The 232,249-nt window shown below is 41.3% G+C and overlaps 13 protein-coding genes, 1 long non-coding RNA gene, 2 other non-coding genes and 1 pseudogene across 43 annotated transcripts; 9 read left to right on the top strand and 8 right to left on the bottom strand.

The window, feature by feature from the left end:
* Positions 1-11,065: 11,065 nt before the first annotated feature.
* On the bottom strand, positions 11,066-24,696 carry pyr (pyramus). Its single transcript, XM_043210524.2, has 6 exons — positions 23,823-24,696; positions 16,164-16,212; positions 14,574-14,709; positions 13,249-13,379; positions 11,207-13,131; positions 11,066-11,096 (listed from the first exon to the last, which is right to left on the bottom strand). Coding segments are annotated over exons 1-6 (2,274 nt in total). The 5' UTR covers positions 23,825-24,696.
* A 9,419-nt stretch (positions 24,697-34,115) lies between these two features.
* On the top strand, positions 34,116-35,939 carry LOC108132841 (Ionotropic receptor 48b). The gene has a single exon (XM_017252403.2). It carries the CDS (start codon positions 34,116-34,118, stop codon positions 35,937-35,939), a length of 1,824 nt encoding a protein of 607 aa, XP_017107892.2.
* Positions 35,940-36,421: 482 nt separating this feature from the next.
* On the top strand, positions 36,422-37,852 carry LOC108132840 (uncharacterized). The gene has a single exon (XM_017252402.2). The coding sequence runs from the start codon at positions 36,422-36,424 to the stop codon at positions 37,850-37,852; it is 1,431 nt and encodes a 476-aa protein (XP_017107891.2).
* Positions 37,853-40,837: 2,985 nt separating this feature from the next.
* On the bottom strand, positions 40,838-45,620 carry LOC108133194 (RNA/RNP complex-1-interacting phosphatase). Of its 3 annotated transcripts, XM_017253018.3 has the most exons (8): positions 45,554-45,620; positions 45,420-45,490; positions 45,285-45,360; positions 44,697-44,899; positions 44,416-44,462; positions 42,215-42,322; positions 41,869-42,138; positions 41,232-41,746 (listed from the first exon to the last, which is right to left on the bottom strand). In XM_017253018.3, the coding sequence occupies exons 2-8, from the start codon at positions 45,437-45,439 to the stop codon at positions 41,328-41,330; spliced, it is 1,143 nt and encodes a 380-aa protein (XP_017108507.2). In that variant the 5' UTR covers positions 45,440-45,490; positions 45,554-45,620; the 3' UTR covers positions 41,232-41,327. The 3 variants fall into 3 exon arrangements, with proteins under 3 accessions (XP_070135237.1, XP_017108507.2, XP_043066604.1); XM_070279136.1 differs by lacking the exon at positions 41,232-41,746 and adding an exon at positions 40,838-41,202 and having other exon boundaries at positions 45,420-45,560; XM_043210669.2 differs by having other exon boundaries at positions 45,420-45,560.
* On the top strand, positions 45,620-47,299 carry wal (electron transfer flavoprotein subunit alpha wal). 2 transcript variants are annotated; one of them, XM_070279137.1, is made up of 4 exons: positions 45,620-45,708; positions 45,771-45,837; positions 45,924-46,064; positions 46,347-47,299. In XM_070279137.1, exons 2-4 carry the CDS (start codon positions 45,796-45,798, stop codon positions 47,154-47,156), a joined length of 993 nt encoding a protein of 330 aa, XP_070135238.1. In that variant the 5' UTR covers positions 45,620-45,708; positions 45,771-45,795; the 3' UTR covers positions 47,157-47,299. The 2 variants fall into 2 exon arrangements, with proteins under 2 accessions (XP_070135238.1, XP_017108510.3); XM_017253021.3 differs by having other exon boundaries at positions 45,634-45,708; positions 45,768-45,837.
* Positions 47,300-47,564: 265 nt separating this feature from the next.
* Buffy (BCL2 family apoptosis regulator buffy) lies at positions 47,565-56,225 on the bottom strand. 5 transcript variants are annotated; one of them, XM_017253051.2, is made up of 5 exons: positions 56,147-56,225; positions 49,592-49,826; positions 49,384-49,530; positions 47,789-48,097; positions 47,565-47,730 (listed from the first exon to the last, which is right to left on the bottom strand). In XM_017253051.2, the coding sequence occupies exons 2-5, from the start codon at positions 49,811-49,813 to the stop codon at positions 47,566-47,568; spliced, it is 843 nt and encodes a 280-aa protein (XP_017108540.2). In that variant the 5' UTR covers positions 49,814-49,826; positions 56,147-56,225; the 3' UTR covers position 47,565. The 5 variants fall into 5 exon arrangements, with proteins under 5 accessions (XP_017108540.2, XP_017108535.2, XP_070135239.1 ...); XM_017253046.2 differs by having other exon boundaries at positions 49,592-49,894; positions 56,147-56,222; XM_070279138.1 differs by having other exon boundaries at positions 49,592-49,990; positions 56,147-56,209.
* Positions 50,343-52,676, top strand: LOC108133211 (uncharacterized). Its single transcript, XM_017253045.3, has 3 exons — positions 50,343-51,242; positions 51,306-51,911; positions 51,977-52,676. The coding sequence occupies exons 1-3, from the start codon at positions 50,779-50,781 to the stop codon at positions 52,674-52,676; spliced, it is 1,770 nt and encodes a 589-aa protein (XP_017108534.2). The 5' UTR covers positions 50,343-50,778.
* A 286-nt stretch (positions 56,226-56,511) lies between the features above and the next one.
* Positions 56,512-58,394, top strand: Camp (Cathelicidin-like antimicrobial protein). Of its 2 annotated transcripts, none has more exons than XM_017252987.3 (4): positions 56,512-56,696; positions 56,801-56,939; positions 57,007-57,759; positions 57,815-58,394. In XM_017252987.3, exons 1-4 carry the CDS (start codon positions 56,589-56,591, stop codon positions 58,309-58,311), a joined length of 1,497 nt encoding a protein of 498 aa, XP_017108476.1. In that variant the 5' UTR covers positions 56,512-56,588; the 3' UTR covers positions 58,312-58,394. The 2 variants fall into 2 exon arrangements, with proteins under 2 accessions (XP_017108476.1, XP_017108474.1); XM_017252985.3 differs by having other exon boundaries at positions 56,801-56,951.
* Positions 58,395-58,673: 279 nt separating this feature from the next.
* On the bottom strand, positions 58,674-68,642 carry LOC108133177 (Na(+)/H(+) exchange regulatory cofactor NHE-RF1). Its single transcript, XM_017252988.3, has 2 exons — positions 68,212-68,642; positions 58,674-59,939 (listed from the first exon to the last, which is right to left on the bottom strand). The coding sequence occupies exon 2, from the start codon at positions 59,929-59,931 to the stop codon at positions 59,041-59,043; it is 891 nt and encodes a 296-aa protein (XP_017108477.2). The 5' UTR covers positions 59,932-59,939; positions 68,212-68,642; the 3' UTR covers positions 58,674-59,040.
* A 2,766-nt stretch (positions 68,643-71,408) lies between these two features.
* Positions 71,409-71,480, bottom strand: TRNAA-UGC (transfer RNA alanine (anticodon UGC)). Its single transcript has one exon. It is a non-coding gene; the product is annotated as a tRNA-Ala (tRNA).
* A 374-nt stretch (positions 71,481-71,854) lies between these two features.
* Positions 71,855-71,926, top strand: TRNAA-UGC (transfer RNA alanine (anticodon UGC)). The gene has a single exon. It is a non-coding gene; the product is annotated as a tRNA-Ala (tRNA).
* Positions 71,927-101,637: 29,711 nt separating this feature from the next.
* On the bottom strand, positions 101,638-104,702 carry LOC108132839 (uncharacterized; annotated as a pseudogene).
* A 325-nt stretch (positions 104,703-105,027) lies between these two features.
* Positions 105,028-218,335, bottom strand: mbl (muscleblind). 18 transcript variants are annotated; one of them, XR_011442440.1, is made up of 10 exons: positions 207,181-208,098; positions 198,457-199,096; positions 129,159-129,329; positions 128,224-128,406; positions 125,905-126,138; positions 120,740-121,000; positions 119,187-119,228; positions 118,303-118,420; positions 107,118-107,202; positions 106,339-106,478 (listed from the first exon to the last, which is right to left on the bottom strand). XR_011442440.1 is itself a non-coding variant. In XM_070278771.1 (9 exons), the coding sequence occupies exons 2-9, from the start codon at positions 198,643-198,645 to the stop codon at positions 105,574-105,576; spliced, it is 2,103 nt and encodes a 700-aa protein (XP_070134872.1). In that variant the 5' UTR covers positions 198,646-199,096; positions 207,181-208,098; the 3' UTR covers positions 105,028-105,573. The 18 variants fall into 18 exon arrangements, 15 of the variants coding, with proteins under 15 accessions (XP_070134872.1, XP_017107970.2, XP_017107971.2 ...); XM_070278771.1 differs by lacking the exon at positions 107,118-107,202 and having other exon boundaries at positions 105,028-106,478; XR_011442441.1 differs by lacking the exon at positions 119,187-119,228.
* On the top strand, positions 215,826-216,678 carry LOC108132914 (uncharacterized). Its single transcript, XM_043210969.2, has 2 exons — positions 215,826-215,985; positions 216,044-216,678. The coding sequence occupies exons 1-2, from the start codon at positions 215,959-215,961 to the stop codon at positions 216,458-216,460; spliced, it is 444 nt and encodes a 147-aa protein (XP_043066904.2). The 5' UTR covers positions 215,826-215,958; the 3' UTR covers positions 216,461-216,678.
* Positions 218,336-218,713: 378 nt separating the features above from the next.
* LOC108132838 (uncharacterized) lies at positions 218,714-219,258 on the bottom strand. Its single transcript, XM_017252401.3, has one exon. It carries the CDS (start codon positions 219,235-219,237, stop codon positions 218,854-218,856), a length of 384 nt encoding a protein of 127 aa, XP_017107890.2. The 5' UTR covers positions 219,238-219,258; the 3' UTR covers positions 218,714-218,853.
* A 1,062-nt stretch (positions 219,259-220,320) lies between these two features.
* On the top strand, positions 220,321-222,394 carry LOC138926093 (uncharacterized). Of its 3 annotated transcripts, none has more exons than XR_011442444.1 (3): positions 220,411-220,625; positions 221,588-221,628; positions 221,692-222,394. It is a non-coding gene; the product is annotated as an uncharacterized lncRNA (long non-coding RNA). The 3 variants fall into 3 exon arrangements; XR_011442443.1 differs by having other exon boundaries at positions 221,519-221,628; XR_011442445.1 differs by lacking the exons at positions 221,588-221,628; positions 221,692-222,394 and adding an exon at positions 220,686-221,456 and having other exon boundaries at positions 220,321-220,625.
* Positions 222,395-227,626: 5,232 nt separating this feature from the next.
* Positions 227,627-228,802, top strand: LOC108132906 (uncharacterized). Its single transcript, XM_017252490.3, has 2 exons — positions 227,627-227,781; positions 227,889-228,802. Exon 2 carries the CDS (start codon positions 227,893-227,895, stop codon positions 228,301-228,303), a length of 411 nt encoding a protein of 136 aa, XP_017107979.2. The 5' UTR covers positions 227,627-227,781; positions 227,889-227,892; the 3' UTR covers positions 228,304-228,802.
* Positions 228,803-232,249: the final 3,447 nt, after the last annotated feature.

Below are 232,249 nucleotides of genomic sequence, written 5' to 3'. Positions count from 1 at the left end.
AAGTTGCATCGTTTGGTTTGTTTGTTATGGCCATTAGCGTCACTTGATAGGGGCTATATAAGGCCACCCCTTCCCCTTCATCGCAAACCGGACTTAATTTATTTCAAATTGTTGCGGCGCGTCATCAACTGCAAAATTATTTACCCAACTAATTTATGCAGATTTTTCAAAACGTTTCAAATTGGTTAAAGAGTGGGGGGGGCTCTAGGATAGTTAGGTGGGGGTTAAGGTCAGAAGAAAGAAAAGATGCTACTGATCATGGAAGTGGAATGATAATTGTCGTAAATTTATATTAAACCACATTGCAACATGGATTTAATTTTAAGGATAAATGCGACCAAGGCTCGCATTTAATGACTTTATACGATATATATATCATTGACACACATCTGACGATGTGTCGGACACTTATTTGCTTTTGGGGCCTTTTGTTTTTTATTTATGGACACGCGATGCAGGTGCGGCAATTAAGTCCACCTCACCGCCAGATCCATGTGCCATGTGGGAGCCCTTGACAGAACCGACTTGTAGCCAAACCCCCGGGTCGCTCTCCGACACAGACCCAGACCCAGGCCCAGGCCCAGAAGAGCTAATGAAACGAATCAACTATTTGAGCTGTCAATTAGCACACAGATGTTAATTTAGGACAGTCCAAACTTTGGCCCCTCTTGGGTGTGCGCTGGAATGCGAACGTCGATCGTCATAAATACAGGGGAAACTCCTTAAAAGAAGCCAAGACATGACCAAGATAAAATATTACAAATAGCAACAATTACTAGTAATAAAACTAATAAATTTTTGTAAGTGTTGTTCTGTGGGAGTTGCCTTTAAAATTCACTTTTGTTGGCCAAGAAGTTCAACTGTATTAAACTCAGTTAGCTGCTTGTCGTTGACTTCTTCTGCATATTGGTGTCACTCGGGTGGACAGGAAGGCCACGAGACTTCCTCCCAGCCATATTGACAAACATACAGATATATTATTGCTTTTAGCCGCATTCTGGGGATTGCAACTGACCGGGGCTGGCCCCGGGGCAACTCCCCCGTTTGCTGGTTTGCTTTTCTTTCGGGGCCGTGTATTCAATTCCAAGCATGCTGCGGTCAGGGTTGTCCTGTCCTGAACCGTCCCGTCCGCTGTGTCCTGCCCCGAACAGGATTTCAATTGAAAACCGCAACTGCTGCAGGCTGATCCTTTGTTACCGTTAACCGGAAGCCAAGTCCATGTCCAATGTCCTGTTTTCGTTTCGTTTCGTTTCTTCGGCACCGTCGGCGGGCTTTTATTTAACATGACGCAACAGAATAGACGAGAGAAAGGCCACTAATGTCCTGCCACCAAATCACCCCTCCATCACCTTTCACCTTTCCTCTGGCCGCCGCCGGCAAATTTGTGGGACAGGACTCGAGGATTTCTACCATGACTCGGCGTTTTGCACTCTGTGTCCTTTGTGTCGGCTTGTATGGAGATTTCTGCTTCATTAAGGACTTAAAGGCGGGAGAAATTAAGCGGAAGGAAATGTTGCCATAAAACTGCAATATTTCAGAAATGTGTCAGGCGGAAGGAAATCGCCACTCCTCTTTTGATTAAACTTGAATCACAACTTCAAACAACGGAAATTGGATTGTAAAGTTCAACAGATCTTTTTAAAATTACCGGAAGTATTGATTGACTGATTTAGACCTCAAATGAACACAGGAAGCGATACAATATTTCTGATATTATATTGGTCATGATATGATAATAAAATACCCAAAAATTCTCTAGTGAATCACGTATCTTTTTTAAGCCAAAACTTTAAGTTAAGAACAGAAACCCCCACTTAACACTTCGATCAATGTCAAGTCATAAACTTTCTTATACCTCCGGAATTCTGCGAATAAATTGGGTTTATTCAATCGGAAATTCCTCAATAGACTCCAACCGATATGGACATTCTTGGAAAGGCAAAGGAATGTTAAATGAAATCATATGTACAAGCTAATCGGTCAAATATGCTGTAGTCTTTTGTAATTTCTGGCCAATTCTTATCAAAAGAGCTCTGGAGTTGTAGCACATTTTATATTTTTGGAGGAAATCGCCACTAAATTCATATCATAGATCATCTGGGATCGGTGATCACGCGGTGCGGGCGGATGTTTACACTTTGTTTTTGCGGTTATCACTGCGAGAAGAACTAACGCCCCCGGAGGCACCAATATATTTCGCACTTGGCATAACCAATTATCGGCGGCAGCGATGGCCAGATAGCCAGAAAGTTGGAAGCCTGTAGGGAACCGTGACCTACTACAAAGCCCCCGGCAATCAGTATGGTGCAATTGGTAAAAGCGGCCCGTTTGAACAATCAAAAGCATTAAAACCAACAATCGTCCGAGGTCCGATTTAAGCCCCTTCCTCGGAGCGTAAACAACAAAATGTAAGCTTCTGGCCAGGTTTACATATTGAAGTGCAGAGCTCAGATACAGAAGTATATAATATATATATCGAAATAGGGGCAAAGCTGGCACGATCTTGGGGCATGCCCGTGGTCTCCAAGTTGTCAACAAGGAATTACAGCCCGGGTCTTAGAGGTTCTCGGGAACAATTTAAACCCCAAATAAGATAAAAAGTTTCGTTGCTTGTGGCCTCCTGGATATTAAAAAATATTTCTTAGCGCCTCATCGAAATGGAAACTTCTGGGTATCAAAATTCGCTTTTGTTGGCATTTTTAGCCTACCATTTTATGGATTTCCAGCCGCAATAATATTACAGTCCTTACGTTCTTTATACCCCTAATAGGTGGTTTATCTTTGAATTGTTTTGTCACGTTTCGATCGGGCGACTGTCAAAGAAACCATGCGATATTCTTAAAGTACTCTAGAAGGCTTAACCGAAATGGAAAAGTCCAAAATTTAAGGGTGTTGTGAATATCTCCAGACTAATCACGAGATGGCGTCATGTACTTTCTAATGTACTCAAGTGGCTTTTGAAAATTTATTACCATCTCGTCACCCTGGAGAATTTAGTCTTTGGTTTTGGCTTGGGACAATCATAATTCAATTGTAGATTCCAGAACTAATTTTTTCCATTAAGAGGGCGCTAACCCATTGGTAACCAAAATTAGAGCGGCATATTAAGTTTATCAGCGGATACGGTGACATCACTTTCTACAACCTCGTCGCTGGTCATTAAGTCGCAATTTGGCCAAAATAAATACCATTGACTGACTATCACTTATCGATGGAAAATGTGAAATACGTTTTATTTCTTTTCTTTTTTTTTGTTTTGCCTTTTCAGGGGGGCCCGTTACGCAAACGGGCCGAATAGCTTGGCCAATTTATTGGCCCATACAGACCTCCTCTTGCCAGGCTTTTATCGTTGGCGAATCATAAATGCCATTGAGGTTAGCTGTTATATGTTTTCAGTGAAGAGCAATCGGAAGGTTCTTCTGTTGCCGTGGTCATTCCCTCCACCTCTAGATTGGATTTTGTGGTGCTAGGTCAAGGTCAAGTTATCGCATATCCAGCCGAAAGTCTGGCCAAAAGCGTCTGTCAACATTAGTAGACAGTTTTCCATAAGCCTTAACTTTATGATGAGAATCATAAGTGTTTCTGAAGAAATACTTTCAATAAGATACACAAATTAGTTAAAAATGTCATGTAGATTATACCAATTTGGGTAAACTACGAAGTAACCATGAAATTCGTACTCAAAAAGGGTTTCCTTTTTGAGTACTCAAAGTTTCCCTTTTTGATATGCCGCCTCCACTTGAAGTATTCCAAGTTCCAATTCTTATATAAACCAACTTAAAACTTCCGCAATTGCGTATTCCTCTAATCGTACATTCCTTTTAGCCCTGACCATGGCTATTTTATAAATTCCCGGAATATGCACCTTAAAAATAATCACTAATCAATTCATGTGACTCAGAAAGCACTCCATACACAAAAAATATATATTTATAGATCAAATCATGGGCCGTGTAAGTTCTTTGTATTAACAATGCAGTAATATGGCAAGAGCCCTTCCGAGAATTTTACATTTCTGATAAAGACTAGAAACCCGTTCGAACCGGTTTCATGGCTAATTTTGTGTCTTATCGACGTACTAAGAACTTAACAATAAGGAATTGGCCACCTACATAGTTGGTTTAGTGCCCGGATCAATAACACTCGAATCGGGTTCACGTGGAGAGGTCTGTTCCGTTTGCCATGGAATTATGTCTTTATGGCCGACACATCCATCTCCAATCAATTCTCCTACGACCTTGGCGCTAGCCACAATTATCCACAATAAGAGCCATAGATCAAGCCCGTCATCGATCTGGTAATTGCCGAATAGTATAGAACGGAAGTCCGGGCAGCTGTTAATTGACTCAAGTCTATAAAAATGTGATTTTCTTGTCTATCAATGGGGGTATAAATCACTCGAAGCGCTGAATTGCAACGATCCTTTGATATTCGACCGACTACTGGCCAAGGCACACGACGATCCTTGGGCAAGGACATCAATGAAATTAAGTATTACCAGGAAAAATTACATACCTATTACCCGGAGGTTCTTTTTGTCGGTTTACCTGGCAGTTGCAAAATCGTCCTCAATTATGCACGGTACGTCACATAAATTGTCAATTCGTTGGACATTTGGGCCAAGTTGGAATCCGGCTTCTACCTGGTGTGTTAGTGTTATCATTTTAACCCAAATCATCCCAGGTCGCAGCCTTTGTTCAGCTCTTTTTTCTTGACTTTTTTCGCAACAATTTTCGGGACTAACTACTGGGCGATATCTGGGGAAAAAGTGTTTTATCTGGCACTTTACTTTTTTACTTGTAATTGGCCACGCTGATAAGGGATTAGGGTTTTGGGATGGGTAAGGCCAAGTCCTGGGTGGTATTTTGGCAACGGGTGACCTCCTAACCCAGTTAAAAAAACTGTATATGAGTAGGAATTTTTACTAAAATAAAATCAGCTATTAAGCCTCATTAGATCACCGATCTCCGAACAGCTCTTGACAAATCATTAAAATCATGTCCAACATGCACAGCTCAGTGACAACAACAGAAATGCATTTAGGAAATTTACATTTTCAAAACGGCAGTATATGGCCACTAGGAAAAATGAAGAAAATAACCAGAAAGCTTCTAACTAACGAACTTTTACTACTTTCTAACTGGATCGCGGGGAAGACAAAGCGGTAAGAAGCCCAGTCGTCGGCCCAGCAGTTGGTCGTGGGTGAGTCCAGGTTTATGCTAATTTCGTACATTTCCCAAGCATAATTTACGGCAGCATATTTCAGGCAGTTTATTTGGGGAAGACATTCGGCGAATTCCGACAGCCTGACAGAAGGCGACAAAACATTTTGACATTTTCCCAGACCGACCATCCGGACACCTACCTCCTTAATGTACCCATCCCGTGGGGCAAAGGCGTCAAATGTTTGATTTTTATTGGAAAAGACATAAAAATGTGAAAAATTATTTAAGAAAATTATTTAAAAATATTCTTTGCATATTCAAATGTGCCGGTCCCCTGATTGACTGCCATGAAGTCATCAGCATCAACATCAGCATCGGCATCGGCATCATGATCACGATCATCAAACTGATCGACCCAATAAAGTTCTCAGGCGTGGCGGCAAACAACAAAACCCGGATCGATTGGATCGAATTTGTGACACACAATCGAGTGCCGGGGCATTGTTCGAGGGCGTCAATAGAACGGAATATTGACACCTCACATTATATTAGGTATATTGTCGCGATGGAAGGGGTTAAGAATCTGGACTTGGGGTTAAGTTCATCGCTGGATCTGGGAAACGCCAGAGTTTATTTAACCAAAGTTGCGGCGCTTTAAACGCCTTTTAACTGAAATACCATATTATTTTATAACTAATTGGCAGGGCTTTCATATTTAAATCAACTACAATCATAAAACCTAAAGAAAAAATTTCATTAACTTTGATCATATCTTAGTCCGTTTGTATCCGATCCTTGAGAGGAATACCTTAAACGAATACTGGAACGAATCTCCACATCAAAACCTGGCAACAAAATTTTTCAACGATATTTTTCAAATTTTTCTGATGGAACCCCTTGGAAAATCCAGGACCTCCATATACGGCCCCTAGCCATGTCCATATCTTGGTCAACTTTTATCCGATCCTTGAGAGGAATACCTTAAACGATTTCTGGAATGATTCTCTACAATTCTGCATCAAAACCTGACAACAAAATTTTTCAACGATATTTTTTAAATTTTTCTGATGGAACTCCTTGGAAAATCGAGGACCCCCATATAAGGCCCCTAGCCATGTCCATATCTTGGCCAATTTTTATCCGATTCTTGAGAGGAATACCTTAAACGATTTCTGGAACGATTCTCCGGAATTCTGCATCAAAACCTGGCAACAAAATTTTTCAACGATATTTTTCAAATTTTTCTGATGGAACCCCTTGGAAATTCCAGGATTCTTATATAGGGCCCCAAACCATGTCCATATCTTAGTCAATTTTTTTACCGATCCTAGAGCGGAACCAAATTTTTTTTTTGGTTTGTATTGACCTTATATTCCTAATATTAATCATCCATAGCTACTTTCGTTTTAACCCAGTCCAATTCAAAATAATCCTACTGGCCTAAGCCCCCAGCCCACTACCTCCTACCAAGTAAATTGTTTCTTTAAGCCTCCCCATAACAAGCACAATGAGATTAAACTGGATTTCTGTTTTGGCAAATCAAAATATCAGACCATATTATTCGTGGGTCTCTGGAAAACCACTCTAACGGTTGAGCATGAAGCATATATAACTCAAACTGAAAGCTTTTTACTTTATCTGATTAGGAGGCAAATAAATGAAAATGCCTCACACCTCCGGAGAGGTTCCGAGCTGAAACCTTTAAGCCGGCTCGACCCAATCAAAAACGCATTAAAGCCCAAAGGGCCGACAAATAAACAACGACAATTTGTCAAAGTGGCAACAACAATCAACGCCATTTAATTAGATGCCATTGATTAGTGGCGAGGGAAATGCGCATCTTCGAATGCATTTTTGTAATTTTTCTACGGCCTTTTTCTCCGGTCGTCGGTCTTTGGTCGCTGGAGGTTTCCTTCCACTTGAAAACTCGTCGAGCTTGACAAATTTGACAGGCCTGATTGAAAATGAAAAGTTGAACACAACACAAAAAAAAAGGTGTTCGACAAAAGAAAGAGGCCCAGCAAAGAATCTCCGTCGCCCGCTCATTAAAAGCCAAGCTTTTCGGCCAACAAAAGGTGGTCGGAATGCCAAAGGGAGAGACTCATCCGGCCCTGGTGTCTTGGACATTTGAAAGTCTGGGAGTTTTTTGGGAGTTTGGGAAGCTGGGAAGCTTGGTAGTTGGAAAGCAAATGTCAAGTAGTTGCCACTTTCAAAATATAAAAATAAAATCAAAAATAAATATCTGTGCTCATCGCCGCTTTTCCCATTGCCTTCGATTGGTTTGCCAGCAATAGGTGAGAATTTATGTATATTTTTTTCGCTGCCACTGTTGCTGCTACGGTGCCCAGCAGCTGCCTTGGCCGGGCTATTTGTCAAATTGTTAAGTCTTTAGTCCATGAGGGATTGACAGCCGGGCTAACTAGCTGGCCAGCTAGCCGGCTAGCTGGCTGGTTGCCGTTTTAATTTGGCTTCCACCTTGCCTTGGTTGGCTGCAAAACTCAGCCCAGCCAGCCTCTGCGATATTGTATGAATATTTTATGCCTGTGACGGGCTGCCACGTAAACAACCCGCTTAGTTGCAACTTGCAACCAACTTTTTTCCAGGTGTTGGCAAATATTTGAAATATTTTCGACTAAGTACAGACAAATTACGAATTGGTCAACCCATGAATTATGATTAAATGTTTGCCTTTAGAATTTAGAATCCATAATTTAAGCTTTATGCCCTACACTTGCATTTTATATAACTCCCAATTAACCCGATCTATTCATGTAGAACGCTATTTAAATTTAAGAAAAGAAAATCTGGGTAATTACTATTTTTAAAGACTTTAACCCACTTTTAAAGGGCTGTTAAAAGCCTGAACGAAAAAGAACAAAAATAAATGCAATGAAATAAACCGAATACTTATCTAAGAGCTACTGACGAGCACTTGCTAACTGGGCTAGAAGCTGTTGCCAAAAACCAATCCCCTGGTTAGGAGGGAAGTCAGTGGATGGTTAATTGCCCATCAAAGCCAAAACAGCCCTCAACTGTCATCAATATGATCAAGGAAAAAAGTTAATATCTTTAAAATGATAATTAATTACCAAAAATTTATTTTTGGCAATAAAGCCAAGTCATGATCAGCTTAAAGACTATTAATATATTTTAATTATATTTTATTTGTCCCATTTTCTTTCTGTGCATCCACAAAATTCAAGGTGTAGTCAATGTTTAAGGTAAAGGTAGAGTCCAGGTGGGAGAGCTACAGTTAGCATTCCATCAGTGCAAGTGGCACAACAACCAGTTGGTCTAACTGTTGTTGGAGAATTCGAGAATTCGAGGGGGCGAGACAGTGAGGCAGTGAGACTGTGAGGCAGTGAGAATGTGAGGGCGTGGCCAAACATTGACAAATCATCTTGACACCTTCAGACTGTCATAAAAATGGGTTACGGACATGATTTGCAATGCAATAAACTTAATTGAGTGCGCGTCAGATTTTAATTTTAACCCGAACCCCCAATCCTGAACTTAAACCGGTTGGCACTTGCCTATCGGAATTCCCACCCATCCAACCGTATCCGATTTATATAGAATGCACGAAAAAAAAAAAAAATACAAACAATATAAGAAATTTGTACAACGGAGAATATATCGGGGTATAAGCCAAAAGAACGAGCTGGTTCTAAGGCGCGAAGTCGTAAAACGTTTTTTGATGCCGTCATGGTTCCCTTTCGATATATTCGTTTTAACGATGCCATTAAAATCTCGGACATTGTTGTTGCCTTAATCGTGATATAGAAGACAGATTCGGTTTAGGATTTAGTTATAGCATTATAAAAATTCGACGTCGTTTAAATGGCGCCAAATTGTTAATAATCTCGCATATTTCTTTTTGGTCATCATTAAAAAGGTATTTGTGATTTTACTGAATCGCTATAAACCTCATTATAATGATTATAAATCGGATATTATTTTATGATCAAAGTGATTAAGTTTTTTTTTTTTGGCAAATATGGAGGTGTGTTTTTGGAGATCTGACCCGTTTGGTAGAAACTTTTTCCTTTATGGTAATTCATTTAGTATGCAACAATTAAATTAAGATGCAAAACTAATCTCTCGTAATTGCTGCCTGTCATCAAAGTTGACTAAATCCCAGTGTAAGCTGCACTTGAAAAATGGTTAAAAAATCAACATGAATACCTGAGATGGGTAGCTGGCTGGCCAGTGGAGGCATTTCCGTCACTTAAGCCATGGCTTAAAATGTTTCTTCATTAGAATAAGTGTCATAAAAATAAACGCATAAAAACATCTCTAGGCCATAAGCGGATCTAATCATTTTCCCATAAACAGCCGGCGATGCTCAACGAAAATCTGCTTAAATTTCACCTCACACGCTAATTTGGCTAATAAACATTCGAACAACAAAAAATGCTGGAATTGGTATGAGAAAAAAAAAGTGTAACCACAAAATTCGAATGAAATCTTCGAAGGCGCCAAGCCACTTGACCAATTTGGCTCACGGGTGTACGAACCCAAAGTCAATAAAAGAGGGTATTTTTTATTCACAAAAATCAACAAATCAAATGGATATTTATTTGTTTGATTTTTAATCAAAAAAAAAATGTTATAAAATTATATACAATGTAGAGAAGATACACCAGCATTCCTAACCGACATTGTTCAGGTTGTTCTTGTACTCCCGGCTTAGGTGATAAATTCGACTCAAAACCAGTGAGCTATTCGCCGTTGAGTTATTTTGACGCCAAACCGAGACGTATTCTAATGCAAATTTCGAATTTTATTTGTTTTGGTTTTTGATATTTCCACTTCCTTCCCCTCCGACCATCCAAAAACCGGCTGATCCACCCCGGTCACCGGGAAGAGGTGTAACATTTAAGTGCCGGACAAAACGCTGAGCTTATTCGCTGGGTGGGACAAGTCAATCCTCAGCAATTTTTTGTTAAAAAGGGAAATTAATACTTGTTACATGAATAATAACCCTTGGGAGTAATTCATGATCTGAGTAAGTAAAGCTTGGAATTACAAATTTCTTGGGAATATTTTCTGAGTGCTAGCCGAGCATCTCCGAAGCCTGGCCGACAGATCACACTCTGCCTTACTAAAATGGCAAGTGCTTTGCTTATTTTAATTTATTGCCTAACAAATTTATTTTTTGTTAAACAAATTTATAAATTATTGCTCCGAGCATATAATAAAATTTCATTAGCAACTCGGTTTAGGCGTTGGTGTGGTTTGAGGCGATTTGCGATCGGTGGAGACACACAGCAAGTTGGCGCCAAGAGAGCTGGCTGGTGGCTTTGTTTTGGCCAAGAGCTGTCGGTGAGAATACGGCTGGACTGGACCTGGACACTTGGAGCTTTTTAGTTTGGAGCTGGGGGCACAGGTTGATAAATCCGAATCCGATGGCTAGCCGAATTTGCATGTGTCGCTGCGACACAGAAAACGCTGGTTAATTAATTTCAGACACGCCATACATCTCGGGTACTTTGCATAAATTAATATGAAATCTTTATTTATGATTTATGCGGTGTCAACATGGTCCGAACATCTATCAAACATTTTCCAACAACAAAGCTCCAAAAGATGATGAAGACAACGGGCTAGAGATTTTTGTGATGGAAAAATATTCGAATATCGCCCACGCGTTTTGCACGCGACTTTGTGGCGTCTGCGCGGCGGCGACTTTTGCCGCCCGATAATTTATTGTTATCCGAACAGATTGAGGTCAGGCAGTCAAGGGAGATTTACACATTGTCACATTGTTGTAGATTCTTATCAATTGTTACACGATTTTCGAATTATGTTTTCGATATATTTCAGTTTTTTTTTTTTGTAATATTTCGGAATGCGCATTTTGAATTGGAATTTTAATTCCCCAAAAATGTATAAAATATTCACATTGATGTTTCCGGATGGCCAGATGATCTTGAAAGATATTGGGACACAGCCATTTCTAATGTTTGCAGAACTTATTGGCCTTGATTGGCAAATCCCAATTGAATAATTTTTAAAACTGAAAGAAAAAGAAACCCCACCCAATCCATCTTATCTGAATAAATACCGCATGTTTGTATTGTACTATATGTGTTTCATATTTATTATTTTGAATTCGTATCGTTTCATCGTCATTCGCAAATTGCTCATTGTAATTACTATTATGGTTATTATTGGTCAGCAGCCCATTATCATTATGATTCTGATTATCGTTAACAACATTAATATTTTCATTTAAATTATTAATATTAGGTTGTTGCTGTTGCTGCTGCGGTTGCTGTTGCTGCTGCTGCTGCTGTTGCAGTGGCAGCTTCTCTAGGCCACGAAAAAGTTTCTTTAGAATCTGCTCTTCGTGCTCCTCGTCGCTCGTCGGATAGATATCGTCGATTATATTATTAGCATCAATATGATTGCGATTCTCCTCCACAACAGTCTCGTCTACTGTTTCTGTCACTCCATCAGTGGGCTCTGTCGCAACAGAACCTGCACTTTCACTTCCGGCCGTTGCTGTTGCTGTTGCAACAAAAGGGTCAATTCGATCGTTTAATTGCTTAAGATTATTGTCAATATTCTGATTGAACGCGCTGTGGCTATGGCTAGGGCTATGGCTATGGCTATTTGGACTATCGAACTTAGTGCTAGTGTCTAAACTACTAGAATCAGTCGTGCTACTTTTAGTATTCAAATTATAATGCTCGTTACTGTACAAGTAGTTGTAGTTTTTTGGCAAGGCAGGTATTGCATGATTAACATTAATGCTATTACTATTTTTTAGTAAGTTTAAGTTACTATTAACATAGGGTTTTGAGTATTCGTTCGGGTTGGGGATAGTGGGGATCTGCTGCTGCTGTTGCTGCTGACGCTGCGAGGGTAGCTCCATCAGTTGCATGTCAGCATCACGGGCATGGGGATGGGCACTTGCCACCCTGGTGGCTGCGGCGGCGGGGGCAGCGGCTGTGGCGCGTTTTCGCCTGTCCCGCTTCCGGCGACTGGCGGCCATGATGGCCACCAAGTTGAAAGCACTGGGCGCCAGTGAGGCGGCGGTGGCGGTCAGGGCCGTTTGCGTGGCTGTCGACGATGAGGAGGAACTGGACGAGGCCGAGGACGTGGCCTTGGGCAGGTGCTCCTCTCGTTCCCGCTCCCTCTCGCGCTCACCCTCTGCTCGCTGCTGCTGCTCCCACAGCTGGCGCTGCTGCTTGTGCCTCAGCCGCTCCTGGCGACGGCGCTCGCGGCGCTCCATCAGCGTGGCATTGTTGTGGTGGTGGCGCACCACCAGGTTCTTCGGCTGCGGCTGCGCCATCACACCCATGGCACCTCCCTGCGGCCGCTGGCGCCGGCGTTGCAGGCGCATTCGGCGCTGATGGTTCTTCTGGTTCCGCTGGATGATCATCTGCTGCTCCTGCAGATCCTCCACGTGGTTGTTGTGTTTGTTTTTACTGTTGTTGTTGCTATTGGCTTTGTTGTAGGACTTAGGTCTATTGCTGGGGCTGATGGGGGTCTGGGGGTTTGTAGAACTATCGCTATTAATACTTGATGGGCGACGCGGTTTCTGTCGCGCGCGTTTTGTGCCCGCCACTGGTGGTTGTTGTGTTGTGGTTGTGGTGGCTCTTGCCTCAGTGGTTTTTGAGCTACTTCCGCTAGTACTGGGTGGTGGTGGTGTCGTTGTTGTTGTTGTTGATGTGGTTGATGTAGTTGTGGTAGTAGTAGTAGTGGTGGTGCTGGTGCTGGTGCTGGCATGCTTTTTGCGACCCAACAAACCCAGAGCATTTCGGAAATGCTCAGCCTCCGTGGGGTAGAAGGACCAGTAGGCCTTCTCCATCACTCTCGGCTTCTTCAAGTCCTTGGGGCCAATTGGCTTAAAGTTGCGCTTAAAGCCAACATGGAGCACTGAGTTGTAGGCATGGGTGTACTGGTGATACCCATTAACCATTGACTCTCTAAAGTGGCAGTCCTTTGTGGCGTTTCTCTAAAGAATACAAAAGATACCAAAAAGAGGGAAGAAACTCAAGTTAGTTTTGGGTCTAAAATAATAGAAACCCCCTTATTCCCCCGTTCTATGTGGATAGATTGGTGAGTTTCTTACCTTTCCAACAAGTTTGTTTTGATGGAAGCACAGATACAAGTCGACGTCCGGCGCATAGATGGTGATTTTGAAATCCACATCTCCAAACACATCGCCAAACACATCGCTCACACTGTTCATCACGAAAGACTCTAAAAGAAAAAGAAAACCAAAAAAAATATTAATTAATTATTAGCAAACAAACTATGGGTATTGTGTAAATATTTAATAGAACTGGAACTGGGACCACTCGAGGCGCATACAGATAACCCAATTAATTGAAAGGTTTTCGATAAAGTTATGAAGGGGCTTTTGATTAGAATTGAACTATGTATTTACGTATGGTATACCGGTGCGGCAATGGAGCATTTAATGAAATCAATAAATCAACCAAGTCAATTACTGGCGCTGAGTCGTTGAACTCGCAATTAGCCAAAAGGAAAAGGGTTTAACCCTGAAAATTACCACTAAGCCCGATAACTCCCCTCGATTTCGTTTCGGATTGGGTTTGGTTTTGGTTTTTGGGGGAAGACCTTCAGTAGCCCGTGGTAAATCGATCAAATTTCCTAAAACCTCTCTAGCACCTAGCACTGACGATAAGATAAAATACCAAAGTGACAATATTGTTTCCGTTATTTTAAGTTTTTCTTTAACTGGACGGATAAAGGTTCTGGACTCGATCCGATCGGACTCAGTGACGCAATGTGGCGCCGATCTTGTCACTTTCACTCAGACATCAACCCACATTGGCTTGGCATAGGAAGAGGGTGGTGGTGGTGGTGCTCTGCTCCTGAACTTCAGATATTTGTGAAGAGGCTTGGAAAACCGCAGCAAATGAATTCCGAATAAATTAAGAGCGGGCCGGGCCAAACAAACAAAACAAAACGAAACCGCAATGGGCGCCGCTGAGCGGTTCATAACATCAATCAAATATTAAATTACCAATAATTTAATTAAGCCCACAATATGCACAGCCAGAGACAAAGACCCAGACCCAGACAGAGTTCAAGCTATACTACAGTCCAGCTTCTTAAAAACGAAATAATGAGACACTTTTGGGGGGATTTCAAAGATGATTTGAAGTCTTCTAATAAATCTTTTTAATAATAAAATAATAGTTTACAAGCTTTGTATATTATTTACTGGAAATCCCTATTTCATTTTAGCCAAGCTCCACTGTATACTTGTATATAGTAAAAATGTCAATTTAATTTAAATGCCAATCGTAATTGATGAATGCGAGTTCTCATGACTAAGAGCCATCCCAGTTCAGTTCAAGATCAGTTTCCCTTTTCATATTTTTGAAATATTTTTATATAAGTGTAAAATATCTTTAAGATACTTACGTGCCAGGGACATATCCTCGGCGCTCACTTTGCCGTGCGCATTGATGTGCAGCGCCCGGTCGCTGGGACATTGTAATTTTAAAACATAGCCATTTTTCGCGGCGCATGTTGGCATCGCAATAGCAACCACAAATATCTGCAAGATACAAAAAATAAAAAGAACAGTGAGAAGGAGCTCCGATTAATGGACGATTCATCTGTATTAAAGTCGCATCATCTGGCGACTAATCCCGACCAGCGGAACCCTTTTTTGCCCCATAAATTTCCATTAATACGATGAGCTTTTTATGACACCGCCCCGCACATGCGACACCAAGATTTTATGGTCAAAGTTGAGCCCACTGGACATTAGGGTCTGGTCTGGACGTTATGGTAGTCCAGGTAATTGCTTTCTCAATGGGATGTTGGAGCACCAGCGTTCCCATGCATGTAAATTGGACATGGTCCAAATGAAAATGACTCTAGAATGGTCTACAATTAGGGCCTAAAAATTCCTATATTTGTCTTTAGAATTTGATTTCACCACCAGACACGTGTCTCTGTCATGTCTTCTAGGGTCGGCACGTTTTCGACCTTTGAGCAGCACCACTTGAGTGATATGACCATTACGTTTTTCGGCCAAGAGATAATGAAAATATGCAAATCAGCAAAACATTCAAATTGGCCAAACAAACGGAAAATATATGGAGGCTCCAATCGAAGCGTGGCGAGTGCAAATCGAGTATTTATCTGGGCTTAGGGCTCATACATCATGTCCTGCTCAGCGCACGGCACCAAAACCTATTTATGGTGAAATGGCTAAAAATACTGCCGGACTTCGCTTTGAGGATTTTAGGGGCTTTCTGGGGTGGTAACCGATGGGTTTCGGACAAACGAATGGCCAAAGGCCCATAGATCGACGCGTGCCGATCGATTTATCGGAGCTTAACCAATCGATTCGAGTTCCCACAAATCGCTGGCATTCCTCATCATTTCCGCTTGAAGTCTGTCAACGTTCCATTCGTCTCGAATTGATATTATGTCAGTTTTTTTTCAGATGGGGAGAAGTGTGGTGGGGCCTTCTGTTTGCACTTCTCGAAAAGTAAAGAGTCTCGGTCTGGAATGCCGTGCGACCTTTTCCATAGTTCAATGACGTTTCAGTGCGTGTATGTGTAACAACCATAATCATAATAATAATTATAATTTCGTTTTTTTTATTATGGGCCGACTCAAGTGGAGAGACCGCACAAAAAACCGAGAGCCACTCCAATGTACACACGTTTCCCCCATATCACAACTCCAATACAATCCAATCCACTCCGAAAACCGAATCGGAATCCCCCAACTACAATTTCGATTACACACACTCAATCTAGCGGACGTATGAAAATATTTTGACATTTCTCAAGATAATTATTCAGAGTGTTGAAAACAAAGCCGCTTTCGATCGAGATTGAAGATCTCCAGATGGTTTTTGCCAGCCAAAAACTGGAAATTGGAACAAGGCCGGAAATTATTCTGACATTTAATTGGGTGTATGCCGTCCGTGGCATAAAAATAATAAAATATCTACAAATTATACGATTATAGTTCTATTATTAAGAAACCTACCATCAGTATAGAAAAAGTCCTGACATTGGGCAGCGTGAACTGTTGTAACCTGCAAGTAGATGGAAAATAAACAAAATGAGTATATTCAGTTGTATTCAATAGTATTCGAAAATTACGCTAGGCACTAAAAATAAAGAGACGAGCTGAGAGTGATTCAAAGGAGAAAAATTTGCATAAATCTTACAGATTATTATTAATGATTATTTTTATTGATTTTATTGATTTGTTTTCTACTTTATTCGTTTTTGTTTTGTTGGGTTTTGTTTTGTTTCCCGAGACGTACTTCCGTCTGAGTCTGAGTCGGAGTCTGAGTCGTATCTTCACCTTAAACAACAATTAAGTCATTTTACAGCCGTGATCTGATCGTGAGCTCTCGGAATAAAATATTATACGAGTATATACAAAAGCAGACATCTACCCATCGGATTTCCATGGAGAGCCCTTCCAGTGGCTTTGGCTCAATGTCACCCCACAAGTGACCACAAGTGGCCACTCGGAAAAAGCTGGAGAAAAAATGTGTTTTTTTTATGTTTTTCCTTTTTATTTTTATCGATTCAACTGAACAAGTCTTGCCATATTTTTGTTGGCACTTTCTGCACTGAATATTCTGTTTCACGACCAACTAATCCTCAGGCCCAAAAGGTCATTGATTTCAGCTTAGCACTGAACTGAACTGAACTACAAAAAAGCAAAAAATAAATTGCGAACAAAAACAGAAAAGAACTCAAGACCCAGAAGGGTAGTTTCTTGAGACGAAGGTCTTTTGCTCAGTTTTGTTTGGAAAGTGAAAACGCAAAGAATCAAGCTCGAGAAATCAATACAGCGAACCGACCGAGAGTCAAAAGTTAAAACAGCCCCAGGAGGAGGCTTCCTTCCTCCAGATTCCTCCAGTCCTGCCAATTCCGAATCCCGAATCCCTCTCAGTGGGCAGTCTACAAAAAAAAAATACACGAGAAAAGGAAAAAATCCAAATCAAATGCCTGGTGGCGTGCGATTTTTATCATTTTTCAATTTCACAGGCAGACAATAAAGTTCATTTGAAATGTGCAGACACACACATGAATAACAAAATGAATACGAAGGCACAGCATTTATCCAAACGTTTATTTTTTTCTTCTTGCTTGGTAAAGCAATTAAAGCGGCTTCCAGCAATTTATGTTAAATTGCCAAAAAAAAAATTGTTGCCGACTTTTCCAGCGAAAAGGGAAGCTACTTTCGGGGGAGCTTACTAACTAGCCAGACATCCCATTCTGCTGACTGATCAATACACGATATTTTTGTTCGGTCTTAGGTACTTGAAGTCTTATTTTGTGGGTTGGCAACCGCAACAAAAAATAAAGAAGAAAGGGCCCCGAAATTGAAAACGAAACTTCAGCTGTTCGCTCCAGTCTAAGACCAGACAGTCTAAGGCCAGAATGGCATGACCCGCGGTTCTACAGAGAGAGAAATATTTCGAATGGAGGCTTTCAAGTCAAAGGAACTCCAAACAATGAATTCTTTCGGTGCAGAGCGGTTCCCATGTATGTAACTCGATATAGCTTCTATGTTCTGTGCTTTACTTTTGTTCCCTTCTGCGACTCATAATTACCTTATTTGGTATGCAGACAGGAGCTCCTCGAAATGGAGCCACAAAGGTCTCCCTAGCTCCCTAGCTGCCTGGCTCCCAGTCTCCACGAACTCCTCTCGTTTCCCAAGTACGCCTTACGCAATGTGGTAGGGCCCCGGACCCATGTGTGCCCTGAATAATGAATAGTTCTGAGTCCCGTCCACTGACTGGATTGTGAAGTTTTCCTCCGCCCCACGCCAAATGGTGGAAAGCTTTTCAATTTCATTCACAAAACACAAAACAGTGGAGCCTCCTTTCAAAAGCTTCGAAAATCTGGCTTCTACGTCACAGCGACCACTTTTGAAAATAAAAATGCAATCTAATCGCTGGCGACATTTTCAGGCCTTTAATTAGTTTGTCCACTTGATTGTGCTGGCACCGGCTATGGATTTGGTAATACATATAAATCTGGTGCCTGATTGGAAATAAATATTAAAGTTAAACTCCAAGTGTTTTTCCCCGATCGCATCGATCGATAATATGCTAAGCACCGGGGTCTTTTAGATTCGATTCGATGTGATTTGGCTTTGATTCGAATGCAAACTAGTTTGCCACTCGACTCTTGACTCGAGACTCCAGACTCGACTCGACTCGACTCTCGAGAACGGGGCACGTGTCGGCATCTGGACTTTAACACTTGTTGCTTCCACACACATCACCATTACGGAGTCGCATAATTGTACTACTAGCTTATATACTTGTGGAAAATAAATACGGCATCTGTGGAATGCGCTGGCCGATTAGATTAGCCCAAAAGCATTTGGACAGAATAATGAATTGGCAAAAAGATGCGGGAGATAAACGCTATGGGAAAGTGATAGCATTGAACTTTGATTGCGGGCACGTGTTACCGGACATCAATCCTGTAATTAAAGTCCTGTAACTGCCCTGGTTATCGCAGGACCCTGCCGCCACGTGTTCGGGGGGAAATAAGTGTGAAATTTCTGCTCGTCAATTGTGCGTGTGATTGCAATTGTGATTTTGTTTGACGATGTGGTGACGGTGATGAGCCACCCTATACCTTACTTTTCTTTACTTTATTTTCCCTATTTTTTTTTTGGCCTGAAATGCTGCACTTAATGCAATTTTTCCATTGTTTTAAGGGGTGGCTTGCCGAGAACTGGCTGTTACTTAATACTCTTGCATCATCCACCTTGCGCTTTTCGCCGAGCCGAACCAGCAACCCTAAACCCGTCTCATACCCCCTGGGTGTACCCCTATTCCAAGTCCAAGTCCGAGTCCGATTCCGATTCCGATTCCTACTCCGGCTGCAACTGCAACTTTTTTACGTGTTTGCTCAGTCGCGACTTAATGAAGTTGCGAGCGAAGGGCGGGCGGCGTATCCGCTGGATACACATGAGAGTGTATACAAAGTACTCAACTGACTTTGGCAGTTGCCAGTTAGCAGTTGGCCATTGTTTTTGCAGCAGGGCGCCGAGCTGGTGGGCATATTATATGAAAATATTTATATAATGGCACAGTGGCGACTGCAACTGCAAGAAGCCAGTGGGTGTCATAGGCTTCACATTCAGAAACTAAATCGGTTTCGGTTTTGGGTTTGGAATTTTAAGTTGATTTATATGCAAATTAGAATCAGAATAGCTTAGAGCTGGGGGTTGTTAATGGTATTGTAATCCATTAAGATTTGTCTTTGTAAAGCAAACAGTCCTAGGCCCTTCTTGGCCCTCATTAAAAGAAAGCCTCCAGACTTTGAACCTAAAACTTTGCATACTTTTGGCGTGTACTCCATCTCGGTGGTTGTCTCTTTCCCTGTGGGCCCCCTAACCACTTGAACTTGCACTTGTACCCACCGAAGCAACGCCCCAAATATAAACAGAATAGGGAGCACCACCACAACAATGCTAGGAATGGGGAGTCCGTGAGAGTTCAGTGTACCCCAGCGATAAGCTAATGCTGTTTTCAGTCACTTTTCTGTAGATATATAGCAGAACGAATCATTTGATGATGTTGTATGCCAGCAGCCCACAGACAGCCCAGTGTCAAGGCTGTGAGTTTTCCAAAAGTGACGTGCCGCCACACAAATCTCAACTCATTAGCACTCCGCCCTTCTGCACGTGGAAAAATGAAATCAAAGTGTTCTAATCACCAAGCGGAGGGGAAACGAGTTTTCTCTCAGTGTGATACCTCCTTTTTCCCATTCCGATTACTGGGCCAAGGGTGGGTTGTATCTAATGCGATTTTCGCCACCGGGACAGCTGCACCACCGGAGGTGATAAGCGGCTTTCGGCGGTGCCATCCGCCGGCTCAGTGAGCCCTTTTGATAAGTCCGGCTACTTAAGTGGCAGCGAATACTACTTTGTTGAGCATTCAGCGCAACTTTCCCAAAGTGTCAACACCGCCCAGACGACAGCCCGATAGAGACGGAGGATGAGCCGGCGAGAGAGACGGGCGTAGTATGCAGTGGCGACGAAATCGATGAGGCTATGCCGAGTTTAAGGCAAACACGGCAAGTGCATCGATTGGATTTGTCTAGGGACTGTGCCGGCTACTCAAATATGACACCTTTTTTCTGGAAGTAAATAATAATTGCCTTGCACCTGAGACGCAACTGGTAATACTGGATGGGGGTTAAGGGGTGAGAGATGGCGGGCCAACACGCGTGTTTCGGTTTCCATTCCGAGGAAATTGCCGGCTTAAATTGCTAGGCAAATACATTTGATATGGTCTCGTCTCAAAAGGAATCGAATCGTGGAACATATACATATGTACATATATCGGAGCTCCATCGGGGGACTCTTATCAGACGTTATGGTTCAATAAAAGCCAGTTTTACATTACTGTAAATATTTGATTACCCGCGATAGTTGTTGCCAATAAATCACCCAAACAACAAAAAACAAAAGCATAAAGCCAAAAGATAAATCAATCGCTAAGCTGATTAGTAGTGTGTTGGATTCAAAGAAAACTCCTCTTCTCTCTTGGATTTAAAACTTTCTAATTCATCATTGGATCTCGATGCCGATTTCGTGGCATCTCCCCAAGGTGGGTGTGTTTGTATGTCTTTTTACACAATATTCCCAAGTAGTGTGTCCAAAACCAACAATGACAACACCAATAAAACAACCAATGCCCAGCATTGTGGGTCAGGTGCAACGCCAATCATACACCTTTCGTTGACCCACTGCAGCCGTAATGTCCAATGCAAATATTTGCCATTAATTGAACAATCGCACTCTCAATTGCCATAGAAAGCGAACTTATCAAGGTGGAAAACTTTACCACTTACCATTTAATAGTAAAATCGTCCAACAAAGCGTAGTAAATTTTCGTGGGGCCCTTCGTGGGGCTTTTCGTGGGGAAGGGGCTTTTCTGATAGAGGTTTTTTAGCAAAACGAAGGGGGGAAAAAAGCAAAACAAACCGTAAACACTTGACGGCCGCATGGCTCTTTTTGGCGCATTGTTATTATTATTATTTTTGTTGTATTTCCAAATACAGAGGCACCCAAGAAAGAAATACATACACAGTGTTATAGGTAGATATAGTACGCGTAGTACGCAGTGGCGTATATTTTGAACGTGTTCTTCGGTGATAAGATAGTGGGGAACGAACTCGTTTTATTCCCAGCCGATCGCCATCCGAGACAGGGCGTACTCCGGCGGCTCTCCCGGCTCAGATCAGGGGTTTATGATGTTGGGACCTACTTGGCCACACTTAGTCACTGGCATTGGGTCGGCTATAAAGGCATAAACTCATAAAGCCAAAAATCGATCGCAAATCGCCGAAAGCTAATCGACTCTGGATTCCACTACTTATCGCCTGGAGAACCTCTTTAGGTCTCTCCACTCCTCACCACTACCAGTCCCTTCCCTTCGAAGTCCAGACAGATTTAATTTGACAAGGTGGGAGGAGTCTTGGCAAGAATTTCGAGAATGCAGATACCATAGGCCTCGTACGGAGCGTTTTTTGAAGCGATTTAAAACGCTATAGCGTCTTGACTTTCCGTCGGCTTTCCATTATATTTATTGCACTCTCGCCTATATTTGTTTATTAAGCTGGCAATGTGACTAATCGTTTTTTATACTCTATGGATCATCATCATCATCATCGGTGCAGCCTATCTGGGATGACTGAACGTGCCTTCTGAGGTCGTTTCCTATGACTGATTTTTGATAGATTTCAAAACGAGAGCGAGCTTCTGTCCGGCCGTGGCCGTGGCGTCATATGTTTGGGGACCCAATTATACCCGCCCCTCGATCGACGAGTGGGATGCAGATTCTGCCACCCGCGCGTAAACTAATTATAAAACTAGAAGTGATATTTTTTCTAGCATTTAGCAGTTAGCAGTTAGCTGGAAAAGTTTTTAAGCGTACTTTGAACTATTTTCGAAACAAGTCTGGGAACGCGTCACGTTGGTCACGGAACTGGGTGATAATATAATATTTTCGCTACTAATTAACATAATCATCATGAGGGAATTACTAAATACGCTGTGTGTGCACTGAATGAACTTTAATAGTATTACCCATTATTACTTTCGCTGGGATAGCTGTCGCCTGGTGCCAGATTTTTAAATTTTCTCACAAGTCATGGCTGAACATTTGGCCAGAAACCGAAATAAAAAACACAAAAGTGCAGCTTACTTGGCCAAGGTTGTCTGGGCTCCGTTAACGGTGGCAAGTGAGGCGAGAATTCAATTTCTGCTTCTGTTTCTGAGCCAAATAGAGGCCCGATGTCAAGTGATTGCATTAATCAAAGCTGCACAAATATGTGCCAAGTCATAAATGTATTTATGGTGTTTTGGCATGGAGCTTGTGCCTCTGGCCAAATCATAAATTTTAATAAAACTCTCGATGGCTTAGATTATTGCTAGTATTGTATATGGGTTCCCCCACAACAACTAGAGATCTCTGAGTGGATCTTCTTCGATTTCCACCACCTTTTCATAACTCTTCTATTCGGGCTTATCACTGTGGGGGCAGTGGGGCTTTGGGTGGTGTTATCTGACAGTATTTCCGTTTAATTAATAAAAGAAATCAAATATTGTCTATTTTTACAGAAAAACCCGCTCCCCGCTTATCGTCAATCCGAAGAAATCTTTTGGGGCGTGGCAGCCGTATTTGCCTTTTCGAAATGTTGAACTTGTTTATGGCTCAAAATTGGGTTGGGGTGTGAGATTAGTGACAATTAATCTGAATTAATGGTATAGCTTGGATCAGTTGCCTATGGTGGGTCCTGGGCGATTATTGGAGCGACTACTGTGCGCGATTCTCGTGCGACTTGAGCCGCGGAGGGTTGGCAGCGTTTTGCTTGCGATTGATTTATAACTCAGGTAAATGTCCTGTGAGATCAGGACACGCCACAAACCCTCCAAAAGTTTCGAAAAAGGGGTTGTACACACACACACACACACACACTATCCGTACACTGCACACACATACAATCGTCGGGAGTGTGATTTATCCTGACAGGATGCATGTGTTGGTGCCATAACAAGTTATAAACGGCAATTATGGACCTGAACCTGAAACAGAAACACAACTCGCACTCAAACTCAAACTCAAACCGAAGCTGAAACTGAAACCGAGTCCTGGACTTCATATTTCTTGTTTCAAACATATAATTGTGCTTTTGATGTGTGTTTGGAAATTGTTTTTTAAGTGAAATTGCGCTGCCCCTGATAAAAGAACGGGCTGCACGCACACTCGCATAATAATTTATATGCTGTATTTGTGTGGGAACTGTGCAAAAAAAAAAAAAGGAGCTCAACACAGGTCATGGTGTTTAGGGATTACTCCTTGGATTGCGTACAACTCATATTTTTCGAAAGTGGCGTGTTCTGGTGCACGTGGTTCAAGTCATTTTTAAAGTCGTGCGATTTCAGTGACTAATTAATTTTCTGCATTAAACCATTAGTTTGTTTTCCATGAATTATGGTTGCCTGGCATGGTTTATTAATTTATAATTCCTAAAAATATGTTTCACCAACCACCTTTGTGGTTCTTTTTAATCCATAAACTTTTATTTCGAAAATTTTACGACTATTGATGATCAGCAATGGTGTGATTAAATGGCTTATAGTTTCAAAACTTACATCGTATACTTCTGGCCGCATTGTAGCCCCCAATTTAAGGGTGTAAATTATAATCCAACATGGGTTTGTGCGTAGTATCGTCGGAAGTCTAGCATTGGACTGACGAAAGAGTTTCAAGTTTTCTGCTGTGGTCGACGAACACGAGTCGGAGCGGAAATTCAGAAATCAAAATTCATATATCGCATATGTATGAATCTGAATCTGAAGTTAATGGCGAGAATGCAGCGTCAACAAAATTACAAGTACACCGCAAAAAAATTGCAATTGAATCCGAAGCGGCTCTTTATCTTTTATTTTGTAATTCTTGCAATTTCTTTCTATACCGCACTATATAATATTTGTATTTTGCGTTGATATGTATATATTTTTACTTTTGATTAACAATATGTAATTGGTTGTAATAAATATAATGGTTATATATATATATATATACTTGTATTGCACTTTTGTCAGCAGTAACACGACAATATTTTATTCGAAATTATTTGTGTATTTTTAACGTTGCACAAAATTTTTTGATTTATTTTGCGGGAATTTACTTTTTTTTACTTTTGCACTGGCACTGGGTAGGGGGACACTCGAAAATATTTTGCCTGTTTTCAACTGGTTTGGGTTTCGATTTTTAAAACAAAATCAGTTAGTCATTTACCGCCGAAGTGCACTTTTTAATTTGAAATTTTTAACATTAATCAGGCTCATCTGAACTTGATATTTTGTATTGCTCTTGTTTCTGACGTTTCAGTTTTGGTCTTGCTCGGAATTTTTCAAAAATATCTTTCCAAAGCATTTGTTGCTTTCAGTTACGGAGCTCTGGGGTTGGTTTGGTGTATATTCTTATATCCGTTGGTTTCGCAGGCAACGATCTTTAACCGACGAAAGGTGAACAGAAACTGAATTTGTATCTGTATCTGAGGCCGGCGCATGCGATAGCTGTCGAGCCGCTGCTTGGCTGTCGCTGTTGTACGTCGCACGAAACGAACCGAGCCGAACCCGAGTGTGCTGATAGATTTTTTGGTAGAGGGTGGAGGCAGGCTGGCACGGAATTCCTAGCCTAACTTGGCCAATTCCTTCAAGATCGTAGGCTACTCTAATGTTGCTTGAGATACTTTTATAGAAATTTTTAGAAATATTTAAAAGATACTTGCGAGCTAGTTCTTATATATTATTTATAATATTATTAATAAAATATAATATTTGAATAAATCTTAATTTCTAGAGCTAGAGTAATTAAATTCTGTTTTAAATAAATACCTCGACTTACCTCAGAACCGTGATCATAAATTGCATTTGTCATTCCTTGAAATGTTTTGCTCCATTTAGGCAAACTAGGTCTCCCAGTCTGATAATGATCTATGTGGCGTCCACCTGCTCCACTTTCCGATTGCACAAAAAAATAAAAAGAAAGAAGAAAAAAACTAGACACCCACCCAGTTGCACACCCCCATTTCGGAACTGAGACTTTCAAGCCAGAAATTCCGAATGCGCCTGGAAATGCCAGACGATATTGGGCAAGGTCCAGTTGGCGAGCCATTAGCAAAGTTGCCCCTGCATTTTTTTTTTTTTTTTTTTGATATTTTTGATATTGATCGATTAGCCAGGCAGTTGTATCAGGCAGGCAGTTTTATTGATCATGCTGTAAATCAAATGGCGGTGGCCAAAGCGACCCAAAAACAAAGCACAAATCGTACAGAGATTACATTAAGCAACAATTTATTTTTTGGCTCTGCGATAAGAAGATGACTTGGATTAAAAATTAGAATCAGGTGAATTAGTGAGATCATTTTGGGAATTAATCGGCATCGCTGTGATCTTGGAGGGGAAAAAAAGAGAATACATCTTATCGCGAGGGAAGTTCCCCGAAACGAGAAACGAGAACAAACATCAATTGTGGACTTTGCTCGTGTCTCAGTTTCCAATTAACTCGATACCTAGATAAGTTCAAAAGTTTTGTGATAGGTTCAATTAGAGCAACTAGAGACTCTGCCATTCCTCCGAGAAGAAATCTGGCCATGAATGAACTGGAATGAGAATACTCCGAAAAAAATCCAGTAGCATTGCTCTTTGGTTATCAGAAATACCAAAGTGATCACGAATATTCTAGTTTGTTTACGCAAAAACAGACACCTCTCCCATGACGCATAATTATTGGGGACGAAATTTGAATGCCGAAGAATTCATTTGATATCTGAGAGCTACAATATGATGAAATGGCAAAAAAAATCGAAACAAATCGCAGTTGTTTATCACTCAATTTTCTCATTCTTTTGTTTTATTCCCACCATAAAGCTGATGAAATTGATAATGGGAATTACCTACCACCAGATAAAGTCCTTAAAAAAATCTATTAAACTTGGTTTCTCATGATGAGGTTTTGAATTTCCCCACCTCAAATTTGGATATTAAATTGGCGTCGGTGAAATTAAATTTTTCGTTTTGGTGAACGACCGAGAAGTTTAAAATCAAATGGATGGCGATAAATTTGTTGAAATTGGGTAAATATGTTTTTTAAAAATTAATTAATTTAATTTAATTGTTCTAAAAGTGTATAAAAAAAATTGTTGAAAACACCGGAATGAAATGAAAATGAAACCCATTGAAAAGGTGGCATCCCCGGTTTATTTTTAAAAAATAAAACGAAAATCTCGTTGTTGTGTTTCGCAGTGTTTTGGACTATTTGACGAGTTTTTGATTTTATTGTATTTATTTTTATTAATTATTATTATTTATTAGGTATTCATTATTTTTGTAAAATGTGATATTGAGATTGGACAAAAATTTCGAAAGATTTGCTTTTTATTTGCGTTTTTCTGGGCATTTTTGTTCAAAATTTTTGGCTGTTCATAAAAAAAAATCTTTTTCTTCTTTTGAAATAATCGTGGTGAAAAAATGTTTTTAATAAAAAAAAATTTAATTTAAAAGTCCAATTTTTTTGTTGTCCGGGAAAAAAAAGCTTTTTTTTTCGAACTTTAAAATTTAACAGAACATTTTTTCAATTTTACAACACTTTTTCAATTTTTAAAATTTTCCAACTTTTTATTGGAAAAATAACAGTCAGAAAAAAAATGTTACTGATTGAGCCTTTTAACAGAGCTTTATTAACATATTTTGTTAACAGTTCGAACCGCTGTTAGTTAACATATGTTTGATTGCAACATGTTGGAGAAAGCAGTGCAAGTTTGAACAGTAGCAAGCAGTGCGTAGCTAAGCCGGCTGTTACTTTCGTTTTTTACATTCTTTGATTATTTTAAGTTAAGTTTTAAAAAAAATCGTTTTTGACGTTTTGGGCCAATTTTAATGAAGATTTATGAGACAGCTTGGCCCCAAAGAAAATTCGCAACTGATAATGACAATGATAAATTAATTAAATCGATTCGTTTGATGCGAAATTCCAGCCTTCAGTCTCAAGTGGCTAAAAAAATGCAACAAACCTGATAATTTTAATTGAATTGAACTTTGGAGTAAGAATGAAAATACAATTTTTATAATATTTAAAATTTTTCGTGTTTTTTCAGGTCATTTCGACACCCAACCGAGGTAAGTCATCCCACCCACATAGTGTTGAGAGTAAACATCCATGAAAACATCCAACCGCACTTAGTTTTTGGCCCAGACGGTGAATTCCAAGTAGCAATAACTGCATAGTCGCAATTCTTATTCTTATTGTGCAACTGCAGTTCGGGGTTTTTCTTCCTTTATATTTTTTTGCCAACGCAGCAGGACATGAATGGCTGTGGAAATGTCCTGGCGCCACGTCGTGTCGCTGTGAGAATAACTGCCAACGAGAGAAAAAATGTGTGAAATCTTCACGACTCCAAAAACAAAGGAGCAGACAGCAAGAAAACAAATTCAAATATATTTATGAGGATGTCAGGTGTCCTGACAAGTCAATTTTTTGGATTTTTTCTTCTGTTTATTTTACCCAGAGTCTGATTTATGAGTCTGTGGGTGTCCTTCCGAGACGAGCTTGTCGTATCTGATGCAAATGTGTCACACTCACAACCGAGAAGCGTCACTTGCCCCTTGTAGATAAAAACCCCAGAGTAACCCCCGTTGCAGCCCAGCTCGGAGAAAATAAAAACCCTGAGAAGTATTTTAATTAAAATTCACTGCCCCAAAAAAAAAAAAGGAGAGACTAAAACGAAAAGAAACTACCAAAACCGCAGGCAGACAGGATAAACTTAAACTTGAGCCCGAAACCATTGCCGCCGCCTGATCTTAACTGATAAACGCGAAAACCAACAACAAAAGCCGTCTAAAGGTAAAGCAAGGTGGGCGTTGGTTAAAAAAAAGAAAAACGATCTGCAAAAAATAAGTAAAGCACAAAAAAAGCAGGCAAATGCGAATCATATATGCAGTTAGTTTCAAATAGCATTAAGGATACTCTATGTAACTTTTTAAGTTTCATTTATTTATTTCACGAGGTTATCCTAACAAAACATCATAACAATTTTTTATAAAATATAATAAATAAAAATATAAGCCTTATAAAATAACCAGAATACCCTTTGATTAGAGTATACCTTTTGCTTTCCACAGAATTGAATGCGATTGTCCCTGCGGATGGGCCAGTGGAGTGAACTTGTGCAGAGTTAACCTTTCAACGCCGATGGTGTGGCTGATGGGCTAAATTTCTGGGGTACCACTCCACACTCCACAGGATCACACGTGATCAGTTTTGTATATTTTTTGGGGCCCTCGAGGGTCCTCCAATTTACCAATTTACCGCTCGGCACGCACCGTGTGCAGTAAATTCAATTAAGCCAACAATGAGCAATGAATTTGTTTTCGGTTTTTGGCTGGGAACCCTTTTTTTTTTGGAAGAGGCCTTTAATTACCGAAAAAAAGGCACCCGTATTTTGTCGCCATGGCTGGCCAACTGTCGCTGGTCAGTACTAACAAGAGTTTGTGTTAATGAAAATGTAGACAACCCTCGACTATCCACTTACCCCTCGGGGAAGTTCCTTTTCTAGTAATTTATGCGACGGGCTTCATTGAGTTTCCATAAAGTGAAAGTGATCGGAACTTCTGTTCACATTAACGCGTGGCTGACTTCTGTTCCGGAAGATCTAGACAGGAGGGATGAATTGAGAAATGCCATGGCATCCCAGATCCTTAATGCCGATTGATCGGATCAGACTGCTTTGCATGATCGCAAATGTTGGACAAATGAAGTGTGCACACATCGAAGACCTCAGACAATTGTTGATCCTTTGTGATAACAAAACGAGTTACCCCTAGAAAGTTTAACCCAAGGGGATGATGATCATTTCACTTTCCCAAACGAAAAAAAACAAGATACCAATCAAGCAAGCTGACAAATTTAAATTCGACATTGTCAGAGTCTGATGATCCCGCGTGGAACACGTGTAACAATAGCTTAAATTATTTGGCCAAGAAATTAACGAGCCGGCAGCATCGGCGAAGTGAGAAGTCCCACTGCGAAAACAATAAGCATTTGAGACTGGCAAAGATTTACATAAATATACATATGAGTACCAACAAATTTATGCGTGTCAATAACGGAAATGTGCGTAAACACTCGACAACTTGAGGCGAAAATAGCAATCAATGTCCAAATCAAAATACGAAAATAATCACAAAATATATAAGCCAACCACTGCCAAAAATATGGCTAAGAAAATGCCGGGAATGCCCCCCCAAAAAAAAAAAGAAGTTATTTCCCCTGTGGCGCGTGTGGCCCAAAATTGGTAAGATCACGATCTCTCCAGATTGGATTTCGATTTCGATTTAATTTGGAGCTGGCGCCAGTCTATAAACGCTTGTATTTATGACAGTTTATGACTTCTGTGAATCAGTGCCATCAAATCGAGATTTGCGTTTTTAATATTTTCGCTGCGAATTAACGCCGTTTTAGCGAAAGGTTAAGGCCAAGGCGAAAAGGTTAATGTGTTTCTAAATGCCTTGCTAATTAGCGTGCGGTTTTCGCACTAACAAAGGGCCACCTCCATCCTACTGACCGACCAACCGACCGACCGGCCGGGCCGACAATATTTGACCACGTTCTTATACAACCCAATTCAAACGTGGGAGATGAGATGAGGCGCACTTCCGAGCAAACCAAGTAGGTCAGTTTTATATGTTGATCTTGGACGTTGGATAACTCGGATCTGTATGAACAAAAGGGAGTGCTAACAATCATTTGAATCCGCGTATTTGCTCAAATAATATTTACAAGCCAGTGAATCTGAATTCCAGTCTAGAATTAAAGGCTGGCGTTCATGTAAACACCGCCAACTTAGTTGCTAATAAAGTACCATTCTCCCAGCTGATACCAAAAGACATAGACTCTCTAAAAATATATCTGGCTGACCAAAAATAACTTTTACTAGTTAACATCTAAATTGGTGGTAAGATACACCTTCAATCCGAGTCATTAGCTTAGTAGTCGCTTCATTACAAGGCCATTAAGACCAAAAATGCCACCAGACCGTGGTGATGGCATGTCGAAGACAAATATTTTGATCAGCTCTTGTAATTTGATGCGCAATAAATCTGCGTTTCCCACCTACAACACCGAGAAACAGAGGCGGGTGAAAATACAACCACAACCGAGTAGGCCAGAGGCCAGATTAGAGCCAAACATTTTCATTAAGCCACAACGCATGACACCCACAATTTTGGATGCTGTTTGCACGCTCATAAGAAGCGGGCTCATAATTCATTGAGCCAATAGCCTCCAGCTGCTCTGGCCCAGAGAAAAATGTGCCTTAACCACTGAATGAAATATTCGGGGCTTTGCCTTACCAATTTTCGCATTAGTGTGAATTTTATAAAATCTCTTCTCGCTTATAAATATGAATAAAAATACTCGTAATACTGGCCGAGTGTCGAAAACCAAAACGATCTTCGGAGCTGACGAATTTCGCGCTGTTTTTATCTTTTGGATTTCAAAGACAAATTTGCATTTATTATCCCGACAAAAATAAAAATATTTTTCATCAATTGGCATTCTTCGTTTAATTAGTAGAGTCTAATGACTGCCATGGGAATTGCACTCCAAAACCTATCGCCCACTCTGGTAATTAGCACTGAACATAAAGATAGAACAGGTGTGCAGGTTGGAGGTTGGATTGGAACCGAATCTAACAAGATTTTGCGCAGTTTCCAGAACAGGATGTAAATAAAAGAGATAATTAGATATAAATTGTATCCAAATATAATTCAGAAAAGTAGTTAACACAAAAATACACTTCCACTTAAAAAAGGCTTCAGAAAACTTGTAAATTTTATTTTTATTTTTATTTTAACATTTACCGATTATCCGAAAGACCCTTTAGAACCCCTTCTTTATAATTATAACGATGATTTTTTGTGGAACTGATACCGCCCCCACCTGGCAAACTAATCAACTCAGTTGAAAATGCAACTGCATGTGGCAGCCGGCAATCCAGTTAACCAAGTTGGCCAAGTTCAGGAGCCAATGGCCATATGAATGGCAATTCGCTGCCAGACTTTGCGGGGCAATCAAGTGAGAAAATTAAAATTACATGACCGTGGTTTCGACTCGGCATCCGAAGGGGCTCATCGCATTTAAAGGTTCATAACTTCCAAGTCAATTACGCGATGCGCCTGCTGCGAGACTCCACTCCCGACTGGATCTGGGGATCTGGAATTCTGCGATTTCTGGGATGTGAATTAGAAAAATTGCACGCTCAAGTGGAAGAGAGGACCTCTGGTCTGTTGTGGCCCGGTCAGGACTGGTCTGCTCTGGTCTGGCGTGGTCTGGTCTTTCTGACTGACTGACATAACTCACGAGTGGCAGACGCAGAAGCAGACGTCGCATCCACAGATACAGATACATGGATGCTGCCTCCGCATTTAACCGCTGCTCAGTTGCAGGTGAACTAGACAAGCAGGAGCAGATCCTCAAGAGCACTCCACAAAACTGAAAAAAACAAAAATAAAACTTGGGGGACTACTGTGGGAATCATGCCGATCTAGCCAGAACTGAGCTATACTGAACAGAAAAAAGAACATAAAAACCCAACTGGCTCGCCATCAGCGAATTAATTTGTGACGCGCGCTCTCCACGGATCTCCTCCGGATCTGCGCCCTCCCACCAGTTACCATTCCCCACCCAAAAACCATACCCATGCCCATCTTCAGTCCCATGTTCCAGGTTCCCAGTTGAGTCCGAGGAGCCATGGCCCGGAGGCAATTTACTTTCCGTACTCCGTGGTAGCCTCAGACTCGTGACTTTAAAAATGTACAGTGTCCCATAATGAAGTTACAATTTAAATAGATTATAAGAGGATAAGATACTAACTTTTTAGACATTCTAGAATCTAGATAGACATTTATTCTGAGCTATGTTGCAACCATTTATTTTTAATAATAACTTTTGTTTTTTGAATAATATTAAACCACTATGCAGCAGCGTGATACTCTTCGTCATCGTCGTGTGGCAAGTGGCTGCTGCTTCACTGCCTTTGCAGTTGCAGTTGCAGCATCGGCCTCAGATCTGGCCTCATCTTCTGCTTTGGATACAGATGGAACTCCTTCTTACCCTCCATCTCCAGAGCCCATGGCTTCTTAGGCCCGGCTTTGTTTTTGTTTTTTGGGGCATCATCTTGTGGCGGCTTTGGCGCTGGTGTCAAACGTTTTGTAATCTGTCACGTCGCATCGTTTTAATATTTGTGCGCTCATGGCCCAAGTACGAGGAAATGCACTCGGCTGCGTGTAAAAATAGGCGTAACCCTTCGGTATTTATGGTCTGGCTGCATGTAGCGATCTCAGTGGACTCCGTCTCTACTGTCTGCTCTGGAGCAGAGCGAAGAGTCCGCGACGGCGCTCCCTGGCCGTTTTGTTTGGTTTTCAGCAGAAGCCTTGGGGCTCTTTTGGTAGCAACAGGTTCAAGTGCTTCGCATTGCAGCTTAACTCTTGCCGTCATCTTCGGGCCAGGCTCGGCCGGGATTGTGGCTCCTGCTTAGCCACTCTTTGATTATCTAAATCATTATTAGTTTGACCTTCAGCCCCGGGCTGGATTTTGAGCTCGTGCAAGTGGATATCCTTATCTTATTAATTATTTACTCTTTATTGCAAGTGGAATGGTGGTTGGTGGACTACTGTGCGTATGAGTCATCTGAGGAATGCCGGCAGAGTTGGTAATGGAATTTAGTTAGGGGGTTAGTACAGGTAAGAGATTAAGAAGAATAAAATTACTATAGAAATATAAGAAACAAACTTGATATACTTCAGAATCAATTAAGCTTCTTAAACAAATAATAAAATGACACCTTAATAACACATTTTAAAACCTTCTCAAAAAGTACCCTCCTCAGAATATAAAGCAAATAATACTCGAAAGAAAGATTACCTCTCGGGTCCTTAACCTTGTACCGTTATCCGTTATTATCCAACGCTAATTACCACTTTGGCCAAGACCACCCGTACATTGACCCACTGAACGAGCTGAAGAAGCAAAAGCTCAGACAGTTCCAAATTGATTCCCACCAGCTGTCCGTTCTGCATTTTGTGGGGCATTCAGCACGCATCTCAGCGCTTAATTTGCAAACCCAACTCAAAAGATACACGCGTATCCCAAAGATACAGTAGTTAGCCAGTACAATGACTGACAGCCGTTAATCAGGCAAAAGCAAAAAGGGCACAGTTTAAGAGGGACTTCCCCTTTTGAAAATATCCATCGTTCTGATTGGATAATCTCTCGATTGGATCCTCTATATTTAGTTAAAGAGAAAATGGCGCTTTAGACTGGCGGGGTATTTTCCATTCACTCGCCGACTTCGTGATGGCAGCCGCTTCCCATGACTGCTCCTTTGTCTCTGCGCGAAAATATTGACACGATCAGCCCCGATTTTGCACGCGCATGAGAATGGATAAGCTAAATATATATGTAATCAGTATAAAGTGCCCCAATTGCCGCCGCCGCTGGAGGATGCGTGGGTGGGATCGTGTTGGAGTGTTAATTGCCCCGGAATCAATCAGGTGGAATGGAATATTTATGAGTTGATCAATCGATTAGACAAATTCCCATTCCCATTCGCATTCCCATCTATGTATATTCATATCTATTGTCGGTGCTAATTGAGCTCGAGACTGCGAAAAGAATTGGACAAAGGCGGAAGTGGTCGTGACCATACATAAATTATCTCGGATCAGATGTAAGATTTTGGGTGTGACTGTAATTCGGTTTTGGAAAACAACAATTACCAAAGAAAACAACTTCCAATTTTCACCTAGCATCCATCTCTTCATTCATCTTCTAGCTCTAACTCTTACTTTCAGAATCTTTATAATCCATCTATCTTTCAGATGCTTCTCTTCAAACCTAACAAACTCTTACTGCATCTTCTATTTGTTACTATTTACTTTATGAAAGCTCATAGTCTAACCAATGTCCTTCAAGAACTCAACAAAATCCTGCTTATTACCACGAATATTTTATTCTGCAATCAATCTGACAGACTTGTATCTTTCGAATCAAAATATCTTCATCAAATGCAATCTATTTCACTACTGATCTATACTAAAATCTTTAATGCCACAGAGTTGCAATATAATTTGGGAGCTGAAAATAAACTATTTATTGTTTTAAGTAACGATAGACCGCCCTACGAGTTCTTTCGGGAACTGGATCTGCAATTCCAACTGGCGGAATTCGTAATAGTTCTTGAGAATCCCGGGGATCTGGAGATGGAATACCAGTGGTTGGACTTTGTAATGCACCTCTTTCATGAGGGCTATGTCCACATACTATTCTATAATCTACACAACGATAAACTTTATCACAAAATATTATTTCCTAATGTTCTTATAGAAGAAACTACCATAGTACACTATCTCTCCGTGCGAGGATCATTCCACAACCTTCACGGATATCCTGTGCGAGTGGCTGTCTACAATAACACACCTCGAGCTTTGATCTACAATGACAAGTGGGGAAAGAGGGTATACGCCGGATTTTATCTGCGGTTTGTCCGAGCCTTTCTGGACAGGAAAAATGGTACTTTCCTGCCAGTTCACACCCCCAACGACTCACCTCGAAACTGTACGTTGTTTTTGCTAAACGAAACAGTAGATCTGTGTACCGATGCCCTGGCCGCCAATCCTGCGGCCTTTACTTTGACTCACGGATTCAGGATCGCCTCAGCCAACGTCCTGGTAACCCATGCCAAGCCCCTGCACTCGTATCGATATCTAACGGCCCCCTTCCAGTGGAGTGTGTGGCTTTGTTTGGGCTCGTATGTGATTCTGGTGGTGAGCTTTCTCAGTTTCATCCACTGGATGCGAAGACGGAAGTGGGACTTTAGCAAGCACCTACTCGAGGTCTTCAGTTCACTCTTGTTCAGTGGCTTCCAACTGAAGGAAATCCATGGCCGGGAGCGATATATACTCTTTGGTGTACTCTTCATAGCTGGATTCGTATACTCCACGGAATACTTGGGATTGCTCAAAAGTATGCTGATCTCTGAGGTTTTCGAGAAGCAGATCGACAGCTTTGAGTCCTTGGCCGCCAGCAACATAACCCTCTTGGTGGATACATACGACAGGACACTGTTTGCCAGGTACAACATGCCGGAAATCCTGTGGTCCGTAATGGAAACAGTCCCCTCTGAAAACCTTCTAAAGCATCGGAACTCCTTCGATCAGGACTATGCCTATGTACTCTTCTCGGATCGGATGGCGCTGTACGATTATGCTCAGCAGTTTCTGCGCCATCCAAAGCTTCTTCGGATTCCCATCGATTTTGCCTTTCTCTACACTGGGATTCCCATGCGGAAGCGCTGGTTCCTTAAATATCACTTAAGTCGCGCCTGGTACTGGTCCTTCGAGAGCGGACTTACCCGGAAGCTGGCCCTGGACGCCGACTTCGAGGCCGTTCGCGTGGGCTACGTGGACTTTCTTGTCACTGAGCACATGGAGGCGATGCCGCTGGGACTCGATTATTTCGTCATGCCGGCAATTGCTCTGGCCCTGGGTTACTTCATGGCCCTCCTCAGTTTTGTCATCGAGTTGACGGCCAGGCGCATGAGCGGATTCCTGGCATTCAGGCGAAGGATTCAGCAGCTCCGATGGAGGAGGAAGACAAGTGCCGGGTGTCTGGGAGGCGGTGATGTTGATGTTGAAGTTGATTGAGTGACGGATTGATGTTGTGATGTATGCTTTGCCTTACAGTGTCCAGAGCTTTGCTTTGCTTTTTTTATAAACTTCTTGATGTCGTAGTTGTTGAAAAAATAAAGATTACTTAACAGATCAGGGAGCTTTAGAGAACGATGGGAAAATGTAGATATAACTTTATAGGATTGGGTTATCCTCTTTTTGTTTAATTTTTGTTTTGAATAATTGAATTCTTTTATATATTTCAGATGAACTGCTACATAATGTTTCTATCATTATTATTTCTCCTAAACGCTGATGCCAGTTTAATCGAAATTATAAATGAACTAAACGAAAAGCTACTCATTACCACAAACATATATATCTGTAACCAAAGGGATAAATTAAATAATAACTCACTTGCGCAATCAATTAGCCATCTTATTTATACTTCGAGTGAATTCCTAAATCCCAAATCCTTAAAAAATCACTTGGGAGATGACAACAAACTATTCGTTATAATGGAAAACAGACCACCCTACGAACTCTTCCGAAAACTTGATCTACAATTTCAATTGTCGGACTTTCTTCTGGTTATCGACAACGAAATGGAGGAAACTAAATGGAAGCACTTTATAGACTTTGCCTTTAAACTGGGCTACATTAAGATCCTGATTCATTCTACTTTGAGTGGCCGTTCGTACGACAAACTACTGTTTCCCAACCTGAGGCTGAGATCCACCACTGCAAAGGACTATGCAGGCTTTCGCGATTCCTTTGGGAATCTGAATCGCTATCCTGTACGAGTGGCGGCCTACAACAATGTTCCTCGCAGCTTTATTTACACGAACTTGGAGGGTAAAATAATACACACTGGCTATTATATGAAGTTTGCCCTGGCATTCCTCAGATACAGGAATGCCACATTTGTGCCAGTGTACACAGGAAGTGATTCGCCACAGAACTGCACCCTGGCCATTAAAACTAATAAAGTTGACATGTGTGCAGATGCTCTGTCCAAAAATCCAATTTATTTCACGGTCACCAATGAGCTTAGAATTGCAGCAGCGAATGTGATTGTGCCCCACGCCAAGCCCCTTCTACTTTATCGATATTTGACGGCTCCTTTCAAGACCAGTGTTTGGCTTTGTTTGGCGATTTATGTCATCCTGATTGCAGGATTCATGAGCCTGATTCACAGGGCGAGAATCGGAAGATGGGACTTTAGCAGACAACTTCTGGAAGTATTCAACTCCTTGTTGTTTGGGGCCTTCAAGCTGGCGACTATTTTCGGAGGTGAGAGATACATCCTCTTTGGAATTCTGTTCATTGCTGGTTTTGTGTACTCCACTGAGTACTCGGGACTGCTTAAAAGTATGATGATCTCTGAGGTGTTTGAAAGTGAGATAACAACGTTCGAAGAACTGGCGGAAAGACGTATTCCCGTCCTCATTGATCCCTACGATCGGGCCCTGTTCGAAAGGCACTATATGCCGGATATCCTTCGGTCTGTAGTTAAGACTGTTCCATCGGAAACTTTAGTCAAACATCGCAATAATCTGGATCAAAACTACGCCTATGTTCTGTTTCCCGATCGCTGGGGAATGTTTGAATATGCTCAACACTATCTGAGACATCCAAAATTCCGACGGATTCAAATCGATTTCTGCTTTTTGTTTGCCGGGTTTCCCATGAGGAATACTTGGTTCTTGAAACATCATCTAAGCAGATCTCTGTATAATGGTTTCGAGTCAGGACTGTTGGATAAAATGCAATTCGATTCGTACCGGGAGGCTGTGAGTCAAGGATACTTGAACTACACAGTGACGGAGCACCTGGAGGCAAAGCCCTTGGGCTTGAACCACTTTCTAACGACAGCGATTGCCTTGGCTTTGGGCTACAGTCTGGCTTCGATAAGTTTTTTAATTGAGCTTCTGGCTTGGAAATTTTGAACCTCAAAATAAATAATCATAAAAATAACCAATAAATGTGTTGTCAAGATTTTGGGTTATAGGGGAGTAATACCCACAGGTAATGCTAGTGTTTAGAATTTTATTGCAGAGCTTATCTTGAAAAATTTCCTTGCAGCTCGAGGCGTTAGACATAAAACCCATCTACCCAGCGACACCCCCCAGCTAAGCCCAAGATGTAAACCAACCACCCTGTGGTTTTGGACCCCTTCAAAATAAATAGCACTTGAGATATTTCCAAAACATTTGCCAGCCAAGTCTCTAAGCAATTTGCCCAGCCCATTGTATGCAGTCCGAATGATAACGAAAAAATAAGGACAAGTCCTAGAAAAGTATAGGGGTGAATTGTCCCAAAATGGAGCTGAGCTGCTGCTGACTTGCACAAATATTTGCCGAAAATGGAATTTCCATTGGGGGCGGTGGGTGAGAAGTACTGTCCTTCGTGTGGGTGGGTTGGTGGTTTGGTGAGTTTCCCATCATTCGAGCTCGTTTTAAAGTTCGTTGACACTCGAGCCTGGCACATTTTTGGTGTATTTTGTCGCTGTGGCGCCATTAAGTATGCAACAGCAATGTGGCGACAATAAAGTTTATGCTTCGGCGCCAAAAGTCGAACAACAAAAAAATGGAAAGGATAATGCGATAGCCAAGGATAAGAAGATGGCCAAGAATGCACTCAGTGGGAGGTCCAGATCTGGGTTTTCTTGGTATCTCAAAGTGATGGCCTTTATAGCTGCACGGAAAAAGATTTTATACAGTTTTATTTTTTTATTTTCTTAACTTAAATTATATTAATCTTAAAATTTAAAATTGTGCCATTAACTTTACCAAAAAACCCATGTTTTCTCGCCTTATTTTTACCCTCCCTGTGTCATACATTTCAGACACTGTAGTTTCAACCAGTTTGTATCCCAGTTTTGAGTCCTTTTAATGATTGGGAGGGTCATGTGCGTGCCTTGCATCCATATCGCATACAGAGAATCGGCGATAAACTCTCGCCCTTCGGTGGAAGCAGCGGCGGCTTTAATTGCCCAGATTCGTGAGTTTTCAACGCGAACACGAATCGAATCGAACTGAATCAATTTTGCGGGACCGCAATGGCTGATTGTTCGATCCGATCCCTATCGGCTTTAAAGTAAACATTTGTTTTTATCTGGGGGCGGCTTTTAATTAAGATTGCGTACGGCGATAAATGGTAAGTGTTGCAGGAATCCCCTGAATTGCGTTTCAATTGCAAGTGGGCTGGACTTCACCGAACTGCATATCAACGTATCGATTTTATTGATGGTCCAAGAGGCTCAAGGGTGTGATGAATATCCTTAGGAGATGGACCATGTTTATGGATGGACAATATTCTCAATTTAAAGAAAGGCTTTGTAAAGGTTAAAAAACTTACAAGACTTTTGAATTATTATAACTTAACTTTTCATTTCCTCAAGTATTTATCTTGAAGCCTTGTTTAGAAAGTTTATTTTTAGTAAATTCTTAAAAGTTCCTTTTTCTTAATAAAAACAAAGAGTACACTGGATCACCTCATCTTACCCATTGATGCACTTTTCCCAATCCATCAGACCTCTTTATCAGCCAGACAGGACGACACCGTAAATCACATGAGCCAGACAAAAGCTGGCCCATAACAATTGGTCCGGATTGGTCTGGCATTGCATTGATACCAGTACCATGATTGACTCTCTCCAGGAGAGGCTCACCTTTTGTTTGGCTCCGGCTAATTGAAATGGCCAGGTAATTGTCGCCTCGGCCACGGATTTGCAGGCGGCAGGGCTGAGCTGGATGGATGGAGTGGCAAAGTTAAACACTATTATTTAAATCAATGCCTCGCTTCCTTTTTCGCCGCGCACATATGAGATGGGAATTTATGGGCCATGGCTAATTGTTCGCAACGAACTTCAAAGTGGCCTCGGAATCGGAATCGGTCGCGCTCCTCGATCTTGGCCAATGCAACTTGGCCGATTCCAATGCCGCATGGAATGCAATTATCGCGCTCCAAGTTATGCTAAGATAAATGGGCCCCCAGACCGGCACAGTCGCTGGAAATTGGCCACACTTTCCAGTCGTCGTCGTCGTCGTTTGCGGTCATAAACTAAACAAAAAATATGAGTCGAAAAAATGTGTGTCTGTTGCTGAAAAAAATAAGATACTTTAACCGCACGCAACTGACAATTGGCCGTTTTTTGGCTGATTCAGGGATTTATGGAATTGTCGGCATAACCTTTGAAATAGGGGGGAATCCTTAAATAATAATACTTATTCATTTCATCCAATACTTATCCATATAGGTTATAAAATGAACTCAAACTTTGTAGTCCCAAATATCCTTCACTCAAACGAGCATCTCCTGAAGCTATGGCTGGCACTTTCCCTGGATGCCAGTTGGACTTGTCTTTGGGTCAATCAGATGCTAAAAATAAGTAGCGAATAAAGGAAGCAAACAGGTAGAAGCAAAAAAAAAAACCGCGAAATGAAACGCTGTCCAATTAAGCGCAACAAACAACTTTACGCCACATGCCACACACAACAGGCGTTTATCGGGCAGTCAGATCAGATCGGATCGGATCCCAGTCGATCGATTCGATCCCTTGCTCCCTCTTGCAGGTCCTGCTCCTGGCCAGCCAACCATTGTAATGGCCAACGATTTGTCGCTGTCGGAGCCTCGGACTCAGAGCCGGAGCCGGACCCGGACCCCGGTCCATAATGACAATCGTTGATCGTGCGGCCCAGATAAGATTTCGCAAAGATAAAGCGCCGATCGGAACCCGAGGGGGTATACAACATACAAAAATATATATAAAATTCGATGGGCGGAGGCGACAGCAGCAGCATTTATGCTAATAAGTTGACATTTGACCACCATGACGAAATAATGAAACGATCAGGAGCCGTCAATCTGACAGGTTTTGGCCAGAATGCATGTACCTTGGTTAGTCTTAACTAAAAATTAAAAAAAAAAAATAATAAGTAACTAAAATTTTAATAAAATCGAAAGAAAAAAAATAATCAAACTATAATTGTACTTAAATTTGAACTTTAGCTGCCATTTTGATTGAGGTAGATCCTTAAACCACTGTAGATGCCAGCCCATCCTGGCATTTGTTTTGACACAGGAGCTGAGCCGCTGGCACCGCCTCGGCCTGGCCATCATGATCACTAATTTCCAGGAATTTCACGCGCTCTCCTCGCTTATCGAGATGCAAATTTTTCGCGGCTTTTATTGTATCTTCACACGATCTGTGCCGACTGCTTGTTAACTACCATTACCCGGCGGCCTTAACTCGATCGTGTCGTAAATGAATTTTAATTGTCGCTCCAGCCGTTGCCTGTAATTAACAATAATTTACAAATTGGCCAAACTGTCATTGGAAATTTATTAAAACATTGTTCGGGGATTTTACATTGTAAAAAGATTATATTGAAGACATATATTGTAGAATATTATTATAATCTAGTCACTATCTTCCTTGTAGTAGCTCTTCTCTCGGTAGCTTCTTTTGGAATCATCCCGATCATAGTGATCGCGATCCCGTTTGGAATAATCGCGACTATAGTCCCTCCAGGAGCGTTGGTTGGAGCTATTGCTGGATCGATGATATTGCTGGCGATCGTCGCGATCCTGTCGCCAGTTCTTCTGCTGAGACCAGCCATTGTTTTGGTAATAAGGTTTGTGATACGGAGTCCTCCTAGAGTTTCGCCAATCCCCCCCACTGTTGTAATCCCTGTTGTTACCCACGTAGCGATTATTATAATTATTATTATAATAGTGGTTGTCTCTTGGATAATAGCGATTTTGGTTGTCCCCATTAGAAGGATATCCTCTTCTGCCCCGCCAGTTATTCTGGTAAGAACCATTGTAGTAGTTACCTCCTAAAATTCAATCACATTATATTTTTATAACAAAGTTATATATCTAGCGAATCCTAATCTAAGGGTTATGGTGTATTTTCTCTTTCCCCTCCCTGGATCACATTAATGGCTTAAGTACTTACTTGAATTATATCGTTGGTTGTAGACTCGGCCCCTTTGGTAATTTTGGTAGTTTTGGTAGTTCCTATTCTGATAGTGACTCCTGTCGTTGGACTCATAGCGCGAATGATGACTTTTATGGCCGTTATCGTAATGATCGTCGATGTAGTCGCTCTCCACACTGGTCTCCTTGGAGGTGGAGCGATCCTTTTTGGGCTCCTTGCCCGATAGCTTTCTCAGCGAGCTCATGTAGTTCTGGCGTTCAATCTCGTGGCCGCGGGCCGCAGCGAAAGCTGCAGATGAATATATAGGGTAGGGAATTGATTACACTTTATGTTTGGGAAGGATCAAATCCAGGGTCCTACGCACTCTCAATTGACTCCGACGGCGATTTGTTCATTTTGGTGATCATAAAGTAGCAAATAAGATATCCAGTTCGATTAACGCCGTGGGTGCAGTGAACTCCGATCAGTTTATCTGAAAATGGTAATAGGTTTTCTTGAGCTTTACCTTAAAATCGGGCAAACGGTTGGAGGATGAGGATGATTTCGGTGCCATTTTGGGGAGCAATGCTCACCAGACTTCGGCCAGTGCCACATGTTGCGGCAAATTGCTACAAATTTCATTGCAAACACGGCCACAGGAATGTCCTCCGCGACCCAAACCCCGCGGCTAAGGCTCCCCCTTTGCCGCTCCACGCCCCATTGGCAACACCCACGCAGCGAGACCGCAACAGCAAAAACCGGCCTGGCAATTTGGCATAAAAGCAGAAGCGACCTGAGCTAAATCTAGAAAACAGCGCGCTCTGCCAATAATAACATTGGCTATAAATTTCACAAAAACATGTCAGCGGGAGGGATCTTTGGGGGGGAGGGTGCCCGGCACTCAGACATTCAGACAACCCACCAGGTCGCTGTGGCCCAGGCTCTGGCTTTGTGCACTATGGGGGTGCTGGCTTAGCTCTTGGCCCGCTTGTTTTGGTCATATTGGCAGCCGGTGAAGCTGCCAGTCAGCCAGTACGTCATGTTTGGGGGCTTTTAAGCCAACTTACAGGCAAAACGAGAAACGAAATTAAATTACGAGACCGCGCTGCGCATCCTCTTTGATATGATACAGTGGTTTCAAATGTGTTTATCCTTAGTAGACTTAAAGTGATTGGTATTATTAAACTAAACTTAAACTGTTTACATTTATTATTAAACTAAAAATAAATATAAAATTAAACACTGATGATTCTAAGATGTTTTTCCATAATCAAAATATCACTCTTTTTAAATAGGTTTTAGTTTTTGTAGTTAGGTTTTAGTCAAATAGTTTAAATTCTGGCCATTTCCACTGTATTACAATTACTTTTAGTCTCTCAATTTTAAATAATTCCAGATGTTTTCAAGATACTCCTCAGTTATCCTTTCCTTTCAACTCTTCTTTTAAAATAGACTTTAGTTTTTGAAGATCCCACTGTGCCAAAACAACGACTCCACCTGGATTGTTTTTACCTCGTCTGCCTCATTGGCCGTTGACAAGTTGGGACCACCTCGGACTTGACTTATTTTCGTGATTCGTTTCCTTGTAAATATGTTGGCAGGCTTTGCGTATTTATTTATTGTTGTGCTTGACGCGAGTTTTCTTGGCGCCAGATCGTGTTTTAATTAATCCCTAAAACGGATTCGTATCGGACAAGATATTCTAGTTGGCAATTTTGCATATTGTGAGGCAAATCGGTTCGCACATACATTATCGCAGAAGGAAGGTGCCTTCGAACAGAGCTTACTCACGCCCACGGTCACAAAAATTATGAACTCAACCAGTTGGGGTTTGGATACCCTAAAGAGATACTTAGTGTTCATTAGCATACTTTCAATAATATTTAGATATTCACATTAAAATCTGTACAGCAAATAAAGAAAAGATATAAAATATTAATAAATAATAAGCTGATAGAGTTTAAAACAAATTAAACCAGATATACCCCTTTTTAAGGGGACTTTACGATTTTCTCTGTGTAGAAAAGCATCTGGAAATTCTCTCAATTATGAAAACATAAATGAAAAGCGGCTTGGAGCTGGCTGCGCATGCCTTGGCGCATAATTGGAAATGCCTTTTCCCCACTCTCGACATGACTAAGCCTCGTAAGTGATTTGTTTGCCCGGCTCCTGACTGGCAGACAGACAGACTCAAAGGCCGCCCAACTGACTGACTTGGCTGATTGAGTGTGTGTGTGCGCCCACATCGGTGCGCCAGTCGGCTGCTAAAGGGTTAAATAGAGTATTTCTCTTTTCAGGCACTTGGATGGCTGCCAGCAGCACCGCAGCCAGCACATTTCACCGCTCTGGCCATGTTTGCTGTGCGCTTGCCGACTGATAGGAATCTTGGAGGCAGTGCAGCCTGGGATTAGGATACGTGGTAATTGCGGGTGCCCGTTTGATATGATTTGTTTGCATATTTTGTGGCTCTAATTGTGTTGACAGATATGCATCTGCATCTGCATATTTGACGGGAAAGCCATGGAACGTTTCCCACGGCTCCATGGCTCAAAGGCCAATATGTGTGGGATGTTTTAAAGCACTTACCATTATCCGCATTGTCTTCGAGAAAATTGGCCACAAGACGACAAAATCTGTAATGGAACAAGCAGAAAATAAATAAATTTCAGTATTTAAACCAAATAGTTTTCACGGTTTCTTAAAACTGTAGAATATTTTGTTATATGGAACATTTTAAATCATAAACTATTTGTAAATAGGAGTAGATGTTTCAAAACTATATAGAAATATGTTTTACCTTTTAAAAAATGTTTAGAATTAATAATAATTAAAATTGATGATTTAGATTTTAGTAGTATTCTAATTACTTTTCTGCCAAGTCCTTGGATGGAGTTTCCTTGCCAGGAATCATCAGCTTTTTATGCTCCACATCGTTGGAGGTGAACGATTCCGGGTTATAGTAACGACTCGTGTTGGTCAGATCGATGATGAGTCCCAGGTCGGGAACAGCCTCCATAAGCGACTCGGGCGCCAGGCGCAGCTTCTCCTGGCTGACTTTGGCGCTGACATGCTGCAGATGGAAGATATGGAAGGCAAATACAGGCCGGCATTACATTACATGCTAAAAATTGCTCAATTTATGCGAACTGCCCGGCGGCGAGGCAATTAATAAAGGTAGGGTCTCCCTGCCAGCTCCATGGCGTTATTTAATTAAGCAAAAACAATTTAATTTAATATTCATGTGGGGTCCTTTGCCGCATGTTGTTCCAGTTGCCACTTTTATGCATAATTACAATATACAAATTTCGCCCGTCCGTTGTTATTTATTTTTAGAGGCCTCGCCAGGTTGGTGGTCCTTCCAAAGGGACGCATCCATCAATTGGAGGTCTCCTGGCAACCGGTTTTTGTCCATTTGGCCATTTAGGAGTGCAGTGGAGGGCTTTCGGTCAACTTACCTCACGTAGCGGCACCTTGAAGGCTATGAATCGAGTCCCCGGAACACGTTCTCCGATCGGACTATATTCCAGCCATCTGAAATTACCCAAAGAGGTCAGTAAGTTCAATGCGGAGGCTCGGCAGCCAAAACTCACCGGTCGGGTATCGTCTTCATTATTGCTTGAAATTTGTAATTTGTTTTTCGGCCAATCTAATTTGTATATATCTGTTTATAAAATTGTGTTTATATTTTGGAGAAATGTATTGTATGAAAAAAAGAAACGCTTACTTTGGATATTTTTCAACACTCATTTTTATCTGTTTTCCAACACCACAGACAACGTGTTTCCAGCCCTGAAATAGTGTGGTAAAGTGTTAACGTAAAACAGCTGTTCCCGCCGTTGAGTCCAACCTTTGGACTTTCTGTGATTTTTTTTTGCCGAGGTAAGAGCTTCTATTAATTGACAATAATAAAATAATAATAAACTTTTACGTCCCTTTAGCAGCTCCTTTATTCTCTAATTGTACAATATGTTCGCCAGCAACACCCGTAACCTAATGCGCAGCAGCTTTGTAAGTATAATAAAAATAATGGCTTAAAGCGCACGCGCTGGCGAATTAAAATTGGCCAACTAAATCTAATAATTCTACCATTTCAGCTGCAACGATGCAAGAGCACTCTGGTGGTAGCTGAGCACAACAACGAGGCCCTTAACCCAATCACCCTGAACACCATCTCTGCGGCCAAGAAGATCGGTGGTGACGTCACAGTTCTGGTGGCAGGCACCAAGTGCGGACCCGTAAGTCTCTCCATACCCTAGTAGAGGACAAGGGTGGTCCTATATATGTTTTAAACAGCCAAAAAAAATTTATTTTAAAAACAAAAAGTTTGTTTTTTAATTCTTGATAGAAATGCTTAAAAATTCGTATAAAAACTTTAACAATTAGCCGGTTAATTGTTATGTAAACACTTAATTGGGTTACTTTGAGATTTCACAATTAACCACCCTAATCCCTAGCCAATTATTATTCTCTCTTTATCAAAAGGTTTGCATAACACTATATTTTTCATTTCATTGCAGGCCTCGGAAGCTGTGGCCAAGGTTGAGGGAGTGACCAAGGTTCTGGTGGCTGAAAATGCCGCCTTCAAGGGACTGACCGCCGAATCTGTGACCCCTCTGGTCCTGGCAGCCCAATCTCAGTTCAAATTCACCCACATCCTTGCCGGAGCGTCTGCTTTTGGAAAGAATGTGCTGCCCCGTGTTGCTGCTAAACTGGATGTGTCTCCCATTTCCGAGATCATTGATGTCAAGTCGGAGGACACCTTCGTGCGCACTATCTACGCCGGCAATGCCATCCTCACACTGAAGTCCAAAGATGCCGTGAAGGTTATTACAGTGCGAGGCACCAACTTTCCTCCTGCAGCTGCTACAGGCGGAAGTGGAGCTGTGGAGCAGGCTCCCGCTGGAGATTACGCCAGCAGTCTGTCTGAGTTCGTTTCCCAGGAGCTGACCAAGTCCGACCGCCCAGAGCTGACTGGCGCCAAGGTTATCATCTCCGGAGGCAGGGGTCTGAAGTCTGGCGACAACTTCAAGCTGTTGTACGATCTGGCCGATAAGTTTGGAGCTGCTGTGGGAGCCTCCCGCGCTGCCGTCGATGCTGGCTTCGTTCCCAACGACCTGCAGATCGGTCAGACTGGTAAAATTGTTGCCCCTGAACTCTACATCGCTGTTGGTATCTCTGGTGCCATCCAGCATCTGGCAGGCATGAAGGATTCGAAGACCATTGTGGCCATCAACAAGGATCCCGAGGCTCCCATCTTCCAAGTGGCCGACATTGGCATCGTGGCCGATCTTTTCAAGGCTGTGCCCGAGCTTACTGGAAAGTTGTAAGACGAGATTGTGACGTGTGTTTTAGTATAAAGATCCCCGATTCTGTACCGAAGAAAAGATAATTGTTGCATTTATTTGGATTCTAACCAAGTCCGTAGAAGATTTCCCTCTCAAAGTTTAAAATAAAACGATTTTAAGACATATTCAATTGGTGAGTCCAAGGGATTGTGCTACTAATTTGATTGCTAAAGGAATCAAAATTACTTGGAGATAAAGATTATGTGAAGAAGAGACTGATTCGCCTATAAAATGTAATCTAGTCACTATCAGACAACTGAAGATCACTTTGCTTGTTTTTTTTTCTACAAACTTTTATTCAAAGCCTAAATTAATTATTCGAAAGCTTTGATAAAAGCTTCCTATAATCGTAGCCAGTTTTTTGGCGATTAATTAAATTAAACTCTTGAATTCAGTTGGTAAATCGTTGGTATATTTTCGGTACTATCGTGCTTATTATAAAACGCAAGATCATAAAAAATAGGATCAAGCCAAATACAACACCAATTACTAGAGTTGTCCATTCCAAGGGATTCAGGCTATTGGAGGTGGGGAGAACATGGGTATTTATGCCACTCTGCAAAGGTTAAGTATTATTGGATGTATCATTAAGTAGATTTGCTAAATCCACTTACCCATCCACCGTTTTCATTGATCCAAGGCACCAGCTCATCTTCGATCACCTCGGAAACACTCTCCATTAGCTTTGGCAGGTACTCCGGATGCCCCTGGCGCACACAATCGACGGATAGGCCACCGGCTATGGCAAACAGCGATATAACCTTGCTCCAGGTTATCTCCATCCGGAAGAGCTCTCGACCGACGGCACCCAGCAAAAGACTCACGGCATCCGGGGTATTGAACTCTCCGCCAGGATTGCGGCAGATCTGACGAGCAACTCCATTGTAGACCCGCGGATGCATACGTTCCAGTTCATCGCCTAGCTACAAAATAAAGTTCAGGTTACGCCTAAGGATTAAGTTATAAGGAAGCCTTCTTTCAGATAAAGTCGATTTTTCTGATGGATCCCCTTGGAAAATTCAGGACTCTCATAAAAGGTCCCTAAACATGTCCATATCTTAGCCAATTTTCATACGATCCTTGAGAGATATACCTTAATCGATTTCCGGAACGATTCTCCTCAATTCTGCAATTCTTCTCTCCTCCTCAATTCTCCTCAATCAAAACCTGGGAACAAAATTGTTCAACCATATTTTTCAAATTTTTCTGATGGATCCCCTTGGAAAATCCAGAATTCTCATATAGAGCCCCTAACCATGTCCATATCTTAGTCAATTTTTATCCGATCCTCAAAAGGAATACCTTAAACGATTTCTGGAACGATTCTCCACAATTCTGCATCAAACCTGGCAACAAAATTTTTCAACCATATTTTTCAAATTTTTCTGATGGATCCCCTTGGAAAACCCAGGATTCTCCTATAAGGCCCCTAACCATGTCCATTTCTTAGCCAATTTTCATCCGATCCTTGAGAGCAATACCTTAATCCATTTCTGGAACGATTCTCCACATTTCTGCATCAAAACCTGGCAACAAAATTTTTCAACCATATTTTTCAAATTTTTCTGATGGATCCCCTTGGAAAACCCAGGATTCTCCTATAAGGCCCCTAACCATGTCCATTTCTTAGCCGATTTTCATCCGATCCTTGAGAGGAATGCCTTAAACGGTTTTTGGAAGGATTCTCCACAATTCTGCATCAAAAGCTGGCAACAAAAATTTGCAACCATATTTTTCAAATTTTTTTGATGGATCCCCTTGGAAAATCCAGGATTCTCCTATAAGGCCCCTAACCATGTCCATAACTTGGCCGATTTTCATCCGATCCTTGAGAGGAATGCCTTAAACGATTTCTGGAAGGATTCTCCACAATTCTGCATCCATATTTTTCAAATTTTTCTGATGGATCCTCTTGGAAAATCCAAGATTCTCCTATAGGCCCCTAACCATGTCCATATCTTGGCCGATTTTCATTCGATCCTTGAGAGGAATGCCTTAAACGATTTCTGGAAGGATTCTCCACAATTCTGCATCAAAACCTGGCAACAAAAATTTTCAACCATATTTTTCAAATTTTTCTAATGGATCCCCTTGGAAATGCAGGATTCTCCTATAAGGGCCCTATAAGTTTTGATGCATCCATTTTCATTTCTTTTTTGTGAACCATTTTTTTAATAGTTAATACATTATTCTTTAAAAGAAAACTTACCACTTGAACGGCTGGAAAGACATCTCTTACAATGCCCATGGAAGTTGATCCAAGAATGCTTCGAATCCGCTGGAGACCCAGTTTTTTATTAAACAGCCCCGATCTTCTCAAGCGTCGCTTTATGTAGTGACCGCAGAGACAACGACCCTTGATTCAAAATAAATATGTTAAAACCCCATGAAAAGTTATCAGGATATTATCACTATACCTGTGTAATGATGTCTTGTGCTGGAATCTGCGCCGCCTTCCAGCCAATCGTGTAGGACAACTTCCGGGTGACCACATCGCTGACATTGCTTAGCCTCCGCCTTGTCGTCTCCCGCTGGCCTCCGCCCACTTCCAACAAGGAGGCTGAATGGAGGGTGGCGGGAAAACTGAACTTCCTTCGATTCTGGGCCTGAAGCAGTCGTTCACTTTGTGTGGTGGCCATCGGGAATCCGTTGCTGAAATTATCATTATTCGTGGGATACGAGGTGCCGGGCATGTTTGGGAGGCGAGATCGTTCGAGATCCTGGGGGAAATGGCTTATAAGTATGGCAAGAGGTGGCTAGACTTAAGTAATAGTTTCCAGTTATACTTTTTTGTCGGATCCCCCGCGATGTGTAACCTAGAGTGTCTTGTTAAATCAATTAATGACACATAGTTTGGGAAATCTAAGAGCTACAGGAAAAACCTGTCGGACAATTACATTTTAAAATAATTGGCTCGATATATAAATGTCATGTTTAGCTTATAGGCGACCATAATTGGATCTCATATAGCTAGTGAATGAACTCTGAAATCAGATTGAAAGAACTCTTCCCACGTTTCATAATTTATACACAACAAAAAATAGATTAAATATTTAAAAAAAAAAATATATTCTAAGGATTAAGGATAGCCTCCAATCACTAAAGTATATGAACCATATAGTTATGAAAAACTCATATTTTTAGACAATTTTCATTAAATATTTTCCTTTGTTTACTTTTTCATTATAACGCTCATCAATGACTGCTAGCCTGTGGTGCCCAAAATGGAAACATTAACGGACAGATTGTCGGCTCGTTAGGTTTGATTGGCTTCTGGCTAACAGCGATCAGAAATCAGAAATCCGCAATATGGCCAAAATGTTGCTCTGTCGCAGCTGTTGTCATTAGTTGTCCACAAGCGAGATGTCAAATGGCCAAATGATTTGTGGTACGGCCGGTGGTGGATCGGCCAGTGAATCGAAGATGGAACCGACTTTGGTGGCTAATTCCCCGGAGATCACTAACAATTAGTTTTACATAACCTGACCCACTCAACGCATTCGTGACCAAGGAAAGTCCCCTGCTTGGACATCAAAATCGTGTGTGGTGTCCCCCAAAATATTTCGACCATTAAAAGTGATAGCTGGGAAAGTACTCCAAGAATATGAAAACAATCCAGGTCACCCCCGTCACGCCTCCTGAAGCTTATAAAAGTATCGATCACTTAGGGCCGCATCAGTTTTACTCCAAAATGTCAACCAAGTGGACGTCTCTAGGGCTTTACATCTGCCTTGTGGAATTACTTATAGTCCAAGGATCTTGGGCGGATGTGGCACACTTTTTTGCTGCGCCAGTGGAAAAATTGGGAAACTATCTTCATGGACAGGTTCCATTTCAACTGGGTCTCTCTCCACCGGGCCTTTATGGACCTCCGCCTGTACCCCCGAATCCTGTGACTCCTTCACCAGTGGCCCCCGTATCCACCACAGAATTCAGTTTGCCGGAGATCATCGAAAATCGCAGTGTAAAGTTTCAAGGAAGTGGTCATGGTAATTTCATACCTCTAAGCCAGAACTATCTGCCACCGGCTTTGGAAGAGCGTCCAAACTATGAGAGTCCCAAGCCCAGGTTAGTAATAAAGATGTAGGCAACCTTGTTAGAAAAATGTTAAGTCCTTTCTTGTCTGTGCAGTGAAGAGACCTACCCCGCCTACTATTATCCGCAACCTCCTGCCGGAGGTATCCTTGCCACCTCTATTCCCACCACAACTACTACACCAAGACCGATTATCGTTGAAGACCCTGGAGAAGCGTTTGAACCTATACAATCTCCAGGATACGATTACCATGCCCCAGTGGCTGTTCCAGTGATTACCCAAAGACCCTCGACACCAGCTCCTGTCTATTTGCCACCCAGTGAGGTTAGCCAGGACCAAAACCAGCTCAGACTCCGTTTAAAGGACATGCGTTGCTTGAACTCGGGATACTTTCGTGCCGTTTTGAAGTTGGATAGTTTCTTGGGAGCTGCTCCATCTGTGGATCAGGATAACGACGATATCCAGGACAAGCGCTGTGAGCTGAAACTGTCACGGAGTTTCCTTTTCTTGGATATTTCTGGCGAGAACTTCGAACGATGTGGGGTCCGTTCCTGTGGACAGGATCTTTGCCTGCGACTGCGTTTTCCCGCCATTAGGGGCTTGAGGACCAGTGGGGACTCTATTTTGACTCTACATTGCAAATCCCAAGAGCGTGTAGCCGTCAAAACCCATGCCTTGAAAATGGGTGTGGCCAATGATGTGTAAGAAGACTTTATTCATTAATTTTTAGTTAAATTAACTTCAACTTTATTTCTTTATTTTTTAGGCAATCCCGCAGTGTGGGCAGCTATGCCCATGGAGGCAATCAAAATCCCTTTCGAACCCATGTGGAGCTGCTTAGAAAAGGCAGTACTGGTTATACCCGGCATCTGGAATCGAATGGAGCAGTTCAGCTGGGCGAGGATCTCCTACTTAGAGCTCATGTCCTGGCAGGAGATGGCTGGAACTACACCAAACTAAGTGACGTCCAGCTGCAGAGGATTAATTCTGGCGGGGAAGTGATCAACAATGTCCAACTGGTCAGTTCGAGGGGCTGCCTGAATCCCGCAATGCAGGCCATTTGTGCCCATGCCCCCATATTGGAACCGCCCCTCGGGCAGAGACTTCACTTCAAGGCGGTCATGTTTCCGGGAATGCGAAGTGGAGAGGTCCTGGTAATATCAATGAGAATAACCGGCTGCTTGGAGCATGAAGACTGCCAGGTCACTGCCCAGGACTGCCAACCATCGGCGGGATTGCGGAGACGTCGGAACGTCTCACATCGAAATGGCTCTGAGATCTCGGAGTTGTCTCAGTTGACTTTCAGGGTAATAATGCCAGGAATGGAGGAGGAATCCCCCAACCAGAATTTGGAAACCTCGAAGGCTAGAGAAATCTCCAAGTCCTTGGCTCTCTTTGGCAGCCTGGGCTTTGTTGTGTTACTTCTGGCAGTGGCCATTGTGGCTTTGTACAAGTTTGGAAAATAGTAAATAAATGTTTCTTAGTTTGCTTTTGTTTCTATAATAAATGTAATACTTTATTGCCAAGCCTATAGGCTGAACTCCATCAGTGTTATCCAAGGCGCCAATCTGCAGCAAATGTCAGTTATTCCGTCAGAGTGTCTACCTGCCTGCCGGCTAATTGACTTATCGCCCCTGTGGAATCGATGTTTGCCCATTTCGAGATTCAAACAGAAATTAGCACTTAATAAAATTTTATTTATGTTCATGTCGCTTGTAATTGGCTTACCCAAAAACCAAAAAAATGGCTAAAAGATCTGTAAATGAAACTACCGACTGACTGGCTGCAATTCGCAAATTGCGATCCGTGATTTAGTTATGGCCAGTGGACTAAAACCGAAATTTTATCACGTTTTCACGCTTCGAGCGCGGCTAATGAAACCCCACTCACAGTTGACTGTTTTGGGATCGAAATTGTTGGGGTTTTGGCTTTGTTATTTGGTGCAATTTGTAGTCGTTTTCGTATGATAATCCGTCGCTTCGGTGGCTGACAGTTTACGCTTAATGGGCATGAAAACTCAGCCGCCAATTAGTGGAGGATTGTCGGTCTTGGAGCTCCATGGGTGGCCAAAATGTTTCGTGTTACTATTTAATTATGCTTTGGGGATTTGGCAAATATACTTGTAGCTGATAGAATTTTGAGAGATCTTAAAAATGCAAACTCTTTTTGACACAGAAAGCTGACCTAACCCAACACGAAAATTCCCACAGCTGAGATCATCAAGTGCCCTCGATTGCGTTCTCATCTCCTCGTGGGGAATGCGGCCCGATGTTGTGCACCATGGCTGGCTAATTAATAATCCCGACACGTTCCGGCTCGAACACAATCGGTGGTAGTGCAGAGCCGGCAGGCGAGGCTACTTTGTCTTTGTCGCTTAAATGGCAGGCAAAATGTTTGCTGAACATAAATTAATGTCGTCCCCAACTGGCGCTTAAGTTCGGCTCAACTCCAATCCGTGTACTCCACTTGGTGGAGGAGCCGTATGTACTTCCCTCGCTCCCTGCCACCGACAGTGGCTTCAGCGACAATTTACACTTTTCATTCAGCAGCCAAATCGGCCAAATGGCTAGTGGACATGGCCTAAACAATTTTCATGTCTCCGACGCTGGTCCGCTTAAATTATCGACTACTTAGTGCCTAGTTTAGCAATGGCTAATAAATATTTATGAGCGCACTTCATTTTAGCCAATATTCAATGGAGCAGCAAGATGTGGCTATATCTTTTTGTCATTTTTGGTTCTATGAATGGTTGGATCGTGAGTGTCAATAGTCGGTATAGTCTTACTTAACGAGCTTTCACTCTAGAAGGAGTTGGGCTTAAAAATAAAGCCTTATTACCTATTAATTGATTTATTCACAATTAGTGTAACTGCTCCACCTCTCACCCCACTCCAAAAATGTCCATAATGCTCTCCTATTGGCTGGCTTGAACAAGAAAACAAATAAAAACTAAATCAACATCTCGGAATCGGCGAGTTGCTCGCACTCATTAGCAACTTTTATTAACCAAAAGTGTCAAATGCTTTATCTCTCGCAGCGATTGGCCCAAGCCGAGCTGGCCTAAACCGTTGTTAGGCATTTCATTTTTTTGTTTAGCCAACTTTATTGGCTGCTAAACTTGTTTCTACTGTTTTTTTGACTTGTGTATACTTTTTTGTTGTACTTGTGCCAGGCTCTCAGACTGCGTTTTTAGCATTGTGAGCATGTTAACATTTGTGTTATTGATTTTTTACAACATTTGACAGTTACGCAGGCTCAGCTTGGAATTTCTTGGCTATATTTATTTTTTTTGTATTTTAGCCAGCAATTCGAAGCGCATGACAAACGATTTGGAGCAATTTGACTTTCGTCCGGTGATTGGTTAATCAAATGCGAGTTTATTAAAATGCCAGTTTGCATTTAATTGCATTTTGGACAGGCGTGTCAGCAAAAGGTAATTTAATATCATAAACGACACATAAAATGCTCAAAAATACTGTCATTTATTTCAGCCGCAAACTTGCGGTTTAATAGTTTTTTGTCTTCTTTCGGTTTTGTTGCCACCAGTCACTAGCCGCCACCTGCCACCTCGGCTCGAAACGAGAGGTGAAAATGGGAAATTAGTAGCTTACACCACTTCTGTTTGCCGGCGCTGGCAATTTGAAATTTACACCACCTCCAGACGCTACAGGTGGTAAACATTGTTCAGATCATTAACTGTTGATTTTGCACTTTTTGCAGTGCGCCAATGTGCGTCATTCAAATCGAACGTGAACGGGGTGTGTGCTGGGGTTAATGGAGGGGCTTGTGGGTTAAGGGAAGACTGGCCTACAGGTACTTATAGCCCGTTAATAGGCCATATTTCTACCTGCACTCTAGTCAGGCTTAGTGGCGTCTAAAACAAATGAGTGATGTTTGTAAGATAATTACACCTAAAGTTGCAAAAGATCTTAAATTGTAGCTAGCAGCCTTCCATTTTCCTGGTAGAACTTTTTTTGAAATACAGCACCCTTATATCACCAGGCTAGGTGATATAAATGGCATTAAATTTCACTTTAAGCCGTAAACAATTTCCATCGAATGAGCCAACAAAATCAGAGTGTCCAACTACCCACGTATACCGACGATCGGAAAACAAACATACTTATAATCGAAATAAAACCGAAAAAAAAAACAGAAATCATTTATGACAAAGTCAATTGCGGTGTCGCTATCTCTTTCTGAATTGTGGGTGGAAGCTTTACGTCGATTATCCGATCCAGTATGCCAGTAGCAGGCACATTAACCGAGAACGCTTATTCACACACACATACGCACACACCCTCATAGCAAAACAACGAAATTTAATTAAATTAAAATTGCTGTTGGCCTGTTTCTCCTTCAGCTGTTGCTTCTTTTTTTTGTATTTTTGCCAGCTTACAGAAGTACGTTCAACCCTAGGTTTCATTTTTTGAAACCCCAAATTTTTAAGGTCATAACCGCGTTCCACTGTTTATATTTATCTAAAGTATTATTTTCTGTTGATAATTCCATTAATCGTGTTGTAATATTTTGCAATTAAGTTCACTTGTTCAGCAAACTCCACCCTTTCGTTGGCTTATCACCTTTCGAAATGGATCGTATTGATACGGATGTTTATCTTTGATTGTCGGATGCGCAATTTTTGCTGATAATGATAATGACTTTTTGTTGGGTACTATCTTTTTTTCAGTTTCATTTTACGGTGAGCCACTAATAAAGGGGAACTGTTAAATTCCGGCTGAGGCTGAGCGGCATGAAAATTACTCAATTATTTATGCGAGGCGCGTTGTCTTTTGAATTGGATACGGAATCAGGTTGCTGGGATATTCACGGTCACAGTTTTTCTGTTTGAAGGTTTCTGCATGTGCCATTTAATTATCACCGGAAACCACAAGCAATTGCTAGGAAATTATTGTTGTTTTCATACACCACTGACCGATTTTGTTATAGGAGAAAATAAGAAGCGTGGCTAAAACGCTGCCGTAGCGCTAGCGTTCCGAACTCGGCGAGAGCTAAACTTGAATTGAAGTATCAAACCAAATTGCCCGCCATTGAGATGTTATCGATGACAGCTTTAGTGTTGAAAAATACCTAAGTTGGGCTAGAGATAACAAAACTATTATATCAATATTGAGCTAAATATCGATATGAGTACTGGCTATAAAAGTTGTTTATTCTCCTTGAAATATAAGTTTTGCTTAATCGCGTAGGGCTAATGAATTGTTTTCTAAGTGCTCCTTATTTATTTATCCTCCAGTGTGACCCCCCCTAAAAGTGAATAATTCGATTACAAATGAGCTATCGAGCTATCGGCCTCAAAGGAATTTTTTTGCATTTAAATCCGTTTCTTAAGGAAAGTAACTATTTTAAGCAATTTAATGTCGCTAACAATAACAAACTACAAAAAACCGCCTGGTGGAGTAGTACCCAGGCAGACGGTCGTACCATTTCGGCCAAAGACAGAGGATTTCCAGCGAATACCAAAGGTAGGCAAACAGCTGATGAATGGCATTTACGAAGAGACGAGCACAACAGAGAACTACAAATTGCCATTAACTAACAAAATCCATCACATTTTGATAACAACAAGTTGGAGCCGGGTATAACACCTGTAAGAGGGACATCAGAAGGCGTATTTCTAAACCAGATTCCAGTTGTCTTGCGGCCAACCATGAAAAGAGCATCCACGACAGTGTCAGCGTCCACGACACCAATTACATCTTCGCCAGGTACTGTAGGACGTAAGTGAAACAATTTCCTTAAACACTTGACTAATTTAGATACTTGAATTTACAGAAATCCTGCCTAAGACGCCAAAATATACACTAAATTTTAGTTCCAGTAGCTCTCCTGCGTCATCCAGCAGCTCGGTGCAATGGAAAGTTCGGAGGGAGTCCCAGAGCTTGGGCGTAGCTATAAACTCACTGCCGCCAAACACAATCATCAAGGCGACCACGAGACCAGCAGGATTGGTGCCGGCCACATCACCTATGGTGACTTCGCCACCAAGTACTCCCGCGAGCAGTAGGAGCTCCCTGCAGAGCACACCAACAGTGTCCGCCGTCAGACAAGCTGTGTTTATCAAGAGGGAGCTTCCCCAGCCTCAGAGAACGATGCGAAGCTTAACGCTTAGTCTCGTGGAACACGCTCCAATGCTTCACCTCGGAGTGGCAGCGGAGCACCTGCCCCTGCTGAAGCGACACATCTGCAGAACCGCCAACATCACCCACCTGGATTGTTATATCACGCTGCGGAAACTTCGTCAAAATGAACCTTTTGCCCTGCTTGCCGAACACTTCGAAGTAAGCGAAGCGGATGCAAAGGACACGTTTAAGCGAACTTTAATCAAGCTGGCGCGCTGCATGCGGACGCTAATCCGGTGGCCGGACGCCCAGCACTACCAAGAACGGCTGAAGCACACGCCTATAGACTACAGAGCCACTCTTCTGCACGTTCGATCGCTGATCGAGTGCGTGGAAACGGACGTGGACGAAGAGTTTCGATTGGGTAGCTCCACCTACAAATTTATACTCTGCATTAACACAAACAGTGAGTTTCAACAAAACGTATTGGAGTCCTAACCGTAACATCCTTAACCTTGCAGGCATTATTAGCTATGTGTCCAGCGTATACCCTGGCAATTGCGACGATCTCCAGTTGTTTGAGGCCAGCAATTTTCGGGACGTAGTTCCCAAGTACCTGACCCTCTGTGCGGAACCTGGCAAGGCAGTGAAACGCACGAGGCGAATCGGAACAGATGACGACTCGGGGGATGAGGAAGAGTTCCAGGATGGGCCAGCTCCATCGCTAAGCAAATACCATGCCCAGCGGTTGACTGGCCGGCTAGCCAGCCAGCAGTCTCTGAGTGTTGTGGACGGAGCTCTCGTTTCGAAAAGAGCCGCGTCGATTCAGCTGCCGACCTTAAAAGTTCAAGAACCCGCATGTAGAGCTCAAATGAGGAATTTGGTCGATGGCCTCAGGGAGTTCCGAATGCTTGGCCATTCCGCGATAGATCAGAAATCCCTCCTGGGGTACCTCGATGAAATGTTAATTGTGGCATGTGCCCTGTGCAATCTAAAGCGGCAGGAGCTGCACTGCTAACACACAATGTGTCAGTCCAAGGCCTGTTTTAGGGCCAAATAGGGAGTAAGCTTAAAGAATAAATGTCGAATTTTAATTGTGAACCTGTAACACTGTTTTTAAAAATCAAGTAATTTGAAGTTTTAAAGATTTTATTTTAAAGAACACTAAAGTTAGGATATAAATATTTTGTTTATTTATAATCGTGACTGCTTGACTTTATTTTGAATTCATTAATGAGTATTTGTTCTGTTTTTTTCGCAAAATGTCAGAAATAAAATTTTAAAGGTCTTACCACGAAACTAGTTTCACCCCTTTCGAAAACCGAAAACCGACTTGTTTGATCAGCTGCCTGCCCCAATGAATAACACTTGCTAGCATACTTCTTTTATAATTTTGCTTTATTTACTTTACAAAAATACAAGCAAAACTTAGTAGACATTCAACGAAAGTTGTTCAATGAACCGATCGGAGTTTGCAATATTTGAATTTAAAGAATACATTCATGTCGTATGTATATTTTCGTATGGGTATTCCAAGAGGAGGTGCTCGCTCAATCACTTCCCCTATTGTTTTTCGATTCTTAGTGGGTAATAATTAAAAACTTGCTTAGTTAATAAGTGACTCTGCGTACTACTAGCTAAACATATTGTATATTGTGTGTATGTGGTGTATGCCTGACAGACGTCCAGACCTCCCCATCATCTCAGCTCATCTCATCCTGACAGTGTAACAAGTGCTATCTTCCTCTCAGAGCTTCTGGATGATGTCAAACTTCTTCTTGAGGTCCACGGTCTCGTTCTTGGGATCGTACTTCTTCTTGGAGGCCAACTTGGCGCGCATTTCGGCGGCCGTCAGTGGCAAGTTCAGGCTGCCCGCCCTATTTCCGCCCGTCGCCGAGGGAGGCGTGGTGGGTGTGGTCATGCCATTTGTGCCATTGCCGTTGGTGTTGTAGACGCTTCCGTTGTTGTTCAATCCGGCCACAGTGGCAGATGGCGGTGGCGGTGTGCTCATCAGGGTGTTGTTGTTGATGGGCGACGAGGGTTTGCTGCCATTCTGAGCCACGGGCAGGGGCGCCACCACTGGGGGAGTGGCTGGGAGGCCCCTGTCCACCACATCCAAGTCGGAGGCATTCACGGTGCTGCCACTCTGGATGCTGCTGGCGTTTGAAGATCGCTTGGTGCTAACCATGCTGATGCTACTGATGTTGGCACTTGCTCCGGGAATCTCCTGCTTGGTGCCCTCGTATCCGTTCTGATTCGCGTTTCCGTTTCCGTTGCAGGATGCTGCTGCTGCTGGCGGGGGTGATGGCCTCTCCAGAGCCTTGCCATCCACGTCGATCAGGAGGAGGCGCACCTCGTCGGCGATCGCCTTGATTCTGGCCACCACCTGCTTGTGGGTCTCGCTGCCAATGGACACCCCATTGACCTCCAGGATTCGGTCGCCCTCCTTCAAGCCCGCTGCCTCAGCCGGTGAATCTGCATCCACCTTGCCTATGAACTGTCCCGGCTTGACCTTTTCCGAGTGCAAATTGAATCCGTAGCCATCGAAGTCGGGCCTCTTCACAATGTGACAGGTTTTGGTCACTCCCGGAGGCAGAGTGGGCGGTGTGGGTGTCTTGGGGGAAGTCGGCGTGGACATCTTGAGGGCTGTGGAAGAAAGAAACGACTGTATTAGGTATTTTGTAAGGCCTTTTAAAGAACCGAGCGAGCGGCAACCGACTTGGAAGCCGATAGCGAAATGAGTTTTTCAGAAATTCCAAGATATCCCCTAAAAGGGCATAGGTTTGTGGGGTATTTCAACTTTTGTGTACATCCGGGATCAAATAACTTGAATAAAATATGAATGAAATACTTAAAATAGCTCGGATAATGTGAATTAATAGTTTCCTGTTGGAGTACTCTTATTAAAACCCTCTAATAGGGTAAATACCAATCGTATAAGCTCGACCCCAATTTGTATGAAACAAGTCTCATTTGGCGGAGAAACATTTGCTGATAAAACTCAAGGTTTAATGATGTTCTGTGGAGAGTGAATGAGAACCGAGAAAAATTCCACAAAACAACACCAAGTTCGTCATTAGTTGGGGGACACCAAGGAATGTGGGAGCTGCAATCGGCAAAAGTCCACTGGACTTGTATAGTATATAGTTTTATGGCCAACCACGCGGCGACTTCTGAATGATAACGAAAGTGCTCTCGGTTCATTCAGCTTTCTGGCCACCTTATCGCTCGGCCTCCCTTTATGACCGACATTGACAATATGTTGACCCACTTCCCGGCCCGGCACCTGACCCCACGGCACGACCCTGGCCAAAGAGTAAGCTCCGGTCGGGATCCGGATACTTGGTACGTGTTTGTTCGCTGGCTAATTTTAAATTGTCCGAGCGATAGTTTGTATTTGGGCATATCTCGCTTTTGGCCAAGTACTCGGCCATAAGTGTAATTGCTCGCCAAATAGCGTTTATGGCCGTGCTTAAGTTTGGGTTTTTGTTTTCGTCGCTGTTCCACTTTGGCTTTGGCAATCCCGACAAACCGTCAACCCGTCAGCACGCCTGGCCAACCTGGTAACCAGAAATTCCAATTGCATGTGTTCATGGGTCAAAATTGATTTAGTACGCCCGCTTATCGCTCTACTCCGCGCTATTTCGGTCTAAGGAACGTGATTTTCCTGTAAACTTGGCAACAGGGCATTAGAACAGATGGCCAGCAAAAGTTTCGTAATATGTTACCAATAAACGTGAGTATATTTCACTTAGCAGGGGTCCCAAGCCGAAAGATAACTCCCTAAATACCTGGATTCGTTTAATATGCAAATTAGGCAGCGTCATCGCGACTCTCACAATTGAAAGCTCCCCAGATATTAATTGCCCGTAATTTCCAGCCCACTTGAAAACCCTGAACTTTTGTTTTATTTCAAAAATAACAACAAACACAACTCCAGTCTCAGGCATTTTTTGGGTTCCGCCTTAGTACGAAATTTGTTTGCTTTTTATTTTATAATTATTTATGTTTTTGTTTTCGTTTTTTTTCAGACACGTTTCTTGGTTGAAAGTTGAATCATCGGTCGAGAGGAAAGGCTGTAAGATTTATGAGTGTTGGCATTAGCTGTTGATGAGCACCCCCCACTCTCAGTTTTTTGCGGTTTTTGGGACTAATTTATTGGAACAAGATGAGCTCGTAAAATGACCTTGACAGTCGCTGTTCCAGCTTCCATTGTAAGCGATTTTTAATTCAATACAAAGGTAAACAATGAGGCGCAAAAAAAAATTCAATTCAGAACCAACAATCAGACAATTTGTGGGTGGGGAACAGAGCAGGGCTCCCTCCATGGGATGGGATTGAAATAATAATAAAAATAATAATAATTGTTCATATTCGCAGTCGCATGTACGTAAGTAGGTTTATGGCACTCAGTCATTCGATTCAAACATATTTCGATTAGGAAGCGGAACTGACATTTGAAAAAAAAAAACGTCACAAAACAAAGGAATCGTTAAATAGATGGACGGAAATTAAATGTATTAATAGTTAATAAGGTATGCAATTAAAAGACAAAGAACCAATTAAATGTAATTCAAGATGGTGCTACAATATAGCACTAATATATGTTTGTAAAAGTATGCTATTTTTTTGGAAACATGAATCTAGATATATTTTAACATTTCACAAATCCATAAATCGGTTCTATTGTTTCGTCAATCTATTTCCCGATGTCCGTACTTCCCCCCTAGAAACCTGACTTCTGTTTCCAGTTTCTCCATAGCTTCTCTCTAGCTCGGAGAACTGCGCAAACTTTAATTGAATTTGCAATCAAGCATGAAGTACACACACACACACACACAGGTACACTTATTCGTAGGTTTTATGGCCAAAACCCCCGTCCACCCACTCCTCCCCTTTCAGAGCCCCCGCTTGGGGACAACAGACAGCCTCCATTGTTGTTGCCTGTTTGTTTACTTAAGCGGTTTCCCATCATTAAAGCAAATTAGCCGTTAGGCACTTACAGGTAGTTGATTTCGATTCGGTTAGGGATTCTCCCGCCCATTTCCCACTGCCCACTGCCCCTCGAATCCGCTATATATATCCGTTATAATAGAAATCCAAAAAAAAAAAACCCTATAGTACGTTTTCAGAATTTTCTCGATGGAAACTTTTCGCGGCAGACTTCCAAGGGGAATCTAATTAAATTCTGTTTATTGTTAAATTTTCGCACATTCGAAAGGAATTTAATTATAGGCCATGCAAATATGCAAGCTCAGGATCAGATAAGCTGGAAACTAGAAAGGGAAACTGCGAAATAATGGAGATAAGATACATTTTCGTATTCCGGGGATTATGGCGGGTTTATCACAATAAAGGCATATAATAATAAAAAGCGTCTTTGGTGAGGAATTCACCAGGCAAGTGCTAAACATGTGAGTCATTATGGAACTGGGGGGTTGGGGAGACCTAAGATATCAGTTCATGGGAACTGATTTGTAATCAGATATTACCAAGTAGGCCCAGTCACTCCCTAGCAATTTCCCGATGATTTAAAAATAACTAAAAACTTTAAATACGAACCTTAAACCGGCAAAAGTAATATATACTTAACGTACCACCCTTTTGCCTAATATGCTATAATTAAGTATTTCAACAAATTCCCCCAAAATCTCAATTATCTCGGCCATAAATAGTCGAGAGTTGGTCTTACTTTATTACTATTATATAAACTATTACTAGCCAGTTTAAGACACAACTTACGTCTATAATATTTCACAGTCCTATGGCAAAAACAACCAATGACAGAATGATGATAATAAAGCTAACTAAATGTTGTAAGCCAGGTAATAAATTAAACAAAGTCTGACGACATTCGCAAAATCACTTGCAGTGCTTCGCAGAGATTTTTATGAAAGTAATAAAATATATAAAGAAATCTGAAACCTAAAACTGAAGTCTGAAAACTGAAAACCAAGAGCAGGAAGAACTTTCACTATCTGCGATTCATGATCGGCGATATTTCATCGATTTCAATGTTGAGCCATTCAGACTTCAAGGCGGGACACATTTAATTGATTTTCATTTGTGTTATTTTTTACTGCACCTCTCGGGCCCATTATCTTAACGACTTAAGACACATTTTAATTTTTCTGTTTGACTTTATCAAATATTGTTATTGTTTAATAGATTCGGAGCGTTATCTTATCCCCGCCTGATTTTAATTAAACAAATACTTTCCCATTGCCCTTGTCCGCCTTTACTGATATGCATGGCTAATTATGTGAGGCTTATTTCGGGAGAGATGACGCCAAACCGCCAAGGTGATTAGACCCAAGAAGTTTTAGGGTTCGTTTAGCACCTTGTCTCCCAATAGATCGTGGTGACAGTTTCACAACCGCCCATGAATCACTTGCTCAGACCTCCATAAAAATTCATTAGCAGCCTCCAGTCCTCCTCGATGCGAGGCCCCACCTCGACAAAAAATTGTTTGAGATTTGAGATGTGAGATCCCAGATGCGAGAAGACGCATCTTCTGAGTGGCTGTCGGTTGTTGTCGCCGCGGGCGTTTGAGAATGGTTAGCAAATGCCTTGAGTACAGCTGGGAAACTCTGCGAAACTGGTTATGATTATTTATTTTACCCATTGCCCCTGCCTCAAGTACAGAGGGGATATTAGGCGTGGCCCAGGTCAAAAGACAAGAAAAACTGGTTGGCCAAAGGTAGGTTAATCCTGCTCATTTCAGTTCAAAGGATTTGGGTCCTAAGTTCATAATGGTCATGTGATGGCCACCATTTTTGCTAAAGGTATTCAAAATTCGAATCTAGCCACTGCATTCTTTGCGTTTTTTCCATTATTCAATGACAATGGCAAATGCTGTAATGTGAATGTAAATCTGGCTTCGGGGCTGGTTCAGAGCCTGAGTGTGACCTGGCTGGCCCCTCTGACTTGGAAACTAAAACTCCAACAGAGTCGGGCAGAGATTGAGACACCTGCAGTCAGGTACAGGCACTTGGCATGCTAATCAAATCGCGCCAATAGCAAACAAGCCAACAAATTTTTTATACAATTAAAAGTTTAAAAATAGTCGTTAGTTAGTGGCATTTATGGGATTTGAAGAGTCGCTGGTCACATGCAAGTAGGGTCAAGCTAACAAAAGTATATTTACTCTTGGCTTACGGCAGCAGTTAGTATTCCTATCACAGCCTCTTAATTTATCTTCAATAAAACATACACAAGATCTCGTGTTAAAGTAATAATTATGCCATAAAAACTGAACTTGGAGTTGTGATAAATTAAAACTATTCCTTGGAAAAAAGTGAATCTGGTAATTATGCTTTGCGAGAAAAACAAGAGAGTTGGCCAAAGAGAAACCCCAAGATATGTAAGTCCAGCCCAGTCGTATATTATGTCTCGGTGCTTCAGGTTTCCGGACAACGGATCTGTCTGGGCGTACTTGGCAATCAATCAAAACTTTAATAAGCAATTTGCAGAGTCGCCAAAAACACGAAATAATAAAAAGCCAGCTGGGGAAATTACGTGTAAAATTATAGAACTCGCAACTCCAAGAGGAAATGTCAATAAAAATAAAAAAAGACACAAGAAAGAGTTAAAACGCTGGCCAAGCAATCTTTCAGATGCAACAGCAGCGAATACACAAATTGTTTTTGGATGTAAGCCATGTAGCCGACTTGTTTCTGTTGCCGGCCTGACAAAAAAAAAAGCTCATAAAACTTGGCTGAAAAATTCTAGGCGCAATGTATCTGACAGAACGTGTGCATGTGGCATCGCACACATGCGCCTGGTCGCAAAGATACCCGCACACGGATACATGGATACACGGATACAGATACAAGCACTGACGACACTGCGGGCCGAGTACAAAAACTTTTTAGCAAGCAGCAAAATAATAAAAATAAAAGGTATAAAGATCGCCCTAAGTGGAGGGTCTCAACGGGCAGCTGGGGGAGAGCCACTTAGAAGCAGTATCTGTATCTGTGTATCTGTAGAAACCTGGTCCTAACCAAATTCATTTTGATGCTGCGGCTGCCTCAAATATTTTTCGTGCGTTGAGCCGTCGAATATTTTTGAGATACTCTTAGGTACTCTTGGGCTTTAAGAATTAATAATGCCTATGGTTCTAGGGATCATTTTTGGAATACTAAAAGTAACAGTAGAAGTTTTTTGTAAAGATCTCATGCTTTGAATATTATGAGAATCTTATCTATGGGATTAGGGTTTCTTGGTTCCATATTATCCCACTCCTTTGAGGGCATTTTAAGTTCGGTTCTTTTGACAGCCAAAACTTCCCTTTTTTTTGTTGCGTCTTGAATTTCGTTTTATTCTGTTTCTGTAGTTATTTTTTTGGTTGAGCTTGAGAAAATAAAAATTGATTCTAGAACCTGTTTTTTGGCTTTGCCCGGCCTGGTCTTCGCTCTGTGGCTGCTTTGTGCTGGCCTTTTGAAATATCTTTGGCTTTGTACTTGTTTCGTTGCTGCTGCTGTTTTTAGGCGTTTCTTCGGCTGTTGAATCTTGTTTGGGCCTTTTGTCCGAGCGGCCAAACACGAAAAAAAGGGAGTTCGAGTAGGAAAAGCAAAACATTTTTGTGTGAGAGATCCCAGACTCCGACTGGGAGTGGGGCTTTCGTTTTCGTTAGTTTGCCCCATCCATTAATAAAGCATATATTTTGTATAATTTATACATTTTTTTACGCTTTTTTTTCGAAAGTTTATAAAAAGCGAAAAGAAATATTTCTACGTCTTGATTGGAGATATTCGGGAGAGTTTTTATATAATAATCTTATGGATTGACTGCGTCGTCAATGTTTTCTCATCGAGACGAAGACCTTGAGAATATTATAAGTTAACGATTAGAAAAAACGATGATCACCAGCTTAAGTAGAAATAATACAATAATAATGCATTAACAATACGCGTACCAAGTGTGCAAATTGTTGGCAACAAACACAGACACATCCAACAGATATAACCACTTTTGAAAAACTTGAAAAAATTTATATTTTTAGAGGTATTCATTCAGGTATCATCCATTGTGTATAGAGGCTGCAATTGTAAATGTTTTCGCATGCCAGTCAAATGCAAATGAATGGATGTGGGAACCTTATGAGTCACGACTTGCTTTTCACCCAAATATGATAAGTAGCTATAAGGTTTGCCAATTCTATAGAAGCTATCATTGTTTTTTTTTGCTCAAAATTTCGAACCAGACTTCAAGGCTGCGACTTCAAAATGCGATCAAAACAGCCACGATCACTTTTAACCTTCGGAATCCGCTGTTGTCTGGGAAGCAGATAGAGAATCTTTTGGATCTATTAATCACTTGATTACCTAATTCATAAAAATATCTATATATCCACTCATACCTTTTTCAACAAAGTAAATTCCAGTTAAAAATGAATGATTTTGTCTATCTTGATGGGAGGATTTTTAGCAAATGAATAGATTCCTAGAAAATCTTAAAGTTTAGAAGCTAAAGAACCTGAGCCAATCCCCTCTTTTCAAAGAACTGGTTCGGATGCGATGATCTTTTCAAGATCTCTTCATGGGTGAAATGTGTCAAAAAGCGTCGGCCTGTAACTGTGTTAATGCGAAAAATCAGATCGCTAAATGCCGAAGCCGCAGAATTAATCAAATTAATCGAATTAGCATAGCCAGTGACAAGCGCAGATCGGTAAAGATTGGATATGAATCTGAAGCGCGGCGGCGGCGGCAAGTGCCACAGAAAAACCCACAAAAACACCGTAAAAACGCCAAGATGGTTGAAAAAACCAGAAATACACGCGACAAAAATGCACAACCAGCAAATCAGGTGAAGTAAACCGGTGAATTAATACACGTAGCAGCCACAACGCTCGCTTCGGGTCTAAAATAAAAGCAAAGTCTAAACAAAAACAGAAAAATCAACCAAAAAACCATCAAAGAAACCTGCTTTGGGACTCTACATAGCTGGAATACCGGAGTCGAGTTGACGTTGTCACTTGACCAAAATCGAGGAGATGGGGGCTGGCTGGCTGGCTGGGGCTATTGGGTGGTATTGGGGAGTGCCTTCTCGAAGAAGAAAAACCCGCCGAAAGCGAATTATGAATAAAAGCGTTAAAGAGAGGCCAGCGATAAGCAAAAGAAAGACTGAGAAAAAATCGCATGCATGTCGCATTTGAAAAAGGCCTTATGCAATGCCATCGACCAGAGGGGGAGGGAGGGTGCTGCGAGCGAGCGGGGGAAATAAATCAAAACAATTATTATGTAAGGCGGTGTTGCTGTTAGTGCAGCCAAAAACAGTTAGCAGGGCAACACGTTTAGCGGGACGCAATAAAAACGTATTTTAATTTGGATTGAGTTTGTTGATTCAGCTTGGTTGCACAGCAAAAAATAAAAGAGGATTTTACTCTCAAAAATTTATTAAAATTAGCATTTTAATATCTCAAATTATGATATCATTATTGATCATTTTTGTTAACTTGCCCCAGTATAACTGGTCTATAGTATCTTGTTTTTATTCCAAATAATTCTCCAAATTAATTTGTAAAAAATATTATCTTTCTGTGCATGAGTTAAGGTTGATTGCATCCTCCAACCCCCCTAAAAGCCCCCTTTTTCCAAAGCACCTTCATAACTCTTTCCAACACGCTTTGCGTGTATAAATTGTTTATTTAATTTCAGTTATTGAAAATGCAATTTTGATGGCTTTCAATTTGGCTGGCTTCCAAATGAAATAGATTTTTATTAACTTGGTTAAATCATTACAAATGATTCAATGATATGCCTGTTGAATTATTTTTTGTGCATTTATTTATGTTCCACACGTTTTTGTTGATTTTCTAAGTAACCATTCTAATTGAAATTCGAAGCGCATTTTGGTCAAGTTCAGTGGCTCTGAAACTGTCTCAAGGCTGTAAATAAAATTTGTTTTCTCAACTTACCGCTTCAAAAAATATATATGTACGATCAGAAAAAATTCCCTTTCAAATGTGTTGAATTTTTGCGCTTCTTCGCAACGATGTTAGTTGTGTGTGTGTTTTTTTGGTGCACTTTTGCTTTTTCGTATGCAAACGTTGTCACTGGCACTCGCGAAATGTTGCTGTTGCTGCTGCTACCTCTGTTGCCGTGTTGTTGTTATTTAAGCCGCACTTATCTTTTAATGAAAACGAAGGAGCTACGAAAATAACGAAAACGAACACTCCAAAAAGTCACACAGAAATCTCTCGGCTCTATATAGTAAAAATAACTGTTGAGGGGGCGCCGAGAACGAGAGGTAGAGAGCGATACACGCTGCTGTTGTTGTGCTCCTGCGTAATTATAATACTTTATCGCGCTGCGGAGATCCGGTGGTACGGTGTTACCGCTTTAGTTACCAAATAGTAACTGATTTCAGTGGCAGGTGAGAGACTCCACTCACCGCTCACCAGGTAAAACCCAAAAAAAAATCTAAATATGTTGCATACTTTTAGGTTTGAGGAAAATAAATAGCAACATGTATTGTATAGCAACATTGTCAACGTAGGCAACTTATTTTTCTTATTGGGAGGTACTTATTTCTTGTTAAAATTTATTCTACTATCCTTTTATCCGGTTCCATATCATCCTATATGAACATGCGTAACCGGTTCGTTTCATACGGTTCTCTCACTTCCTGAGAGAGAGCACCGGAAGATGCTTAATATTTGTTGCATACTTTTAGTGAAATCACAAAATGGCCGAGTGGTGTGCGATCAGTATGGCGGGTTTCTTTGGCGGGAAAAAGTTTGATCGATCCTATATTAACATCATTTGAATATAAAACTAAGAAATATGCGTAATTTGTAATTTAACCAATATATTATAATAACAAATAAATAAATAAACATAAATAAATATATTTCCCACCATCCCCCGAATAATAATACCATATGCACATTATTTTATCTGGTTTTTTTCAACATTGCAAAAAGAATTAGACTCAGCTTATTTCAGCCTATCAAAGATAATAATTTCGCTTTTAAGCACATTATTCCGAGTGAGCCCTCCACTCCATTGTCTTCACTCTCGAGCCGCTTTAATGCCCATTGTCATTCTGGGCTCTTATCGGGCCTGGCCAACGTTATTTCCAAGCGAGTGCCTTACCTGTATGGAAATCAATCAGGAGGATGAGCATATGAATCCTTTTTTTGCATCGAGTGCATGACGAATCCGTTGGGCAATGGTAGCTCCTGCTTGATTCGACACATATGCCACAGACCATGAAAAAGTAATCAAATTGTTGCTAAATACTCATAACAAAAGAAGAAGGAACCATCCAGTGGTGGCTCCCAAAACCCGAAAAATGAATGGGTGTGGGGTGGGGAAAATCCAACCGCTCCATCAAACAGATACATTTGTGGTCAACTGTACCTTTGACGTGACAGCTGACAACTGTCATTTTCGGCCTGGCTCACCTGACGTGTGCTCATGGAATTTATTTAATTTCCGCCCGGCCATTGAAGTAAATTGACTTTTGCCGCCCACTCGCCTCCTCCATAACGTGTGGTAGACAAACAAAAGCCGTGTACTAATGCAAATTTGGCCCGATCTTCAGATAAATATCGTAGTCAAATAGAAAAAGTGGTACACACTGAAAAGTTTTGATAGGATATGGATTTAAAAAAAGGAAGATATTCCAATTCATTTTTTAAATAGATTTGGGATTTAACCTTGTTCTTTATTTAATTTTTTTAGTGACTTTAAAATATAGTTTTTTCCTTCAGTGTTGGGTTTTTGAAAACTCCGCGAGACATTTCGCTGCTTGGGTTGCCCTTATCGTTTTAATTAGTTTTTGAAAAAGTTCGGGCCATCAGACCCTTGGAAGTCTAGAAGCTTGGTCGCTTCGAGGAGGGTCTGGGCAGACAGTCATACTGGCAGATAGACAAAACTAGTGCTGGCTGGGCAATTATGAAATTGCTAATAAGTTCCCCACTTACCACGGGGCGATTGCATTTTAAAGCGCAACTCAACTCCTTTACATTTAATTAAGGCCAAGTGAAGGGCGCCACCTGGTCTGTTTTTTTCGCTCTCCTGTGTTTATCTTTCGAAGGTGCTGGCGCCTTCTTTAGCCCTCTGCCAATTTGCATGAATATTTATAGGAAATGGGGGAGGCGGCATTAAATGCAACTCCCTGAGAAAACGTCGCCGGATTAGGCACAAAATTTATATGCAGGAAAAACGAAAATCAACAAAAACAAAAATAGCTGAGGAAAAGAAAAGGTGCAAATGCAACTGTCGTGAGATTTGGCCAAAAGTTTTCGGCACCGGCAATAAAAAAGTTTCCCGTAATCCCCAGGGGGCTTTCGTAATAAATGATTTAAATTGCATTTCCGATGGAGGAGAAAACTTAATGAAAGAGACCTGAACCGATATCCAAGAAAGTACACAGTAGCACTTTAGGATTATTAACAAAATCTCTGAAAAACCCATGGCAATTTCAACCGCAACGTTCGGTTGAACTGGCAGCATGAGGTTCCCCCAACCAGTGGTTTTTTTTTCAACCTGACGGAACGATCAACAGGGCCGGGTACTCAAATGAACTTTTTCGAGACCGAAACCGTGCAAAAATCGTTCAATCTTCTTAACCAATTGGCCAGGGGCCCAGAAATATTCAGAGAGGCAACGGAACCGATTCAATCCGACTCTCGAACACAATACGCGTTCACAGTAGGGGAAAAAATAAAGAAATACAAATTCACACGCTGCGAGTCGTAATTAGCCGGCACGTACGTATATACACAGTATATATATCTATATATACCCACATGTTTGCGTTGTCACGGTTCTCTGCCCTCAGCCATCTCGCTTTTACCTTCTTGCCGGCAGTCGGCTATCTCCCTCTCCCCAGAGCATTTTATATTTTTGAAACGATCATGCGGGCGGTTGGAAAAAGCAAGAGAGAGTGTACGGGTTCGTATAGCCTGCTGGTGGTTTCTGGTCGCCTGGTATACACATGGATCACTTTATCGATTTTACGAAGAAGCGAAAAATACGATCGATTGTGATCTCAGAATCGGAATCATTTTCGACCGCGGTACTTTTTCGGTGACAAAGTATTCAAAAGAGCATCACCACCGATCTCTAGGGAAAAAAATAAATAAAATAAAGCAAAAAATGTACTTGGAGATGCCGGGGATTGAACCCGGGGCCTCTCACATGCAAAGCGAGCGCTCTACCACTGAGCTACATCCCCCATGTGTCATGCGCCGTCTAAACGCCTTTACAAGGCACAGCGAGAGGCAAAGCATAGAAACTGCTAGTAAAAGGAGAGACAACAGCTAGTTAGTAGCTTTGTTTATAAGTTTACAACTGTATTTGTGTTAATTTATACAATTATTAATAAAGTTTAATGTGTTTCTATTCATAAGTAACTTCTGGTGTTTGCCTACAGTTAAACCGAAACAATTAAATCTATTTTATTCCGATATCTCGTATAAAATATTTCATGTGGGAACGAAATACTCACCACCTTTGTTACCTGCTCTCTCTCACCTAGAATTTCAACCACCTTTATCATTCAGCAAACTCCTGTGTCCGAAATGGGATTTTGGCGGCGTTTTTCGCAACGGGGATGTAGCTCAGTGGTAGAGCGCTCGCTTTGCATGTGAGAGGCCCCGGGTTCAATCCCCGGCATCTCCAAGTACATTTTTGCCATTTTTTAAATGTTTATTATTTCTCTAAAATGTTTTCTTATTTTTTTGGCTTTTTGCAGACGTTTAGAGCGAAGAATAAACTTGTGTGCGGACTTGATTTATGCCCAACGAGGCGGCAATAATGAATTATTTATGCCGATTTACGTCTGCCAGGCAGGTCTGCATGTCAATTGCCAGAAACACACTACAGGGCGGATGAGAATGGCGGGAGCCCAGTGGGTGGCAACCGAAACTTGAACGATTCTCTTAGCCGGTGTTTGACTTCTGGCAGCATTTAAGCCAAAGCCATAGCCACAAAGCAGTCAAGTGGTTAAAATGTGTACACCCGAGAAAGAGTCGGAAAGGAAATTGGCTCGTTCTCACTTTTGTAACATTTGCTCACTGGAAATTAAAATTAAATTTTGCATGAGCAGCCCCACCAAGACCGTCCACCCCACCGCCCACTTCCATTCTGAATGCAGAAACACAAATATTGGCCAGGCTTGTGGACAGGCAATTGATTTTGTTGCGGTCATAGGAATGGGGAAATATACTTCGAAATAAGAAGATTTTGACATGGACTCAAGACGCTTTTTCTTGACAAGCATCTGAACTCGTTTTATTCCGCATATGGGCCATCAATTAGCAGGAAAATGAAAAATTTTAAATCAGAAATGCCAAATCCCACAGCCCAGACACAAGTTGCATAAATAAGATTATGCCAGGTCTCGTGTTGGATTGAAATTAATTACCATAACGATGTCTGCCAGTGTCAGAGTGTGTGTGCTTGTGTGTGTGGGATTTATTTGCTGGCAATAAATATTTTATAGCCGAGCTCAAGTGTGTTGGGCCCTGATGGACTTGAAGGTATAATTTGAATAAAAGAAAATCCAAATCGAAATTGTCACACAGAATTTATGTAATTGCATAAACACCGCAAGGACATTCACTTCCAAAGACACACACATTCTAAAACTCGGGCACATGAGTGTCCTGTCTCGAAAGGCCTCGATTGGTTTTTGGCCAGTCTGCCTCGGCCTGACTGCTAAATAATTGAGGCAACAAACTAAACAAATGACATAACCTCAATTTCGTGACGGGTTTGCTGTTGGGTGGAGAAAAGTGTGTGCCACATACCAGGATATTTCTCCGGAAAACAGTCCTTATATGTGTGCAGAGAATTTAAGTTATCGATTTCATGGTTTCAGTATGTCCAAAGTTTGCATTCATTCTGTGAATTTTAGGACATTCAGTAGACCAGAGAAATAGCTCATAGTAGGTTCTTAAAGCAATTTTTTATTTCCTGAAACTATTTAAATAGTTGCAACACTATCAAAGCCTCTCACACACCTTGGAATTTAATATTAATGCCCTCAATTCCATTATGGTTTACTCCTGAGTTGCTCTGCGGCCAAGATAATCGCCTGGCCCCAACCCTTGGCCCGAACCCCGGGCCACTGAAATCGTCTCTCTAATTAGGAAACCACAAATGGAAGTTGCGATAAGAAATTGGAAGCGTATTGGTCCCGAAATGTCCAGGCAGGCCTTAATGCCGCCCTAAGACCCCGGCTTAATCACATTAAATGGACATTTAAAATTCTCTTTCCAGCACATATCCCGACTTCATCATCGTCATATGGCATAGTATCGATGTCGGGGGTTTTTGCGAAAGTGAAAAACCAATACATACTTCCGTTTTCAGACAACGTGTCTCGGTATTGAAGGGAGTGGAGGCAGTGGAGGAGGTTGGCCAAGGATGAAGCAAAAGGACATCTGGCAGTGCGTGTGTGTGCGTAGATGGTAAATTAATAATGCATTCGATATCGAAGCCACTTTGCATTCAAATTCAATTGGGCATGCGTGCAAATTCAATTCCCCAAAGCCCAAAAGCATAAACTAAATTATATTGCTGCAAAATTTAAATGTGAAACTATTTTCATAGGCCTATGGACTGGGATGGGCCAGAAAGCCGACTGGCAATTGCAATTGCAAGTGTCAAAAAAGGAAGCGCCACCGCCAGCCAAAGCCTAAGCTCTCCTCTCCTCATAAATGCAATGTCCCCCACCCCGACCTGGGACACAATCACGTTTCAATTAACAGCCATGGCCCGCACTGTACCAGCCCTGTACCGTGCTGGCCATATTCGTATGTAAAACACGCACGCAACGGCTGCTCATCGGGCAGGGCTTAATGGCCAGAGTCCAGGACATCATAATTCCGGCCGCAATTCCCAAACACCGCAAACACATGGGGGTTGAAGGGCGGTCGAAGGGATGAGGCAGGGCAGGCCAGGCAGGGTCAGCAATTGCAGCCAACCGGGCCAAAGTTCTATGGGGCGCATGAACTAATTACGTTAATATGCGACAACGTTTTCATAGGCGAAAAATGTTTGTTGCACTGCAGGCATCCTACACTCGAACAATTCAAATTAAATAGTAATTGGTGAAGTAAAGGGGATTTGAATTTTCGTACATTTGCTTGGGGATATACCTTTCCAAGAGGATTAGTTTAGCTCTAAACTCTCCTAACTAGCCATATCTAAGCCCTCTTTTTGGTCAAGTGTAAGGTCCAGAGGCATGGGCCGTGTGCAATTGGATAACCAGCGTTGGTGCAAATTTGTGGGGCATGATGCACGGAGTTACGCTCGATTGGTTTTCGGAGGCTGCATTGCCAGATCTTGGCATCCAGGTAACCAAGGCGTATGTCTAGGATTGGTATTTCCCGAAAACAAGCCCGTTTTTGGAGGAAACAAGTGACTGTTGTGCATCAAACGTCGGTGGGGTATGGATGTCCCTCTGGCCAACTACATACCCACCATGGAGGCTGCTACTGTTTGGATGCCTGACTATTAAGAATGCCAACACAACGGACCCGGATGAGCGGACGTGGACCAGTTGCGTACGTGTTGAACGTCGGTTATCATACCTGCCTGTAGAACACGCTAAGCCCAGCAGCATTACCGGGTCGGATTCCCCGTCCTCATCCTCGTTCCCGTCTCCATGTACTCATCCCACAATCCCCAGCTCCGCGTGTGTGCATTCATAAATAAGACATCCAACGAGGCAGCCTCAGCAGGGAGCACGAGTCCAGCCTGACCTGTCCATCCAGGTTAACAGAGGCCAAAGTAGCCACCCCCACCATAATCACTAAAAGAAATTATTTTTAAATTGAAACATTTTAATATTCTATCTCAATGCTAATGAGGCTCTCTTTAGAGATAAGTGGATTAATTCTTTTCTTTTGCAATTAAGTTTTAACAAACCGGGTCTCTTATTTTCTCAGTGAAGTAGCTTCCCAATACACACTCGCACATTCAATCATTCACTCACGTGCGCCCTCAAAGTCCTGCTTGGTACTGCTTGCGGCAAATGGGGGGCGTGGCCGGGTGGAAAGTGAACAGATGGATGTTGCTTCCAGTGCTGCTGTTGACAGTGCCTGCTGTCATTCATTCATTAATGCATTTTCCTGATTTTCACTCATTTAACTCTATAGATTTTTCATTTTGCCTATTACGAGGCAGGACGAGCCAGGACGGGCCAGGACGGGCCAGGACTCGAAATAGAAAAGGGATCAGGTGGAGGCGGATAGAAAAATGGGAACAGGACTATAGATGGAGAAGCAGCAGGAGCAGGGACATGGCCGCTGGCTCTCGCATGTCCTGGCCTCTTTGGCTTGGCCTGTTGGTTTTGTCCTGGCCCCGGGAGCCATGCTTCATTTACTTTGTTGTCGGTGGCCATTAGTTTTGACGCACTTTGGGCCAGGACCAAAGGACCCGTCTCCACCTGATGCGATAGATGCCACTGGGTGGCAGTGGCGGTGGCGATGGCGGAATGTTTCATCGCCCAAGGCCAGAATCCCGTCCGGCATTGTGGGGTTAAGTGGGCTGTGTTGAATGTCTGCCTCGGGCTGAGGGTGAGCATAATGGATTGACAGGCAGCTGAGGTCAATCAAATGGCAGGCAAACTTTCAAATATATCAATGTAAATCAGCAAACGATTCCGGAAGCAAATCGTCATCCGTAGAAAGTAAACACATTACCCGGATGGACTTTGAAAAAAGTTGTTCATTACGGAAATTGGGTTTCAAAGCGTATAATTTCGTTAATCGAAGTGGGTTTTGCAAATTGTAGGTTTAAAAGGAGTTCATAGAAGTGTGTTATAGTTCGTGGAAATAGGTATTAAACTACTACGTTTATTATGTAAACCACTCTGCAGATCTATATCTTTATAATCTGTAAACTACTTCTTTGTCAACTTAACCGAATCAATCGTTTGGCAAGTCCTGTCTGATGTCTTAGCACCTTTTTCTATTTTGTATCCTTTGCAACTCTTATTTTTCCACCACTTGATACCTTTTCCGATTTCCTCTGGCTATCTCACCTGGCTGAAGTGTCTGCTTTTTTGCAGTAGTCGTACTTGGACAAACACAGACGACACTTCTTCAGCTACATTTTATCTTCCAGCCGATTTTCCGAGCGTTTAAGCAACAATAACACCAACAGCTCCCAAGAGAGGGGAAGTAAACAAAGGTGGGACTTGAAATTTAAAAGTTGCCTCCAAAAGTGCTGCCATTTTTTGATCATTTAATTACATTATGAAAGGCTATCCAAGACTTGTGCTTTTTACAAAAAGTATTTAAAAATGCTATGATTTAAAAATATAAAAAAATGTTACAAAATAGTACAACCCTTCGGTTGACTATATCTGGCTAGAAAATATCCAAGTTGCCAACCATTCTCACCACTCGCTGGATCCTTACCTTATCCCTGTGCCCTCTCCTGTTCACACTAAATGACGCTCGAGGGCAACGACAAGGACTCGACGCCAACGCCAATGCCAACGACGCTGCCAGCGTTGAGAAGTCAAAAGGCCACGACTTGGTCTAAAGTGACTTTGGCTTTTCAGGTATAATTAATCTTGTTTAGCTCTTGTTGTTGCCCAACTGCTCGACGAACGGTCTGGTCTGTCTGTCTGTCACCCAGGGCTCCTGTTTGTTTGTCTTTTCAGGAGGCCAGCTCCTTGAACAGGACATCGCCGACCGTCCCCCCCTACGGTCGGCATCCTCCCGTAATGTGTTTAGAACGAGTTTAATTTGCTCGCCAGCACATTTTTCTGCTTCGGAGTGAAAGGAGAAGAGAGTGTCCTGGGCCAGGTTAACTATTAATTTTCGGCCCCTGAGCAAGATTAACGAGTGCATGATTGCCTCAAATTGTCTGCGAAAGGGGTGGCCCGGGGTGGTTGAGGGTGGCTCAAGTGGGTGGTGGCTTAATGTCCAAATTCATGGCATACTTCAAGGAGCTGGCGACGACCCTAGACCGAAATTTATTTTCGCCCATTGCAATTTTGTCGCCATTTTGGAGTTGATTTTTTTTTCTCTTTTTTTTTTTTGCTTAGCTTGAATGAAAGTAGAATTAGGGGATAGGGGAAGGATTTTCTCTTCTTATTTTCCAGTGCAACAGCTTCTTCTTACTCCACCCACTAGGCGAAGGTAATTAATTTTGTTGCATGTCACAGCTGGTCGGGGAATTTATTTTGTTTACAGTTTATCCAGATAATTGCAATTCAGTTGCAAATCATTATTGTTTGTTGAATTAAATACATCTTCTTTTTAGTTTCGGCTTAAACCGAAACAGGATCTCGTTCTTAAGCCATGTGAAAATGTGAAATTAAGGAAACAATGCGCATTGATTTCGAAAATCTGGAACCAGACACGTAGGACCCATCCGACCTCTCGAAACGAAAGCCCAGACAAAAATTGCTTTCCACTCTTTGCCTTTGTTTTGTGTCCAAAAATGTTGCTAGTTTTCGTATTTCTTGTTGGCTGCTGTTAAGTAAAATGTTTTCATTGTATTTGAAATGCTGGCTGCACCGAGCAGGACGAAAAGGACGAAAATGGGGCAAGGATTGGCTATACCATGTTGTTTGTTATTGCAACAAAGCTGGATGTGTTTTTGCAGTTGACACCTGAAATGCAAACACATTTGCCACAGCCGCTGAACAGGATCAGCATTGGAATCAGGATGCCAGGACGGTTTGAGGACTCTGCTGCAAGGACGAAGGGATGCAGATTACAGAAATGCAAATGCACCAGCTGCTGCTTATGCCTGCCACTCATGACGCCCGTGTGTGTGTTTGCGAGAGTATCTATGTGCAGCTGACAAGGTGCAGTTGTTGCACATGAAAGAGTTGGAAAGGCAAAAGTCTTGTTTTCATTTTCCAGAAACACGAGAAAGTCAAGCCACTCTTTGACTCTCGAACTTCGCGTCGGAGGTCGCCGCAGGTTGACCCACTCTGATGTCCAATATTTTTAGCCAAGCAGCTGGTTTACCTTTTCGTTGTCAATATTCAAATGCAAATATATCCGTACAATATGTAAGTTATACAGAGTTTAATTACATTTATATTTTATTGGAAGATACAGGCATAAGCCCATCCTTACACCCCTGATTCAGTGTTGGCATTTTTGACCGGCTCGCCCGCTGACAAGCTTCGGCCGCATTTGCATTAAGTGCCGCTTAACACGGAATCTCAATATTTTATGCAAAGTACTGCCCTCTGACGTCGTCGACATCTTCATGTCCTGCTGCAGCTCCGAAATGTCCTGCGGCGTCTGCTCGTCCTCAATAACGACGTCTGCGAAAAGCCCATGAATCAGTTTGAGTCCTCCTGTGGCTCCGGCTGAATGTCAACGGGATTTGGTTGCATTCCATCTTCTCCGTTGAGGCTTATGCAACCTGCTACCCCACTATCCAGTTTTGTATACCCTTGGCAGAGGGAGTTACCCTTTTATTCAAAAGTAAGCCACGATATTTCAGCGATATACAAATGAGATAAGGTGTTCTCGTCAGGGATTGTAAAGAAAGTGGCAACGATATTACCATTATACTTCTTAAAAGTATATAAAGGTTTCCTGTCTTCCTTACTTGTCCTTGGCTACACATCATCCGGTTAAGACGATAGATTGGAATAAAATTATTAAGTAAGGTAGTAAATGTTACTTTCATCCACATCCTCTAGGAACTACTTATATTTTTAGAATCCTTTGTTGCTGGAAAAAAGGAATTTGTGCATTTCGGCGATTGCCTAATGCAGCGTTGCATAATTTTAGCAAAAATCAAATATTTGAGCGCGAATCCTTTGTGCGCCAACTAACCTTTGCCTTCCCATCCTTGCCGTTCCTGTTACTCTTGAGGTCCTTTTCAGCTCCAGCTCCCCCTCCAGAAAACCAGAAAAGCACTGAAGCAAACGTCTGAAGGGCAAACAAACTTTTTGCCCTCGCCAGTTAATTTAGTCAATTCAGCTCCGGTTTCCCCTGTAGAAAAAAAAAGATGAAGAACTTGCATTCCGGGTGCATTACGTTTCATTTGATTCAGCTGTTGAAATTTTTATGCGATGGCAGTGCGAAAATTTCACAAAATCAACAGAAAATTTAGCCAACCTGCCAGGGGTGTGCGCTGATTAAAATTTAAGTTAGTGAAGGTTGCAAAATGTTCCATTTCCTCCAACACCCCCCTGCCAACCTAATTGGGGTTGAGTTGCATTTTCACAAAAACAAAAAAAAAAAAAACTAATGGAAATTATATGAATTTAATACTATTTTTTCTCCCTCGGCATCATATTGAGTTGGATGGGAGAGAGTCCTTCGGCTTAAGTTGTAGCAATTAGGCGAGTATCCTGATGGCTGGCAGCCCGGCAGAATGGTATCTTTAAGTCCGCTGGGACAGTTGGGGAAAATAAATGACCCGGTACATTTCGGCCACTAAATCAGTGCAATTTTCATATCACAGGACATTACTCACAGGTTCTGCCGCTTGTTTATTCGCAATGCATTTTTGTTATATACATACTTTGTGTAGATGTAGCATTTATGTAGGTTCGGCCTCTGCAATTTTACTAAGCAAACTTTATGTCCACCTTGGCTGTAACCCGACCCTGCCCTCTCCCCCAGCTCTGGGCACCATGCGGCCATATTTCTAGTTTCCCTGGCAAAAAAGGTAAGAAGCGAGAAACAGGAACCAAGGAGCAGGAATGCAAATTTATGGTCAGACAAAGTTGTGTAGACGTTGCAAGCGGTGGCAGCAATTATATATTGCAAAGGGGGGCTCTCACTGACAAGGGAGGAGGTGAAAGGTTAGAGGGCGTGGCAGGGGTAAAAGTAAAAGTGCCCCAGGGTGCAACATAAAAATGATTAAACTTCGCTGCCCTCACTCCACCATATTGTCGTCTTAAATATCTCATAGAAATTTGTAAATTCTATTATTTAAATTAATTGAGGGCCTTCCCGAGAAAACCCATAAACCCATGACCCAAACCAAGCTATTTACTTATTTATGTTTATAACTCAAGTCCAAGTTATTAGGCAAAGTGGTTTTGCCCAATCCCAAACTATAAGCTCTATCAAAAAGTTGTAAAAGCCGCTCTAATACAAAGCACCTTGTGGGACTTTCATGGGAGGAGCCGCAGCAGAACAGGAGTCAAGATTTACTTTGGAAACATTTCAATTAGGAGCACATTTTTGTGCTGATCAATAGGGAAAAAGTTTTACGGCCGCAAAACAATAGAAGCGCAAAGCCACAAAAACTGCCCGCGTTGGCTAAAAAACCAAAATGGAATTTATGCCAGGCCATCTCAGAAGGTGGCTTTAGCCACAGGATCGTGGCCCACCACTCCCTTCAATTTGTCGTTGTTATGCAAGAGCCATTCACTTTGGCTCCCATCTGAAGGCTTCTCCCACCTTGGGCATAAATTACGCACGCACATTTGTCGCTTACCGTCTGGCTCAGACGATGGAAATCCCGCTTACTCCGCCACTCCATCTTGCCATCTCTTAGCCGCTCAGCCACCCTGCTACCCTCTTCCGTTTCCGGTTCCAGTTCCAGTTCCTTTGCCTTCGCCCTGGCATAAGTTAATGCGTCTTTATAGGCAATAAAATTTAAGTTTTCCGACTCTCTTGGCCGGCTGGTTAAATTTTTCATGAGAGATACCTTAACCCGAACCAGCGCCATCCCCCTCTCAGTTAGCCAAGTTTGTGCTATACTACCAAAAAAGTTTCACAAAACTTAACAAAATTTAGTGGTGCATGGGAGTTGAATGTATGTAGGTTTGTGTGCACTATGTTATGGGGTAGTATAGAGGTGGAAGTCGTGGTCGTCGTCGTGGTCTTGGCCATTGCCCCAAAAACTTGTTGTTCTTGTTAATTGAAGCGTTTGGTTAGTGCAGAAATTAAGTTTGCGGTGCTCCCGACCACTTTGCTTGGGTGTTGCGCCAGTTGAAACATAATTACCAGTTAATTTTTATTGGCCAGCGATGAAAAGTGGCTGAACTGGTGGCTAGGAGAGGGTTCTCTAAGTTAGAGTAAGAGTTGCTTATCAACTGGAATAAAAATTTATATTCGAAAGGACCCTAATAGATACCAGGAAAATCAATTATATTTTTATACCTGGTACTCCACTGGGGTAACCCTACAAAATTGTAGGTTTTCGGACTTTCCCCACTTTTGCCCCTTCGGATGACCATAGCTCTGCCAATTTGTATCCGATCAGCAAATAAAGTACCATTTAGTAATCAGCGAACTCTAAGGCGACTTTCCCCATTCAAAACCTTGCTGAAATATCGTTTTTCAAATTTTCGAAATTTTTCCTAGGGGTACCCCTACGAAATTGTGGGTTTTCGCAGAATCCCCACTTTTGCCCCTTCGGATGACCATAGCTCTGCCAATTTGTATCCGATCAGCAAATAAAGTACCATTAAGTAATCAGCGAACTTTAAGGCGACTTTCCTCATTCAAAACCTTGCTGAAATATCGTTTTTCAAATTTTCGAAATTTTTCCTAGGGGTACCCCTACGAAATTGTGGCTTTTCGCAGAATCCCCACTTTTGCCCCTTCGGATGACCATAGCTCTGCCAATTTGTATCCGATCAGCAAATAAAGTACCATTTAGTAATCAGCGAACTCTAAGGCAACTTTCCTCATTCAAAACCTTGCTAAAATATCGTTTTTCAAATTTTCGAAATTTTTCCTAGGGGTACCCCTACGAAATTGTGGGTTTTCGCAAGTTCCCCACTTTTGCCCCTTCGGATGACCATAGCTCTGCCAATTTGTATCCGATCAGCAAATAAAGTACCATTTAGTAATCAGTCAACTCTAAGGCGACTTTCCCCATTCAAAACCTTGCTGAAATATCGTTTTTTCAAATTTTCGAAATGTTTCCTAGGGGTACCCCTACGAAATTGTGGCTTTTCGCAGAATCCCCACTTTTGCCCCTTCGGATGACCATAGCTCTGCCAATTTGTATCCGATCAGCAAATAAAGTACCATTTAGTAATCAGCGAACTCTAAGGCGACTTTCCTCATTCAAAACCTTGCTGAAATATCGTTTTTCAAATTTTCGAAATTTTTCCTAGGGGTACCCCTACAAAATTGTGGGTTTTCGCAGAATCCCCACTTTTGCCCCTTCGGATGACCATAGCTCTGCCAATTTGTATCCGATCAGCAAATAAAGTACCATTTAGTAATCAGCGAACTCTAAGGCGACTTTCCCCATTCAAAACCTTGCTGAAATATCGTTTTTCAAATTTTCGAAATTTTTCCTAGGGGTACCCCTACGAAATTGTGGGTTTTCGCAGAATCCCCACTTTTGCCCCTTCGGATGACCATAGCTCTGCCAATTTGTATCCGATCAGCAAATAAAGTACCATTAAGTAATCAGCGAACTCTAAGGCGACTTTCCTCATTCAAAACCTTGCTGAAATATCGTTTTTCAAATTTTCGAAATTTTTCCTAGGGGTACCCCTACAAAATTGTGGGTTTTCGCAGAATCCCCACTTTTGCCCCTTCGGATGACCATAGCTCTGCCAATTTGTATCCGATCAGCAAATAAAGTACCATTTAGTAATCAGTCAACTCTAAGGCGACTTTCCCCATTCAAAACCTTGCTGAAATATCGTTTTTCAAATTTTCGAAATGTTTCCTAGGGGTACCCCTACGAAATTGTGGCTTTTCGCAGAATCCCCACTTTGGCTCCTTCGGATGACCATAGCTCTGCCAATTTGTATCCGATCAGCAAATAAGGTACCATTTAGTAATCAGCGAACTCTAAGGCGACTTTCCTCATTCAAAACCTTGCTGAAATATCGTTTTTCAAATTTTCGAAATGTTTCCTAGGGGTACCCCTACGAAATTGTGGGTTTTCGCAGAATCCCCACTTTTGCCCCTTCGGATGAACATAGCTCTGCCAATTTGTATCCGATCAGCAAATAAGGTACCATTTAGTAATCATCGAACTCTAAGGCGACTTTCCTCATTCAAAACCTTGCTGTAATATCGTTTTTCAAATTTTCGAAATTTTTCCTAGGGGTACCCCTACGAAATTGTGGGTTTTCGCAGAATCCCCACTTTTGCCCCTTCGGATGACCATAGCTCTGCCAATTTGTATCCGATCAGCAAATAAAGTACCATTAAGTAATCAGCGAACTTTAAGGCGACTTTCCTCATTCAAAACCTTGCTGAAATATCGTTTTTCAAATTTTCGAAATTTTTCCTAGGGGTACCCCTACGAAATTGTGGCTTTTCGCAGAATCCCCACTTTTGCCCCTTCGGATGACCATAGCTCTGCCAATTTGTATCCGATCAGCAAATAAAGTACCATTTAGTAATCAGCGAACTCTAAGGCGACTTTCCTCATTCAAAACCTTGCTGAAATATCGTTTTTCAAATTTTCGAAATTTTTCCTAGGGGTACCCCTACGAAATTGTGGGTTTTCGCAAGTTCCCCACTTTTGCCCCTTCGGATGACCATAGCTCTGCCAATTTGTATCCGATCAGCAAATAAAGTACCATTTAGTAATCAGCGAACTCTAAGGCGACTTTCCTCATTCAAAACCTTGCTGAAATATCGTTTTTCAAATTTTCGAAATTTTTCCTAGGGGTACCCCTACGAAATTGTGGGTTTTCGCAGAATCCCCACTTTTGCCCCTTCGGATGACCATAGCTCTGCCAATTTGTATCCGATCAGCAAATAAAGTACCATTTAGTAATCAGCGAACTCTAAGGCGACTTTCCTCATTCAAAACCTTGCTGAAATATCGTTTTTCAAATTTTCGAAATTTTTCCTATGGGTAACGAAATTGTGGCTTTTCGCAGAATCCCCACTTTGGCTCCTTCGGATGACCATAGCTCTGCCAATTTGTATCCGATCAGCAAATAAGGTACCATTTAGTAATCAGCGAACTCTAAGGCGACTTTCCTCATTCAAAACCTTTCTGTAATATCGTTTTTCAAATTTTCGAAATGTTTCCTAGGGGTACCCCTACGAAATTGTGGCTTTTCGCAAGTTCCCCACTTTTGCCCTTCGGATGACCATAGCTCTGCCAATTTGTATCCGATCAGCAAATAAAGTACCATTTAGTAATCAGCGAACTCTAAGGCGACTTTCCCCATTCAAAACCTTGCTGAAATATCGTTTTTCAAATTTTCGAAATGTTTCCTAGGGGTACCCCTACGAAATTGTGGGTTTTCGCAGAATCCCCACTTTTGCCCCTTCGGATGAACATAGCTCTGCCAATTTGTATCCGATCAGCAAATAAAGTACCATTTAGTAATCATCGAACTCTAAGGCGACTTTCCTCATTCAAAACCTTGCTGTAATATCGTTTTTCAAATTTTCGAAATTTTTCCTAGGGGTACCCCTACGAAATTGTGGCTTTTCGCAAGTTCCCCACTTTTGCCCTTCGGATGACCATAGCTCTGCCAATTTGTATCCGATCAGCAAATAAAGTACCATTTAGTAATCAGCGAACTCTAAGGCGACTTTCCCCATTCAAAACCTTGCTGAAATATCGTTTTTCAAATTTTCGAAATGTTTCCTAGGGGTACCCCTACGAAATTGTGGGTTTTCGCAGAATCCCCACTTTTGCCCCTTCGGATGACCATAGCTCTGCCAATTTGTATCCGATCAGCAAATAAAGTACCATTAAGTAATCAGCGAACTTTAAGGCGACTTTCCTCATTCAAAACCTTGCTGAAATATCGTTTTTCAAATTTTCGAAATTTTTCCTAGGGGTACCCCTACGAAATTGTGGCTTTTCGCAGAATCCCCACTTTTGCCCCTTCGGATGACCATAGCTCTGCCAATTTGTATCCGATCAGCAAATAAAGTACCATTTAGTAATCAGCGAACTCTAAGGCAACTTTCCTCATTCAAAACCTTGCTGAAATATCGTTTTTCAAATTTTCGAAATTTTTCCTAGGGGTACCCCTACGAAATTGTGGGTTTTCGCAAGTTCCCCACTTTTGCCCCTTCGGATGACCATAGCTCTGCCAATTTGTATCCGATCAGCAAATAAAGTACCATTTAGTAATCAGTCAACTCTAAGGCGACTTTCCCCATTCAAAACCTTGCTGAAATATCGTTTTTCAAATTTTCGAAATGTTTCCTAGGGGTACCCCTACGAAATTGTGGCTTTTCGCAGAATCCCCACTTTTGCCCCTTCGGATGACCATAGCTCTGCCAATTTGTATCCGATCAGCAAATAAAGTACCATTTAGTAATCAGCGAACTCTAAGGCGACTTTCCTCATTCAAAACCTTGCTGAAATATCGTTTTTCAAATTTTCGAAATTTTTCCTAGGGGTACCCCTACAAAATTGTGGGTTTTCGCAGAATCCCCACTTTTGCCCCTTCGGATGACCATAGCTCTGCCAATTTGTATCCGATCAGCAAATAATGTACCAATTAGTAATCAGCGAACTTTCAGGCAACTTTCCTCATTCAAAACCTTGCTGAAATATCGTTTTTAAAATTTTCGAAATTTTTCCTAGGGGTACCCCTACAAAATTGTGGGTTTTCGCAGAATCCCCACTTTTGCCCCTTCGGATGACCATAGCTCTGCCAATTTGTATCCGATCAGCAAATTAAGTACCATTTAGTAATCAGCGAACTCTAAGGCGATTTTCCTCATTCAAAACCTTGCTGAAATATCGTTTTTCAAATTTTCGAAATTTTTCCTAGGGGTACCCCTACGAAATTGTGGGTTTTCGCAGAATCCCCACTTTTGCCCCTTCGGATGACCATAGCTCTGCCAATTTGTATCCGATCAGCAAATAAAGTACCATTTAGTAATCAGCGAACTATAAGGCGACTTTCCTCATTCAAAACCTTGCTGAAATATCGTTTTTCAAATTTTCGAAATTTTTCCTAGGGGTACCCCTACTAAATTGTGGGTTTTCGCAAGTTCCCCACTTTTGCCCCTTCGGATGACCATAGCTCTGCCAATTTGTATCCGATCAGCAAATAAAGTACCATTTAGTAATCAGCGAACTCTAAGGCGACTTTCCTCATTCAAAACCTTGCTGAAATATCGTTTTTCAAATTTTCGAAATTTTTTCTAGGGGTACCCCTACGAAATTGTGGGTTTTCGCAGAATCCCCACTTTTGCCCCTTCGGATGACCATAGCTCTGCCAATTTGTATCCGATCAGCAAATAAAGTACCATTTAGTAATCAGCGAACTCTAAGGCGACTTTCCTCATTCAAAACCTTGCTGAAATATCGTTTTTCAAATTTTCGAAATTTTTCCTATGGGTAACGAAATTGTGGCTTTTCGCAGAATCCCCACTTTGGCTCCTTCGGATGACCATAGCTCTGCCAATTTGTATCCGATCAGCAAATAAGGTACCATTTAGTAATCAGCGAACTCTAAGGCGACTTTCCTCATTCAAAACCTTGCTGAAATATCGTTTTTCAAATTTTCGAAATGTTTCCTAGGGGTACCCCTACGAAATTGTGGGTTTTCGCAGAATCCCCACTTTTGCCCCTTCGGATGAACATAGCTCTGCCAATTTGTATCCGATCAGCAAATAAGGTACCATTTAGTAATCATCGAACTCTAAGGCGACTTTCCTCATTCAAAACCTTGCTGTAATATCGTTTTTCAAATTTTCGAAATTTTTCCTAGGGGTACCCCTACGAAATTGTGGCTTTTCGCAAGTTCCCCACTTTTGCCCTTCGGATGACCATAGCTCTGCCAATTTGTATCCGATCAGCAAATAATGTACCAATTAGTAATCAGCGAACTATAAGGCGACTTTCCTCATTCAAAACCTTGCTGAAATATCGTTTTTCAAATTTTCGAAATTTTTCCTAGGGGTACCCCTACTAAATTGTGGGTTTTCGCAAGTTCCCCACTTTTGCCCCTTCGGATGACCATAGCTCTGCCAATTTGTATCCGATCAGCAAATAAAGTACCATTTAGTAATCAGCGAACTCTAAGGCGACTTTCCTCATTCAAAACCTTGCTGAAATATCGTTTTTCAAATTTTCGAAATTTTTTCTAGGGGTACCCCTACGAAATTGTGGGTTTTCGCAGAATCCCCACTTTTGCCCCTTCGGATGACCATAGCTCTGCCAATTTGTATCCGATCAGCAAATAAAGTACCATTTAGTAATCAGCGAACTCTAAGGCGACTTTCCTCATTCAAAACCTTGCTGAAATATCGTTTTTCAAATTTTCGAAATTTTTCCTATGGGTAACGAAATTGTGGCTTTTCGCAGAATCCCCACTTTGGCTCCTTCGGATGACCATAGCTCTGCCAATTTGTATCCGATCAGCAAATAAGGTACCATTTAGTAATCAGCGAACTCTAAGGCGACTTTCCTCATTCAAAACCTTGCTGAAATATCGTTTTTCAAATTTTCGAAATGTTTCCTAGGGGTACCCCTACGAAATTGTGGGTTTTCGCAGAATCCCCACTTTTGCCCCTTCGGATGAACATAGCTCTGCCAATTTGTATCCGATCAGCAAATAAGGTACCATTTAGTAATCATCGAACTCTAAGGCGACTTTCCTCATTCAAAACCTTGCTGTAATATCGTTTTTCAAATTTTCGAAATTTTTCCTAGGGGTACCCCTACGAAATTGTGGCTTTTCGCAAGTTCCCCACTTTTGCCCTTCGGATGACCATAGCTCTGCCAATTTGTATCCGATCAGCAAATAAAGTACCATTTAGTAATCAGCGAACTCTAAGGCGACTTTCCCCATTCAAAACCTTGCTGAAATATCGTTTTTCAAATTTTCGAAATTTTTCCTAGGGGTACCCCTACGAAATTGTGGGTTTTCGCAGAATCCCCACTTTTGCCCCTTCGGATGACCATAGCTCTGCCAATTTGTATCCGATCAGCAAATAAAGTACCATTAAGTAATCAGCGAACTTTAAGGCGACTTTCCTCATTCAAAACCTTGCTGAAATATCGTTTTTCAAATTTTCGAAATTTTTCCTAGGGGTACCCCTACGAAATTGTGGCTTTTCGCAGAATCCCCACTTTTGCCCCTTCGGATGACCATAGCTCTGCCAATTTGTATCCGATCAGCAAATAAAGTACCATTTAGTAATCAGCGAACTCTAAGGCGACTTTCCTCATTCAAAACCTTGCTGAAATATCGTTTTTCAAATTTTCGAAATTTTTCCTAGGGGTACCCCTACGAAATTGTGGGTTTTCGCAAGTTCCCCACTTTTGCCCCTTCGGATGACCATAGCTCTGCCAATTTGTATCCGATCAGCAAATAAAGTACCATTTAGTAATCAGCGAACTCTAAGGCGACTTTCCTCATTCAAAACCTTGCTGAAATATCGTTTTTCAAATTTTCGAAATTTTTCCTAGGGGTACCCCTACGAAATTGTGGGTTTTCGCAGAATCCCCACTTTTGCCCCTTCGGATGACCATAGCTCTGCCAATTTGTATCCGATCAGCAAATAAAGTACCATTTAGTAATCAGCGAACTCTAAGGCGACTTTCCTCATTCAAAACCTTGCTGAAATATCGTTTTTAAAATTGTCGAAATTTTTCCTAGGGGTACCCCTACAAAATTGTGGGTTTTCGCAGAATCCCCACTTTTGCCCCTTCGGATGACCATAGCTCTGCCAATTTGTATCCGATCAGCAAATAAAGTACCATTTAGTAATCAGCGAACTCTAAGGCGACTTTCCTCATTCAAAACCTTGCTGAAATATCGTTTTTCAAATTTTCGAAATTTTTCCTATGGGTAACGAAATTGTGGCTTTTCGCAGAATCCCCACTTTGGCTCCTTCGGATGACCATAGCTCTGCCAATTTGTATCCGATCAGCAAATAAGGTACCATTTAGTAATCAGCGAACTCTAAGGCGACTTTCCTCATTCAAAACCTTGCTGTAATATCGTTTTTCAAATTTTCGAAATTTTTCCTAGGGGTACCCCTACGAAATTGTGGCTTTTCGCAAGTTCCCCACTTTTGCCCTTCGGATGACCATAGCTCTGCCAATTTGTATCCGATCAGCAAATAAAGTACCATTTAGTAATCAGCGAACTCTAAGGCGACTTTCCCCATTCAAAACCTTGCTGAAATATCGTTTTTCAAATTTTCGAAATGTTTCCTAGGGGTACCCCTACGAAATTGTGGGTTTTCGCAGAATCCCCACTTTTGCCCCTTCGGATGAACATAGCTCTGCCAATTTGTATCCGATCAGCAAATAAAGTACCATTTAGTAATCATCGAACTCTAAGGCGACTTTCCTCATTCAAAACCTTGCTGTAATATCGTTTTTCAAATTTTCGAAATTTTTCCTAGGGGTACCCCTACGAAATTGTGGCTTTTCGCAAGTTCCCCACTTTTGCCCTTCGGATGACCATAGCTCTGCCAATTTGTATCCGATCAGCAAATAAAGTACCATTTAGTAATCAGCGAACTCTAAGGCGACTTTCCCCATTCAAAACCTTGCTGAAATATCGTTTTTCAAATTTTCGAAATTTTTCCTAGGGGTACCCCTACGAAATTGTGGGTTTTCGCAGAATCCCCACTTTTGCCCCTTCGGATGACCATAGCTCTGCCAATTTGTATCCGATCAGCAAATAAAGTACCATTAAGTAATCAGCGAACTTTAAGGCGACTTTCCTCATTCAAAACCTTGCTGAAATATCGTTTTTCAAATTTTCGAAATTTTTCCTAGGGGTACCCCTACGAAATTGTGGCTTTTCGCAGAATCCCCACTTTTGCCCCTTCGGATGACCATAGCTCTGCCAATTTGTATCCGATCAGCAAATAAAGTACCATTTAGTAATCAGCGAACTCTAAGGCGACTTTCCTCATTCAAAACCTTGCTGAAATATCGTTTTTCAAATTTTCGAAATTTTTCCTAGGGGTACCCCTACGAAATTGTGGGTTTTCGCAAGTTCCCCACTTTTGCCCCTTCGGATGACCATAGCTCTGCCAATTTGTATCCGATCAGCAAATAAAGTACCATTTAGTAATCAGCGAACTCTAAGGCGACTTTCCTCATTCAAAACCTTGCTGAAATATCGTTTTTCAAATTTTCGAAATTTTTCCTAGGGGTACCCCTACGAAATTGTGGGTTTTCGCAGAATCCCCACTTTTGCCCCTTCGGATGACCATAGCTCTGCCAATTTGTATCCGATCAGCAAATAAAGTACCATTTAGTAATCAGCGAACTCTAAGGCGACTTTCCTCATTCAAAACCTTGCTGAAATATCGTTTTTAAAATTGTCGAAATTTTTCCTAGGGGTACCCCTACAAAATTGTGGGTTTTCGCAGAATCCCCACTTTTGCCCCTTCGGATGACCATAGCTCTGCCAATTTGTATCCGATCAGCAAATAAAGTACCATTTAGTAATCAGCGAACTCTAAGGCGACTTTCCTCATTCAAAACCTTGCTGAAATATCGTTTTTCAAATTTTCGAAATTTTTCCTATGGGTAACGAAATTGTGGCTTTTCGCAGAATCCCCACTTTGGCTCCTTCGGATGACCATAGCTCTGCCAATTTGTATCCGATCAGCAAATAAGGTACCATTTAGTAATCAGCGAACTCTAAGGCGACTTTCCTCATTCAAAACCTTGCTGAAATATCGTTTTTCAAATTTTCGAAATGTTTCCTAGGGGTACCCCTACGAAATTGTGGGTTTTCGCAGAATCCCCACTTTTGCCCCTTCGGATGAACATAGCTCTGCCAATTTGTATCCGATCAGCAAATAAAGTACCATTTAGTAATCATCGAACTCTAAGGCGACTTTCCTCATTCAAAACCTTGCTGTAATATCGTTTTTCAAATTTTCGAAATTTTTCCTAGGGGTACCCCTACGAAATTGTGGCTTTTCGCAAGTTCCCCACTTTTGCCCTTCGGATGACCATAGCTCTGCCAATTTGTATCCGATCAGCAAATAAAGTACCATTTAGTAATCAGCGAACTCTAAGGCGACTTTCCCCATTCAAAACCTTGCTGAAATATCGTTTTTCAAATTTTCGAAATTTTTCCTAGGGGTACCCCTACGAAATTGTGGGTTTTCGCAGAATCCCCACTTTTGCCCCTTCGGATGACCATAGCTCTGCCAATTTGTATCCGATCAGCAAATAAAGTACCATTTAGTAATCATCGAACTCTAAGGCGACTTTCCTCATTCAAAACCTTGCTGTAATATCGTTTTTCAAATTTTCGAAATTTTTCCTAGGGGTACCCCTACGAAATTGTGGCTTTTCGCAAGTTCCCCACTTTTGCCCTTCGGATGACCATAGCTCTGCCAATTTGTATCCGATCAGCAAATAAAGTACCATTTAGTAATCAGCGAACTCTAAGGCGACTTTCCCCATTCAAAACCTTGCTGAAATATCGTTTTTCAAATTTTCGAAATTTTTCCTAGGGGTACCCCTACGAAATTGTGGGTTTTCGCAGAATCCCCACTTTTGCCCCTTCGGATGACCATAGCTCTGCCAATTTGTATCCGATCAGCAAATAAAGTACCATTAAGTAATCAGCGAACTTTAAGGCGACTTTCCTCATTCAAAACCTTGCTGAAATATCGTTTTTCAAATTTTCGAAATTTTTCCTAGGGGTACCCCTACGAAATTGTGGCTTTTCGCAGAATCCCCACTTTTGCCCCTTCGGATGACCATAGCTCTGCCAATTTGTATCCGATCAGCAAATAAAGTACCATTTAGTAATCAGCGAACTCTAAGGCGACTTTCCTCATTCAAAACCTTGCTGAAATATCGTTTTTCAAATTTTCGAAATTTTTCCTAGGGGTACCCCTACGAAATTGTGGGTTTTCGCAAGTTCCCCACTTTTGCCCCTTCGGATGACCATAGCTCTGCCAATTTGTATCCGATCAGCAAATAAAGTACCATTTAGTAATCAGTCAACTCTAAGGCGACTTTCCCCATTCAAAACCTTGCTGAAATATCGTTTTTCAAATTTTTGAAATTTTTTCTAGGGGTACCCCTACGAAATTGTGGCTTTTCGCAGAATCCCCACTTTTGCCCCTTCGGATGACCATAGCTCTGCCAATTTGTATCCGATCAGCAAATAATGTACCAATTAGTAATCAGCGAACTTTCAGGCAACTTTCCTCATTCAAAACCTTGCTGAAATATCGTTTTTAAAATTGTCGAAATTTTTCCTAGGGGTACCCCTACAAAATTGTGGGTTTTCGCAGAATCCCCACTTTTGCCCCTTCGGATGACCATAGCTCTGCCAATTTGTATCCGATCAGCAAATAAAGTACCATTTAGTAATCAGCGAACTCTAAGGCGACTTTCCTCATTCAAAACCTTGCTGAAATATCGTTTTTCAAATTTTCGAAATTTTTCCTAGGGGTACCCCTACGAAATTGTGGGTTTTCGCAGAATCCCCACTTTTGCCCCTTCGGATGACCATAGCTCTGCCAATTTGTATCCGATCAGCAAATAAAGTACCATTTAGTAATCAGCGAACTATAAGGCGACTTTCCTCATTCAAAACCTTGCTGAAATATCGTTTTTCAAATTTTCGAAATTTTTCCTAAGGGTAACGAAATTGTGGCTTTTCGCAGAATCCCCACTTTGGCTCCTTCGGATGACCATAGCTCTGCCAATTTGTATCCGATCAGCAAATAAGGTACCATTTAGTAATCAGCGAACTCTAAGGCGACTTTCCTCATTCAAAACCTTGCTGAAATATCGTTTTTCAAATTTTCGAAATGTTTCCTAGGGGTACCCCTAAGAAATTGTGGGTTTTCGCAGAATCCCCACTTTTGCCCCTTCGGATGAACATAGCTCTGCCAATTTGTATCCGATCAGCAAATAAAGTACCATTTAGTAATCATCGAACTCTAAGGCGACTTTCCTCATTCAAAACCTTGCTGTAATATCGTTTTTCAAATTTTCGAAATTTTTCCTAGGGGTACCCCTACGAAATTGTGGCTTTTCGCAAGTTCCCCACTTTTGCCCTTCGGATGACCATAGCTCTGCCAATTTGTATCCGATCAGCAAATAAAGTACCATTTAGTAATCAGCGAACTCTAAGGCGACTTTCCCCATTCAAAACCTTGCTGAAATATCGTTTTTCAAATTTTCGAAATTTTTCCTAGGGGTACCCCTACGAAATTGTGGGTTTTCGCAGAATCCCCACTTTTGCCCCTTCGGTGACCATAGCTCTGCCAATTTGTATCCGATCAGCAAATAAAGTACCATTTAGTAATCAGCGAACTCTAAGGCGACTTTCCTCATTCAAAACCTTGCTGAAATATCGTTTTTCAAATTTTCGAAATTTTTTCTAGGGGTACCCCTACGAAATTGTGGGTTTTCGCAGAATCCCCACTTTTGCCCCTTCGGATGACCATAGCTCTGCCAATTTGTATCCGATCAGCAAATAAAGTACCATTTAGTAATCAGTGAACTCTAAGGCGACTTTCCCCATTCAAAACCTTGCTGAAATATCGTTTTTCAAATTTTTGAAATTTTTTCTAGGGGTACCCCTACGAAATTGTGGCTTTTCGCAGAATCCCCACTTTTGCCCCTTCGGATGACCATAGCTCTGCCAATTTGTATCCGATCAGCAAATAAAGTACCATTTAGTAATCAGCGAACTCTAAGGCGACTTTCCTCATTCAAAACCTTGCTGAAATATCGTTTTTCAAATTTTCGAAATTTTTCCTATGGGTAACGAAATTGTGGCTTTTCGCAGAATCCCCACTTTGGCTCCTTCGGATGACCATAGCTCTGCCAATTTGTATCCGATCAGCAAATAAGGTACCATTTAGTAATCAGCGAACTCTAAGGCGACTTTCCTCATTCAAAACCTTGCTGAAATATCGTTTTTCAAATTTTCGAAATGTTTCCTAGGGGTACCCCTACGAAATTGTGGGTTTTCGCAGAATCCCCACTTTTGCCCCTTCGGATGAACATAGCTCTGCCAATTTGTATCCGATCAGCAAATAAAGTACCATTTAGTAATCATCGAACTCTAAGGCGACTTTCCTCATTCAAAACCTTGCTGTAATATCGTTTTTCAAATTTTCGAAATTTTTCCTAGGGGTACCCCTACGAAATTGTGGCTTTTCGCAAGTTCCCCACTTTTGCCCTTCGGATGACCATAGCTCTGCCAATTTGTATCCGATCAGCAAATAAAGTACCATTTAGTAATCAGCGAACTCTAAGGCGACTTTCCCCATTCAAAACCTTGCTGAAATATCGTTTTTCAAATTTTCGAAATTTTTCCTAGGGGTACCCCTACGAAATTGTGGGTTTTCGCAGAATCCCCACTTTTGCCCCTTCGGTGACCATAGCTCTGCCAATTTGTATCCGATCAGCAAATAAAGTACCATTTAGTAATCAGCGAACTCTAAGGCGACTTTCCTCATTCAAAACCTTGCTGAAATATCGTTTTTCAAATTTTCGAAATTTTTTCTAGGGGTACCCCTACGAAATTGTGGGTTTTCGCAGAATCCCCACTTTTGCCCCTTCGGATGACCATAGCTCTGCCAATTTGTATCCGATCAGCAAATAAAGTACCATTTAGTAATCAGTGAACTCTAAGGCGACTTTCCCCATTCAAAACCTTGCTGAAATATCGTTTTTCAAATTTTTGAAATTTTTTCTAGGGGTACCCCTACGAAATTGTGGCTTTTCGCAGAATCCCCACTTTTGCCCCTTCGGATGACCATAGCTCTGCCAATTTGTATCCGATCAGCAAATAAAGTACCATTTAGTAATCAGCGAACTCTAAGGCGACTTTCCTCATTCAAAACCTTGCTGAAATATCGTTTTTCAAATTTTCGAAATTTTTTCTAGGGGTACCCCTACGAAATTGTGGGTTTTCGCAGAATCCCCACTTTTGCCCCTTCGGATGACCATAGCTCTGCCAATTTGTATCCGATCAGCAAATAAAGTACCATTTAGTAATCAGTGAACTCTAAGGCGACTTTCCCCATTCAAAACCTTGCTGAAATATCGTTTTTCAAATTTTTGAAATTTTTTCTAGGGGTACCCCTACGAAATTGTGGCTTTTCGCAGAATCCCCACTTTTGCCCCTTCGGATGACCATAGCTCTGCCAATTTGTATCCGATCAGCAAATAAAGTACCATTTAGTAATCAGCGAACTCTAAGGCGATTTCCTCATTCAAAACCTTGCTGAAATATCGTTTTTCAAATTTTCGAAATTTTTCCTAGGGGTACCCCTACGAAATTGTGGGTTTTCGCAGAATCCCCACTTTTGCCCCTTCGGATGACCATAGCTCTGCCAATTTGTATCCGATCAGCAAATAAAGTACCATTTAGTAATCAGCGAACTATAAGGCGACTTTCCTCATTCAAAACCTTGCTGAAATATCGTTTTTCAAATTTTCGAAATTTTTCCTATGGGTAACGAAATTGTGGCTTTTCGCAGAATCCCCACTTTGGCTCCTTCGGATGACCATAGCTCTGCCAATTTGTATCCGATCAGCAAATAAGGTACCATTTAGTAATCAGCGAACTCTAAGGCGACTTTCCTCATTCAAAACCTTGCTGAAATATCGTTTTTCAAATTTTCGAAATGTTTCCTAGGGGTACCCCTACGAAATTGTGGGTTTTCGCAGAATCCCCACTTTTGCCCCTTCGGATGAACATAGCTCTGCCAATTTGTATCCGATCAGCAAATAAAGTACCATTTAGTAATCATCGAACTCTAAGGCGACTTTCCTCATTCAAAACCTTGCTGTAATATCGTTTTTCAAATTTTCGAAATTTTTCCTAGGGGTACCCCTACGAAATTGTGGCTTTTCGCAAGTTCCCCACTTTTGCCCTTCGGATGACCATAGCTCTGCCAATTTGTATCCGATCAGCAAATAAAGTACCATTTAGTAATCAGCGAACTCTAAGGCGACTTTCCCCATTCAAAACCTTGCTGAAATATCGTTTTTCAAATTTTCGAAATTTTTCCTAGGGGTACCCCTACGAAATTGTGGGTTTTCGCAGAATCCCCACTTTTGCCCCTTCGGTGACCATAGCTCTGCCAATTTGTATCCGATCAGCAAATAAAGTACCATTTAGTAATCAGCGAACTCTAAGGCGACTTTCCTCATTCAAAACCTTGCTGAAATATCGTTTTTCAAATTTTCGAAATTTTTTCTAGGGGTACCCCTACGAAATTGTGGGTTTTCGCAGAATCCCCACTTTTGCCCCTTCGGATGACCATAGCTCTGCCAATTTGTATCCGATCAGCAAATAAAGTACCATTTAGTAATCAGTGAACTCTAAGGCGACTTTCCCCATTCAAAACCTTGCTGAAATATCGTTTTTCAAATTTTTGAAATTTTTTCTAGGGGTACCCCTACGAAATTGTGGCTTTTCGCAGAATCCCCACTTTTGCCCCTTCGGATGACCATAGCTCTGCCAATTTGTATCCGATCAGCAAATAAAGTACCATTTAGTAATCAGCGAACTCTAAGGCGACTTTCCTCATTCAAAACCTTGCTGAAATATCGTTTTTCAAATTTTCGAAATTTTTCCTAGGGGTACCCCTACGAAATTGTGGGTTTTTGCAGAATCCCCACTTTTGCCCCTTCGGATGACCATAGCTCTGCCAATTTGTATCCGATCAGCAAATAAAGTACCATTTAGTAATCAGCGAACTCTAAGGCGACTTTCCTCATTCAAAACCTTGCTGAAATATCGTTTTTCAAATTTTCGAAATTTTTCCTAGGGGTACCCCTACGAAATTGTGGGTTTTCGCAAGTTCCCCACTTTTGCCCCTTCGGATGACCATAGCTCTGCCAATTTGTATCCGATCAGCAAATAAAGTACCATTTAGTAATCAGCGAACTCTAAGGCGACTTTCCTCATTCAAAACCTTGCTGAAATATCGTTTTTCAAATTTTCGAAATTTTTCCTAGGGGTACCCCTACGAAATTGTGGGTTTTCGCAAGTTCCCCACTTTTGCCCCTTCGGATGACCATAGCTCTGCCAATTTGTATCCGATCAGCAAATAAAGTACCATTTAGTAATCAGTGAACTCTAAGGCGACTTTCCCCATTCAAAACCTTGCTGAAATATCGTTTTTCAAGTTTTCGAAATTTTTCCTAGGGGTACCCCTACGAAATTGTGGGTTTTCGCAGAATCCCCACTTTTGCCCCTTCGGATGACCATAGCTCTGCCAATTTGTATCCGATCAGCAAATAAAGTACCATTTAGTAATCAGCGAACTCTAAGGCGACTTTTCTTATTCAAAACCTTGCTGAAATATCGTTTTTCAAATTTTCGAAATTTTTCCTAGGGGTACCCCTACGAAATTGTGGGTTTTCGCAAGTTCCCCACTTTTGCCCCTTCGGTGACCATAGCTCTGCCAATTTGTATCCGATCAGCAAATAAAGTACCATTTAGTAATCAGCGAACTCTAAGGCGACTTTCCCCATTCAAAACCTTGCTGAAAAATCGTTTTTCAAATTTTCGAAATTTTTTCTAGGGGTACCCCTACGAAATTGTGGGTTTTCGCAGAATCCCCACTTTTGCCCCTTCGGATGACCATAGCTCTGCCAATTTGTATCCGATCAGCAAATAAAGTACCATTTAGTAATCAGTGAACTCTAAGGCGACTTTCCCCATTCAAAACCTTGCTGAAAAATCGTTTTTCAAATTTTCGAAATTTTTTCTAGGGGTACCCCTACGAAATTGTGGGTTTTCGCAGAATCCCCACTTTTGCCCCTTCGGATGACCATAGCTCTGCCAATTTGTATCCGATCAGCAAATAAAGTACCATTTAGTAATCAGTGAACTCTAAGGCGACTTTCCCCATTCAAAACCTTGCTGAAATATCGTTTTTCAAATTTTCGAAATTTTTCCTAGGGGTACCCCTACGAAATTGTGGGTTTTCGCAGAATCCCCACTTTTGCCCCTTCGGATGACCATAGCTCTGCCAATTTGTATCCGATCAGCAAATAAAGTACCATTTAGTAATCAGCGAACTCTAAGGCGACTTTCCCCATTCAAAACCTTGCTGAAATATCGTTTTTCAAATTTTCGAAATTTTTCCTAGGGGTACCCCTACGAAATTGTGGGTTTTCGCAGAATCCCCACTTTTGCCCCTTCGGATGACCATAGCTCTGCCAATTTGTATCCGATCAGCAAATAAAGTACCATTTAGTAATCAGCGAACTTTAAGGCGACTTTCCTCATTCAAAACCTTGCTGAAATATCGTTTTTCAAATTTTCGAAATTTTTCCTAGGGGTACCCCTACGAAATTGTGGCTTTTCGCAGAATCCCCACTTTTGCCCCTTCGGATGACCATAGCTCTGCCAATTTGTATCCGATCAGCAAATAAAGTACCATTTAGTAATCAGCGAACTCTAAGGCGACTTTTCCCATTCAAAACCTTGCTGAAATATCGTTTTTCAAATTTTCGAAATTTTTCCTAGGGGTACCCCTACGAAATTGTGGGTTTTCGCAGAATCCCCACTTTTGCCCCTTCGGATGACCATAGCTCTGCCAATTTGTATCCGATCAGCAAATAAAGTACCATTTAGTAATCAGCGAACTCTAAGGCGACTTTCCCCATTCAAAACCTTGCTGAAATATCGTTTTTCAAATTTTCGAAATTTTTCCTAGGGGTACCCCTACGAAATTGTGGGTTTTCGCAGAATCCCCACTTTTGCCCCTTCGGATGACCATAGCTCTGCCAATTTGTATCCGATCAGCAAATAAAGTACCATTTAGTAATCAGCGAACTCTAAGGCGACTTTTCTTATTCAAAACCTTGCTGAAATATCGTTTTTCAAATTTTCGAAATTTTTCCTAGGGGTACCCCTACGAAATTGTGGGTTTTCGCAGAATCCCCACTTTTGCCCCTTCGGATGACCATAGCTCTGCCAATTTGTATCCGATTAGCAAATAAAGTACCATTTAGTAATCAGCGAACTCTAAGGCGACTTTCCCCATTCAAAACCTTGCTGAAAAATCGTTTTTCAAATTTTCGAAATTTTTCCTAGGGAATTTTTCGTTTAGACCCGCAGACCATGCTTTAATTTCCATTGCTGTGGGTAAGTGAACCCTTTAAATTATTACTAATCCCCGAAGGACATTTATTGACACGTAAATTGCTCAGCATCAACAACAAGAGAGTGATTCCAGGCATTTCCCGGGGGAGGGTGGAATGTTCCTGTGCTCCTTGTGGAGTCCTGTTACATTGTTGTGCCCCGCAGGTGTGTGTAAGGTGTACGTGATGTGTAAATATTTTGCTTGACACTATTAAATTTTAGTAAAAACAAACCGATCCGGCGAGCCCTTTACCTCTCTCTGAGTCAGTTTTTAATTAACGTGATTAAATTAATTTAATGAGCTTTCGCCCGCTCCCCTTTTAAACTCACTTTAAGCGACAATTAAATTTTCATGTCCTGTCTTGTTGCTGTGTAAGGGTACGCGAGTGTGTGTGCAAGGACCACGAGACATAAACATAAACGCCACGTTACGTGTTATGTACGACGGGAAATGATTTTTACGATGCCCAACAGCAGCACCAACAGCAACATCAGTCGAGGCAGCAACGGCAACAACCACACCACATGTCTCATCAACGTCAGTTAGCCAACATTCAACGGAGGAGGGCCAAGGAATGGGAAAAAGCGATGGTGTTGCAAGGCAAGGGGTCCTCAATGACGGAGCTATGGGTTATGGGGAAAACTCACCGACAGAGAGGACACTTTGAAGCGGCATTATCATTAACAACATCATGCGAAAGTGGCTTGGACCCATATATATGTACCCATTGTCAATTGCCGGCTGATAAGGACCATAAGGGGGCGTGGCAGTTGGCAGAGTGCCCGATAATAAAGCGATTTCTGTGTTAATTTGTATGCCATGACCGTGTCGCCCCCACTTGCCCTAATGGATGTTCTACGCGCTGATAGAGCGGCCACGAGAGATATGAAGGATTATGTCCAGAGGTTGAGAAAGATTAAAATAAACAAAAGGTCAGAGGTTGGGCCTTGGAAATTAGAGGCATTTCTAAAAGTAAACTTTAACACTTTTTCACCCAGTCAGGCCACAAGGAATTTCCATTCTACCGGTCCACTTTGTCGTTGAGTAATAATCTCGACCCATTTTTCAACGTGTTGGCACTATCAACCCGACCATTTTCACCTTTTTCGATATCAATAATCGTAGCACATTAATTACACTTTGGCGTTGCTGAAAAATATAAGGAAGCTGGTATCGGGGGGGCAATATTTTGTGTGCGCTGCCAACTAATTGCAACAGTTACGACGCCATATGGCCACCAAGTCATCCCTAAGTGGGAGGGATGAGTGGGACACCCAAAGGACCTGATACTCCTTTTTCTTTTCCAGCAAGCAAGGCAGCAGCGGCGGGCGTTGGTGTGTGAAATAGACAACTTACGTGCCATTCTAAACGCATGTGTGTTTGTGGAAGGATGCGGCCGCCAGCAGCCTTGCAACTTCCAAGGAAAAATGCAGAGGAAAATTGCAGGCAGTGTGGCAAAGTTTCCTAGCCCTCCCCCACCACGCCCTCCTTTTCACTTTTTTGCACATTTTTCACTGCCATGTGCCAGGTTCGTGTCGCTTTTGCCGTTTCCTCCATTTGTATATTTTGCTCCATTTTAATTCCTTTTTTTTAGTTTTTTGCAGCTCTGGAACTTGGGGAATTTACGTGTGCTTGCATACGCTTAGTTTTCCATTCCAAAACTCCGCTAGCTCGAGGGAAAGAGAAAGGACATTTAAGCCAGGTTTCTTTTCGTTGACTTGGCCTTCTGCGGCTAAGCAGAAATAAAACATACATGTGAGTACACCTAGGCGGAATAAATGCATTCTTTTGAACGATTACCTATGTACTAGAAGAACATCGTATCCCCCACCAAAATATTAAAAAACCATTTGATTTTTAAATTTATTTCTTGTGTTTTATTGTATTCATTGTTTTGTTGTTGTTCATTGATGTTTGTTGTTTTCATGTTTTGTTTTTAATTCTTTTTTTCCCATTTACTGCTAAATAACTTTAAATGTTGTATTCTCATTATCAATATAATTCATTCTTCATCGATATTTCATCGATCGCTTGCCAGCTTCTTATTCATTTTCATCATCGGCTTTTCATCATCAACATCATCTCGTTGTTGTTGTTGCATTATGCAAGATTTGTTTTCGCTTTGCTTTGCCTTCCTTGTTCGTTCTTTACATGAGTAATAACTAAATTTGTTTCATTATAATAATAAATATAATAATAATAATAATAATAGGTAATAATGATTTGTTTATTAAATATTTTTAAAAAATTTTCATTTTTTTGTTTTTTTGTGTTTAATTTTGTTGTTTAGGAGTACATTTATCATCGTTATCGTTTATCGATCGTCAGAGTCGTTGCCCAAACTTGTTCTCATCGGTTTTCTGATTTACTTTTGAGGATCGCCTCCTGCCAAAAACTCCATTCCTTAATATCTATTATTCCAATTCATCTTTATTTGTATATGTGTATAGTTAGGTTGTATATACTAGTTCATTAATGTATATTTAATATATGTTTAATACAATGTATATTTATAAAAAATAAGACAAACTAAAAAATATACATATGTGAACACAAAAAAAATAAACAACGAACAACAATTACGCGTAATTCTTTCTTCGATCCTTCGATCGCGACTATCACAAAACAAAAACGACAAAAGTTGAAGAAATAATATATAGAAACTTAACTGAATTACAAACAAAACATTGGGGTATAAAAGGCTATAGGGGTTACAGCAGAGTTCTGCCTGAAGAACATATTAAAAAATTCGTTGATATCACCTGACAAAAATGAATAACTACTTACAGTACGTACAAACATATGCCGTGTATTATAGTGTAATTTCACACATTTCGATAATTTTACCATCGGAGTAAAATTGATTTTCTCACACATTTTCCAATAAGGTTCTCATGTAATTTTTTCCCTTTACTCTGTTCTCAGTAGTACAATAAATTTAGGTTTCTTTTTCTTTACGTTGCAACATTCAGTAATTGTATTTTTGTTTTTTGTTTTAGTTTCGTTTTTGTTTTTTACTTTCAATAAACACATCACATCATATTCACAATTAATAATCATAATGATCTAATATATATGTGTAAATATAAATTAAAATTAACAATAATAACTATGACTTACAATGAAGGAGATTCTACACATAACTACATTAATTCATTTTCCTTCTCATTTTTTCATTTTTTAGAAATATTTTCTTCTTCTATTATTTAGTTTCCGGTTTCCTATACCATTCCATTTCGTTTTTTAGAGCGCCATTTACATGCGTCAAGTGAGTTGGGCTTTCGAACCAAACCATTCGAAACTATTAAAAATGAAATCAATGTATATTGGTGTATATATTGGTTAGATGTTAAGGCAAATAAAAGTTTCGTTTCTAGTTTACAAACTCGTGCTATTCTACACATACTAGAGAGATGTCAATTCGAACAAAATTCAGTTGAAATCTCCTATGGTACAATGATTCTATAGTGTCCTATATGTATGCAGTTAGTTTGCTTAGTAACTAGGATTTCTCATTTCCATTTACTTGTTTTTCTTATTCTCTTCCCATTTTTTTTTGTGTTTTTATTTTAAGAACATATATATTTTTTACACAAAACATCATTATTTGTTGTTTGCCATTTTGCAGCTTATTGTGTTACTCATTTGTTCTTTATTATATTAACGGTTAGTAACTTTTAAAATGTCGACGAGTGTTTAGTTTGAGAATCTACGAGTATGTGTGTTTATAATTTATTTATTAAGTTTTATCATTATTCGTTAGTCGTTATTCATTATTCGATTTTCGTTTACAACTGTTCCACTTTCTGTTGCATACTGTCGGCTGTTTGTTGCACATAGATTTAAGGTCTGCTTATAATGGACGGAAACTTATTAGGCATTCTTACTATATTCGGGAGCTCGGGAAAGATGCGACTTCCGTGTGTGATCGAGTAAGTTTGTGGAGGCTTCGAAGTTAGCGAGCTGAAGAAGTTGATACTACAAGTGGTTAGGTTTAGGTATGGTTTTTGGATAGTAGGCATAGTGAGAGATAGTGAAACGTGAAAGTGAAAGTGATAGCGACGAGAAAACAAATTTCCGTATATTATAGCCAGTCCTTAAATGTATATGGAGATAATTCTGTCATTGCTGAACAATAATTTCTTTAGCTAGATGTCGAGTATTATTGGTGTTATCCTTATATAATGGAGATATTTTTACGATTGCCTCGAGATGGAACCAATTTAAAAATACATTTAACTATCCTGCTTGCAACGGCATTTTAGTAATCGATTGCTAATCGATATCTTTTACCTTCATCCAATTCTGCCTGCCCTCTCTTTAAATTATTATTTTTCCTTCATATTTTTTTTTTGTTTCTTTAAAAGATCACATTTCATGTTTAGTTGCCATTAGTAAATATATATATGTATATATATAATCAATATATTTGTGTTAATGTATATTTATACGTGTTCAGACATAAATATATGTAGTATATATACATATAGGGTGTATATACGTATGCATGTTTGTATATAAGTAGTTTCCATTCTGAAATTTATTGTAATTCTTATTCTGTGTGTTTTCAAAATTGAATTTATTCCCATATATAAAAAAAAACCAAGTCACAAATCTTACTTACAACAGCTGGAAACTGTAAACGATCAGTTAGCTAATCGAAAATAAGTTTGGATTCGCAAAGGTCGCATATAGTGGGTATATCTCTATATACAATTATAGTGCTTACAAATCGTTTGCATAGGAAGATACAGTACGGTACAATTTAGATTTCTTTGTGAGCTGGGTTGCGTATTTATTCGGAATTTCGGTTTTTTGGTTTTTGGGTTTTGTATTTTGTTCATTTCCTATAGAATTCAGCTAAACGAATAGTTAATTATACACTTTAAAAAAGTCTCCGTTTTCTTGTGGTTGCAAAAATGCTTATCCTTTTAGATTTGATTAATTTCTTGTTTACCTTTCTTGTTCTTTACTTAATTTTGTTTATTTTCAACAGTGATGTTTTTGATGCTTCCGTTTTGTATATAAAAAATATGATTCCTCTTGCTGTAGTTTTCTGATTTATCCTGTTCATTATTATAAAATGTAAAAAAGGAGTATGGTTTCTGTACTCTGTTCTCTGTTTCTATATCTTTTATCGGCATCTTGCTTAATAAAACTTCCCCTTCCGTATGCACATCTGGATCGTTTGCCGCTCGCTTGTAGTAAATCGTTGTTGCAAAAATAGGACGTGACTGTACTTTTATTTCATCTTCATCCTCATCGTTATCGGTATCGATATTATTATTGTTATTGTTGTGTATTTATTATTAGTTGTTATTGCCGCTTATCTATGGCCTATTTAGATTCTGTTTTTGATTAATTTTGACTATTTGCCATGGAGAACTGTTTGTCAGGCTTAAACTTATTTAATATTAACACTCCTTGACTCCTCCACCAAGTGTTGTATCCACTTTTATTTGTATTTTTACTTGCATTGAAATATGGAACACTAGAGTTTAAAATAGTTTGTAACTAATTTTAATGCAACTGCGCTCTCCACCAATTTCCTTCACTTGTAATATTAATTTCAATTTATAATTGCTAATTTTTTCTTTTGTTTCTTTTTGCATTTAACAACACTCTTTTTTTTTATTATTTTATTTCTTTTTTTATATTTTTATTTTTATTTTATTTGTTTTGGTTTTTGAAATATTGTAGAGTTGTCACTCATTATTTTCCCTCTAATGCATCTCACCTGGATGTGTAAATCGAAGGCTTACACGTTAAAGTCTTGCTATACGTACGAAAAAGTTCTTTAGATTTTACTTGTCATTTCCCCCCAAATAGTACTTTTTGTAAATAGTTCGTATCAACCTTTAATTTTCATCAAAAACTTCAATTACTGTCTGTCTATGTGAGTGTTTGCTTGTGTTCTGTGTTTCTGAATGTGATTGTTTGAAGTTTTATCTTTCTTGTTCACTAAATTAGAGCCCATCGAGGTTCTGATTTTGCTTTTTGATTTTTTTCAATTCAGCTTTGAGAGCATCGCATGGGGAATATTCAATGATTGGTATACGTATTGTGTTGCTTAGGTTGTGAGGAATATGCAATATAAGTATCTAAGTGATGTGGAGTTGACAAAAACGAGTATTTCAATTAGGTAGGTGAAGAACTGGTAATTCAAAAATTCTATATGGTGTGGCCTTAAAATGTCAGAGGTTTTGGGAAATCCGACGAAAGTGTCTTCTCTTAGAGACTTCAATTGGAGCTTCCAAAACCCTAGCAATTTTGAAAGCAACACACCTTTCTGACTTAATATACGATTATGTGAAAATGAGTAGAGTCGCCTTCCTTTCTCCCTGAATCCTAGATGCAGGTCGATGGAGCTGCCACCGTGGCCGGTGCCATGCTAATCGTAGTGGCCGGAATGGCTGCCACCGTGGTGGCCACCACCGGGCCCATCTGGGACTGGTAGTGGTGCCCCACGAACGCGTGCTGCTGCTGCTGCGACTGTGGTGGCTGGGTGGTGTACTTGAGGAGATGCTGCTGCGGTGCCGCCTGCAGCGAGATGAATGGCGCCGCCTGGATGGGGATACAGTTGGAGTTGTAGTCACTGCTCAGCACCAGAGTGGGCGTAGCATCTGTGGCATAGTAACCGGCAGGCGCTTTCAAGAAGGTGGCTGTGGCGGCCGGACCCGCGTACTGCTGTTGGGGTGTGGGCATGGTGGCCGTCGATGTGGTGGAGAGGGTGGTGGCCGAGGAGAGGGTGGGCGAGGTGGCTATCGAGCAGGAGGATGACGAGGAGGCCGACGAGGGGGAGTAGGGCGAGCTGCAGTGGTAGGTTATGTGTTGGGGCAGCTGCTGCTGGGCATGTTGCTGCTGCTGTTGCTGTGAGTGATGATGTTGCTGCTGCTGTTGGTAGATGTTGCTGGTCTGCTTGCTGGCATAGTAGTTGTTGTTGCTGCTGTAACTGAATTGTTGTTGCTGCTGCTGCGGCGGAGGCTGCTGCGGTTGTTGCTGCTGCTGCGGCTCGATGATGATCAAGTTGCTTGCCTGGTTGTAGCCAGCTGCTGCCGCTGCAGGATTGGCGGTTGTGGTGGCCACCGCCGACTGCTGGGCGTCACTGGGACTGGTGATCATGGCCGCCATGATGTTGGCTGGCGGCAGGACAATCGGTATATGGTAGTATTTACACTGCTTGCGACGGCACTGGCTGTTGGCGTGATCGCGGCACACAGCAACACGTTGATCAATCACCTCGACCTTGTCATCTAGAGAGGTGTCAAGAAGGGGGGAAAGAAAACAAGAGATAACCATTAGAAAGTTGGTAATAAGGTGGGCTAACTGCGGGCTAGTAAGTTGGTTGGCAGTAGAAAACAGTGAAAGCTTTTCCAAAAACAATTTCTCAAGTATCTGTTACGTAATAATAAGGAGATTTCATTACAGCAGCTGACAGCAGCAACTTTAATTCACACAATTACAATGAGATCTTATGAAAGTGACGCGAAGTCTTTGTTTTAGCTGCCTGGATCGGAATTTATTCGTTTATTTCACAATATATTTCATACTTTTGTGTATTTTTGTGTGTGTAAATATCTTGACGGAAAGCCAAACGGAAAACTTAACAAAAATAATGTAAACAAATTTAAGAACTTTCGAAGATTTTTCTGAAATCAAGTCGGCGGCCAATCGAGCACAACTAAGTATAACAATTTGTTGTGTTATCTTAACTACAACTGAGACAAAAACCGAAAATAATCTCAACATTTTCTAATCGTAGGATAGAAAGCACTAAAAGCATTTAGATATAGAACTAACCCAAGAGTGGGAAATGAATAGAAAGGAAAGGAAGGGAAAGTATAGCGAAAGTGAACTAAGGAAAAGGAAGGAACTTAGGCACATGCACTTACCTTCAGTTAAATGAACGAATCTACAATTTAACCGACTGCACATAGATCTATTAAAATCTTGGCACACCGGGAGGGTGTCCAGTAACTATATAGATTGATAGGGCATGAGAGTTTTTTGTATTGTTGGTTTGTGTTTCAGACATATTTTTGGTTGTTTGTTTTTGGGATATGGCGGGATGCAAACGGAAACCAATTCAGGAAATCATAAAGAGTATGTAGGTTTGTGGTGTGATTCAGGATACGTTTTTGAAGGATTTATTTGTATTTTTTTTTGGTCATACATATTTCATCGGTTTTCAGTTTCGAAAAAAAGAGAAGAGCAGAAAAAAGAAAAGAAAAAGAGCACAAATTAGTTATATCTTATAATATTGAAATGGTTCACTATAATGGTTAATGGTTGGTTAGAATAAATACGGTTTCGGTTTCGGTTTCGGTTTTACAATTGCTTGATGTTGGTGGAGTTCCAGATGTTAGTCGTTGTTAATAGATCTAACTATATATATGAAGGTAGTAGGTATGGTATAGGTATGTCTCGACCGTTCTTATCGGTGGTCAGATGGTACATTTAATATAGATATTCGTATGTTAAGCTAGTTTTCACTTCGACTTAAATAATCTATAAATGCGAAAGTGTCAAATTATAATTTATGGCATCGCAAAAAAAAAATAGAAAATAAAATTCGTGTTCCTCTTATTTGAGTTACATTCTTTTTTTTGCTGTGGGATTGTTTTCATCTCTTCGGGGATTCGGAACAGGCTGGGGGACTTGGGAGTACATCATTAGGAGTGTGTGGGTGAAACTTAAACGCATAGCTTATAAATTAAGTTGGCCACGAAATAAAACACTCTGTGAAAGCAGCAAGTATTCGATCAACTAAAATTTTGCCAAGTAAGCTATAAAGAAGCTTCGAAAGCGAAGCACCTAGGAGAGCTAACTATACTTTTGGTGACAAACTCACTCGTTGAGGAACTCAAAAATGATCTCTGATCTGATCTGATCTGACCAATCTGATTGCTTTTGCTTAGGTTCTTAGGTTCTTATGGTCTATTGGGGCTGTACTAGGCGGTAACAATTACATATCCTAATAGGCGGCACTAGAAGTATAAGAAAAGAGAGAAAGAGAAAAGAGAGATCGTAATTGTTGGGGTTAATTTCTTTACCATCATGTTGAAGCCTCTGTTGGAGGCGACACAGAAACAATAATTTCGGGGGAAAACAAAAGAGCTGCCAAGCCGAACTCAAAGTTAAAGCCTCAAGCTTTGATCCTCGCCAAAAAATCGCACACGAAAAGCTGAAGCTAAAGCTAAAGCCGAGGCTAAGCACACAGAAATCGGCCAAGAAATTAACCAAGTGTAAATGGGGTATCGTTATCGTATCGACCTCTGCATACCTAATAATGTAAAACGTGCCGTTCACTAGCATTGGACACTGAGTGTACATGAGGCCCCTCTCCGGTTGGGCTATGTTTTCGAAATATATATATAGAGAGAATACACAGTTTATATATATTTATATATATTGTAAGGACTCTGTTTGTGCGTGTGTGTGGGTGTATGAAGTGGGAGGAGTGTGTATGTGTGTGGGTTTTGGGGGTGTGAGTGTGGTGTGGTAAACAAACAACTGCTAACAGCTATGACACCCAAGGTGTGTCCAGTTCAGGGCTCATATTATGGCATCTCCTGACATCACCATCAACGTCATCGTCCTTTGGGCCACGCCTCATTGTTTGCTCTGGTTGTTCTTGTTGTTCATGTCTGAGGAGCGGCATTTAATTTGATTAACTCAACACAGCCCCCGTCCGCCTCTCTTTAATTCTATGGTTAGGTATACAATTTATCAAAGAAAACTTGACTCGACTGATACTTGCTGCTCTATTTGTGTTTTATTTCTTTTCTATGGAGTATCGATAAAGGGGGGTATAAAATAAGACTTCTTAAATGTATATCGTTGGGGGATAAGCGGGCGCATTCATGCAGGAAGCCAACGAACAGCACCGATAGTCAGGGCAGACAGTACCTGGCCACTGGCATCCGTGTAGATGACACAGGAAGCGTTTAGGGGTATTTTTTGATTCGCTTTTGGTCATAAAGCCGATAAAAACATGCCTCGAATCAAATATGCAAAGATAGAGGCAAATATTTTTATATTGAAATGTGTGTGTGTGTTTGTGTGTGGGCGGTGTGATAATCAAAAGTGTGTGTTTCGGTTTCGGTGAGTGGAAAAAATATGCATATGAGAAGAATATGTGGACACAAAAATATACAAAATAGTTTTCAAATTGGTTTTTTTTCGGTTTTTGTTCCATGCAGCGTTTGTGTTTGTATTTCGATCCAAATCCGTGCGTGATTGTTGTTATTCATAAATTAAACATAAACAAATAGTTGGTTCATTTGGTTTGAGTTGCATGCAAAATGGTGAGAACATTGTTTTTATGTTTTTAACATTATTGTTGATTGTTTTCGATTAATTTTTGTTTGCGCGTGTGTGTTAGCATGTAAAAAAGGTAGAAAAATTAGAGGAAATAATTATATTGATTAAATTAAAAGGAAATAGTTGGCATTAAAGACTTAAAATTATGCCATAAGCCGCATATGCGAAAAACAAGAGATTACAGCAGCCCCAAAGCTCTATTATTTTCCTATTTTCACCTGTTTACTTTCAACTTTTTGACTCCGAATGGGTACCTTGATTTCGAATTATGCAAATAAAGGTAAAGCCTCAAAAAATAACCACCGCACGGGAGCAGGCAAGTGGGTGTGGATGGAAAATAAAGTTTTCGGAGGCCACACGGGACACGAGTTAATAAATGTAAATGTGTGACACCAAGCCCACCGTCGCCATTGCCATTGCCATCGCCATCGCCATCGCCGTCGCCATTGCCCCCCATTAAAATAACAATGTTTTCGTGTTGTAATTACGGCTTTGGCCCCTTTTCACCGCAGCCACCCCATCGCGTAATTAACTTGTTGCTGGCGGAAAAGTTTTTTCGGATTTCCGGCTCTGTTTTTCGCATATGCAAAAAGGCAAAACGCACTTAAAACTATAATAGATTAGTCCGGGTCTCGTTCCGTTCGGTTCGGTATGGTTTTCAACTTGGGCGGCAGCAGGCAAATTAGCAAATTATAAAACATAGCATACTTTTTTGGGGCGGGGTGATTTCGTAGCTTTAACTGGTTAGTTGACGCTGCGGAAAAAATATGGTAGATCTAAAAACTAAAACTGTATTCAAGCGCAGTCAAAAGCCGATTTAAGCGGTAAACTGAAAATAGCAGAATAAAACATAACGGGTAATACAAAATGACAAAAAATAGTAAATAAATTAAACTTTTTGGCAGCATCAGCTATTCACAATATTTGCATTTGAAGCGCATTTCAAACTTGTTACTGCGGCAGCCGTAAATGCTGTAAATGAGAAAAAAAAAAACAAAAGGATAAGCTCGGTTCGGTTAACAAGCAGGGGACAAATGCTCCTCACAGGACATCACACAGAAACAAAGGCAAATACTTACTACATACATACAAACAAGCCTGGAAAATTCAATCAAATATCGTAGATAGATACATGTACATTTTTAGAGGATATCAAATTTTCAAAGGGGAACGCAAGTAAACTTTCACTAAATTCCTTTGGTTTACCAGTGTGTGTTTGTTGTAAGTGTGTGTGGTGGGTGTGTATGTGACTGGGCTATAGAGTCTGTTTCTTCCAGCGCGCAGAAAAAGTTGAAGCAGTATTCTAAATTCTTTTTAGATGTTCTCGTTCTTAAGCGTTTCGCAGTTACTTCAAAAGCAACTTCACCTAGAAAGCTTCTCGCACTACAAACTTGCCAACTATATCAAAAAAAATGTGTATAGATGTATCTTTAGGTATTAATGTGTGTGTGATTTGGTATTAAATGTGTGTGCGTGTCGGTTAAATATCTGGCGGAGAATAGTCTCCTCTATGTTCAGCAAACAGTCAAACATATTACATTGCGGATCATATTTCCTGCTGTTATAAAAAAGAAAGAAAAAATTGTTTGAAAAGAAACAAAAAAGAATTCCGGTTAATAACATTATCTAGCCAAAAGTTTATGCGTGTGTTTGGATCCACGGACTAAGCAGATCGGATGCCCAATCGATAGTTATCGATATTTCCGATCTCGCTTAATCTCGTCGATCGAAGCGATTATAAAAGGACAAAAAAATCTAAACAATCAAATAAAAAAAAAAAAATGGTGGATATTAGACACACTTAGCATCTATATAGCAGATATCGTAGTTTTCGTAACTTTACCGCTAGAAATGTAATAAACAAAAGCTAGGAATTTTTTCTTTTTTATTTTTTGGGAGGGGTGGTGCACCAGCTTACCTTAGAAGTGCTTTCACATAGCTTTACCATCATACCACATGCCTCAGAAGCCATACTCGAGAGTTATATATGAATGTGAACAAACGCAATGTACGAGTAGTAGTTATATCGGTCTCGATAGCGAGCGAGATAGATATATACATTTATTATATATATCATAGAGGGTAGAAAGAGACAGCCACTTGCAACGTCACTGCTTGATAATCATACTCATAGTCATATCGGAATACTTGCTACAAAAAAGTTCGGTTTCATTGAGCACATGCTGAAAAATTACAAATTACGCTCCAATCGAAAAGATAGTACAACGATAGGAAATCAAATGAAACACAAGTAGAAATTCCAACTAAATTAATATAAATCATAAATAAATATATGATCTGATCGAAGAACAGCAGTTTTGTAGATGTCAGTTAAGTTCCCCGATAACTTCTCCAAAAAAAAAAAATCTGATGAGGTCCCTAGAATAGAATATAGTCAAAGGCAATGTCTGTTTTTTGTTTGGTTAGGGACAGAAAAACCTTAGCTGTTCTTTATCAGCACTCTTGAATTTTGTAATATACTCAAAGAAAAGCTTCAACTTGAGTTTCGGTAGGACCATGCTAAGAGGAAGAAATATTAAAGACTGAAAGTATTTATCTGGTGGCATCTATAGAATATAGTTACTAAGTGGCTTGCTTGAATAAGATAATCTTAGATTAAAGTAGAGCAAAATGTTGGCAAAAACTAAAAAGAACTTGAAGCATTTTCTTTGAAAACATTACAATAAGCGCTTAACTCTAGTAAGTATATTGAGTATATTGGATATATTGACAATATATATATATAGATCAATCCATAGACAAGAACAGCTTTAGTCAAAAACATTACAGATATATAATCTCTGGTTCATCCAGCAAGCCATGTGTATTTTTGAGTTCTACCAAAGGAAATTGGGTGTGTGTGTTTGGGTGTTTTGTGGGTGTGTGAGACATAGTTAAGAAAATATATATAGTTTTAGCGTAGAGCAGAGAGCACATTGAGTTTACAAATGCCTAGACAATTATCAAGGAGGATCGTTAATCAAAGAAGCGCTTGAGGAAAAGATATCGAGGAAGCTTGTCCTAACTAAAGTCATAAGCAAAATGAATACAATCCAACTGAGGTGTAAAATCATATATATACCAAATAAAAATTAAAAAATTTGGAAAATATTTAATTGAGAAACAGCCAACAAAGAGAGAGATAGAGAGAGAGAGAAAGAGACAACGCACAGCAAACTGTTGTATGGATTAGTAGTGGGTGAGAAAGATAGAATGTTAGTTTTGGGTTGATCACTTTCCAAGTTCGAGTAAAAGAAGCCAACAACTTGTTTTACGGTTTTTACAATAAAACGTATATAATATAATTTCAATATAATTTTTTGTCTTTATAATAATACGACTAATGTTAGCACAGATATAACATATTCATTAGTGTTTTGCTTGTGTTTAGATGTGTGTATAGATATATATTGATATATATTTCGTAATATATATTTTTTGTGAATGTCATGAATACTTTTTAGCTTCGATATTCTTGCTCTCTTATTCGACATGCAATTTGTCATACTTTTCGATCACTTTTTGTATATGGGATTGAATGCAATATGAGAGCCTGGCTTTAAACTTTAAACCCTACAACTCATTCGGTTTCTCTCAGTGTATGATGTGAGTGTGTAATGGTCGGTTTTTGACTACAAATCAAAAGGAGGCAACTAGGTGGATACGACTAAACTAGAATTTCTATTGGACGGTACTGTACTTCTGTCTGTTATCGATTTGTTGAGGGGGCTCGAACACCCATTCGACTATATCTGAATGGCACACAAGGCTCTCTAAATGGTTCCATTTAATATTCATATAATTGTTTGTTGTATATTCAAAATCAGCCTAACTCATTGTTATCCTAATGTCAACTGACAATTCATTGCTATATTATTGCATTTATTGTTAACATACTGGTTTTCTGGTGTCTGTTTGTTTGCTGTGTTTTTTTTTTCATTGGTTTTTTGTGCAATGCAAAGTTGAAAAGAAGCGGAATAAATATGAGCTCTTAGATTTGAAATGTAATTTAGTTATTTCTTGGCGCCATGCAGTGGTGAGTGTGTTGGGCTTTCTTTCGGTTCTACTCCCATTAGTTCATAGTTCGAGAGCGTTTTCTCTTTCTAAATTTAAGTTTTCGTTGCTGAAATTATGGGCCAAAGGCAACAGTTCTACATTTGTAACGAAAAAAGTAACCATACGACACACATAGATAATGTTATACTTTTGGGCAAGACATTGAGATAAATGATGGATATAGTATACTTTTATTTAGTTTAGCTTGCTATACGTATTTATATGTTGATCAATAATATTGTATTCGGTTGCCACAGTCGGGTCGCTGCATGTTTTGTAAGCATCTTTCTTATCGAGTAAATATAGTAAGCCAAGCATTAGCTGGCCATAGGCATAATAGTATGTATGTTAAGATATTTGGTATATTTAGATTTTACAACTAATTCTCTACCGTTAGCGTACTCATTTTGCTTGCCATTATTCTAAGAGCTAGAACATATAAGATGGGTATGAGAAAAATCGGATGTCCCGTCGGGACTAAAAGCACGAGTGAGGAAAGCGGGTTAGAGGAGAGAGTCAGGCAGTCCTAGAAGATAATGTGAGTGTTTCGGTGTGGAATCGAAAGGAATAGCGAAAATAAATATTAATAAAGTTGGGAATTCAAAGCTCTGGCAGTGGGAAATAGGAAAAAGTGCTGCTCTGCCCAAAAGCAATGCTTGTGCTTTCGTTTTTTTTGATCAGGATCGGATATATCTAGATATGGAAGTAAATTAAGTCAGAAGTGAAATGTAAAAGCGGCACAACAGAAAACGAATATCAATTGAATACCATAATAAGTAAATCAAATAAAGTAAAATACCAACACACAATATATAATATATTTTTTTTGTTTTTTCGTAAACTATATATTTAGATAAACACACTGTATTTCAAATAAAACATTAATAAAACTATCAAAACTAGACTAAAATTAGGATTAGAATTAGGATAAGAATTAGTGGCAAACATCAAATCGTTGTAAAACATTAAAAGTCCTTTAATTAAAAACAATTTTACAGAGATTATCATATATATCGAATAGTGAAGTGTACAGGATGTTCTCGGATGTGAAGGATATATCTGTAGCGGGGTGCAGGGTGTAGGCAGGGGATCTAGGGCTTGAGGTGCGCAAGTCAGTGGCAATTTTATTCTTGTATCGCATTGTTTCTGGCAATCATATCTCGTTGGGGAACACACGTTAAAAAATTATATAATAGCTACACTAAAAACGTTTTTTTAAATACATAAAATATATATAAATATCAACGTAAGAATTACATAGAAAAGAACGTAATGAAAAACTGATAATCACACGAGATCTAATATTAAAACTTATTTATGTTTGTCAATGATTTTATTTCTTGCTTAACAATTCGATTACAGAAAGGAAAACATTTATAATACATCGAAATCGAAAGAGTGTATGAGGGGGGGGCATGATGGTTGGATTTTGATAGGATTTTGATAAAGAGATAGAGAGAGATAGTCGTTGAAAATCAAGAGGTTTTACATAGTTCTGGTCAACGGATCAAAGTTAAATCTCGATAACAAAATATTAACATAAATCAATTTTGCTGGCTTAACAGTCAGAAGTAGTGTGTCAGTGTGTGGGTGTGTGTCTAGTGTGTGTTAGAGTGAAACGGATAGAGAGACGTGATCGTGATTTTGAATGGTGACTGTACTGTGATCTCAGATTAGTAAGCTAGTCATACGATTTACAGATCGATCCTGGTCATGTTTATGCTTTTTTTTTCTATTTTTCTATAATTGTTTTTTTGTTGGTATGTGGTAGGGAAGGATGATAATAGTGTGCTAGAGTACATAGTGTGAGTGTATATATCGTATTGTATATGGGTAGCAGCATACAGCACGTACAGCTAGGTGTAAATATGTATATCATATAGGTAATCTATATAAACTAGACAATATTCGTTATGCATTTCTCGTTGCTCAACAATTTTAAACAATTACAACAGCATTCACGCTAGCTAGCTAGCTCGTTTAGTATTATTAAGAGACAGCGATATGGGGAAAGAGAGAGTCAGTGCATGATGATGGGCGGGAGCCTTAGAGAAAGTCAGCTATACTAGCTACCGCCATGATTAAAGCATCCAGCAACAAGCACACACAACTGTACCCAGCATCGGCAGCACCACCAGAAATCTGTTCTCATATTCGTTCATCATTATCATTGCAATGGCAACATCCTTTTTGACCCAGGAAAGCTTTTCGCTATCACAGTTCTTCGTTGTGGTTTCATCTCTCTCGATTTCTGTCCTTTCGGTAATCGTTAATCGGTAATCGGTAATCGTTTCTCTTTGTGACCTCTATCTAAAAACTAGAGTTGACTAATTGCTATCCGAGAAAGGAACTTAGGTAGTACTATCAACTAACTTCTGCTTCGATTCTGTTCGAGTGTGATGCTTTGAAAGCATCTGTTTTTCGTTTCTTGTGCGAAAATGGCAACACTTTTTAGTCACAGTGAGGTTATGTAGTTCGTTTGTTTTGTTGTTGTCCAGTAACTTAATGGCAAATTATCAATTAACGTTTATTTTTTGTTGCAAGATTTGGGCATTCGTTTAAGGTTAGTAGTATCGATCTACGATCTGATCTTGCTATCGTGTCATGGGTCGTTCTCTAACGCTATGAGGCCTATGGTAAAGTTTAAACTAAAGTCTAAGAAACGCTTCTCTCCACTTCTCGTTCTTCAAGAAAACTGAGGCACATGATTTTACGTCTTCGATGTGTCTAAATCTAATTAAGTTTGACATATAGTCTTAAGTACAATTGTAAGGTTTTCGGTTTTAGTAAGTCTCCGGTTAGCTCCTTATGAGGTCTTCATTTTCTTGTAGGGATTCAGAACCATGGCGCTGCCCTGCGAGCCCCCTTGTGCGGCTGCAGCAGCAGTGGCCGCTGCGTATTGCTGGGCCGCTGCAGCCTGGTTTGGTGGCATGGCATAGGCGGCAGTCGGGATCATGCCGGGATAGAAGTAGTTGGGAGCCGCAGCGTACTGCATGGGTGAGGGGGCGCGCAGCAGGGCAGCAGATGGATATTGACTGGCTGGAGCTCCGGCTCCGACAGCTGCGGTGCGTACCGGAGTTCCCGGCACTGGAGTGGACAGGCCGGAGCTGGGTAGCGAACCGAACTGCCGCAACTGGGCCTGGGCCTGAGCTTGGGCTTGGGCATTTATGGCTTGGGCCTGAGCCTGCATTTGAATCAGTGCAGCCATGGACACCTGCTGGGGCTGGGGTGCCTGAACGGGCTGTGGGGCAGCTGCACCTGTTGCAGCAGCGATATAGCTTTTGTTAAGGGTCATGCCGGTGTAGGCAGCAGCCGCCGAGGCAGCTGAAGATGCCACAGGCTTGGCAGCGGCACTGGCCACTTTGAGGGCGTAGTTCTTGTGGGCCACCTCCTTGGCCAGAGCGGCAGGATCGGGGTAGTAGCCGGCGGCAGTGGCAGCTTGTGGTGCCAGACCAGCAGCTGCGGCATAGGCGGCGTAGGCCTGCTGAGCGTAGACCGCTTGGGCCTGAGCTTGCGCCTGAGCGTGGGCCTGAGCTTGGGCCTGAACCTGGGCCTGGGCCTGGGCCTGAACCTGAGCCTGAGCCTGCTGTTGCTGCTGCTGTTGTTGGTGCTGCATCTGGGCCTGGGCATAAGAGGGCGTGGAGCTGGACAAGCTGACCATGGAGGAGGTTACCCCTCCATAGGGATACATATTTCCATAGCTATAGGCTGGCACGGCGTAGTTGATGCGCTGCAGGTTGGTCTGAGCCTGGACCTGGGTCTGGTAGGAAACCGGGGCAGCCGAGCTGGTCGGCGTGGGCAGGATGCCAGTGCTGTGGCCATTGGCCGAATAGTAGCCATTTTGCTTGGCATAACTGCGGGGGGTGGTGGGTGCTGCCGCGGGGGCGCCACTGTTGCTAGTGCTGTTCTCGGACTCGCCATTTGCCTCGTCCGGATGGATGGGTTTCAAGCCATTGGTAAGATTATTATTGATGTAGGACAGATAGTTGTTGTTATCGCCGAGGCCGTTCGGCAGGGGCAGAAGGCTTTCAGCCACCGAAGTGGTTGCACTCGGCGGTGTCAGCGAGGGAGGCGTTTGAGTGCCATTAGGGGGCGAGGCAGGTGCCGCTGCTGGGGCAGTGTCTGATGTTTCTGTATCGTCTGTTGTGGGTTTCGTTGTTTGTGTTGTATTACAATCGTTAGGAGAAGTTGAATTTTGATTGGGGTTAGGATTCTGAAGCGTTTGGTCACTGTCTTGATTGTTAGCTTGATCCGCTGTATTATTGTCACTGCCATCACCACCGCCAGCAGCAGAGGTGGCATTCTCGCGATCACTGTGATCGCGATCGGTATCGGTATCGGTTTCTTTATCGGGATCACGATCACTGTCGCTTGGGTTAGTGGGGGCTGTGGCATTGCTTGCTGTTGCGGTTTCTAATGATGCTGATGAGGATGATGCTGTTGTCGTTGTTGTTGTTGTTGATGATGTTATTATATTATTGGTAGTAGCAGTTACAGCATTTATGGTATTATTATTATTAATATTATTAATCATATTATTACTGGCTGTTGCTGTTGTAGTTGTTGTTGTTATGGCGCTACTTAATTGTAGTTGTTGTTGTAGTAATACATTTTGTTGTTGTTGTTGTTGATGTAGTTGTTGTTGTTGTTGTTGTGGTTGTACTGGTAGTTGTTGTTGTTGTTGTTGGGGATACTCACATGAGACTGGCACATATGGCTGCATTAACTGCTGATAGGCGGTCGCACCGGGCTGATAAACTGGAATGCCAGACTTTTCGGCAGCTGGACGTTTGAACGGCACCATGCCAGAGAATTGCTATAATATAGATTCACAAGAAATAGATTGGAAGAAAAGAAATTGAAAAAATATTATTAGAAGAATTCAAATTTCATTATCCTACCACTTAATCTACTCATAACCATTTACATAATAACAATTGCTTACAAACGAGCTTGCTTTTAATTAATTTTGATTTTCATATTCGCTTTGCTTGCTTTTTTTCGCCAATTTCTTTTCGTTTTGGGTGATAAGTTTAAAACAAAAGAATATAACAAAATCATACATATCTTTAAAATTAATAAACTTAAAAAATTTGACAAGATCTGCAACTAAATGAGTTGAATGTTGCGTGCAGCTTAGTGAAAAGTTCGAAAAAGACATGGATGGGACATAGTACATCTATAAGCCTAAAAGGTTTCAAAATATTTTCTTCGCATAATTTATAAAATTTTTTTTTGTTCACCGATCATCATGTGTGTTCAAAGTAGCTTTTAATAGGCATTTTTTTTATAGGCAACTCAAAGTTTATATGGTTTATATTATTTTATAGTATGCGTAAATTATAAGTTATTCATAAAAAGCAATCCAATTGACACGATTTTTGTAATTTATCGATCGAATTCGGTTGATTTTGATTGCATGCGGCGATCATCGAAAGTTTGGCTGGTTAGTAACATATCTCGATATATAGTTTTTATCGCTTTTCTTATGGATTGTCGGGCAGAAATCTTTATAATAGTATGTGTGTAGACTGCCTACTATACTGTAAGTGTCGGTTTTTCATTCAGTTTGGAGTACTTACGAAGTTTTCATAGTAAATGGAACCAACCGTTTTAACATCCATCTTTTTTTTGCATTTTTCGATTATTGTTGATTATGCAGTTAGTGTATGATTTGTTGTCGATTGTTGATTGGTGTTTCATGGGTTATCGTTATTTGATATAGTTTTGATTGTTTGATTGATTGATTGGTGATCAGATCGGGGTTAGCACACACATATCGCAGTTATTATTTAACGAGTTGTTGTTTGATTGATTTCGAGAGTTGTCAGTGATAATTGAGGTGGAGTTTTGAAACGAACGCAAAATATTTTATGGAATCGAAGAGAGCAAATGAAGAGGAGAGAAGAACACAAATGAAATTAGTGGATATATTCTGGGCACGGTACAGTGGAATTATCCAGATACATTGTATATACATAAATGGGTACACAGATACAAATACTTAGTCCTAAATAGGTGGATAATGGTGTGATGTCTTTGATAGTATTTGTGGGTGTAAGAGAGAGGCCGTGACGGGCGTGATGTAAACGGAAAACGGAAAATGGTAAACGGCAAACGGAGCAGGGATAAACAAAGTCAGCTGCAGGTGGTGCATGTTCAGCTAATTAACCAGGAAAAGCACTTAAACAATTAAGCTCGCGAATGCAATCAGCAGCGGAGGCGAAAGCGAAAGAAAGAAACTTACAGTTACCGTACCGCTAGTAGGTACAACTACAGATACAGATACAGTTACAGTTACAGATACAGTTATAGCTACAGCCTTGGCAATTATCGGTTAAATCATTTTAATTAACACTTGGCAAGGTAAAATGTGCTCGTGTTGTGATTGTGATTTATCATATGCCACGTGTAATTGGTTAAACTGGCGCTCTTGCCAAAGCGAAAGGTGTGCACTGTACAGGTATCTCAGTGCTGGTGTGGGTGTAAGGGTGAGTGCGAGGTTGTGTATGTGGGTGTTTGTCTGTGTATTGATTAGTGTGCGTCGGTGAGTGTTTGCGCTTTTGATATATCGGATAATGACTTCATTTTGTAAATTAAATGCCGGGGGGTTTCCTCCCCAGCCGAGCTGGCAGTGCTGATAATAAACGTTAATTGATGGCACTTTGATGTGCATGTGACTGACTAACTGAGTGAGTGAGTGGGTGGTCTACTGGGTGGGCTGGTGGGTGATGAATGGTAAGTGAGTGATTGAATGAATGAGCGACTGATGGTCTGTGGTTAGGTGAAAGTTGAAAGCATTTCACGTCAAGGAGTACAGGGATTGAATACGGAGGGTTCATAATTCAAATGGTTTTTCTTCGTGATCAGCAACATCACTCTTACTTTCTAATCAAAAATATATCAGGGATATCCTTTATGGCGATTTTCTACCCGCCCAAATGCATGCAACAAAAAAAAAATGTTAACTGTTTTCAACAACCAACAATGTCTTAAAACCAAGTTAGCCAAAATCAATTAAAACTAATTGAAACGAGTTAGGAAAACCAGGAAATAAAACGAAACGAAACAAAAACAAAATGGGGAATAAACTAAACCGGAAACCAAAACACAAATCGAAGGAAAAGAAAAATACCAGTGGAAACATATCAGTTGTGTCCGCCGCCCGCTTCTTGCCCACTTCCAGTGTGTGAGTGTGATGGTGGCCCATGACGGCGGCGGCAGCGGCGGCGGCGGCAGCAGCGGCGGCAGCGGCAGCGGCGTTGTTTGTGGTTGTTGTTGTTGTCGATGTGATTGCTGCACCTGCTGCGGCGTTACTGTTGTTGATGTTGTTGTTCAGCTGTTGTTGCAATTGTTGTTGTTGTTGCTGGTGATGGTGCGCCGTAACGGGTGAGGTCTGTGTATTTGTGTGTGTGTAAGAGTGTGTGGGTGTTTGTTCGGTCGTATTGGTGTGCGTATTTGGCATTTTTGTGGAAAATTAAAAGAAAAAATTTTCATCGAAAATGGAAATCAAAAAAAATTTTGAGAGGCAGAGAGAGAGGGACAAGTAGAAACGCATAAATATGCAAAATTATTAAAATATACAAGCATTTAAATGATGTGTCCATTAAATATTTGAGAGATTTCCATTTGAATTATTCAAGCGGCAATGGTGTTGGCATTTTTGTTTTTCCATCAAATTAATTTTATTTTTTTCAATTTTGCCATGAATAATTAATTAGTGTGTCCAATTTTGTAGTTTTTTTTCCCACATTTTTTTTTAAGGAATATTTTCCGAGGAAAATATTTTCATTTTAAGTGTTTTGTTTTGTGCGGTTTGTTTGTGTTCGTGTTTTTTTTTTTTTTTGCATTTGAAGTGTGCGTGTTTGTGTGGGGCGGGGTGGGTGTTTGAAGTGTTTGTTGATACCATCCATCGTAGAAGCGGTTACAGTGTGTGTGTGTGTTTGGGTGTATTGGCACAGGCGAACAGATGAAAAATACATAACAGTAGAAGAGTACGGAAGTGTTTTGATATCGATAAGTAAATAAATAGAAAAAACCAAATTTTACGTATATAGATTATATTTGTATATAGAGTAAATATGAATAAATCAAGTAGAAATCAATGGTAATTCAAATAAATACGATTTCCATTTGATATTTCAAGAGTCTTAAAACAGAATGTCGCAAATACCAACTAAATATGTTAAAAAATTCGTTTTAGTTTTTCATAAAAAAGCAAAAATCGAGTTAGTCTTGTGTGAGTGAAAGCCTATGGTGAGAGTATCTTCTCAGAAAAATAAGCTTGCGAAAGCCAGCAAAGTAAAGGTCTTCTTGTTTTCTTACATTCTAAATAAAACTTATCCACTCTCAGCTTACAATCTAACTTAGACATCGCAAATTCATTGGCTTGCCAACAAAATCAATTGCTTCACCAATTCCACGCTCAATTGATTCGCAAACTTTGACTTGACACATTCGCATTTTCTTTTTCGGGGGGAGCCAGTGGGAAAATAGAGATATGTGTGTCCTTATACCTACCGATGCATTGTTGCTGCTACACATTTATATAAAACATACATAACTTAATCAACAGTGACCTAAAATCATATACCCCAATGTATAGTTTTGAATCCACAGAGTTGCGCCCCAAATTCCCTTTCCAGGCTCAATGCTTATCACAATTGGGTTTCACTTTTCCCCGCATTTCCAGCCAAACTGGAAACACATGTGTGCCTTACAACCAAGAACCACAACATAACGCAAAAAAACCAAAACAAAGGACACTGGCAAAAAACTTAGCAAACATTTGAGCGCAGGTCATATGAGAGAGTGCACAAATTTGCATTTAAATGGAGCCGGCGAGGAAGAGTGGCAGCGGGTCAGAAGGTGCCAAAGAGGCAACCCAACTCTCTTGATCCTCTTTTTTTGTTGTTGTTGTTGACCTGCCCCGGGCTAGTGTCACTGGCAATGAATGCTACAAATGGATTAATTCGCTTGGGCGCGACAACTTCGTGGGGTGTACCCTGTACACTATATCTGTTCATGTAAGAGTGTGTGTGTGGGTATGTGCTTGTATTGGGGTCGAGTCCATAAAAAACCAGCAGGCAGGAAGGCTGGCAGGCACTGCAGACTCCGCCGGACAATTCATTGGCATGGAAATCTCTGCTTTTAGTTAATTTTCCGGTTCAAACGTTATCCGGCCCGACTAATCCATGTCGTTCGTGTCCGAGAGTCCATGTCCGTATTCGTATCCGTGTCCTGTACAGGTTGACATTTACATTTTTGGTCAGTTCGGTTCGAAAAAAGTGGACTCCTGCCGTGTGTGTTCCTTGTCCCATCGCCCACCATCCCTTCACAGCGTCCCCACAATTTTCACAGTTTCACTTTTCCTCCGGGCTTTGGTTTTCCTTTTTTTTTCTTGCGGGGAAACGCTCTTGTCACGCTTACATGCCGGGATTATAGTTTGTGGCAGGTGGCATATTTGGCAGGCGGTATTACACATCGAAGTTTGGGGCCAGATCCCCTTCGATACGGAGCTTTTTTTCTGACATATGGGGGCCGTTGCTCTGACCCAGAATGCCAAACGGCAATCATAATAAACACAACTTAAACGCTTATCAACGGCAACCAAAATAACACAGGGAAATCATATGAGGGTAAAATCATCGTGTATTCAAAGGCAAAGTTTTGTGTTTTGTCTGTTTTTGTATGTCGACTTTACATGAATATATATAGGAGGTTAAGTACATATATATTTAATGGACAAAAGGGAACTTGAGCTAATCGTTATAAAGAGTATGTATAAGGGTAAGGGGTTTTTTGGAACTCTGGGTTCTAAATCCAAAGTAATTGCCTGGAAAATATTTTTCCTCAGCATGCAGGACTTGGATTATGTACAAAGATTATCAGAAGGGTGAAGAACATATAACTTGGAACCAGTCTACAAAGGTATAATATATAATGAGAAATGTGAAATAAAGCAGCAACGCTGCATCGGCCTTAAACAACTTTAATTTTTATTCACTTCTGGCTCTTTAAATTTAAATTACATGATAGCTATTGTGAAATATCAATGGCATTAACATTTTGAAGGATATACAAATAATGCATGAATTTAAAAAAAAAAACCGAAATTGTTGTCAGGTGCAATAAGGTAAGCGTTTAATTCCCATTTTTACCAGGGCCATAATCACATTAAACGAGCACCCATAAATACAATTATCAGCTGCTGTGGTGCGACAGGGAGGGCCAGGACAGCAGTAACACACAGCAGTGTGTGTGTGTTTGTGGATGTTTGTTGTGCTTTCGAGAACATCGCGATGTTCGTATCAAAGAACATTTTCATACAATAATCACGTTTGTCGGGCCCTTCCGCTCCGCGAGTGGAGCCTCGATTGAATTACGCCTAAAATGCTGCAACAATTTTTCACTTTATGCGATATTATGCTGCAATTATGTGTGTCATCCTTCGAGCCCGTCCCTCTCCGGCACCGCCGCACCTCCCTGGGCCTAGGTTTTTCGGCCAGGCAACGAGGACATCGTTGTTGTTTGTTGCGTCAAATAAATTTCCAGCAGAAAGCAATTAAGTCGCGAATTAAGTACGGCGCATAGGACACGCAGGATACAGCAGAGGCACAAACACACATGCCTTGCCAGGACATGAGGCAATCACGTACGTCGGCATATGTGTGTGTGTGAGTCTGCCATGTCTGCCCGGCTGCCTCGTTTTTCCGCTTTTCCTGCTTTTCCTGCCCACTTTCCCCCCAAACCTGCTCTGGCTGCGTGCTCAAAGTTTTAACGCGTTGTAATAAATGTTAATTTTGGCCCGACGAAAATCAACATTTATGGCGTGTTTTATGTGAGCTTCAACATATTTTCCGTGTTGCTGGTTATTTTTGCCCTGGCCGGGATTACGCTCTGCCACCTAACCGCCCTGACCCGCCCGCAAGGTTTGTTTGCTCTCGTCCGGGCTTTATACTTAAAAAATATAATTATTTATTGATCTACAAACAAAATTAACATCTAAATGATACGGTGGTGCACCGTGGCACCCTGGAATGCAGCCAGCGATTGTGCGACATTTCATTTGCCGTGAACAAACATAATTAAGTTCAGTCAAATGAATTTTCAATTAACCGTAAAATTTTATTTGATACTTCAACTGACTTAATTTCAATTGAATTTGCAGTAAAATAATTTCGGGTTTCAACTAAAGTCACGATTGGGCTATACCCTGTTTTCGATAGGTATGCTATGCGGGAGATGGTACTACACAACTATATGGTTTACTCTATGATGGGTTTCTGATAATATTTTTTCAATAATTGAACTTTAAAAACAATTGTGTGTCTTGGCTCTTTTTAAACACCAAGTCGAGCTCTTTTGTGGAAAACTGATGAGTTCATAATCCAAATGTGTCACGTTGAATCAGGCAGAATTATTCGGTTCATTGGTTTGTATTTTTCTATGTTTTGGGGGGGCGAGCGGAGATCGCCTAAGTGTTTATTGCATAGCCACTGGCAATCCCATTGAGTATGCAGCATAAATAAATAGCATAATTTGTGTTTTACAAATTTGTGCGATTACACACATCCAGTTTTTTTTTTACCAGCTTTAGGGGGAATAACAATTATTTGTAAAGAGATTTTGAGTCTGTGAGGGCGTGAGTGTGTTTGCATAAAGTTAATTAAATTGTTTGCATGCGGCATTAACTTCTAATTAAATTTGCTTTAAATCAATACAAAGGGAGAGATTTCCAATGGCATTTTTGAATAATTTTGATCCTGTCTTTAAAGCAAATTTAATCAACTATTTGGAACTAAGCAAGACGGCCTAAGGCCACCTCCGGCTAGCTATATACAGATATACGGGTATATATATATATATATATTTATATATTTGTGTGGCGTGTTAGTGCAAGAGTAAAATTCTGTGTTGTATTTCTTTGTTGAGGTTATTTGGAAAACACAAACGATAAACGCTATATGAGCATCATTTTCACAAGCTATTTCTTTGTCATTCATAGTATACTTTGAAGATATTTTTGAGACCCCTAATTAATTAATTCAAATTATGATTGACACAGACACATTGTGGATGTGTCCCCAAAGAAATCAGTTCGTGAAAATGGGGCATTAGGCAAACGTATTCGCAGAAATATCAAAATAATATCAACCAAAAATAATTAGGCAGCTCATAAAACAAAACAAAAAAAAATCAGAAAAAAAAGAAAACATAAAAGGGCAAAAATGTATCGAACGCAAACAGAAAAAGAGAAGGTTCGAAAAGTATAGAAAAATATATAGTATATAGCCATACCGCAGCTGCAGCAGCGACAGCGGTGGCGCGTGTTTGGGCCGCTTTTAATTGTGCCTGTAGGTGCAGGGGGGGATGGAAGTAGCGGCAGGGGTCGCGTGCGCACCTGCCCTTCACGGCGTCCATGCAAACCGTTATCGAGCCGTCGTCGTGCCTGGCGACGCTATCCTGCGGATGCGCGAACCGGCATTCAGATTCCGCCCGTTTGCAGGCGCCGCGCAGGAATTCGCGGCACACCTGGATCATTAGGCCACCATCATCATCATCATTGCCATCATCATCATCATCATCATCATTATCATCATCATCGTCATATTTAGGGCCAACACACACACACACACACACATAAGCGCAAGAAGTTGAGGTTCATCGGCGGTGGGCGGTGAGCGGTACGGTTCGGTTTTGGTATTTTTGGTTCATCAGCGAGCGGTTCGGTTTTGGTTTCAAGTTTAAGTTTGGTTTTTTTTTTTAAATACATTGTTTTTGGATTGCAAATGTGTGTTTCGTACACAGGTGTATTTTGCATATAGTCGGTTCGGTTTTCATTTTTGGAGTTGCAGCATTGTTGATATCGTTATCGGTTGATTGGTAGATTTGGTTGATTGGTAGATTGGCGTTGGGCGTTGGCAGCGGATAGCAAAAGTGGCAGCAGTTGTGGTTCAGAGTGGATCAGTGGTGGTTTTTTATTTTCGGTTTGGTGTGTGTGTGTGGTTTTCAAGGCGGAGAAGGTGTGTATAGGTGTGTGTGTGTGTAGATTGGGTGTGTGTATGTGTGTTTTGTTTGGAAATAATGGAAGGATATTCAGTAAGAAGTTCATTTCTTTTGTTTTGTTTATACTTTTTATATTTTTGTTGTTTACGTTTTAGTTTTCATCAAAAGAAAAGTTAAGTATTTGCGCAAAAATATACGAGTATATATATTTTATCGATTCGTTCCAAGTCAAAATTGAAGGCAAGTTGTTTGGGTTTTAGTGGTTAGAGCCGATACGGATGCATTTCAAATTGGGTATTATTCATGTTAGTTTTTCGGTTTTTTTTGTTTCGATTGACTATTTTGTTGTTTTATCGTACTTTTGGTACTTGCCTCTTGGAATTTCTTCTCAGTTTTTATTTTATATATTTTTTTTTGGTTGTTGATTCGATTTTATTCTACATGCCGATTAGTTTTCAAATGGTTTCTGTTTATTTCTTTTTTTGGGTTGGTGCACTTTAGAGTACGATAAAAACACAAGAAAAACACGTAGCACAAACATAACAAAAGAGAACAACGGGAATGCACGGATTATTCAAAATCAAGAATAAACTAAAACACAAAGACGTTACGGGGAGCTCGGGTTGGACTGTCTGTAGATAGTATTTCGGTGTCTGCTGATTCAAAGTAAATAATGGCTCGGATCTCCAAGGAGTAACTCAAAATCAAAGTCTAGAAACGACTACCAACTCTATGGCACTAAAGAATCTCGAGGGTAGACCTTTAAAACATTGTCTACAGGACAACAGAGCTACGGAAAAAAGTCTAGGATTCTAGGGGGTCTGGAGATGGAATGAAAAGAGAGCTTCCCCTACTCATAAACTAAAAATATTGGCTTGGTTGAGAGATCTAGGCGAAAACTAAAATATTAAATGAAATCTGCAGATATCTGTGCAAAGAATCTTTTTTAATAAATTTTAAGATACATTTCCTTTCGGGCTATTTACACAGGATTGGAAAGCTTCCTAATAAGCTCCTGAGAAGCAGCTGCTAGGCAAAGCTGCTATAAAAGTGTGATCGATAGATATTATTATCGATCTTTTTGAATTTGAATACTTAGGTACTTTTGTTTTTTGATTATATAAAAAAGAGTTTAACAAATAAAAGTAATAGAACCGTTAGACAATAATATCAAGTTTTGTGATTTATTTGGTTTTTAATTTGGCGGTGTTAGACAAATACGAATGTGTGTCAAAAAACGTTTTCGAATCAATTCTGGTTATTGGCGAATTTGGTATTTGATCGCAATTAAGCTTGATCCTTGGCAAACTTAAGAAAACTCAAAACTTTTGTACAATGTTTTCGGTTTTAGTTCGCAATATTTGTATACGTAGATTAATTCTAATTAGAATTGTAAATACATGCCACGAAAATAAATAATAACAATCATAAGTATAACATCTTGTTTCGTTGCGTGTAAGTCTCGCCGGCGAACAAACATAATAAATTAACAAAATTTATTAAAAACGTAAGCGTAAATTAAATCGCAGTAAATCGACTTCCATGGATACATAAGCGTATTTATAAAAATATTCAAGTAATTGTAAAGACGGGGAATCGCCCGGAACTCACCTCTAATCTGTCGGAACGTGGTATTTTCTGTTGGGCCACCTGCACTGTTTGGGGGACGACGGGTCCCAGCTGCGAGGCCACGGCCGTATGATCCGGAGTCAGCAAGGTGGGCACCAGGTGTCCCGTTGCGTAGTAGGGACTGTACGAGTTGGCCGGAATGCCAGTCAGATAGGGATTTGTGGCCTGCAAGAGTTCGGTTGAGTTGGTCATTAGGTCATTTATCAAAATAATTCATCATCCTTCAGGGCGTAATTACATTAGCTGTCATCCGCATGGATTTGGAGGAAATGTTTTCCTCGTAATGGATATATTATCTACCTATGAATAATGCCCCAAATGTGTATTAAAGCACTTCTGTTTTCATCTCAAACATCGAATCAGCCCCTTTTGAAGCCTAATGACTCAACACCCCATTGTAAGCCCTCCACTGACCATAAACTGACCCTTTCGTTTTGGCACAAATTATGCTTGGCACGCACTGGCTTACCCTTTTCTCTTTTTTTGGGCCTGTTCGGCTAAAGGCCATAATGAAAATTCATGCATTTTTCAACAATCAACATGCCCCCTAATGATGGCTGTCGTTTAGCTGCAAATCCACAGAAAGCATGTCGCAAATTATTTGAGAATTAATTTTCGATTTGTTATAAAAACGGAAGGCGACCAATCTCTCTCCCTGTCAGGACCTGCATGAATAAAACATTCCTCGTCCTCATACCCTTTGGCACCCAATTTCGCGCACTTTCAATTCCCATTTTCCATTTTTCATTTTATTTTTCTTGGCTGGTATTTCGGATATTCATGGTCATGGTTGCAAGGAGAACTTCGCTTATAAATATTCATATTTCCCCCCGGTGGTAAACGCGTAATGGTAGGAGGAGGTCAGCAAAAGGTCCGTAGGGTGGAAAATTCAATTAAAGTATTAGACCGGCACTTACCACGGTTGGCACTTGGCTCGATATAACCGGCTGGCCGGGCGCGATGCCCATCTGTTGCATCAGTGCATTCTTGAGGGCCAAGTGATTGCGTCCATTTATCAATAATTGATCCTTCAGATGCTGTGGTGGATGAAAATATTTGCACGGCGGTTTATCACGATTACAGCGGCCCTGTGAACGAAAAAATTTGAAAGGAAATATCTTAGTATGTTTAGCAGATTGTTAATAAATTGCCCGAACTGACAGCCGGACAGGTTTATGAGGGGCGAAGGCCAACAAAAAGGAAAGTCCTTTTGTCATTTCAAATAAATTACTGGAAACAAATTTATGTTAATGTTCTCGATGGTGTGGGCTGTGTCTTGTTTAAAAATTAAAGTTAGTTCTTGGATCGTAATCTTATTTTAGGGTTAGACCTTGTAACCATCAAGGCCTTCTTGTTTTTTCTTGTACCAGGAGTCTCTTGTAGTTTCCACTATAAATTATTAGGAATTTTCAGTCCCTTTGATATTCCCAAAATTGAAAGCTATTAAAAAGTTTCTTTGCCTGCAATAAGTGCTTTCCCCTGTAATTTCTGTTATCCTTGGCATGACCCGGAGCTCTGAATAACTTCGTGTTCGTGCTGTCAACACATTGCTGGCCCAAACCCGGCCCAATTAACTGCATGCAAATGCGAATGCAATTTTCTTTCGAAAAATTGGAGGGAAATCAAGATGGCCGAATGCCGCAGGAACATGAAACAAGGCTCCGGCTAGCATACTTTTGGGCAATATGGTGGCTCGCAACTCGATTTTAATTGCGCAAAAGTAAAATTTCACTTCATTAGCAGGTGTAATTACGGCCACGGATTAACGCGGCTCACACTCTCGTTTTTAAGCCGAAATGTCAACAATAATTATAATGGCCGAATGAAAAGAATGCGGGGGCAGGAGTTGGCTAATGCGCCCTGATGCATGCAACATGGCATGTGGAAAAGGGATTTGCAGGAAAAAAACGAGGGCAGCCAGAAGGCAGGCGGCAGGCAGGCAGTCGGGCCAGCAGGCAGGCAAACAAATATGCATGTAAATTATATTTAATTCAGAGCAAATGAAGTTAACAAATATTTGCATACAGCGAGCGACTCAACAACGACTCCCGGCCAAAGTTGCACAAAAATGAGAGAAGTGCAAAGAAAAAAGTACAAATTTATATGTAAAATGGAAAATTGTGTGTGCATAAATTGATTGTTTGCTCTGGTCAGTGGAGGACAGCCAGCCACCAGCCAGCAGTAACAGTAGCAGTGTTGCGAGGACATGCCAACTCGATTTGGGTTTCCTTTTCTTCTTTTATGCTTTTCTGATTTTCAGCTTTTACTCGTTTTTTTGTATGTTTTTTTTTTGCCCTGCTGGTGATGGCATTTAAAATTTATGATGCTATGAAAGCTGTACAAGATTTATGGCGCCAAACAACTGGCGCTAACTCAAAAATAATTGTTGCCGAACAACATTTCTGTTTACTTTTATTTGTGCTGCTGCGATTCTGCAAATATTTGCTAGCTATTGACAAATGTGGGACAAACAACTAGCAGGAGTAACTTTTTAATAAACTCAAAACTATCAGAAGAGACAAAGCCATAAATTTGACTAATTAATTGTCAAATGGCATCTCACTGGTGGGCTTCTTGTCTAAGCGCTGGATAAATATTTGGAAGGACAACAGAATACTTTGAATTGTTGATTCGCAATTTCGATCAATGCACACACAGCACACAAAATATTTATTGACAAGCAGCAAATATTTTTCGCCTTCCTTCTGCGCCAAAAAACTTTCAATCAGCAACTGTCGGTGGAAAATGGCAACTTTCAGGACATTCGCTCTGACACTCAGAGACTCACACAGACACCCAGACACTCCGACAAATGCAAACGCACATGAATGGCAGCCACTTTGGGATATTTGTTTGTGCTTATTGGCGCCATTGGCTGTAATTTAATGCCTCGCTTGAGTTTATTCAACAACAGCAACCGATTGCAGCATTTGTATCTCCATTTGTATCTGGTTCGGTCCTGTATCTGCCATCCACTTGCTGTTGATTGCACTAATTTGCTTTAATGAAATACTAATGCAATTTTTTAGAGCGCTCTCACTTGTTGCCTTTTCGATTTACAGGACTGCTAACTGGTAACTGGGTTAATTGCCACCTGATGACCCTCCGCATCGTGCTGGCCAATTGAATTATCATTGGAAATAAACTGAATGTGTTAAGTTATTGATGAATCTATAAATCGATTTGGCGTCAGCTTCTTTCCATTCAAGAGCTTTGCCAACAAATTTAAATTGCATTTGCCGACCACAATCAAATAAGACATTATTCTTCAGGACAGTCCAAGGAAGATCCGTGGTGCTCCGAGGGACAGACATTATCTGCGAGTGCCAAGCGTTTTCCGTTTCACCTCCTTGCCGGCAGGAAGGGAGACTTGGTCCTGGGACCTGGGGGCAATTTCGTTCTTGTGGCTGGCGCCCGTAGATATGCAACACTTTCTTTCCACTGCCGCTTGACACTGCCACCGCGATTTCGGTCCCTTTTTCCTGTCTATTCTCACTTTTTTTTACTATATTTTTTTTTTCCACACGCCACACTAAACATTTTCATGTCATTTCGATTGTAATCTGCATGACTGCCTCTCTCCTTCGGCGTGCAAAAAAGTGTGAGCGAGAGAGTCAGAGGAAGAGGATGAGGGCGAGTGCGAAAATTGCAAATGGTGTCCACTCACGCACGCAGGAGGAAAAATGGCAAAAATGGCGACAGGGAGGGAGGCTTGGGAGCATATTTGCATTGCCAACGTTCGCGTTGTGCAACTGAAACTGGAACTGGAACCCTTTTTAGAGCATTCGGTTGGCTTTTTTGCTCGCAACGCTTCTTGTTTCACAGCTCCGGTCTGATGCAGATTATCCGCTTTAAATTGCAATGATTACTTTTTCGCTTTCCTCTTCTATTTTTTCACTCCATACTTCTCTTCTTCCATTTTTTCTTTGGATGGGATATATAGTAGTGATGGCATTTCAGAGCCATTTTTCTTCTTTTGCCAGGCCATTCGAAACAATGTCGCTGTCGTCTAGCATTCTGGTTCTGGGAATGGAAAAATGGAGGAGGCGGGTAGCCGGAGCGAACCGGCATTGGCTAAGGAATTTCTCATGTTTTCATGCCAAGTGCAAGTCAGGTCCAGTCATGTATATCGTCGCGTATCGCATTGCCATTTGGTCGACATGCGTCTTGGGATGCCTTTCTGCTCCTGCCCCTCCCGGCACCTTCTTGGAGCGCAGCTGCTGCCCATCAACTGGGAGCAGCAAAGCTGGGATCGGGGATCCACAAGCCAGGAGCACTCAAGACCATGTCCTCGTCCTCGTCCAAGTCGTTGGGTATTAAATGTCATTTTGCATTTCGTGACAAGTTGGCTAATCTGACTCGAAAGTTATTTATTTCTTCTTTGTTGAGTGCAAAGGAATTTTTCTTACACTTTTTTTTTTTTTTTTGCCCTTCGAGCTTCTCAGCTTCTAGCATTTTCATGGCGTTTGCTCAGGGTTTCTGTTTGCTCGGAACTCGGAACGCTCTCTGCCCTTCCAGAGAGTTGGGCTGTCCCCATAGTAAGTTTAGCTACTTTTCTTCAATTTGGCGGCGATAGGAATCGCCTTTGAATGTTAATAAAACGGATTTTTATGCAAATTTAAAACTGTTTAGTGGTTCGACTTTGCTATGCATTAAGTGGGGAAAAAATGCGACCCCGTCTGGGGTTTTACGCCAAAATAGACAAAGAGTTTGGAATAATGCGAATGAAATATGTTTGCTGGGAGAGATAGTGGGAAATGGTCTTAAAGTTGAACTGATTTTGGTTGGTTTTCTTTAATACTCATACATTATAGAGGGCATTGCTGGAGTTTCGAACTCGCAGTACAACTTATGATAAGCCACTTTGGCCCACACACACAAATTGCATGTCCCCCAAAAACTTGCCTCCATCCATTGGAAACTCCATTTAAGGCTTTACATAAAACATAAGCAGAAAATGTTGCCGAGTAAAAATGAACAGAAAAAGAAAACAAGCATAATTCCTGACACTCTTCTCTTGTATTTTTTTTTATTTTTTCTGCCTTATTTCGGCCAAGCCAGTTGCCAAAAAATTTAATGCAAACTAACGACACTACAAGCTTTAGCACTTTAGATGCAACCCACACACACACATCCCTGCCGAAAGAGACAGTCTGATGGGGTTTAAAAGAGAGGGCAATAGTGAAAAACTATTTTAAACGCTTAACGGAGAACTCAATTTATTTTCACTTGGCCTTCCTTCACATACACACTTGTGTTAGCTGGAAACGTGGCTCAATAACACAAACAGCAAATAGAGATAATCAAAAAGCAATTGCAAACAACAAGCAAGCCTCAAAATAGCCAGAAGACCAGAGAATGGGGGGCAGGGGAGAAAAATGCTGTGGACACAGTGAGATATTTATTGTATAAATGCCAGCTACAAAATAAATTAAAAATGACAATTCACCGTAGGCATGGCCTGGGAAATCAAGGCAATTTTCCATGTGCCACACACAACTGCAACGGCAATGGCAACGGTGGTGGTAGCAATAAAAGCAACTAGATGCACCATAGTTTGCAGTTTAATTTTCAATATGGCTAGCCGGCAGAACCGAGCGAGCATTGAAAATGAAAATATTTTCCTGAAATGCAAACAAATTGGCAAAAGGCAAATGGTCAATATTTGCCGGCCATAGGAGCCAGGGAAAAGTGTTTGCCCGGCCCAGGACAAAACAATGGCTAAAAGCTGGACGGAACGGGACGGGGCTGTGGGGGGGATATTTTTCGAGAGCAGGAGGCTATGCCAGCGAGCAGGGGATTGGTTGTCTACCGACGGCGGCGACCAGCGGCGCATGTTAAGCGATTTGCTTCAGACAAAAGGCAGCCAGCGGCTGTATCTGCAGTCACTGAACTCCTCCTAAAAGTATGCTGCGAAAAATAGCCGTGCGTATATGTGTTTTTTTTTCTCTTCTTCTTTTACCGTATCTCCGTGGAGTTCTATGTGTGAGAGTGTGTCTGTGTTGCATGGGAAACAATGAGCGTGCCTCGACTTCTGCGGCCATGTTTTTTTTCAATCAGGCGTTCGTTTCCTCATTCATTTCAGTCGTTCAATGGGGCCTTTACCACTGCAGTTGCATACTTTTGGGATTTTGAACAGATTCCCCCCTACGTTTTTCACTCTTTCTCACTTGCGGAATGCATATACATATATGGTACTATTCCTAGTTGGCCCAGTGCGACAATCAGACTTGCAACTAAGGACCTTTGGCAAACAATTGTCAAGGGGAAGTCCCTGTTTTCAAGGGATTTGTGTTAATTGAAAAATGTTAGCCCACTTTTTAAGGGCATTAGCTTGTTTTTCAGTTTTATTAAAATTTCAATTATGGGTACCTGCTGTTAAAGCTTTCAAAAATATAATTATAATTTGCAAATTGAGTTTTTTTGGTCTTTTTTTTCGTGGCCCACTTGATTTAAAATGGCCATTTCAGTAGTGGCTCTATCTCATTGCCGTGTTTTCGTTTCATTTGCTCATTTAACCTCTTCTCGACTCCGGCCGCCTGCCCTCACCTCTGGCATTTCTCTCATTTCACTTGCCACTGCTTATCAGCCTCGAAATTCACTTAATTTAATTAAAGCGGAGAGCGAAAAAAACGAAATAAAACGTTGAGAGCGCCACTCGCGAAGCAAAATGGCCAAAAATAAAAAAAAAAGTGCGGAGAAAATAAGGAAGAAGGACGCTCCACATTATTTTTGCACACACAAACCTGGGTGCAGTAGTCCTGGTCATTTCGCTACCATCACCCCATCATCATCATTCCGGAGGAGCCATCATCGGTGTGGACGTCATTGCTTCATTTTCGCCTGCCGGTTACGGGGCTTCGGCTCGGTTGCGCCCCCGAATTAATTTCCGTTTTGCAAACCAATTGAAAATCCAATTTTCAATACACAAACCATATAACGCCATGCTCGCCCAGTTTCCAGCTCGTCCTCCCTCCTCTCTGTCCCTATGGCATACGTTTAACTAACGTTACCCTCCGAATGGCCGGCACACGTGGAAAAGTTTGCTCACATTTAAAGGGCTTTAAAAAAGTGGCCAACAGGGGAGGAGGAAGGAGGGTGGTGTGACGGGCAGAGAGCTGGAAACTGGAGGCCATTGGCCACTGCGCCCGAAAGTAGGCAACAATATATATGGGTATTAAACGTAAACCGACTGCAGCCTGCAGGAAAACAGCCCCAGAGCTCAGCCCCTTTCCCATTAGCCCCCGTTGGGCTTGCATTGCCGTGTTTATTTGTACACAACCCCACACACACACACACGTGTACAACACACACTCAGTCACACATATGGTAGCATAATGCACGCTGTGGCGCCCGAACAGGGACTCCTGCCGGGAGAGGATCCTGCGACAGGCTGCGGTGCATGTGTGCGTGTTGTGGCACATTGATTTTTTTTTGCTGCCTGGGCCTAGAGCTAAAGGCTTTCCCGCTCTATGATTTGACCACATTGCTATGCCGCTTTACAAATTGCTGGGGACTCTGAAGCCCAGGTCGGGGCAGAGGTATGTATGAGAAGGCACACTGTTAGGGGGATTTGGTCCGGCAGCGGTACGATTAATCTGGTTGCCAGTATCTAACTGGAGGCCTTTGTTTAATCCCCTGGGCAGTGCTAGGCCTCGGGGGAAATTTTTATTCTGCAATTGGGATCAATTTACATTGCAGAATGTTTGCTTTGCAGTTATTTTCCAGTTTAATTCCATATGTGGGACGTAGGTCCTTTAAAAAATTAAAAAAAGAAGAAAAGGAAAAGCCTCTTCTCTAAGCCCCTTAATATGTTGCGGTATTTTGTGCTCTGCCAGCCATTTTTCTCACCCAACCGCCTTTCCTCTCCTTTATGATGGAAATAAATTTTTCAGCATTCACATTTTTCAACTTTTTGACGCAAAGACATGGAAGGCCAAACCAAGCCATATAATTGAAGGAAGGGAAGTCTCAAACTTGACTTGGATGCTATCCTTGTTGCGAAATCGACACTCACATAGACACATGCAGAAGATTGGTATAAGCTGCGGCAACATTTAATGGCGAGCTTCGTTTTTGGCAGACATTGATGACTTTTTAACTGCAGTCATTTGCAAGGCGGCGTCGTTTACACAGCCACACACCACAACCACCGACATAGATATGGGAGAATGTTTGCCTAGGCACTCACACACTCACACGCACGTAGCTGTGGCGTTTCCGTTTCCTTAACGGCACTTAGAGAAAATCTTTGGAGTAGGTATGCAAAATCAAGTAATTTTACATTTTCTAAACATGATCTCCTTTGTCTAAGTTTCTCTTTGAAATTTATGATTTAATTAGTATTTTTTTCCAGTGCATCCCCTTGCGTTTGTGGAGCATTGTAAGCCATTTGAGCAGAAGGCGGCGACATCGGGAAAATATCGCGTGACGCGGCGATAAAAATAATCATCATAATGTAATATGAAAAGAGGCCAACGAAACCAACACAGTCCCGCTTGCTTAATCGATTTTCCCTTTTTTTCGCCAGGGGGCTTTTGGAGGGCTGGAGGGCTTGTACCGGAGGCGGAAGGGGCGTGGCCCCATTTAATGCGATTATTTGCGATTTCTTTTCTGTGGACGTCCGCAGTGTCCGCAAATTAACGAGCCCCCTATAATAATTTAATCGCATGCCGTAATAACAGGCCGCAGGAGTGTGTGTCCCTCGATTTGGTCTGTTGGTGGTGGCCCCAAGGTCGTGACACAGGCAAATTGATTTCTTTTCATGTTGTCCGACATATGTTGCCGGCTTTTTGGCGCCAACGCCGTCGCTCCAAGACATTTGCATGATCGTAAAATAAGAAATAAAAACGGGTTGTTGTGTTGTGCGGCTTGGGGCGTGGCGCCTGGCGTTTAAATGAGTGGGTGAATAAAAAATTTTATTGCCCATATGTGTGTTTTGTCCTCGGGCAATGGTTTATTTATTTATTTATTTACTTTTATATATTTGAGTATCCTTGAGCATCGTTTGCAATTATTATGGCATACTTATTTGAGGGCCGCTGCTCATTGTTGTTGGCAACTTTTTGGGTCTCTGGCCTCTAACCCTCTAAACTTTGTCACAATGGAGCACTTGACATTCAATACTGGCATGCCAAAGCATTTCAATGCGGCAAACTAATTGAAAAGGGAAGCTCTGACAACAGACAACAGGCTACAGCCAACAAGGAGAAAGTTTATGGCAAACACAAGTCGGGCGGACGACACGAGGACACGCTTTTAATAAATCCATCACATAACCCGCATTATTAAAAAGATCCAAGTCCTGACACGAACAAGCAAAGTTTCGCTGGCAAACACAAACACAGAGACATAGACTAAGACGGAGATGGAGATGGAGACAGGACAAACATGTCCTAGAGGATGCACAAAAAGGGAAAAGAGGAGAGGGTACACATACATACATGGGAGCGGAGCACAAAAAGCGCTTATCAAATTTCCACAAACGATGACAATCAAACCGAAGGCAGCAGGACGAGGGCAGACCAGGACAAAATGATTGGACGTTGGCTGCTCTTGAGTGAATGTAATCGCCAATAAACTGCATAAAGCGCATATGAGCTGGACTGACTGACAATAGGCGATGGGGCTGGCAGGCAGGACATCGAAGGGATTCAATCAATGCGCAAACAAAAGGACAGCGGACTCCAGCTAGAGACTTTTCTAGACGAAGACCCAAAGGCACATAAATAATTCAATTGTCAACACGCTCGCCAGTGCAACATGCGATAATATTACCCCTCTGCTGGAAAGGAAAACTTTTCTGCCAACAAAAATAAACTTTTTTTTTCTTGCCGCTGATGTTGCCATGTAACAACTTTATCGATTTACACAAAATGAGCCTCGTTATTAGTTGGACGGGAGGCCATGTGTGACCAACGAAAAAAAAAATCGGAAAAGAGAAAGGCTGGTAGGGAGACAGTTGCCATTGACAGTTGCCGGCGAACGGAAGGAACAAGTTGGGGTATTTCCCTGGGACTTTTCACCTCAATTATAGTCTCGACTTTAGGCCAGCTGACTAATCCCGAGTCCTTGTCCTTAGTCCTTAGGATCTTTATCTGCGGCAGTCGCCCTCCATTCCCCATCCAGGCTTGCAACATTTTTTATTGCCTCTTCCCTGCTTTTATGACTTGCCACAGTCTCCATCCCCCCTTTCGATTTTTATGATTTGCTACACACCCGGCTACATTTCCTTTCCTTTCGATTTTAAAGCCTCACACACACACGCATTGCATGTGAGTGAGTGGTGTGAGAGTGCGAGTCCTTCGATATCCTGGGCAATTTTTTATTGTTAGAAAATTGTTTTCTCTGCACAACGTTAAGCAAGAAAAAAAATTGATTTCTTGTCTTTATGGCATTGTCCTTTTGGCTGACTGGCTGGCTGCCTGGATGGCTGGATGGCTGCTGTTGGCAAATTTAATATGTTATCCTTTGATGGGCGGCCCTGTCTTCCCTGGCTGGCTGCTGGGTGTTGTTTGTTTGAAAAATATTGAATTTTTCGCAAAATAAAAAGGATAAAGGATAACATCTTTTGCCGTGTTTGCGGAAACCGAAGCAAACCAAGCAATGACCAAGGCCGGGGGAGCCCAGAAAGTGGAAAATTGTCCCTTCTTTCCTTTTGTCAGCCCTCGAGTCCTTGCTTGTCCATTTTGTGGTTAACTTGTTTCGGTTTCCTTTCTTTTTGATTGTCTAACATGTGTTTCTCGCTTACTAAACATACACAAACACATAGATACTTGTATATACTTATACATATATATAAAATAAACTGTATCTGAGAGATATTTGATTTTAGAAATTGAATTGCATTTAATTTGCCGCCTCTGTTTGGAGACTGTCTCGGTCTCTGGCAGCTTATTGGCTTGCCATATTTTCTATATTTCCTTCAGGTGTCGAATAAATTATGGAAAACTTTCAGCTCGAATAAATTGTTCAACAAATTGTATCTCTAGCATCGCATTTACTTGCCGCACTTTTAGAACTTCGACTACTTAAATGTCGGCATCGAAAACTCACCTGAAAGTAGAAGAAAAAGTTTTCCTATTTTAGACAAATATTTTTACTTGGATTTAATTTATTGTGCAATTAATAGAAACCTATACCTAATAACTCTAGTGTTTTTGTTGAAGAATTTCTAATAAATTTTATAGATAAACTTTTCGTAAATTTAATGGCCTGTATTTAGTTTCTGTTGTATATTTTTTTAAATTAAAGCTGGCTTCTTGGCTGCCACAGTTTCCTCTGCGGGCTGCCTGTGGGGCTAAAATCCAACTGTTGAGTCTAACTGAAAAATATTATGAATATTTTTGAGCTCTGTCTCTGGGGATTTTTATTTCGCTATTATTTTTTGTTGGTGCAACGTTTTTTGTTCATCAACAAAGCATTAGCGCTTGCCCGCTTAGGGACTTTCACAATGTGGTTTTTTGTTTTATTTCCTTTATTTATTTTTTGTCTGCCCAAGTGAGGGCGTAGGGGCGAGTGGGCGTGTAGGCGTGTCGGGGCCCCGAAGGGCAGCAAACAGACAAACAAACAAATAAACGGGGCAAATGATGAGCAGCGGTGGGCTGGCAAACAAATGAGAAAAAATTTCAATTCTAACAGAAAGATAAAAAAAAATCGTTAAAAACATACAGAGGTGTGTGTGTGTGTGTAGGGGTAAAAAATACATAAAAAATAATATCATGAATGCAATGACTTTTAATGTACAGTTATTGCACAGCTGTCTGATGTCTCATACTCTTTTACTTTTTACTTTTCACTCAGATATAAACAAATATGTATATATTTTAATATTGCATACTTTCTGGGGCTGCCGTTGCAAGGAGAGCATAAAATAAGTCCTGCACGAGTGTGGGTGGCATGTGAACTGCACCGTGTATCCTTTTTGGCAAGCTTCATTGCCACTTTTGGCCAGAAAGGGTGGACCGACCGCCAAACAGTCAGTCAGTCTGGCAGACGCCCGTTGCCCGCTGCACATACTAATAAGGCTAAGTGGCAATGACAAACACAAATGCACAAACGTATAAAGATCGGGTGAAAGCCCAGCGGAGGGATGGAGAAAGTGACAGGGAAAGAACATAAGGGAGCCACTTGGGCGACAAATTCCTGTTTGGGACTCTGCGGAACCACAAAGCGAACTTTTTACGACTCTGGAATGACCTCATAAACACGCGTGTTTATTTTTTTTTACCCTCGATCCCCTGTTCACTTTTCGTTTGATTTTAAGCTTTTTTTATAATTAACAAAAGACAAAATTATTTTTTCATATCGAGTACTTGCAGGACAGAGTCCTTTGAGTGCCTGAGTTTTCCATTAAATGCAAACTTTCATTGTCATTGTCATTTTAGGTATTTATAGGCAACTGTCATACTGCAAACTGATGCCTTGCACTCGAGCCATTAGCCACAAGCCCTGCCCCTGCCCTGGCCTTCCTGGGAGCCATTTCTTTTATAATTCTTTCGTTAAGGAAAAATTGCAAGGAACTCTCTCCCTCTGGCCCACCAGCCCTCCTCTGAGATGCTGCTGCCTTGTCAAGCCATAAAATGTTATCACAAAAAGTATTTTCCAAGTCAGCGCACACACAAAAAGCATCTCAGAGTGGGGGGTGGTGTGAGGGAGACAGACAAGCTTCAAAGCAAAAGTTCGGTAACACACACAGATACACACATCTACACACACACATGTGCAGCCGGTGAAAGTTACAAATAGAGCTACCATAAAATTTCATATGCTTATCACGTGCGTTATACGGTATACCTTCCTCCGCCCAAAGGCCGCCCACTCGAGTTCACTATCCCCCGTCCGACAGATGGCGCCAAATTGCGCTTGCATCGCTGTCAGCCCTTTCGCACATCACCCCCACCCCTGCCTGAGGGGGCAGCGTTTTTTTTTGGAGCCAACTGTACCACCGCAGCAGTGTGGAAATATTTTCGCTATTTTAAGCTGACAACGTTGCGTTCCAGAGGCCCTTGCTCTATGACTATTTTATTGTCATATTTATCTACAATCAAGCTGCACAGACACACTTTCTCACACCCCAGGATCTGTGAACGAAAAATAAAGCATTTAGGTTCCCTCTGGTTTTGGCCTGCATGTGACAAAACAAAAAATTTCTGGCCAAGAGTGCGTTTTCCACCAGACCGAGCGACATGTCACAGGGAATTGGCTTTTCTTTTTTCCAGCTCTACCCAATTTTTGGCCCCTTCGACATTTGACGCTTGGAGAGACCATTGTTTAGAGGCTGACATATTGGAGATAAGAGTGGCATATAGCATTTTTATCCGAGCCAAAAGCCATAAAACCCAGTCAAAACTCAATTAAAATTACATGGCACAGATAAGGTTCTAGAACTAAAATTAATGCAGACATTTTCTGGCATTGAAAGGATGCCCCCACAAGGAAATCTGGCAGCGATTGCGATATTTGTGGCCCACTTTCGGAAAGCAAATAAAAAAAAACATGCCCGAGTTTGGAGGTCGGGCCAGAAAAGTTAACCCAACAGCCGTGCTGAACACATGTGACCCAGATAATCTTATTATGAACTCATTTGGAGCGCCGTTTGGCACAGAAAGCACAAAACACCATCAAATTAGATTCAATGAGGGCGCCCAGTTTTCCAATAAATTGTGGCAAATTATGCGGCCAAAGATTAAATTCGATTCTTATGTAAATCCAAGGCAACAGGAGGCTGCACCTTGGTTTACCTTTAGCCTTGTTCTTCGATCCGAAAGCCAGGTGGCAGACAAGCTCGCCCCGACAGCTGTGAGAACTGACCCTCTAATCTGCATAATTTGCCCAGGGAAACCGAGACGAAGGTGAGGTCCCTGCGGCATTATAAATAGTCAAAGATATTTATTTGTAATGAGGACCGAGGGTTGCCGGCCGGCCAAGACTTTCGACCGAAGCTACAAAACACCAACGGTCATTGCCAGTCGCTCTCCACGGGGTAGTTTGCCAACTCCCGGGGCGGATGCTGATGTGGATTCGCACACGGACTTTTTGTGTTCGATTAGAGGACACAACATCTGCTCTATGGGCAAAGTTCTTGCTCTAACGGCCGACCACTGAGCTATGTCCTGGATAGACCTTTTTCCGTCCTCCCGGTCTGCCACCGAAAAGTTGATTAAAAACTGCAGGCGGTGGGCAGTTGATTGCTCGGACGACTACTTTATGGTCAATTATGCCAAGTTTTGAGACCTGTTTTGCGGTTAGAGTCTTGGACCGCAATGATAGTTCATTGCTCAATCAATATTTGGTCTGGGGAACATCATTTACTACAGCCACCCCATTGAAATTATTACAGGAGGCACAGGACGATTTATTATTAAATAAGCATGACAAATGACTGAAGGATAAGCTCAAGACAGTGGGCAGAAAAAGGCCTTTTTTTCAGTAAAAACTAATTCCTAAGTTTCGAATATTTCTAGCCTAAATTCCTATAGATCACTTGACTTTTTGTGGGCTTCCACTCTCCACTTAGGCGCAATCAATACGTTTATCGTTGAAGCCTTTAATATTTATCGATTCCAAAGAAAAACACATCATAAGTTTACCCTAATCCTCTTATCCAGTCTTTTTATCCCGGCTCAGCATATATCACAGTATTTTCCGCAATTTTCCCCCGTTGGGTCACCTACCCCAATCCAAGGTCAAATTTTCCAGCCACCCACCCACCTCTATTTTGCCCACACTTGACACGGCCCTTTGTTGTTGGGCAGCCACAGGAGCTCAGTCATGTGTAAGTCAAATGAATTTGTCATGAGGTTTTTCCCCACTGCTGTTATGGCTCCTGCTCCTGCTCCCTGCTCCCGCTGCTATAGCTGCTTAGGAAACCGAAAAAGTGACAGCCCATCCAGGCACAAGCACACAGGAAAAGCTCTGGGGAAAAATCAAAGTTATGAAGGGATATACGAGTGTAATTTTCCAAAAATTATAAAAATTACGAACAGTAGCGAGGGGGTCTTTAAAACCGCTTTAATAGTTTTATTTTAGTTTTTATTAAAATATCTCATAACCCATTTTGTTCAGTGCACATATCTATGGGATATAGGAAGCCACTTGGCAGTTGGGCCTTAGTATTGGGGCATTTATAAATGTAATGCCAATAAATACGCTGGAACCTGTGAAAATCTATCGATTGCCAACCGTCTCGTTTCAAAAGAGTTTCCTGTACCTCGTGTCACCGGCAGACCGCCCGAGGCTTGATTGGCAAATGCCGCAGCGGGGTGGACTCGCCCCCAAAAAAACATACCCCTTCCTAGCACCCCCACCCATCGCACAGTGTGTGACTTCGGACGACTGGCGCCAGAGGGCGCTGGCAAAGTAAAGCGGCCTAAATAGAAAAGTTGACAGGTGTTTGCCTCGGGCTTCGCCTTTTGGCCGACTTCCTGGTCTGACGTCTGGCATTTTTAAGTGCCCTAAAATACAATCCAAGAGCGCTTAATTATGCACGGTCCGATGTCCGAAAATCTGCAGGAAGCAATTACGTGGGCGGACTGAAATCGGATATAGTGGTGCAATGTTATTCCTAGGGGTGGTGGGATGACTCATTCGCCATTTGAAGAACCCTCCTTCTCGTTTGGTGTTGATGACGTCAACTTAGCACAAACCCCCAATGGGAAATGGAGATAAGTCAGAAGCCAAAAACCGAATACGAATCCAAAGTCAAGCACACACAAATCAAAGCCAAGAATTTTTGCATTGGAGAAGGCTTCCTTTCAAACTCGAAACCGGAAGTGCTTTCCCATAAGGCCCCAGAGAATGAGAGAAACTAGCGAAGGGTTGTCAGGACTTCTCTGACTTTGAGTCAAAGAGCGCTTGAGTGGGAATTAAAGGAGCAGTTTGGGTTTCAAGAGTGATGAGGTGAAAAGACTTTGTGGATTTGATCCAATTAGCCAGTTCAAAATAAGAGAGCGAAAATCCCCATTAAAGTTAAGAGGAAATTCGATACTATTCATTCTTTTCACCTTTCTAGTGACTAACTTTAAGGACCTTTAAGTTGAAACTCTGTTAAATATCGTGTGCTAGGAAACTCCATTAAGTCGCGCCACAATCTCATTAGAAGTCGGCACTTTTTGGAGCATTTTCCGGTTCTATTACCAGTGGTAACCGCCGACATACACACGCATTCAAGTTTAATTAACAAGAACGAAAAAGTTTTGTGCAACAAATCCCAAGTTTATCTCCCTCACGATTGACAACAAGAACGCTCCGGGATCGTTGCGGGAGCGTGTGAAGTCGACGTAAACCGAAGGAAAACTTTTACATTATTAAACTGGGAACTGGTTTGAAATGTTGACAGCAATTTGACAGGACCAATAGCCCAGCCCATCGACAACGGCCTACGAAATGAAACAATAATAACAATAATAGTAAAAAAGACACAAACTCGGAAGTGAGGGGGTGGAGAAGAAAATTCCATGATTGCCAGGACAACGACTCCTCCTCAAGGGTTGTGTGGGTCCTACAATGAGCGTGGCAACAAAATAAATAAATAAAAAAAAAAACAGAAAAAAAGGGATCCTGGGCGATATAGGACGACGGGATTCCAGGAGGGGAATGTAAAAGAAATTTGTTTATTGTTGACACTTGAATCGGCAAACGGGATAAGGATAAAGGACGATGACACCTCAACCTTTCGTCCTCTGGCCATTGTTTAGGGGAGAAGAAAAGGGTTCGGGAACTTTTGAGTTATCCTGTTATAGGACACCTTTTAACGGTGACTGCTGCTGGCTGCTCTTCTTGATTTATGAGCGTGTGCCAGTTGCCTCGCTTTGTACCTCATATCCTCTTAGCATGCTAATTGCGCGTCATTCTTCGCTTTCGGGACACATCTTCATATATAGCACCCCGCCACAATAAAACCAAACCCGAAAACCAAGAAAAATCCAGAAGATATCCCTGGGACCCGGGAATTGGAAGCCCAGTTACGTGTGGAACGTGCCGCATAATTCAGGTTTGCCTTTCACTCCGCCTTATTGAATTGCCGCTTCCCATTTGGGACACTTTTGTCGAGTGCCTCCATCCACCCAGTCTCTTTGGCATTCATGCGGGTAATTTATGTAAATTTATTGTTCCTTTATCTGTTCTTTTTCAGGCATTTCTTTCGGCGAGTTCTGTTCTGGTGTCTCCCCGGCGCGTGTTTGCTGTCAAAATATTGGGAGCCCATCGACGGCAGCCGCAGATACAGCTGGCAGGAGGAGCAAGCTTAATCAATTAATAATGAGAATGCAGATGTTTGATTCGAATGCTTGTTACGTTTTTTGTGGCCAATGGGACGCAATGAATAAAAAATCGTTTTAACGCTTCTGAATATTCAGACATCTGATATCTGATATTATGAAAAGAAAGCTTTAGTTTGGAGTGTTTGAACTTTAAAGTTTTATTCTCACACATCCTATACACTTTTCGATACCTCATTTCCATAGTTTCTCCCCCAAAACCCCATTTAACCCTTGGATATTTGCAATTCCCGCAACGTTTATTGATTCCCTGGCCAAGTTAACCCTCTAACGTCCGCTTACCCCAAAAAGGAATTTGTATTTATTAATAATGCTCTTGGGTGGGGCAGGGCCACGCTTTCAACGCTTCCGACGATTTCAACATTTGGTTTTATTGTTTCATGCAAAGACATTGGCAAGCATTTGCAACAACCCCCCACAGAACTAAACCGAACAAACTCAATTACGTAATAAAAATTTATGAACGTCCCCCGCCCGACTTGAACCCAGAGACCAGAGAAAGGACATTAAAATTGTTGTTTGCTCTTCTACCCAGTTGGGAATGCTATTGATTTTGCCGCCCCCTTCCGCCTTGGCCCGTCTCGGGCTAAGCCCGAATATTGATGAACACGAATCGGGAGTAGATCAGAGCAAATCCTATATCATTAATACTTGTAAGCGAAAAGGCGAGAAAACACCCAGCATTGACCCTCATTTGGTCGAACTTTTTGTGGGCGAGTGCGTTTATGTAATTCATCTCAATAAAACTCGAGAAATCCACACACACAGTCCGGCAGAGACGGAGGAAAAAAACTATAAAATGTCTCCAGGACTCTTCTAGGACTCCGACTCCAGGAAGTGAATAAATAACTAAGGGTTCGTGCCGAACGCGTGTCCCGTTTCGGAATTTATTATGGATTTATCCTGGGGTGGCTGTGAATTTTTAGAGTCCTCCGACTTTTGGGAGGAAGGAGTGAGTGTTGGTCACTCAACGCCAGCTGCTAATTGTGATCTGTGTGCGTGTGAACGACTTTCGTTTGACCTTCTAGCAGAACTGAACTTGTTATCAACGCCGAAAAATCAAACAAACCCGCTACGAAAACTCCCAAAAATCTAAACAAGTTCCCCCAGTGCCTGGGAAAATAATGGCCAGAGATGGACAACCCTTGAGATACATCTAAGCTCGAACCTGAACCCCGGACTTTGAGCCCCGAGCATTTTCAATATATTTATAAGCACATTATAATGCATTGTTGTCTTTCATTGAAATGCGAGTATCCTTTGTCACATGCACAGCTCAGCATATTAATGATTTCTATTCCAGCCCAAGGATGCCAAACAGCATCCCTTCAAGGAGTTTAGTTTTCCCTCAAAAAAAAAGCCAAGGGACAAGTATGTAAGGAGTTCGCAACCCTTTCGGCACATAAATTAATTTTCTTGTTCGTTGAATCTCGGCTTTTCTTGCCGGAACGGTGAACGGGGTCCGTTAATGATGATCAGCATAAATAGTTGTCCGGAGGTTCCAGGGCCCTGCTGTTCATGATTTGGGGAATTTTTATTATGTATGCAAATGATTATGCGAAATTCCGGTTAACCGACAAACAAAACATTTTACGAGCGTGTGTGTGCTGCTGACACGACGGCTTCCCAAACGTTTTCCCCATAATTGAAAATTACAAAATGTTGACTGGACATCGAGAGTCGAGATTCGAGACTTGAATGCGTCTATTAATTTACTTACAGATACCGATACAGATATTTGGGTCAAAACTAATATATGGAATGGTGTTGTAATTTACCTGGAAAGAAAAGAAAAGGAAAAGCATAAGTTTCAAATTTAATTTTAAGCCACAAAGTGTCCTTCAAACTAGAAAATGTTGAAATTTAAGATAGTTTTAGTTTCAAACTCTGATACTTAATGAAAATTGTTTTGGTTTAATGTTTACTTAGCCCGGAATGCTCATTTCCACCTCCAACCCTTGACACTTGTCATCTCATAGCCAATTGCACTTAGACGCCGGCACTTTAAATTAAGTCAAATGCCAAACAATGGCGAGCGCCTAAAAGTCTGCAAACAAAGAGTAACACACTCGAATAGACTCTCTATGCGATTTGTGTACGGTCCATTAAATATAGCTGACCACTAAAATGGCCACTGAATGGGACTCCTCCTCGACAACGACATCCGCCAGAAACAAGATACGTTTCGACTCACGCTCCAGCTTCAAGGTCATTAAACAAAATACCGACAAGGGGCAATACACTGGTTGGGAGTGGGAGTAGGATGCTGGGCTGGTGGTGTTTGAGGTATTGCGGCGGAGGATTGGGCAATTTTTAGCACTTTTCACTGGCCAAATCCAAGCAAACCGCAAAAAGTCACGTAGCCCGAGATTCTTTCAGGGATTGGGGCAGGATGCTGATGCTACGAGCTGCCTAACAAGTCAACACAAAAACACTCAAGTGCAAAAAAATGAAAATGAAGCAATGTACATAGTTCGGTGTAAGGGGGGGTCAAAATTAAGGCAAGGGGGGCGGAAGGAGGCTCAAGGGGATGCACAAGACAAAATATTGTCATCTCGATATGATGATTTGTAAATAAAGTCAAGAAAAAACATACTATAGTTAACAATATCCATACAGTTACTATGGTTTTTTATTATTACAGATAGAGATACATTTGTGTATCTTGAAGATACTTTTTTCGCTGTGTGAGCCAGCGACTTGAGTGAATCCCTTAAAGTGCGACGGCGACGCTTTAAGTGCCGCACATGTGTGCCATGGGGGTGGGGGGGCTTTGTGGATTTCTCTCTTTCTCCGTCAAGAGGGTAACTAACAGTGTCCCATATGGTAGGGGTAGTCTACCCTACGCCGGAACGAGAGGCAAGAGCTCGGCGAGTGCAAGCAAGAGAGCAATAGCAATGAAATCTTAATGCCTTAATGGGCCACACAATCTAATTTAGTTTTGTTTGCCCTCTCGCTTTCGCAGGACAGCTGCCCTCCTTCCCGCTTACAACCATTTCTAACTGCCTCTCTCTCTTTCTGGCCAACAGTCATTGGCACTTTTGCTATTTCAGTTACTTCTGTTTTGGCTTCTCGCGTGTGTTGTTGTTGTTGTTGTTTTACTATAAATGATTTTTTTCGCTTTTGGGGTTTTGCTGCCATTGCTAATGCCGTTAGCTTTTCTTTTTTCTATGCCCTATTGTTGTTGTTGCTGTTGTTCTAGTTGTTCGCCACTGTGCTTCGTAATCCTATTAACAATGGCGATGTCGTCGTCATCACTGCGTAAGTATATGTATATCCAAACATACGGAGCTAATACATATTTACATATTAATATACCGTTATACGACGACGCCATTTTTCATGTGCTTCCTTGCATTGATTTTTTACTAGGGGCCTCCCCCATGGGAGGGTATTGGGTTCGAGAACCGCCTAATTAGATTTAAAGAGCACTGAACTGCTGAAATGTTTGGCTTCATTTTAAACTCACATAAATAATATTTTTAAGAAAGTAATGAACCTCCGTTATTGACTCTTTTGTAATCTAATAGCAATTCATTAATTCAGTATCTATCGGTATAGATACAGGATCCTTTCCAGTCCCCACCCCCTGGCAATATTTCAAATGACTTTCCCCGGGGGAGAATTCGGAAGCCATACAGAGTTCTCTTAGGCCAAATGCGATGCCGTCTGCTTCTGTGCATTATACTAAAAATTTCCTACAACATTCTTGTAGAGCACAAAGACAGCTTAATCCTGGCTCACTATAAATCAAACCCACACACACACACAGATACACAGACACGCAGGGCATGCAGAAGACGTAGTAAGCTTCCAGGCGCATATCAAGTTGAGTTTTAAATATTGTAACATTTTTTTTTTCGACTGTGTGAAGCTAAAAACTCCCTGTAGCTTAACAAGTTTAAGTTGGTTTCACAGCAGAGAAGAGCAAAAAAAAAAAAAAGAGCATGGAAGGAAGGAAACTACTAAGCCAGAAGGAAGCGGGCAACACCAGCGTGTTAGACGCACTTTAGTTTCTATGCAAAATAGTTTTAAATTACACACCAAGAGAAATTCTAATTTAATTTAAATTGTGGCGAGACCAGACATAGCATATCTACCGAGTGCCTCTCAAGTTGCTTTGGCGTTTATTTATATTTCATGCAAATTAACTTTGGCAATAAATTGGCAGTGCACGCTTTTAGCCAGGCTTGACAGATGCGATATACGTTTAAACAGGTAGCTAGATAGTTTTGACAGGCGCGGGACATTTTCTGCTTGCTTACCGCTTACCGCTTCAACTTTTTGCCCAAAAAAGCAGACAGAGCGCGGAAAGAACTTTCCACCGACAGCCTTGAGTTTTATCCACCTGCTCAACCCCCCTCCAGAGACTCTCGACGGTGCTGCAACATGTCAAAATCTACGACAGCCGCGAGTTAGCTGAAAGCCGAGACAGAGAGTTTTCCTATTTTTTGCAACATTTTATTTTTGGCCATGATATGTGTACTGAAGCTGGGGCAAAACTTTCAAAAGATAGTTGGAAGCGAGGGGGATATTAAAATTAAATTAAAACCCTGAAACTATAACCTGGAAGAGTTGAAAGTTTAATGAAATTAGAGTGTTGTGATTGATGAGAAAAGTCCTTGGAGACCTTTACCTTTTAATTGGCCCCTAGTACGTCATATTCATATTTTTATATTCTGATTCAGATATATGTATATATGGGGAGTATGTATCGCACATGTGTAAGCTGCTTGCGGATACTTCGCATACAGCATAATGATGCGACTTTTGCACTCAAGTTGCCGCACTTTGCATGCCGAAGACATCGCAAATTTGTCGCGACTGCGAATCGCATCCTCGAGATACTTTACAATCCCCACCGCCCCACCAGCCCCGGGCCAGGTCCCTGGTGATGGTGCAGCATTCCTTCTGCCTTGACACGCTTGACAAATTCGCATGCAATTATTTATAGAGAAGTGCCAGTGAGACGAAGACAACTTGAGTTGACTCGACTTGACTCGCCTGTCCCCATGAATGAATGAATGGAGGGTGTGGTGTGTGACTGGGTAGGGGGGACGCTTTGTGCTTGTCTGACAGGGAGGTGACGTCATTCGCTCCACTTTTTGGGCAATTTAATTATGCAATTTTTGAGCGCAAAATATTTTTATTACGAAATGGTGCGATGTGCGGTGCTCATAATTTCTGTTTCGATTTATATGCCAAGTGTCATGGCAAGGCGGCCTATCTCTTGTCCTTCTCTTTCTCCTGCCATCTATCTGCCTCTTGGCTTTTCTCCGCCCAATTGGTTTCCTTTTCTCTTTGGCCATAATAAATATTTATGCTAAATTTATTTGCATTTGCTCTTAGCTTTTTGACATTTTTGGCAAACATTTCAGGCGCTTGTTGGCAATTAGTGTCAGCCGAACGGAGCGGTGTGGCGGCCAGGCAGTACGCACTAACCGTTTGTTAATTAAAAAACTTTCCGGCATTTGTTTAATTTTCATAATTTACACTGCGGCTGGCTACTGGCTAAAAAAAAAGAGAGAGATGCTGTATCCAGTTAGGCGAAAAGTTCCCTGTTTTATCTCTCGTCTGCCCGGCTCTTGGCTAATTAAACGACGCAACAAGTTAATTAGCAAGGACAAAGGCATGACTTTGGTCAGTGCATAAAAAAAAGGATCCTTCTCCTCCTACTCCCTCTATGCTCGTCATTTCAATAATACACATTTTTTCCAGCTCCATAGTTGGTCCAGTAGCTGGAGTTATAAAAGTTATTAAAAGGAGGCAAATGGAGGGATATCAGTGGAGTGTTTTACTTGTAAAGGGGAAAAGCTGTAGCAACAGCTGCAGCAGGGAGCAATATGCCAATGATTAGTGGCAGGACTCGTACAAAAAAAAAAAAGTATGCTTTACGCCACGTGCATTGGCCTAAATTGGTTCTTTATGGATTGCTTTCCCCAACCCTTTTTCTACTTCTAGCCGTTTGTCCTTTCAGTTAGTAGACATCCCCGTTTCTCTTTGGTGTGTTTAGTGCAGCTTAGCCATCTTCATTAGCCGTAGAAGAGACACAATCAGCAAAATGAACGGAAGTCTCCCTTTTTCCGCTTCGGACCAACTAACCATGAAGACTCATGTGGCGGATCCGTTTTCCCTTATCCTGCCACTGCACTCGCTGACAATTTGCAGTCAAAAACCCGGCAAACTACAGAACACAAAGTAGAAACAAAATAAAAGAGAATTTTCTAAACCATTCTTTTTTTTACGGTTTCGTAATTAACTAAAATGGTGGGTTTTGGTCAAAAACGTGGGGTTTTTGTGGGGTCACATAAATAGGTAAACGTTGGAGAGACAGTCGAGGATTTTATTTTAAGCGCTGTTTAGTCGGCCATCGTTTTTTAATCCTTTTTTGAAGATTTTATTTTAATTTAATTCAACGAATTCAAGTGGCACCCCTCAGGGCGGGAGCCACAAGCCCATAAGGTCAGTGTAATGCATTTACTTGCACTCTACATAGCACTGCACTAAATGTGAATACAGGAGTACGGACAGGAGGACTACAGGACTCCCGGTTGGAGGGAGAGAAAGTTTCGACGTGTGTCCACCATCGCTTAACCCCCGGGCTTATTACGTTTTTCAATTAGCAAAATTAAACTCGAAGGGAGTCCTCGGACACACACACACATCCACACACCCATCCGTACAAAAGCTTTCACTGAGATAAGGCTGCCGAATTGTGGGCGGCAGTGGGCCATAAAAAAGAATCTATACATATACATATACATCCCATGGATATGTGTGTTTGCGAGTCTAGTAGCAGAAGCAAATCAACAGCAGAATCAACAAAACAAATTGCGATGAGCGCAATACGTGCAAGTGGTCTCCAATGGGCAACATATGTTGCCGAGGGTCCTGGAGCCAAAGTATCAATCGTTATCAGTATTTGTTAGATGTGAGCTCCTCGGCAAAAGCACATTTTTGTGGGATTATATCTTAAATAAGAGGAATTATTCGAATTGTGGCAGCCAGGTACTCAAATCTAGCTGGAAAGTATGCTGCTCTAATCCAATATTTGGGTTTAAGGCTTACCATTTTTTGCATCAAACCTTATTGATTATTTCCACCCTGCCATTTCAATTCAGATTTCTTTGGTCTACCCTTTATGGGTTTTTTTTTTCCATAAACCATTTACCAAATGAAATTCATCCCGCCGACAAATTTGATCCAAAACAGGGACTCTGACTGTTTGTAGTTGCTTTTTATTAATTTGCTCAACACGGCCACCAAAAAACGCCTCGAAGCAGCGACAAATGCCTTTTTCTGTCTGGTCTAGAGAACCCAAACAAAACGGAGAGAAACCCCCTTAAAAAAAAGGAGGATAAACACCAAAAACCGAAGCCAAGCTCAACTCAAATTCTAAACGACTGCAGGATATAATTTTTTCCAGGGTTTTTTTTCCACACTTTTTGGCATTTATTTTTATTTTCGGGTGGGAAAACTCTCAGTTTTCAAGTTTTGTGGCAGTTTTGCGTGTTTGCTTATAATTTTGTTTGAGTTGCAGTGCCACGCCCCACGAAAGGAGTGGGAGTAGAAGCGTGAAAGGTTGGAGGGCACAAAGCAAATTCGTAATTACTTTTTCATGCTGCAATTAAAAATGGCGTAAATAGCCAGAAGCGCCATTGCCAGTACCATGGTGAAGAATAGATAAATAGTTAACGAAATTTTAGTTGCAGATTTCAATCCTATATAGCTGGCATGTCTCATTATTAATTAAATTGTGTGAATTCTTGGTGGCTGAATGTATTGATTTTTATATTATTCTACGGCGACCACAAGCCATCAAATTCAGTTTTAATGACAGGCGAGCCACCGGAGAAAGAACTTGTTATGCGGTTGTTGTTGCCGCTGTCGTCATTAGTGCAAATTACAAGCAATTAAACATGGCCAACACCAGGGCTAACACTAGAGAGAGAGAGTGAAATAAAGAAGGAGCCTGAACGATGCATTAATTTAATTGAAAACATTCAGCGAAAACAATTTATAAAGCGCGTAATTTGCCATTCACATACCGAGCTTCCTTTTTCAATAAACCTGCAATTACTTAAAGTTCAGCACAAGTGCTCTAAACACGAAATTCTCATAAAAATTTACAGGATCTAGAGGGTGGAGTGTGCATGTTGCAATAAATAATTTAGCAGGGGGGTTAGCTGCTTCACCAGGATGCGAAGGATATGAGGTCAGTGGCCATGTTCTCTATGCTCTATGCACATGTCTTCGATTCCCCGAGGAAATCAACATAATACAAAATAGTGCAAAAGAAGCGAGCATGCGAAGATACCTAAAAGCTAAATCATTCAGACAGTGCGAGGTCCTTCTTCCTATAATTTCGAATTAAAGCTTTAAACTACATAGATGTATCTTTTGAAGCACATTCCTTTCCGACGCCTCAGCAAGCTTTCGGTTAATTCTTGTAGCACTAATTCCGCCGAAAACAAAGAACGAATTAACCGAGGGGGAAAAAATACAAGAATTCTACTTTGTTGCGGCGCCTTTTGAGTTTCGGTGCGGCCTAAAACATGGATAAACATCTGGAAAGGCGCTTCTGCCGGCATGTAAAATGGAACCACCCGAAAGCCATACCCCATTTACCCACCAAATGCTATACAGCCACCCCATCCTGCTCCTGGCCGGGCCCTGTGTCTATGTCTGTGCTCTTTGCCTTTTACCTTTTTGCGCATTTTAGTTGGTTGCCTTTGTTTTGTTCGGCTTTCAGCTTGTGCTTTTTGTTTTGGCCACTCTCTGCCATGGCAACACGCGTTAAATAACACACACAAAAACGTTAAGTGGATTTGCCAGTGTGTGTGTGTGTGAGCTCTGAGGGGTAAAATATCTAACCCAGCCAGTCACCCAGTAACCAGTAACCAGCCACCAACCATTTGCCTTTAGTCCTCAAAGAATGCATGGTAATTATATAATTTTATTTATAGCAGATAAGTGCGGTGAAAATGCAATTAACAGGAGCCGCGTAAATAAATCAAGAAGAGGGTAGGAGGGTTGAAGGTTTACGAAACCAGTTAGGGCGAAAAAAACTGTAGCACTTGCTATAAAGAAAAAGTCCTTTAATTTGAAGCACCATTTCCCTTAAAATCCCATTGCCAAGTTTTAAATGAACTCCGCCAGACAATCTGCCATTTATTTGCCAGCTTTTGCTTTTGCAAAAAAATACAGAAAAATAAATGTATAAATTTATTAAACTATAATTCAGTTTGGCTGGAACGTAAAAAAAGCTCTTTGACTCACACCTCGCTTGCCCGGAATGGCAACAAAGAAATGGCCAAGGGGCCACAACAAAAGCAATGAGGAAGAAACAAAAACAAAAATAAATAAAAGTACAGGGCCAACAAACAAATGGGGGCGAACAACAAAAAAAAAAAAGGACAATGCGACAGAAGGACAACGACGCCACACGTACATAAACAAGTTTGCATTACGCCGCGACGAAGTACGAGTAATAATAAAAACAGAGCAAATACAGCTATATGTATATAAGGGCCACCTAAGGGGGGGAGCTAGCTCGCGTGCTAGCCAAAGCAACTACATTGGCTAAAAGTTTTGTTTGCATGTCTGCGGTACATTTCCGCGACAGGCACCGGCAAGTTGCCTGCCTCGAAGCCCCGGCATATAACCCCCGATTATATGGAATGGCATGTGTCCTGACAGCAAGCCAACTACGTAGAAACAGCCATAAAAAACGCTACAAACACGGCGCTAAAAATGCACCAAATTATAGGCTAGCTGGCTAAAATTGTATTCCACAAAATGCAAACGATTCACATAAATAGCCAGCCTCGTGGGTGACGAAACAGCTGATGAATTGGGGTAAAAAAAAACAGCGTAAATGAAATGAATTAATATCAATCAAAAATGTATAGATACTACTAGATGCAACCCTTATAGAGCCACCCCAAAACGCTTTGCTCCAAATCTAAAATGGAATGGCTCTCTCACCTATCGATTACCAGTAATCGCTAAGCCAATCAATGTGCCCATTGAGAATCGTTCACTAATCTAATCAAGCAGCAGACCCCAAAGCAGCAACAAAGCACCAACTTTGTTTGCCCTAACTTCAACACTTTTGACCCAGCCCACCCTATCCTGCCAATCCACCCACCCACATTTGACCCGAGACCCAGGGCCGCAAAGGAACAAAGCGAAAAATTTCGTATGCGAAGGACTTTTGGCCAAAAAGTCCAGAGACGGGTGTAAGTCGCTCATTATTTTCCACTCCCAAGGACGTGGGGGGGAAAAAAAAGGGAAACACTCCCGACAATGTGACTGACTGGCGCCATAGTGTCGCCGCCTGTCCTTTTTTCCTCGCCATGTAAGTGTGTGTGTGTGTGAGTGTCCTTTGACGCACACATGCAGCCAAAGCCAGTATACCTAAGCCAACACGCTTTTTATTGTGGTTCCTGTTTGTTTTATTCGCAGTTAGAGCAATTGTATCTCATGGATGTGTATGTATCTGGTGCTTTTTCTTCTCTCCTTTGGTAAGTAATAGTGTCAAGTGTTGTTTTTGGCATAAGTTTATGACCTGTTAATGGAGAAAGACTGGGAGAGTTAAATTCCATTTTCCTTTGCCACGACATAGAATAAATTCTAGGCTTCCTGCTTTTGTTTTTTGACAAGATTTACAGCCCATATCTCAGGGCGAAATCAAAGGCTTTCGCTTGCCAAAATAATCAGGGACCGAAACATTTGAGATTTCATTGAAGGCGGCCCTCCACAAAAAAAAAAGAAAGAAATGATTTATTTGGCATGTCGATAAGCGGCCCAGAGAGAAATTTGAAACGCACATCGCAACAACCCCAACTTTCTTGGCCACTTTCTTTGCTGACTTTCTCGAATTTTTTTTCTCGAGAAGGAGAATGGCGTATAAAATTGTGTACAATAGATTGAACATATCCGGCCCCCAAAAAACATGTGTAGAAGTTTAATTTAATAAGTTTCCAGAACATAGGGTTGTATGTTAAACATGAGGGGACTCTTTGCTGGAAAAAAATTTAGAAAATAACAAAAGAAAGGAAAATATCTGCAAGTTTTTCGGCCTGCCTCTCCTCAAGCTGATGTTTTGCTAATTTTGTTTGTTGGAAAGTTCTTTTGGAGAGGGTTTTTCTTGAATCCAGGGTGGCAAGTTCACATAAATCATGCGTAAACTTTATGTTAACTTTGACTCGAGTTCACATATGTCGCACAACACAGCTTCTTAGAAAAAGGAAGCGTGTATTTTTCAAGGCTCATGACGAAACTTTAAACCACTTGGCGGCCTTTTCAAGGGAAGTGAAATTGTAGCCTAATTAAATGTGTTTAGTTATCCGGAAAGTGCGACCTCATCATTAATAAACATGACAGTACCACAACGAAGCAAAGGAAGGCCAGAGCTTCCTGTGTGTCCTGGCAGTCAAAGGAAATTTTTTGGGTTTCGATTTCCCTGCTCGCTAATTGCCAAGACCCGCCTTCGCTCCGGATCTATGATTTCAGACAAAAGGAGTCTCGAACCATTTATTTCTTGGAAGCTTTCAAGGTCTCGATAACCTTTTCTCCACAACTGTCTCGCTGAAAGCGAAAGTGTTGATTTGTGCGTAACTCGAGGCGGAGCAGGTGCATCCTGCCAGCATAAAAATCCCCCGACAGGACCTTGCGTGAGCGAATCGGAATCAAAGGCATGCGGAGAAGGCCCGCCAAGGATTCGTCCTTGGTTGGAGGCTTTTGTTCTCGGCCGGTTTGTTGCGTGGGAAAAGTTTGTCGGGTCCTCTGGAAGTTGAGCAGGTAGCAGAGAGTCCTATCTTGCAAATAATAGAATGGAAGTTGAGATGGAAATAAAAGAGGAACTAACTATTTCCATTGTTTGGAATAAATAGTTTTAAAATGATAATGGCTTGATTTAAGTGTTAGGACTCTTTAGAGGCAAAAATTCACTTGCCTACGTTGTGTGTGTCTGTGTTCAGGTATACATATGTATATATTTGGCTTGATATCCATTCCTAACCCAATCATCCAGTGCCATATTGAAACCAATGCTCCATGTTAGAGTGGAGATGTACGAAAAGCACTTGTGCCTGCCGGCTACGCAGATGTTGCGTCAATTTCATGGCATTTCGCCTCCTGTTTCCCCGCAGCTTTTGGTCTTCCGCGCACCGTCGCTTTTAGCCATTTTCCATCCACCAGGCGCCCCTCCATCCAACCATCCCATCATCCCACCATCCTAGAGGCACATGAAGTGAGCGCGCGGCTCCGGCAATGAAATTACAACTTGTCAACTCAATCAAGCGCGCTTTATGCAGCAATTTCCGTCACTTGTGTGAGTTCCCACACATACAGCTGGCTGAAACCACCCAACAACCCACCGAACCAACCAACCACCCACCTCCCTGCCTCAGGACCCACATCCGACGCACATAATCAGCCAATATTAAATCTGCCAGGGCCGACAAAGCTTTGAGCTAATAATCCTTTTTTGATTTCCAACCGAAAAGAATTAACAAAGAATTCTCATCTCGTTCCTGTTTTCAGCCTCTTACGTTGTAAGCCCTAGATTACCTCAACGCCTAACACGGCAAGAAATTAAGGTAAAATTTAATTTAATTAAAGGACATTATAATATCCCTAAATGACAAATGATTGCCTACTTGTAAATAGAGGTTAGTTAATATTTTAAGTCAAATACAACCATCTTGAACTAAACTCTCTGTGCATTTTGAGAGGCTCTGAGTCCTTCTTCTTGATTATTATTTTTCTGAAGGACTTAAAATTTCATGCTTCGGCATATTTCCTGCCAGGCAGCCGCGGCCAAGCCATTCGGTTTAGCAAGGACATCCGCCGGCGCTTCCGGCAACAGTTGCCAACAGCTGGCAGTGTCCTGGCGATGGATTCGCCTTCAAGGCAAAGAAGCTCTTAAGACGCCACCGAGTTTGCGTGAATTAAGATTGAGTTTTTGGGGAAGATTTTCAGGAAATTGAATGCAAGATGTTTAGTGCTTGAATTGCGATATCCTTTCTTTAAAGTCCAGTTCTCTAAATGTTTCTCTATTTTTCTGTGATTTTTTTTGTGTCCTGATTTGTGGCCCGGTTCGTTTTCCGCATGAGAGCTCCCCTAATTGGAACTGTTATCAATTAGCAATTAGCTGGGGAATCTTCGGCACTGGCAGCATTGCAGGATGTTTGCTTTGGCCAGCATTTAATTGCACGCATCGATTGCAACTCTGTGGCAACTCATGGCCACTCCTACCCCGCGACCTTCCTTTTTCTCCACCCCTTTTCTCCTTTCTCTCTGACCAGGCTAAGCCGTCTAATGAACTCGGCTCTCCACTCCTCCGCTCCTCTGGAGCGGCTTGATCCTTCTCTAATTGCAAAAATCAACGGGGAACGAACCCAAACGCTTTGATTTATTCCGCACATGTGCGTGCTCCTGCTGCCACGCCCCCTTTGCACTGGCACGGACCCCCAGCGGCCACTCCCCAAGGATGGCATTACAAAGCTGTATTTAGTTAATTACTGTCGAAGAATGGCGAAAACAAATTAAAGAGCGAGGGCAGGGATGGGAGGGGGGAATTGAAAGGCGATTGAGATGCGGGCGACTTTTGAAATTTTATGTCTCCGTAGCCGTAAACAAGAGGAAGACCGACCACCAACTCCCCGGCGTATCATTCCGGGGGAAAGTAGTATATATAGTAGAAGTCCTTAAGGGGGTGAATATCTCCCGCTCGATCTCGTTCTCTATTTACGACTAAATTAAATGTGCATTAAATAACGGTTAACAACTGACAAAGCGCAAGCCAAGCCAAAAGCAAAAATAATGGCCAATGGCAAAAGTTGCTCGCTGTTATACAATGAGCCAAGAAGATAGGGCCACAACCGGGCAGGGCAGGGGAGTTGGTCAAACACTGTAATTTGGCATTTTATGCGACACGTCTAAGGGAAAAGTTCGAGGAAAAGTCAAATGGCAACCGGGGAAGCTTCCATACACAATGGAATAAATTAGTTAGACAACTCTATAGATATAGAAAGAGTCCTTCATATCTTAACAAATTTTTCAGTATTTTTTTAAAGCTAGGATTCCCTTAACAAAATGATAATAAACGTATTCCTTTTTAAGTGAGATACATTTACAAAGATACATTTGCCATTTCCCATTTCCGGCTCCACTGTCCCCCAATTGATTTTTAATTTAAATTTGGTGCGTTTTATTATCCGCCCAACCACCCGTCGAGATGTAAACTGAAATGTCGTCACGTTGATTTGATTTTATTGCGCCCTGTTGGGGCCGAACTTAATAGCACCGGACTGGATGGACCGATGGGGTCCGGTGCTTCGCCCCATTTTACGAGCCCCCCAAGTCAGGGACTTGTGCATAATTTATGCGGCGAAAATAAAAAGAAAGGAAACGAACGCATAAGTCAAATTTAGAGCCCACTTAGTAGGCCAATAAATACCTAAAATACCTAGGCAAATGCTAACCTTACACCCCACCTAAGGACCTGGCGTGTAATTTTATGACCTGGCCGCAAAATTTCCTTCCTCTCGACGGGTTTTTCTTTAGCTTCTCCTCTTGCCATCTCGTTCTTATTAAATTTTCCAGCAGAAGCACCCAAAAAAAAAATAATAATAATAAAGAAAGAATTTCTGAATATGTTGCAGCTTTCTCTGACTCTTCATAAAAATTTGCTTTATATGCTACACATACAAGAGGTCGTCGGGTGGGTGGCTAAGGAGGCGGTGCAGTTAGGCTAAGGGCGTGGACAAGCCGCAACAAGAGGAGCAGCAGAAAACAACAATAACCCAAAATGCCAACAAGTATGATAACCGCACCAACAACAAAAACAACACCCACACACTCCACAGTGTGGAGGTTTTCTTTTTTTGGGCGGCCTTTGGGGGGTGGGTGGTGCAGATACAATCTGCAGACAAGAGTCCAGGCGACAACAAAGGCGGAAGGAGGAGGAGGTGGAAAAAAAAAGAAAAGCGGAAGACAGGAAGATGTTGTGGCACATTTTTCCACTAAGAGTATTATGAAATTTTTATATATTTTACAACTTGTCTGTCTCTCAGCGTTTAGGTTGGCCAGGGGTGGTGCGAGGTGCTGCTGCAAGAGGACTGGCTCTGACAGTTTCGAGCTTGGAATGCTGCTTTGTTAGTTTCCCTCGAGTGAGTTATTTTTAAAGCGGTCAGATGGAGTGAAAGCCATAGCAACAATTCAGGAGTACATTTTAAATTCTAGTCTAAACAGAATCCAAGCCAGAACACAAATAATAATTACCTCCCGAATAGGTATGCTATGTAATTAAAACTTTCTCCGAATGATTAATGCGTGCCAGCTCATCTACCATCATCTGCGATTAAAGTTGTAATTTCCTTGAATGTTAACCAAGTTCAAGTTCCATTACAATCGCATTTAGGCCGAGTTGTGGGCCAAGTACCAAAAACAAACACTTCATATGTTAATTTTCCAATTAGACTGCGAGAAATGGCACTAATTACATGCGCACGTAACACGGCCATAACAAAAACAACAGCTACAACGGGCCAAGAATAAAATCCAAGAAAAAAAAATTAAAAGTAGCCACTTGAAGGTCGAGACGACTGGGCGGCCTGGGCAAGCCCAAAAGTGGCTCCAGGCTTCCATACAAAAAAAAACAAGCAAGCACCACCTCTCTGTGGTGATTCGGCTCACAAACACAGGCCAAGCCAGAAAAAAATAAATAAAATTAATTTTATACACCAACAGGGGTGGCGGCCTCGTCTTGATTATTGTAGAACAAGCCCAAAGAAATGCTGCAAATGTCTGGCCTCAAGTGGGCTGTATGGGAGGCAGGATGGGTGGGTGGCTTGGGCTGGCTTGGTGGGGCAGGGCATTAAAACGAGCGTTTGACACGCGACGCGTTTGCATTTTACACGCGGCAGCAGGAGCAGCACCAGAAGCAGTACCAGAAAATGGGGAGAGTTACCAAAGTGGGCGGGGTGAAACAAGGATCCTGGAGCCGCATTGTGGGCATTGTTTCATACCAACACACACACACTCACACACCCGCTCGCACATTCGCAGTCAAGTGGGCGGATATATTAACCGCACTGTACAATTCTAATTACATTTTGCCAGTCGCTCACCTCAGCAGAAACACACACGTACGTGCACCACCTTTAATTTTATTTATTGCGCAAAATTTCCACCTCGAGGTGTGAGTGTGTGTGCGGCAGAGTGTTGGGGTTGCCGCAGCATCGCGTGTCGCATTGCCATAAAGTGCAGCAGCAAAAACAACAACCGCCTTGACTTCCTTTTTTTCCTCCCCCCCCTCCTCGACAGCTGAGAAAGGGGCTTCAACATATCACATATGAAGTGTTACCTGGAGGCTAAGCTTTAATTCTCGGATTTCTTACCCACAACAGGAAGGTATAAAAGGACTTTAGCAAGAAAACTCACCTGAAATGAAAAGAGAAAAAGGATGTTATTAGTTTGGTTTATGTTTAAGCTTTAAAGGTGGGATTATTTAAGGATATTATTTAATTTTTATTGCCACTCTGTCCTGGCCTGCATTTTGGATGGCTTTCGGTTCCATCTGTTGCTAATTATGGACCATAAAAATAAAAATCTCGATGACAAATAGAAGCGAATTTTACGCTTAATTAAACAGGTTCAATAAACCGAAAGCAACTTGCGACCAGGACTGCGGCCGGGACCCCAAAAAGGAAGCAAGGCCCAACCCTTTTTGCTTTCTTTCCCCACTCTCCGTTTCCCTTTGACAATTTCTTCCTTTCAGGGGGTTTGAGGGTGTGTGTGTGAGTTATTGTTGCCTCTGCCTGCATAATTGCCAGCATAATTCATAAAAAAAAGGAAAAGGAAGCAAAGGAGATGAAGAGGAAATCATTGACTTTATTTTGAAAGCATTTTAGGCTTGTCCCCAGCAAAAAAACACACACACAAAGCCAGCTATGTCTTTATACTCTCGAAACCAATCACGCTGAGAAAAATAAGAAAGAAATGGTTTTCTACAAAAATGATATATATTTTTTGAATTATTTTCAGTGTTTTCTCTGCACATCTTTAAAGAAGAGACACAGCGAGAAAAAATAGGGAAACAGGACACCCAGCTGAGAAGCCATCATTATCTTTCTTCGCCCAACATCAAGCTCATCAAATGCACTGCACAGGCCACTTGCTTTTTAATTAAAATCCAAAGTCATTTGCATGCGCTTTGAAAGAATTTGCCATCTATTCATTCATTGGATGGCTGGCGGGGCGACTTGTGGGTGGTTGGGTGTTTGGGCTGTTGGTTGGGAGAGTGCATTGTAATGTAAGTAGTTCCCAGTGGGTTGAGGAAGAGCAGCGACCATTATAATCATTATCAATTGCCGAGCGCTGACAACGAGCTTAACAATGGAGCAGATAAATGGAGGCGACCAAAGAGACGACCACAAAACCGCCTGCGATGCATACAAAGTAGGGAAGTCCAAGGATCAAGGAGATGAGTGTGGGTGGTGCCAACTTCAAGTATATAAATGTGTATGCCACGGTCTATGTGTATGTGTGGGCGGAAGGAAGGAAACGGCGGCCAGAAGCGGAAACGGAAAGCCTTATTAAGCGGAAACATTTCGCCTTTTGGCTTCGTGCGTCGAGAGGCAGGGCTGCTTCATAATTTATGCCAATATTTTTACAAGTGGCATTCCTTACCTACATTGAGAAAAAATCCGAGCTCATTGCATTTCAATTCTTATAAAATGTTGAATAATTTTTTTGCATTTTATTTCCTATTTTTCCCAATCAAATTCAAAGCTTCTGATATTATTGCCAGTGAAAAGACATTGGGGTGCCGAGCAGTTGTCTGGGCTATCAGCTTCGGTCTCTGGCAAATAAATTGTAAAATTTCAATTGACGCAGGCGAACTGGTAGGGCAGGAACCCAAAGAAAGCGAAATTGAAGCTGGGAAAAAAGCGCAAGAGCGTAAGAAATGCTCTCAAAGGATTCGCGGCGGCTTTTGAAGTGTAAATCACAGTGCCAAAGTAATGACAATTCCCAAGCAGTTGCATCCGACTCCAGGGTAATTGGAGTACACAGTCAATTGGAAAAAGGGAAAGAAATGTATTAAAACTGATATTTACCCTGGAAGAGAGTTCAAGGGATGTGGCTCGAAATTAGGTTTTTACATCAATGGGAAAACAAGGAATGGAAAACGCATGAACGGCAAAATTCGAACTCCTGAGAGAAGTATATCCTTGCCAATATTAATACGTTTCTTGAGCAGAATACCTTAAACGATTTGTGAATCGATTCTCTATCAATCTGCATCAAAATCTTAGAAAGGATTTTTTTTCGATTTTTTGTCGAATTTTCTGGGGAGTCCCCTTCAAAATGTGGAAAGTGCATGGGGAGCACGTTCGGTCCCACTGCTATGGCTATATCTTAGCCAATATTTGTCCGATTCTTAATCGGAATACCTTAAACGATTTGGGGATCGATTCTTCATCAATCTGCATCAAAATATAAAGAAGGAATTTTTTTTAGATTTGTTGTCAAATTTTCTGGGGAGTCCCCTTCAAAGTGTGGGAAATGCATGGGGAGCACAGTTGAGCCCACTGCGATGGCTATATCTTGGCCAATATTAATATGATTCCTGAGAGAAATATCCTAAGCTATTTTTAGATTTATTTTATATCGAGCTATGCATTTTTCGTCCCTTACTCAAAACCTGAAGTCATTTTCAACTAATACCTTAATGGTGCCATAAATCAGAGTGACATATTCCATTTAACTCGCCACAGAAACATTAAAGCTTGAAATGCGCCTGAGTCGGCAGAAAACTGAAAACCATAATGCGGTTAACTTTGCTCATCATTAACAAACAAAATATTGAACAGGTCCAGTAGGAGACCCTCCTGGTCTGGCCAGTCAGGCAGGCAGTTTACTCGTTTCGAGTTTTTCCAGCAACAGCAGCAGAAGTTGCACTCAAGTGCCTATTTATCTTATTAAGCCGAGGCCGAGCAGCTTGTTTTCGGGGCCCATTGTTGGCCCAACTTGGCAAGGACACGCAGCATCCTCGCAGGCATCCGAATCAGCTTTATTCACATCGTTCTGTCCTCTTTTTGTGCCCCGGCATTCAGTTTGCTTATTAGTTTATTTTGCTGCTTCAAGTAGTTTCTAAGTTTCTGCCATGCTACTGCTGGTGGTCCGTTTGTTTTGTTAATTTGATATAGGAGGAGCCTTTGGACTTGGGGACGGAGCAAATAGTAGTTCCGTTGACTTGGTTCCGTCCACATGGCGTATACTTCATGGATACAGGGCGAATTCATACATACATATGTACATTGGGTATGTGAGGCAGCGAGTGGGCAAACAAAATGGGGAAATGCTTCTGTTGACATGATGCCATCATCGTCATCGTCCTCATGGATGTTGGATGCTGCTCCTTGGGTTTCCAGATCTCGTATTCATACGTTTAAAGTGCTGTGAAATTTTTCGGTTGCTTGTTTGATTTTGTCAACTGTCCATCTCCTTCTCACTACTTCTGTCATGAAAATGTATGCTAATTGGCTTTTGATATTCTCCCAGATAGGCGAGGGCGGTTCTATATGTTCGTCAAGGATTTATAGTTATTTTCTCTACTTTGGCACTTGGTTGATTTGTGAGTCTCATTCATTCCACAAAACTCCTAAACAAGCGAGCTAAACTTTTTAATAAAACCAAAACAACTTCTCGCTTACTTAATTTATTAAGCTCCAGAGATTCTCAGAGATGCCAATCCTGGCGATTCGACAACAATACCCATCCATTTTATTTCCGCAACACCATCGCACCAACCAGGACACACACGCACAGACACAAAGGCTCATAAATATCGATTTCATTGGGTGGCGCATACATTTCATGGTTATCCGGCTGATGAGCAGTGGGAAGCACTTCCAACCTATCGCCGGCGAATCATCCACACGCCATGACTAAAAGTTACTAAATTTTCCGGCCGTTTGCGTCATTAATTTCCAAAAAAGGAAAAAAAAAATATAAATGCGGGGAAACGCGTAGCCGAAAACCAAAGTGGAAATGCCAGAAAGTGCCAGAAAGGAAAAAAAAAAGGAAAGCCGAGTTGGGGGGAAAATTGCGTGGAGTGTGGGAAATGAAAACGAAACGAAACGCAAGTAGAAATAATGGGACAGCAAAAGTTTCGCGACCAAACGCCGATGGCCGTGCTCCGATAAGGATAATGGATTTGGACTACCGACCAAACCAAAGCTAAAAACCAAACCAAGTCTGATTCGGGGGAGCACTGTTGCCTTGGCAAGTGGAAATTTATTCATTGACAATTGAGTTGCGGGCTGCTGAAAATTGAGTTTGGGTCATCATCCCCCATCTCCGTTTCCCATCTCTTTTATTTAGATGTCCTGTTTCAGGACTCGCCGCTGATGGCAGCCATCGTCAGTTCATCGCAAGTAATTTCAAGTGCTGCATATTTATTTGCACAAACGCTTTGCTTTATTATTATGTATTTCTCTATTCCTGTTATTAGAGAAACGAGTGCCAGCCCAACAGGCCAGGCATCCAGTCAGCCAGCCAACAGAACTGTACAAGTTCGCCAAGAACTTCTTGAAAAGTTCATCCGCTGAAGGACTTTCTGCGGCCAGGCTTCGTATTTGAAATATTTTCTCGCTTTGACGGCAGCCAGGAATAAAAAATGTCAAGTGTACTTTTTGGCTTACGAAAGTATGCAGTCGTGGGGGTGTGGCTTCTGCGTTTCAGTTCAACGGTTTTTTCCTAAAAATCAGAACTGAAGCAACAAGCTTTGCCTCAAAAAAAAGTAAAGCCAAAAGACAAATTAATTTTTGAAATAAATTCAATCAGGCAGAGGTAGAAATTCAGAATGCAGAGTTTAAAGAACTATTTTAAAGGTATTCCTTAGGAAGTAATATTAAATTCCTGGCTAGGGCTTTAAGGATAGAGACTCTAATTTGCATAAACTCGACTAAACTGCAAATACATCCCACTCAATTTACATGACTCTCTGTTTCGCCTCCTTAGCCACCCAAGCCGCAATACTTCACATGGCCTGTTTTATTTATTTTTTGTATTTTTTTCCTCGACTCGACTAAGGCCTCATTTTATTTGGTAATTTTTTTTGCTCCTCTGCCTGCAACGTTGTTGTTCGAGTCGAAATTTGTTCGTCTTACTGCATGAAATGCTTCTTTTTGGTCGACAAAATCTAGTTCCTGGCAAATGCCACAAAAGATACAATTTTTTTTGTGTGGCTCTATCCCATTTTATTTGTTGTTATTGCAGCTGTTGTGTCTCGTTTTTTGGCCGAGAGCCAGGAAAGAATTTGGTTTTGAGTGGTGCGGCGACGACAAGTCCAGAATGTCCAAAAATATATCGCTTTAAGAGCGCTTTTTGTTTAATAAACAATATTGAGTTGCTATGCTCAATTTGTAAGCATAAGAAGAACAACACAGATTCCTTTCCACACTTTGTTATTTATTTTGTGTGGCAGTGGGAGTGCTTGAAACGTTTTTCGCATTTATTCTTAATTATCAACAGAAAGTTGTCTGCGCTTTTTGCGTCCGTCCGTCCATTCGTCGTCCCTCCACTATAAATCTAGTTGGGAACACTGAACGTGTGGCTGTTGCAGCTTTCATTACCACTCCCACACACTGCCTTGCCTCGACGCTCTTCCTCTTCCTGCTACTTCCGCTTCCACACTCGACATACTTTATCATGACACGCGGCGTATTTCAACATATCTTCGCACACTGACAGATGAGCCAACAGTCAGTGGAAGGCAGACAGGACAGTGGACACCAGACAACACGCACGCCGCTCTGCCCCATACTCGGCATGCCTGCCCCTTGTGTCCTGCATCCTGAGAGCTGTGTTGTTGTCTGTTTTTGAACATATAACAGTTTAATTTACTTTTATTTTGCTCTGTGTGGATTGCATTCCACACAGTCAACTGTTTGGTTTTTGCGGCTTCTTGGTCGTCTCTGTTTAAAGTTTATGTTTATGTCATTTAATTTCAATTATTTGCACTGCTCGACACAGCGACCGGGCCAGAGCCGGAGTGTTTCCACTTTTCGGCCATTTTAATTATGCGCTCTGGTAATTTATGTTAAACTCTGAGTTATTAGAATTTATGGCAAGCTGCTGGCAAAACTCTCGACAAACGGCGCGTGAAATGCTAATGGTCAGAATAAATATATATATTTTCCAGCCACGGCAGACGGCTTTAAAGTTGGCTTCGTGCTTGCCAAAAATGGCCTTAAAAAAAGCTTCCAGGAAGTGCAATATTGTATATGCCAAATAAATACACGAAAAAGCAATCAACTCTGTCGGGCCCTGGTTTTTTTGGGGTAATAGACATTTCCGAACCTCAACAAACATTGAAGACCGAAAGAGGTAACGTCCAGGGTGTTACCGTCCTTATGGTAGGTGGAGTAAGCTCCTAGATATAGTATCCTACAAAAAATAATAAAGTGAACAGTGCCTGGCATGCCGAACAATGACAGCGAGAAATCAACGCGCCAAAAACTGACAGACGACAAATGAGTAGAAAAAATCAGTCAAGCCAAGGTTCGGGGACATCCACGGAGTCCAGACAATGACAGCAACCGACTGACTAACTGACAGTCAGAGAGACAGTCCGACGAGCTCGAGTGTTGGGGGAAAAACAAACCGAATGGTTGAATTGCTATTTTGGCTGCTCTAGCTTTCCGATATATTTCGATAAGCAGCAGCAACAATAGCAACGGCAACAGCAGCAATAACAGGAACCAAAGTGAACCGCAAATTTTGCCAGAGTTTTTACTCAGCTCCTGTGGAAATTCCCATCCACTTGCACATAAATTCCTTCCTCAGCTTTGCTGCTGTTTTTTTTTTTCTGTTATTTTGATTCTGTGGCCCGGCTCTCAAGAGATTTGTTTTGTTTTCGTGCACTTGTTTACTGCGTCTTTGCTTCAAGAATAAAATAGGGAAAAAAAAGTGGCAGCAACAATGCACGAAAACCCGCCTCTGGCTGCCACTTTCGGAAGAGAATCCAACCGAACTGGAAACTGGGAAGTGGGAACTGGGAACTGAGCTGAGATGAACCCCATTCCCATGCCACCAAAAGGACACACACATGGAAGCTTACTTACTCTGCAGCTCTGGGGGATTTCCTTCTTTTCCTTTGCCGGGCAAAGAGAAAATGTAAATTTACATTAGAAGCAAGTAAATTTAAATAATGCGCGTAAAATTTACTACTTTTCTCCGCATTTTTTGCTACTTTCTGCTAGCTACCCCCTCTGGCCTGCCCTGTGTTCTGCCCTGCTCGAGCTGTCCTGTCCCCAGTTGTCTTCCAAAAGCAAAAAGCTTTAGATAACAGTTATGGTATCGTCCTTTTGTTCAGGCGCCATTTTGTTGGCGCAGCTTAGAAAATATGTTGACAAGCATAAAGCTGCTGCAAGGGTTTGGGATTCAGATTTCCCCCAGAACCGAAAGACCAGAAGAGAATGTGACAAGTTATGCGATTCCGGCTTTTGGGGTGGTAGGATAAGTGAACTTTAAAAGTTGGTCTTTAAGCCAGGAATCTGAAAAGCCTCAGCAGGAAATATCGAATATGAATTAGCCATTACAAAGAAAGGACATAACCCCAGTTGCTTGTCACCTCTCATACCAGAAGTACTCCACCGAATAAGCCCCCAAGAAAAAAAATGAAACCACATCCCTTATTGAGCCTCAGCCGCTGATCACAAAATCCACATGCATTTTTCATGCTTTGTCAAATAAACAGCATCTACATATAGAGCACATGGCTGCCCCACACACTCCGCACTCCGGAGACATTTTTTCAACGGCTAGACGACGGAAATTCGTGCCTGGGTTACCATTTTTTTGTCGCCAGGACAAAGTTTTCACAACGCTCTCAGCTTTTTCTTGCCAATTTTTTGGAAAAGACACAGCTCGGAAAAGAATCAACAAGAGATGCTGCAACACACTCGCTAGCACACGCCGGCACTGCCGCTTCTGTCTAATAAAAGTCTAGTCGACATTATTTTCAACCCTCGGCGAATTATACACAAGTTTGATCCATTCCGTTCCGTTCGGTAAAGCGACACAACCCCGGGATAAGGACGCGAGTCCTTTGGCCCGGGCCAGGCCAATGCAATTTTCGTGCATGAAGCAAAAACGTGGCTTGAATAGCCAAGTGAGTCCCACATTATAAATAAATAAGCAGCCCAAGCACCCAAAACCAACTCAGTCAGGCAGGACGACAAAAAGAAAAAATACAGTAAAGTCTTTACCAAAAAAAATAGGGAAAAGCTGGGAAAGAAACTACCCTCTCGATGGGTAGAATAAAAATGGGGAAAAATAGAAATGATATTAAGGCGAGCGAGGCAAACATTTTAACAAGTCAATAACATGTCAAGTGAAAACTTTTTTAATATTTTCAAATTGTTGTCTCGTTCTCCTCAATGTCCTCCTTGCCCCCCGAATGTCAACTCACTTAAAGCACTGGTGCTGGAGGAGGAGGAGGTAGCTGGAGCAGACGCGTGTCTGACAGAGCAATTAATCAAAAATTTACCATAATATTTTACGCTACTCCGAAGAATGAATCTGTTCTGTGACAGTTTTTGTTTGTCATGCATTTTTGATATTTTTTTTTCGAAGAAGAGAAGGAGCTTGTAAAGCTTTATTGGCTTACAAGTTGGTCCTTAAAGTGACAAAGCCACAAGGAGACAGTTCCTTGGGAAGACCATTCTCAAAGAACTAATAAAAATTTGAAAAACAAATTCATTTAGTTTCCATATTTTGAGCAATTTACTTATGGATTCTAAGTGGATTAACTTCGATTTGTGGCAGGATGATAATCCCCGTCCAGATCTCGAGTAACCCTTACAGCTTTTAACTTCCAATTACATTTGGCTTTGATATACGACTTTCGGGCCGACATCTATGGCTTGTTGGCCCGTTGGCCCGCTGGCCCGTTGGCTCTCCCTTAACACTTAACTTGATTAGTTTCCGGCTGGAGTTCCATTGCCCACCTGCAGTTGCCTTTTCGCACGAGAAGTCTGACTGCCTAGCTGGCTGGCTGACTGGCTAATATTAATTTCAATAAATCAACAAGTGCATTTTTAAAATGAAGAAACTTTTGCACACAATTTTTGGGAGCCCGAAAAACTTCATTTCGGGCTGCATACAAAGTACAAACTGGAGACTGGGTGGGCGGAGTAAAATCAAGCAGAAAATATTTGCCAAACTTTTCGCATTGAGCTGTGTTTACCTAATGTATTAAAATGTTGGCCCTGCTCGGCTCGGCTCCTATTGATGAGTTATATGGCTGCTGTAAGACATTACACAAATGTGGCGGGGCTTTGATTTCGTTTTTAAAAAAAAAGGTCAGCCAAGAAAAACGCAGAGGGCGCAGGAAAAACGTAGCAGAATGTGCAGTTAGTCGAAAGAAAAGTTCAACTGTCATTTTTTTCGGAAAAGTGCCGCAGAACTTTTTGCTTATGAACTTCGTCTTTTTTTTCGAGCAACGTCTGCGTAGAACTTCCGTTCTCCATCATCATCATCATCGTCTTGAGGCGCCGTTTAAAGTTTTTGCCATTTTTCTACTTCATTTTTTTGTGGTGGTGGGGGTGTGGAGTGCAAAAATTTATACTTATATAAGTTATACTGCTCGAAATCAGAGCAAAGTTTTAGCTGCAAGTAGTACATAAACGAAACCAATATGCGTGCATCCCCAAGCCCCATCCCAGTCTGCCGTCAAACTTTTCCCTGGGGTGCATGTCCCTTCTATATATTATATTATTTTTTTCGTATTTATGTAGACTTAACCCTCGGTCTGTGGTCTCGAATTCCTGCAAAATATCATTATTCTTGTCGTTTTGCCGCTTTAAGCGATTTTCGTGAAGTCGTTTAAACTTGACGTCTATGAAAAATGCTAGGCACCCCAGTTGGCCCCAAGGAAGAACTTGCGGGTTGTGCAGTCGGAGTTGGCAAGAAAAATGCATTAAATAGTTTTTGACAATATTAAAAAAAAGGAGAAAATCTTGTCGTCACTTACGAATGGTCAAGGGAATGGGGTGAGCCCTGGGACTGTCATTGAAACTTACCTGAAAATAAGAAGAAAAAAGTTTTTAAGGATCATATGAATTTTAATTAGGTTTTTAGAGCAACTTGGAACTATCTTAGGATCTGAAATATTTCTGCGTGTAGGGGCCATCTTTATTAACCAGTTTATTAAAGGTTAACCGACCAAAACGTCCACACCCACACTGAACTGTGTCGCACTAAATAATTGCTAGTTTACGTGCTTTTTGCGGATCTGGATTATGTGAGCCGAGGTTATGGCCCTGGCCATCGTCTTGCTCCACGTGCAAAAGTTTGCTCTGCAACTTATTGACCTTTTGGTCGTTTGGCCACTAGCCACCAGCCCACACCCACATCCACCTACATCCCATACTCACATAGAGAAGCTGTGCTTCTAAGGTCAACATTTGCGGAGCAAAATCAAGTCGGAGAGCTCTGTGGCACCTGGTCTAATTAGTTGGTTTTTGAGGTAACCTAGAAGTGTTTGCACTTTGAAGGTGTGCGAATTGTGGCAGCTAAACGGAAATGCTCCTTTGGTGAATTCGCATTTAACCCTAATCACCATTGAGTAGCTGAAGCTTTGGATCTGCTTGCAATTGCATAACTCCAATACCCCGATGGAATCGAAACTTGAATTCCCATCATCCAGATGAACAATGAACGAGAGGATGTGGTATTTGTTTAGCTAACAAACCGGGCCGTCAAAGTTATTTTACTCCTTTTTCCCCGCCCAAATATAGGATATAGGATATAGGAGTAGTTTTGCCATACACATACATATGTATGTATGTATGGTGTGTGTTTTTCTGGCTGGTCTTCTGGCGTTTGCCAAAAATCAAATGCAATCAGCGAAAACAAATAATGGCATAAAGTGCCGTATTCCCGTGCGGCAATGAGTGTAGGACGTGTTCGGGCCTTCTGGAATGCAAATACAATGCAGTCGAGCTAATAAATATTGAAAGTGGTTTAAAACAAATCGGCAAATAACGTCCAATATGCTTTTCCATTTTTTTCCTTTTGGTTTTAATAAATAAACGCAAATTTGAGCTGAACAGAGAAAAAAGGATATGCTAGCGAGAAAAAAATAACCTGGCGGGCTGTATTAAAAATGCATTGATGTAAAAATAATAAAATCGATACTGTAACCAAGTAAAGCCTGAACTCCATGAAAATTAAATTTCAGGCCCGCAATGAAATCCACAAGCATTCCACATGAGAGATTGTCAATACAAGCTTAAAGGGCAAGATGTAGGGTATTTTCTACAAATATGTATTTTCTATAAATTTTGCATAATATTTATGAAAATTTTTTTTAATTTTTGCTTGACTTTAAATGCGTTTTTTTCTGTTTAAATAATTTTTGTCAACTTTACTAACCTCTGGGCACTCAAAACCCAACTGAATGACAGCTCTCTTACTAAAAAATAAAGGGAAATGGAGCTGGGGAATGCTTGCGGCTTTCTGTATTTTACATACATGTCAGGGGATATATGAAAGCGCTGGTCAGGCCAGTCCTGAACGCTATATATTGTGTGTGTGTGTCTGTGTGTGGGTCCTTGTTTGGGGATGTGAGTGTGTTTGTTGTTTTCATTTGGCTGCTGCAACTGGGATTTACTTTTTGTGCCCCTGGCCTCTGGCGTCCTGGCTGGACGGACTCGTTCGCTGGTCTCGCATGGAAATGGAACGATGCGCGTAAATTTAAATTAGCAGCAACACCACATATGGCTTCTCTTCTCTCACTGGCTGTCTATGTGTGTGTGTGTATATGAAATTACGCATACGCCACGTTGCACCACATTTTGACTACTTCATTACCATGTTTAATCAGATCATTGCGTGTCTGCCACTGATGCCATCTCCTTTGCTGCAGAGGCCAGTTCATCAGTCAACCGCACTTGCCCCCTCTACCACCGCAATCATTTAAATGCTGTGCATTAATATTGTACACACACACACACACAGACACACGCAGGATAATGCTGCAGCACTACAGCATCCTTTCCCGCCATCACTACTATCTTTGTTTTAGTGTTTTAAATAACAATTTGGTTTAGCATAAATTTACGCATGTTTTTGCATTGCCGAGGGCCAGAATTTGCAACGGCGGGGAGCACTAGTTAGTTTCTACATAATTTTTGGTAGTAGCTCCTTGTTGTTGTTGTTGTCGCTGCCATTATTCTAATTGTTATAGTTGCTCTCTATCCCCATCTCTTTCAGCGGAGAGGATAGTGCGGAAATCGGAGGGTAATGGAAACTGTTTGGGTTTGACTTTGGAATGTAAATGCCGAAATTGCTGACAGCGAGTTCACAGTCGGGGAGAAGCCAACTTTCCAACAAATGGTGTGGTGGTTAGAGGTTAGAGGGCCATAATGAGCAATATATGTACTTCTGACAAAGCTGTAAAAATACTAATTATGAAAATAAATTCCATATAGATCAAGCACTATTAGTTCGAGGCTATTATTGAACAAGAGTCTCATTTCGACTGAATGACATTCTGACATATGCCAAGTGTCCTTTCCATTACTGGGCCTGGGTATCTGGGTATCTGGGAGTATCTGGCGCTTTGCTTTCGCCTGATTTATGCACATCAATAACACAAAACGAAACAACAGACATAAATCAGTTTCGGAGAGAAGACACGCACAGACAATGGCAAAAACAAATATTTGACTAATTTCGAAGATAGCAAGTGGGCTAACAATAGCGAGTGGCACAAAACGCCACACAAAAGGAGACAATGGATGGACATCCAGGAATAACCTTAAAACAAACTTGGCCAAACAAAGTTATGGCCTCTGTGGCTGACACATGAAATACCCATAGACACGGACACAGACACAGACACAGAAGCCAACACAGGAGATGGTATGAAAGGAGGTATTTTATAGACGCACGAACATAATTAGGAACGAGCTGTTTTAATTGATAGTTAAAACAGGCTCTCAGTGGCGAAAACTTTGCACTTGGCTTGTTTATTAATGCAGCCATGTCAGGCTGCTTATTTAGCTCATTTATTTTGAATGGCAGCTTTGGCTGGCTGATGCACTTGCGGTCAACCGAAGGGGGAAGTGCTATTCTATTCTGGCCAGGAGTCTGCATTAATTTCCAGCTTAAATTGCGCTTCAAACACGCACGAACATATAGACACTCACACACACAGGCCACACACACAGAGTTTGGGGCAAACTCTATCCGTCTCTGTTCAGCATCTCTACCTTTCTCCCTCATCTTGTGGTTGCTGGAAAATTTATTAGCTGCAGTTGAAGCTCGGAAAACTCCAGGCACATCTTGCTTCCACCTCCACCTGCAACACCTTTGCCTGCGGTTGCACCTGCATCTAAGCTGATTGCCAGTTATCTGTGCATCTTTGTAGCTGTGCAGATTAATTATAGCCTTGTTTAGTTTATAGAGTTGTCTAACGGAATTTGCATTTGCATTTGTTGACGCCGCAGCCGGCAGTGCACCCCCAAAAAGTGGCCAAATAAATTCTAGGCTTAAACAACAACGAGTATCGGGCGCACACACACGCCTAGTATTTGCACGCAACTAATTAGCTGTCAAAATAGCATAAAATCAACTGACAGACAGTCGGAAAATCGGGCTAGAAAATGGTGAAAAAGATAAACACTAAGAGAAATTTTTGAAACATTCCAAAGCTAATTAAAAGAGCAATATTTTTGGATAATTCTCCTCCAACAAAGACCGCTTTTTCACCTCTATTTTTGGTGATTTAAAAGTTTGCGTTTGAATTAGAGCTAGAAAGTCATAGATACAAATGTATCTCTTACACACAGATACAGTTATTCGTGTGCCTGTATTTTGTGGAAAAGTCAAAAACTTTGCCCGGCGGCTAAGGAGGGATGGGAGCTACATAGATGTGGCTAGGTGTGGGACCAGTCCATCTCGTTCTCTGTGTGTGCATAATCGAGCGGATACAATCATTTTAATAGACACGCCGGTGTTATAATTTATATGCAAGCGTATCCGTTTGCCTCCCATTTGCCCATTGCCCGTCGTCCTTCGTCCTTCGTCCCGAAAAATGTGGCAGATACTAGGCTGGATGGCTAGGAAAATCTGGACCTGGACCACAATTCTATGCCATTTGCATATCTCCCCTGCCGACCCTTTGTCTCCTGCACGACTTTGTCTGGCCATTATTGTGTTAATTTTCAGTTTGATATGCAGAAGGGGCAGCAGGACCATATGGATATAACTCTAGGTATGTGTGTGTGTGAGGTAGGGACAATATGGTAAATGGCAAAAAAGTTTCCACTCTCTGGCAAAAACAATGTGAAATATTTGTCGCTTGTTGGCTGCTCTTTGTGATGATTGCACTCGATAACAAACATTTGATGATGATGAAGGGAAAATTAGAGAGGGGCCGAAACAATGAAAGTTTTAAGCTGTAATGGTATGCCATTTGTTAAGCCTTAATCAAAATACAATCATAAATCCTTTTAAATTAATCAAAACAAACAGTGCTCGCTGCCATTAAGCCACTTAAAAATCGTACGCAAAATTTGATGTACAAACACACTATGGCGCAAAAAAATAGTCGGCAGAATATATATTCACAAAAGCTGCAATATAATTTAATTAACAATATACAGGAGCCGGGAGGCGGGAAAACAATGAGGTATGCGAAAAATATACGGACAGTCGCGCAATGAACTGCCAATAATAAACGAGAAATGAAGTCATAACAGCAACAGCAATTAAAGAGAGTCAAATATTAAATTACAAAAAAAAATTTAAAGCCTTCGGAGGGGGCGGAGGTGGGAGGAGGTTAATTTTAGCAGGATAATTATGATGCCTCTCGCTTACACTCGCTCTCTGTCAGCCAGGACAATGGCAGTGCAATGAGAGATAAATATCAGCGATTAATTTGAAATTTATTGCGTGCATTTAATAATTTATTAGTGCGTGAGCGCGAAACGGGCTTTGTTCCTTGTTGCTATTGCAATTTATGTGCGGTACAGCAGATGCAGCACCAGCAGCAGCAACAACAAGATGGCCAACACCTTCGAACACACATTGCGCATACGCCGCATTGTCCAGAGCGGCGAAACAAACGTTAATCGTGCTCATCCCTCCATCGGCAGGGAAAATGGTAAATCGAGGCCCTGGCCTGGGATAAACAATTGCATTTAAATTGCATGCCTCGCTGTTTGACTCTTGGCGGGCATACATACGGATGTGGAGGAAAATTCTCGGCCCATAAATAAAATGCCAAAACAACTCAATTTACATTGAGGTCGAAAGTAGGCCATGGTATTGGTGGAGTTAATATGGCCAGTATGGATACAACCTGTTTTTGCCTTAATTCCCCCGTAATTATCTCCCCAAATCGCTTACAAGTTCCCGCAATCTCCGGCCATCAATTGCTAATCTTGGCTAATTATACGAAACCAGCTGTAAGAATTCATTGCTCATCCCTCGAAAAAAAAACAAAAGCAGCGAACGCTGCACTTTCCCCAGCCCGACACGACTCAGTTCGGACGTTTTCCATAGATTTAAACAAAAAACTTTTTAATTAAAAACTTTTTTTCGAGCTTCCCGTTTTTTTTCTCTGGCCATTCTGCGTTGCGTTTACCAGATTTCTACCAAACCCCCTTTTATTTGGCATTTTTTTTTTGTTGTTTTTGCCTCTGGTCTGCAGTTTTATTTTATTTATTTTTTTATGCGTCTTTTGGCTGGCATTTGTCTGAAAGCCTTTGGGGTTTCAACCGCAGCACAGAACACAGGCAACACCCAAACAGAAAAAAAAGAAATAATCAGAGAAACAAACTCGATTTGTTGTTGCCACTGCTGCCGTGGCGGTGGCAACAATTAAAATTGCGCTACTGAGCGCCACTTTCGGCATTTCGCCCATCGGCATGGCAGCGCGAGAGTGGGCGTGGCAGCAGTTACAGCAACGCCACTTAATGTCACATTTCATTAGCAGCAAAGGCGGGGAAAAAAATGCACAAAAAAATCAACAGCAAGAAGGCGAGAAAAAAAACTGGGGATCCTGGGGATCTGAGAAGGATGCAAGTGTTTGTGGCTAATAAAGAAAATGTGTTGCATACCTTGTGGTTGCATAAAAACAGCTCTACAGTAAAGGAACACTTTTCGCTATAAAATCCGGCTACCCGGCTAGCTAATCTTCAATTTAATCCTTGTTTCATGCCTTCAATGCGCTGCTAATTCAATTGCCAATAATCAACGCAAATCTAATACCGTTCTCCTGTTGCGGCTAATTCCCAAAATTTAATTACTCACCAATTATGCACAAATCCATCAGAATTAACCACAATTAAGTAAAAACTTTGTTGCTCACTTTGTCGCGTTTCTTTTCGGCAATCCACGGCGAGGAGCCGTGTCCTCGCTTCATTTCAATTATTCAATTTTACACCTTGTGGCATTTCGTAGAACAAGACAAAAATAAGAGCGGAGGATGGGGATTGGGCGAGAGAGATTCTAGGGAATTTGGCAGCAGAAGACTTTCATTCTGCAGCACATTAATCGCCGTCGAAAAGGACCAACTTTTGCCGCTTCCGAGGCTGCTTCTCCACTTTGGAATTCTGAGCAATGCCAATGGCAAAAACTGCCAATGGGCAGGGGGGCGGAAGCGAAATGGTGGCGCGCAAGACAGTTGGAATTCACAAGAAAGCGCTCTAAATGAAAAATCGCAAAATTCTTTAAGAAATACTCGCCAAACAAAATGGCAGCAGGACGGGACGGGATGGGAAATAGTTGTCCCATTGCGGGCTAGTAATGACAATTGGAATTCGTTTAAGTACTTATTTCATCCACAATTTCTTGTGGCTTCAACAAATGCACTTATTTCTTAAGAGAAAATAATGATTAGCTATAATTGTATCATAATTTAAATAGTAACAGAAGCAGCACTTAATTCAGTTTGTCACATAATGAATTTATTTCTAAAAATACAACTGGCGGTTGGCCAGCAAAATCCTACTCGCAAAATATACGTGGTTGGGAACTATAATTTGACACGAATTTATATTTGAGTATTATTTTGTACTGATTTTTTTTTATTTATTTTTTTTTTAGCCCAGCCCATGCGCATCTAAACTGACAGTTGCAAATGCAAGCAAATTTATAATTGAATTCAGTGTCGGACTTCAATTCGCAACGCAATGCGAACGCATAAAAGCCAAATGAGAGTTGAATGAAAAATGTTAAATTCCCGCTTTTGGCCAGCGTAAAATTAACTCATTATAAAATTAATTAAACAATCGCCGGGTGGATTTGTGCACTCGAGTGTGAGGTGAAAGTGAGTGAGTGGTGGGAGTCTGATAATCATGTGTTCGCAATCGGTTTTCAAATCGCCAGCAGCAGCCAGCAACAAACAAAGCAAAAGCAAGGCCTGCATGTCAAATAAAAAGCGGGGGAAAGGGCGTGGGCAACAGGAGTGAAAACAATAATAAAATCAATTTGTAATAAACCGCATGGGACGCATGAAAAACGCAATAAAAACGCACAGTAGTCGGAAAATTTGTTGTTGTTGCTGCGGCCAAAGCAGCAACCGCAAAAGAGCTTTAAAGTGTTGCATACTTTCCGGGGTAAACATGCGGGTGTTCCGCTGAAAATGGAGGCTGGGACATGGACAGGAAGTTGAGTTAAATGTGTGGGGAGACAGCCAAAGGATATGGGCAACGCTTTAAAACGCTGACAGGCCAACTACCGGTCGGAGATTGTATTTAAATAATTTAAATATTCATAGGTGCAGCTTCCAATTTAATTGAGAGCAGCCATCAACTGTTGGTTAAGCGTGTTATATTTTATGCAATCCATCAATAAATGTTGAATGAATTTCATAAAAAAACAGACTTTAATGGCAGGCGAACTACCATTAAAAGTTTGCCAAAAAAAGTTCATTCTTTAAAAATAATCTCTTTGCATTTCCCAAAATTATATTCCGTTGTAATTTCCTTTGGCTTATAACCCTACGTAACACACGCCATGCAACACCAACTGTCGCTCAATTGTTGCAACTTTGTGTCACGCTGAAAACATTTACTTGGTCTTGGGCACAGGATGGAAAAGTACTCTCTGCCACCCGCGACATTATTTTTCCGCTGCCTTGTCATTATTATATTTACAACTCCATGAAAAAAAAAAATAAAGTAAAAAAGGAGGGCGGGCACAAAGTCGAGGCTGGCATAGACGTAAGCCAGGCAGGTACATGGGTGGGTGGGTGCTTTTTGTGGAACTCTTAACCGCACACACCCTCACATGCAAAGTGCGACTTTGTACACAAACGTGACAGCAAAATAATAAAAAAAATTTATATTTATATACGTATGTAGAAGATATATATAAATTGCTTCAAGGCTGAGATAGGCGGGTATGCGAAGGAATGGGGCGCGGGGATTGTCTTTCACCTGCTCGCCTTGGCACCTGCCACACACGTGCGACAAACGAGAGAGGCTGCTGGGGGAAAGAGTTGGTCCACCACCCCGTTTCCCCGATGTCACAGCCGCTTCAAGCCCACTTAAGTCACACACTTACGCGTGTACCTTCTCGTGTGTGTGTATTTTTGTCTATAATTTTCATTTTCCCGGCGCATTTTGTAACTTAATTAGCATTTTCTATATGTATGGAATAACTTTTTTTTTTGCCCGCCTGTGTCAAAAGCAAAAAATACAGAAGTGCCAACTTTTCAGTCGTTGTCGAGGCCTTTGTTGTTGGTGGCTTTAATTAAGTGAAAATTAATACGAGTTGAGGAGGAGGAGAATTTATAACAAAATTAAATATTTGAAAAATGTACAAAATAGACTTGACACTTGATTGCTTTTTGGGTTTATTATTTTGATAAGAATTACAATTTTTTGCCAGACAATTATCACTCCGTAATCTCAGATCTGTCACTCTTTGCTGTTCTTGTAAACATGACTTAACAAGACACCAACACAGAGACACACAGCCAGTGCCAGTGGCAGTGGCAGTGGCATAAACATGCATTGGCATTTTCCAAGTTGTCTTGCAATTTTGTTGCCAGTGGGCGGGGCATTGGGGCCCTGACACTTGTCAAGTCCCTACTCCTTGCCGGCCTGCTCTTTTCATCTTGTTTGCTGCTGCCTGGGACTGCCTGGCATTGCATAAATGCCTTTTAAGTCGCTTTAATCTCCTTACATTTCAAGTTGTTTGCTGTTACTGCATAATTAATTAGTGAAAAATAGCAGACAACACGGAGAATAAAAGTGAAAGACGACGGCAAAGTTGGAGAAGCCGACTAAAGGAGGAGCATTTGACGAGTGTCAGAGAAATGGGGGAAAGTGCTTGTAGAAGTGTTGCAGTCCCAGCCTGTTTACATTCGTGGCAAAGACACAAAAAGGATTCCTACACTTACACACACGTCCTCCCCTTTTTACTTCCCTCCCATTGGTTTCTCCCGCATACTTTGCGTCACTTTTTCTGTGCTTTGTAGCTGATTATTTTAATGAAGCATCTCTTTCCCCAGAACTTGGTATTTTCCTCACTTTTCGACCCTGTCGAGCTTAAACTCCTGCGGCCATTGTGGCGTATACGTGATAGAACAGCTTAATATTTTACTTACGAATATTTTGACTTAGAAACTGGAGAGTTTATAAAAATGTACATACCTGGAATAAAAGAAAAGAAAAATGGTTAATTATAGGCTTTATTAGGATATCTCTCAAAGAAAATAATTCTTAAATTTATTAAATCTTTCAAGATTCAAGATTTCTAGATTCTAGAGCTCAAGCATTTAATGACCAACCAGGGCACCCTCAAACGACAACAAAGATTATGCACTTCATTGTCATCACCTTCTTCTGCCTCCTCTGGGCCTGCTCCTTGGAATTCTCGCCACCATTCTCTGGGCAGCCCCTTCTCGTGGCTGTCATCAGCTTAAGCTGCATGCCTCAAGTGCACTTAATGTGCGGCAGACACACCGAGACACTAACTAGAACAAAACTGGGACATTGGGCCCGCAGCCTCGCAGTCGCGTGCTTTAAAATGTAACAAGAAAATTGGTAATTGCTGCAGGTCAGACCGGCCCCAGCCTCCCCGGGCAAAGCTTGTCCCGCCCACAAAACACCTACAAAAGCACCGCAGCAGCCGCAACGACTTCTGCCAACTGAAGGCATTAGCAGCAGGAGGAGAATCTCCGGCAATTACAACAAGAAGGTGGTGGCCACCAGAAGCCGGCTTGGCAGCTGTCCTCTAACCTTCTCCTTTGCATTTTCATTAATGTCACAGCAGGTCAGGTCAGACCTCAGACCCTAGCTGGAATAACGCTCAATCTAACTTCAATCTCGGAAGACGACAGCTTCGATTTTCTCGCCCCGGTCTCGCTCTCTGGCAGATTGATTTCAGATTTTCCGAAGCTTGACTTTCCCAGGCGTCATAAAAGGAAATGTCCATCACAAATTGGCGGGGCAGTTGGTAAAAAAAACTTTTGGCTCACACACTTTAAAAAGCCATCGCACAAAGGCCACAAAATTGCTATTGCTATGCTCCTCCTGAGCTTTTTCTGGCTGCCAAGTATTGTTTTAATGTTACTCGACAAAAAAAAAAGCAACGAAGAAGTTGAAATTCATGCGAAACTTTCAACTTGGGAGTCACTTAGAGGGAAAACGAGGAGGGCTTTAGAGTCCATTGGTATTTGTTTGTTCGTCTGCCACTTTTATTTTCTATTTTTTGCCAGCTATCTTGGTTAGCTTTTGGGGAGTGGTTGTGCCCTGTGCTCTGTGCCCAAATGTAATTTAGTTTGATGGGCGTGCCGCAGTCTAGGACAATTCCATTTTACACCCCCTTCGCGACTGTCACATGTTGCATCATCATCCCCGGCCATGGATTGTTCTATCCTCCTTGGCAGCATCCTTGGCCACCACCGGCCACCCATTGGGCTTTATGTGTTTGTAATTAGTTTTTGCAGCGGTTCGGCTAATGCGGGGGGCGTGAGGCGTAGCTGTCGTAACGGAAACGGAAATGAAATTGCTTGCAATCATTTTTCAAAAATAGTAAATGGAATATTTTGTAATTTGAAATTAGTGCCAGAACGGCGGGCAGCGAACTGGCTGGGCGGCTGGGGGCAGAGATAATAATAAACAACAGAAGGCGAAGTGGGGAGCCTTGGGTGGGATTTTTGGCAATTTACAAAATGTGCGTTAAGCATTTTTCGTGCTCCCCGGGAGCGGGACTTTTAATGAATTTGCGTCTTGCTTCTTAAAGCTGCAAGTAATGGCCAAAAAGTGTTGCCTACTTATCGCCCGATGGCTAATGCTTTTGGCCCTTTCGGATAAACGGAAATTGTGTGCTGGCTAATGCTCCTAAAGTAGCAAGAGGATGCTTACAATGGATTAAATTTTCTGTTGAAAATATATAAAATCTTGAGAAGATCTTTAGCTTGAGGCAGCCATAATTGTTTGTTTTTGTTTATGGGCCAAGGACATGGAAAAACAAACTTATTGAAACACCAAACCTCTCCAATCACGTGGCGATTTCCGTGCCAACGATAAACCATCAATGAATCAATGAAAAACTTTCGGTGCCTCTTGAACAAGAAATTCCTTTCAACAGCAAAATATTTCCGCCCTCAAAGTCATGCCCCAGACATTATCATCATCATTAAATGTCATTATGTAAATAAAACCAAATAATGGGAGAGCCGTTTCGATTTGGGCAACTTTTCAATGCGGAGTCGATGCGGATGCCCAAAGTTTGGAAGCCGGGCAACGTCTTCACGTCTAATAAAGTTTGGGGCCAGGACCCATAAATATGCGTCGACAATTCCCGCAGGGCAGGAAGGAAGTGCGACAGGGCTGAGAGACCGTGTGGATAAAGCGTGTGAGCTCCGCTTGCGTGAAGTTTGCGTGAAGCAAACAGCGAGCGTGGCGAAGACGACAAAAGCGATACGAGGCTATGCGGCAAGATTACGCATACGCCGTGTGGGTCGTGGGCACAAAGACTAAGCAAATACGAAATTAGACGCACGCCGGCATCGGTGACACTTTCTCTTCCTTTATTTACCTTCTTTTTTCCACTTTTTTCCCCCTGGCTTGTATTATACATTGTCTTTGGCAGGGCCTGTGCCTCTTAAATGCTTCGCTGCGCGCAATGAATTTGTTATGAATTTATATCCGCGAACTGATGCTGGCTGTGCGGAGCCAAATGAAAGTAATAAGTTCCATGTGGATGCATCTTTTGCCGTCGAAAACGTGCGACAAACGACCATGATTACGCTTTGAGTAAGACAACAGGGCGACGGTAGAGCAAGAGCTTGTCTGCCGCCATCCAGCCCAGCCCCTTCCATTGCCACTTTCCACCCTCCTCCGCTTCCTGCCAGGTTAACTCCAATTTGGAAGCACATAATGCCGACAATGCTGACAATGTCGTTTTAGCTACCTCCTGCCACCCCCGGGGGCGGCGAAAACATTTCTATTTGGCATTGCTTTCGTTTTCAATTTGCCTGCGCTGCCGTCGTCATCTTCAGCAGCCAAAATCCGCCTCCAGCAGCTGTCCAAAATAAAACGGGGTGGCCCCGGACTCCGGGGCAAGGACTGGCAGGACGTGGCTGTGCTTTTGTCGGCCTTTGCCGTGAAAAACAATAAATATTAAAATAAAATTCGTTAGCTTCGAGGAAGTTCCGAGGGGGAGAGCAAGAGATCCGTGCCGTAAATGCTTTAAGCATCCTGACAGTAATTTGAACATGTAATTTGAATGTTACCAGAGACATTTCGCAGGACAGGAGGAAGTCGAGTGGCTGGGAAAACTAAACGATTGATTCCGTCTCATTTACGGAGGAAAACTCATTTGACAGTTCGTTCATTAGTATTCATAATGTTTAGCCAGACACATTAATTGGAAGGCTGCTACGGAAAACCATTTTACCGAAAAGATATAGATTCCTTTTTTAAAGGGACACCTCTATGAATGCACATTCAGGAATATCTTTCACCCGAATTACAGGCTCAATTTCATGGCATAGGTTTACAAATTGCATAAACCGAATGCCGTACATTTAATTCAAAAAGATACAGACACCAGACAGCCACACAGCCATCCAGGCAGGAGGCGAAAACACTCAAGTTGTCCTTGCAACGGCGACCGGAGACGAGAGATGCTGTTTATAATTTTATCAACTTGTATAAATATGACAAATCGCTTTATGACTTCTCACGCAGCAGGAGCACCCGCCGAAAGGAAGCGAATGGATACGGATGCCAAGGACTAGGGAGTCGGTCGTGCTGGAATGGAGAAAGCGGTGGCATCCGAGTGGCGCCTTGCAGATACCGAAAAGAAAAAATCCCAGCTCAGCAGCAGCTCCAGGCACTGCTGGCAGACAGGACACCCAAATAGAAAAAAAGAGAAGAAAATAAAAAGGACCCAAGGAAAATTGTATACGTATGTTTATACTAAAATAATCAAGAAAAATGCTTTGCACTAAATCAGTGAGAAGGCAAGGAGCCCGGCGGAGCAGCCAAAGGTTGGCCAGGAAATGAAAACCGCAGGCGGATGATGGTGACGATGACAATGTCCTCTCCCAGATTTCCTCTGCGACGCTGTGTATGTGCGACACTGTGTGGAGTTGTATGGATAGTTATGTTCTGCGGTCGGACACGGGGCGTATGCGCAATCTTCAGTGTGCAGCTTATGCGCTTTTCCGCCTCACGCGCTTTTCCGACAGTTGCACTCTCCCCGATGCTATCGAAGAGCCAGTGTTTTCCTTTCTCCTGGCTTCCTTTTCAGTTTTTTTTTCTTCTGCCACTGCCTTTGTTTCTTTCATCTCATTTGCATAATTATGTTTCTTTTTTCGGCAGGAGTGGAGTGTGTGTGTGAGGTTGTTTTTTCCTTCACCGCCAGCCAGCGTTCCTTGTTAAATTGAGCGTTTAATTCGCTGCCTCAATATTTGAATCAAACTTAATTAGTGTGGCCTGGGAACAATAACGCTTAAATTGTTTGCCAAGTTCCAGGACAGAGATGAATGTCCTGCAATTATATCGCGAGTCCTTAGAAGGGCAGGGACTTTAAGGCACTTTAAAGTACTACTTGAGGGGCCAACTAAAGTTATAAAGGCCTGATTATATTTTGGAATCTATGTATTAACTTTCTCAACTTCAATTTTCTCTGGTCGTCCAAGGTAATCTCCGAGGTCCTTTGCCTACCTTAGCTCACTCAATTATCGGAGAACATAATGTCGGGGATGTCCCCTTGTTGCCTTCTCGCATCTTACCTGATGCTTTCCTTGCCAAATGGCAACTTTGCCTCCTCTTCAGCCCCAGCCCCAGGCTTTATGGCTAAAACTCGAGTCGAGGGCCCCGTCCATCGTATGCTACATAATTTTGTCACTAATCCGGGCAATAAGATTGTTTAATTTTGCGCTAAACTTAACGCTTTCTTTACCTTCCTTTTCTGGCAGCTTTCCCTGTTTTCCGGCTTTGCCGCTTTTTCCGCTTTTCCCCGCATCGAACCCCATGGTTATTTTGCTGGCGTGGCATGTTTTTGTTTGGCATTCCCCAGGAACGAAGGCCCCCAAACGACCCCGCCCTCCTGATTTCCACAAAAGCTATGCAAATTGAGGCACGGCACACCTGCGGAGGAGGCTGCTGGCCTGGTTGGCTGCCTGGTTGGTTGGCTGGCTGACTGGTTGAGAAATGAAACGAAATGGAGAAATGGAGTCGAGGTCTCGGTCTCATGTGCATTGGCATACATTACCTCTAGTAAATGTTACAATCTAGGGACCATCCCTCCCCCCTCATCGAATGCTTTATTCACGCGTCAGGATCCGTGTCCTGTGAGCTTGTGTGTGCGCCTCATTTCGTTTGATTTCGTGCCTGTCCTGGGCTTTGCAGCATTTTCTTCCTTTCTTTTCTTTTTTTTGAGCTTTGTGTGTGTGATAATAAATTTGCCCTGGTCTAAGGCTGAAAGGAGACCATAGATGGGGGGCCTTAAGGAGCAAGAAGAGGCGCCAAGGGAGCGAATCTGGGGGATTGCATGTGCCATAGAATCTCCTTTTCTCAGTTTGCCTTTTCGATGCTGCTCCGGCTCCTGCTGCCTTGGTCTTCCACTTTTTTTAAGGTATTTTTATGCAAACAAAACTCGAGTGTATGCAAATATTTGAGTTTTAAGTGTGTTTGCCTCCAACACACACACAACCCTCATGCACACACACTTGGGAGGGCAGCAAAATTAAAAACCGACACAAATGAAGCAAAAATATTGAGGGACTGGGGCACACATGGATACCCTTTCAGAGAAATACATTGTTCTGATTTTTCTTCTATTGCTATTGAGGTATTTTTAGATTTCATCAGTACAGATAATCCACAAAAATCTTCTAAAAGCATAAATATTATTTTTAGCCTATCCTTGAACATCACATATGTTACATACCCAAGGACTTGACTCACATTTGTTCATTTTGCTTCAATAAATGTGAAAATTATTAAATTAAGTGAGTGCCTTTCTCCTGGAATGGCTTTCAACATATGCCATGCCCATTGCCTAGCCCCCGGTGCCCACTCACTTCTCGAATTCTTCCGGCTGCTCCTCGTCTTCTGGGAAACGAAAGTGGTTTTATGTTTATAAGCAAATAAATTACTGTGTAAATAGGTTAAGTCCCACTCTTCGTCGTTTGGAAAATGCCTGCCCGGGGCCCACGCAACAACAATTCCCTCCCAGTTGGGGACTCACACTCAGCCACCCACATGTGTGCTCGTATCCCTCTGGTGTCTTTGGGGATTTGTTTTTGTGCCCTGCTCCTTCTAATTCCTTTTTGTCGGGCCCCATTGTCGTGGCATTTAATGTGACAATTAAATTTCATTTTAAATAAAATATCTGTATATTATTTAGCTCCGAGTGCACATCCTTGAGGACCTTCAGGCAAATGTAAACGGCTTTCGTTGTGTTTATAAATAGAAGGAAATCTCTGTTCTATGATCAAAATTATTTCAATTGGCAGACAAGGTTAGGGACATTCCCCATAATTTATTGGAAGCAGAAATATTCAATTTCAGATATAATTAACTTTCTTTTTTTTGCACCAAAGATCTTCTCCCTTTGAAGTCAGACAAATAAAGCTTCTTTGGAAAAAGTTTATGACATCTATGAGCAAAAGTTCCCTTTAGTTTTCCCCCTCAATAAACACATTTCTAATCATTCCTCATCGAGTCTCATAAATTGTCGCTATATCTCCGTGCCACACCCGGACCATCCAACCATCCGACACTCTCGGTAACGAATTTGCCGGGGGAATGATAAATTCGCGTGGCGTGTGTGAGAGTGCAGTGGGAAATTATCAAATAAAAGTGCTGAAATAATTGCAAAGAGTGAGGAGACGACTGCGAAATTGTGGCCAGAGTTGTCCGAAATGAAAGAAAAGTAATTAAAAAGTGCGAACGAACGAAATAAAAACCGAAAACGATGAGGAGAAGTGAAAATTAAAACGAAACAGCAGCAACGCGGGAGTCGAGACGAGGCCAGGCGGCAGCAGCTGAAATTCGTTGACGCTTCCCATTAAGCTTAAGGGAAGCTGCTCGCTGTCAACGAAAGGATTAAAGCCAAAAATAATGATAATAATAATAATTATGAGTGAGAGACAGATTGTCACAAGTTGTCAAAAGTGTGGAGTTAACCTTGGGTAGCTTGAATTTCCTGCCTGATGGAAGACAGGCACTCGAAAGGCGCTTAAAGTGGGCTGCCTGCGTGGCTTAATAAACATAACTCATACGCAGTGTAGGCCAGGAATGCTTTCATCGTTTGTTCTCCACCCTTAACCACTTGAGCCTGTCTGGGGATGTGTGAGAGTGTGTGGGTAAACAAACACAAGCCCAAGAAGACAGGTAACTCAGACCTGGTGGAGAAGGTAAACGCAGGTAAAGACACACTTCCTGGGGAAAGGCTCTTGAGAAACTATTATAAATGTTGACAATAATGGCTTTTTAAGCCTATTTTCAAGCGCTTCGTCTTCCACTCACCCCACACCTGCGACAATAAATGTCATTTAAATGAATTCATTATAATAAGTCAAGTTGATAGATGGCACAGAGCGTAAGATTCAAGCCCGTTTCGTAATTTGGAAGCAGGAAAACGATTTGTTAGGCGGCGCCAGAGCCACCTCCCGACTGCTGAGAGCTGCAGAAACCGCTATCGGGCATTATGATTAGTGAAAATTGGTATGGAAAATGTACATCGGGCGGCAGCCTTTTTTTAATTGGGCGCACAAAGCTTACAAGCGTATTAAAATCGGCAAACTAAGTCGCAAATCGAACCGATACGCGATCGAGGAAGAGGAATCGCCAAGCCAAGAGTTAATCCACAAGCCAGAAACCCAAAAGCATATGCAAATCATGTTTGACAGCATCAAATGGCACACACTCGGAAAGGAAAAAAATCCAATGAAAATGCCACACACACACACACTGGCAGAATAGGAAAATGGAAAGGATGGAAACCCCTAGTGAGGCAATCTATGATACATGACTTTGTGCAGAGATTATAATGCCCGCTGATTGTTTAATCGCTTGGAAAGTGATGGAAAAGTTGCCCATAAGTCCCCAACCCATCCACGGTGATATTCTTTGCTGAGAAAGAGATGGGACTAGCACACAGTGAAAGAGATGGGTGTGGGTGGAAGTGGAATTGGAAGAATGAGAGGGAAAAAGGCATTCGAGTGTGCCAATGATGGCAGCAAGTTAATATTTCCATATGCCACGGAGCGATAATGTGATTAAGGTTGCTGCTTGCATGGCAGAAACGATAACCATAACTGGAGAGTGCGAGGAGCCACACATCCTAGGCCAAGTGGTAACGAAGTTGGTCCTAACTGAAGGACTCTATTGATTTAACGAGTTAATGAGGGAAGAGAATCTGTGAGAATATATATGGCCTAATCTGACCGATAATGTTGACTTAGTCTCATAGCAACCAGCTAATAGTGACCAACCGACATGAATAGCTTGTTGATCCAACACTCGAGCAATCAATAAGCCAGCTTCTCCTCCAAACAACAATACCAGGCTAATGCCTTTTCCCCCCCCCCCAAACACTCTCCAAAGAAAAAACCCCCAAACCTTGGAACTGTGAGTGATATAAATATGCGACCATTTTCAAATGGAGGACAGTATGGCGCCAGATAGATGGAAAATGTCTGGGTTGAAAGCGGTTCCGCCGGGGGAGCGGTATGATAGTTATAAACAGTAAAAATGTCTAAAACGTTTGCCAATCCAAGGGATAAAAATCTCTCTGGCCGAAAGTATTTCTTTTCGTTTGGCAGAGACAACAAACAAACGACAGTAAATCATTCTCAGCTGCGAACGGCGAATAGCGAATACGAATGGGATTTTGTCTGTGGGGGCGGTGACTAGTTCCATTTAGATTTTTATTGTTGTCGCCATTTTTCTCCACCCAGAGGCGGGTGTGAGTAGTCGCCTACTTTGTGCTGCGGCAGTAAACATACCGAAATGCTTTTTGAATTGTAATTTTTTTTCCGCAGTCCTCTCGGACTACCAGAACTCTGATAGCTGGGTGGCACAATCCCACACCCACACCCGAACTGAGCCCCGATTCCAGATTCTGTTCTCTGATTCTGCCGATGACGTTTGTCGATGAGCTCTCGCTCTTCTCTAGTCCCTGATAAGCGTGATTGAATTGATTTTCTATTTTTCTACCCCTCGCAGGATGGCTTTTGTTGCCGCCGCTGCTGCTGCTGTTGCGCCACTTTGCTGATGGATATCAATTGAAACGCTTAAACAGGCGCTTTGCGCATTTTCAATTTCTCCTCAACTCTCACAACAAAAAAAAAGAAAATTTATATATCGAACAGGAGGAAGATATTTGTTGATTTTGGCCAGGGAACTTAAATTGTGCTGTCACTGTTGGAGGGGGTACTAAGCTTCGGATTTCGATATTGATTTTGCGTACGAACACACATATGTGCGAAAAAATTTCCAAATGACGGAAGTAATCCCATGATGGAGCGATGGTAGCTGGCTTTAAGAAACTCTTTAAAATATGAATAGGAGCAAGCCCGCCTGCGGTGGATCCTTGAAGTAATTTAATTTTATCTATCACTCCAATTTCCCATGACAGTCTTTAGTTTTATTCATTGAAAATATTTCATTTCCTTTGCCAAACACAAATTCCAATGAACTCTCGGCCCCACCTCCGGTCTTTGTCTATCTCATAATATGCAAATGCGATGTGTAAGCGACAGTACGAGTATTCCTGGTCTTCATTGTTCACTTTTTGTTCTCAAATATACATATATATATATATCTGTATAGGAGTGTAGGAATAGAAAGAGAACAGTCGATAGGAGGCGAGTGAGTTGGGGAGTTAGGGAGTGAGAGGTCGGCCTCCGAACACAATTCAAACATTTATCGATTTCATTGTTGATTAGCATTTTCCACTCCTATACTCCTCCACTCCTCGCTTCATTTGATTTCCATCGGGAGACTGGGAGCGTAAGATGGGCAAACAAAGCCAAAGGCGACTAGTCCCGAAAACGTTTGTCAACCAACCCCCAGGAATATGATAAGCACCTGCCCTACTCCCATATTATTTGTCCTTAGTCCGTCGTCCGTCCGCCCCGGCACCTCTGTAATTTGATGACCCTGAGCGCCATCCCAAAACTATTAGGTAAATTGAATATCTTTCTATTTTTCGGTTAGCCTTTTTTTTATTTTCATCCATCTACTGATGTTCAGAAGACGACAGAGACCAAGGCAGAACCATAGCCAGAGTCCTACTAGTCTATCGGACTTGAGTTCTAAATTACACTAATGGACACCGAAATGTAACCGAGCAAACTTTTCAGATGAACTGCAAAATCTGCAGTGGGAGGGAGCCGAAATGCAGATGGCCAAATGGAGTAGGAGATGGATCCCATGTAGTCATCATCATCATCAAATGACCAGCCCGGGGAATAGCTGAGGGGATTCTAAATAGCTGCGCTTCAAGTGTTTGCCACAAAATGTGTGCACAGGCAAACTTTTGACCATAAATTATGGCATTTATTCAAAAGGCAAACGCTCCGGAAGTCTAAAGGGAGTATTATCCTTTCTTCACCCCACTCAGCCTCAGACTCTTCTCTGTGGATTTTCATTTATTAGCCCAAGTCAGGCCAGCCTGGGCCAGAAAACTTCCAATCCCAATTGACAGACAGTCTCGAAATTTGACCAGCCGTAGAGAGAAATTGAATTTCTCGTTAAGGGCACTGAGAGAAATTATAATTGGAAGCCGGGGGAATACTTGTTTCTTGGCCAAATAGCTTGAATTGAATTTTTCAATTTTGTCTCTGCAGAGAACCGAGATGGAGTTGCAGTTTCCGACCCAAAACGGCAGCTGTCATGTAGAGCTCATTTAACAATGGCAACCGGGGCATCATCATCAGTCCCCCCACTCTCCTTCTAGTCAGCCCTTTTTTGGCCTTAACCCCCATATTAACCCATGCCGCCATCATCGTTTCATCCTGGAGCATAAAAAGCGCAAGTTGCTTCATGGCGCGTGCAACTCGAAGGCGCTGCTTGCCGCATGCCGCAGCTTCATTAAAATTGCAGCAGCCACCAACCAGCAAAAGAAGAAAAGCCTGGGCAGGAGCAGGAGCTAGTAGGCGACTGAGGCAAAGTGCCAGCAAGATGGCCTAACGACGTCAGCACACAATGGAGCACACAATGCGGATGTGTGCGACAACAACATCGGTGGCAACAGCAACAAGAAAACCGAAACGGCAATAGAACATTCCACAATACTCCCAAACGCCACGAGGCACTGAAAGAGTGGGCGTGGCAGGCGGAGAAAGCAGGCAATGTGGGGGCTTTAAGGCAGCGAATGACGTTGGCACTAAGTCGAAGACGATGATGCCACAGTGGTAGCATTTTAAATTTTAAACTTTTGAATTTTTTATTCATTATTTTTTTAAGGTTACAAGAGTTAATAAGACCTTCATAATCATAAAGTTTGTTAAGTGTATACTCTATATATTATATTTTTTATAAAGGATATCCTTCAGAACCTTTACCACTGTTCCTAGCCTACGACCATGCTGCAAGGACAGCGACAACATCTCGCGTGACCTGAATTATTGGTGGCATATTGCCACTCATTGACTTTGCCGCAACGCCCGAGGCAAAAGAAAATGCGGCACTTGACTGAAAGAGAGAGAAGTCTCAGGACTCAAAAAAGAAAAAGAAAAAGAAAGGAGCTCTGCAAGGAGCTGGGTCCATTGGAACGGCTTTAAGTTTACAGGGCAAACAATTTGCTGTGCCCGGCTTTAATCAATTTCGCTTCAAAAATGCAACAGTCAAGACAAAGGAGCCCGAGCCAAGGACTCACCAGCCTGGCAACTGCCATTCTGGCATCCACGGAGATGGCGAAGGCGAAGGCGAAGGAGTAGCGACATGGCTGACAATTGTTTGTCGAGTTTGTCAAGCGTAGGACAACGCGAAATGCAACAGGACCAAAAGCAGGAGCTAGAGAGCCAGGAGCAGATTGTACTGCAAGCTGCATTGTGGCTCCGTGTCGTCCTTTTGCAATCCTTACAAATGTGACGCTGCTTTGTTTGTTTGTCTCGCTTTATTTCACCACTCGTCGACGACATTGCGGTTTAATAATGTGTAAAGTCAAAGTTATTTGATATACCCAAGCACACTCGCACCCACTTCCAGAGACGCCACACCACACCACACCACGCACACACATATGGTTGCCGGTATACCACATATCCTTTTTTCGTCCTGCCATGCCATACCATGCCATGCCATGCAGTTAGTCATTGCTCGAGTCCCAAGCGCTTGGCTTTTCTTCTTTAAATTTATTGGGTTTTCTGTCTGCCATTATTTGTTAGGCCCTCCTCAGTCCTGGCAGCTCCTCCTGCCTCCAGATCCCTCCCTCCTTGCCACACACGTCTCATTTCGCTCGCGAGTTCCACAAAAATGGAAAATAAATTGAATGACGTTTTTATTGATCTCGATTTTTGTTGGAAACGGTCGGTGTTTCTCCTTTTTTTTCCAATATATATTTTTTTTCTGCGCTAAGTTTGACGCTTAGCTGTCTGGCAGTCTGAGTTGTGGCTTAAAGCGCAGAAAAATCTTTAATGTCAAGCTGAAATTTATTTCCCAACTGAAGAGCCATTACTTACACATTATTGTTCGCTGCTTTTAATTAATTTTCAAATGACTTGGCTGACGTCAAAACTGAGTCGAAAAGAAATGCCATGAATACCTAAAAACTTCGCTGGCATTAGAGCATTCCAAGTTAATCCAATAATCCAGATTTTTCAATCGAAAAGTCGGGCCAACACTCAAGGCAAGTTGATGGCCTAAAAAGTCACCTGTCTCCGGTCGGCGTCCTTCTGATTGGCACTTGTATGAATATATAATCCAGCAATATGTCGGCGAAATGAAATTGCCGGTCCAAAAGCGAAAAATATATATTTGTTGGGCGCTATTTCCATATGCACTTTTGACACTTTGCTGTCGCCGACTGCATTAGCCTTTCTCGCAGGGAAACGGAAACTTGCGACATTTTTCAATTCAATGGAATAGAATCCTTGCTCGCATTTATATTCATCCCGAATGGGCATTAGTTTTTGTTTGCCATTGTCTTTGTCTTGAAAGGCCATATGAAAAGAAATTGGCGCCTTGGAGCGGGAAGGCGCGCTTGTTTGTTGGTCAGAACGGGAAAGTTTTTTCGGCTGGCAGGAGGTAGTCTGGCGCCCAAGTGCAATTTGTCAGGCTCGTGACTGGCTCAGAGAGAAATGCTACTGCGGAATTGGGAATCCAGCTAAGGGGCGGAGGGTAAAGGCCCGCTTTGCTCACTCCATCTTGGCTCGCTTCATTTGTTGGCTTAAGTAACTTAACAACTTTACGCTTGCAACTCGCGTACGCGACTCCTTCGGCGACGTCCTCTTGTTTATATTGATAATGTGCCATTTATTTTATTTAAGGCATGCGCTCGCCCGCTCGATTTGCAGTCACGTTCCGGCAGAGGGATGCCAGGAGAAAGGAGACTCTTGCAAGGCGACAGGACGAATGAATTGTGTAGGTTTCACCGCAAACTTTTCACTTATTTCTTTACATTTCCATTGCTTCTATTATTTTGCTTTTTACTATTTTTTTTTGGGGAAACTATTGAAGAATCTTCTCCTCTTTCAGTTCGCTATATTTCCCATTTTCTGAGAAGTTTTATTTAAATTGGATTTACTTTTCTTTTTTTTTTGGGTTTATTTTGTACATTAAGTTGCTTTTGCCATCTGCTCTGCTTATTATTATCGATTTCAATGCTGTCCGACAATTTTTCATGGCAAATTGAAGAATTGAAGAAACGAAGAATAGAGACGGTTTATAATGGAATTAAAAATAATTGGATGACATTGAATGTATAGTAATGTGGGTGAGTGGGCAGAATCTGTGCAAAAAGTTCAGTCTTTTTTTTTCTAGCATCCTGTTGTCTTTAAAATTTAATTACCAAAGTATTTCCGAGGAGGCTCGGGGCGCGGAAATTCAAGCGTCAACTACAAAATTGGAATAAACAAGAGCGGAAAGCCCCCGAGGAGCCACAAAGACCAAAGATGTCAAAGTAGTCTCCTTTGTTTTCAATCCTTGGATATATATATAGAGAGAGAAATATGTGTGTATGAGAGTGTCTCTGACACACACACACTTTTTTAAGCGGAAGAGTTGCCATTTTCATTTTCTTTTTGCGGGGCGCCATTTTCTTTCATTCTTTTCGCCTTTTCGACCATAATTTGCATGGCATGGGAACTTGACTTTTGTTGCCGCCACCAAATGGGGAAGGGGGAGGGGGGGGGGACGCGGAAAATATGTTCCAGTGGCAGTGTTGGGAATATAATAGAAAAATAAGGTGCCACACAATATGGCCGAGAGCTTTACAGTTGGTTAAGTAGCAAAAGCGCGCGAAGCGGCGAAAGGACGCCGGATAAAGTGGCACCACCAGTCGACCGGCAGCCCAGAAAAACTCTCAGGAAGGGGGGCCTGAGTATAAAAAGGGAAGAAAAATACAGATCGGGAGAGAAGGGACCGACTTTCCACCGTGGCCATTGCACAGCGCCAGTGCATGGCGTGAAAATTGTGTTGACAAGAAAATTATAAACCGGAAAATGTTTTATGTTGTGGCTATGCGATTTTTCTCTTTCCCGAAACCCCCCCTTTGCTATTCTCACTTTCACTCTTTATCCAGCGGATCCCTTTATTTCGCTCTGGGTCGCTTCCCGAGTGGCTTTTAAAGTTTCAGCCGGCTCATTGTGGCCAAATTAAATTGAGGGGAAATTGCCAATGAAATGATGCCAATTTTGGCCAAAAGGGTCAGGGGTCACTAAGCGAAAAAAGAAACGCTCTGCTGAACTAAGAGCTATTGGACTATGATGACAGTTTGGAGAACTACATTTGAAAAACTATATCTCGCTTATAAAACCCCTAAACATTGACCCAATTGCGAGTATAGTTTGTTCTTTGTGGGGATATGGCATTTGAAAGTATATACTGCGGCAACCTAGCAATAAATTAGTGTCGCGGCCGCTGAGAAAAAAAAAAGTTTAAACACACACACCGAGAGAGAGTGCTAAGGACTCGTACATAGGCCTTTCGTCCTCGAACTGGCGGCCATTATAAATATATACTACATGCTGGTTACTTGCCACGCTTAAGTTCGTTAAACATTTAAGCCCAGGTCGTTTTGTGTGTCAAGCACACACACACCCGGTACTAAAGTATAGTATACCCCATGGTATAACTCGGAGGGGACAAAAAGAGGTGAAAATGAGTGCAAACACACTCGCCTACAATTACAGCACTCAAAAGAGGTAAAAAAAAAAAAGTTGGAATAAAAGGGAAATGCTGGGGAGAAAGCAGAACGCTCGGCGAACGAAATTGCTCGGCAACTTTACTGCATAGTTAATTAATAGGATAACACAATTAATTTGTGGGCAATGAATGTCTGAGCTTTATTTGCCCGTCCAGCCAGGCAAAAACTACAAGCGCCCAAGGGTCACTGGGTAGGATACTATGTGCCTGTGTGTGGGGTTATTCCATTTCCATTTCCAGCTTGCAGCTGGTGCCGCTTTTTCAGGATACCGGATCCTTCAGCCAAAACTCGCTTATCACGCAGCTGTGGTCTCGGATAATTGCCAAAGGCTTATGAGATTTTCATGACATTGGGGAAAAACTTTAGCCCAAAACTGACCCGTTCCTAATGATCCATCAAAGATAATTGGAAATGTTCGGGCTGACTTTACCGAAGATTCTTACTGAATAAATTCAGAAATAATTCAGATATTTTTTGAGTAACTAGCTCAGCCACTCGGATAGCCATCTTAATAAAGATAATCAACTATGAAGGACTGATAAGCAAATATCCTTGTGAGCCAGGACCTTCCTAAAGCATCCAGTGGCTCAATTAACAACGCCTACTCACCTCCTCTAAGCCCAAAGAAAAAAGGCAACGAGCTACTTTACAAAACATCAGTTTTAACTATTGTTTGCACACTCGACTCAAGAGCGACAGCTGGGGAAAGCTGGGGCGAAAAGGACGAACTATGCCCAACTTTAAGGACCGACTCGCTTTGGGTTTTTGTTGAAATAACAAAGGACCGTTGGCCAAACAAGCGGCTGGCGAGCAACGCCTAAAACCGGCGACGAAAATTTTCAAAACGTAATTTTTTATGCTGTCACAAATTTGATGGTGAAGCTGTGCCACCAAGCTCCTGTCCCATCTCCTAGTCCTGCTCTTGCCACTGATGATGATGATGATGGCATTTTGTCAGCATTATGTAGTATACATAAATACTCCACTTTATGTTGCCATTCTTTGGCAGTTGTTTGTTTGTTGCGGGTAAAAACAAAAAGCTTCCTTCCACAAAAAAACACCAAATAGGCAGCTCAATTTTTTGTGTTGCAAGTTCTCGTTTGGCCATTGTCCTGTGAAAGCAGAGCTCCTTTCACCCTTTTGTATCGACCCTACTAATTTTCCGCGTTGCCTTTTTTTTTTCGTTTACAGATTCCTGAAAAAATTCATTGAAAATAGAATCCTCTTTGCCTCTCATTTGGCAGGATACTTTTTTTTTGGTCAGGACGTTACGAAAAGATCAACAAAGGTATTCGTTTCTCTTAAAGCTAAGTTCTTATATTAATTATTTAATTAAAAAGGGCTTTACCTTGAAGTCGTCCATGTCTAAGAGTTGTGTAGCCTAAAATTCACTCGAACGGTGACAAGAATTTCAGTTATTTCTTTTGTTTTTTTATAAATCGATTCAATTGGTTGATTAGCAGTAATTTTTGATGGTTTTCCCAGGATATCTGATAATCTGATAATCTAGCTATCGATTGGTGGTGGAACTCTCTTATTTGTAAGCCAAAAGCTAAAGCCTTCTACTCGGGACCCAAGACTCAAGCTTCAAGCACACTCACGCGCACACACAACAACTAAGATTTAATTTTTTAAATCGAAGCCTCAGCGCTCTCAAGCACAGCCCGGCGCTTCAGCTGCATTATTTATATCATTTTTTTTAAAGATATATATTATGTATATTTGATAGGCACTTAGAGAGACAGCCACTAGGTAAAGTGTGTATTAAAGATATATAGAAGCACAGAGATACCAAAACAAAATGGAGTTCATAAAAGCACAGAAGCACAAACAACAAAAGCGAGACAAGATCAGTTTTCGTCGAGGCCCTAATTCGGAGGCGGGGGGGAGTTGGTACTGGTTTTATCTTAGGATTATATAATATATTGTGGGATGAGAAATCAAAAGACTGGAAGCTTACGGTCTACGAGTCACACGAAGCAATAGAGGATTGGTGTGGTATTTGGGGGAGTGGTGGGTCTTTTTTTTTTTTTTGGTCTATTTTTTGGGGAATACTGACCTTGATGCTGTCGTAGCAGGCGGTGACCTTGCCGTTCTGGACCTCCACATTGGCGGGGGGATGGGCGAACTTGCATTCGGTGTCCTGGCGCGAGCATTTGTTGCGCTGGAATTCGCGACAGACCTCCAGTTGCAGCCAGCGCGAATCCTTGCCGTTCAGCAGGCTGTTCATATTGACAACGTTGGCCATCGTGTGTATATCGGGGTTATACAGATATAGCTATTCGGATCTGGGTTAGCTGGATTTTGTATAGTTTTTTTTTTGTATATAGCCTAGCGACTAGAAAATGTTTTTGTTTGCAAATCTTCTCTTGTCCGCGACACGCACACACACAAAAAACACTAAGATTCAAGAGAGCACAGATCAGCACCTATATAATTATATAGCATATAGCATCTATAGTAGATGGTATGATTTCAGTTTTATCGATTTGTTCTTTAGCGTTTTTTGGATTACAAAGCTTGTGGGGATAGCTGATAGCTTGGGCTTTAATTTTGATTCAAATCGAACGCTTATTTATAATATTTATATATAGATGTGTGTGTGTGTTTTTTTATAGATCTATAGATAGACGCAGTTATTAATTTTTTTGCTTTTATTTAACTGCTTTTTTTTTGTGTGTAAGCTGATTTTACATTATCTGAAATGAGAATAAAAGAGAGAATAGAACTTTAGGATCATACCAACTTGGTTTAAAGTCCAAGACAGAAAAAAAAAATAAAATGGCGAAAGACAGGGACAGATAGTAAACAGAGCAAGAGAGATAGATATATAAAGAGAGAGAGAGACAGAGCGACTCTAAATATAAATGCGTGATGTGGAAACTGATCATGTTGATATATATTTTCGGGGTTAGTAATGCGCAAATCGGTTGAGTTATGGTGGTTTATGCAGAAATGCAATGCTCAAATGATAAGACAAACAAAAGACAGTCGACAGACATATCCAGTATATAGACTATTAGGTATATGTATGTATAGTTCCTAGGATAAATGAGCGAATGGTGTGCAAAATAAAATTTCTCGTTCATACAACTTATGATATAGTCACTAAAAATAGTTTCACCAGACATATACACAGAGATATATCCGGTCGTTTTATATATAGAGCGTGAGCAGCGATTGGCGTCCAGTTTGCAGCTTGCTGGAGGGGCGCGGGGATATAGCCAAGATCCGACAGCCAAGAGCTAATAGCCATATAGCCTGATAGCCATAAAGCCTAGCCCCTAAATCAGCAATTCAGCGCAATGCACATAGACCAAATAAAAATTAATACTACGAATAAATATTATCAACTAAAGTGCACTAAGTATTCGCAGAGATACATATGTATACTGTATATTACTCGTGTATCTCCATGTCCAGCCCAGCGGTGTTTTAGCAGTTTAGGTATTTTGGTAAATAAATTATTTGATTTAAAATTTTAGCCAAAGCAACATTTAAGAGAGAGACACCGCCCAAGAGAATCGTATTCTATCTCACAGTTTGCAAATTTCTTTTTATAGCAGAGGAGAATAAATTTATAAACGCACTTACCGCTCTTACGGAATATTAAATATTATTTTTGGGCATTACTAAGTACTGAAAAAAAATCGTTATACATACATACATATATGGAATATAAATAAATTAAATGCATCAAATAACTGGGTGAGACATTAGAGTTGGCATATCGAGGAGAAATGTGAATATGAATTTCGTAATGATTCAATCATCGATGACGGCACACAATGTGATATTAATATTTCGTTTTTTTTTTTATTAGCATTGAGTTTGTTTTTTTGTTTTTGTTGAGTTTTATCGTTATTTAGTGCCTCTATATATTTAGAATGGGGAGGTGTGTGTGTTTTTAATCTTATCTTATCACTGCAACGGCAAATGAATCAAAGTTTTTCGAAAAAGAAATCTATTAGAGCTTTGCGGACTTTGTTTTTATTTATTTCTCAGTTGAAAACCACAAAAATATATATGTATGATAAATAGTGTGATTATTTTGCAACTATAAGTTTATCATTAATAATTTCCAAAATAATCCACAAACTGCGTATCTAGCGGGTGGAATTTCAAAAGATATCGCCACCACATATAGACACAACATTATCTCAGTCGAGTCAATTTGAAAAGATACCAGAAAAGACAATTAATGAACTTTATGGAGTATATATACACACCACAACAGACTTGTGTGTGGGTATCTATAATTTTTGTTAGTATATGGATTTGTGGATACGTCCGCATGATGTCAGCTGCAAATTGCTTTTCCGTATTTCAACTTGATTTCCAAAGATATAAATTCTAACTTAATTTATGAGCTGAGAAATTGAAGCCCCATCATGAATGACTGAGTCTGAGTGTGTGTGTGTGGGCTAATGTTTATGGCATGTATTAAAATAATTCTTGAAAACTTTTTCGGCTAAAACCAAAAAATCTTTTTACACACGGAAAAATGAAGAACACGCAACTGAAACTGAAACAGACGGGACGGTACGGGACGCCCACACAAGCGGACGTGGCTGGGGCATCAGTCTATGGCTATAGGCGATATAGAAAAATAAATATATAGAAGCTATTATGGCCAACAGCTACGGAACGGATTCAGATACAGGCACAGGCACAGAAATCGAAATCGAAACGGCTACAGAAAATTAGCAGCCGTGTCATTGACGCAGTACGAAAATTTATGGTCAGAAGCGGGTGTGGAAAATGCTGCACGAAAATAAACTTCCGAATAGTGTTTAGACGTGAAATTGGGCCAAGAATAATCGAAGGCTCTCCTGCCATCATTCCGCCACGATATGGACGTGCTGTGTGGGCATATATCTACATATAATCCGCAGATCGATGCATCCGCTGACCTACAAGCAACCTTCAGCCCGCTTTCAGACAGAAGGATACACTCGTCTTGGCGATTTTTGGGGTTATTAAAAAATCATTAAGTGAAAAAAAATACATAACCGCCGGACAAAAAAACGATGCAAATTGATGCGGACCCAGGCCCCAAACGAAAAACAAGTTCAACAAGTTTTGATCGTAGGTTTTGTTTTCTTTTCTTTCTGGTTTTTTGGTCTCGTATCAAAAAGTGTTTTTTTGAAGGTTGAATTAGTCTGACAAAAACCGAAAGCCCGGAGAATCATTGCGACCAGAAGCCCCCGGAGAGAGTGAAGATTAAAAAACTGTTAATTTCCTAAAATTGTTAACGCAAGCCCACTAAATATTTGTTCACATTCGCATTTCATACTCAGCTTCCACTGGATGTTTATGTAAGCTGAGTCAACACCCAAAAGCAGCTGTGCTATTAAAAATAAAATGTATAAATTTTTGGGCAATTACTGTTGCATCTGGGACTAATATTCTCAACCCAAAATGGGTGTTTCCACATTAACTAAATTCTTGATAACATTCAGAGCAGGAAATGTCTTTAGAAGTTAATGTAATATTATGATTTCAACTTAAATGAGTAATAAAGGATTTCCATGAAGTTCAAATTTAATGGTTCATATAAATTATTTCGAAAATACGAATACGTTTGTTTGGTTTGATAACAAAATCTATTAAATGATAATTAAATAGATTAGATTATCAAATTATTGTAGAAATGGTTGGATTATAACTCTTTAAAGACAGCTGACACAAATATGTATTTTAGGTGAAAAAGTTTGGGTTTTTTGTCCGCCAATCTAATTTGCATGAACTGATATTGTGCGGGCTTGGTGGTAGCTCTTTTTATCTAGAGCACATATCGATTCATTTCGCACCCAGTACCCAGCCCTATCAATTTTCAGCCCCCAATAACTTATCCACCCATCCATTTTCCCCCAACACATATGTATGCCCCATGTCCCACATTACGTGAAACTACAACCACTGACATACCGACCAAATCGAGAGCGTTCCGCTGATAAGACGACCAAACCTAACAACTAGAACGCAGTCGTTTAACAGTTGCCTGTGAAAGTGCATATATGTGGGCTCATATATATTGTATTTGCAGTATGTTTTTTTTCGCTTTTTTTAGATATACAGAAAGTCATAAAGAATTGCGACTATATCAACTGGAGCGGCCGAGCGCCGACTCACGGCTCACGGCGAAGTTAACCCGTGCGGGCCAAAGTTATGATGACTAAAGCCATACAACACAATCCGCTTGAAACACCGGAGAGGGCCAAAACAACAGCAGCACACCAGACTTTTGAGCTCCTGCCCCGCGGGCGACAAGTTAATGCATTTAAAGAAACATTTACGCAAGCGAAGCCGTAGCAAGACATCGGTCAGTAACCGCTCCACGGCGGTGGCTCTGCAACATTATACAACGCTCCTCTAACACGGCCAACAAAAGATATATATGTATATGTTTGTATGAATAAAGACTCAGGGCTCACCCCGGAGGTATGACACATATATTCAACGATGCGCCCATAAAAAAAAAGTGAAAGAAATGGGTGAAAACCAGATAGTGCAGAAAGTGGAAGTTGTGGGGCTGCTATCAATAAATGCGATTAGATAAAACAGAGAATCACCCTATACTCTATATAATATTTTGCAAAATTACAAGCAACGTGGAACTTATAGTGGAGGGAAATCTTTACTGTCTTTAAACGAACCTTAACAAAAACCATTTTTTAAGACAAGTCTTAAATGTCAGCTATATATGGTGATCGGTTAAATGTTCGGGTCGCTTGGGATTATGTCATGCAGGTGGGTTGTCTAAGAAGCGACAGCTTCATTTTGGCTCATTCTTCCAGCCGAAAAAACTGCTCCAAAAATAGAGTTTTGACTTGGCTAATTAATTCTCATTGTCATCCATCTGACTTGGCTAATTAATTTGGCAGTACACGATGCGTGGGCAGCAAATGTTTATCTTTTTTTCTGCTTTCCTCTTTTTAGATTTATCTTAACTTTTGGAGACACATCGCTGACTGATTTCATTGACAGCTATTAGTGCTCTTTTTTTGTGAAATCTTTTCGAAAGTTGTCTTTTAGATAAAAGAAATACATTTATATTCACTGAAGATTGCATCTTTCGGGCTACTGTCCCTTATAAGGCGGGGTTAAATAATGTGGCGAGGCTTTCGAATTGGTGCTAAAAAGATCCGACGATCGGTCTATATATGGTTTTATAATTATGACTAATGGTTGGAGGGAAAAACAAAGCGTGCCGCAAGAGTAAATAAACGGATTCGATAAGGAAGAGCTTGTGGATCGCTCTCGAGATAATGATACTTTTGAAAAGATACGTCATCTTTGATTCAAATTTTCGATTTCATTGAAAACCTTGCCCCAGTCCCAGTCCCGGTCACAGCTTCCACTTTTCCACCTGATCTCGGCCCTATTGAATCTATTGACTGTCACGTTTGTGTATCTGGCGGATTCATATTCAAATTTTTGGTTCACACAAGCACAAATCAATTTCTTTGGACGTAAAACGCGATCACCAGTAATTACGTCAGAGGTCGGAAATCTATATAAAAACGAAACGAAAGAGAGAGGAAGCCGAAAAAATAGAGGCGAGTGAGGGAAACCAAAAACATAAAACAAAAAACAAATTCATATATTGGGAGCGAGGCTCGCCGCCAATCTTGGGGCTCTCGGTCGCTCCATTGCTCTCATATACTATTTTTCGGCATATTCATAAACTTTTGCTTATCTTATAAATACGAGAGCGCCACACACAAAGATTGAAATACAAATTACGAATACCGACACACAGTCCTCTTGGGGCAAGAGGAAGCACTACGAATTTCATAGATTTCTGTGCCTAATTAATTTTTTCTGGCAAAACTTAATTTTGTTTATATTTAGCGTCTGCGAGTGACTCGGACTGAGACTGAGAGTGAGAGGCATTTAAAAATTCCTCAAAAATTGAGTTAATCTTTGAACTAATTGGTCGACATAATCGCATTGCAGACACGCCTCGAAAGGTTAAACAATCAATTCAGCGACCAATTGATCTCAATTGTGCGTCGGCCGTAGGGCCAGTCAAGGGTTAAAGACAGACAGACAGGCAGTATTACTCAAAAGCGTTAACTTGGCCTCTCTGCCACACAATCTCGATGCATGTGAGGAAAATAGGGACTTATTTTTGGACTGCAACGCCGCAGTTTCCAAAATGCTGCCAAAAAGTGGGCGGTAGAATGGGAGGGAGGAGAATGTTGTATCTATGTATATATCCGAATATCTTTGTATCTGTGTGCGGGTATACCTGCGCCTGTGTGGATGCACAGCTGCAGATACATCCAAAATGTGCGGCAGCTGTCGCTTGTTATGGGAGATGCCAGAGATACTCGAGCAACAACACCAGAACAACCGACGAAACACGTTCAAAAATTTCTTTTTCGGTTCTGTTGCGTTTTGGCATGTGCTTGGAGAAGAGCCGAGACAGGGTGTGACACAGCTTTCTGGAATCTGTTTTTGAATCAAATTTAAAAACTATTTGAAATCCTAAATAAGTATCTTGAGGAAATAAAAGCTTCTACTACTGTTCTTCAGGTTTCTGTGAGAGATTCTGTGACGAAAGCGTTTTCGGTTCCAGCCAGTTTGGGTCACCCTGCTCTTCTAAATTCTCCCAAAAACAGATACAAGATACATAGATATTGTTTGTTTTTTGTTTTCTTCTTTCTTTTCGACTTGTTTGCTGGCTCTGCCAACGTCTCTGCCAGCAGCAGCTGCTCCCCAGCTTATTGAAAAAAGCCAAAACACAAAAATACAAAAAATATAGAAAACTAAACGCAGGCGAGAAAAAGTTTGGATATTTTTAGAAAAGGAAAAGACACGAGCACATGTTTCAAAATATCAAAAAAAATAAAGATGAAAACCAGAAAATGGGAGAACTAAAATCTTAGAAAAGGAAACCAAAATGTTTATATGCAAAAAATCGACTCGAGATATAAAACAGCAGCCTCTGGAAATGGAAATTTCAATAGATTTCCTGGTGTTAATGGAAATGTTTTCCTATGAATAGTTCGCTTTGTATTGTCTCAGGTTAAGAGAGACCTTTTGCATATGTACGGAGTACCTTTCGTTTGAACTCGGTCACCTTTTTTCGAGGGCTGTCATCTCTCATCAAACTTAAATCGCAAATAAACAGTGATTTTTCCACACTTTCGACACCCGGAGCGGGGGATTGTGGGTTTCTTCCAATATTTACGACCTATTGAGAAGAGCTTAAAGCACAAAACACTCGTACTACAAGTCAAACACACATACAACGACTATTTTTTTTTGCGGCATGACTTTTGGCGAAAAATCGAATCGATTAGTCATGCCAGCAGTCCTCAAGTTTCCATCCGCGTCCCATTCTCCTTCAACAACAAAAAAAAAATTCATCTTTGGGGCATAAAGTCTTTCAGCCTTTCGTGGCATTTTTAGTTTAAGGTTTTTTTGTTTTTTTTCTTTTGAGTAAAGATGTGGGGAGCAGTGAAAAAGTGAATGACTTGACAGAGTGTGTTGGGCAAATGGACAGAAATAACAATTCATTTTGGCATTTTCCAAACGATTTCTTTGACTCATATTTTTGCAGCAACAAATTTTTGACACTTTTGTCGATGCTCTGAAAAATAGCGAAATGTGTCAGAGTTTCTAGGCAGAGCTAATTCAATTTGCATATCTCAACCAGAGGGAAAATGTAACAAATCTGGAAAATTATAATAACAATCTTATTTTGCAGCTGAAACTCAAAATAAACATCAATTTAATGGGCCATTGGGTGGAGTTAGCAGACGGAATCGCATAAAAAACGTGACTTTGCTACGAAAACTTTAAAACTACACTGCGTTACAGAAGTGCCAACTGCCAAGTCTCGAATAAAAAATAAAACTAATTTCTTAAACAGATCATTGAATCAGTTTCGTTCAAGAAAGTAATCACATTATTCCCAGTTCCACAGTCTGAAGTCATTAATGTAGCTCGAGGAGCTATGAAAACAATTTATTTAGGCTATTAATTCAATTATAGAGTGTTTCGGGGTATATATTCATTATTTCACTGTCTATAATGGTAATGAAACTGACTGTAATCACATGTGGCTTGGATTTTTGTTTATTTTCGTGGCCTAGGCCTTAACCGGTATTAGAATAAAAATTGCTAAATTTGCATTACAATTGTACACGGTTTTTCTAACACAGTTAATTAACACAATATATTGAAAATAAATACTATATAAAGGCTATATTCCTAGAGGCTGCTGCCACAAATTATATGTGTGTATGTGAAAATGCCAATAATTCACTGACGAATTTCGGTTTTGGCAATTTGTGGAATTTTAATTATTATTTCACAGTTCATTAGCCTCAATTTCAATTTGATTTTTGGGCTATTAAGCCTCTCAGTGCTTTATTTTAGCAGATTAAGCAAGTTTTTTTTTATTAACAGATTGCTATTAAAAATCAAAGTCATATGTTTGAAAATGTCATAATTTTGTTGTTGCCTACTTTTTCTTGACTTGGCCAAAATAACTTTCCCTAAATAATGACCGTTTTCCTACAGTAAAACCAAGAATTTCCGTCTTTTCACTCGCCAGCTCCCAAAATTTCGACAACAAAAACAAACAAAACCACAGACTGTGGGGCCCCCAAGATGGGGAATGGGAAGAGAAAAAAACTTAAGTTGAGTTTTAAGATTGAGGCGCAAAAAAAGAGAGAGAGAAAAACAAAATTAAACAAAAATAGAAGTGGAGTGGAGAAGAGTGAACAAAAAAACAAAAAACCAACAATCTTTTTGGTATAAACACCTTCGGTTGTCCAGCTGACTTGCTGTTTGTTGTTGCTGTTGCTGGTGCTGCTTCTGGTTGTTGGTAAAGTTGTTGAAGCTGCTGCCCGTCTTGACTCCTTCCTCAACTTGGCCGTAGTAATGTATTTTTAACCTCTTTTATTGTTGTTGCTGTTGCTAAACACGCGCTATACTGCGGTTGCTGTTGTTGTTGGCTTTAATGCTGGCCGTGGCACGACGTGACGTCATTAACGTTGCCGGCAAAAACAATGGACTTTTCTCTGCGGCCTGGCTTGCACTATATTTTATTTTTTAATAAATTTTCTGGCTTGTACGTATCGGCCGAACGACTCTCCTGCGACAACTTTTATCTGTCAAAAGCAGACAGACACACACACACCGATACACTCACACACACCGGCACACACGCGGCTGTCAAAAACTGATTGTTGTTGTTTATCAGACAAGTATTTCCGATATTCCGGAACTTCGATAGAATGCGTTTCAACACTGTTTTTTTTTTTGGTAAATTTTTTTTGAATTTTTAAATGTATTTTGCTTGTTTGGCGCGTTTTTTGAAAAATGTTGTTGTTGTTTGGTTGCACAATTCGCTGGAAATTATTGTAATTACTTCTTGGCGGCGTTTGCAGAAATCGTTTTGCGGTGACTGGGCAAAAAATTTTCTTCGCTTAGCGCTGCTAATAATTTTTCCGGCAGAAACGCTCGATTTTTCAAATAATAATCTTAATTTTTTTTTTTTTACGTTTATTTCTTGCCGGCGGCTCACTGTTACGCGTTAATTGAACACCTATTTTTGCTTTGACCTGAGGAGTACGGTTAAGTAGACGATTCAATTGGTAGAATGCTTCAGTTGTGTAGCACTTCTGGCCAACAAAACTCGGAGGTACTTCCTACAAATACGCGCGAGCGCCGAACAGCAAATGGCAAGTGCGCTCTAAATGTATCTCTTAAATACGACACCAAAACAATCTCATACTCGGTGAGCGAAAGCTTGAGTCCAGAGAGCAAAAATTCAGATACAAATTTCACTCAGATACGCGCGCTCTTGCTCAATAACTCATTTGAGAATCGTTCCACCACCAAGCACTAGGAAGACGAAGATACATTCTTACTCGATCGGTTTTTTTGGGTTTTAGGATCAAATATCCCACTATACTAATGGATATTTGTTTAGGCTATCCTACAGATATTTTCGTATCTTTTGGTTGGATTTGGATTCGGAAGTTCCGTTATTTTTTATAGGGCCATTGAGTCATGTTGGCTTTGTTTTGAGTTTTGTTTTTTTTTTTATCCTTATAATACCAATATCTTTATTATTATCCCTATACCCGGTTAATATCATTACCCTGTTAAAGTTACCGGTTAATAAATACACTGCAGTTGGCTCAATTAGAGATAGAGATTGCCAGAGAAAGACACTCAAAAACTCACCGAAAAGAGCGATTTGTTTTGACTTGTTTTGAGGTAAACAATTTAAATGTTAAAGTTTTATTTAAAAATAGGTAGGTTTTATTAGTAAAATATATAGATTTTTTAAATAAACCCTCTTTTTAAAATAATATTTCCACCCAAATCAAACCCCAAGAAAATGTTTGGCGGCTTAGTGGAAACTCAAAATTCAAATTCACCACCAAAAAGTTACTCGACACTCTCTCCATCTCTCTGACTCAAAGAGAGTGGTGAGTATTGGACTCGACTTTCTCTCTTCTGAAAATGTGCTCCCTCTTATTGGATTATCTCAATTGGAGTTTCTTGGCGCCTCGAGTGGTTTCAAGAAGGGGGGGATTTTCTTTTGTTTTTATTTGTATTTTTTTCTGTTTCTGGAGGGGTCTGGAGGGGCGCCAGGGGGAGTGGGCGAGTTGACAATCAACTAAAAGGTTAACTGGCCAAAAGTAGTCAGACAGTTTAGCTTTTTTTTTGCCGTAGGTTGCGGAACATAAAGCCGGCTAGCAACTTGTATTAATTATATTTCGACTTTTCGGGCCAATTTGCATTCATCGAGGCAGATAATAAATTTTATATTTAAACAATATGGATGCATAAGATATCTAAGATTTTTTTTATAGAAACTCTATAAATTAGAACTTTTCTCGCTCTGTCAATGTCACCTTCAGAATGTGTTCAATATGTTCTAAATCATTTACGTAAATGCATCATCCATAACGGCATATACATATATAGCTTATGTGTATAGTATATACCCAAAATGCAGGGCCAGAAATAGAAAAATGTAACGCACAGAGTCTCAGAGCCAAGAGTCTTCTTGACATTTCTATGTCATTAATTTAACATGTTCTTTTTGGATTTTTTTTTGGCAGCAGAATCGAAAACCAAAAAAACCTAAAAACATGTTAACATCACCACCCCCCACATGGCAATTAAAAGTATTGGAGGGAGGACTTTGTACTAGTACACCCAAATGTGGGCTCAATGGAGCTCTCAATGTGTGTGTGTAGGTTAATTGTAATAAAAAGTGAATGTAAGCGATTGCAAGAACGAGAAATGAAGCTGAAGGAGAACCAGGCATGTGAAAGCCAGATACACTATTAATGGAGCGGTGGAGGGGTTATGGAGAGAGCGACCCGACTAGAAACGCCCCCGCAATGATTTTAGCTCCACACTATGTGTATCTGGCTGGCTTATTATTAGAAGACCATTAGAAGATGCTTGTGTGTGTGAGTTTACTATTTTTAAACGATCCGATATCGGAGTTTATGAACAAAATCATCCGGGGGCCCAGGGGGGATGCCGTCGGAGGTACATACATACGCAAGTGAAAGGTTTCAGGTCGTCAATTATGGACAATGGATTACAACAATGAGTGGAGTGTATGGGCGGTGTGTCACAAACACAAATAATACAAATATTGCCAACTTTGAAATGTTTAAGAGAGTGGCAAAATATGTATAATTAATAAAATCCAAAGCTGGCTAATTGATAAACATGCATACTAATGGAATTTAGTACCAACCAGATCCATCATAATAAATACTGTCATTCAACGACCCCGAAATGATCATAGTTTAGTTTTTTATTCAAGATCTTTCATCTTTCTACTTATAGAAATTATCTTCAAATGACATCTTTTTTTCTTGGTAACCAAAACGCCCACTGGAGCACATCTTGAAAACATCATTAACAACACATTTATCGGGTGGCTGCAGCAGCCTTGTGGGCAGCCTGCGTCTGCAATACAGATACAGATACAGATACAAAATGCGAGCCGAAAGATACTCGCACTGGATCGCCGTTCAAAACCGGTTCCAGGCAAAATCAAAAGTTGCGCAGACGTCGCCGCCGACTCAGCTGCTGCTCTGCTGACCAAGCTGAAGTTTGGGAATCGAGGTTGGAAGCTGCGGGAGCAGGAGGAGGGCCTGCCGGTAGGCGGGTAGCGTAAAGGCGAGTGGCTAAAGTACACAAAAGTAAGGTTTTCGAGATCGATTCAGAGAAAAAATAGTATAAGTTCTTATAGATACTTAAATAGAGGAAATAAAATTAAAAAATACATATAAAATAGGGTACTTATTTTTAAATCTTCTATCTTAATCTATCATCTCTACCTTGAACTATCTTGTATCTATATTTGTATTTTATTTGAATTTTATTTATGAAGTTTGAATATCTATAAAGTATGGAAGAAAGATATCTTGAATATTAAAACCCAGATATCTTTTAGACTTAGATACCCCCTTTTTCTCTCACTGTTGATGCTGTGAGTCCATTTTTCTTCGAGTGCTCGTGCCCGGTGTGTTAAATAGTATAGGTAAATCAGTTTTTGGGGAGCCCAAGCCAGAGCCAGAGCCATAGCCAGGGCCAGAGCCGGCATTGAAACGGGTTTGCTTCTCGTTTGTGATACACCTTTTGCGCCTGTTCCTTGTTCCGCCACTCACCCCACACCGATCAGTGCTTGCCCCACCCCTTCCTGATCCCCGTTCCAATCCCTGCCGTTTCCAGCTCAAGAACGTGTTTCAAGGCTTTTGGACAGGGTGTGTAACCGGTAGCGAAAACAAAAAAAAAAAAAAACTTTAAGAAAAAGGAAAAGGAGGTCGCCAAATGAAAAGATCTCGACTGAGAAACGGGCACAGGGATTGGCTCGCCAACTGGCAGCATAACCCAGGGGCCTGGACGACCGGGGCAATTGTTAGAAGGAGAAAGCATGCACCAGAAGTCCCACCCTGATCTAATTAGAAATAACGGCAAGATTAAGACCATAATTTCTGCGCACGCGATCACCCAGAGACCGGCGAATGCATATAAATTGGCATAAATAAAGCAAAAGTCACGCCGATCCGTGCCAAAAACCAAAAGCCAAACCAGTTTGACGCACTGGCGAGAGCCAGGAGGGGGAAAAGGGGCCACGAGTGGGAGATCAGAATTCCAAATCGGATCATCGTGAGCTCAACGCAACGGTGACGTCTTTTTCGTGTTTCTCCGGTTATTGCAATCTGAGTCAGCTCCACAGCTCCCCAAGACCACACAGCTCCCCAAAATGATAAATATATCTCTCTTAACCGCCAACCAAAGAGAGAGAGAGAGATCGCTGGAGAAAATGCGTGGGTGTCATGCACTGAAAGAAAAATAATATCTAGTAAGGCAAAACAAAAATGTATCTATAGCAATCTAGACTAGAATATCTAAAGATGGAGGTATTCTAGCATTTAAATAAAATAATACAAAATTATATCTTTTCTCCCTGTGGTTATGACTCACTTGGAATCCCCCTATTTATCGAATAGATAAGTTTACCACTCAACCGCTATGCGGATTTTGTATCTCATGAGCTGCTCAGAGAGTTTATGTTCGAGTGAAAGATGCGAGATATTTTATCGCTACAATGTCTTTAAAAAAGTGTTCCCACTTTTAAAAGGGGGTTTCCTGAGGAGTGGGAAGGGTTCTAAGAATAAATATTAGCCCAACTGAAAAAAAAATATATTAAATACAACGATGATTAACTAAGAGATGTTTTTTTTACAGCCTTAATATTTTTTTTAGTTATTTTTAAAGTTTAAAAGCTTATAATGATTATGATTCTTAATGAGTATTTTTAGTAAAAGCATTAGTAGTAGCAGTAGTAGTAGAAACATTAACGATAGGAAGAGTAGTATTATTAGTAGTCTGGCAAGCAGTGCAATGTTTGCAAGTCAAGCAGTGCAGGAGTAGTATTTTGTAGCTTGTCACTTCCTCCTCCTATAATAACAAACTACTTAATGTCTTTAAAATAATTTATTTCCATTTATTTTCCCATAAAACCCCCTTGCTGGATTTGAATCAGCTCCGTTCCTATCGCTGCCTCCATTCGAATTCAAATTAAGCAAATTACCGAAAATTTCGTTTGTTTGCTACTTCTTTTTATAGTCCTTGCTCCCCCTGGTGTCCTCGTCGTCCTTGTTGTGCTTCTTCGCTTAATTACTTACAACTAACTGCAAAGGGTGCAAAGTTTGTACAGGGACTTGCATACAACCCACCGCCCCCAAATACGACCTCGTGCCGTCTTGGATTGCAATTGAAACCAAAGTTACAATCGCATATCAGGCCCTAAGACAAAAGGCAAACATGCTTGGCTGAGTATCCTTACACTGTAAATAAAATATTAATTAATTAAAAGTGTCTTTTTTTTATATTTTAAAATTGATTTAAGATTTTATAGATTTTGTTTTTTAAGTAAACATCGATCTTAAAGTACCATGTTGTCTTCTTAATGGTACCTTACAGATAGATATCTTCCTTAGATTATGCCCTTAAGATACCTCAAAATTTCTCTCTCTGCAAGGACTCACTTGGGGGTGTGGCAACCAGACTGCATAGTCGAAGAAATTACGCTGATTGAACACTAATTTATTTGTTTGTTTGTTTTAACATTTTCGCCGCATTAAGGATGAGGCTTCGGGGCAAGGAAAGCGCGAGTGGAAAACTGAATAAAAAGTTTTCCCTTTTGCAACGCCAAGGTGCAAAGCGCCAACGGCTCTCCGCGAGTGTGTGTGTGTGAGTGGGTGGTGGGTGGATTTTAGGGGGGTGTGTGTCTGCCTGTGTTAGCATCTTTTGGCTTTTTGTTGCAATTTGTATGTGAGGTTCTTTGTCTGCCGCTGTCGCTGCCGATTTTTCGCTTAATTGGCTGTAATTGAAATCGTTTGGAAACTGAGGTGGCCTCAAAAAGGGGACCAAAGGAGCTCCTAAAATAAATAAAATAAAAGGTCGAGGTATACGAGGTCTTCTCCTCGACAAAAATCGATTTTTAATTTGCTAGAAATTTAAAACCAAGATAGTCCTTATATATAGACTTCCCTCAGCCTATGCTTTAAACTAATCAATATGGAATATTTAGATAGAACTGAAATACCATCACTTTTTATATATCAAATATAACTTTTTCAAAGCCCACAGACATTGTCAAACACTGTCCACCGTATGTGTGTCTGTATTTTTTGTGGTCGAGCCTTGTTTGCCCAAAATTTCTGATGTATTTCCCTTTTTGGCTTTTTGGCCAGTTTTGTTTTCTTTGTAGGGAATTTTCTTTTTTTTCTCATTTTTCCTGTTGGCAGTCTGATGTGGCGACCTTTTAGCGAACGTTTTCGCCATTTGCAGTTTTTCGCCTCTGGCAGCGGGAATGTCGCTTTTCCCCCCCTACACCCTTCTCCATACCCCTCTTTTTTCCTAACTTTTCGCGCTTTTCTTTTTTTTTTTTTGGAATACGAGCATGTGTGAGTGACCCCTGCGATCTCTGTTTGTGTTTTCCGAGTACTTGGTTATGGTAATCGAATTTCAAATTATTGCCATGAGCTATATGGAATATCTGCTCTAGCTGTAGCCGAGCCGAAAGTTGGAGGGGGGAGGCCCCAAAGTCCCTCCGTTTATTGCTTCCTTTTTGGCATTTTCCTAGGCCAAAAGTTGTTGTTGTTTTTTTCTGGTCGTCCTTTGTTGTTCTTGTTGCGGAAGATGAATCTGTTTTTTTCGGTTTTTCTACGGGTGGGTGGGTGTCTTTTTTTTTCCCCGCCCGTGTTTATGTTTTGGCTAGTTGCTGTTGATGTTTTGCAGCGTGGTGGGTTGGGGGGATGTGTGTTTTCTGAGGTTTTTCCTGTTTTTCCGTCATCGTGTTGCTGTTATTGTTGTTTACATCCTGTTTTTGGCGCGCTTTGAATATTTTGCGGTGCATGTTTTGTCATGCAATAATTTAATTGTCGGATTTGGCAGCTTAAAAGGAGCCGGCCAGGCGGCCAGCCTCCCAATCCCCCTACTATCTCCACCCACTTGAAACGGGGCAGGTGTGGGCCAATTGTTTGTTTGTTTGTCCGTCTGACACTTTGTGCTTTATTTATGTTTGGATTTGGCTTGCTGATGTTGTTTGGGCTTTTGTGTTTTGTTTTCTTTTGACAAATTGCTTAAATTAGTTTGCTCAGGTTTTCCTTTTTTTTGAGTATGTATGGTAGTCTCGAATTTACATAAATCATTTCTGATAATTTAATTTCAAGGTGATTCAATTATTATATATATGATATAATAATTGATATGATATCAATTATGATATATTATTTGAAATAATTCACGTTGATTCAACATTTAAGGTCATTTTCCACTCTATAATCCTCTCTCTGTTATCCTTTTACGTATAGCTGGCTACCTAGCAGGTCCTTCTCAGCTAGCAGTGGCATTATAATTAATAATCAACAGCAGCTTAAAGATTTTAATTAAAATCAACGACAGACTGCTTCTCCATTTTCCGTTCTTTATCTTTGCTTATATTGTCAACTGTGGGGCGTGACCTGGTCCTTGGCGGGAATGGGCTGTTCTGATGTATCCTCTAAGCCCTCCCTCTGGGCAAAGAGGGAGCCAAACCCATCCCATCCTCATCCTGATCAACCTGCGTAGATTTCTTTTAATTTAGCCGCAATGACCTGCATCGAAATGCTTTTGTGTGCATGTATTCCGAGCTCCATGTCCTGGTCGGAGCATCCTGTGCTCCGCGCTGACTCTGTCCCCCGCTTCAGCTTCAATTTTAGTTGCAATCCGTTTCCTTGGCAACTTAGCCAAGTTTCAGTTTCAGTTGCAATTACTTGGCGCACCTGAAGTGGACAACAACAACAACGATAAAGACTAAAACGGAGGGTCAAAGGTTAGTTTGTTTGTTTGTATTTGCTGCTGCTGTTGTTGCGGTGACGTTGCTGATTCTATACCCCATCCAGTTCTTCCTTTTCACATATTTTTCTACAATTTTTTTCCTTGCCTGACTAGGAGTATCCTGACTCCTTCTTATATATATATATATATTTTTTTTTTGTGCTATCGCTTTTCTGTTGACTTTGCGCTTTCTATTTACGCTCTGCTGTTGTTTGTTGAATTCCAACTGCAATTATGTGAATTTTTACCGTGCACAGCATAAAACATTTTGCCCTGACTTTCGCTCCGACTCTACCAGCTCCTGGCCTGCAGCAGTCTGTTCTCCAGCTCGGGGGCCAGCAAGTTCTGGCCAAGCTCAAAGTCAAACAGCGCAAGGAAAGTAAACTGAGCTTGAAAGTCAATAAGCGGGGTAGTAGAGTGGAGTGGAGTTCCACCTGAGTTTCCCAAGGATCACACAATCAAGGAAGTGTTGCAGAATGTCCCAAAATATTCTCATTAAATTGTTAAATATTTTTTAAACTTTAAAACCCAGCTGGCTATGCTGTAGAAATCTAAGCCTTGTAGAAAGCATTCAGTCAGTAGTAAAAATTCTCCGTTGAAGATAGTAGTCAGAAAACCAGAATAAAAATTTTAAGTAAGCCTTTTTTAAAATTAAAAAAAAGTAATAATGACAAGAGGCTATAGCAAGAAAGTGGTAAGAATTAAATCAGAAACTTTTATTCTTTAAGCAATTGAATTATTCTTTCATTTAGAAAAAATCGGTTTCGGAATTGCCTGAAGAAAGTCATTCTCAAATGCGTCAATCTCCAGTAGCAAAGAAAAGAAAAGTGGCCAAGCCCAAGCCACTGAAAGTTGGCGGAGCCAGGAGGAGAAGACAGTGCGCACCTAAGCCAATTCAGTCTGATGTTGTCCGGCAGCTATGTCGTCTTCCGGCGAAAGCCTGCATCCCGAAATCCGCGGCCGATGTGATGTACGTCAATTCCAGATTCGGCCGTTTCATTGATGGCAATACAGGCCGAGAGATCGTGCGCCGTACTCGGGTCAGAGTTCCCAAGAAGCACAAGCCCCAGCCCAAAAATAAACCTAAGAGAGAAACAAAGAAGCCCAGTAACCCCAAACGGTCGTCATCGTCATCGCTTTCGGATACGGATTGGATTGGCTTTGATTGATACGATTTATCTTTATATTTGCTTGGAAACCTTGTTTATCCTAAATCGGATTTTGTACAAAAATTGACAGTTTTATTTCGGTTTATTTAGATTTTTATAATTTTGGCATAATATGGATATTGTCTTTGCTGAACCTATGGAAATATACACCAATTATAAGCCAGTAGACCTTTTAAATCAATAATGTTGTTACTCAATAAAAAATCCTTGAAAATGTGCCTCTTTCTCGTCTCACTTCCAGACTATGCATCCCTCATCCAATTGGCGTACCCTTTTTAGAGGAGCTTCTTCCGGCATTCCACTGGTGTCACGTAGATTTTTCGTTTGCTTTGAGTTTTCAGTTACAAGATTTTTTTTGTAGGAAGGACGCGAAGCAGCTAAGCAATCACCAAATAAAAAGCCATCGGACAGTTGCTGAGCTCAGTTTCAATTTTCACTTAAAACAAAGTTGGCAACCGGGAGGATGAGGCACTGCAGGATGGCAAAAACTGGCTGCACTGCATCTCACAACATCGAAACCTATTCACCTATCCCCTCATCCTCTTAAGCAACCCAAGAATCCGAGGGTAGCTCGGGCGTTAACAAAGCGCGCCACCCTGGCTGCCAAAATGTTTTTTTTACTACACGGAAAAAATTTCCTAGAGACTTGTTTTTGAATTTTCCAAAAATCCATGTGGAGGCCAATATGACCCCCTGCGTTGGCTATATCTTTATATCAATATTCATCCGATCCTTAAACGGAATGCCTTAATCGATTTGTGGATCGATTCTCCATCATTCTGCATCAAAACCTAGCAACGAAATATTTTTTAGATTTTTTTGTCATTTTTTCTGGAGGGTCCCCTTTAAAATTTGGAAAATTCCATGTGGAGGTCAATATGGCTCCCAGCAATTGGTATATCTTTGTCAATATTCATCCGATCCTTAAACGGAATACCTTAATTGATTTGTGGATTAATTCTCTATAATTCTGCATCAAAACCTAGCAACGAAATATTTTTTAGATTTTTTGTCATTTTTTCTGGAGGGTCCCCTTTAAAATTTCGAAAATTTCATGTGGAGGTCAATATGGCTCCCAGCGATGGCTATATCTTTGTCAATATTCATCCGATCCTTAAACGGAATACCTTAATCGATTTGTGGATTAATTCACTATCATTCTGCATCAAAACCTAGCAACGAAATATTTTTTAGATTTTTTTGTCATTTTTTCTGGAGGGTCCCCTTTAAAATTTGGAAAATTCCATGTGGAGGTCAATATGGCTCCCAGCAATTGGTATATCTTTGTCAATATTCATCCGATCCTTAAACGGAATACCTTAATTGATTTGTGGATTAATTCTCTATAATTCTGCATCAAAACCTAGCAACGAAATATTTTTTAGATTTTTTGTCATTTTTTCTGGAGGGTCCCCTTTAAAATTTCGAAAAATGCATGTGGAGAACGATTGTTTTTGTCAGTGTGCCTCGTGTTGGGTTTTGTAATCAGAGCAAAGTAGACGCAGACACATGACGGAACTATCTTTCCTCTACCCCTCCGGCTTACGTGATTTCCAGGCAGCCAAATCACGGATCGGGTTGAGAGTAACAAACAAAACAGAGGAAAATCAGAGGAAATAAGGAAAAGCGAACAAAAAAAATTATGGTGTCGAGCTAGCCAAATATTTCTATGTGCTGTCATGATGAACCAGAATCGGCATTGGGGAAAAAAGCACAGAACAAAACTAGATTTGGAGTGCGGGGAAAAAAGCATAAAAGTTTGTGTGGCTCACGTGACATTTGTTTTGGCAAGAGTCCTTTTCCTTCATTGTCGTCAAATCAGCAACGTACCTGCAATGGAAAATTTATAGAAGTTCTTGAGGGCTCAAGTTTGATTTATTAAGAATTATATGGCTTATATACGTAATATTTATGGAATGTCCGATTGAAAACAATAGCTAATACGTCAATAATTCATTATTTCTGCTTTTTAAGGTGAAACAAAATTTTCATATTTTTGAAACATATTTGTTCAGTATGATCGTAAAGATACTTGTGTTTTTGTGCCTTCTGGGATTAATAGAATCACAGAGGTCCTGGAGGAGCCGAAGGACCCGGAAGATCCAGAAATCCGGTCTCGAACAAATGTTCCCTGAACGTTTTTGTGGAAAGAATACCGTCTACAATAGAACCAAAAAGAAATGTATTCAGACTAGTCAGAATGCATGCGCAGATGGTTTTAAAAAAAGGATGGGCCTGTGTTACCGCACCTCATATGGCTAGAAAATCGTATTTTTTTTTTATTGATTTGAAATAAAAAAATTATCCTGTGATTACATTTTATTTATAGGAATCAATAGGAAGGAAGGGCAAGGGAGAAATCCTTTTCGCTTTTAAATTAAGTATTCTTGCCCCTAGTAGAACAAGCGTGTACGATCTCTTCCAAATTCGTGATACTTCCAATATTCGCCTGTATAGGGAGGCTCTGGGGTTGGTATCGGTCTGGGGACATACTTTGGTGTTGACTTCGTTTGCTTCTTTTTCCACCACTTGTTAAAGCTACCGCTTCCTCTTGTCACATGATACTTCTTTCGAGTGCATACCTTCATAACCGGCTGAAAGTAGTATCCATACTTGCAACGGGTGTCGGGAACTGGAGCTCTAATCTCCACGTCAGAAACATCTTCCATATCCGGCAGGCAGGCGTTCTCCTCGATATTCCATATGAGTCCTGCAGCACAAGGTGGCAGGTCCAATGGCGTTACCGAGAAAAACGAAGTAGTTTGCATTACCTCCATTTTAGTGAAACTGATTGGGTTATACAGTTGGCGAACGGCTCTGACTACGTCGTTCTTTATGGCTGGATTATTGAAATTATCTACAGTTTTGGCACAGTGGGTTTAAGATAAAAGATAGAAACGAAAACAAGTGCCTTTTATTTTTAAAAATTAAGAAGTTCCGACATGTTTTGTTCATAAAACTATGGAATTTGTTTCAGTTAGCCCCTTCGTTGAAATTTGGAACGACTTTTTTTGGTTCTATATTGACTTTTGTGTTTTTTGTATTCTTGGTACGATCTTCTTGGTTCTTCGTAGTCCCGGTACCGTCTTCTTTGTTCTTCGTAGTCCCGGAATCGTCCTCTTTGTTCTTCGTAGTCCCGGTACCGTCTTCTTCGTTCTTCATAGTCCATGTACGGACCTCTACGCTCTTGGTAACCACGAAAGTCTTCAAATCTGCGATCAAAATATCTTGGCTTCCTGAGGGGTCTAGGTGTGTCGTCATTTCCTGCATTGACTGCCCATTTACCAAAGGAGGCAGTTGTACGTCCGCTGTCAAGGCGCCGAACGCTATCGTCGTAAATGTCTTGAAACCGGTCATAATACCAAGGAGGGGTAGCATAATGGCCGGGGTGTTCGGGGTGATAATTAGGCCAACGAGTTTTGGATGTTAGAGTAAAATACTTAGTTCTTATCGGTCCCGAAGTTGTGATTAGATATTTTAGATCCAAGACCTTGTTAAAGCTTCCCGGGTGTTGTACGGCATGATAGACTTCTCGGGTACACTTATAACCTACCCATTTGTATCCATAAGGGCAGGCTCTTCTTATTGGTTTTCTGGTTCTTATCCCGGTGGGTTTTGGTCTGCTGGGAGGTGTAGGGACTGGATGTGGATTAGTAGGAGTAGAATCTGTGGTATTAGGAGATCCTCCATTAGGAGGATCTTTAGAAGGTACAGTTGGCGGTGTAGGCTTTGTTGGCGGTTCATCCATTCCACCATCAGCTGTTGGTTGGCATCTAGGTGCAACTATTAACCAGGCAAAAATTAATATTTGTAGAAACCGATGCATTACGATGCGACTGCTACACCTGAAGCTTAAATAGTAAATGCCTCAAGTGTGAAAATTTTTTCCAAATCCTAGTGGTAAATTCGATTAAACCATAAAAAATATTTATATACCTTGAATATTTGGCAAAGTTGTAGAAAGTGTTGCCTTGAGAGTGACAGTTGTCAGCTCAACGAGAGTAGCCGCAAATGTTTGGATTTATAAATTAGTAAATTAAAGCTCCAGATCTTGCTGGACCGAGATCATACCAGAAGACAACAATGTGATGTCCGAACAGGCAACGCGGCGTATGCGCGATTTCAAATATACTACATTTTGTCATCAGTATGTAAGCTTTAAGAGGTATATATATAGAAATAGATCTCTTACAAATTAATAGTAAATCCATTTCACTCTTACCAGAACAAGGCAATATTCAATGCCAAAGTGGGTGATAAGTTGTAAAAACTTTGCCAAACCTAAACCCAAACCAAAAAAAAAAAGTAGTAAAGTCGGAGAAAAGGAGAAGCTTTAGGTGGCAAATGTCAAAGCAGTGGAACCTGGCATCTGAAGGACAGCAGAAGTCTCGTCCTTTTTGTTTGTTTGTCGTTTTTGCTAGCCGCTTTGTTTGTTTGTGCCATTGTCGTTTGTGAACTGTCACACGAAAGAGAGTGCACTAAAAGTGTCGCCTTACGGCAACTGACTTGGAAAGATAATCACGGGGGTGTGATGAGTGGGTGGTGCAACTTTTGATAAAGGTTTATCTGGGCTGCTGTTGCAGCTTACCTTTTTATCGCTGCTTTTTTCTTGTACTTTTCTTTTTTTTTTTTTTGTATTTTGGCCAGGCAACAGTTTCAGCTGGATGGCTGGCTAAGTTGGCTTCAAGTTACCACCGACTTGACTGACTTGACTTTCATCATCATCGTCATCTGCTGCCAAAAGAGATGCAAAAAAGTGCGAGTACTTGAGTATCTCAATGTCGCTATAAATTCCCCTTTCCTTTTTGGTTACTTGTCTTGTTTAGCATTTAATTATTTGTAAAATTGCATTTAAAAATACCGAGTTGAAGGAAGGTGAAAGAAGAATACAATTTAAACAATAAAAGTTCTTAAGTCTTACGTATAAATGATTATTAATTTATATGTCTGTATTGTATTTAAACCCAACTGTTTTATTGTTTTTTAAGTTTTTTTTTTAAACAAAAGACGTGTTTCTTATATAAGCTGAAACTGCTTTGTAAAATATTTATACTTTAGCTTAAACCTCTCGAGACTGCATCATGAAATTAAAAGAGGTTCTTATATTTTTGGCTATTTTTATGGCAGCTGTTTTGTATGTCAACGGATGCAAGAGGGCTGGAGAAACCGTAAGACTATCTATATCTATTTATAATAATTAAATTTTTTTAAATATTTATATTTAACTTTAGTGCGACAATGATGAGATATGCTGCTCAAGAATGTGTTCTCTGGCACCATTTCGTTTTGGATGGACTTGCACTTAAAATTTAAAGAAAAAAATACACTTAATTGATTCCTGCTCAGTATCAATCGCTCGGAAAAAGGACTCCAAGTAAAAAATCAAATATCAATAAATTTATTTTTACTTTTGACAACCGAAAGTGCCCTGGGCTACCTAAGTTGCAACATGTTGCAGGAGGAGTCACTTTGCCAGTGAAATGGAAGAAATATCCTCGTAGACAACATCATCTGACAGTTTGGCTAACATTAAAAGCGGCAAAATGTTGCGGCGTTGCCTGCCAAATGACATGATTTCTCAGTTCTGATTCGGTTGGCCCCCCTTCATGAGTGTTTCCACAATTCTACAAAATGTTGCCCGATCCCCAACCTTTTGCCATTTCCACAGCTTCCCAGCTTCTCAGCCCCAGAGCTTCACATCAACTTCAACTCAAGAACTGAGCGAAACTTTTGCTTATCTGCGTCACAGCCACAAAACCGAATCCCAACTCCAGCCAACCACATCGACGCCCATTTCCAGCCTCTGTCTACACTGAAGATCAAGAATATATAAACTATGTCCAGAACTGAGTCGCATGAATTATTCCTTAAACGATTTTAATCACTTTAAGTTAATTAAGAACCTTTATAAAGAATGGGATTTATTATTTGTAATTCAATTATTGAGTTGATGGCCTTTTTCAGTAACATTTCTGACTGTGCACAGTACACCATTCTCTTTGCCAAATACTGCAACGTCTTGAGGCAGATTTTTGCTTTTGTTGTTGATATGTTTTCTTATTTTTTTGCTGCGCTTTCCTTGGGTGCATCAGTTTGTCTGGTCCTTGGATCCTTGGATGGTTGGTTTTCCTTGTTGGTCCTGTTATTTCTACACATGCTAGCCCAGAAGTTGCTGGTGCTCTTGCTCCTGCTGCTGCTACTGCTGCTGTTTGTGCGTGTTTCATTTTATTTGTTGGCACAAAATTGGGTTTTAGTGGATTTTGTGGCAAATGATTTTTGCTGGCTGCCGTTACGCTTGCATAAACTTTAATTTAATTTTTGCCCAGCGCAGAGCACAGAAGTTCCCCAAGTAGCTGGCTAACAAAGAGCAGCCAACGAAAAAAAAATTAAAGCACAAGTTTTGTATATTTAAGGTCGAGGCATAAACACCATTTTTAATATTTCCCCCAAACCCAGCTCCGATACCTCACTATTTGACATTATCTGTAAAGTTTTGCTTTAAGTTTTCTGCATCTCCCCACTGATTTCTTTTCCCAATCGCTTCCAATCAACATTCGACACGTGTGTGCGTATATTGAATTGAATATTTTTGCCAGAAAGCCACAGGACACGTTTCCATCAATTCAAATGTGTCTACCGACATCTGTCTATACTTGAATGTATGGGTATGAGAGCCCGAAAGGAAAGAATATTTTTAAGAAATGCACAAAAGTGCAATTGAGTTGAAAGACGTGCCAAAGGGCGTTCACAAGCCAGAAAAGCCATAAAAATGGCAGCTAAACGTTAGAGCCAAATGGGTTCTACCCACAGCTCCTATCCATGGGCTGCTCAGGTGACTCCCTTCTGCTCGGGTGAAAAATTATAGCGTAAAATTCATATTTGATGACTTTTTGATTGCCAAACCGAGAAACTGTTGCCGCGCCGCCTCAGCTCCGGCGCCTTGGCTTCCGAAAAACGCCAGCAACTCAATCCGAACCGCAAACTGAACCTTGGCTTCGGAATCACACAGCCAGCCACATAATGCTGGCAAAAGTGCTTTCAATGGCGTCATTGTCAAGCGTTCTTACCGCCATCGGAATCATCATCATCAACATTATTATCATCCCCGTCTATATATCCTTTCACCTGCACCCGAACTGCAGTCGCAGTCTCAGTCCCTCTATGTGTTTGTAGTTTATGTAGTGTCCTGATCCGAAGCAATGCCAAAGCTTTGCGATTAAGCTCCAGCTGGTTTTGAACTGGATGAATGGATGGACGGATGGATGGATGGATGAATGGTTAGATGGATGGATGTATGGGATGGCAGTTGGATGTCCTGGATTTCTCCTTTTCATTTTTCCATATTTCGTGCCGTTTGTCGTCCTCGAGCTCTGATGATGATGATGTACTCGAATTCTGATTGTGGCTGTAGCAGGGGACCAGGCTCTCAACTAGAATTTCGGTTCTACAAGGACTTGATTATGGATTCGAGGCTTCAAAATCATTTCAAATTTATTCCTCACCTAAGGATTTATGAGCAAAAAATGGGTTAAATATCAAACAGTTAGACAGCCCACTATTAATCAGTCTATTCTGTAACCTTAAATTCAAACCATTTTGGCCATCAATCGTGTAACTTTTTTTCGGATGTCAGCCGGCTAATTTCAATTAATGTAAAGGCACGCGGATAAAACCTAAACGAGGTCCTTTCTTCATACGCCTCCGTCCCTCTTTTTTTCACTTTCACAAATTGGTGTTGATGTGACGGGCCACGAATGCTGATGACACTAATGCCCACACACATGCACACACTCACAGGACTCGGCTGCCAGGGCGGAGGTCGCGGCAGGCAGGTCACAGGACCCACAGGACTGAGGGCTAAGGACTAAGGACGTCGATGTGTTAATGACTCGATGGCATTGCATAAAACGGTGACGCTAATTTGCATTGTTGTGCGAGTGCGGGAGCGGGGCTTGTGTGTGAATTGTCCGCTGTCAGCGTGGTCCTGGCTCTCGTGTGTAATGATTTGTGCCAGTTTTTCCACCATTATCCTTCGCCCCACCGTCCCCTCCAGAATTTTTCCAGCCAAAGTCTGTCCAGCTTATGTCATACAATTAATAAAAGTTTTTACGCCCCTGGCCAAAAAAAAAAAGAAGTAATGAGTTAGGCTGCAAACATTTTGACACACGTTGACCCTAATTACATGACCCTCTAACCCGTCGGCTTTAATGGCTCTTAATAGAGCTTTAAATTTAAGGCTTAAAGGGAGCTTTATTACCTAAAACAAAATCACTTATTAGCCCATTACTTCGAAAGTACTTAAATGTTTAATTTTGATTTGTTTCCAGTGATGCAACTCTGTCCCCCGAAAGTCAATTTATTAATCAAGGAAATGGTAGACTGAATTTTGGGGCTCCTTCTTGTCAGAAGCCAGAACCAAATCCTGAAACCTACTCTGAACTGTGACGACAACAACAATTCCAGCGATTTTTATATGCCATTTGCCGATTTTACAACTTTGCTGGCGCCTGGCTTATGCCGAACCCAAACCAACTGTGGCGCTCTTATGGCCACGTTGCTGTCTGTAGTTGTTGCTGTTGCTGTTGCTGCTGCCAGTGGCAGTGGCGCCACAGTGGGCTGGCCAAAAGCCGATTCCCAGCCAGGCTTTTCGTTCTAGAACCATTTTTTTTTCCAGTCGGGGACGTCGCGTGCTTGGGCCATTTTCTTTTTCATGGCATTCGTCGCCAAAATGGCGTTGCGTGCTGCCGCGAAATGTTTGTTGAAAATTGCTCCAAAGTGGGATTAATCGAAGGATCCGAAGGTATATGTACCCTAGAGCGATAGCTTAGGGTATGACTTGTTTCACTCAATAGTTTTTAAAGGACATTTGTATAACCTGAGCGGATCTTTGAGACAATCTCCATGGCAGAGCTTCTATTCTTTGGCTAAATTCATTCTTTCGACGTTAGTTAATCGTAGAGAATACCTATTTACAAGTATTTAAAATAGACCTATCTAATAATTTAATAGGGTATATATATTTTGCAACCATACTGCATAGATATACAACAATTTGTATGCGTCACAGTCATCAGAGTCGCAGTCGCAATAACAATCACTGCGAAAAAGACGAATCAAGTCATTGCCAAAGGAGAAGCTAAAATCATAAAAAGATTTATGGCGCTTTCAAAGCGAAACTCCCAAAGTATTCACAATGACAACTAGTAGGGTGTCCTTGGGTGGGAAAATCGTCCCGGAAAACTGCGTGAGAAAAGTGCTGTGTGTTCCTCCCACCAGAGAAATACGAGCCATAGAACTCAATAAAATATATATGCGAATAAACTCGCATTAAGGAGGTAAAGTTCATAACGAAAATCACCAGAAAGTTGTCTAAGCAAAATGCCGCCATGATGATGCATAAATCTAGTTGTCAATGCTACTTTATGGACTCTGGAAAGGTGTGCTAAGAATGAGAAACTTAATATTTACCAGGCTATATGGTTAAGCTATCTATTTCGAATTTTTTGGGCTATCCGCCATAATTTTTGCTCTTCTAGGCCCAAGCCTGTGAATTTTGGCCATTGTTTTAATGCATTTGCAGGCCAAAAAAGTTTTGGAGGCGTGGGCGTAAAGTTTCGGGGGGGTCTTGCCACCCACCATTTTCATTGTGCAATTGGAAACTTTTTGCAACAATAAAATTGCTGCCAAAAAAATATATCAAAAAGTAGAGGCGGCAGGCTAACAAAGCCGCCAGGATGGAAAAGAGAAAAAATAAAACAAAGTGCAGTCGACGGGGGTAGCCTACTTATGGTCGGTGCCAGGGGTGGACTCTGAGGGTGGATTTTCCCCCGTTTTCTTTCGGGGGTCGGGTGGCGGAAAACTGACGCCACATTTAAACTCTCAACTTCCGCCACGACTTCCGGAGCGGTAAATTATGCATTCCTCGTTAAATATCACTCATTGTTCTCGCCATATGATTTTAATCCTGGCCAAGTGATAACAGAAATATATAAACCATAAAGTGGCTTTAAGTTTTTGGCTTAATATATATATTTTGTGAGTCTATGGGCAGAACGGTTAGATATTCGTAGACATCGATCAAAAGGAACTTCTGTTGCAGGTCGAAACGGATGCCGTGTTGCTCATACGCCACGTTGCACATTCATTGTTTATGACTCCTCAGCACATAACAATCCAATTTCAATTGAAATTGCTATGGATCCGATTCTGATAGTCATGACAGATTGAGGTAGGAAAGGAGATTTATGCATGCCAGTGGAAATGAACACGAAAACCTGATGAATTTCGTGAATAGAACCGCCAAAGGCTGGTAAAAGGTGTACTTCGGGATTTGTAAAAAATCTATCGGGTCTTGGGAGAGTGGTATATTAACGCCACCCAATCTTTGTTGTTTTATTTAAAAACATAATATAATTTGTGAAAAAACACAAACATCATTAACCAAAGAACTAAGCAAAGCAAAGTCCACTGAACCAAACTGAATGTGTGGTTGGAATAAAAACATGCCACGAAATCTGAAATGTTTTCGCACGAAATTAACACCAAGTGCCATACGTAGTATACATATATATATACTAGTATATCCATATGCAAAATCAGGCAAACAAAGTTACTCGCATTCACGTTGCAAAGCAAATGTAAATTGCATTTGTTTGCGTTGTGTCATTTGTCGCTTGGCTGGGACTGGGTGTGGCAGGAAGCAGGGTGGCTGGAGGGAGGCAGTGACTCTAAAGGAAAACCCTCGAGTGGCAAATGTGACAACTTGTTACAAAATTCATCAGCTTATGAAATATAAATCACACACACACATCCACCAGAGCAAGAGCCCATAGCTTAGTCATGACAATCTGGTGGGTCGAGGGCGATAGAATAAGTTGCAGATAATTTATTAGACAGCTTCTAGTCATTGGAACCCCATAATAATACACTTTAATTTGAACACTTAAAGGTTCTAATCTCCCCACTGTACATCTATGAGTTTCATTTGTTTTCCCAGTAAACTAGAAACTTTTCTATTGGCGTTTTCTTTCCTAAAGCGATCTATTATATTTTCTTTATTAATTAAAGGCACTCCTGATTCTCTTCGATGCAAAAAAGTTGCAAAAAATTTTAATTTTTTTATTGTAAATCAAGTGAATTCATCCCATAGTACTTACAGCTCGGACAATTTTTTTGTTGACCTCAGCAACCCGATTATTTGAAATTTTGAGACCCAGATCCGCTCAGCGGCTACAACAATCATTCAAACGCTAGCACCTCAGCTGCAAACAACATAAATAATAAGTAAAATCTTGTTCACTAACTGTAATTTAAAACCAAGTGTAAGTAAATAAAAATTCAAAATTCGAATTATTATTTTGAAAGTGAAAAATAAATAAAATGAAAAAATATTATAGTAAGTATAATAATATAAACAATTCTTTTACAGCAAAATGGGAGAAGAGCCAGCAGCACCAGGAGGAGCCCCAGGAGCACCAGCAGCACCAGAGACCACAAGCCAAAAGGCCGATACAACCACCGCGGGTGCCCAACTGATGTTGAACACCCCATGGCTGACTGCAGCTGCCGTGGCCCTCTACGCGACACGGGTCATGTGGGCCAAGTTCAGGGAGCTTGGCCTGGCGAAGCAGAAAAAGCGCCTTGAAAAGTTGGCCGTTGATCGGCCGGACATGGATGCAGCTAACGTGGATGGCTTGGAGACAGTTGTGGACGAGGAGGCCTCGTCTGAAGAAGACGAAGAAGACATTAAAACATACGCCGAAGAAGCCGCCAAGATTACACAGGACCATCTCAGATCAAACGGACTGGATGTGGCCAAAAATCTAGTTCCGTTCAAGTTATAAACAAAGATGCAGAGGATGAAGACCCATACCCAGCCAAAACAAACATTTTTTTTCTTTGTTGTTCACCACACGATTGAGACATTCATAACATGCAGACGATGACAAAATGATACCCTAAGGAGTGGGTCACTACCGGATATTAACTAAAACTACTACCGATTAAGACAAGACAAGATAGTTGTAATGCTTGCGAATTTCAAGAAGGGAAGAATCTACACGAATCACCGATCAACACCATAGACCCGCATAAAACCCGGGTTTATCCATTACTCAAAATTTTTCATCAAAATTACATCAAAATTGTCCATTTCACACCAGTAGTACACGTCAAAATTCTTAGTAATGCTTCCAAATTTTCAATTTTAAAATCTATGTTTGTTTTATGAAATATGAAGACTAGAATACCCGTTTGGTAAATTTTTTAGACAATTGTGTATAGAAATTTCAAATAAATATTGGGAAATGTGCTGTACAAAACAAAATAAATTCTTTTAATTAATACGAATGTCTTTTACATTAAACAAAAAAAAAAATGTAAAATCATGATCAATCAAAATACTGACAGATGGAGGCTGAGCAAAAATGTGCAACATGGATGGAAGGAAACGGCAGCGGTCACGGAAACTGGGGCACATGCAACCGCCTGGCGGGTGTCGTCTGTGTGCACAGCGTGTTTGCACCCGCCATCATCCTGTCGCCATAGGCCCCGACCCCCTGGCGACAACGTCCTGTTGCCAGCTGAATGTCCGTGTTTGTCAATTGTCGATCGGGTGTTTGGGGTCAGGAAGAGAGGCTAATGAATGCCGCTGTCAATTAGGAAGGGGCGTTGGTAAATCAATCGAATGAAAGTGCCATAAAATCAATGGATAAAACCTGAAAGGCCGCCAACTTAAGGCAAGTTTATTTTTTCAGTTTTTAATTTAAATAAAAGTGACAAAAAGAGCAAAGCCTATTAGGATCTCTACAAAATAAACTATTCATTGCATAAATGGCTCAACTATTTGGTTAACTAATTTCTTCAAATTTCGCATTATTTAATTAACAATAAAAATGTGCCAACTTGCTGCCTCTGTGAGCATTATAATTGTAGCTGCAATAACTGTTGCTGATGTTTGAATGCAACTCCGAATCGATTTCGTAACACGCCACAGAAACGTGGTCTAAATAAAGTAAAATCCACCGACAACCAACCGACAACTCTAAACACCAACAACTTTCTGGATCGCTTTTTTTGTTGCTTTCCTTGGGTTTTCTTTTACACACAAATACTCGATTTCCTTGACGGCTTTTCCTCAAATGATTTTTGCTCCTCCAGCCAGAGTTGAATTCAATATATACTTTACTATATCTTTGGTTTCTTTTCACATAATAAACGCGCTTTTGGCATAATTGCCGCAGCGGCGGGCTAGGGGGGCTAGGAGCTCCAGCTCTGGCTTTTGTCGATAATTATGATGTTGCATTGTTGTTGTGGTTATCGTCATCGCCTGCCATGATAATATGCTGTTTGCCCCGCCAATCTCCCCGTCAATTTGCCACTTCCCTGCTTCCCCCCACCTCTTTTGATCCCCTGGCCCTCCCCCCAGCAGAGTCATGAGCGCTTTCATGTAATATTTGCTCACAATTATTGCGAGACGACGCAGCCACAGAGCGGTTACTGCTGCTGTTGTTGCTGTTGCTTGGTAGTTGCGGTTGCATGTTGCAATAACAATTTCGCTTTCGCTTTCCAGCAAGGTAAGTCCACTGGGTATCAAGATCTAATAGTACAATAGTCAATAAAAAGTTCATAAATTTTTATAGATCACTAGACTTTACAGACTTTAAGAAACAATAGAAAAATGAAATATTTTAACACCAAAAAGTTTATATTATTTTATGATTAAAATACTAGGTATCCCCGTGTCTCTAAATATTTTCTCTTTATTTCAGTTTACCATGAATCGGTTTTAATTGTGACTCATTTTGCGAGGGGCGCGACATGAAAGTCAATGCACTAACGGATGCAATATTCAAGCGGGTTGTTGGGAAAAGGGGTTTGGACCGGGAGCGATTAGAGCTGGATCTGGTTGGTGTCGAGGGGGAGATGGTGGTATGGTTGTATATGTGAGCCGTTTTCCGCAACTGCCATACCATGCCATTCTATGGCTTCATTTCGAAGCTTATACATTTTACGACCATCGATGGCCGTTCCCGGCACAATTTCACTTAACATTTGAGTTATCCGGTGAGATTTTTTAATATTGCTCCAGAGTGTCAAAAGACTACAAATAAAACATAATTTTTTCCTCATTTCAGTAATTAAATAAAAACAGTTTTTTATTGAAGTACTGCTGTGGCCTCAACATATTTCACTTTTCATTCAAATCCATTACGCAGTAAAGTTTTCCATTCAAAGTTTTAATAACACCGAAACGCCGAGGGATCCAATGCCGAGTCCAATCTCAGAGCCCCAAAACCCCCAGAATATTACCCAGCCCCATTCCACTTCACGCACAAAACGCACAAAAGTCGAAAAATAACAGAAAAACGACAAAAAGGAAAAAACAAATGAGCAAAGGATTAAAAAAGTTTTCTTCACTCAGCTTTTCCTCTTTTATTAATTTTTTTTTTCTCCCCCCCAGCGAGCCGGGACTGAATTCAATTTAAATTTAATTACTTCAAATGCGAACTTTTGACACATATTCGGGTCGGGGGTGGGGGCGGAGTTAATGAGAAGGCCCGAGTCAAGTAAGTCGACTTATTTGTCTGGCAGCCGCTTAACCGTTTCCCTGATTTAATTGTAAAGTCTATTCGGCAAGTGCCGGCGGCCAAAATCGTATTTGCCTGCTGCCGGGTCTTGGCTAATCAGATCAACATTATTAGCTAAGGCAACAAAACAATTTCAGTTCCCTTCAGCCCCCGAAACCCTTTACCCATTCACCTTCCCTTTACAAAGAGTACTAACATAGTACTCCCCCTGTCTCATCTGAATACAATTTTCATTACAATTTGTCGTATCATTGATGTTTGCTCAGCTCAGAGCTCTTCTTGTCTGATATTAATCCGATTGTCTCTGACATAATCTTGCCGACTCTTGTGGGTATAGTTGTGGGTGTCGGTCGGCATACGCACACGAGCGTGCCAAGTGTTTATGAATTGTTTATGAGTCTAATGCCATTGTAGTTTAGTTTCCCAGCATATTGAAAACTTTTATTATATTGGCTTTGACTTGTTGTTTGTCTTTCAAGCTGCCAAGTTGATTTAAAGACGGATTATTACCATTAACTATTGTTTGTGTCTTTTAAGTGTCAGTGTCCCATATCCTACTTTAAAAATGATAGAATTATGTCTTTAAATTAAATCTGTCGTGGCGGAAAAGTGCATACATACACACCTTCATCCTGGCGAATTAGAAGCCCAGACAGAAAGTGACTTTATGCTGGCAAGGAAGAAAGGCAACGGGCGCCAAGAAATGCGACAAGGAGTGCGGAAGGAATCGCCGGGGCGGACCAAAAGTAACATGTTGGCATCGTCTAGAAACTTACAAACATGACATTAAATGTTGCCCGTTCGCAGACACAAAAGCAGGTGAAAGGAACAGCGACACGAAGGATGCAGGCTCAATTGGGAAAAAGTTTTTCGGTGGCGCAGCTGAGGAGATTGCGTATACGCCCCGTCCGCCGTACGCTGTACGCTGTACGCCATTTAAATGCCTGCAGACGTGGCGAACTTCTGGCACCTATGGGAATTTCATTTGTTGTTCATTTTTAAGCAGTTCGCGATTTGAATTTTGCATTCGCCTTTTCTTTTATTTTTCCCTCATTTTTTGGTCTTGGCTTATTCCTTCTTTGTCTTTTCTTTTTTGTATGCAGGCTGAGAGGACAAAGAAGGCCGCAGTAAATTTACACAATGAAATCTTAAGAGGTCCCCGGGGAGAATGGCAGGAGCAGGAAACTTTCCTTGAGAAACT

The sequence above is a fragment of the Drosophila bipectinata genome, chromosome 2R, assembly GCF_030179905.1.
Source record: "Drosophila bipectinata strain 14024-0381.07 chromosome 2R, DbipHiC1v2, whole genome shotgun sequence".
NCBI classification, from domain to species: domain Eukaryota; kingdom Metazoa; phylum Arthropoda; class Insecta; order Diptera; family Drosophilidae; genus Drosophila; species Drosophila bipectinata.
The sequence above is the reverse complement of the archived record's forward strand: the minus strand, read 5'-3'. Positions and strand labels throughout refer to the sequence as shown.

Bases quoted from the DNA above. Each gene is read 5' to 3' on its own strand.
- LOC108132840 (XM_017252402.2), top strand. From the start codon at position 36,422: ATGGAAAACAGACCACCCTACGAACTCTTCCGAAAACTTGATCTACAA.
- Buffy (XM_017253046.2), bottom strand. From the start codon at position 49,867: ATGCCCGGCACCTCGTATCCCACGAATAATGATAATTTCAGCAACGGA. The intron at 49,531-49,591 runs GTATAGTGATAA...TTTTGAATCAAG, and splicing joins CACAAGACATCATTACACAG to GGTCGTTGTCTCTGCGGTCA. The intron at 47,731-47,788 runs GTAAGTGGATTT...TAACCTTTGCAG, and splicing joins TCAATGAAAACGGTGGATGG to AGTGGCATAAATACCCATGT.
- LOC108132914 (XM_043210969.2), top strand. From the start codon at position 215,959: ATGACAAGAGGCTATAGCAAGAAAGTG. The intron at 215,986-216,043 runs GTAAGAATTAAA...TCTTTCATTTAG, and splicing joins GAGGCTATAGCAAGAAAGTG to AAAAAATCGGTTTCGGAATT.
- LOC108133211 (XM_017253045.3), top strand. From the start codon at position 50,779: ATGAAAACAATCCAGGTCACCCCCGTCACGCCTCCTGAAGCTTATAAA. The intron at 51,243-51,305 runs GTTAGTAATAAA...TTGTCTGTGCAG, and splicing joins TATGAGAGTCCCAAGCCCAG to TGAAGAGACCTACCCCGCCT. The intron at 51,912-51,976 runs GTAAGAAGACTT...TTTATTTTTTAG, and splicing joins ATGGGTGTGGCCAATGATGT to GCAATCCCGCAGTGTGGGCA.
- LOC108133177 (XM_017252988.3), bottom strand. From the start codon at position 59,931: ATGTCCACGCCGACTTCCCCCAAGACACCCACACCGCCCACTCTGCCT.
- LOC108133194 (XM_017253018.3), bottom strand. From the start codon at position 45,439: ATGAAGACGATACCCGACCG. The intron at 45,361-45,419 runs GTGAGTTTTGGC...GGGTAATTTCAG, and splicing joins ATGAAGACGATACCCGACCG to ATGGCTGGAATATAGTCCGA. The intron at 41,747-41,868 runs GTAAGTACTTAA...ATTGAATTTTAG, and splicing joins CAACCAACGATATAATTCAA to GAGGTAACTACTACAATGGT.
- pyr (XM_043210524.2), bottom strand. The intron at 13,132-13,248 runs GTAAGAAACTCA...TGTATTCTTTAG, and splicing joins AAAACAAACTTGTTGGAAAG to AGAAACGCCACAAAGGACTG. The intron at 11,097-11,206 runs GTGGGGTTTCTT...ATATCTTTCAAG, and splicing joins ATTCAGATAAGATGGATTGG to ATCATCTGGCCATCCGGAAA.
- Camp (XM_017252985.3), top strand. From the start codon at position 56,589: ATGTCGCTAACAATAACAAACTACAAAAAACCGCCTGGTGGAGTAGTA. The intron at 56,697-56,800 runs GTAGGCAAACAG...GATAACAACAAG, and splicing joins ATTTCCAGCGAATACCAAAG to TTGGAGCCGGGTATAACACC. The intron at 57,760-57,814 runs GTGAGTTTCAAC...TTAACCTTGCAG, and splicing joins ACTCTGCATTAACACAAACA to GCATTATTAGCTATGTGTCC.
- wal (XM_070279137.1), top strand. From the start codon at position 45,796: ATGTTCGCCAGCAACACCCGTAACCTAATGCGCAGCAGCTTT. The intron at 45,838-45,923 runs GTAAGTATAATA...CTACCATTTCAG, and splicing joins ACCTAATGCGCAGCAGCTTT to CTGCAACGATGCAAGAGCAC. The intron at 46,065-46,346 runs GTAAGTCTCTCC...ATTTCATTGCAG, and splicing joins CAGGCACCAAGTGCGGACCC to GCCTCGGAAGCTGTGGCCAA.
- LOC108132838 (XM_017252401.3), bottom strand. From the start codon at position 219,237: ATGGAGGTAATGCAAACTACTTCGTTTTTCTCGGTAACGCCATTGGAC.
- LOC108132841 (XM_017252403.2), top strand. From the start codon at position 34,116: ATGCTTCTCTTCAAACCTAACAAACTCTTACTGCATCTTCTATTTGTT.
- LOC108132906 (XM_017252490.3), top strand. From the start codon at position 227,893: ATGGGAGAAGAGCCAGCAGCACCAGGAGGAGCCCCAGGAGCACCAGCA.
- mbl (XM_070278766.1), bottom strand. From the start codon at position 198,645: ATGGCCAACGTTGTCAATATGAACAGCCTGCTGAACGGCAAGGATTCG. The intron at 126,139-128,223 runs GTGAGTTCCGGG...CTAATGATCCAG, and splicing joins CACGTTCCGACAGATTAGAG to GTGTGCCGCGAATTCCTGCG. The intron at 121,001-125,904 runs GTATGGCTATAT...ACAAATACACAG, and splicing joins CTGTCGCTGCTGCAGCTGCG to ACCTCACCCGTTACGGCGCA.